Source organism: Opisthocomus hoazin, chromosome 10 (genome assembly GCF_030867145.1).
Source record: "Opisthocomus hoazin isolate bOpiHoa1 chromosome 10, bOpiHoa1.hap1, whole genome shotgun sequence".
Classification (NCBI taxonomy): Eukaryota; Metazoa; Chordata; class Aves; order Opisthocomiformes; family Opisthocomidae; genus Opisthocomus; species Opisthocomus hoazin.
The window spans coordinates 9,751,227-10,039,584 of record NC_134423.1 but is presented as its reverse complement, the minus strand read 5'-3'; the positions used below and the strand labels follow the sequence as shown (position 1 = coordinate 10,039,584).

The following is a 288,358-nucleotide window of genomic DNA, read 5'->3' as shown; positions in this document are numbered from 1 at the left end:
TTCACCTTATCACCGCCCAACATGCACAAGAAATCATGTAGGGCAGAGACAATGTGCCAGAAGGACAAGAAGCAACATACTTATATACCTTATCCACTAAAGTCACAGCAGTGATTGTGGGTATTTGAGTACATGATCACTAGCTAGCTCAACTTTAAAACTGTCTGGTTTGCTATCAACTGAGCTGCTATCTTGAGCTTCCTCTAATGGGAACTGGTGTGGAAGGTGTGGAATAGCAGAAGGCTACTTGCTAAAAAATAGAAAAAAGGTAACTTTCGAAGGTGTGAAAGGGAAGCTTAAAGCCCCTTACCCATATTTATTATTATCTCTGAGCAGTGCTATTAGCTCATTCCACTAAGCATTAGCCTTGCTTGAAATAAACGAGATCCTCAAATGGCACTAAGGCCAAATTTTCATTAAATGATTTTACGGATCCTATCTAACACCCTGTTCTGTAGGGTGTAGGCGTACCTGCCTTTTCACACAAACTTATTGTTCACCACATGCATCATTTTCTGCAGTCCTTGCACCCTTACTCTGGAGTCTGCTAGTATTAACTAATTACGAGCATTACTGACTGATTTTTTATAATTACAGCCTGCAGCGTTTAAATTTTTAACGTGAACTACAGTGTCTGAATCAGTCTTAATTTCTACTGTATGAGACAATTGTGGCTTTTTAGCATACTGCAGGACACAGTGCCCCATTTGACTGAGATTAATAAAACCAGGTATGCTTTCCCGGTTGTCTTCATTCACCTGCAGGAATGACAACTTTTTTCCGCAATTCTTACTGTCTTCCTTCCTGACTGCAGTGACTAGCTCTAATCAGCATTTCAAGAGCACCATGAATGTCATTCCACAAAACAAATCAACACCAGTACCTACAATATTTGCCCAACAGATTTTAAAAAAAGACCTCAGCAAAAGCAGTCCTCTAGACTTAGACAGAAAAATTAAAAACTGTTGAGAATCAGGGAAGTCCTTAGGCCTCCCTAAGTCTGTATTTTGCTGCCCTTACTCACATACATGATCAAACCACATCAATTCCCTATCTTCCTACTCATCAGCTGAACCATGGTGACTGTCTGTAGTATCTGGTCTTAGCTTATAGTACACGACTATACAATTGAACTCAAACATCATACATTGGCCGGGTTTGATGTCGACCAGCTCAACAGCTGCAGGGTAACTTGTTAACTTGCTGCAGCTTGATCGCAGCGCTAAGCCTTACATAGCAACTGGGGATGGGAGAGTCCTGAGCCTCCCAAGAACTGAGCTCTGCAGAACTGGGCCTTAAATTAGCTCTAATAACAGTAACAAAATACTACTAACAAAAAACAAGAATGGGAACAGCAGCAACCAGCACTTGTGCTTAGAGTAGCTTAGACAATGCTTAATCAATGAAGCGATACTCCGAATCAAGGAAGAGTTTGCTCTCACAAACTGATCACAGTACAGGGCGGAATTCACTAACCCAGCTATCCACGGAACTGTGCTAACACTGCTCCTTACGACTGTAGCATTTTATCCTCCAGTTGATACTACCAGCATCTACCACATGAGGTTCATTCTCTTACTCCCTGTCAGGTACCCTTACTGCTCTGGAATCCACAAACTCGGACTCAGCTGAAAACTAACTTGCTACCAGCTGCTCCACTGTTCAGTCCTTCTTAAGAACTTTTGCGAGTGCTATTTAAATTGTGAATGTATTGTTTCTAGTGTCTTCCCTTATGTAAAAATGAACACACAACCCAAAAGCAAAAAAAACTAAAACCCACAAACCCCCAAATACAAAAACCTTGAAAAAGCATTGTCAGAATATCTGAAAAAGCTGTATTTATTTTAACAACTATCATACCGAATCAAAGTTTGTCTTACTGCATCTGATCCGTGCTATTTGTACTTCTGTGTTCACAAAAGCAGCTCCTATAACTGACCGAGGCGATACAGATGGCGGCACTGGGTACAAACAGCATACAATTTACGTTTCAGATCCCTGTGGAAGGGGGCTGTGAAGGGTAGAGACACACTCCTCTCTCCATAGGTTGTCACGATGGAGATTTCAGACTAGTTTTCAAGTAGATACAATTAAGGTCTTCTGCAGGGGGATCTCAGGAACTTTTACAACATGTGTGTTTCAGTCCTCCTAAAATTTCAGCAATCCCTTATCTCTGACTAGCTTTAAATTCAGAATTTGTAATTAAAATATCACAAGTACACTCAGAACTAGTGGTTTACTGGTGTTCATTCCCAGCAGAGTTCCTCTACGGCACAGTATGAGCTGAAAGCTTCCATAAATTACTTGAAAAGTGAGAGTGGGCAGATTTTCATCTCATACACACTGTACAGAGAGGCACACTTATCAAAATCCATACTTAAACATCATAATTTTCTTGTGTATAACTGATGATTCTGTGATATTTTCATTTGTTTTTTGAAGAGCAGAAGGAAGAAATCCTATACATACTACAAGAAAGTCAGATATCTCTTTCTGTCATACAGAATAAGGATCCCAACCCCTTCAGCATTTTTTGAAGGATGACAACAAGGAAACTCTCTTCCAGCTCCTTGAATTCTTCCTGGATCTGGTTTCCAGCCTGAAAATAACATTTTACATAGCTTTATTTTGTCTGTCTTTAAAGATCTTTAAGGACTGTTTCTACCACAATAGAACCAATGTGACAGAAATTTCACAGCCCCAGATCATCTTCTGTTTGGGAAGGGAGTCTCAAAACTATTTCCGATATTGCAGGATGATCAAATCTACCATAAGTGGCTCCCACCTTTGACCTCATCAGCTACTCAGAAATTCCTGTCTGAACACTTCCCGGCTGGTTTTCATGCATGCGTACAACTTCATCTACTGTTAAGTACAACACAGTGTGCAACTCCCTCCTATCTTTGATTAGTCAGAGCGCTGCATGCATGATCACAAAACAAGAAAAAAAACAAGCACAAGTGATGCCATAACTCTTCAGTCTTTACAGAATCACAGAATCACAGAATGGTAGGGGTTGGGAGGGACCTCTGTGGGTCATCTAGTCCAACCCTCCTGCCAAAGCAGGGTCACCTACAGTAGGCTGCACAGGATCTTGTCCAGGCGGGTCTTGAATATCTCCAGAGAAGGAGACTCCACAACCTCCTTGGGCAGCCTGTTCCAGGGCTCCGTCACCCTCAGAGGGAAGAATTTCTTCCTCATGTTCAGATGGAACTTGTGTGCTTCAGTTTGTGTCCATTGCCCCTTGTCCTGTCGCTGGGCACTACTGAAAAGAGCTTGGCCCCATCCTCTTGACACCCACCCTGCAGATATTTGTAAGTATATATTAGGTCCCCTCGCAGCCTTCCCTTCTTCAGGCTGAACAAGCCCAGCTCCCTCAGCCTCTCCTCGTAGTGGAGATGTTCCAGTCCCCTCACCATCCTTGTAGCCCTCCGCTGGACTCTCTCCAGTAGCTCTTCATCTTTCTTGAACTGGGGAGCCCAGAAAAACACGATCCTGTTCACCACTCCTTATCTACAGCTGCGCTAACAGGGTTTAGTTCTCCACACTGTGAGATTTAGAAATACTTATTTCCTTTATCATTGTTTGTTTAAGGATTGTCGCTGTCTACCATTCTTAAATGCCAAAAGCCCCATGTCAAGTTCCTCTCGCTTCTAACTTGCCCCTAGGCATTGAAATTTGCTCCTGAAACTTTTCAAGAGAGGGAAGCTCCCAAAACGTCACTTAAGCCTAGGAGGATGAAAGCCTCATTGATCCCTCCTCCTGTTCCCCATCTAAGAGAGCTTGTTCATATGGCACAGCTCTGAAAGACATGGAGCACCTGCTCCACATCGTCTCTTACATTTGGCTAAGGCTGCTAGGACTGCGGAGGCTTCTGCTCCCACTGACTTGCACACTTCTCTGTAGCGGGCAGTTTGAAGAATTGATTCCCTCACTCTTCCCATTGTTCCATCAGCCCTCGAACTGAGTCTCTTGCATATATTTATAAAATTGATGTGTTGCTTTTGCATGACACTCCGATGCAGAGTCACTGAGCGTCACATTTCATCAGAGTAAAAAATTCTGTCAAAATCTAATGCACACAGCAAGATAAAGAGCATTGCACTGAATTCTTCTGGATGAAATGCTAGTAATATTGAACTATTGAAATGAAATGCTTTGATACTTCTTGTTTCAAAACTAGCATTCTGCACTAGAGGTTAATGGAACACACAGCCCCAAAAAACTGACATTGAACAAAGTGTTTCAATATAGTCATAAGTATCCTTCATCCTCTTCTCTCTCCAGCTACTCAGTAAAGCATTGTGGGGACAACACTACTGGATATAATCTGAGATCTCTCTATATAAATGTGTCTTCATACTTCAAATGATAAATAGAGGGTCACAAACATACGAGAAAACATTTATTGCCACTTCAGCTACCTATCAGCAGATGCAGGTGTACAATGTCAATTTTTTGCTCAGGATTGTTTTAGACACCCTCCTTGGAAAATCACACTTGTTTTCTAACGGCTCCATAGGAATGTTTCTTTACTTCCTAATGCTCTGACACCTAAACTGTGAGCTACTCTGGAGCAAAAATTGCTCCCTGAGTTACTCAATCCTGTTCAGGTTTCCTTAGTATTATTACAACAGCAGTTCAGGAACCAAAATGTCAAAGCAAATGGAAGACTTACTTCTAGGGAAGGAAATTACTACACCAGAATGATAGACATTTCTTATTGCATTCCTGGACATAAAGTTAATCCACTGATGAACACTGGGGATACATTTAGCACCATGACTTGAAACAATCCTGTTTTCAAAGCTGAAAAAAAAAAAAGGGCGAAAAATTCTGGCAGATTCTATAAGACTTTAAAATCTATCACGACATTCAACTTTCTGCATCTTCTTCAGGGGAAAGGCAAGCTACCTTTGCATTTTTAGCTTTTTTAACTTTGCTGAAGCAGAAGCTGTAAAAAGTCATAATTTCTTCTGGGAACATGTGCCTGCTTCATGTTGACACCAGCAGATATAAATAGCTGTGAGCTGTATGGGTAACTATTTTCAGAATGGATAGAGTCAGGCCTACTGGTATTAATTCATGAGAGCAGGAAAGGGAGGCAGCATAATTAGCCCAAATGAAATATGAGAAATCCTTCATGTAAGAAAGGCTGGACAATGTCTTGTAAGGAAAAGCTAACCCATGCAACTTCTCACAGTGAGGTAAGATCAACAATTCTATCTGGAATCTCAGCTCTCTGACATCACCAGCTCTTTAAATCACAGTGAGCTGAGAGAAAGGAAAATTTGCTGGCAATGCTTTGATGGCATCCCTGAATATGGCCGCCTCTTATGACTTCCCTTCCCTAGAGGACAAGACTCATTCCCTTTCAACAGGAAGAATACTACCCTCCTATCCGTGTTCCACATTTTTGCTTTCTCCCTTGAGAGCTACCATATATACCTGCTCCGGCTTGATGTGTTCCTGAAACAAACTCCCAAGTGAAGTTTCAGTAGTAGTTAGTATAAAGGCTGAAACTTCAAGAGAAGGCCTCAAGCTCCATCCTCACATTTCCCTACTTCCTGTTTTGTTTTAGACTAGCAATGCCTGATTATGGCTCTGTACCTCCTAGTCAGAACTTGGGAGCACACAGAAGGAAAACATCCTTAAAGATGAAAGCTAACTGAATGTGGCCGACTTGAGTTTTTAGATATAGTTTCTGAAGAGTTTTTGTTTCATAATTATATCCCACTGCTCGTTGCACAGTGATGCCTACATATGCCAATTCAGAAATCAAAATCCCACATTATGGTCACCGCTGCCTCAGCATATGTGAGTGAATTCCTGCTCCAAACACTGTTTTAGTGACAAATGAAAGAATCAAGCAGAGGTTTAGTGACAGTAGCACGCAAACTCTAGCATTTTCATGCTGCTCTTCACTTCTGCTTTGCTATCAGTAAGTGCTTCAGCAGAAACAAGACTGAAGGAGCTAATTAAAGGTAAACCAAAAAGTATGTCTGACAGACTGTTGCTTTTGAAGCCTGAGAGACAGAAAAGTAGTTTGGCACAACTGATGTTAACCCAACAGTCTGATGTTCATTGCTGTGTTCTGCCTCCACTTGCTTGTTGGGAAGGGCAGTAGGATGGAGATGGCAGGGAGCCAAGAACAAATTCCCAATCCCAAAACCAGTTTCACACCAGTCTCGGCAGCTCTGAGACCAGCCTGATGGCGCTAGCTCCCCCAGGGCTGTAATCACAGGGGCAGTCAGAATGGAGGTACTGTCTACTCCTCTCTCGCATTTCTCCCCAGGCAGCCAATGTCAAGGCACGGAGCCAACTGTGCTGACTCGATGTTCATTAAGCACCTCTGGCATGAAAGCAGGAACAATTATATAGCCATCTCTTTGGTCTGGATTTGTATGGCGTTTAGCAGAGGCTCCCTCTAGCCTCCTTCATGCAAATTAATGAACTGTAGGAGAACTAAAAACGATGTAGGATACATTTCATGCAGTCCCTAGGCAGAAAATAGAAATAGTATTTATGAAGTTTTCTGCATCCACCCAGCAAACCTAACAGAAGGTTGCAGAACAGTTGAAAGTTTCTATCAGGCATGAATTCTTCTGTGCATCTCTGACTACGTTCTGCTTCAGCAGTATCATGGTAAATGAAATCCTCAAAAGATAAATACAGCCAAAGTAAAAAAGCACTGCAACAGATAAAAAAATCAGCCCAGCAGCTTCTTTCATCAGTACTTTCAGCAATACTGTGGAAAATCAGCATCTCATAACATCATCCACCATCAGCCTAAAAAGCAATCCCCAAACAAGTTGGCTGAGAGCAAAATAACATGGGGCTATGCAATTTAGACCTTTCAAACATCCTGGAGAACTATTTGACAGAAAGCTGTTATAAATGTCATTGCCACTGAGCTTGTCCGCTTTTATGTTTCTACAGTGAACTGAAACTCTCAGTGAGTTCCTGAAGATTTATGCTCTTCCTGGGACAAAGCAGGCTAATTGCTTGAACTACTGAACCAGAATGCCCAGAAAACAATTGCAACTTGTGCACTCAAAAAATGGCCAGGAAACAGGTATAAACTGGGAATACCTGGAGACATGTGATGGTCCAGAGAAAACGGTTCAGAAAAAAAAAATAAAAAATTTCTAAGAGGTACCCACAATGGAGACCCAGAAAAAAATCATACAAGACACCAAACATGATTATTCTGGTACCATTTACAGATAACCTTACAGGATATTGTCTTTACTCAAGTAACACATACTGCTTCCCTATGTCTCCTTTCCCATTATTGTTCACTGTCTGCATATTATAGAGGTCAATGTCTTGATACTGTTTGTGCCGATAAATAAATTAGACATGGTTCCTCTCTGATGACCCACACTGTACGGGATAACAATGTTACGCAGCACTTTAGAGATACAGAGAGACTTAAAAAACCCGTAAGAGCCAAAACTGACTGTGAGGCTGGAAGTCACTCCACATTATCCCTCTGGTTACATACTATCCTAACCTATTTGGCTGTACCAAGGGTTCCTTTCACAGAAATAAAGGAGAAACAGAATAGCACTTATCATCGTCTGGCTGAACTTACAGTTTAGTCATGGAAATCAGAAGCTTTATTCTATTCTATACCAGTGATATAGAATATATTCTATATTCTATTCCAATACTCTTTACAGAATATTCTATTCTCTACCATATTCTATGGCAGTGGTCTAGTGAAGCTGTCAGCTCTGTTCCCTCATGGCCACACAGCTGAGCTCAGGGAATCCTCTCAACTTCCACATTCAGCCATAACTTCAAAAGATATACCAAGCAGGCCACTCCAAAGGTTCACTAGCCAGGGCAGGAAGAAGGAAAATTCTAACTACAAACCATTTCCCAACCCCTTTGTCAGGGTCTACTTCCAAACCCCATATTCAAATCTAAAACAAGCCAATTCCAAGGGAAGAGCAACAAATTCCCTCGTCTGCCCTTCCTGCTTAGGGAGCTGTAGGAAGGGGGAACACCCTTCTCCTGATAACCTCAGCCCCCACTCTCCCTCTGGGCTCACAGCAGAGCCCTGACCAGCCAGGCCACCAGCAGGAACGGTAACTGCTCACTTGCCAGAACACCCTGAACTTGGCTGCAAGGTGACACAGAGCACACTGACTGCTGGCTGCAAAGCCACTGGCGCAAGTCCCAAGCAGGGAAACGAACATATGAATAATGCCCAGGATTTTTTGCCTAAGCGTTCAGCTACGTAGACACCATATCCTTACAAGCAAACCACTCTGGACAGAGGAGAAAGAGAAGACTTAATAGTCTTCTTTCCTAAAAACACAGCTAGAGATGTTTCCTCTAGAAAAACGAATATTCTTGCCTCAAACTGAAACATAATACTTATTTTTTAAATGAATTTGTATGGTCAAGCTATAGCTTTGAAAGAAACCTAATCCATATAAAGTTAGGAAACATGTGAAACATAATTAAGAATTTTTTCCAAAGCGAAGGCTAGATCAAAGGAGAGATTCTCCAGGACAGAAAGAATCTGTGGGCAATCAGTGGTGATCCACGAAGCAGCTCAATTTGATTCACAGATCATAACAATACTCTGCAATTCTAACACAAGGACGAAATAGCATTTTGCAAATTTTGACTAATCTGAAAATACTTAAAGACAACACAGGCATGTTACAAACTGTGAATCTGGGGGAAGGGTTGTTTGTTTTGTTTTATTTCTTTTAAATCAGCTTCCCCAAATTAAACAAGAAATCTCTGGAAGGGAACTCGGGAGATCTGCTTTGTTGACTCCAGTTTTGGATGGCTAGCATGCCCTCTGCTTTGTTTACATTTCATATAAAATAATGCATTTGAGAAGATATTGAAGCTCTAGCTGAAGAAAAAAGGGAAGACGTGAGAGAACTGCTTAATTACAAGATAGGATGAAAGACTTCATTTATCCTATTACACAGCCCTAAAGAAATTCCAGTATCAATAGTATCTTAATCTACAGATATATCTCAATATATGATCCAAAACAAACCATGAATAACCAAACAAAAAGTCTTCCAAGCAACAGACCCTGAAAACAACGTAAGTTCTTACAGCCGAACTATAGCAGTGTCTCTGGAATCTGAGGTTTAATTTACAAGTCTATTACCATGCTATGAATTATTGCATATGCCTCCCGAAAAGAGGACAGACCTGTTACACCCCAGTGATAGGATTTAGAAGTATAGCACTTTAGTAATCATTCAAATAGAGACTTGTCATGAACTACGCACAAACAAGAGCAGCTAATCTAACACTGACACACCTTACCAAAAATCTGTTCCGTGCTTCACAGATGAACTATGATACAACCCCAGCTGCTCTGCTCCCAACTCATAATGACAGTCTCAGGTATACTGCACAAAAAGAAACTCTAGTATCTTGTTCCAGTGTTCCTTTTTCAATTCACCATGGTTTACAATGGTAGTCTTTGAACAGTCTCAGGGCCCAACAACTCTTAGGCTCTTACGGATGATGCTCTGTCTAAAATGGGCTTTCTAGGATTTACAAGAATTTTGTCTTGTCTATCTGAGGATGTCAGTTGGAATAGATATTTGAAAAGAGCAATACTCTATACAGACATTCAAATAACTCAATTATGTTATCCTAGGATCTGAAGGACAGGAAGAGTATCAGTCCAAGGAAGACCTAGAGAAGGCTAACCACACATGAAGAATTGGCAGCAAGGGGGCTAATAATTTCTTGCTGTGTAGTTTCACCCAACAGTTTTCAATTCAGATTCTTTTTGCCACAAATCAGAATACACATGCCCTACCTCCTCTATAAGTGTCAGCAATTGAAGTTGCCTGCATGATTTCCGAAAGCCTCCCCATTTACACTTCTCAACTTCCACAAGACAAATTGATGTGGTTTCAGTTAGACCCTCCTGATCGCATTTAAAGTTCTCTTTGATGCAGAGCATGTCTTGCTGATTATCACAGAATCACAGAATGGTAGGGGTTGGGAGGGACCTCTGTGGGTCACCCAGTCCAACCCTCCTGCCGAAGCAGGGTCACCTACGGCAGGCCGCACAGGATCTTGTCCAGGCAGGTCTTGAACATCTCCAGAGAAGGAGACTCCACAGCCTCCCTGGGCAGCCTGTGCCAGGGCTCCGTCACCCTCAGAGGGAAGAAATTCCTCCTCATGTTCAGACGGAACTTCCTGTGCTTCAGTTTGTGCCCATTGCCCCTTGTCCTGTCGCTGGGCACCACTGAAAAGAGTTTGGCCCCATCCTCCTGACACCCACCCTGCAGATATTTATAAGCATTTATAAGGTCCCCTCGCAGCCTCCTCTTCTTCAGGCTGAACAAGCCCAGCTCCCTCAGCCTCTCCTCATATTTCACCATCCTTGTAGCCCTCCGCTGGACTCTCTCCAGCAGCTCCTCATCTTTCTTGAACTGGGGAGCCCAGAACTGGACACAGTACTCCAGATGAGGCCTCACTAGGGCAGTGTAGAGGGGAAGGAGAACCTCCTTCGACCTGCTGGCCACACTCCTCTTAATGCATCCCAGGATCCCATTAGCTTTCTTGGCAGCCAGGGCACACTGCTAGCTCATGGTTAACCTGTCGTCCACCAGCACTCCCAGGTCCCTCTCCGCAGAGCTGCTCTCCAGCAGGTCCGCCCCAAGCCTGTACTGATGCATGGGGTTGTTCCTCCCCAGGTGCAGGACCCTGCATTTGCCCTTGTTGAACCTCATCAGGATCCTCTCTGCCCAACTTTCCAGCCTGTCCAGGTCACGCTGAATGGCAGCACAGCCTTCTGGTGTATCTACCACTCCTCCCAGTTTGGTGTCGTCAGCAAACTTGCTGAGGGTACATTCTAACTCTTCATCCAGGTCGTTGATGAAGAAGTTAAACAAGACTGGGCCCAGTACTGACCCCTGGGGGACACCACTAGTTACCGGCCTCCAGCTAGACCCAGCGCCGCTGACGACAACCCTCCGAGTTCTGCCATTCAGCCAGTTCTCAATCCACCTCACTGACCACTCATCCAGCCCACACTTCCCGAGCTTCCCTAGGAGGATGTTATGGGAGACTGTGTCGAAAGCCTTGCTGAAGTCTAGGTAGACAACATCCACGGCTCTCCCCTCATCTACCCAGCCAGTCATGCCATCATAGAAAGCTATCAGATTGGTCAGGCATGATTTCCCCTTGGTGAATCCATGCTGACTACTTCTGATAACCTTCTTTTCAAATTATATTCGAAAGACATCTTGTAATTTCTCTAACCAACATAATTGCATTTTTTATTCATCCATTTGTCTACTGGAGTTTCAATCTATGCATGGAGTAACTGCACTAGTGAACAGAGTAAACAAGAGCATATGCCTGTCTGGATTTAAAGGCACTACTGTGCTCAGCATTGCCTTTCTTCACTTGTTTACTATTTTAACAAAATGTTAACAACTAGTCTTCTACATATAAGCTAAATCAAGGCTCTGAAAAGAAATATTTGGGAAATTTGGATCCATTTTAGGTCCACCTCTGCCCACGTCTTACTTTTCAGATGTGTCATAGATGTATGACATTCTAGGTTCCCCTCTTGCCTCCATGAGAGACCTCAGAAGCTGGTGCTGTACATGTACAGCAGCCAGGTCGCCACACCGAGAGACAGCACCGCCCCTAATACCTTACTGCAGAGCCGCACCCTTTTAACCAGCCCATTCGGTTTTAGTAGGCAGTTCAATTCCCAGTCAGGCAACAATGCTGCCTATCCTGGTAATTGTTCTGCTATCAGTAAGGCCTGCCTCCAGCTGGTAACCTTATGCCAATATTATTAAATCCCCTTTCCTTGTGATGTCTATCCTCTGCCACTGCTTGGAGAAGTAATCCACAGTCCTCACAGGCTGGCAATTTTTGAAGATGTTGAACAAGACACACCAGTGAACTGTGCACAGGACCAAATCCCAACAACTGACAATGAAGAAAAAAGGAGATCTCATCTCATAATTTCCTTCAAATTTGAGGTATGTAAGAACTCAAAGCAAGGGCTTCATTCCTAGAAGAATAAATCAAGTGACTTGCCTGACAGCTAATCCTGATCCTGTGCGGCCCTTCCTCTACAAAAATACTCCCAAGCACACTAGATACAGGATTGCATGCAGCCCACTCTGCTAACCCATTCTTGTCTTGCTTGGAGCAGTATGTGGGGAAGGATATTATGGGGCTGAGCCAACAGTCTGCTGTTATCGGGAATATGTACTTACAGCTGTCATCCAGATCCTCATTTCCCAGCACAAGGGCAAAGCGCCTGTTCAAATGGCCACTTACCACGGAGAGTACTATGAAGTGTACAACAGCAGTGAGAATTCAGTTCCCTGATGACACAGCTTTGGTTTGTGGGTTTCTTTGTTGTGTTTGTTGTTTTGATTTTTTTGTTTGTTTTGTTTTTTTTTTTAATTTAAATAAGGGACAAGGGAAGACCTGCAACCAGGCACAGCTTCTCTGAATACAGAGCACATTATCTGTGATCATGGTATACTGGAAAGTGACGAGTGGGATAGGACAGCTTTCTGTTCAGGTCACCAGACATTTGGTTTTTAATTAACCATTTGCTAAGAAAGCTGTTTTCTACTCTGACTCCACACACCTTCAATCAGTAATATAATCTTTCACTTGCCTTTAGCAAACTGAACTCAACGTTATATGGAATTTAAACAGCTCACAAAGAATGCAGTAAACCTCTTGCCCCTTCTCTATTTGAGGCAACTGTGCCTTAAGTGTTTAACAGAATAATGCTAGAGATCCTTTAAGAAATGCAGGAATTTGAATGTGAAGCTACAGCCTGGTTTGTAACTAAGAAAGAAAAATTCAGTTCTATTGTCTAGGAGTTTTTCCAAAAGTGTAATTTTTACAGTGGTAAATAAAACATGCTTTGAAATACTAAAAGGACATGACAATTTAATTAGGAGACCAGTACAACAAAGTTTCATGGCCTAAGTTTCAGCAGTACAAAGAACTTGAATCTTGAACATCACTCAGTTAACCTGTTCCCGGGAAACAGACTGTAGGCTTCCCGCACAGCCTGATGCAGAACATGGCTCTTGAGTGCTGAACATCACAGCAGCAAGATCATGAGGCTGCTCACTCCAGGGACTTCCCCAGGAAATCCCTGACCATGGGATTCATTTCTAACAAATGGGGTCATCAGCTGACTAGACTTCTAGGGTTCACCTTTGGCAGCGGTGGGGCTATCAAGAAAACAGGCAATCTAAGTGCAGGAGCTGGCTGCAGGATGGTTGGGCCCAGCAGAAGGACTTGGCAGGGGCAAGCACTGTCTGGTGCCAGGAAAGGGGATCCCATTTCATGGGTCTTTGCAACAAGAGCCGAGACAGCCTAGCTGTATGAGCACAACGGAAAAAAGTTAAGGCAGCCAGCTTTTACCCAGACATTAAAAGAAGAATTTTCACTACAAAAAGACTCAACCAAACAACTTATCTTTCCTCCCCTATATCAGAGATAGCTTTTGCAACAAAGTGACCTTTCGGAGCTGGATTCACCGATTCATTCACACTGAGACTGATCCTACACTGGTCCAGAACAACTCCTATCTCACCTTCACTGATAGAAGCAAGGTATGAGGTAACCAAGCCTGATTTAAACTAAATACTGAGTCTTTCTAGCAGGGCACCTCACAGCAGGGCTTGTTTGGACTGCACTAGAGGTACAAACACTCCAACCTTAGTTGCCAGATTAAAACTTCCATATCAAAACAGGATGAAGCTGGAGGTAAAGAGCCCTATGCATCTATGTTCCAGAGCAAGAGATGCACTGCCTTGCATGACTCTGTACCTACATATCAAGCACACTTTAACAAAATTTCTAAAAATGAAAGGAGACATAGGAGCAGTCTTTGTAAATTTGTGAGAAAAACATCTGCCTAGCGCCTTCGCTTTTCAGCCCTTTCTCACAATTTGTCTTTCAAATTGAAAATCTCCTTCGCACTTTGACAGCCTGTCTGAGAAACTGCCCTGCTTTTCACCACCTTGCAGTGATTGGTATGTAGCAAAATGCAGCGTGCTTGGCAAGTCTGTGGGAGAGGGAGGTCATTTTACCGAGAAGGCTGGACACACTTATTTCAGCTATGGCATTCTCTAAAGCTCCAAGTTATTCTGGAGATGGGAGAAAACAAACTTCACCTCTTTGTGCAACTGTTTGCCCTCCAGGTAGATATCTGATAGGGAAAGGCTGCTCAAACAGTGGATGGAAGGAATAAAGTCCAGGTTTTCTGGCATTGCAGACCAGTTCTTTGGTTCTGCTTGGTTCTTGTTAAACAGGCATAGGCTTTTAGTGCTCTGGCTTTTACTTACGGGGCCATTCATACAGGAAAAGAAAGTAGAAGCTTGACAGAACTTGATTTCAAGGCTCTCCCGAAACAAACGCTTTGTAAAGAACAAGATCCAGGGTACAAAGGTACTTAGTATTGACTCAGGAATGGTTTTTGTCTCCCCTTGTCACATTTCAAGATAAGTGAAAGCACCCTGAGCAAGAAGGGGCAATGCAAACTAGAAGATCCTAATCAGTCTGAATCATTTGGAGAGAGTTCAAGACCAGAGGGCATAAAGAAACACTCTCCTGTGAGCTCTGTGTAACATTAAATTTTTATCTTGTCAAAGCCCACCATCCACAGAAGCCCCAAAGCATTGAAACAGCTTAAACTAGCACACCAGCAGCAGGCAGAGCTCCAGAACACTGTATGACACAAGAAGGAAGTAGGCAAACAAAACAGCAAAGCAGTGCACTATATCCAGGGTAGGGATGTGACCCTCCAAAAAAATTGAGTCTTCCAAAGATTCTGACACTATCCCTCAAAAGATACTGCCACCGCATAGATTTTCAGACTTTTAACTCCTTAGACAAACTGATCAATGTCGTTTGGGGGGGCACTTCTGTTCAGAAGTCAGCTCATATGCGTGCTTCTCCTGTCAGAAGCCTGAGATGTTCCACCAACCTGATCTCACCAGGGAAGCTTGCAATCTTGCTCCTTAGGGCGATGCTGCAAAGCAGAGGCTGTGGAACTGCAGCTCCCATTTCCCCAGCTCTCTGCAGGATGGGATCTCCAGGCCCAAGAACATCCATAGCGTGGCAAAGTGCCTAAGTGCAGAAAAGCTCGGCTGGCTGGGGAGAGGGGAACACAGCAAGCCGCCAGCCCCTTAGACACCACAGCTCTAATGGGAGACTGGCTGCACTCTGCTCTAACGTCACAGGCACAACACCATCACAGTAGTACCAATGCTTTCTTTTTGCTATTCTAAAATTGTAATTTTGAATTTGCTAGCACATACATTCAGAATCACAGCATTAAAGTGGCGTTAGCACCACCACTGTGCAGCCAAGTAAAATCAAGAGACAGACACCCAGCCTGAAAATTGCTCCACCCAGCTAAATTACCTCTCATTTCCTCCTTACAAAATGTCTGTTCCAACGCCCACTGAAATCTGCCAGTCTTTTCTGTAGCTTTGAAGGCTTCTTCCACATTTTGAAGCTTCCCAGGAAACTTGTATTAGACATTTCTTAACAGAAATGGAAGCTGACAGTAAGCTCCAAAACTCAAGTCCAACTTATAGATTAAAACTCAGTGCTGGGAAACGCTAAGAACTGGGGCATTTGCTTGGGGTCTGTTTGGGTCAGAAGATGTTTGGCAAACAAGAAAAGAGGTGAAGAAAAGGTGGCTTGTGCTTGGCTGAGATTTGGGGTTGGTTTAGGTGCACTCCTGGCTTCAGCACTTCTCTATTCCCCCCTGTAAAAAGTAAATTAACGTACTAAACCCAGGGAGGCATTTCAGACAAAAATCACAGTTTACATATAATACTGGAGGTGCTTGCACTGAACAGCACATAGTGAAAACACCATTTCTACCCACAAAGGCTACCAGAGCAAGCTGCTGCTCTGAACCCAAATCAGAGACACTGTTTATTTGGCATGAAGTCACTGCTGAGGTTGTTTAAATTCTTTCATACGACTTCATTTTATTTGCAGTATGACATTTGGTGAATCATACGATTTTAATGGTATGAAGTACTTAATGGGGAGAAAGCATTAGATCAGTACTGGAACTGCTATCCAAAACCAGCCCTTACCTAATGGAAGGGGCACAAGTTTCAAATACAGTTAGCGCTCTTTACTAAAATGCTGCATGTTAAACCACACGAATTTTCCTCCATTAAAATTCCTGCCTTCCACAGCTTTGGTACGGTTGCAAAGGAAGATAACAAGCGCACAAAATACGTCTTGAGTTTTTCTCTTCTAGGCTTTCTCTTTCAGGAAAACACATATCTTCTGCCCTCAGAAAGCCACTCCTTTTTTCCTTATGTAACCAATGTGTAATAATTAGAGACACCTGCCTCAGTAGGACTCTAAAACGAATTCAAGTAGTCCTCCCTCAACTAGATCAACAACACCTGTTAAGAGCGTGGAGAATTCCTGGTAGCCATAGATAACCTTTTACAGCTTGTTATAGGCTTGTATAGGGACCACAATCAAAGAGCGAGTTTGTTTCTGTGAGAATTTCTGCTATGCAACAAATCCTACACTGCTCACTCCTGAAGTGTGCTTACACGCTGGAAGTCTGGGGGCAGTGCAGGTCACCGCCCCTCCAGCATTTGCAGTAAGTGTGCAAGAAACTGCTCTGGCCTACAACTAACAGAACAACTCACAGAGCAGTGAAACAAGTCCTCCCCACAGCAACTCCAAGCAGAGACCAGAATTGCTATGCTGGTGCATTGGGTAGGGATTTGTGACAGAAAGGAGCAAGAAATATCTCATTTTCACATGGTAAACTTGGCAGCAGTAAACAGCTCTGCATCTGAGAGATGATTTCAGGTTTTCGTTTTGTTCTTACCTTCTGTATTTTGCCAGTTCAGTGTCTGCTGCGCTCCTTCGTCAGGGGCCTGCATTTGCTCTGCGGTGAATACGAGACATTCAGCCAGACAGGACAGCAGCAGCTTTTCCCTCTTGCAGCAGCCTCCTGCAATAACTTTACTGAGCAGCATGCTTCTGTTTCTTTGTGCTCTTTATCCTGTTAAATTACACACAAAATAAAGTCAGTCATGTACAGGACACCTTCATAATGGCCTCAGTTCTTCTTGTGCCCAGTCTGTAGAGTAGGGATCTGCCTAGAGGTGGGCCTGGGCTTAGGAAAAGCTCCAGGACATGCTAAGTTGGTAACTCAGCTCTGCCCCAGTAGCCCATAAAAGCGTTAACAGCACCCGTCACCAAGTACAGAAATCCCAGTATAGCGCTTCACAAACCAGCAACCTCCTCTGATCCTCTCAGGCTGATGCATGTGGGCTGTTGGGCAAGAACCAGCCCTGCTCAGCGGCACTCACTTTAGGTGTACGGCCTCCACGGAGCGGGCTGGAAGCTCCTTCTCCCCTTCCTTCACAGGGGCACCCCAAATGGCAGAGAAGGAGGCAGGCCTGCCAGCTCGGAGGGCTCCTCCAGTAGCTGGAAGCCGCAGAGAGGGCTCTCGGCCGGCGAGGAGACTGCGGCTGCCTCGGGGCCCCGCCGCCTGCCCAGCCCGGCCCCGCCGCAGAGCGCTGAGGCAGCGCGCGGGCCAGGCCTCGGCGCCCCTCCCCGGCCCGCCGCGCGGAGGGTCCCCGCGGGTGAGGCGGGCCCGCGAGGGGGAGCGTGTCCCCTCAGCGGGCGCCCGCCTTTTTCCCCCGTGGTTCCTCCCCCAAAAGGGAGGGAAAAGCGGCGAACTTGGTCAAGCAGGGATGAAAAGGCACGAGGGAATTGTAGCCCAGCAAAGACTTTTTCACCTCACAAAAGCCTGGGAGGAGAAAGTGTGGGACCTCTTTTGACTAAAGCTCGAAGAGAGGTTAGAGGAAAGTAACGCTGCTGCCAAATCCCCTTCCTCAGGCCAGCACGAGTAACGGTGCATTTGACTGCAGAGCCCTGGGAGGCTGGCAGCCATGCTTGTGGCAGCCAGGCCTCGCCACCCTGCCTCACGCCCCAGCCGGGGCGCAGCACACCTCGAGCTGCGAGTGAGCACCACGGCGTTCACATGCCTGCCTGCATCCTGCAGGATGCGGCGGCATTTACTCAGAAACACCCGCGTGCCAAAACCTGCAAAGGAAAGGGCAGTGAAAGCGACATTTTGCTCAGCAACACGTGGGTTTTATTCTACAGTATCAGCCACAAGATCTTTCTAATGTGCATAGATAACGCAGTCTATTGTGCTGTTGTAGAGATCAGAGCTCAGTGGCACAGCGAGACTGGGAAATGGCCCCCCCGGCTTTGACTGCACGCCAGAGGCTCTTGCCGCAGCGGGTTGAAACGTTATCAGTCCCAGCCAAGTGCCCGCCCACCGTGCCAGTGCTGGCACCCCCCCAGCACAGAGAGCAGGAGAGGCGAGGTGTCCCCGCACCTCAGCAGCTCCAATACGTAACCCATCTTGGTTTAGCAAAAAAATGAATATTGGTGGAGCAAAGATACCAACCTGTGCAAGGGAAGGGCTCAAGCACAGCCTGTTCCATTCCAACGGCTCTGTTGTGAGGACAGTAAGCTTTGGCAGACGGGCAGAGCGGACAGAAGGAACAATCGTGGCTTATGAGGCTTTAGCGAGCTGTTTCCTTACCTTGCTGTGGTGAGATGAGACGATGCTTGCCTGTCCAAGCCCCCAGTCAGGTATAATATGCCAGGCCTTGCAAGGAGTAGAACCCAGAACCCAGCTTACCTGGCGTCACCTCTGAGACACTTACCTGCAGGGAAATAATAGCTGAGGTAAGATTTTGAATACCAGACATAGAAATCCCATGATTTGTTCTATATAAACTTGAAACAGTGGCTATCAGCCTAACTTTCTTCCCTTTCTCTGCTCTGGAGTAACTTGCTTGGCTGTGTCTTTTTCCTGCGAGGTAGGATAAACCTCACTTTAAGGGTCCTGAACTTTCAGAGAGTTTTGATCACATCTGGAAGCTCAAAAAGTTGTATTTAATTCACCTGCTCATATCAAAGCAATATGATGACCCACAAGTTTATATTCACCTAGTTGGCTAGCTTAGAAAGAACTATGATGGCTCCTCAGAGTTAGTAGAATAGTCACTGAAACAATACCAGGTATCTATCTGCTCCCACTATGCAAATCTGAGTAAAGATCAGGACCAACAAAAAATAAAGCTTTTCAATAGTGTATTTTGGTTACTAAAAACAGTGTATGAACAGAAGAGAATCACTTTCTGGTATATGTAGAATTACAGAATACAAGACCTTCTTCAAATGTAGGGTAGGCTAGAGTTTTAATGCCAAAATACAGAAATTTTTTTCATTATTAAGTACAATTTTACAAAGAGTTGTGCCCAAACATGCCCATACACAATTTACTGACTGAAGTAAGAGACGTAGTGTGACTTAAAGTGTCTTAAAAGAAAGAAGTTGTTAGAGTATTGTGTGAAAATAATAGTACGCTCACTTATTTCGCAAACAGACATCTCTAACTAGATAAGGGCCTGTCAGCCTTCCACATTCTCTCTTTCGGCAGCCTCAGAAGCAGCACACACAATGTGTTCAACTTTGATCTGTGCAAATCACAGTCCAGCACTACACATACTGCTTTTCCACCCACACAGCATTGCTGCTCAGAGCCCCTGGCCTGAAGTTTGCATGGGGAGACAGGTCAGCTCCATTTTTTCAAAGCTGTGGTGAGCCTTCTGCCTCGCCCAGCGCAGGGGCAGTTCAGCGAGGTGCTGCAGAACCCCTGGGCGAATCAGAGGTGGTGTATAGGGCAGAGACAACAGACCGAGTACCATCAGATGGCATGCCGCAACGCGAATTGTGCTCCACGAGTCCTCAGAGCTGCTGCGAAGGGCCTGCGCACGGGCTCTACAAGCCCAATTTGTTTCTAGACTGAACTCATGCCAGGTGAAAAATAAGTGCTTTCACGTCTGCATGGGACCAAAGCACTCGATAAAATAGCCTCTTTCTGAATTTAGATCAGGGCTGAGGTATCTTGCTGTGTTACTGATAAGGAGAAACACTTCTTGTCTTTTTTTTTTTCTTTTCTATGCTTTACCAAGATCACTGCAGTAGGTTACTCTTACTGGTCATAGGAAATGAGCAAATCATCTTCTATAGCTTAATTTTAATTTACAACACTAAAAAGGGTCTGTCGACTGGAATTTTACTATTGGAGTCTAGGAAATGCTTGGAAGGAAAAATCAGGCTCTGCCTCTTATGTTGCCAAGATTAACCCTTTTCGGGTCTACCAGCTAACCTTCTACTTGCAGGAGCTAGAGACTTCAGTTGATGTGGAGGATGAAGTTACGTCATAGAAGAGAGACTTTAATTAAGGAAGGGAGTCTTGTTACTCCACAATTCATGAAGTTAGTCTCTCAGTTTGCTGACAAGAACTTTCTTCTATGATTTATACCTGGACTCTAGGGAATTAACAGGGTTTTTTCCCCCTTCCTTTTTACACCATGACTGGGCTGAATATGTCCAACATTCTTGCACTCTGGAGTTTTCAGAGTGCCTGAGTCATACTTTTTGCCAGCGTTTCTTTGGTCTAATATGGGCAGGTAAGAAAGAAGCATGTCAATGCCAAAGCATTTTCCAGAACTCTCCCTGTAAGGCTTCAGACTGAATATTAAAGTCTGGGCTAAAGTCCAGCGCACTGAATCCACAGAGGTTTCATTAGCTAAATGGGAGAATTAAACAATATTTCTGCAGTTTCAAGTGTATCCATAGCACCATGGGACTGAGTGTGGTATGCATCCGCAGCTCTTTGAAAGGGTCAAAAGCAATTTCCAGTATAAATACAGTTGTACAGTGGTTAATAACTTTGCATTTAAAGTGTGCCTGCTGAAAGCGTGGTGTACAAGTTAACATAACTATTTTTCTTTTGGTCTCAAAAAATGGTTCAAATTGGTAATACCATTTCAGAATACTTTTGTCGTTTATTTTGTGGGTTTGTTATTTGTTTAATAGCCCATGAAAGTAGGGCTTAATTAGGAAGCTGACATTTGCATACTGATCTGTTCCTCCCTGAGAAAGCCAGAGAAGTGAGCTCTCCACACATGCATACATGCAAACATGCAGCAGCTCTGGCTTCCAGCTCACTATGACTGCACAAAAAAATTTATTGCCAGTTTCCAGAGATTTCATGTGCCGCTCACGAATGTCTTAATTATTTGAGTTTAATTACCTCAGCTCCAGCTGCGATACACTTGTGGGTGGCTTTTCATCCAAGCTGTGCAGCTGTCCTGATTGAGGGAACCGTTGGGGGACTGAACTAATTAACAGAAAATAAAAATACATAGTTGAGAATGACACATCTACAATTATACTTAGACTAATAGGTAAGGTAGTGGCCTAGAAACATATGCATAGAAATTCAACTGCAAATCCATCTTCTTGCTTACCTTCTGACTTTTAGCAAGTCCTAGCATTCTGAGTTTTCTTTTCCCCATCTCAGTTTTGGTTTGTAATTCTAGTGAAATCAAACAAATTTACTAGAGGTATTCAAAAAGTTTTTAAGCTCTTCTCTTAACCTTGGTTTGTGCAGTATGTATGCTTGTATTATGAATTACAGCCTGTACTGCGTGGCTCCAAGGCCCTTACAGTCAGATTGAGAGTTAAAATGGCCTCTGTCCTGAAGACCTGACCTCTCTTGGAGACAGCTGATCCCTGTAGAGCCTCTAGGACCACTGGAATGCTAACAGTGGTTTTGATTCAGTGTTGCACAGAGACATTCACAAGGAAGTCTGGGGCCTCTGTAACGTTCAGTTAGTTTTGTCTCCACTACTTCTGCAGTCTTGACCTGATTTTTCTCTTACAGTGAGGAGCTTGGTTGAAGCAAAGGCAGTAGGTGAAACAGCAAATGGTGTGCAGAAGTAAAGAAAAAGCCAGAAAAGAGTGGAATCTCATTTGGCAGATGAAGACTCAGGAAATACTAGGTAGGAAATATAGGTATACTCTGGCCATAGGAATGGAGTTTTAGGACAGCAGGGAGAGCTTATAGGACTCAAGCGGAGAATGTATCCACACTAAAAACCAGAAGCATATAAGGGTAGGGTTGAGGGTAAGCACTTCAGGGCTTTCATGGAGTCTGAGAAAGTGCTAGACAAAAGAAGGGATGGTGTGAGATACAACCAGAACAGCTAGAGATACCAACTGAGCCAATTCAGAAGCATGGAGAATAAAGCTGCAGCAATGGAAAGCAAGCAGAGAGGACTGGATGCCGCTCCTGAAAGGGCGTCCATCTCTCAGAATGTGTAACAACCATGATTGTTGCCTTTAAAGGAATAAAAGCACCATTCTCAGAAATAGCACAGAGGTTCAGCAAAAGCCTGCTGAAAAAGAGCATGAGGTTTTAGAAGTCATAGTGGATTCTGTAGAAGAGGAATAATACATAGAAAAGGGATGCAAGTTCTACACTGACAGAGAAGGAGACCTGCAAGATGATTGTATGCGCATTTCCCCAAATGCGATTCCCTTGCATAGTCAATAATCACATGCAGACTATGGACTGATCTTTAAACATTTCCCCAAAATGTCACTTAAGGTGAATGGTAGCTTGACTGGAATTTGTAGTAGAGAGGAGAGGTCCAACACTTGTTTCAGAAGCTGACTCTCCCTGGTCTAAATTTGAAATAAGCTCATTCTTTCCTAAAGTAGAAAAAGAAATCCAAGTCTTTCACGATGTTTGCTTGGGGCAGAGTTTTGCCCATCTTTTTATTCCCTTCTGGTCAGAAGTAGCTCTGGTTAAAATGCCTTAATGACAAGGGGAAGGTCTTGATTCTGATCTTGCAAGCCTTTTCACGCCAAGATGACTTCACAGACTTCAGCTGAACTACTTCCAATTATGCTTGGGTTAATAACTTTAGAATTAGGCCCAGGGTATCCATGACTTCACATTTCTCCAGGATTCTAAAGATGCAGGGTTTTTATAATTGACACAGTCATGCGCAGAAGTTGGAGCATCCCTGGAGATCACTCCCACTTCAAAACAAGTGCTGTGGTAGAAAAAGAGTTTACAAAGAGCCGCGGTTTGTTCCGCCTGTGCACTCTCCCCTCTCTGAATGCTAAAAGGGTACCTGCCTACATTACAGCTGCTGCTAGCTGCATACCTAATTCAGTGTTTATTTTAACACAAGTGAAACGGCTACCATAAATGGTAAATCACATGATCATCAAAGCGAGCTAATGGCAAACATGCGCACATAAGGGAACAGCATCCTGTGACGGAATTCAGTTTTAATAAGACAGCCAAGAGTCGCACAGCCCTCTGTCTTGCCTTTAGAATACCAGTGTGAGCAAGAGGTCTCGGCAGGCAGCTTCTGAAGCAAGGCAGAAGCATCAGACTGAGCTCACAGCTGCAGTCAGTCCTTGCAGATACGATTTCATAGCCATACTTGGGATTTCTTGCTGGGTCGAGGTTCTGGCTGCACTCTCAAGCTGAATAAGGAAGTGCAAGTGAATACTGTCTCGCGTTGCCCTTCTCATATTGGGAGTATTTGAAATCTCATCCAAAACAATGACAGGACAAGTCTGCAGCAGAATACTGTGATGGAAATTTTAATTTTTACCACTTTTTCTCTTCCTGTCTGAGATTACTTATCTGAAGGTATTTCTCCATAGTAGTCTGAGTGGAAAAGCTGTATATATCAGAGCAAGTTAGATTACATCTAACAAGTACCCTCAAAACCTGCTGTTGTAGAAAACTTCAGGGAGAGCAAGATTGTGTCTTTTGTCACTAACACCATTTATAAATTGCAGTCTCACACCTTCTCACATTTCCTTTTCTGATGTTAACTTCCCTTTTATAGGACAGTGAATGTGCTCTTGTTCATGTAATTAGGCACTAATGACAAATTTTAACTCATCATCTGTTTCTAACATCCCATTTCATAAGCTGTATTTTTAATATGTCCCTTAATATGGAAATACTTTTATTCCTTCTGAAGGTTCATCTGGTATTCCTGTGACAGAGTTTAATCTTGGCATTCATTTTTGCATGCAATTAATCCATTTAATGGGGTTTTTTTGAGAGATGGACGAAACATTATGCTGAACTACCCATCTCAGTCCGCATGAAGACTGCACAATCTGTACGTTCTGCTGGTCATGTCAAGGTGGAGTGCAAAGAAGCAATCAGAACACGTATTTCTCTGCCAATCACATTCTTTGAATTTAGCTTTCCTCAGCTTTGGGATCGGCAATACGGCTATTTAGAGCAGCTCCAGCTATCTATCCTTGGGCTTGCTGCAGCTCATATTTTAAAGAACATGGGACAGTAGGTGGCAAACTTAGCTGACTATAAAGTTACTGTAGTATTCAGGAAACACTATTTACTGATAGTAGCAGGTTTCAGTGAAATGGCGCTGACTTGTGCTAGCTAGATATCCAACCCAATAAATCTAAAAGCATGACCGAAGGAAGCTATTTATATATGTACATATACTTATATATCTATGTGTGTGTGTGTTTACTGATAGTCAACTACAATTGTATCTACACTAGCAAGTAAAGTGGTGTAAAAGTAACAGATTTGTAGAGCAAATCATTTGGTACTAAGGACCAGAGTTTGCCCTATGTACACTTTACAGAGTTTTATTTCAGACTTTCTCTAGTCTTGTGTGGACTGAATGCTTATTTGTGGTCTGACCACATCTTCTGGTTTCATCTAAAAGGTATCCAGTTTGTGTGCCTCAAGGCCACCCAACAGTACAAACAAAAGCACAGGAAGTGAGGTTAACAGAGAGATTCGCATTAAAATTACAATACTGATCTAAATTAAAATGCTAATGAAGACACATGTTATGTCCCACTGGCAGTGGATGGTGAAATGGGTGATGTACTCAGCGCTGTACCATTCTTCCGATACCCGTTTGCAGAGAAACCTTCAGTACTATTAGATGTCAATGATATCTTCTCTGTATCGGTAATTTCTCTTACGTACACGCAGCCTGACTCTTCCCTTATGCTTAAATACCACTTCAAGTTTATTGCTTACTAGCACGGCTTTACATCATGTTTAGTTTTCTTGTGGCACCTGAAGCTTGTAACGCCACACCATAAATACACTGTGCCACTCATTGTCTGTGGAGCTGAGAAACTGTTTGCTTTCCAGTCTTTTTTATGAACAGTCTCTAAGTCATTAGTCAGCTTGCTCAATCTCTATTTTCCACTGGCCTGTAAATTAGAAGGGAAAATAAAATATGCTACGTTGGTGCTAAAAACCCATGACATACTTCACTGATTTACTAGGGAATAAACAAAGGGCAGATCTTGCCTTTTATAGATGCAAGCTTCTCTGTGCCAGAGTCATATAATCTGCCTTTGCCAAAGTATCATTACACACAGTGTTTGTGGGCCTTTGGAATCGCAACCTCAGTTAACTTCCATCAAAAAAATAAATCTGTGTTTAAGTAAGTACCTCACCAGAAGAATTTTTCCATCGTGGGCAGGCTGTCATAAAGAAATAAATTGCAAAATAATATATTACATATGAATACAGATGTTCTGTCTCCTCCCAAGAGACAGTGTACATACATATATATATGCGCAGAGGTTTCTGACCCATCAGAGCAAATACCTTGCTCCACAGTGCCAAGGACAGTAGGATAAATTCCAATGCCCAGCGCTGGCCTGATTATTTAGAAAAGAACAATAAAATCCGAGATCTCAAAACTGCCTGAACGCTGCGACAGTCAGGATCCACTACAGTCAGGAGTGGGAAGAGAGGGATCATCAGAAGTTACTTACCCTGTAAGCTCAGGACACACAAACGCAATGGTTTAGTCTTGTCAGCATTACTACTGAGGATCCTAATGCCAGAATGCCTGGTGTGTATCAGAATGCCATAAATCCCTGTTTATTACTGCAATAGTTCCTGGGAATATTTAAAAAAATAAGAAAAAAAATGAAAAAAAAGCTGATTCAATCATCTTTAGGCTAAAGATATGCATCAAAGAACAGATTATTCCTGCAGTATGTAGCCACTCAGAATTAAGGATTTTTTTTCTCCATTTGGCAAATGCTTCTTCTCCCTCTTATCACCATTCTGCTTCAGATGCAGATAGAACTGAGGCTGTGGTTTAAATTCAACTATCCAAGCTTCCCAAGCACAACACAGGCATTGCCAAGACCTTCAGCTGACCGAATTTTCTAGGACAGGCAGAGAATTTTTAGGCAATCCAAGTAGTTCTTTTTTCAAATGCCTGTTTACCAGCTCCCCACATAGTCATTTGGTAGCTACCACCAGCTGCTGAAGAGGACTGAGGTTTGGCTGTTCATGAGGCAAGTGGCAACAGCAAGCAGGATCTGGCAGATGGCAAGATGATGTAAGTTTTGGAGTCCTCCTTTCTGGCCACTGAAACAAGCTAGAGAATGGAGCTTTAATCAAAAGCCACTAGTTTGGAGGTATTTTAAAGCTGCCTCAGCAGCTCACCTGGCAACAACAGCCTTGGACCTATGCCTTATTATTGCAAAACATATTATCCTACTGTACACTGATGGTACCCACAAAATTATGGTGATAACTATCACTGCTGGATTTCTACTGCTGAGGCAAGAGCACAACTGGAATGCTAGCTCTGAAGGTATTAATGAAAGACAATCTTCAGGTGTATGCTGCTTGAGCTATCAAAAGAAGATTCTATGATTTATAGAATTCCAAGATATTCCTGAATCTGGAAGAATTTAGTTCTCCAAACTATGGTTTTAATATATACAGGCCCCATTACTTAAAATGAGAATGCTGGCTGCATTGCTAGTAAAGCTGAACAGTAGCTTTTAATACATATTTAACTTTCCACATCAGTCATGTGATTTCACCCAAGCTTGTGCTTACTGGTTACAGGCATTTTACCCACTGAGAAATTGCCTCCTGCCTTTGTGCACATCAGTTCCAGTGCAGTTTAAGGGTATTGGATTCCCATGGAGGACAGAAGTCAAACGTTACAGGATCTGCGGTTAAAATGCTGTGCTGTGTGACAAGTTTGTATGGCTATGTTTTCTCTGTTGTTGAAACTGCTTCTGCCTGTTAAACAAGTGGGAGTTACTGAATTTTGCCAGTGACCTTGCACTTTTCCTCTGAATGCCACTAACAACAGGAGGGCTTGAGCAGATTCCATCTTCATATTTTCTAAACTCTGGTTTACATTTTCCTTTTTTCTTTCAAGAGTAGGTATTAAAGGCTTAATTCAGTGGGTCAGATCTCCAGGATGTCATAAGCTAGTATGGCCTGTGTTAAAGTGGTTCTAATGAAGCCATTTCAGTTTACACCAGTTGAACACCTCCCTGGAAATCTCACCCCAAAATGGCCATTATTCTGGCACATTTGCACTGCTGTGTTCCTTCAGATGACTAATGTTGGTGTGAGAAGTCAGGGAAAGGAAGAAAAACCATCTCGCTACTTGCATTCAAAAAACAGACATTCCTAACTTATTTGTGTTCCCAAACCATCCTTTCTTGCAGGGGCAGGGAATTTTTCTTGCTTTGGATTCTTAGCCTTGTGCTCCAGAATATATTGTCTGAAAATTAAAAGGCAGGGAACCAGAGCGTCATGGCTTCTGGCTTGTTGGTACTGGGCTATGTAGATCCCCTAGTCCTGGCAGAAGACACTTATGTCTCAACAGAGGAAACACGCAGACAATCAGTAGCCTGCAACATTTACAACTAGCAGATTAGGTAGCTGCTACCCCCAGTAACACATTTGAAGCACTTGACACCAGCCAGTGCCAGACAAAGTGTGTTGCTGAGCTGTGGATGATAAGCGTATATCTCCAACAGCAGTAACTGCTGGAACTCACCCAACACATTCCCATACCAATTAACATCTTAACTGCACACACATTGCCTAAAGGATCTAGGGAATTTAGCAAGGGATTAGCTTAGATAACTTGGTGTTATTTTTATTATGATTTTACCAGATTACTGTTGCTTCCAGGCTAAGTTTTTAAATCTTGGCAAGTAGAAATAGGGACATTCCTGAGTAATACTAACACAGCAGTCTGTTCCCTCACATTGACCTGGTAGACATCTAGCATGCTGTAAAAATGCTTCCAGTATAGTTGCGTAGATAAAGTGGCACTGGGCTGGGATGTCCTTTTCAATCCTGTTTACCTGCAATTATCTGTAGAGATGAAAATATGAGTACAAATTAGAGGCTGTTTTGAACTCTTCCAGAAAATATGGACAGACATTAAACAAAAAGGCAAGTTGACTGTCCAGCATGGTCCACTGGATTCCTCTTTGCAGGAGAATAGGTTGGTGTAATTCCAAGTTAGATGCACATTCACATCCCTGCAAAGCTCTCTATGAACTAGATCAGTGTAAGATCAAAGCACTGCTCAGTCTTCACTGCATTTAATCTTGCCATCTATCTCTGTGAGGTGTATGTGCAATTATGCCATTACACAGATGGGGTAGAAGGTCTAGAGGCAGAAAGACTTGACTAAGGTCATGCAGGAAGTCTGTGGGAGGCTGAGGTATTGAACTGGCTAACAGCATTTCCTGGGTGAGATACCATCTCCAGCGTGGCACTGGAGGTTTGCCTTTATCACTGCAGCTGGCTCTGAAAGAAGACAAGGAGAGTCCCTGCTGACAGTCGATGTGTCTATGTGAACACATAAAGGGCAGGAATGAAGGGAATTGCATGGGAAGGTCTACAGCTTTGATCAGTTTGTTTATGGTGCTGTGATTAGATGTTAGTAGAGTAAAGCAAGTCTCTTTGAGAAACCTGAAAAGAATGCAGCTCTTCTCCCTGCCACGGGGGGCTCTGAAACCGCTTGGGATGAAAAATCTTCATTCAAGCTGTAGGATATTTATTGATTAAAAATAATAGCTGATGCTTTTTCAATGCCTTTGATTATAACACACTTTGAACGCTACAGCTGCTGTGCTAGAAGTGATACGTCTGATATGCCGACGCTTGAAGAGCTCCATACAGAGCAGCAAGCCACACCGCTGTTGCTGAGGGGAGGAAATGTGGTGAGAATTCAGAATCCAATTATTCAACTTGGAATTTTGCCAGAATTCAAAGAACAACACCCAGCTTATTCAAAAAAGAAACTCATTAGATCTTCAGTTACAAAATACGGAAAGATTAAAAAACCCTAACACAGTAAGCTTTTCATGCTTCAAGGCAAGGACTGGGGATTTTCCAGAATGCAATAATTATTATCAAGAGTAATTCGAATTTAATGTTGTACTTTCAGAAGTGCTACCCTATGACACCTCTACGCCAGGATACAGCGTATCCCTCAGTTAGAGGCAGCACCCCTTTGTTTCTTGCAAAGACAGAAGAGCATCCAAGTCTTACATGTGACAGGCACTCTGCTTCTATCCTCTTCCCCTTCAAAGCCTGTGGGCATGTCAGAGTCTCCTGGTAGAGCTGCACGGAGCTGTGGAGCACATCCTGGAGCATCTGTACCTGACTGGGTAGTGCAGGGCCAGACCACACTGCTCACAGCTGTGTGACCAGCTCCGCTTCCAGTCTGGGAATGGAGTTTTTGAAATGGAAGATTGCCTTGTTATTTAGACAGATACATGCCTATCAAATGTCTGTTTCATACACATGGCAGGTTAAAACACATAGATGGCCACAAAACTGAACATTGCTATGACATGACAGGATAACCTGCATCACTCTTTCTGTGGTGAAATAAGAATTCCTTTTTCTACAGTCAGACTTTCCCTACGCCTTAAGAGACCACTCCGTGTAGTTTTTGTTTAGTTTAAAGAAAACCAAACCAACCTAATGAGAAACCCTAGCCTTTCAAACAGTGCTTCTATAGGCCCAGTACAGCTTTTTATCAGGTCTTTAGAGGTGCTGAATCTTCTTGGAAAGCTACTCCCTAGCATCAGACTACATCATCTACTCTTGGAAGCAGGAGGCTTTCAAAACTGCTCTGGGGTAGAAGGGCAAAGAAAATCATTAGCCTTTTCAGCTGCATGGTTCTTATGAGGGCCAAAACTCTTCAGGTGTAACACTTCAGCTACCAGTACCGCCATGTAGTTTTGACTCAGCCAAGGGAACTCCTGTTGCAGAAGGTCAGCAGTGCAGATGGGAACAATGCTGAATTGTTGTTCTCCTTCCTTGTGAGTAACAGATGACAGCACAGAACTCACTCCAAAAGAAGGGAGTCAAACATTCTTACTTATAACGTTTAGCTCATGGAGAAATCACCAAAAGATTTCTTTGTCCTTCCTCTGAAACACATGGAATTGGCTGCTGCCTGAGGTGTGATGCCAGCCTGCACTGAGCAGACACCAGGCTTGATTGAGGTCTGCAGTTCCAGAGGACGGAGAAGGGTTTGCATCCTAATGGGAGCATAGTCCCAGACAGGGACTCCTTTCCCAGCGCTGTACCCTGGAGCAGGAGAACTGAGACATAACTCTTTGTGGTCAAAATATCTCCCATTCTTTCAGGAAAACGTACTTTTATCCACTTAGAAAAAGCCAGCCAGGGCCCCTGGGAACTACAGAAACCAATAAACAGCAAACAGCTACTAGAAATGTGGCTGGTAATGAATATTGGCAAGTAGACATTTGTTTTTAAAGCTGAACATGACTTTTAAAGAGACATCTTGTGAAATTACTGAGGAAAATGACTTGGTCTATTAAGCGCAAAAAATCTGAGATCCATTTTGCTTAGTTTCCACCTTTGCTTTCCATTAGATCTTAGGGGCAGATGAACAGGTTTATATACACTTCCTACTTCACTTTTCTCTGCCCTGTGTCCATCACTTACCCTGTTTAGCACGGAAAGCTTTAAGTCTGCTGGAGCTAAATTCTGAATTTTCTGCCCTCTTTGTCAAGCTCTTGAGGCCTGCAATATGATGCCGTTTACTAACATACACTCTAGGGATTTGGTGATCCCACTGAGTTGCTCAAAATGGTTCCTCAGAACCATTCTACATGACATACTGCTGCTCCAGGCCTTCCCCTATGATAAGCTGCTCTTGTTGAATGACTTCCTCTTTTCTTTACACACCAAATCTACCCAGGAAGGAAGTCTAAGCACTCAAATCAATGATGGAAAAAATTACAACACTTAAGGACAGTTTAGCTGCACAGACTGCAAAGTATCTCAGGGCTCAGATAATTCAGAGATTGCTATGCACTACTGTCATTTGGAGCAGCCCATAAAAATGTTATCTATGCAAGCAAATATGATAGAAACAAGTTCAAAGCTGAAAAATGAGAGAACATAGTTATTACTTGGGTGGGAGAGAAGTGCATAGAGACTGACTGAAATTGTTTTGATAGTCTTTTTTTCCATTTCTTTCTTAAAACAGTTAGCATCTCTTTAAAGCTTCTTTACAACTCTGAAGATTGAAAGCAGAGCTTTTAATGCATGTTTCGCAGCGGTCCAGGAATGCTAGGAGGATGCAAAAGCCTCTCTACCAGACAGGGACTATGAAGAGAAGTGGCCAAATATGGTAGTGCTTCAGTATCCCAAAATGCCTTCACAGATACATGTGCCTGAGTAGCAGCAAGTTTGCATCACTACACACAAGGACTGGATTATTACAGAGAACCTTTTCAATGCTGCATTTTTACTGCAAAAACTACCAGCAGTCACCCCCCTCCCCTTTCTTTTTGTTGAAATTAAGATAGTGGCTTGGGACTTCCTATTGTGATAGCTAGAGGAGGCTTCTTCAGCACTAGTGCAGCTGAGCCACTGCCAGAGGCTCTGTCTGTTGGCACATGTGAAGGAGCAAGTCCACACTGCCCTGACTTTGGAAGGGTTTCACACCTTGTGCAAAGCTCCCTGGCGCTGCAAGATGACAATTGTTGGCACCAATGTTAGCAGTTAAAGGCCTTTTAGAGTGGTCAGTGCTTCACTGTGGGCACAGCAGATAAGTTAAATGAGGACAGAGGAGGTGTATTGTGTGGGACTGCAGTCCCAATGATTCTGAGAATAGAGAAAAGGGTTAACAATTTCAGTTTTGGGTACAAAATGCATCTCTGCCTGCCTTATCACAAGAATGACTTGTATCTCAAAGAACAACTATCCGGACAAGAAAGAATAGATAGACTTAGTGTTAGCTTCTTCAATTTGTAGAGCTGGATTTCTCATGGCAATGTAGCATACGGGTTCTCAAATGAGTCCTGAATGAGAGACTGGACACCAGAAGCAGTCGTATGAAAAATAAAATACTTCCGAGGAAGACCCTCCCTTCTGTTCATTACAGCTAATGTTGACGGTTACCACAACTGAGAATTTTTCCCTATTTTCACAGAACAGAATCACAGAATAGTAGTAGGGGTTGGAAGGGACCTCTGTGGGTCATCTAGTCCAACCCTCCTGCCAAAGCAGGGTCACCTACAGTAGGCTGCACAGGACCTTGTCCAGGCGGGTCTTGAACATCTCCAGAGAAGGAGACTCCACAACCTCCCTGGGCAGCCTGTTCCAGTGCTCCGTCACCCTCAGAGGGAAGAAGTTCTTCCTCATGTTCAGACGGAACTTTCTGTGCCTCAGTTTGTGCCCATTTTGTTTCCTTTTCATGATGACAGCAGTTGATTCCGAGCTAAACATAGCAAGAATGAGAAAATCTATGACAATTTAGTTTGAATTTGAGGGAGGTGAAAAGGGAAGAAGCTTTCTATTGTTTCACTTCCTGGGTCTCATGCTTTGTGCAATACTGTTCTGAATAGATCTTATTTAAAAACCTGTTTAAACAGAGCTGTGTGCAACAATTTGAAAACTAAGAGAAATTATTTTGCTGAACCTTCCCGCGATGCAGTTTAGTATTTTGTGCCAAAACTGGTGTTTTCCCCCAAATCCCACTTACCTTAGGCTCCTGAAGAAGAATGCTTCTCTAATTTAAAACCAACCAACCTTTTCCCAGGTTATAGGAAAAGTTCTCCAGAGGTGTGTGAAATAATATATTTTCCTATGTCCCCATGCCTGATGGGTAGTGATTCTACTTGTGCCTCTGTGGATTTCAGAGGTGTAGGTAGAACTCTTTCCACAAGAAGGGGGCAGGAATGGTGCCTAGCTGTGCTGCTGCTAAGTTTGGGTAAGTGTTGAGCTCCATCAGAACCGTGGGCTATTCCAAGGTACGTTTAAAGAAGGCGATGCTCATTGGTAGATTTACCACCCAAACATCTCTAGGGGATGTAAGTAAAGAAGAAGAAAAAAAGTTAAAAGATAATCTAACAAGAGGCAAAATTAGTATTGATGTTCACCCCATTTTTCAAATTACTATATCATCATTTTTATTTAAGGACAGTTTAGAAGTGATGCCAAATTAACTCTTTGCCCAAGTTAACCCTAAGTATTTCTCTCTACAGAGAAAAATGAATGCCGGTATCAACACTCAGTAAGAAAACAGAGGGAAAATTGACAAAAGCCTGTAGCTCAATGGTAAAAGAAATTCAGCTCTCAAGCTTGAGGCCTATAGATCATTAATGGAAGTTTTGAACAATGAAATAGCGAAAGTACAATTTCTGCTTAGCAGTAGTGACAAGTATGGGGGAAAGTTTGGCATGTTACAGCAGACGCATAAATTCCACCCAGCTCTTTGTTCTTTTGTTTCCCAACATTTGTTGAATTCTTCCCACTTTCCATGGTTTATTTAAGAGCTCTTGCAGATGTTTTAGATTTCTTCTAATCACAGTTAAGCATTACTTACATTGGTTTTTTAAAAAAACATGCAATATATAATTTTGTATTAAGCTCCAATTTTCCAAAGCCTATGTTCCCCTGCACCTTTTGTTCTCATATGTTACCCATTATAAAAATGGGCTTGTTAACCAGAAATTATTCCACAAATATTTTCAAGCTTTGATCATTCTGTCTGTCTACAGACATTTTATCTATCTCTGTAGTACAAGGATGCTGTGTGGAATCGTGGTCAGTACTATATTTGCAGTTTCACACTTTGTCTGAAGAAAAACTGTGATGCAGTTCAGCTTTGCTGGCTGAAGAAGAGGTGAACAGTAGTGGTGGTGGGATCAGGTGATGAAGCACAAACAGCAGCTTTTCTAGGCATAGGACCAGCTGACATCGCAAGACACAAATGGGAGAAGTCAGAAATACTTCCTAGAGAAGAACACTCTTACTGCTTTCCACTGCATATACCTACAGCTGGACAGTGCAAACAGCATCCATGGTGGTGTGCTAGCTATGCAGGACCATCGCACATCTCTGTGCTCCCTGTCAAGGATGAAGGCCCTGACTTTGTGCTCTGCTATAGCCCAAACCCTGCCTTGAAGATTCTGCAGGTTTCAGACCAGCTTCGTGCCAGAAAGGTGCTGACAAACCAGCACTGAGAGGGGGCAAGGAGCCTGGAGCAATGTGAACAAAGCTAATTTGGCTTGTGAGGCTGAGCTGGACTGCAAGCAGCAGCTGGGAGAAAAATCCTTCAGAAATCCATCGTATGGTGATGAAATTTTCCTACTTCCTTCCTTCCTCTTTCCCTTCGGTCTCTCAACTACTTCCAAAAAAAGCCAAGTTAAGTGGTCCCAAGCACCAATATGCTAGAAACACCAGTTATGATTGATAGAACTTTTCTTCTATGTTCAGTGCACAGGCAAGGAACAAATGTAAAATGAAAAAGCAAAGCTTCACCCCAAATCACTTCCTGAAATGATCGTTTCCCTATCAACTCACCTCTCTCCTGTGGACAAAGAGAGACTGTGAACAGATGAATGTGAGCAGGAAATGCTTTCCAGTCAGACACTCACACAGCAATTAGGTGCAAAGGCAGAAGTGGGTCATTCACACAGGCATACAGGAACTGTCAGCACTCGTAGGCACAGCTGAGCAGAGAGGAACTCTGTAGCACAGCTTGGGCACAGCCTCCAGTCTCACAGTCAAATCATCACTGGAGCAGGGAGAGAGCCTGAGAGCCTTGCACAACACAATATCTTTGTGTTTCTACAGTGACAGCACTTTCCGGCTATCAGTAAGTTGACTCTGTCATGGCATTTGCCCAGTAGATGGGAGGTTTCTTTAAATCCGAGGATCTATTCCCTGGTGAAATGGTGCAATCCAATTGGAGAACAAAGCCAGAGAAAGCAGATACTGTTCTGTCCTTCAAAAGAAAGGACTTATACAGCACATACAAATATACAGCACTTGCAAGGGAAGAGGCAGTGCTGTTTTGCATGAAGTGTCAGCCATACCTGCACTCTGGGGTGCAGTTTGCATGTAGAGTGAGTGGCTGTGTGAGGGAAGTCTGCCTGACATTTTCTGGAGGCAGACAGGATCAAGGAAATCTTGACACCGATTTTTCTGCATTTAGCACAGGCCCATCTGTTAAGCAAGATACTAAGCTACTAGCAAAGTCATCCGGACTCTCCCTCAGCTATTTCTGTCCATGGGTCCTGGAAGCAGCTGTTTTACGTGATGTTTGCAGAGGGGGAGGTGCTGCTAACTCATCCAAACAGTAGGCCTCCTGCAAACTTTTAAGAGGTCTCTGCTTGTAGAAGGCATAATTTTCCAGACCTTGTTAAATGTTATTCTGGGCACTGGTCTATACCCTTGGGAAATTCCTTGCTGAACAGATTATAAGGGCAGCCAGTGACCCAATAACCTTAATTTTCCTGGGATGATGCAATGGCAAATTCATGCTCAGGAAGTGCAGCGGGCTGAGCAGAACATGAAATGAGCTGCTGAAATTCCCAAGTCAGTGTTTTGTATCCATGCCATCAAGGGTAAGATTTCAAAGTGCAGAATGGTCCTTTAAGTTCTCTCTTTTATGAGGTCAGGCTAAACCCTTCCCTTTTATATATGAAGAGAGGGTGATCTTTGCCAGAGTCCACACTGTGTTTGCTCTTCTTTTGATTTCTGCTTTGGTTGAGAGCTCTGTGTAGCAGGAAATGCAGCTTTCAACAGCAGTTCAAGCTTTGCTGGGAAGTGGCCCCCACAAGTGTGGGCTGCAGAAGCATCGAAGCAATTTAGCAGCAGCAGAGAGACACTCTGCTGCAACCACACTCTGCAGACTCTGTCACTCAAACGCCCTTCCTTTCTACCTGGTTCTCAACTTCACAACTCTATATTTGATTTTGGGCAGTGAAAAACATTAATGAAGGAAGAAGAGAAAGAAAATCTCTGAAGAGCTGTCCAGGCTCTGAGAGGAGGGTAAAGATTTCGACATAAACCTGGATGTGAGGTAGTGAAGCGCACGTTATAAACACCCAGGATCATGTGAGAGGAACCCTGTAAGGTGTTATATACCCCCATTTCCATCTTCTTGATGTAATCAACTACAGTTGACTTGACAAGAAAAAACAACTCCCAGGACAGTCTACAGCAATCTCCAGGAAAGCATTAGAAAGTATATTAAAACCAGTGGATTGGATGAAAACACCAGAAAATGTTCTCTATTGCTAGTACTTGCAAGAGCAGAGAAATTAACTGCATGCACTCACACACTCGTACATGGGTTGGCTTGACTGCAGACACAAGCAGGGATCTGAAGTCTGTACTAGAGAGAGCGCTTGTAAGCTCCATCAGCCAGCAGAACCGGCTTAGGCATCAACTCCAGCCATGCAGAGCCATAGTTGTGTCTGACCTTACAGTATGTCTTGCACGACACACGCCTGAAAGCACGCCATGGTGAACTACAGTCCTGCTGGAGAAAACAGCGTTGTGCTGGAACACAGTTCCCAGAAAGCTCAGACCAGTGTCCACAGACTGCAGTAATCTGGGCAACTGTTTAGATTAAATGGTTCAGGCTGATTAACCTGTAACCCTAGCACTGGGCTCCCATCACAAATTTCAGTAACACTTTGTAAGGGGTAGAGACAGAAGGGCCCTGCAGCCAAATCCTTACGGTGACTGTATAAGCGTGTTTCTCATTCTTGATGTCAAAAGTGGGTTCATTTCTACTCCCCTCTAGCCATACTTATCCCTTCCTGCTTAAACTAATTCAGTACCAATACATATGAATTCCTCTTATGGCAGGAGTGTTGTGAATTTAAATAGCTCCCCATCTCCCAAATCCACACTTACATTCTTGCTGTTTTTATGCAGAGGAGCTGTATCTGCTCTCAGACTCTTAAGCTTAAAGAAAACACTTCTCCCTTCAGTTCTTGGGACAGACTCTCCTTCCCCTTCAGTTTCAGAATTTCCGCCCTTTGAAACGCTGTGCTTTGACAGCTCAGGATTTCGGATCACAGAAGAGTTTCTGTAGGGAAAAAAAGTCATCAGGGCATTCACAGCTGGCACCTAGAATTAGTTCAGTGGGAACTAGCTTCTTTGCAGAGTTCCCCAGGGCTCTGTGGAAGCAGCTAGGGCTGAGGAGCTGCCAAGTGGGTTTTGAGCAAACAGATGCCTTTTTCTTTGAAAAACCAAATGAAACAACAGGCACTCACTGCCGATGGAAGGGGCTGGACATGAGACTGGACAAATACTGCTAATGCAGTAGAATTTTCCAGGGACCGTATAACACGTGTGGAAACAACACTGCAGCAGGACGCAAGATTTCTCCTTAGGGTTGCAACATTAAGAATAGTCTGTTCTTAGTTCAGAGGGAAACAAAATGAGAGGAATTTGATCCCAAGTAGTGAACCAAAAAATGCCAGGCATTTTCTGGATGTCTGTGTTATTACAGGGACCAGCCAGGGATGAGTTATTTGTCTTTGAGCTATACAGCTGTTAAAGTTCTAAGAAATGAAGTCATGGCTTTCAACATGCCCTGGTTATTGCATGCATTTCTGTTTGAACTCTGAAGGTGGCCTGGACTCTCAGAAATGCACAAATGACCCAAAAGCCATCACCTACTTTTCTGGAAGATCAAAAGGGACCAAAGCAACATGTGAGTTTACCTAATTTTAAACATGATTCTGTAATTCACCATCAATAGTGTGTCACAACAGGTCTGATTTACCCTCTCAACACTGCCATTTTTATTGGCAGGGAGCAACTACAGATAGCATAATCCCTGCGTGGCAGCAAACATCTGAAAGAAGCCTCAAATGGTCTGCTTGCTTATCAATTTATGTATTTTTAGAGTTTTGCTAGGAATTTGAAGGTAACCCAGCATTAACCTGTTACAGGAAAATCCAGGTATAGCCCCCCAATCATTATCCTGTTTCCCTTTTGAAACACAGTAGAGATGCAGCAGTATCTTTCTTTGTGTCTATAAAAGGGTGGAAAGCTGTTATCTCATGTTTTGCCCCCCTGCTCTTGCTCACAGAGAATTATTTTTCCTCTGGCACAGAATTAAGACTTGCTTGTGCTGTGGTGTTTGGCCAGCCCCCTTTCCAGTACACAATCACACATATCCAAAGCTGTGTTGGCATCTCAATTCCACTGCAATACCATGACCCACCAGCCTTGGAGACACCTCTCTGCAAATCCCAAAGCCACTTCCTAACCTGTGCCTGCCTTAGAGTCCCAGAAGAAAAGAACACGCAACTTTCTATTCTGTATCCAGCAGCAATCCCTTCACTCAAAGGCAATGACCATATCAGGAACCATGCAGCATGTTAGGCAGGGAGGAAGCAGGTGTAAAACAACACACACAAATAAAAAGGAACAGCTGTTCTCTTCATTGATGGACATTATGAATCTACTCATTATGAATCTACATGGGGACCAGACAGTGTGAACACTGCTGCTAATAAATACTTTTGAAAAAGGACTACGAGTTGAAGTTTCTCTTTTTAGTGGGTGTTACCCTTAAGATCGGGAAGAAGATCTGAATAGGCTCTGACCTCTTCTGATAGGTGCACTGGCAGCCTGTTTTGTTTTACAAAGCATTAAGTCTAGGAGCTATTCAGCACGTTTATAGTTTTTCCAGTTCAAGGAGAGGAATAGGACACCCTTAAAGAGAAAGTTTTGCATCTAGCTTCTTTTCAAATAATAAGATCTTAGATAAACCAAAATATGAGTGACCTGGTCATGTAATAAAGAGCCACTCCTGTGATTTGGAAGAGATCCGAGATGACTCCTGAGCAGTCAAGAAACTAACCAGAAAATTCTCTCTGTGGCTTGGATTGCTGGGCTACAGGATGTGGAAGCGTCACAGGCATGCCACAGCAGTAGTTTGGCTTGAGAATTACCCTGAAGAATCTTATTATCACCACCAAATTACAGAGGATGGCAGCTGGACTGTAAGCCATGCACAATCACAGTATCACAGAATGGTAGGGGTTGGAAGGGACCTCTGTGGGTCATCTAGTCCAACCCTCCTGCCGAAGCAGGGTCACCTACAGCAGGCTGCACAAGACCTTGTCCAGGCGGGTCTTTAATATCTCCAGAGAAGGAGACTCCACAACCTCCCTGGGCAGCCTGTTCCAGGGCTCCATCACCCTCAGAGGGAAGAAGTTCTTCCTCATGTTCAGACGGAACTTCCTGTGCCTCAGTTTGTGCCCATTGACCCTTGTCCTGTCGCTGGGCACCACTGAAAAGAGTTTGGCCCCATCCTCCTGACACCCACCCTGCAGATATTTATAAGCATTTATTAGGTCCCCTCTCAGCCTTCTCTTCTCCAGACTGAACAAGCCCAGCTCCCTCAGCCTCTCCTTGTAGGAGAGATGCTCCAGTCCCCTCACCATCCTTGTAGCCCTCCACTGGACTCTCTCCAGTAGCTCTTCATCTTTCTTGAAGTGGGGAGCCCAGAACTGGACAGAGTACTCCAGATGAGGCCTCACTAGGGCAGCGTAGAGGGGAAGGAGAACCTCCCTTGACCTGCTGGCCACAGTCTTCTTGATGCACCCCAGAATGCCATTGGCTTTCTTGGCAGCCAGGGCACACTGCTGGCTCATGGTTAACCTGTCATCCACCAGCACTCCCAGGTCCTTCTCCGCAGAGCTGCTCTCCAGCAGATCCGCCCCAAACCTGTACTGGTGCATGAGGTTGTTCCTCCCCAGGTGCAGGACCCTGTATTTGCCTTTGTTGAACCTCATCAGGTTCCTCTCTGCCCAGCTTTCCAGCCTATCCAGGTCACGCTGAATGGCAGCACAGCCTTCTGGTGTGTCTACCACCCATCAATGGGATGACCAACGAAGCTGTTGTTCTGAGCTCCTATTTTTGAACTCAGATTTCCACCCCCAAGTCTTCATACGTGAAATCTCAGTAACACAAAGTCCCAGACCAGAAAAGATCAGCAATATATATGAGATCAGCAAGAACCGCAACGTGTTCACACTAAAGTTCTCACTCACTTTCATTTTTCTGAGGCAAAAAGAAACACACTCGAAGTTGTGCTGGCACACAAACGTTTAGCTACAGTCACTACTGATTTCATGAAGCAAAAGTTCGGTCTAGGCTTGAAAAATATATCTAATTTGTTTCCTAACACTCCCCTGTTTGAAGTCATAACAGATATGCCTACAATGTCTGTGCTGCTTGAACTCACTAATTTTCAAATCTATTTAAGACAACATGGTTGTTCATATTAATTGACCATATGTATGAGGGGACAAATTCAGTTCCTGTAGTGTAGTTTCATGAATTTAGGGACTTGGCATCCTGCACTAACGACAGTTGATAAGTACAGCTGGAGGATTTGATCTTGACTTGCAAGAGATGCTGTTCCTCGTTTTGGTAATAAAGAAGTTAAGACCCCTATTTTTTCCACAGACAGACACGATTGGGACTAAACCCGCACAGACTGAAACATACCAACTCTCAAGGAAAAAAGCCAGCCATGATCAGATGAAAGCAGGCAAAACCAATAACCAAAAAGAGTAGAGAAACATTTAGCTGAAGTCTCCAATGATGTCATGAGACTAAAGTTCAGTCTAGGCTTGAATATACCCATTTTTTTTCCTAACGCACCTCCATCTTATGTCATAACTCGAATATTCCCACAGTGACTGTATAGTTTCAACTCACTAAATTTCAGATAACAATAAACAACAATCTTTAAATTGTTAGTAAAGCAATGTGCTTTTCCCCTCAGTAAGAGATGAAAATAGTCTCAAATATAAGCATTTAATATTCACACTGACTTTGCCATGCATGCCACTTTTTTTTAAATAGCTAACAATTTACACAGAAAAAAGTAGAACTAAACATAATCCTCAGGCCGGTTCTCAAAAAACTGTGCTAGCATTTTAGAAATACAGTGTCATTTCAACTCATTTATTGTTAAAAAATGCAAACAAAAGATGAATATTTAGGAGACAAAACACTCATGCTTACATAGCTGAAGGCAAAAAGTAAGTAATTGCAGACAGACTGGAATCATTACTGTGGCGTTCTCAGTGTCTGAGCCGCACGTAACTGCAGATGACTAAAGGCTTCTCCGAGCAAACTTGAAAACTGGTTCTGTGGGTAAAAGTGTCACACTAAGGGCTTCAATGCCTCAGGAGTTTCATCATGTTTTGCAGGAAGCTTTGGTAAAACAGGAGGCTGATTTAAATAAGCGCAAGAGCTTTGTCCAAAGTATTAAAGCTGTCACTTCTCTTATAGAAAACACCAGAGAAAAACACTGCGTTAAGTCTTTACTTAGTGGAAGAGAACTGAGGCTGGTGCCTTAACAGAAGTGATTACAACACAAGGTAAAGCCAAGGCACTGAGCAAAGATTCTTGCAGATTAAATTCAGTTCTGGAAGACAGGATGTTTGTCTAAAGCATTGGCAGTGGAAGATGGTTGTTCTTGGCACAAACCACAATCCCTGTTTAAGTCCCTCTGCTATATATTTACCAAAAAAAAATGCATTTGATTTCTCTGGAACTGACAGAGTGCAGAAACATTAATGCAAAAAATAACACAGACCAATTGGTAACTAGATGGGACTATAAATATTAACCCTTTTCTGGATATGGCTCCTGCTGGTCTATCTAGTTCTTGGATCAGAGGAACTAGACTGGCTATTACATTCACTGCAACCTGCTCTGTGGATTTGAACAAACTCTCTCCCTTCCTGAAACACAATTTTGCCATCTGTAAAATAGGAGTGACTCATTTGTAGTGCTTTATGAACCACAAATAAGAAATGGTCTGTAAAAGCAGAGTATTCTTACTAATACTTGAAGCCTGCTATGGTGATCTTGGGTTGGATATGACAGAGAAGGTGGTTCTAACTAGCAGCATGCAGTAAAGCATATGGGCCGTGCACTGCCTCTCCGAGTGTCTGAAACACTGTCATTTGGGGTTAATCCCATTTAGGTCAAGTTAACTATATTATAAACAGAGTATGAAGGACTACTATTTTTTTTTTTTTTAAATACTGTAAGTATGTGCTACAGCATTTGGTGAACTGGGGCGTAAATACCTTTTCTGTTTCAGAAGCAAGGCTGATAAAACTATCATCTGGCAGTACATCCTTAATGAAATGCAACGTATTTATTGTCAAACTGGAAAATGTACAGGACAGTACAGACGTGTATTTATAGTATACCCTCTACCCCAAAATCTGACCACTCTTTCCAAGAGTTAATTAGGTCAACAGTTCAGTAAGTAAATACCTTGATCAATAACTTAGAATACACAGTACAATTTGTATGGAAAGATCATCAACTATAATGCTGGAAGAAACCTCTATATTAACCTTTTTACTTGGTCAACTGCACCTTACAAAATACAAGCAGCCACAAGGTGACTGATTTTGAACCATATTCGGAGAAGGTGGAGCACAGTACAGGCAATTATTCTAAAACAAAAGGATTATGCTAACAGCCTAGAAAGTACTGAATATTAATCTGCGTGGGATTGAAGATTCTAACCAATATTATTAAACTGAGCACTTTAAGAGCAAGAACTGTGTTAAGAAAATAGCCAGCAACATTTTCTCCATGTCCTAATGCAGTATCTTTTCCACAGATTTCAAAATGCTTCTGAAATTACTAAATCAACATTTGATTCTGTACCACGAGTGAATTTTCATCTTCAGAAGTTCTGAACTTCTGAACTTAATGTTCCATGTGTATTTTCAATTAGGAAATTTTGACTTTATAGCAAGCCAGTTATGGGTAAACATACCAAAAGAAACCCTCTTCACCTAGGATAAACCCTCACGGTGACATCTTAGGATGCTAAGAACTCACCAGCCCCTAGTATCCATTTTAAAAAGAAATAAATATACTTAAATAACCAGCAGGGAAATAAAATCATGCTTATTACATAAGCTTTATATTATCCAAATTAGGCATGGATAAACCCCACTTCTTAGTATTTCTCCTGCCACACTAGACATAACTGACTTGCATAGGTGGAAAACTTAGTGTATATATATTGTTAAGAGGTGCTCGAGGAAGAAAGAGTCCAGCTCTCATAAATGCTCAAAACAACAGAAAGGGAAAAGCAAAGGAACTTGTAAAGAAAGATAAGGTTAAAAGGGACACAAGCACTTCAAACGCTGTGGTTTAGTTTCCAAGTCTTTAGGCATTACTGTGCAAACACAAAGAATGAAATTCCCTCCCTGTTAACAAACATGTTAACAGAAAATAAGAACAGACAGCAAACTTGCCAAATGCTTTAGTAATTTAAAATACCTATTTTAAAAGTTTTTAATAGCTACTTTAAAAGATTTTAGCGTAAAACACACCTAGGGCCTTTATAGCCTCCATTTAAATATTCAGCTAACCAACCCTAAAAGAGAAGCTTCTTCAATCTCGTTTCTGTCATGAAGAATACATGGAAGAAATCCACCATATAATCGGAGACATGATACACACGTCTGGTGATGGATCCTTTTGATGAGCACACAAAATGCCAAAAAGATCCCCCTTTGACACGAATGCAGTCATGCCAGAAACAGCCCCTGCTGGCAGCAACACCAAGCTAGCTGGAATGCAGCTGGTCAGCAGCAAGAGTTCTGGCACAGGTTTCACACAGAGAATTGAAGTAGCCTAACTGCACAGAGTTATATTTGACATGCAAAATGTTGAATGAAATGGAAATCATAACCTGTATAACTGCAAAACTAGCCTTCCCCCCTAAAACCCCAACACCATCAAGCATCCAATGCCTTCGAATAACGGGTGTTTGACTTTCGTATATATTTATGTGTGGTTAACTTTCGGGGATATTGAATGGTCAACTGACATGTATCACAAAGTAAGCATTCATAGTTTTGTCTATGTAGCAGAGCTTTAAACAGAACATTCTCCTCTGTCACCTGGGAATTCTGCCTTTTCCCAGCCTTGCAGATAGATGCAGCCTCTGCCACCTTCTGCTTAAGGAGCAAAATGATCCTTTGCATGATGGCCAGTGCAACGCAAGTCACAAATACCTACATGCAGGAAAAAAAAAGGAATTCCTTCAAGGGTTTATTGTTGGTGAAGACAAAAATAAAATACATTACTTATTAATTCTCGTGGCCAGATAAATACTATACATAATGGTGTGGCAGTATGACTACAAACTCCTTTGTGCTTTTCTTGGGGTTAAAACTTTAACAGGAAAGGAAGATATGAAAACGAGGCTTCAACCCCCTAGAAACTCCAGCATATAATCACAGAACTGTCCTGAGCAAAGGGTTCTTCCACTGCAGCAAAGTACTAATTTGAGAGAAAACAGAAGTCTCTACTGCTTTTTTATTGTAAAAAGTTAAAAAAAGTGACAAAATGGCACTTCTTTGTAGCTCAGTAAGTGTCAGATAATAGCCTTCAGGGAGAAAGAATCACGTTGTTGGATATGAACCGTGATGGGTATAGCATTTCCACACTGTAGCAATCTTTGTGCCACAGAAATGTGTTGTTCCACTAACATCAACAGCGAGGGTATGTTTAACGCATACTACTGTGAATACAGAAAAATAGGTTTCAGGAATCATGACAGTTACGCCCAGATAACTCTCTTTTTGTTAATCATGATACAGTTATGTAAGGACAAAGCTTTTACAGCATAAGGCAACCCAAAAAAATTCCAAACCCAGAGATTAAAAAAAGCGTAGGGAAGATAAATGTAGCGATGGCACATGCCATACTCCTGGGGTGAATGTCATATCAGTTTGGACTGATTAAAAACAAAAGCTTGCTCATGAGCTAAACTTACTTATGTTGAGGAGGTTTCTAGATTATGCTTTCATCCCTTCATTAGGAATTATGTAACGAAGATGCAGAAAATCCAGGGGAATGGGACAGACAGAACAAGAGTCTAGTCTTCACTTTTTTTTTTTAAAACATTTCTTTCTTGGAGGCTTCTGATGTAGAAAAGTTTAGACAAATGATGAAACATACAAACCATTTTCTGAACAGTTGGGGAAACAACACTAGACTATTTGTACACAAACAAGTTTGAGGCATTTTGCTTTTAATTTGCATACAATTCCTTAAAGTGAATTCCACATGAAGAAGGGTGATACAACAGAGCTTGCTTACCATTTCACAAGTTAACAGAACAAAGTAAACATCTGTCCCTCTTATTAACCAGCTCCCACCCCTTACCCCAACTTGTCACTTCCTGCTGCAAGTCCCCGTGCCAAATAAATGCATGGGCTAGTTCCAAACCTCACAGACGTTCACATGTGGACTTCAGTGATACTGCAAATTGTAACAGCAAGAAAAAATTGAAATAGAAAGACTCTAGATGAGCTTATACTCTTCTTAATGTTTCCCAAATGAAGACCCAAAATTCAGAGTAAAAAAAATACTTCAGTTGTTCAGCTCAGCTACTGATCTGACTGTAGTTCCTCTACGGAGCACACAGCTAAGGAGAAAAAAGAACGAAACTTTCTGTCACAGAAGAGGGGGCATTAAATCAGAAACACAGAGATATCAAAAGAGCTGTGCCAAAAATGGACTTCAAAAACAAATGTATCTGGAACACAATTTGAGCATGCTCTTTCCTTCTACATACTGATAAAGTTTTCTAACTATACAATTTCCATACATAGTTGCATTTGACCAGGCTTTGGGCTTCTTTCAAACTGGCAAATGCCAGCCTGATCAAAATATATTACAACAGTATTATACCTACAATAAAACACTGGCATGGTGCTAAGGACAGCATCATCTTTCTGCATGCTTTAACGAGACCAAATAATAGGTTAAACACAGGTTGAAAGGGAAGCAGTAACAAATCTGTCTGGCAGATCTTTCCAAGAGAGAGACGGGAATGAGAGGCTATCCAGGTAAAAAAAGAGGAAGAGCTGAAAGAAGCTGGACCTACCAACAGCAGCAGAAAATCCCTATCACCAGAGCTGTCTTTATTTAGGTCTTACAACAACAAACGCCAATTTAGCCTTCTGCCTAGAAACTTACAGGAAGCGTTGTTCATGGTGTGGGAATTCTTAACATTGAGATTCTGTGACGCTGCTCGCTAAATTCCCTGTGTAAAGGTTGAGTGAAAAAAATCAAACCAATTATGCTGAAGTGGAAAATTACAGAACTCAGACTTGCTTGTCTCTGATAGCAGGGGTTTGCATATGCACTCAAGTCTACACATCACAGCACATCTGCCAATGCCAGTGATTCCATTTGGGATTTGCCAATTTTTTCCTCTCACGATTGTGGATTCTCCAGCAACTCTACTGAGTGTGAAATACTTCAGTACCAGAGAAGAGACTAACAATAAAAATCTTTGTACACTTTAATATTTATTAATTGTATAGTAATTTTTTGCTATATATTTAACACTCGTGTGACAAAATTCCTGATAATTATATCTCATGCAGGTAACTGAAATGAGGAGTTAGCACTATCTAAACTGGTAAACCTACTACGGGGGGGGGGGTGCGGTGTTTACTTTTGCGTCTACAAGACAAGTATTTCTGCAACAATGACAACTAGGTGGGTATGCACATAACATAACGGGCTCAGCTCACTGTACTTGACAGGAATCTACATGACAGCACAGCCTTCAGAAAGACTGGAGTGGCAACATCCTTTGACCTGAACAGACCTGACATTGTTGTTTAAGAGGGCCTGGGCGGGTTTGGAGGCATGTTGGAAATTGTTGTTAGGAGATATGGTGTTTCTGTAGTTAGTCAAATAGTTTAGCTCTTACTAGTTAAAGCTGCTGTGATTTGTGTTCTTTCTTTGCCGGGGTAAAATGTGTTACTTACTCTGCCCATGTTGCTGCTGTTCAGGTCACAGCAGAGATATCGAGAGCAGATCGTACCTTTCTGCAGCTGAAGACAAAGATTGCTGAGAGATCACTGTTATTCCTTCTCTGCAATTCCTCGGTGAGTACATTTTCATCAATACCAACTACGAAAACAAACTCCTTAAAGTCCAATTTTTTAAAAATATATTACAGGAAAAGTCTACTTGTAAATCACTTATTCTTTTTTCCTACAATACCCACAGATTTCAAAACAAAATAGTGATAAATGAAATTATTAAAAGAATAACAAGAGTTCTGATAGTCTTTTGTTGTACTGGGCATTTCGCTTTTTTAACTAACATACATTCTAACAGAAATCCCACAGTACGAACCAGATAACTTCAATTAAAAAACAAAATGCAAACTATTCAGTCCAATGTTAGAGCATGCATATGTGTGTATAATACTGTAAAAGTAGTCACACATTAGAGGTATATAATTGAAACAGCATTTTCCTTCATGAACCTGCTATTATTGAGGCAGTGACAAGGTTTCCATTTCTTTGTTTTCTGCGCTCTTTAAAGAATGGCTATTGCCACATTTTGTAAACCTAAATACTGTACAAGCAGAAGCTTGTTGGTACCAGGTAAGGAGCAACACTACTAGTGCAAACAGGCACAGAGACAATTCCTCCAGTTTTGGGGTGAACCAGCTATATAACACTGAAAGCAGACAGGCATCTTCTTCAAACCCACACTCATGCGTGTTTCTCCACTCAGACACACATCCTTCTCTGTCTTGGTCTTCTTTTTGCAAGGGCAGTTGGGGGAGAACCACCAGCTCATGTGATATGTATCATATGAAAGACTCCTTGACTGTCTTCCCATTAATATTACGAGTGATTTGTAACAAGTCAAGGAACGATGAATACCTCAAGCATCAGGAAAGTGACAATAATACTGACTTAGTACCTCTAGTAAAAAGTGAAACTTTCTCTCCTGAGATATGTCAAGGAAGGAGCAGGAATGATGAACCTAACACTGTACCATTATTTGATCGTCATGCACCTCAGCTGACCAGATGAGAAAGAACAAATGTTTATTGCCCTCTGCTCATCCAAAGCTGTGACAGGCACTTTATTTTGGTAAGTGCTTGGCATACCAGAACGTCATCAGAGTAGTTCTCACTGTACTGTCCCCTTTAGCTTATTTCTTTAAAAGAAAAAAAAAAAAAGAAAAGAAAAAAAAGAAAAAAAGACAGACAATCTGAGCCGGTTAACCCTCATCTTCTCTCAGCTCTGTGGGTAGAAATTTGTATTGCTGTTGGCGGATCTGAGCCAGTTTTTTCCTTGCCTCTTCCAGCTCTCTCTCCTTCTTCAGCATTTCTTCTTGGGCTGCAATGATCTGGAAGACAGAAGCATGCATTATGACAGCAAGAATACTGTCTGAAAACCAGGATTTTCGCTGTGACACCAGTCACAGCTAGGCCTCGAGCATTCTCCAGAGAAACACCAAGTTTCAAGGACTTCAGCAGGAATTGCTCAAATTTTTCCAGGTTCCAGGACTATGTCATCAAGAACAGTATGGTATTCCCAATTGTTTCTTAAAGAGGACTTAAAAAAAAAACCAAAACAAAACACAAAACTACCAGCATAGTTTTACCACATATCCATGATGGATTTTATAGTGCTGTGCTCCCCCAGCGTTCATTGGGATGAGGGGTTAACACATGTAGGATAAGCACCATGTCAAAACATAATGTTTGAGTGACAGTAAAATTGAACATTCATTACTGCAGGTATCCACAGTATTTTCCTGCATCTCAAAATGTCAAAGGAAAACTGACAGTAGTACAGACACACAGAAATGATAAATTTCAGTATCTTTTAAGCAGTGACCACAGTATATGGTGTTCCTCATTCATAACAGTGAATCCAGAAGTTAGTACAACCTCAAAGCCTTGGAATCTATTTTAAAATATTTTTATTATTCTCCCATATTTATTATGGTCAACTGTAATGAAATGTCACCAGTTCTTCTCTCTCACTCTCTATATCTTTGATTATATGGTAACTACTCTTGTGGTAAATGGTCAGTGAGGAAGCGTAGACATCGTGCAGCGCATCACTTCGCTGCTATGTCAGTTATTACCTAACAGTGAGGCATCAAGTAATTTATCACGGATGTCTACATCATTTTGTCCAGCCTGCAATGTAGCAGATAGACATTGTAGCACTACGCTACATTGCTGTGATAGTTTTTCTCTGCTGTAGTTCTTGGGTGATTGTACCAACCTGAGCAATGCCACCAACAAACTTTGTTTTGACCACCACATCATCATCCTCTGCTTTCCCAAATGCCGCTTTTTGGGCCGCCCTGACAAGATTGTCTGATGCTCGCTTGACAGCATTTCCTGCAGCCTTCAAAAAAGACAGAAGAAATTTAGTGATAACAAAAATGCACAGCTGTAACATGGATTCATCTGAGCATCAAAAGCAAAAGAGCTTTGCTTGAACTACACAGGAAGGGTGTGTGTTTTTCTCAGTGAAAAGCAAATTAATCTTTCAAAACCAATGGTATAGAGAACACCACAATTCCTTTACTTAAGAAGCTGGAAGTTGGGAAAATCACAAACCAGATTTTTTTGCCTACAGTTTGAAATAGAGCAGTGGATGAAGTCACCAGTTACATTCTGTACAACACTGATCAGGGTTTTTTTTTTTTGAAGAACAACAGAAAATGAAAGCTAGTGTATAAAGAAACATTTTTAAGGCAGTGAAGTTTTGAAAGTGGTGGACTTTCATAAAGGCAAATTAGCCACTTACACAGCCACGATTATCTCACATTTAAACTTTTATTTCCTTAAACATTCTCAGATTCCTAAAGATAAACAGTCAAACATTTGTAATACATCTTTTGTTGCCTAGACTGAGTAGCATCAGCAATTGTGCAACAAAAAAAAAGAATGCAGGTAACTTAGTGACCTAGCACTGACAAAGCTGTCTTTGCTATGCTGAAGTACACATTGGCAGTCGATATTCCACACTGTGCGCTCAGCAATGACCATGTCCACAGGCACTGGTTTAACGGATACAGAGGACGACACCAGAACAGGGGCCTCGGAATCTCCTACTGTCATCCCCATGGAGATGAGTGGAAGAGTCCTTGTCACAAACAAAATGAAAACCTCTCTTCTACTAAAGCTAAAAGATGGAGCTGGCACCTTTTTTGTAGCACTGAGTTCTTGAAGACCACTGGCTAGGAAATAATCTGTGCAGACAGGTGGTGGTAGCGCAGGGCTCAGCACTGTAGAATCTGCCACTGAATTTGCTCTAGCGTACTAACTGCTGGTGAAAGTGGTGGAAAGGTGGCTTTGGGAGAAGAATGGCCCATGGTTTAATGGGTGCTGCACATGGAGGTTTAAATGATATCTTTCATATACCCCTGGCAGTCCTTCAAAATTGTGACTCCCAGATGAATTTATGTCTGGTATTTTATATTTTAAATTGGTTGATACACCACAATTTGACCTGTGCCGCCTCCTTGGCTCTTACTGGAATACTCCTCCTTTCCACCTCTTTATCTATTCATCAGTGTCAGGACAGAAGCAGGAAAAGAAGCTTCTGGACTGATGTGTACTTAGCACTGAGAGGGGTCACTGGTCTCATTCTGAGGGACTGACTACAGGACCCAGCTATATGTTTTCTACTCATTTATATGTGCAAATACTGAACAGTGGGCCCCAATATGTATTTCAAGTGCTTTAGCAAAGAAACAACTTTAGAGAATGGGATGGAGCACCATTCAAAGATATTTCCACCTCCTGAGCAAGAGAAACACCTAGATCACCTGTTACCATGGGTAAGTCTTCAGTGCACAGTGGGATGCTATGGAGAGGTATCGTACTTAATCGTGAAGAATTTAGTTGAAATACCAGAAGCAACACGTTATCAACACTCCTGCAGTAACAATCTGGTCAAAGTGACATGAATTTATCACTACTCAAACTGACTTCTGTAATGCTGCACAGCACTAATTTGCACCAGGTACTCTCAAGAGCAACTGAATACTTCATGAAGAGATGGATGTGAAAGGTTAAACCTTGCTAGCACCCCTGCACTGGGAAGGTGCCTGTCCTGTAAATAAAATCTGAGACCTGTGCGCTGCAGGAGTGGATTTGCATGTCATTCAGCTATTCGTACTGTGGGGATTTAAACCAGCAGAAGCAGGCTGGGACAGACATAGCTGTCCTAGCTTAATCTACTGCCCAAAAAGTGTTAGACTCTGAAAGCTTACATGCGGTCAAGGAGGACTGGATAAATTAAAAGGAAAAACCCACTGAGGGTTACTAAACATACAGAATCTGCATCTGGCTTGGGAAGTTCCCGAGCTGAAAATGCTTGCAATCTAAGAAGATAGTAGAGAAGAGTATCATGCATGCTTACCCGGTCCTTACTTGCTTCTCTAAGCACTTCCTAGCATCCACTGCTGGAATCAGGATATAAATTTGGCTTAATGAACTTTTGGTCTGATCCAGTAAGGCTGTTCTGGCATTAAGAGAGGTTCCCGATGTCCCTGGGTGTCATGTGTGCTGAGAATACTCGTTCCCACACTGGCCACTGGCCAGGACAGCCTGCTCTCCCATGCTGGAGACACAGCAGGCACACGGACCAGCTCTGAACCTGCTCTCCACCTCCCCCCAGTCCTGTGCCGTACTTCCAGCTTCATCTCCCTTTCAACCTTACTCTCTTCCTAGCTGAAATGACCCAAGGACAAATTATTTGAAATTTGCTCTGCTCAGTCTGGAGTTCATCCAAAGAGAACAGAAACATTTCCATTTGTTTCATTAAGTTTTGGAACTGACCCTGTAACAGTGCATTCCAAGTTAGCATTCATGGGAAATGCAGTTCAAATGTCTTCTCCCAAAGCCCACAGTTGTTTGTGGGGTAGGCAAGCGAAAGCTAATACACTCAAAGTCCTGAACCCAACTTATTGCTTAAAGCTATGTGAAAACATTTGTGCTAGGGGCAAAGTTGGCTGAAAAGCTGCCTTTTTTTTTTTTTTTTTTTTTGCCTTTGGCAAATCCACCAGTAAAAATATTTGGTAGACATCAACTCACCAGTTTTGCTATGATAAAGGACATTATTTCCAAGTGAGAACTGCTTTTCCTTTCATTATTCATTTTGGGACTAATATGAAGCTTGGTAAAGTGGCAAAGTTCAATTTCAATCTGTGCTTGGGCTCGTTTCCTTTTCACATTCCCTTCCAACTTTTCACATTCGATGTCTATTAAGTAATATTTGCCTACAGTGACTGAGTACCCTGAACTTTGTGGCAGAGCTGAGAAAACACAGTCTAGACTACTTGATTTTGTTCCTGTTTCTATTGTTCTGCATATAAAATTCCTTCAGACCCATCCTGGCATTTGGATCTTAAAGTGGAGGTTGCATCACCATCAGAACTACCTTCCTGTTACCGATACCTCCCTCACAGACGCTCGGCAAAGTCCGTCTCTGTGAACCCACTATAAAGCACTAAAACCATCTCATCCCTAGAGATAACATTAACATGCCGCTTTTCTACAGAAACAGCTTTTTTACACACTCATGCATTTATTTTTTCCTTCTAAATATTTAACCCATTTTTCTACTTTGAAAAAAATGATGACATCAATTCGTCTTGCTCAGACAGATGCTTAGTTGTATATATTTCTGTTGGATCTGACTCTACCTATCCATACATGAACTCTTACACTGAGTGTCTGTTAGTAGCATCTGTGCAAATAAGAAAAAAAAGGGGAAATTTCACTGCCACCAAAGATACTCCATGTTGATGGTGTGAAAACAGGAGCTGAAATAGTTCTTACATTCCAGGCTGAGCCTGCAGGACAGGATGTCCAAGAAGGCTGTAGCCATTTTTAAAATGAACACCCTTAAACAAAACTGTGGGAGACATTAGATTTTACCATCATAATACAGTGTTAATTCAGTAATACTTCAGAGAAGCTCAACATGAAACGGATGAGTAATGTAAAAGGGAACCAATTTCACGTAAAAAAGTTAAATCAGACTTTAGCTGAGATGTTGCATCGCTTCCGTTCTTGTTTTTGTCTGACAATGATTCTCTATTTTAGAAATGATCTATCTACAATTGCCGTCTTTTGACTCCTAGAAACAAAGGAAAATTGCCCACAACCTGGCTGGCTCCTAGGCAAGCACTTTCTTGAACATACACGTAATCTTGCAAAGGTCAGGATGATACTCATGTGCAACCAAGTCAAGTGTGCTTACCTGTATACAACCTCCCTGGGAGTCTAACTGAATGCAGAATAATTGCAGAGAAACCAACTATACCCAGTTGCTATAAAAATGCCTGTAGTAAACATTCTCTGCTCATGTACCCCTATGGCTTATCGTGAATATGAATCCATCAATATCGCACCTAAACCAGGGCTTGGCACAGGCCAGCCAACATTTACACCTCTGAACATCTTTTAAAAATGAAGAATTAAACAAGCAGTGATGTGAGCTGTAGGTGCTGCTGAACAATGGCAAATGCACAATCACTTCACCTTTGATGAATGAAAGTGCTCCAGAATCCCACAAAGAAGAAAAACATAATTCCGAAGACTCAAGAAAATATTCCTAAAATTTGGGGTTTGTTCATGCAGTGCTAAACCAGCGTTTACATGGTGCTACTATGGGTTTTCAGTAATTAAGAACATGAGTACCTGTAGCCTCCTCATGGCTTCAGAGTCATGATCAGCCTTCACTTTGCAAGCCACAAGCAACTGTGCTGTAGAAGCTGCCACTTGTTTGGCAGATGAGATGAGCTTCTCCTCACTAGCGTGGCCCTGTACTGAGGCATTAGCTGCTTCACAGAGATTGCTGGTTGCAGCTGCCACCATTCGGGCCTAGGAGACAGTAAAACAAAGTCACCGGGTATTCTCACAGGATATTATTTCTTCAGAGGAGGTGCTCGCTTTCCTTCAGAGTAGTAGTTACTCACAGCAGAAATAAGTCCCTGAGACCACTGTCCATCATCAGCTGCATTTGCAGGGATTGCTCCAACCTGAAAAAACAATTCAGAGAGAGCTTACAATGACACAGAAAATACAATTGCTTTGTCCATGTAAACACGGTCCGGAAACATGTTGTATTTTAAAAGAAATGGAAACAGGGATGTGTGCATAATGAGGATCCCAGGGACTGGAATTGAATCATTACGTGTAGCATCAACATAAACAGATGATGTGTTCTCTCAAAGCTACGGTGACACTTTTGTATAACTGAACAATCAGCCACACAGAAGAATACACTAGGTCCCTGATGTCTTTAGGTTTCGAGGTTTTCTTGCTTAATGATCCCCAGAAAACGTATTTTAAGTAGACCACAGACGCAGGACTCTAGTTAGCAATGTCTGAATTTTATGTGTGCGCATGTGTGAACGAGTGAATAGGGGTTGGTGTGGAAGAAGATAGATCAGATCCAGCTTCCCAGACCTCATCTCCACTGCAGAAATGGAAACAGTTGCCTAACATATAATTAATTCTTTTATGAGAATTCCTTAGGGGAAAGTAGCTTCACTTAAAATTTCTTTAGCAAACTCCTTAACTACAATATTGCACCGATTCGCCCCGTAAGATACTTTCACAGCCTTTACCAACCAATGCCGGAAATTTATTCGGGACAAGAACGTGCCTGGTTCACACACACCCAAGCAGTTGGGTAAGAATTTCCCACTGCCTCCATAGCAAATATAAAGACTAGTGAGCAGTCCAAGCCAGTAGTCAGTACCATTTACTGCTCAGGGCTGAAGCGATGAATGTGAAGCGGATCAAACTTGTCTCTACCGCCCACATGCCAGCCGTGCGTTTCTGGGAGGAGTCCATACCACGTGTCTCAGAAGGTTTCTTACAAAATCAAACCAATTCCCCAATACCAATAACAAAATGTCCCCGGCAGGCAGGTTGGAGCCGTTCACTATGGGCAAGAATTTATTCAGTCATTTTAGAAGCCAGCTTGCTGTACTTCTGGCTGACCTGGAGATACAGGATGCTACAGCAGTCAGAGGATGCCCCACAGTGCCAATCACCTACGCACTAGCAATTAGTAAAGAAAGAAGATAAGGAAAATAGGTCAGGGCTTCCTTGTTTCAGAAGTATTTTAATGGCTTTATTTGCGAGAAGTATCATCATGAGAGGAAGTGCCAGAAAAAGTTCTGAAGTTCGATATTTCATTAAATTTTGATTTTGCTCACGATTAGTTTCTTCCCTTAAAGACCACACTATTACTTGCAGATCCTCCAAGAAGGCAAGAAACTATCAGTTAAAGTCATTTGCTGCAAAAAAATCCTGACCTTTCAGTAAGTTACTATAGAAGAGTGACAGCTAAAGCAAAACGGTCAAATTCAGTAAAGCAGGCTGAACAGACCTGCTGATATGGCACTATATTTGACAGGTGTGCTTCTGTTAGAACAGCAAGCTACAGCTGTCCTCAGACAGACAGACTGAAGTCGTGTATCGCAATTATCTGAACTTGAACGGAATAGGATGCAAGTGCTGTTAGCCTTAATCTGAAAGAAACAAACAGAAATGTATCTGTGGGAGCAAAGGAGCCAAAACCACCTGAGGGAGATCCAGGGCTGGCACCAGGACAGAAATACATGCTATATTATTCTGTATAATTTTACAGTGGTGGTGGGGAAAGCAAAGCAAGCTGTATGTCATAATGCAACTCAATAACAACAGGTCTTATCACATAAAAGCAGACCGCACAATAATCTAAGTGAAGCATGCAAGGCAAAATTCTCATTTTTTTGGGCTGTCTCCAGAGCCAGATTTCAATGGGTATTAATAGTATCTTGTTTTATGCATTATTGATAAGTCCCATAGCTACAGCTTACGGTGGGTCTTTTCAAACAGTTACATCACTGTTGTTCTGAAAAAAAGTGCTCTGTGCTGCTGCTGGAACTAAAAGCACAAGCTCCCCAGGAATCCTAGCTGAAGTAGACATCATAGCGCTTTTGTGACAGCATCCATGACACAGTCTGCTCAGAATAAAGAATTAGATGACATTGGAAACCATAACTATGCAACAACAAAGATCCTATAACAAACTGTTCTCACAGGCAACACATCTGTTCGATGTTCAGATTTTAAGTTTTGAAGTATATTAACTGGGGAAAAAAAAAAACCAAACAGTGATGGATATGAAATGAATTACACAGACCTCAATCCTGACCAGACCAAAAGGATGAGAAGTGTTAGAAGCACTCTTTCTCTTGGTCCCAACAATAATTACAAGCATGTCTACTTAAATGTACTGAATTTGCATGCAGGCCTGTGTCCCCACTGAATCAGACAACAAAACACGAGGACACAATTAGCAAGGCCCTTCGCTGTTGTGGCCCAGAGTGGTATTGTACACTGACATTTGTTTTTGGATTCCCAAGCTGTCTCGTGGAACTATACATTACTAGCTTGAATCACAGATCTTCACAAAGTGAAAAAACCCACAAACACAAAAACTCCTTACAGCTGAAACATCTGAAGAGCCAAACACTTCATTACACCTGTGAGGTTTAAATAAACATAATTGTGGTGTGGTATTTTTTTTTTAACAGAACCAGGCCTGGGCCATGTATTGTGATGAGCAATGAAAAGACAACATTTTCACCAGTCTTTCCCAAGCTCCTTTCCCGCTGTTCTAACAGAACAGTTAAGAGACTAGATTCAATTTTGATGCTTCTGCCTCCATTGCTACTTGTTCTGCTTACCCACCTTTCCCTGTGCCACCAGTTCTCTTTGGGCTGCTGAAGCTGACTTCACAAGGGCACTGGTAGCAGCTGCAATGGATTTAGCTGCTTCCAGGATCTGTTCTTCGAAATCCAGAGTCTCATCTGCTTGCTATAACCAAGAAAGAACAATATCACACAATATTCACCTGAACGCACTTGTGTTTTCAAAATTGAGGACATATGCAAAGTGAGACAAGAAGATTTTAGAACACATCAGTGAATTCAATAAGAGCTACAACATCATTTTATGCAATGGAGTTTCATGGGGACTAAAGCTGGGAGTCAAAGTAAGTGTACTTAAACATTAAGTTGCCCTTGTGGCTGCTCACAAGATACTTAAAGAATGGCCTTCAGCTATCTAACACATTACCTCCACTAGGACTACTCAAAGCTACATTCTGAAAAGAAATTCTTGGGTTTTCATATCAAGATTATCTTTGTAGTCCTATAATACTGTTTTCCAGGACTGCTAAACTAGATAGAGCATTTTCTAAATACTTTAAGACTTAAAGCATTAAAAAAGAAAAGTGATAAATTTATATTGTCTGATTCACCTGTACTAAGAAATGTAACGTAGATACCAAGCAAACGCATATAACAGCTTTTGGTAAGAAATGTCATTTCAGAGAGAGCAGCATGGTGAAGCAGTCCAGTTTAGTCACCTTGGAGACAGGAAGTTCCAAAGGTCTGTCTAGAGCACATCAGTCATCCAAACGTGTCTCTCAACACACATGTGCAGAGACATCCTCTGTTCCTAATGAGGTTGCTTGCTATTTAAAATGCAAATCTGTCGTTCCATAGAACAACTTCCCTGACTTCCTAGTCATTTAAACAAATACTGAAACATTTATCCATTTAAGCACGCTTACTAGCTTCTGAACAGTTAACAAAAGAGATAGACATAACCAGCTATTGCTATTTTAGATGGAACTGGGCCCGGGCCATGTAATCTGATTGGTTTTTACACAAAATAAACCAACAGAATGTATTTTGATTGCGATCAGATCACAAGCCCACCAGAATCCAATGCAGTATGACCAGCAGGGCCAGTGGGTACAATACCAGAACAGACCACCTTATGAGAGGTGAAGCTTTTGAAACACGGGTTTCTTATAGCTTATGCAACCACAGCATTCTTGTGTCAAATTACTAACTTTCGGCACACCAGCTAAGTGGGCTTTGAGTTAGAAACCTGGGCACTTCAGTTGCAAGGCGAAGAGCATCCGCCTAAATGTAAGTCAGGTTTAGTTCTCCTGCTACTGCAAACTGATGAAACAGTCAATTATGAAACAATAAAAAACAATTACGAGTAATTACAAATTATTACAAAATGGCACATCAAGCAGTGCTCAGTCCTACAGCACTTCACATAACTGCCACATAACTAAAACAAAGTCCAGGAGATGAAACCATAGCATTCATAGACACCAGAAAAAACTAATGATCTGAAAATCAGAACTGATGTGCAGATGAAGTTGTTTGGCACTTTAAAGTTTTTCTTATCCTTTATGCGAAGCCACCTAATTCAAGGAAAAGTATTTGCCTTGCCTTGCTATTGGGCTAACCCCACCAACTGAAGCATGTGCTTTTGTAATAAGAATATAAGAAATTGCTTTGTAAAGCGACCAAGTCATGATCCACACAAATTTTTGGCAACGCTTGCAATGTAACATCATGACCATTATTATATCTAAGTGGTAATCACATTGGTCCTCAATTTATGCAACAGGCCTCAAAAGTTTTATTCATAAAACTCTTACTTCAATCACGACATCACAAAACCACAATGACTAAATGGAATACAGTACAGACACTATCAGATTTCTTTTCATTGTTAAAATAGATGCATTGTTGACTAAGTTGACTAAAGACTTAAACCAACATATCAACAAAAGTACCTCTGGATGACGGTCACTTTAACAGGCTGTTACTGCACTTTTACACCTTTGTCCAAGGCTCCCTGTTATTGAGAGGTTTTAAATTTTCATTTCCAACGTAACAAAATATGTCACATGTACTATTCTTTATATGTCACTGATGTCAGGAATTCAAACTTAAGCAAGACATCATTTCAGTGTCTGTTTATTTACTCTAAAGGAGGTGTCATTCTCTCGTAAAGTTTAATAAAATGCCCATGGCCATTAGGCAGCCGTGTATCTGCCCAGATGACATGCAGTTGGTGAAAAAAACACCCACCACAAAGAGACAGAGGAAAAGTAGCTGTCTGAACTCAGTTCAGCTCAGTGAGCAGACTAAATATTGCACATAAGTGCAAAGCAAAAACGCCTACTTTCAAAGGGAATGCAGAGAAATCAAACTGTGCATTACTGAGAATGGCTGGATTAACTTCCACCCTGGAGCAGCAGGGAAAGCTCAGCAGGAGAACAGATAGCTAAACCTTAGTACCTCATCCGATAAAAGATCCCCCCCCACCATGTACCAAATGTTTTTTTTTATAATTATATTGAAATTTGGGGGGTGAGAAGAAACCACACCCCAAGTTTCTCAAACTTCCAACTCCTGCGTTTCCTGTCATCTCACAACTTCTTTTATATTTCTGGAAAAAAAGAAAAAAAGTTTTCTATTGACAGTTGATCCCTTCTGTGGGGATCAGCCTTACACAGCACTCAAACTGTGGAACTTCTGTTGAGTTTTCTACGAAATCCTCGTTTTCTAGTCCTTGCCTGCAGATTTCCCTTCCGCACGCCCAGGTATGACACCTACGGGCTGGCAGCTCCTGTTTGAAATGGAGAAGCAGGCACAAGGCTCAGTCAGTGCTGTGGGTGTGTTTAGCTGCCTGCCCTCTCCAAAGAGCATGCCTTAGCAGCAAGGACACGCAGCAGTTCAAGATGGCACACAGCAAACACCCTGCAAGCGAAGCAACTCTTCTGCCCATTCCCGTTGTTAAACAGCATGTCCCAAACTATCTTAAGTTCACACTCACCAACAGTATCCTCACAACATCTGTCAGTTCACAGCCTTCATGGGCAATGTGAGGAGCAATGATGTGATACGTAGCAGAAAACTTCACCTTGTAAGACTTTAGTTACTTGAGAGGGCTACTTGGATTTCTTTAGAAAAACAGATCTATGAGACAAGTGATCAGCTTCTCCTTCCTCAAGCAGCCCCTGTGAAGATCAGCATCTCTTTTTCCACAAACTTAAACTATTAACCTGTTATTGACTATGTACAGGTATAAATGGATTGGAAAATGAAGTCACCAGAACAGACAAACCAAAATTATTAGGCTAGCTACAAAGTCTGGAGCATGAAATAGCCTGAAAATGTTGATTGCACCATTAAAAAAATATAATTTGAGATGGTTTTATACTGTATTTTAACCAGTTTGCTAAAGAATCTCTGTTATTAGGGGCAGCATAGAGTCAGGGTTAACAGGAGACCAAATGAGCCTCTGATCTCATTGCTAAACAGTAGGAAAAAAATAAAAAAGACAAACCATTTTATTTTGAAGCAGCCCTCCTCTTCTACTTCATAAAGAGAAAACCAATACGGGTAAGTTACTGCACTGAGCCATGGAAAGCACAATAACCGTTTCCGTGAAAGTCTGTTCTTGGCACAGCTGCTGCTCACTGCCATAAAAGGCCCTTACATAACTTAAAAGTCCCTCCAAAAGCAACCCTATTGGTAAAGGAGCCCTTCATGTACATATTTTAAATCAGATTAAATTAGGAGTCTGCAGGAAGTCTTCTAAACCTGCTTGTGAGTGAATGTACTCCACCTTATTGCCTTCTACTACGTTAAAACCCCCGGAGACAGGGCAGGACACTGTAGGAATATGTTTGATATATAGTTGGATTAAATAACAACCTAATATATCAAACATATCACACAGAGTCCTGCAGAAAAAGACATCCAGGTTTGATTCATCTTGGGAAAAAAAAAGGACCAGCTGCTGGAAGCTAACAGCAGGGAACTCTTATTGACTGCCAAAGACACTTGTGTTTGAAGGTGTAAGCCTGCATAGAAGCATGAAGAGCATAACACCAGAACAGGGTACGTACAGCAATGCTCTCCGCTGCGGTACCTCATCTACTGTACCTTCTTCCTCAGAAGTGTTCTTTTTCCAGTATTAGCGAAGCATGTAGTTTGTATTAGACAGAATGTTGTTGTTTGTCAAAAAAAAATCACTAATTTTGGGGGGTTGTTATTTTACAGCCAGTGGCATATTTGCATAACAGGAGGAATATGTGGCTGCACTGCAAGACACTCGACCCTCCAAAAATGGAAAACAGAAGAAGAAGAAGAGAAAAAAAAAAAAAAAGAGTCCACACTCAGGAAAAACTTAGTTGTATTTAAAGGAAATATGACAGCTAAAACTTGCTTAATAAACAATAAAGATTGCATCGCTTCACAGATCCTTCCCCTCCTTGAACACCTCAATGAAAATACTGAACACGTTTTGTGTAAGGGCAAGGGGTAACACCACCTACTTAGCACAGCCCTCCAAGTGCTTGCAGGATACCAGCTCAGAAGACAGACAGATATTAACAGGGTTTCAATGGGGTAGCAGACCAGCGGACTAAGCATTTTAGGAGCACAATCAGGATTTAAAGCAAAGTGGATATGCATCATACAATAAAACACAGGTAGCAGTTAGCAGGTCTGTGTGTCTTATTACAGATTGTTCTCTGGGATAAGATGATCCCCCACAATGGAAAATTAAGATATCTCATGCTATTGGTCTCAGTCTAAGACATCTAGGGGTAGGACAGGTGCAAAAATATGAAGAGAAAACAAGGAAAAGAATAATTAAAAAAATCCAAAAGTAGCAAAAATATTAAGATAGTGGAACGAATAAGAAAAAAACCCTACCTGCAACTATGGAATTTTTTCTTTAGAGATAACAGACAAACTGGAACACACAAAGATGAAAATTTCAAGCCTAAATCAAATGACTCCCACTCCCTACCCCAGTAACAGAAGCTTACTCAGAAAGAGAGAACCAGCCACCAATTAATAATGGTGAAGATGATAGATCTCCTGCAGGCAGATTATTCTAAAATCACCAACTAAGGACTTATGTGCAAGTTCACTTTGTGATGATTACTGTTAATGAAAGCAGGATACTGGTCGAGCTGGACCAGCGGTCTGTTCCGTTGTACAAGATCGCTACAGTTCCTGCATTTTGTAGACTAAGCATAAGAAAACCCAATCATATCGACCCCCTTACCTAGTCTAGGCATTCACACTATGTGTGATGTCAAAGATGACAGAGAAAGAAAGACAGAGCCTGTTCAAAGCAGGCAAACCTACTCTAGGAGAATGCAAGCTACAAGTCTTCAGCAGAAAAAGTGGCATATGAGCCACTCTGATCTTCCTAGTACCTTTGATGTGTATTACAGTCCATATTGTGAGAGGGATTAGATATCTAAATAAGAATGTAAAGCCTGTTTAAATACCAAATTAAATAAACAGTTGGATGCGAATTGTAGATTCAGAAAATGACAAATAGACAGACCAATAAATCACAGGCAGACTGGATACTCAAATTAACATGTTAAATGAGGAGCAGGTGTGAGATCTGTATTCACAGGGAAATTACAATGACCCTGGAGTGGCTTAGATGTTGGAAGGAAACTGCTCCATGGTTACCAGGCAACACACATATGCTATTATGCAGTAATTGTATAGAAAAGGTGATGGAGGACTCTTCCTCTGCTTGGACTCAGGCTGTGTCCTCTGCTCTGCAGAATCTCATTATAAAGGACCATTTTTCTTTATAAACAAAATGGATGTACTTGTTAAAAAATGCAGGACAAAGAGCATTTCTTTTTCATGAGCTAATTTATTCCCATCGCTAAGCAGGGGGGGTAGGCGGGTGGGAAGTCCTCAAAGAGTGAAGCTACCAAGAACTATTTCATCTGATCTTCCCGAGTGACAAAATACCACCCTGCACCAAAAACAATCATCCAACACTGAATGAATGTTCTTGAGGCCCTGCTTTTTAGACAGACTTCTCATTAGCTTTACTTAGAAAACAGTTTTGCGCCCAAAAAGCAGCATAAACAGGGAAATAGATAAATAGTCCTTTCCTGAAGTCAGTCACACAGCCAAAGCCTGATTTTCATTTTAAAGAGGGGAAATTCTAGGCAACATGGTAATTTCTTCTAAATCCTGCCTGTTATTCCACATTAGGCAAAAGGCAGCAATTCTCTGTGATCAAGTCTCGTGAACTATGCACACAACCATATGTAACAGCAGCTTCATATATTTCCCCCTTACCACGCATGAAAATATTTGGCTTAATTTTATACAATATATTCAGAGACATGTTTGAAATGACCTGGCAACATGCAACACTACTTGCTTTCATAAGGAATTGTAATTTATTTTCCTTCAGGAAAATTAAACAGAAATGGTCATACCGCATAACTGATCTGATACTGAAGCAGCCACTCTTAGCATGGCATAAAATGTTATGGTTTTAATCTTAGAAAACCCTGAAGGTCTTCTGCGCTCTGCTGAATCCCTTCTGTCTTGCTGCTGCTTTTCCCTGCCATACTACACACATTCAGATGAGAACAAAGGGCCTTCCAAGGAAAGCAAGCGAAAATGACTTCTCATATCAGTAAAACGTGTCTGGAAACAGAAAAGTAAATTATCAACAGTAACGATACTGTAACTCCTACAGCATTTCTAAAGTTGACTTTTCTTCCTCTGCTTGCTCATGGCTGGTGCTTGACTCACTCCCTGAAAATCATCTTTTTACCCTCTGCCTTCAGGGGTAAGTACCACCCAGTGCAGCATCTAGTGGCACTGAGGCTGATGCAAGGTCTGATTGTTATACTGTTCGCGTGGACAGGAACACAGTATGCACCAATACATGGGCTATATGCATCTTCCGCTTTAACAACTTCAAAGAAACAACGGGGATGGACACTCACCTTTGGCTTGGCTCTTGGTTTCAGCTGCTCTAACTTCTTTGCTGCAGCCTCAATTGACGCTGCAGCCCCTAGGAGCTCTGTCTCCGCAATGACTGTTGGGTCTTCTGGATCCACCCACTCTGTCCCTGAAATTAATGGAGACGAAGACAATAACTTCAGTGCCACTGTGAGCTGCCATTCAAACAGGGTGATTTACAATCCCACTTCAAGTGTCACATACCGAACGCACACTGTCCACAGCTGATTTTAGTACCATAACAGCATAAAAACACTGTAGTTTATGCCACAGAGCAAAACATCAGAGAGAAAAAAATATTTAGCAGGATTATTCTGTTATGAAAATAACTTAAGAACTGTGTAAGCAAAGCAGCTTCAAAAGGGGCACTGTCCATACTGGGGACAAAACCAGCTGCCACTCAGCTTCCATTTATCAGAGCTCTTGCTGAGATGGTATCTAACTTCACCAAGTTGTAAGGTACACCGAGAAGTCTGACAGCATGGTAAAGAGGACATGTTGCAGACAACAGAAAATCATCCACAGCACACTTGTCAGGGTCTGGATTTCGGCAGCGGTTAGAAAAGAGGCTAGTAGTGCTGACTGAAGAAAGCGTTCTTTTGGCAACGTATTTCTACAGAAATGTAGAGAAGGCCAAAGCAGTTTCTGTAATGTATCCAAACACCAACTTTTTTTTTTGTTGGTTGAGTTTTCAGCAGTTCTCCTGGCTGGAGGTGATCTCAGATTTTTGGAAGTTCTCAGTGCATTATTATTTTCAATTTCATAACATTCTATGGGTGACAAGATTCAGAAAATATCCATGTTCTGGATTGAGGGAAGCAATGAAACAGCCTAAAGGAAAATTAGATGGAGAGAGAAAAGGACACCAGAAATAAAACTTCTAGGTTCATAACTACTAAGGGCAAGGGGAGAAAGTGGTATCAGAGATGGAGACAGAAAAGGGTGTGAAGCAGCGTACGCTAGGCAAAGGAAGACTAAATTACAATGAAAAAAAAAAAAAAGGAAAAATATAATCTCTTAAAGCCTTGTTAAACTTACTGAAACTTGATCAGAAAGGTTGAGTGAACCTAATATTAAAATATCAACTGAAACATTAATTGTTATTACAGAAGAGTGACAGCAGAGAAGAACACTGGCACTTTGCATCAGGAATTGGATAACCCGTGTCTGATTCAGACACCAAAGGAAATAACCTTGAATGGTTACTGATTGGCATGGCACCAGCCACAGAATGAGGCAGTTTCTGCTATGGATGGCCAAACCACAGGAGAACACAAAATGCCTGGCTCCTATTTATGACGTGCTGGGAGAAAGATAAAGTACGTGGCACTGTAATCCTAGTGAGCTACATCTCATGCTGCTAATCCCTATACAGTATGTATGTATGTATTTTGTATCAAATACCAAAACATTACTGAAGACAATTTCTCAGCTCAAATGATGTACAAGAGGAAGGAATTCTATATGAAAACCTAATATTGGCAGATTAGCAGGGAAAAAAAAAATTGGTACAGGCAGCATGTATAAACACAGTCAAAGCCAAACTTGTAAAATGTAGCAGTTCCTCTTAAAAAAAGAAAAGCATTTCACAAAGGCAAAAACATTTACATGCTAAATTGGTTAGGAGAGAGAATTTTATCATGTAGCTGTAAATGAAAGTTAAAAATGAAAATTGGGAATGGTTAAAAAACATCTTACTTTCCACAGAAAAGCTTTGAAGTGAATTAAAAAAATCCCCTACAGGCAGTAAGTGAAAAAAGAAATAAGTGAATTTTTATTTTAATGAATATGAATTAAAAAGCAAAAACTGCTGGAAGTTAATAAATGTCTTCAAAGATGAGGACAATAAAAAGATTTTAAAAAAACATTTAAGGAATAGAAAAATTCTGATATTGGCTTGGCTTGTTAGCAAATGCAAATGGAAATTTTGAATCATAAGAAAGAGTACAGAAAAGGCTGAAGAATTCAGTAATTTTGCCTGAACAGGGAAAAAGTGCAACGTAGATCACTGTTACAGGAAACAGAGTAACAATATTAAGACATAGAGAAAAAAATCCCCATAAGAAGATAATAAGGAATTCCCGTGTACGAAAAGCGTTTAGTCAGGATTCTTTTCCAAGGAATGTGTACTGGTAAAAGCAGGAAATAACCGAGGAAAACCTGTGGCATATATTACACAGAATATCAGAAAAATGAGTATAGTGTTCTCTGGCCTAGCTTAGGAAGGAATGATTGAACAAATATGAATTTACGAGAAGCCGCGGGGGGTGGGGGAGGGAAGAAATAAAAAACCTGATTACATTGCTTTATTTAAAATACCTTACTGTAACATTCTATTACCTATGAGATTAGAATGCTTATGGGCCTTTACGATGGCCATGAAGATTTCTTTAGACTAAAGCTCACAGTAAATCTGGTAGATGTGCTTCAGCAGTAGTGGTCTAATATTTAATAACACCACCCTCAATATGTATTAATTGCATTTAAAATGTAGAACGTTAGAACTGTCATCCTAAGAGTTTGCATGCATCACTGGATAAAAGTTTTCCTCAGGAAGTCAGTCTCTGAGAAAAATATCACTCATCTATTATAAGAACAGTGAACTTTTGCAAAGCAATGGAATTCATTGCTTATTTGAGTGCTGAATTCGTATTTGTTCACAAGTTGTTCAACTCTAAGAGTTTGGGAAATCATCCAGACCACAATTTTCCGAGGTCTCATTGTTGCACTAACATACTGTGTCAGTGCAGGATCCAGACAGAGTGCCGTAAGCACTGCTGACCTAAAATTGACATCATTGCCAGAGGCTGAGTATTAATTCAGTGAGATGATGGTATCCCCTTTTATTTGAAGTTGGAAAGCAACTATGACTGCAAAGCAAAGCACTTATTTTGTCTGAACAAAAATGAGTGTAAGGAAAGGAGCCGGTCATCCCACTACAATTCAGCCACCCGTTCAAGAGGAGTGACATTGTGTTTTATTTTCTGCTGCTGGGGCTCTTGAGTGTTCTGCTTGACAGTTCCACCCTCAAAGGCCACATGGTTTACAGATGAAGCATGACCAATTATAGGAAGCGGAAGAGGGTCAGACACATTTACCAACACTGAACAAGCGAATACCAGTAGAGAAATTAAAAGAATGGAAGTAGGTGGTACCAAGATACCTAGAACATACTAGGACGGGATTTGTAGATTTTGGGATTGTTTTAAGCTACAAAAGAGACAGATCTTCATCTCTGGAGTAAAAAGCACACTGTGCTGGTTAGCCAGGCTGCCCCACCCACCTTTCATTGCTTCTGCTGACTGGATGAGCTCTGTAACAGCACCTGCAACCCGCTTGGAGAAACAGGCCAACTGATGCTTTAGTTCTGGAGTTGGTTTTTGAAGGATCTAGAGAAAAAGACAAAATGTAGTAATGTATATCAGTCAGGATTCCAGAAAACGTGGAACATTCCCAAGGCACAGTAGCGAAAGATGTGTTTTATTCAGCAGTCAGCTCAGAGAAATAAGTCCAGTGAGGGAAGCACAACTATCAGTGAATCACTAGGAGCCAAGGCTTACACTGCAGCGTCTGATACATGCTAGGAAAGTGGCACTGCCTTGCCTTTCTACGGAACCAACAATATTGCCTGGAAGTTCTCGTACTAAAACCAGGACAGAATTCTCCAAAACAGAGGTGTGTGTGCGAGTATGTGGGAGGACTATGCAGCTTTAGCACTCCATTCTTGGACAATATAGCCATTATACTTACGCATTAGGCTTAGTCTTTCTAAACTGCTGGAGAGGAGCCAATTTTCTAGTATTAACAAACTGGTTGGTCACTATTTCTAAGAAACAGAATTACACAGTTCTGCAAGATAGCACTAGTTGCCTGTTCTGGAAAAAATCAGCAATGGTGAACACAATGGAAATGCCAGCCCTGGGCAAGACCATTAAATGGAAGGCAAAGAAAGACACCTCCGAACTTAATTTGCATTGGGTATTAGACTGTGCTTGTTCAAATGGAAAACAGTCAGACATTGAGACAGCAAAGGTGAATTCTTCTGCTGAACAGGAACAATATTTGCATTTTTAATTACCATATTGTAAGGAGAAAAAAGTTTAAGTTCTGGAAATTCATTTATACTCAAAAGCTACTTGTGAGAGTGACAGATAGAGAGATTTAAGAGCAAAACAAGAAGCTGAATATTCAAAATCACATTCAGGTGTGTGTTTCCTTAATATTTTCAAAAACTCCCCTGCAAAGCAGCTCTGAAAACTAGGTGCACATTGAAAATACATTTTATCTTTTTGTGTTTCCCATTTTGCAGTCAAACGCCTAACCCCTTACTTTGACAGAATAAACTACACCGAATTGTTTCCCTAACTTTGCCAGGTGAGAGGTCTGCCACGTCAGGAGTTCCATCTCTCTGGAACTGCCATGTCAGTGCATGGGTGGACTGGTCTCCTGCTGCCTAAGGACGTGTATGTGTACATGACTAGTTCTAAGCGGACTTCTGCAGAGAGTCAAGGTTACCATTTCATACATCTTTTTTCCCACGCAGGCATTCTAAGGCAGAAAACTTTTGTGTGTGTGGAGGGGTGGGGGGTGGGTGTGGAGCATTTTCTCATGGCCTTAGGGCCCTGAGAGTAAAGTAGCTCAAGGTAAGAAAGGCCTGTTTTGCTTTATTGGAGGAACAGACCTTTCTTACCTTAAGCCTCTTTACTTAAGCAGAGAGAACACAATAAAATGAACAAAAATTGACTCCAGCCTTTGATCTGTTTGGGCATATAGTTTGAAATAAGTACTACGACTGAATTCAGGACACCGAATCTGAAAAACTCCCCAAAGTACTTATAAACTAAAAATGGATCAAGCATCTAATGCTAAATCACTTACTGCTATGCAGCTCTAGGAATTACATTAATAAGTTCAATCTTTCTTGATCTGTGGCAAGCATAACTGGGACTTTACTTCTATGTTATGTGTATTTCAAAAAGTTGATGTACATGACTAAACATGCTGTATTGTCAGCAGTAAGGCTGACTTGGATTTGCTAATCTGCAGTGAATGCCTGCAAATTTCAGTTTCAGAGACTTCAATATATCATCTTACAGCCAAGAAATCTCTGGGCGTCCATGAAGCTGATTGCTGATTTAAGCCACCTCCAGAAACTTCAGTATCTCACAAATGTTAGTTCAACACACATTATTGCTTCCTACAAATGTAATAGCAACAGAAGAACAACATATTATGTGATAATTATGTACGGTCAAGAAAAGACAGTTGACAGCAGGATTCATGAGTTAGGATTTGAGTGGAGAAGTTTCATGCAGAGCTTTGGCGTGTCACTCCAGTCTTCAAAAAGGGCAAGAAAGAGGACCCAGGGAACTACAGGCCGGTCAGCCTCACCTCCATCCCGGGAAAGGTGATGGAGCAGCTTATCCTGGAGGCCATCATCAAACAAGTAGAGGAAAAGAAGGTTATCAGGAGTAGTCAGCATGGATTCACCAAGGGGAAATCATGCCTGACCAATCTGATAGCTTTCTATGATGGCATGACTGGCTGGGTAGACGAGGGGAGAGCCGTGGATGTTGTCTACCTAGACTTCAGCAAGGCTTTCGACACAGTCTCCCATAACATCCTCCTAGGGAAGCTCGGGAAGTGTGGGCTGGATGAGTGGTCGGTGAGGTGGATTGAGAACTGGCTGAATGGCAGAACTCAGAGGGTTGTCATCAGCGGCGCTGAGTCTAGTTGGAGGCTGGTAACTAGTGGTGTCCCCCAGGGGTCAGTACTGGGCCCAGTCTTGTTTAACTTCTTCATCAACGACCTGGATGAAGAGTTAGAATGTACCCTCAGCAAGTTTGCTGACGACACCAAACTGGGAGGAGTGGTAGATACACCAGAAGGCTGTGCTGCCATTCAGCGTGACCTGGATAGGCTGGAAAGCTGGGCAGAGAGGAACCTGATGAGGTTCAACAAAGGCAAATGCAGGGTCCTGCACCTGGGGAGGAACAACCCCATGCACCAGTACAGGCTTGGGGCAGACCTGCTGGAGAGCAGCTCTGCGGAGAGGGACCTGGGAGTGCTGGTGGACGACAGGTTAACCATGAGCTAGCAGTGTGCCCTGGCTGCCATGAAGGCCAATGGCATTCTGGGGTGCATCAAGAAGACTGTGGCCAGTAGGTCGAGAGAGGTTCTCCTTCCCCTCTACACTGCCCTAGTGAGGCCTCATCTGGAGTACTCTGTCCAGTTCTGGGCTCCCCACTTCAAGAAGGATGAAGAGCTACTGGAGAGAGTCCAGCGGAGGGCTACAAGGATGGTGAGGGGACTGGAACATCTCCCCTACAAGGAGAGGCTGAGGGAGCTGGGCTTGTTCAGCCTGAAGAAGAGAAGGCTACGAGGGGACCTAATATATACTTACAAATATCTGAAGGGTGGGTGTCAGGAGGATGGGGCCAAACTCTTTTCAGTGTTGCCCAGTGACAGGACAAGGGGCAATGGGCACAAACTGAAGCACAGGAAGTTCCGTCTGAACATGAGGAAGAACTTCTTCCCTCTGAGGGTGACGGAGCCCTGGAACAGGCTGCCCAGGGAGGTTGTGGAGTCTCCTTCTCTGGAGATATTCAAGACCCAGCTGGACAAGGTCCTCTACAGCCTACTGTAGGTGACCCTGCTTCGGCAGGAGGGTTGGACTAGATGACCCACAGAGGTCCCTTCCAACCCCTACCATGCTGGGATTCTGTGATTCTGTGTCAGGTCTGGTATGAGTCGGAGAGCTCTTCGTGAGACAGTGCTGGCTTGGGTTTTTGGGATGGCATTGAGTAGGTGCCTCTTATTTTCCTGCAGTGAGGACTGCAAAAGGCATGTAAAAGGGCTTTCATGAAGACTGTGTAACCTCTTTGGTCTGGGGGGACAGGAGTGTGCCTAGTATGTCTAATGTTTGTAGCAGGCTTAAACGAGTACTGAAGTGTGTGAGTTTAATTTCTTTGTCGGACACCATTTTTAGGTCAGGACCCGTACTGCCTCCAGATCCGATCCAGAATTCAGTTCCATGTAAATACTTCCAGTCTTCCTCCTGTCTCGCAGTTTGAGCTGAAGTATTGAGTTTACTTTACTGAATCACAAAACTGTTCATAATCTTGTAACAAACTGACGAAAATATGTCACTAGCAGCCGCTATAGAAAGAGGTCAGAGAGATTTTTCTCCTTAGAATGGAACCAGTGTGTGCATGCAGACTCCTCCTTACCAGAAGGACATGTTCCAGGAGTTCCAGGTATCCCAGGGTGCATTCTGTTCCAAACCGCAGGGCTCGCTCTCGAACTTCTTCGCTCACATCTGGGTGATACGATGCTTGCTGAGGAGGCAAAACAACATTAGTATGCCAAAACTGCACCTGATAGAGGAGGTCAACACAGAAGATAAGGGAAAGAGAAAGGAAGAGATTTTTCATAACCTGCAAATGACATTTGAGCTTGAGGGCCAGCCGTTTCTGTTGTAAACAGGTGTAAGCAGACTGCGTTGGAAGAGCAGAGAGCTCCAGGTCTGAGAATGGCTTTGGGAACACTTGTCCTTTTATCAGCACATCCTCCTGTATGGGTACGTATCTGCCCTTCCTCAGGTATGGTCAGCAGCAGTACTGCTTCCTTCTGCCACTTGAGAACAAATAGAGAAACCCCTGAAAAACCCTCCGAAAATAGAGGAGGATTTATGATTTCTTCTAATGAAAATATATCACTTGGAAAACTTCTTGGAGCTGGAATGGGCTCTTGGGTTGCATATCTACTGTTCTGCACTGCAAAGGTTATGCTATTGTGGCTCTTTTTTACCAACACTAACAAAAATCAAAATTGTAAGTGTAGTTTTGCCACCCAGAAACGGCTGTTTACATTTTACAGGTTAGAAATGTACTAAAACATTCTTTTTTTATTGCAAGCCAGTACAGCCTACCATCATGGAATGAAAGCAGGAATGGCCATCTGGTTTAGAGACCAAAGCATCAGGCTGGCCTCAAAAGTGTTTGGGCCAAGCAGACGTCAACCACGCGCCCACAGCTTGGGTCAAATGTGGGGGTCTCACTTTTCCTTCTCCATTCCACAAGATAAAGACAACAGTTTGCTCCTTATAGCAAGTTTTGCAGATGGCAGATGAAAATTGCTATGGAAGTGCCAGGATATCATTATCCTACACAAGAGAGACAAACCCCAAACCAACCAACCCACCCAGCCAAAAAAAGCGTTAGCTGCTTTTTGTTATCGGGCAACACGTTGTAAGTAAAAGCTTATTAATGGCGTTAGCTTGGCATCAGGATTTAACAGAGCAACAGGCAGTGCTGGAACCATCTGTTCAAATACAGAGAAGCAGCAGCAGTCAGTTCTTTGACTTCTTACGGATTTCCGCTAAGTATAATGCCTGACATCTGACACAAGCCTGACTAGTGCAACCATTCTTACTTCAGTAGAAAGTGAAAACTGCAGCCTCTTCAAGCCTTGTATTTTCTAAAATAAACTTCTAGAGAACTATTTTTCTCGAACAGAAGTGCTAGCTGTGGACAAGTGAAACTTCCTAAAAATCTTTAAAACTAGCATTTCTTCTCACAGTGCACCTCCTCCCTCCCCTGCAGCCTCCTGTCTTCCACTGGAATGAGGGACCATCTTGATCATTTTTAGCCTGTCCCACCGCCTGCAGCGGGGCTGGAGCTGGTCTGGGGGCTCCATCTGCTGGGAAGGTCCACGGCAGCCAAGCACAGTGCCGGCACTCAGCAGCCACCCTCAGCTCATGTCAACAAATAATCTCAAGGGAAAGGAGATAGGAGGGAACAGAAGGGGATTTTCCCAATCTTCAGCATACTTCAAACAAGTTCCAGAGGGCCAAAGAATCCAGAGCAGCTTGTTTTTGATTTTCAAACAGGGCAGAAGGGTTCCCCAGTGTTTCATCTGAACACACTGTAAGCACCCTAATATGCCTCTTCTGCACTTCAATATTATTACTGTTATACATGCAATTAGAGCAAACATCTGTAGGACAGAAATATAAACTTCCTTTTATGCTTTGCATACATAACCAAGACTGATATCAGAATATTTTGGGAGCGTTTTTAAGGTTCAATGTGTCTTAAAACAAGCCATATACTTCAGAGCAGTCTAAAGAGGTGATAAAGTCATTTTAAGACACTTTTCTAACACAGAAACATCCCAACAGCAATCTCACTACACCAGTTAGGAATTGCAACAGAAATGTTTACTTTTCCAGCCTCACACAGAAAGTGCCTCAAGCTGAAACATGCGTCCGAAGAACCAGAATACACACTCATTTCCTCCTGCCGAGGCTTCTGTTCACTGTCAGAAAGCCCTCGCTTTCTCTTAACGTGCTTTCAAAACAGGAAGGCAGTAAGCACTGCTTGGCGCTAGCACTACAACTTGTAGCCCATCAGCACTGATGAATAACTTGTGGAGGTAAAATGTACTGAGATGCTTAGAGTCAAAAAAAACCCAGTCTTGTTTGAAGGAACCTGGAGAATTCACAGGGTCCCACCTCCTGCCTAAAGCCGGGTCAACATTAAATGCAGACCAGACCACTTCGGTCTTTGAAACCTCTGAAGACAGAGATTTTGTGTCCTATTTAGGCCCCTGTCCCAATATTTAATTATCCCTGCAGCAGAACAATCGGAAGTTCCTGTGCTTGGATTTGACCGTTGTGTTTCGTTCCCCTGCCACGCCCCTTGAGTAGGTAGCTGGACGCTGTCTCCTTGCAGCAATCTCGCGGCAGGTTTGAGAGGGCTGCCGTGAGGTCCCCCTCCAGCCACCTCTCCTCCAGGCTGAGCAGCAGTTCTTGAGGGTCTCCTCACAGGGCCTGTGCTCCAGCCCCCACCACCCATGTGGGCTCTGCTGAGCTCCCTCCAGTGTATGCGGTGCCCTTCTGGGGAGCCCAAAGCGGGACACCGCATTCTAGGTGCAGTCTAGTGAGTGCTGAGAAAAGGTGAATAATCGTTTCCCTCAGTCTGCTGGCTGCATAACCATCAAAGTCATTACTCACATCAATCATTGGCTATGCTTTTGACAGACCTTCCGTACCTGTTTCTTCTCCCACAGCAATCATTAAAAATAGTGATATTATGTACAGGTTACTTACTGCATAGTCATTGTTTTACACAAATAGGTAATAAAGACAGAAACTGTTATTATCTTAGGGCCTGCTCTAACCTTCAGTAAATGTAATTACAGTGTTTCCACTGACTTTAACGAGAGTTGTCTTGGTTGATTACATGCCACAGTAATCAACCTCATTGTCTTTTGAAATGGCATCTACTTGTAAGCGTAGAATTAGTAATGACCACTGCAAATTCACGTATAGCAGAACAAGCACAAGCATATATATAACTGCTAAGAAGTACAATCCCTTATACTACTTGCTTTAGGCAGCTGGCAATGAAATAGAACTTAAATTCAAATTCCTGACACCAGGAATATATGATTCTACCATAGCTCATACACATGCACCGGTCTCAGCTGACAGGACATCAAAATCCGATTCTTTGTCAGTGCTTATTGCACAGACTAGCTCAACCACACTGGAAGCCCCTCCAGTAAGTGTCACATCACAAAAAACAAGTTGCACTGCATTGCACAGCTTTGACGGCATAGCGAGGCTAAGACTGCTGGTTCCTACCCCTAAAATTCAAGGGAAGTGGCTTATCATGGAAATGCCTTGTACAGTAATCAATTTGTAGAAGTTAATGGCAGAGGATTTCTAAGTCTCTGAGCAAAATTTGTAGAAACATAATTTTCTAAATAAAGTCTGGTACAAACTGTTTATTTCAAAAGCTTTGTTAAATGACATGGCTATTTTGTCACACATTTTAGATTGTGCATAAAAATTAGTATTCCTGGAGACTTCTGTTTGGCCAGTAACCGCTCTTGATTTTAGGACAGATGGACAAGATGAAACTAGATCTGAAGCCTTTACTGGTTTAAACTACACTACGACAAGTTTGCTATGATGTTTGAATGCTCCTTACTAATTTAGATTGCTGCAGTCCAGTTCATAGAGGAGTCAACTGTCTGAGAATGGCTCCTTGCCAGCATGAGTAAAATGATTCCCAGCCATTTCCCTTCTGCAGATTGCTTTCTTTGTGAAGGTAATGCCCTGGGAGGGCACGAATGCTTTTCCAGCATCCCAGACCTCCGTTGTTCAGTTTGCAGGAAGTTTCATCCTGCCGGCCGCTAGTAACGTGTGAACTCCAAGACTACTAAATTAACTGGGAGCAAACTGAAACATAAAAAGGTGAATGTTCATAACTAAATGTTCAAAATTATCTGTTGGGCTGTATATTGTGCATGAGAGTGTTTATAACACTTTTGAAAACAAGAGATTCTGTTGCTGAGAATTTGCTACCTGTTTGGAGAAATCGAAACAAAAATGTGTCTGCACTAACCACTTCCAAATGACAAAGGATGTTTAGTGCGTCTCAGCATCTGAATTGCTGCCTGAATTGATTTGTTAGAATGTTGCACAACTATGAACTGTTCTCAGCCTCCCTCAGAAGTTTCAATTAACTGGATTGTGCTTAAGACATACTAGGCTACATTCTCCTATGCAAATTAGAGCTGCTATTTCGTTGACCTTCTACATTTATGAAGTGGAGCAGACAGAATCAAAATTTGAAGGATGCCAAGTGGTCAAGAACTGTCAGACACTAAAAACCCTGTCAGAAAACTGAGTCAAAATAAAAAGTTTCATTCAATAGTTTTGTATAAATCCAGTTTGAAGTTACATTAGAACTTGCACTTTTGTACGAGGATCATTTTAAAAACAAAATTAACCCTTCCACCTGGGCAATATGAGGCTAAATATTAATCTGGGACTGACGTAGGCAGTTTGGATTTGACCATATACTGAAAATCAGATACCTCAGAGAGCACCATTATTTTACTGTCATCTTCCATACATGTAAAGGCAAAAGTAATACAATTCACAGGAAAAGGCACTTTTGTGTTACTACTGAAAACCAAGAGGAATGAGGTCTTTACAATCTCCCTTTTTTTTTTTTAAGCCTTTTTTATCTTTATCATCAGAACAAAGCCAAATGGCTTAATAACCATTTATATGACATATACTTTCCCCCCAGTTTTGCAGGTCAGTGCTTGAAAATTGTCTAGCTCAAGCAATTGTAGAAAACAGGGTACCAATATTTTTAGTGCAAAGGCAAAAGATATTTTTGAAAAGCACAGAAAAAACTGAGCAAACCTACCGGTTTGGTTAGGGAGGAAAGGGCTACTACAAATAGACCCAAGTGATTCCTTTCACCATTCCTTTCACTGTTCCTAGAAACACTGAAATCAGATTTGTGACCCCAGGATTATCCATATATTTTACTGCTTGCACAGGCTGTTTGTCTTCCAGTTTAACAGGAGAGCGAAAACTAGGAAATTTCAGGTCAAATAAAACTTCCTTTTCACAAAAAAAAAAAGTCAATATTAGTACTGCTTCTTTTTTTTGTGCACAGCACAAAAAAAAAAATCCTTTCTGAGAAAGATGTCCCCTTAAAATTATCATAACCATTAACTTTCTCATCTGAAAAGCAGAGCATTAATACAAGGAAAACTGAACAGAAACTATAACATTCAAGGGATTTAGAGACACACACACAGGAAAAAGTCAGTCTTAGGCAAGGAAGTGAATCTTTACCTTACATGCTGTTAGCATGTCAGCTACTGCTTTGCGGCTCAGATTTGCTGTAGCAATCACATCCTCCTGTCTGCATGAGTTCCCAGCCGCAACAGCTTTGGCAGTTGCCATGGTGATTCCTTTTGTCATCCGGATTGATTCTTCAGGTGATGATGTCTTTTCTGGAACCTCGCTGGACTGAAACACCTAAAAGTGAAAGCAGGAGGAAAGCCTGATACCGTTCAAGTCAAAGCAGCACAACCATGAATGAGACAGTGACTGGAAGCAGCCTTGCACAGCATGAAATTAGAAACATATTCGGAGTACTTGACTGTCATTCTTGCTTGTTGTGAGCCTGTTCCTGATAAGCCTGCTCACCTCCAGACAGCAGAGAGGAACAATAAGCTGAGGGAAGCAGACAAAAAAGATTAACCCATTCATCTCATCTGCCATCTAACTACCTGGATGACAGTTTGTTACAGACAGCTGTTCAGACTGTTACAGGATCACTAGAATTACTATTCCTTTAATTATATTCTTTTTTCATCCTGACTGCTTCTTAGGCTGGTCTGCTCACACAAGGAGATCCTTCCGCTGCAAAGGCTGGGCCTTACCAAGCCCTCGTTGATTGCACAGTGCAGGACAGACTGAGAACATCACTAAAATATTCAAATGTCTCTTAGAAAAGTGGAGGTGGAATGTTGTCTCTTACACTATACTTAGTTTCCCTTAGAAACCTACGAATATAATTTTGCAGGGTGAATACAGTACAAACAGTTCAAATTACCGGACAGTACACACTACTCACGAAAACTGAAATACACAAACTGTGGTCAGATGCTATTGTTAACTCCTGCTCAGACATCATATCAGATAGCAGGCTATGTATCACTGGTAGTATCATTTCATAATAAAGGAAAAACAGAAACAAGATTGAAGTGCAGGTGCAATATGGCAATGATGCTGAGGAGACATTACCAAAGCCAGGATCAAAGAGAAAGAAGGGAACAGCATTGGACTCAGAAGAGTATCTGTAGCGAAAGCTTAACCTCTAAAGCACAAAGCAGCTGTTGCTTCCAGATTTGTACATGACAGCAGCATCTCAAAGTGGGGACTGGTACTGTCTGAACACAGATGGGCTGAAGGGGCATTGTAATTGTACTTTTAGAGATGATTTGCAACAGCTAGAGGGAACCAGATTACAGCTAACGCACTGCAGAGCAGAAAGGCGTAGCTTGAGGAGGAGTGCCTGGGCTGGCTGGTGTGAATGTAAGAGCATATTGTCAAACACTGTCACATAAAGCTATTTTTTTCTGTACCGTGAGTTCCTGCTTGATGTACTCAATTGTGGCCTCAAGAGCTCTTGTCCCTCGAGTAGCTTCATCTTCTACTGCTTTAACAGTCTTCAAAAGCGATGTGACATTTGTTACCATCACCTGAAGAATAGAGAGGCGAAGACAAAAATCCGTGATTCCTTCGTCCCGTTTTTCAGAGACAGCGGGGTATGAAGCGAGGCAAATCAAGCTAGGTAGCATGAGTACTTCTAATGTGGCCTAAGAGGCTTCATGAACTGTGTTTGTTATACACCAACAACTTGCTAAATACCAACTTTCCTGTCCGCCAGTTTCTGAAACCTCCCTGTAAGTTGCAGAAATGTAGCACAACCTGCTGCAGAGTGATACCATCTTAAGTGTAATTGTTCTGGCAAAAATTTTACACAAAAATGGAAAATTCACAGCGTTTCCAGGGTAGGTCTCTCCTACAGATTGATCATGGTGGTGTCTTTTCTTCCTGCGCATCTTACACTGCAAGCTGAAAGAGATGTGAATCGAGGTACGGTATTCCTTTTGGAAATTTACCCAGTACATTCTCCACAATGAGATAAAACTCCAGGTAAGCAAGCAGACAAACACCAGCCTCACGCCCAAATGCAGATATAGAATCAGTTTTACTGTTCCCATTACAAACCCAATAGTCCTGACACAGAATAACCTAATCACTGTAGTAACTACGCCTTTCCTTTCCCCGGTATGCTGAAATACAAACGACAACTACGATGAAAAAAGAAGGGATAGAAAGGCCAGCTTCTTGACAATTATGACTTGAAACACCAAGAGCTCTTCACAGCAGGAAGAGCCAAAAAGCCACTTGTCTAGACTAGATGGGTCATTTTCAAGCAGTGCCTCAACAGTATGTCGTTATCATGCGCTCTGAAAGGGAGAGAGGCACAGATCTTACAAGTAAGGTGGGAGTGAAGAGCTTCCAGCTAAGCGAGAAGCTACCACAACACTATTATAATGGAAAAGCAGAGTAATACCACCTAGAGCTCCACATCTGGAAACCTTTTGTAGACACAATGCTAGAAGACCTTTGTGAAAGTGAATGTTGTAATACATCTCAGGTGCAGGGAAAACAAAGCACAGAGCTGTCAGAGGTATGGTGTAATCTGTGTGAGGTTTGAGCTTTGATACCTATGTGCTTCCAGAGAGAGGGGCAGAAGTCCACAGTATCCTACTGTAGAGTTATTGGAGGTTTTTCTCGCCTTTAACCCTCTCTCCCTTCCCCAGGCTGCAAGGTGTAAACTAAGGAGGTTGCATGCTTATCCTGAGCATACGTCATTATTTAGAATGTAGCAGTTAGGTACCGTTTTATACTGGATAAATATTGTTCTATAACATTATTAAAGAAGAACCTGCCCTCAGATGCCGACTTGCAAAAGAAAGAAGTTTTTCTTCATAAAGATTACAGCTCTTTCATCAAAACCACAGCAGTCATCTGACAGCCTACAAAAACCGGTAGCATCATGGAAACTCATTAGTGTCATCTTACTTTTCTGTATCATCCCAGGACGACAATGAAACAAAGGAAGAGATGAGATTTTGGGGAAACAGAAATTGCAAAAATCCAAGCTTTGCATGTCTGTCAAGCGTGATTGCAGAGATACTTTCAAATAAAATGAAAGAATAGGTTTTTACCTTGGCAGCACCTTTCAGCTGGTACATGGATGGATCATCTGCTGGTTTGCTGGCAGCTCCTTTGGTAGCACCAATGAGATCAGAAAGGGCCTTTGCAACATCCTTGATAGCATTGATCAGGACAACCTATAGGAATGAGCAACAGCCATAAGCCTTAGGCAACAAACAGCAGCCTGGATGAGGGTGTCATTTTTAGAGCACAGCTAAACAAAATCTGCTACTGGTACACGAATAGTACCACCCACCCTCTACCCCAGAAATACACACAATATTCTGGAAGAGGAAAAGCTGTGTTGATAGCTACCGTATTTCATACAACCGGTCAGAATCGATTTCCTAATTACTATTTCCTGTGAAGAAACTGAGACACTGATTGCAGGTAGGGTTTCCTTTCTCTGAGCTTCCCAACGAGCAGGTTTACTTTTCTAAATGCTCTTAATCCTTTGGGTGGAAGCAGGACAAGAGCAACAGATTGACAACAAGCTTACAATCTAATGCTACAGTTATATACCAACTCTGAAATCGCCTCCTGAAAAATCAAATGTACTTGCTATGGCTAGGTGTTAGAGGGAGACATCTTTCAGGGAAAAGCAAGTTGAAGCTCTGTAAGAGGCTACACTGAATTAAATGCTGAATAACTTGGTTGGCCTTAAACTCAGAAAAAGCCAAATCTGGAGATACTGTCTCTTAAACCCAAGCTCAAAGACAGAAGGCCTAGACAAAATACAGACACTACAATAGGCTCATTAATTATTTTAAGGTATTATTGGAATAATTGTCTCCCCCAAAACCCCTCCTCTTTTGCCCTTTCCACTACTAGAAAATCAGATGTTTTAAGTATTTTGCTGGAATTCAGAACAGTTCATTTTAAGGAAAATGTTGAAAGATGCATGAAAAATGAGAAAGCTCAGGAAAATAAAGGTGGGATAATCACTTCAAGAACTAGTAGCATTACTGTAGCATTATAAATAATAAGAAAACAGCCTCATCCCTTCATGTTTGGAGTTCACTGTAGCTTACATACAAGTGAAGTCTTTGCTTTTCCTAAAACGTTTATTTAGCTTTTGGTAGCTCAGAAGCTCTTTGACCATAGAAATAAGAGAAGAACCTGAGACACAGGACAAACTGATGTGACTCCCTGTTGTCCAACTGCCTACGTTGTGCCGCAGCTTGCAGTGTAAGACATCTGAAACTCTGTCGGACCAGGTAAAGTGAGTGTTGCAGCTATGGAAAAATGTGACAGTATCGTGTGCTAAATCTGTCAGAAATACTCCACATAGGACACATGATGCACCTGCAATTTCAAACTGGCAATATAAAAATCGCGCCAAATAAATAATTACTTGTACACAGTATCTTTAAGTACTGTATTCTCAGCTTTTACATCTAGAGAAAAAAAAAGTGTGATAAATGTTTTGCAAACGTTGCTCTTTTATGGAAATCCTTCTGTTTAAAAAAAAAAGTGCTTCCAGCAGTATATTTCTAGAGAGGAGCATCTTGGGAGTTTAGTCATACAGATCAAGCAAACCCACATCCCTTTCACAGCAGTATGCAAACGAGCAGGCTTTTCAAACTGATCTGGTACCACTACAGGCACATCTGCCATACACTTGCCAACCTCCGTTTCACCAAGATCCAAACAAACAACTGAAGCAATATTTGAGATAATCTACACTGAAGGCTGTAGATACACGGCTAAAGCAAAACAACTCAGATACAGCTACAGAATGGCAAGAGATGGTTAGCCTACATGTGTAACATAGTGCACAGCCCAGCTGTAAACTGGATAAGTAGCTTTAAAGTCATGCAAGCTCTTTAGAACAAAAATGGGATGAGTCAGGGGTCCAATCACAACTTAGCAAACTGAGACAAATACTGTGCCAGAATTATCCCAGCTAGAACACACCCATGAAATAAAACCAAAAGTGTTACATAAAGGCTTGTCTAGTTCCACTCAGTGCTTTCACCTCTTGACTGTATTCTAAAAAACAGAGCCATGTCTGAGTAACCCCAGAAAAGTCCCATAAGAAATGAACCCCATTGTGTTGCTCAAAAGCAGAACTCCCACAAAGTCTTCTCAGACGAAAAGTCTTATTTCTGGTCTCTTTAAGAGTATCAGAAAAAAAAAATAAAGCGTCTCACCTGTGTTTCAGGATCATCGGAACCCAAGCTGGCCGCTCCCAATTTTACCACCTCAGCAAGCTGAGTGATGGTGTTAGCTGATGACTGAGCTGCCTGTGCCAGTCTGTCCTGACTGGAGGCAGCACCAGAAACCAACAGTTTTGTGTCTTCAACTAAAGCTTTTGCTGTTTTCAGGATATTTTCCCTGTAGCAAGAAAAGAGGAAGCAGGGAAAGAAGTGGAAAAGAAGAGGAAAAAAAGTGTTTTTCAGTGTTACAGTGACTAACAGCTCCACAAAAGAGCTAATGTAAGTCATCATGGCAGTGTCCACTCATGATAATATACCACAGGCCAGGCTGCAAGTGGAGGGGGGGGGTGGGGAGGTGGAAAGACACAACTACTGTTAAAACAGTAGTGCTATATTTTGGGCTAGATGCAAGGCAGCTTATTAAAATGACCCCATCTTAAAAAGAAATGAGGCAGGGCAGTAGCAGAAAAGAGCATTGCATTTTAACACCGAAAGAAAATCTGGCCATGCTGTGAGGAAAGTAACAGCTGTCAAACCTCCATCTTAACCAACACATTGTAAGGAAATTAAAATAATAATTTGTGAGGAAGGCAGTAGCAAGAACAGCAAAAGGAACAGAGAACGTGACCTAGTCAGGGTTCCTCCCCACCATATACATGTTTTGACATGTCAGGACAACAAATCCAAAGCAACATTTGGGTAAAAGAAGAAACCATTTTGAGTATGCACTTCAAAAATGAGTCAAGTTAACTGAGAACTAGAACCATATTAAATGTAAAATGTCAGCCTAGGAATTAATGACACCTGCATGAAAATCCCTGACTTCCAGTGTGCAGAATGGCAGCAACTTACACACTGTTGTGTCTTTCCTCTTTCTTGAGCAACTGGCAAGGTGGGAAATACGTGCTGGCCGTGCAATTGTTGCGTAGGCCAACCAGGCTGTGAAGCAGTAAGTCACTGTCTTGGCTGTGTGGCCCTGGGTTTTACTGCAAAGGAAGTAACAGTCAGACACTGCAAATCTCTTAGGGTGATGAAAAATGCTGTGGGATCGTTTTGTTGCCAATGCTGCTTGAAGCGAAAACAGGCTTATCTCTGCGAAAGGGGAAAATGCATGGCATAGCTGTGCCGTCTCCATCACTGCTGTCCACAGTGGCATTAATCATAAGCATGATTTAGCAAGACAAACAGGCAGACAGTCAAGAACAGCTGCTGGAAAAAAGTATATAGAAGATTCCTCTTCAATGTCACAGATGGCTAATTTTCACTACGGGAATAACAGCATGTGGTGGTCTATGCAATGAGATGGCTTAAACAAAAAACAAAAAAAGCCAAAATAGTGCGACAGTTGTGGTTTGCTGTTGGAAGTGCTCTCGGCAAGATGTTCCCCCGCTTTTAAAAATTCTTTCCTCACAGAAATAACCAAAGCGAAGTTTGCTGTCCTCTATCAATATCCCAGTTGTCCTATTTTTCTTCTCACTCCCCTGCCTCATTTAATTCCATTCACGGACAGGCCAGTCACTTTTACCAGCTCCACTGTTCCCCTGTACAAGTGCTCTTCCACCTTTCAGACACACTGACCTGTGGTCTGCAAATGATTCGTTGTTCTCAGCATTAAGGGTTCCAGCAGTAGCAAACATGATAGTGGTGTCTAGATCTGCAATTATCCCAGACACAGCACTAGCCGCAGTAATGCAGGCTTGTGTGCCTTTGTTTCCTGCTTGAAGGGCGGATAAAACTAAGGAGACCTGGAAACAATACAAAGTGACAGGGCGGTCGGTGAAAGAAAGTCTCATTATGGGACGCCAAGTTAAACAAGCTCTTTAACATAACTGGAATCAATAACAGGAATTCATTCTGCAGCATCATTTTGCAGAGTTTAATAAGCCTCTCCTTCCCCTTTCCCTTATTTGCTCTCTTCGTGCAGTAGTCATTGTGACGACTAAAGATTGTCTCAAATTAAAGTGGATTTCAGCTAGGCAGTCCACTTCTCAGAGAGAACAGAGCAATCTGTTCATCACAGGATGGAGTACTTCAGTTTAAACTTCCTGGAAATACAGTCAGAGGCAACATAGTGATCTTCTGCCAGGACAAATGTCAGAGCCAAGAGCTACTGCTTTTTTCCTAGCATGCACAAATAAACACGGCCTCAAGCACCCCAGCAATCATGTACAGTACACTGATACAAACTTTAACATCAGAGATACAGAAAGTATAGACTCTGAATCCAGATACTAAATACTGTTGCATTTCCAGAAAATTATAGAAAGACAATATATAGCTTTATATCTAGCAACATTTTTGATTGCTAAAAAAGCCAGATATCTCCATTTCATTGTACCTGCAAAGCTCTGCAGCTGGGATGCTGTTCTGATGCCATACTACAGTCCCAAACTCTGTGTTTGAAAGAAAGGATCCATATCTGGGGATCTGTATACTGACTTGTAACAGTACAGTTCTTTCTGAGGTTCTGTTCAGACTCAAAGTTGTCCCCAAACAGGTTGTCCCTGTGATTCATTATTACTCTCCTTACTAGCTTTAACTCTTTGTACAAGATACTGTCTACCCCTGCCTAAATTTGGAATTGCTGATACTCCTGGGGCACGACACAGTGGAAAACTTGTACAGCTGAGAGCACACTAACACAGGCTACAAGTGATGTGTGGTGACATCTAAAGGCAACTGACATTTGACTCCCAATGTTCGCACCCAACAAAATGAGAGAGAGGCTGTCAAAAAGGTTCAGCAAAGCCAAGCTACCCAGGCCATCTGTTTGAAGTGGATGTTTCCAGAGACCAAGAAACCCCAGACAACTTGAAGCTGCAGTTCTAAGTGTGTTAGCTTGGCCCAGTCTTAAAAGTTGAGGATTTCGCTACATGAAATCACGTGTCATCGACCAGCATCATCTCAGTAACTGTGGCCATCAATCTGGACTTCGTATTTCCAAGGGATTGTCTTATAACGCACAGGTGCCATCGGGATGAGTTCTGGACAGGTCTCCCTCTCGCATGAGACTGAAGTTTTATTATGAGATATGAGCAAGGGCTAATCATGGGCTAATCTAGCACATGAACTGCACTTGAAAGAAAAGTAAGAACTTTGTGTAATTCAGCCAATATTATAATATAATGGGAAGTTAAAAAAAAAAATAAATTCCTGAATCCAAGCACTGACTGGTTTACTCCCTGGGGAAGCTCGGTAGACAAACATCGTAGGGCAAAATATCAGGATGCCTTACCTTTTCTGTGACAGCACGAGCACATTCTATCAACTCCCTTTTGGTGTAGCTGTCTGTAGGGCAAATCTGGAGAGCTCCAGCTTTTTGCACAAGAAAGATACAGCCATGGCCAAGTTCTTGCACCCGAGTCTTGATCTGGAACCCTATCTAGATGTTAAAGGAGGTACAGGGAACAAGGAATTAAGAGTAAAGTGAATAAATTTCATACTGGTACATTGTGTCAACACAAATGGAAACATGGTCACTCTGGTGAATTTTTATTACCAATATTCCACCCATCGCTACACTCTCTGCAGAGATCAGAAAAAAAAGGACAAATGTAATACCATCTGCTCATGTAGCACAGCACTATAAAAGGCTCATTGATGACACAGGAGTACTAGTGAACTGGACCCCAGGAAAGAGAAGGCATAAGGCATGTGCCCAAGTCAAGCATACATAATTCAGGCACACACAACTTTATCGCATTTAAATAAAACTACTTCATCTCTTGGAACCGTATCATCAGTGTGAGCTGTTTTCAAGGTATGTACGATTAATAAAAAGTACATTTACTCTACAACGCTGAAGCTGGGTCAAAAAATACACGACTGTTTTTGAAACTTGCACAGTCTCAGCTCTCCCAAATTGACCATGTACACGTGGAGCGCTGAAATGTGGAAAATCCTGCCCTCACCACTTCTGATTTATTAATAATCCTACAGCATAAGCTTCACTGTCCCTGTTTAGGAACACGTGATAGCTTTAGTACCTGCATGTACTTAGGCACATAGGTGTGTATTGGGATTAATAAGTAAGCGGGAATCACAGCTATTAGTATCACAAATGGTATTATTTTAACTTCAGGCAGAAAGTAACGTGCAGAAATGGCAATTCAATTTAACAATATCAAGCTTAACGCAAGCCACTGCTTTTCATGTAGCTACCGAGCACGAAACACTCAAATAGTCTCTCAGAGGTAGAATGTAATGACAAAGTCAGAAACTCTTTGACACTTTTATCTTGATAATCTGATACATTTGGTGAAGGTGAGATACCCTCTTACCCCCATCTCTATGCTCCATAACCAGAGGCACACAACACGAAGAGAGGTGAAAGGATTTCTGTGACTGCGCTCAGAAAACACGCAGCAGCCACTGTAGCAGGCTAAAGCAACTGCAGCGAATAGTCTGTATTCCTCTGTCAGCATGAGGCGCCTAAGACTGCATGGGGAATCCGCGTCTCTCTCCTGCCTCATGTTCCGACTCTGAAAGATGTCCCGTCAGCAGAAGACACTTGTGCTCCTACTGTCTGCCTGCATCTCACTTCCAGGACAGGAAGTTCTACCTGAAATTGCTTACAGACAAAATAGAAAAACATATATAGATTTGTAATTCATCAAAACATATGAGATGAAAAGAAAGTTGTAGAGTAAATAATGAAGAGTTTTCTCTGTATTTCCAAATTGTCTGTAAGCAAAAGCCTTGAGTAATTTAGGAGGTTCTGTCCCAGTCTACGAAATTGTCCACTATTATCGCAAGCTGTTTCTTTCTGAAGCTGGACCGAGGTCTTGACAAAAGGTTTCTGTTCTTCGACTGGGTAATTCCTGTAACAAGGCTTGTAGCATAAAAAGCCACACTTATGAAGTAAAAGGTTAAATCTTTTGTGCAGCCCCTAAGCGTTGTTAAAAATCTGCCCATTCATAGCACTCCTAGAAGAAAACTTGTTCCACATACAATTCACATGTATTGAGAGCAACGGGAGCGCTGAAGAGAAACAGAAGTGAAACCAGTTTGAAGTTCTGAACATTCACTGAAAACATTTTGTAGTAAATCCTCATTGCTATCTTACACACCTGTGCACAAGAGCAGTGGTAAACCTGAGGTGTGTTGTCAGTAAACACACACTCTGTAGCACTATGTGCAGCTCTGCCCCAGCCTGTGAAGGCACACTGAACAGAATGTGTTTGGAGGAGGGAAAGGTTGATATCAAAGACCAAAACAGATGTTGCTCCACAAACCATAAGCAGGAAACAGTGCTTACAACACCTACACATACATAACTGTTGATATTCTAAGATTTCAAGGCATTTTGAAAAGATGCAAAATTTAGCTAAGCTCATCAGTTCCTTTCCATCCAATGAAAACAAACTCAGAGTTTTTGCCTGCATATAGTTCATGTCTTAAGTCTGTTTTCAGTGAAAGTAGAAGTAGATCATAAGAGAGAGAGATCTGTATAGCCAAAGTACACCCATAACGTTGACTCGGTTCACATCCCAGTTTCAATCAAGCCATGGTAGGCCAAATGAAATTCTTCTGGGAACAGATGTGCTGTCCTGTGCCACATTGCAAGTGTCAGTGGGCCAGAGGGAGCACGTCCGTTTGCCTTTCAGACAGAGCACACACAGTCTAGGCAGTGCTTGCGTACGGAAGTGGCTAACGAAGCAAAGGCAGTGGAAACACAGTCACTGCATTTGTTTTATAACCATCGCAAAGACACTTGAAAAAAAAAAACACATTACCCAATGGTTCAAAACCTATTCTCTGCCTGATCAGGCAAGGGATGCACTGCATTCAGCAATGGCTGCAAGCACGCTGCTGAAACCGAGCGAGGCGAATATCCCTTCTCACTTTGCTCTGTATTTATTGTATTCTCTACAGTAAAAGAATACCCATATTGACGCAACCATGCTCAGAGAGTGAAGAGGTCTAAAAACTGCAGACCTCCTCTGGTTCTGCTGTAGCTGCAGCCATTCGGCCCTGGAGAGCCAAATGCCCATAGTCATTGGTCATTTGTGATGCAAGTCCTCCCAACTCTTCCGGGTTAGTAACCGACTTAGTCATCTGAAAAAAGAACACAGGCAAGAGAAAAAGAAAAATACAGGCATAAGAATAACTTGTTAATACGCTCCAGTTTAGAAGCACACTTGTTTGTCTGGCCACACTGATGAAATGGGGAAAACTGCTTGTTGGGTAAGGGACCTGTCCTCCAGCAAGAATTCCACGAGGAAACTCAAGCATACATGCTTTATTAGAGTCATGGTAACCAGGCACTCGCAGAACACATGGAGTAATCAAAGAGCAGCAGTTAGAGCTGGTAATTCACTCTGACACAGCAGGGCGATGGACCAGGTACACAGTTGCTTGGACTGGGTGGGGAAGCGGGTTTTGTGTGTCACAGCCACCTTATTTTGTCAAAAGTCAGCTAGCCCATGTCAGTCTCAGCTGGTGTGTCATGGGAGCATGGGAATGGAAAAAATCTGAGGACTGATGCAAAATACATCTAAGATACAGGAAGAGGACCAAGAAGAAATAGGTAGGACTATGCAGAAAGCCTCGGTAGAGCATCAGGATAAATAACTGAATCTCTCTTTAGAAAAAGCCTACCTTTTAACAGAGATATTTCTTCTGTCTCCAGTTTATGTTAGTAAAAGCCATGGAATTCCACCCTTGGGGCAAAACTAGTTTTAGACAAGTGTATACTGTTTGCCAATAAGCTGCAATGTCATAGATAACAGAATCATCAGCCTGTCTTGACTGCAACAGCAATCAATCTTGTAGAAAATCCTGTCTGCAGCATACACAAATAGTCCCCTTGCTTCTCTCAAAAACAAACAAGCAGTTGAAGTACTCTTCAAAAGGCAAACGTTATGGTAAGCATTACTGTGAAGCACGAGTTAAGAAAATCTCAATTCAACAAGTGTCCTTTTCTCTTTTGTCAAACCCAGATGAATCACAGAAATGCAAGAAAAGAACAATTTGAGATGTTGATCTGCACTCATTTGTAAGTATTACAGGGGTCTGAAAAAAGATACGTTACTTCACAGGCTAAATGAAACAATAAATGTGAAAGGGTAACCTGAAGTCATCAATAAACGTAAGGTAGTATTTCAGTGACAATTAAACAGGCTGATGAAAAAATGTGTGAAACGTTTTCCTTTTATTTCTCATAGAAAATGAGCCAAATAAAAAGCTTTTGTACAGAACTGGTGCACCACAATCCAGCACTCCTCCTGCAGAGGGCCACCCCTATGATCACGCCATTAAGATCCAAGAGTTAAATTAACAAAATAAAAATCACTTCCTCTGCTCCATGACCCTTAAAGAGATAAAGTTATTGAAAAGTACCATTATAAAGAGTTTCACAACACTGTGCAAATCATTCCGTGTTCCTTATGTAGGCAGAAGAGTTTGTACTTGGTTCTAAACAAATATCTTACCATTTCCTGTGCTGTTACAGCAATGGCTTTAGAATATTTCACCACAGTGGTCTGATAATCAACAAATGTTCCTTTGGGATCTGGAGGCGTACCTTCATCCACCTGCCAGAAAAAGGGAAAAATGAGGCAGAAATTATAATGTCAAAACAAATAGCATATTTCACATGTAATAATGAAATTGTAGCATACATTCATTTTTATAATCTCCTCTCTCAAAACATGCAAGTGAAGACAGTGCACCAGGATGTAGGGAGAAGCTCAGAAAAGACTTTAACCCACATTACAAGCATGGAAGATGCAGAGAATTTACACTGCAGAGTTTTTGAGCGCAAGGTCAAACCATCTGTAGCTCTTAGTTAACGTAGAAAGCAACGTGCAACAGTTATGAAACAAAATGTTCCTGCAAGATCACCACACAGGATGCCTCTATGTGGTGAAGGCTTGCTTCAATCCTGCACACCTCTAACTTGAGATAGGAAAAGCCCATTGTTTTGACTGAACTCACACTTTGCAACTATACATTTTCAGTAGAATACTTTACAAAGTGTAGCAGAGCACCTCAGGCTTTGACATGTCTGAAAGCAGACTGCTTCAAGGTTGGCCTGTTGATCATTTAGGAGACTAACATGAAAGACAAATAGAAAAAGAAAGCAAAACCAAAAGGCCAGTTGACCTAAGATCACAGTTTAATACCAGCATATTACTGAATAAAAACTGTTTTTTAGTCATTCTACCAACAGGTACTGTGTACGTTGTTAACGCAAACACCACTGCCCACATCAGTTTGATTTTACAATTTGCCAAATCAAAGAATCTTTACGTTTCCTGTCACAGCGTGTCATTTACCAAGCATTGCTGAAGTGAATCAGCAGCAGGTCTTCCAAACCCCTGCAACGTGGATTGGCTTTCAGGTGCAAAACAAACAGCGGGTCTGGATTTCTATGCTCACCTTGCTCATTGCCTCTGCTATTGAGTCCACCATACCTCCAACCATGCCTACTTCACTTGCAGCCTCATTTAAGGTAACCATGATATCATCTACAGCCTCCTTCATCAGTTGAGCGGCCTCAGTGATTGCATCATGAGTATGGGATGCCTGGAAGAGAGAAAATGAGAAAACGGAGATCAGAGAGCATTCTGTGTACAGATCAATGTGCAAATCAAAAGCTTAATTAAGGAAGACAATACCACAACACCTCCGAAAATCCCCTTTCAGGTCAAAGATGAGAAACTAACAGCAATGTTGACAGAACAAATCTTGCTTAGACAAGAACGCACAATGTTGAACAGGAATTGCTTAGAAAAGCAACAAGACCTTCTCTAGAAAAAATTATGAAAACAACTCATACATAACAGAAGCAACAAAGAAAAGAGAAGGCAAATATAACACCAGACAGTGAAACAATCTACTTCTGCACCAGACAAAATGTTCAAAAACCACACGTGTAGACATATGAAAAAAAGAAAAATGCCTGCCTGTAAAGGAAGAAAAACAAGTATCACAATCATACAGTATCACTACGAAAGATGTAACAAAAAACACTCCCAAGGGATTATTTAAAAACAAGTTTTTCTAAAACAATAAATTAAAACAAATACCAATCCCAAAAAACTCCTTTATGACCACTCAAAAATCTATTTCAAAAAACTTGCTTGGATATTCATGGAAAACTCATACAAGAAAAGCGAAAAAAACAACACAAAACCTGAGCGTTCCTCAGAGAAAGGCGTGGAAAGTGCAACAGAGCAACAGTGCGACGCTGCCTGCATAAGAGGAGCACGAGTTGCCTGAGAAAAAGCATCCCGCGATGACGGCTCTCTATGAAGGCGAGTGGAGCGCAGTAGAGGAACACGCATCGCGTGACATCGCGCCTATATAAAGGTGTGCAGAGCGTGCCAGAGGAACAAGTCCGGCACAACGACACCTCTCTAGCAGGGCACGTGGAGCGCACCAGAGAACAACTGTCATGCAACGTCGTGTCTCTCTAAAGGCGTGCGGAGTGCGCCAAAGAATAAGCATCATGTGACACTTCCTCTCTATAAAGGCGTGCAGAGCATGCCATAGAACAAGTGTCACGCCATGCTGCATCTCTGTCAGGGCCCGCGGAGCGTGCCAGAGAACAAGTGTTACAAAGGATGCCGAGAACAAGCACCGTGTACCACTGTCTCTCTCTAAAGGCAGCATGGGGCGTCCCCCACGAGCACCAGGGCCAGACCCCGCCTCGGCTGCATAGCAGACAGGTGCTGTCTCTTGGCCAGTGATTTTCTGGAGTAGTGCATAGACATTTGCCATCAGACCCTAACCTTGCGTCCCTCATGAGGATGCCATGAGCCGGAATGGAATCCTGTCTTTGACAACTTCCCACTCTCCGGATGAGATGTCAGGAGAGTCATCAATGGCATTTTCACTGCAAACATATCCTTGAGTTGTGCAGTAGGTAGGTGCTGTTTTTTCTGCCCCACCTGCCCTCTCCCCTCGCCCAACCACCCTCTGCTCTTGCCTGTCTCCAATAATCCCTTAGTTACACACGGCAACTGTACCTTGGGGTTTCCTCCCCCTTCTTTGGCGGCATACAACATCTGTAGGGCAGATTCTGCTAGCGTCTTGCTCTGGTCCAACACAGTCATCTGTTGCTGATGATCTAGTGTTTTGGATGCCACACCAACTGCAGCTAAAACCAAGGGTTCGAAGTAACTTGCCAGCTGTGTTACCTAAGAAAGTCAGAACAACCACAGCAAGCCATTAACCCCATTTCTCAGGTGTAACTGAGAGGAACCATGCTCCCTCGTTATCATCGGGCTGTGGGTTAGCTCAGGCAGCACACTGTCCTAGTGCTTCTGTGCTGTACAGCGTTTAGCTTGTATTACGTGATTCTGTCTCCCCTTACCTTCCAATGCCTTGAGAAAGCCCTGTGTCTTCCCCGTCAGAGGACTCCTTGAGGTTGGATGAAATGGTTTTCAAAACTGTCAAGGGAGCCACACACTACTTAGGAGCATCCATGACAGGTGTCTCTTCCATGCAAGGGAGGAATTTCTCAAGCTTTGTTGCAGACAACAGATAAGAAATGGGACCGCACTGGGCTTGTACCGCTCTGTGCACCTTGGAGACTGCTTGTATTCACAGTGTCCACTCCCTAACCTCTCAAACCCTCTTCATCAGATTCCCATGCAGGCCTGGGCGGTTCTCCACTGTGTAAGACACCAGAGTGGGCACAAGTGCTAATATCACCTCTGGACACAGTTCATCACTCCTGACGCATGAACATTTCCCCGCAACAGCCACGTGGCCCAACCCTGCAGTGTTTCTTGCTGCTAAAAAGGAGTGCTAGCCTGCAACACAGCAGCTGGTATAGGCCAACAGTAATAGCCATGCTACAAAGACTGTATACCGAGCATGCTGCATTTTTCCCCTCAGTTAATTACTTGGGCTCAATACAGTATTTGTAAGATCTAGAGACACAGTTCTAGCAACTTCTGTTGCTGTATGTTAGTCTTCAGAAATACGTGGAGTCAGTCTGTTGTCCTCAGTTTCTGATCTGATTTACACTTGTTCTGAGGAAACGTCTGCTTTTGGCTATACATGTATTCTAAGAAAATAAGCAAATATTTTTACACGAATGAATATTTTTACAGTCTACCTGTCATCTGACACATCTGCTACTAAACTACAAGAGCGCTCGGTTCCTGTCAGAAATCCACAAGACTTTGCTTTGACAGTTTTTACTGGATGCGAAGTCCCTGTACTGCTTTGGGCTGATCGCTCCACAGAACATGCACAAAGAGCCCACTGCAGCACCATCTGGTACACCTGAGTGTTCAAGCGTGCGTACATTTGTGGGACTATAAGCAGCTTTTGAAGGCCGGCACGGGGAAGAAAAATAGCAGTACTTCATGTGCAGAAAAAGATATTGAAAGGTTTACACTATCTAAACGACTCTGTGAATAACTAAGAGCCAATAAAGTTTTAAGACTTAGACTTCTTTTTCTATTTTGTTTCTCAGAGGCTTAAAGAAAAAAAAAAAGAAAAAACCAACAAAAGGAAAAAACTCAATCATAGGAATGATTTCACAAACATCTTTTAAACTGTGTCAAAGTAAATGGCAGAAGCAGTTTCTTCAACGTTCAGCAGCAAAAACAGGCTCAAGAAAAGTGCTGTTGACTTTGGTCAACATTTACCTAACAAGCGGGAAGAGGAATGCGACTCCCTAACTAACTGTATCTTAGCAATCCTCCTTTGTTGTGTGCTTCAAAAGGCTAGGTAAACTGAGAATCAAAACTGCAAACAGTGGAGACGTTATGAAATACTTGATGGTTATCCAAAGCTAAACAGAGTTACTTGGAGCTCTGGAAGAGGTCTCACACTAACAAAGTGATTCCTTTACAGTATTAAATGCACTGACATAGAAAACTTGTGTTTATTTTTCTCTCCATATTGTAGGATGAGGAACTAGTATCTGAGAAACTACTAAAGCCTTGTAATAACCACAGTAAATAATGCATACTTCTAGAACACGCTTTGTAACGTTTCATTTACTCAGGGTAGTTCAAAATCACTAATTTTTTCCAATTAAAGCTAACAGTCCTTCTATAATCACTGGAGACAGAGCACCTCACTCAGCAGGTGGAAAGCAGGCACGTCACACCACTCCTGGGAAACCACAGCCTAAACCTCCCTCCCCTCAGACTACAGAAGCCGCTTCAGCAGATGGGCCTCCATCGGCCAGAGGTAACCTCTGTGCGTATCCCACACTTCCCTCCTCGCTTTGCCATGAGTTGCCCAAGGAATGGAGTAGCATGCTTTATGCAAGAACCCCGGGTCAGGATAAGATCTGACAAGCCTTTGCCAGACTTCAGCAACTGGCCAAAATCTGCTGTATACACACATATTTGAACTACAACTCTGTGACCTACCGAACGAGCATGGAGGTCCTGCAGTCACCTTTAATGTGAGACAGAAGAACCTACACATATGTACAGGTGCTGGCGGCAACAGCCAGAGGCAGGGAGACCTATAACCTTGCGCTCCACTCTTCCATCATTGTTTTTCGTTCTGCTTTCTTCATTTGTCCTTTCTCTGCAAACCTGCCCCTCACCAAAAAAATCGATGAAAATATCTTTTGGATGCCCCAAACAAAGAAGTTTCTTTGGTCTCAGCTCCAAGTATTTGGAAATCCCAGATCTTTCCTCCTTCCACATGCTTTCTTCTCCTCTTTCGTAGGAAGTGAAAAAGCTACAAAATCATGGTCTCCCCTTACATCCAGCTGTCCGAGATGTCAAATACCTTCATAATGGTGTGACAATACCTTATGCCCAAGCTGAGCTGCCTCTCCCCGAGCTGCAGTAGCTATGGGATCAATGAGGTGGCCAATTTCCTGGACAACTGATGTCAGCTGCTCCTGTAGGGCCTAACGTAAAGAGAAATTGTCAGTTACTATCACCACTGTTCTTTTATCAAGTTGTACCATACCATAACAATCACCCTTAGACCAAACAACATACTCAGAACTCTGTTCAAAGACCTGCTACAGTGGAATGCAGAGATCCATGCTGTCAGCTTTCTTTACGTACTGGCTCGTTTCTTCTCCTTTACCCTGTTTCAACAGCAAGAACCCTGAGATAGGCCTGTTCCGCTTTAGATTCATATGGCAAGTCTGCGGAGCAAGGGACAAGATGGGTCCCTCCTACTCCAGCTGATAGTAGCAAACTTGGAGTTGGTGTTCTTTCTCATTGTAATGTGACAACCTGCCCCCCCAACTGTTCTTGTCCTACCAGAGATTTAGTATCACTGCATCAATCGGGGAAACCAGCAGGAGCTGCAACTTAAATATAAAGAAACATTCTTCAAAACAGACAACACAGTGCAAGAGCAAAAAGCTCTGCTGTAGGACTTTGAACTTAGCAGGAGAAATTCACCTGTAAGGAAAGACAAGGGAAAAATATGACATCTCTCAGGGAAAGAGACATGGACTGACCTCCTGAATACCATCTGTGGGACAGGAGCATAACAAAACCATATTACTAGGCTTGTCAAGACATAAATACTGGCTTTTAATTCAGAGCCACTTAATGTTTTGCCAGCCTGTGGGATTGTCCTGGGTTCGGCAAGGACAGGGTTAATTTTCACCAGACTCCAGGAAGGGGCACAGCCAGGCGGGCTGACCCCACCTGGCCAAACAGAGCAGGGTATTCCATACCATGTGCCGTCACGCTGGGTTCCGATGGGGGGGAGCTGGGGGTGGGAACTCACTTGCGGCTTGGGAGCATGTGGCGGCGGTTGTGGAGGGCGGCTCTCTGGGTCATGCGGTTTGTGTTGTGTTTTCCCCTTATCTGTATCGTTGTTGTTACTGTTCCCTTTTGCTTGCTGTTCTGTTAAACTGCCCTTATCCTGACCCACCAGTTTCTGCCTGTTTTCTTCTCATTCTCCTCCGCACCCCGGCAGGGGGAGGGGCAGCCGCGTGGTGCTTTTGTTGCCGGCCGCACCAAACTATAACAGGGATTTAACTCACTCTCATGAAAAGCAAGAGCAATTAAATACTATTTTCTCCCTTTGTTACATTCCTGTACTACTTTATAAATAATGACCATTTTCAGTAACATTTATTTCAATTCAACACGGTGTCCAAGATTACTTCATTATTTAAATAGAAATGAATTGTATCTATGACTCGTTTCCTGTAATAACTTCTTTTGTATAGCTTCATTTAGTCTAGATGTTTCTAGTATGCAGCATTACAGCCCAAAGAAACCCCTGGAATACACAGACAGACATGTAATTTCAGGAAGCACTAGTACAAAGACACTAAATACCAAGCTTGAGAATCTGAGCATGAGGTGCTGACTTTTCATAGGCAGTCTGGCACGAGAGCCCTTCCTCAATTAGATAAAGGCTGAAATAGCATGGGATTGGTCTACGTTACTGTGGAGCTGGGGGGAATGAAGCTTTTTTTAAAGCGCACGTAGCAACTCCAGATTTCACTTATTTAATGACTAAATAGGCTTATAAAAAAGTGATACAGACATTTACATCACCTGACGTCTAGCAATAGATTAGTTTCAGAAACATCCCAACTTCATGTGGCGAGGCACCAGAGAAACACTAGCTATCAGTCGGTCACGTCCGCATAGCAAGTCAGGGTAACACATGGGTGGTGGCTAACAATAACTAATTTCACCCCTACTTTTGCCTGGTGACTCTGATACCTTTCCAGAAGTGCTACACTTTGGCTGGCACGTGATTTTGCCTAGAAGGGTTCCAGTGATAGTACTTCTCCCCTCACTGACAGATTGTGCCGAGTGCTGAGCTCCAAATCTTCAAATGGAAGGAAAAGCAGCCAGGTGAGTGAGTCTGCTCAGCATGACTCTGTTCTTGTACTATCTCCCTTACCTCGACTGAGATGTCGTCCCTGGTGGCCAGACTCTGACTGACAGCGGCAAGGGAGGCCTGCTCAATGTCTCTGATGCATCTGTTGATCCCATCAATGGAGAAATCACATTCTCGCTGGCCTGGGGCCTTGTCCCTGAAAGACACAGATAGTAAGCTGAGTGTAGTGGGAAGGAGGCAGGCTCTCTCACGAATGCACACCAGCATGCTTCATACCTGACAGTACATAAAGCACGTAGGAGGAGAGCAACAAGGACAAAAGTTAACTTTGTTCTACCTATGGGATTTTAAAGTACGTAGAGAGTACGCTGCATGCTTTCATACACACACCCTCCCCCCCACTCCTCGCTTTTTGATTAGACAAAAAAAATCTGTTACCTCAGAAGAAAAATGCAAAATTCACCTCCTTAGGATGGCCAGACTGGCCCAGTAATGAGGGTCAACATGAAAATGCAACAGACTGACACCATGAAAAAATATTCACGGTCTGTACAGTGTGATTCACTGCCTCAGAAGACAATTCCATAGGTATTAGGTGTTGCATTCTTTTAAGTTTTTTAGTTTCTGAGTACTTTGTCCTGACACGCAATTTGCTATTTCGGTACAATCATTATGAAAGGTCAACAAAACTCTAAACATCCCTGAACACCTGCTCAGTCATTACAGCTGAAATGTGGACACAGAAAAGTTACTACAAAAGACATACCTGATAGAGGTGATAAGACTCTTGATAGAATCTGAGACAGTATGGGAATGCCCAGCTAGTACCGACCACGTAGGAGGGTCTTTTGGATTGATAGCCAGAGAACGAGCAGTTTTGATCAACAAAGATGAGCTCTCCAACATTGTTTTAGCAGAAACTAGAATTGGTTCCTGTGCTCGAGATCCCTGTGGTCAGAAAGTTACAAGAACACAAAGAACATTTAAATAATTGAGTTCATCCACACTTTCTGCTTCTAAAAATCTGTTTAATTAACAGCATTAAAATGGCATTATAATTTCTTGTATCATACTACTATATTCACAGATAGTCAACATAGAAATAGTACTAAAATTATCACAGCCCAACTGTTTTCTCTATAACATACTTAAGAAACACTTTTCGAGTTTAGAAAGGCACCATCCAGCCGAGAAACAGAAGAAAACAACGACACTTGTCTAATCGTAGACTACGGAGATATCACTGAAAATAAACTTTTTGATTTGTCACAAAACTTGCAAGATCCAACCAAGCGTGCTCTTTTCTCAGGAATTAGTCGGACTACAACGCTCTAATTGGGTCGTCACCTTTGTATCTATTTTATTGCCAATGATCTGGTAAAACCAGGTACCACAGGCCTAGAGGACAGGCTTAGAGTTCAGCTACAGCCCCAGGACGAAGACAGCAACAGTTACTGCACCATCTGATTACTGCCAGCTGGAACCGGGGCTGCCAAAGGCAGGAACAAGCAGTTGGAGAGTCAATGACCCATGACCTCTACTTTGAAGCTTTTAGAATCTTGAAGCATTGAAAAAAAAAAAAAATTTGTCCCCTAAAAAAAAAAGTGATTAGTTACTTTAAATACTACTCTGTTGTAGTTACAGAAGTTGAGGACAGAGAACTCAAGGAAAAAAATAGAAGGCCCACAGAAAATTATTCTTCCCAGAAAACCTGCTTCTTGTCACCATGACCATCACTCTTGTAAGGAAAAAACCCGAATGACATCCCTCCAGTCCTCAGAACTAATCAGGTTCCATTTGTTAAAGCTGCTCTTCAGGGAAAAGAGAAGTTTATTTCTTTATCACATGGAATAATCCAGCTAACAAGATATGCGAGGCACCTGCACTGTATCACTTTACTAACAGGAGACTGGCAGCACCTACTGTAGCCTAACTAGTTTTATCCTGCTGGTGCAAAATTCAAGGTCAGAGGTTAAGCAAAAGACAACAGAATGCCCTGTGAACATCCAGGAACACAGGGCGACATTTCGGGGTCAAGTCTTTACACTCACTTCCTCTCTCCTGACACATGATTAATTCAACATTTTCAACGGTTTGAGGCTGGAAGTGCAGCATCCTGCCTCACCTCAGTGCTGATCTGTGCTGGTATGCTGACAAACTCCGGATTTGAAGCAAATGCCGTCAGATTTTCCACAGCCTCTATCAAAGGTGCAGTGGCAATTCTGCACTTGTTGCGGTTCTCTTCAGAAAAATCACCATCCAGGGCCTGGAAATTAAATCACGATTGAATTCTGTCTGAATGGGTTTCTTTGCAAAATTGAAGAAAGATGGTTTAATTCTTCATAGTTTTAAACTGTTGTGTGCTTGTGACATGTGAAAGGTCCTCCACAAACAAGGCTGATGCAATGAAAGCTATCCTTTGAGCATGTGTTTCTTTACTTAGCTGGTTATTAACCCTAAACTTAAAACAGCTGCTTTGCTTCACAAGCCTGAATAAAGCTTTTCTATCATTGCACTCTGATGACTCTCATAAATCGTGTCACTGCACCTCATATTCTAAAGGGTGGGAGTGGCTAACAAGGGGTTCTTTCCTACAGTCCAATTTAAAAAAAACATTTTTTTTTAAGCAAACCAATAATTTATTGTTCTCATTTTCACATGAGTCAACTGATCTGTTTCATCATCTCATAGGAAAGCCTTCAATAGGAATGACCTTCTGTGTAACATAACATAACCTTCCAGTTCTAAAAGCATTATTATTTTAAAAGACTTTCCGTAGCAGATCAGCTAATGGCTTCCAGAAAGGTTCAGAATCATTGAGTCCTCTATGGCTTAACAAGTATTATTTCTGCTTGCACGACAAAAAGCTACCTCCTGCCAAATTGCAGGCAGGTATCGGAAAATAAAAGATTGCTATTAACAGGAGACTGTTAAACAGCAGCAACATAAATGACTTCTGTTTGGCTCCCAATATTATTCGTTTCTTTATTTTTCTCTTATAAATATGCTAAAGCTGTCAGAAATACCTCACAAACCTCCAGATATTGAGCGATGTACCACCACTAAAAGCCATCACAGTCAGTGGTTTGCACGTGGTTCTCATGGTGCCAGCTCATTGAGTACCTCGTCATAGAGGTGTCTCATACCGGATGGGCCAGCCGTCTCTCCGAACACTAGTATTGCCCAATTCTTTCCATCTTGACTGCAGCACAGTTGTACCACTGAACGTGTTTTCCAATTCAGGTCTTCAAAAATGTCAGTAATGATTTCTTAAACCATACATATCACAGAATGTAAAGAGATATTTCTAACTGCTCTGATTCTGTCTCAACAGATTAAAAACAAAACCCTCAAAGATGGAAGCACAATTAAGCAGCATTTGTACCTTGATAGTTTTAACCAGGTTAGCAGTGCTGTTTGCAACTTCCTTGGCAGACTGCACAAAGTGTCTCTTGGCAACAGGATTTGCTGTCTTTGATGAAGCAATGCGACAAGCATTGCACAAAGCAGAAGTATGTTTGGCCACAATTGTGGCAGCTGATAATACCTGTAAAGATAGACAGCACAACACAAGCAGACTGTCAAAGGAGCATGACAGTTACTACACTCTAGCTCTGCAAAGTCGCAGTTCAAAGCTATGCAACAGTTTCAAATCAAAATTCCTTTGCTTGGTCACAAATAAACCGAAGTCACATGTCCTAACAATGACAGTCTCACTGCAATTCTCTGGAATCACCTGTGATGGGCTGCTGGCTGGATCTACCAAGTTCTGGCAAGCCATCTGGATTGCTTGATTGGCTCTGGCAAATTGAATTGGGTCAACAAGACCCGGCTGACCAGCCTGACTGTTTGGATCAGAGATGCCAACCAGGTAAGCAGCCTAGAAATGGAGAAAGGAAGAAAACAATCCTAAGAAACAATTCTGAATCTGCCTTAGTTCTTTGACAAGCTTGCCATATTTCACAGCACATGGTGGTCAGATCTTATCCAGAAATCATATTGTGAGGTACTACTGCCTTTTTTGTTTAGCAATAAATCTCCAGAATCCTCTGAAACCAAGAAAGCTTACCCTTCAGTAGGGAAATTTATTTAGTCAAAACAAAACTCTCCACTGTTTAAGCAGCTGGTATCCCTGGAAATGTTATTTTTCACTTGCATAGCCAATGGAAAAAGTTTAATGGTCACAAGCATCAGCAAATTATTTACTGGATTAGTCACAGTTGGAGATGATGAGCCTGTGTAGAAAAGGAATTCATAGCAAATGCACTACTGCGGAGTGTAGGACCCATCAACTTTGCAGTTGCTGGTCTCACTGCAGCTCAAGATGTCTGATGGCCAAGCCTACTTTCTTTGTCAATTAAACAAAAAGTTCATGCCTCTCCACAAGGAAGAATTGCCTGAACTGTCAAAACTGTATCTGAAGATTTCTTCATGAATTTCTATTTCAGATACAATTATCTGTCACCTTGATGTGCCAGTAAGTCAAAGCAGGGTTAGATGTGGAGGAGATTAAGTCCATACTGAGACATTCCACATTTGGGCAAATCAAGAAGCCATTTCCAGGTGCAGAGCATGATGTCCCACAGCCAAATCCTTCACTGAAGAGGCTGCATCAGCTCTCAAGAGTTCATATCACCCAGTTATCAGATGAGTAGAACCACAGTGACCGTTTCCAGACTCTAATTTGTTGTAGTAGCTTAAGAATTTCTGTTATTCTGAAAGTACCTGAACAGCTAAAACAGGTTGCTTATTATTTAAAATGTCTGAAATTAGTAGCACTTCATATAATTGTTTACACACTAAATCAAATTTGACTCACTCCTTTTAACTGTGGTTGTTCTTTGCGCCCTTCTCTATGAATTAGTAGTTCAGAGCTTGACCTGCAAACATGAATTCCATATGCTGCAGCTTTGACATTTGCTTTATCCTCAGAAAAGTTTCCTTCTTGATGTCATTTCCTTTCCTTATCAAAGACATACATTATTGCACTCTGCTGCTTCTGCCATGTGCAGCCACCTACGCACAATTTCTGTGGATCTACACAAAGGACACCACATACTACAAGGTCATCATTTGTTTGGCCATAAGAAAGTGAATCTCAGATTTACACACCCACAACAGATGCTTTCTACAAAAATAAAAACATACACTTGCTTGACAGATTTCAGTAGCTTACCTGAGCCGCTGCCTCTGTGAGGCCACAAAGAGCCTTGGATGCAACTCCAACGCATTCTCCAAAGACTAAAAGATCCCCGGTTTTTGCATTTTGGGAAATGCCTGCCATTGATTCTCCAAGAACCTCAGAAATAAAAAAAACAAAGTTATCTTCCCAATGTGCTTCCCTATCACTCAAAGGCAAGTCATTGCTGACCTTGAGCCAGTTCTGGCCCACAAACCTCTAACTTGGCTTCCAGAAATTTTGGCTAGTTAACGACTTCACTGAACTGGGCACGTGCCTCTGTGTGGCCTGAGGGATAAGGCATGCAGAACACTGGATTGGCACTGCTGAACATAAACGCTATTCTAGTACAAATGACTATGAGGAGACAGAATTAACCCTCACTATTTTTGCTAATTATCCACTAGCCACCACAGCTAGCCTAGCACTAGGTACATTTCATGGACTGCAGAACATGACAACCAACCCTGCAGTTCCTGTCGACACATCTGGGATCATCTTTGCCCCCAGACCCACTGAAACTTAATGCAAATGAAGTTGCATCTGGTCTGCTGGAACCATTTGAATGTCAGAAAACACATTAATTCCCAAGTGTCTCTCACTGAACTCCGTTTGTTTAAAAATCAAAATCTGAGCTGACTGCAGTAGAGCATTAGATGCAAGATGACATGCACATCTATTAAGCATTTCCTTTTTCTTTTAGAGAAGGAAGGATGTGAGACAATTCCAACACATCAAATAACAAGGACACCAAAAGCAAAGCTTCAAAGCAAGCAGTACAGCATCGTATGTTTAAAAATAACTTTAGAGATTTCACACAGAATTTCTGATGTGCCAGAATATCTGGACTGCTCAGCCATTTCTCTAAGCTGTTTTGCACAGAACGATACAACAATATTTCATTGCCAAGCCTCCCATTTATGCTTCGGGCAGTTTAACACAGTTGCAGTCAAAATATATCATGAAAGTATGATATGCTGTCTAATACACAGGAGACAAAGGGAGGGAGGGGAAGAAACTTTAACAGCAGTGCATACCAGTCAATTAAAAATTTCTTACCAAGGCAGGATGCCTTCTAAGTGACCAAAAACTGAAATTACCTGTATGAGACTTATATCAGGCTGAGTTTTATCAAGGAATGCAGCATACATTTTAGCTATAAACACTGTGCTGTGGAAACTCCCTATAATCAAAACACACTTTATAATTGGCACAGAAGTGGGAAAAGGAAATTACCTTTGAGTTTTCCATTACGCCCTCTATACAATCAAAATATGAGAGATCGCTCACGGGTTCATTGGGGTTATCCAGCATTCCCTTAACTGTCTGAAATAATGAAAGATACTGTGATTATTGACAGAGCCTAAAATACTGAGCGGAGAAGAACAGATCATCACAACTATCCTGCTTATACCAGTGTAGTCTTACAACTTCGGTCTCCAGCAAGCAAACAAAACTACACGCTCCCTGAGGGGTCACATACAGATAAGCATGCTACACATCAAATGCTACCCTACGTTAGCTGAAATGCAGTTACTGCACCTTTGTGCACTACGAATCTGGTGGAAGAACAGGCTAATGTGGTTCACCCTGTGTTTGTGATGAGAGATTTATGGTCAGTTGTGACGCCTGGCTGACAAAGTAATCTAGTTTTCTGTCAGTTGTCAACAGTCTAATGCAAGTTTGCAGTATTATTTTAAATTTCACAAATGGACTTACAAGAATAACAGGAAAACCAGCTACCATTTGTTGAGTGCTGTGCAGAGACACAAAGGGCTACCAAACTCAGTGCAAGTCAGCTACCTGCCCGCCTCTCACTACTGCCCACAGATTCTACCATTTCCTCTGCCAGAAAACAACATATACTAGTTGGGTTTAATTTCTTTTTCTGAGGTGATTCCGATTCCTGGAAATAACAACATGAAAGTCAGTCACATATTCACTGAGAAGAATCAATGCATTTAGATAACAAAATTTGTAAAAAGCTGCAAAATGCAGCAGACTCATTCTCTTATATGTAAAAAATGTGCAATATACCTTTTCCCACGTTTGGAGGAACACTATTCTGCCAAATACCAGGTAGAAAAGACTTATAATCTTGCTGATGAAAGTGAAATCACTAAGTTATAGGAAGATACTAACATCTGTATCTGACATTTGCCTTCCACCTGAAGGAAATCTAGACATGATTCTAAACCCTTAGACTTTTCTCATAACTAAACTCCTAACATTAAGATACACCTGCAATATTTTTAACAGCTCAGCTACTGCTTTTTGAAATCTATAGTCTAACTTCAAGCCTTACAGCAATTAAACTGTGAGAAGAAGGTGATGTGAGGAAGAAGTCCTATCTAGAAAACACTTTCCAGTTGCCTCATCTCTTTCTCAGTTCTCGCAGACACTGCAGCAATTCTTCATTGCTGTGCTGCATCTTTAACAACTTGTAAAGCAAACAGTGTTCCCGCAGTACTTGCACTACTATGGGGACAGAAGCGCTCGGAATGCAAGGAAACAGAACAGTGAAACACAAGCCAGCACAACGGCTCACTGACATACATTTGCTATTACTATAACACCTCTGTTAATCCTTTCAGCTGAAATTCTGGGCAAGTTTAGCTACCTCACTGGAGGTCATACAGCAAAGTGCTCTCTCAACACAATTTTCTCCAGGGATGACTACAGAGCATACTGACAGTCTATCAAATCCAAGCTGAGACATACTCTTTCTACAGAAACAATACTTTTTAGTACTTTTAAGAAGCCTTGGGAAGACTTGGAACAGTAGGCGATGAATTGGGGAAATGAAGGGAAAAGGAAAGAGCTCAATCATTGTAAAGAGAAATTTTAAGCTAAGACTACTTAGAATGCTTCCCCCAGAATCTGACAGGTTCCTCAGGTCCCTTTGATATGAGTCTCCAGCCTGATTTCAGGACTGTGTGGTTTTGCCTCAGAAATTAGTCTAATAATCTCTTTTCTCAGAAATTAATCTAATATCATACACCCAGGCTTTTCTCGCCAACTGTCCCTTTCAGGCAAGCATTTCCTGAAGTTCAGGAAGCTACAGATCTTCCTTCTGCCCTTCCCGGGCTCTGCTCACAATCCATGCAGGCCATGCTATTGGCACACAACCCTCTGCCATGGCTTCTTAAGGCTATTCTGCCCTACACTTCTTCTCTAAGCTCTGAGTTTTCTGTGGCTCATTAGCTGGGAATTCTGACCCCTCACATCCCTGCTGTTTTACAGATCTCTCCCTATTAGTCTTCCTGGAAGTACTGAGAAATGGCACTCATTCCCCCTGCTTGCTCCACCCCTACCTTCTGCAGTGATTTCAGGCAGCCATTACATTACAGCCCAATTCCCAGTTTTCTGTGTCTGTTATCTGGACATACTGCCACTCCCTTTAACCACAGGGAAAACACTCCTAAGCTCAATAAGCTAAGAACTGAGAAGTACAAAGCAGGTCCTAGGCAAACTCCTACCAATATTAAGGGATGATGACTGTGCACTTGCATATTACAAAAGCTCACAATATCCTGGAATGAACTGCAATAACCTGTGTGTCCTTTTGATACCAAGGAGTAGAAATATAAAGCTTGAAGATGTTTTATGTTCTCTACACAGGCCAGTCATCCCTCCATGTTCTGACCTTGACAGCAAACATTTACTTTCACTAAAAAGATGCCATTTCCTACTATTGTAAGCAGCACTCTGTGATCAGTGCACAGCCTTAGAGTTAGGTCTTTTCAACTGACCTGCTATCCACTATTTAGCCAGGCAAACATTTCACTCATGAACCAGAACACAGCTTGCAAAAACCTGTATTGACACACGTCGTATCAGCTTGGCTGTGCCAAAGCAGGTACAAGGTATCAAAAGTCTACACTAAGAAATAGCAGGGAGCAACAGGGTAAAAGATGGCAAACATCACCCTACAGTGGGATGTCAGTACATTCTATGAACAAAAGAAAAAAAATCAAGACACTGCAGCTCCCTCCAGTGCACTGCTGGAATGTCCATCTCACCATGGTTCTTCCTTAAATCACAGTAAGTATGAATAATAAGGACTAAACCGTACCTTTTGAGGAGCAGGGAAGAGGAGATGGGGATAGGGCAGCAAATGTCTTTCTGGCCAAAACTACAAGATGTTCACAGAGTTTCTGTGCTTACCTCGTATGCAGTTAAAACCCCTGCCACAGATATCAAGTGAGAAGACAGTGACAGCAGCCAACTGGACAAAGAAAACAAACATTTGGGGCCCATTTTTATTCATAAGAACTTCTGAAGCGTAGTAATACCTCCAGTTCTCTGAGTGCATTATCACATTCCTTCTGCCCGGGAGCTTGCTGGGTGCACAGCGTGATGAGCTGGTTTATACTCTCAGTCACAGCTCTAGGGAGAGTAGAAGAAAAAAAGATATGTTTTAACATTAAACTATTCCTCCTCTTAAAACTTTTGTTTCATTAACTGTACCCGGCATAAAGATTTAAAACTTTGAAGTTCTACTACATTTTTTATTTTTGGTGTTTGGGGATTAACCGTATGTTTTACAGTTCACCTAGAGACCTCTTCTTTAACAAGCTTCATGGGAGTAAAAAACGCTCACTAAAACATTTCATAGCGATCCACACCTGAAAATCTATCCCTTCAGTGCGAACAATTGAGAAGTCAGTCCAGAAGAAACAGAAGCTTTATCTGACAGCAACAAGTGTACTAGGTGTCTGTGGCAAGGCTGCGGCTGCAGGGGTGGCCTGTGTGGAGAGGCCAAAGGCTGCCCCATGCCAGGTTCCAGGCAGCTCCCACAGACCCACCGCCCGGCACGGCCGAGCCCAGTAGCCAAGCTGGTGGCACAATGGGGAGAACATCGAAAGGAAAGGGTGAAACACCACATGGCAACGGGCTGAGGTCTACCCACTACACTAGCACAGTGACATAACCGAGTTGTTACGAGATATAGCACTTCTCCAGGTCTGATATTAACCAAATCATTTCTCAACTAGCACCCCAAAAGTCTTAAAAGACACAGAAACTAGTGGCCAGTATGTCAAAAAATGTTCGAATGTAAAGTTATTATATACCCTTTGCTAGCGAAGTCTTGTGTCTTGTCTGACATACTGTATCACATACACACATATAATCCTGCTATATATTTCTGCAGTCTGTTATCCAGTTGTTTTTCTTCCTCTTTAATCATTGATATTCTTTGAGTCAACATGCATCGGATCCCTTAGGCTTAAGGCCACAGAGAACAAGTTATTTTTGCATTACATCACTACAGGAGTTCACAGTTCTGGTGCTCTTGAGCACAGGCTGAATCTTACATACAATATAGCCACTATTTGTGCTTCCGACGAATGCTCTGATATTAAGCAAAATTCATTATAACTACATTAATTTTAGAGTAATGGCTAACCACCCAGGAAAGCAGTTTCTAGAGGAGGCGGCTTTGCAGGAGGAAACAGAAGTCCGCTGTTCATTGTTACTAATCCAAGATCGTTTTCTATAGCTAGGCATGTTGTCACCAACAAGCAAAAACTTAGTTGTATTGGGACATTATAGTGGAACACAAGTTTTTTGTGTTGTTTCTCATGGCAAATTAGAACATGAGCGCAATCAGAGTGGATACAGAATATGCTTTCCTCTGGCCTTGAAACCTCACACGGCATTAGGATTATTTTCTCTTTAGGAAAACTGGCACTTGATAACATGATTGGTAACATCAATGACATGATTACCTAAATGGATGGTATCGTACTGTTACAGACGGAAACACAGGTGCTTATTACATATACACCAGGTCTTCTGTTTAATTCCAGGGCAAAAAGAACGGTAACTAATAGACTTCTTTAACTGAGACTCCTACCCTTTTCAGTAGCTTTGGTGTCCTTGTGGGGCCATTTTTCCTTCTTCCTCTGCCTTTTAGGACTGTTACATATCCATGTCTTGTGTCCTGTCTGGCATACTATATTATATACACATAGTCCTGCTATATATTTATATAGTCTTATCAGGTTTGTGTTGTTTTTTTTTTAACTAATTTATATTCTCCAAGTCAATGTGTGTGTGTGCATATCATGTTAGAGATTGATTATAAAGAACATTGATTATAGAATAGAATAAAATCATAGAACTAGAACATAGATTCAACTGTGTAAACACAGCTGTGTTAAGAAACCATACAATTGGTATGTTGCAATTGGGATAGAAACCAACTATATGGATTGTATCAAACAGAATTCATAAAAGAAGACGAAGGACAGACGACGACTCCGAGATGACCCTGAAACCAAGCAAGGCCTGAAACCAGGGAGGGAGAATTCTACGAAGACAGAAGAATAGAAAGAACTTAATAAATGATGTACTTCAAGGAACAGAACAGTTGCTTAGAAACTTATGAAGATTCTAGACTTGATGTAATCGGTTTAATAAATGTATATAAACTGGTCTAGCGAGTTAAGCTTTGCCACTCACTGAGGTGATGGCCCAACTCCGGGTTGTGAATAAAGCAATACCTAGTGTAACCCACTCATGTGAGAATAAAATCTTTTACTATACATGTAGTTTTATAAATATTATCTATCTCTGAAAAACAGCATGCACGGCTTCACCAGCACAACATTAGTAGAAATGATGGATTTTCAACGTCCTGAACATCAGTGATTTCTATACATCAGAAACACGTTGTACAGACATATTAATAGATGGCAAAAATGGAAGGTTCTGTTCACTCCCAGAGAAATTTAATGCAAAAATATTTTTCCCCTGTTAAATTTAGTCTAAGAGAGACAATGCATGTTGACTCAGAAAATATCAGCGATTAAAGAAAAAAACCCAAACCTGATAATAGACTAAAATTGTCAGCTTTGTAGAGGATGCAATGTGGTCTCATGGCTCTAAAAGCCACATTTGTTTTCATCAAATACAGCATGTAAATACTTGAATCCTGCAGGGAACTCGGCCACTATTGCAATCCTCTGAGACTGCCAGAGGAAGTCAAGAAAAACGCCTCTACAAGGAGACCAAAGCTATTGAAAAAACTGGAGTGTCTATTCTGGCTGGAACAAAGAGGGAAGAAAGGAAAGAAAACACAAGAAGATTAAGAACTGTAGATTAGAACTTCTACTTCTACTGTAGAAGATGAGAGAAAAATGAGAAGAGAAGCCATCTTATAAACAGGAGGCAAAGGAAGCTGTGCCTCTTTTCTCATTATTGTGAGAAAAGAGAAAGCAGAAATTCTTGACCCTCAACCATATCACAAGCAGCCATGGAGGATTTGACAAGGGAAATATGGTGTCGTCTTAGCATTCTCAAGACAAACTGAGAATTAATGCAGTATTTACTTTTCATGGTTATCTGATGTCTATGTAAAGTCTTATGCATGCAGACACAGATACACATGCTAACGGCACAGCAAAATTGAACATCTAAAGGCTCTACACGACTTGTCTCCCTTTTTTTGTTACGTGTTTCTACAGAGAGAATACCAGCCTGGCAGAAACAATTAACTGGGCTTCACTGGGAACACTAACTTCCTCTGTGCCCCAAACAGGAATGCTCCAAGCTTAAAGCAGAAATCTGTAGCAGTCTGATACTGCAGCAATAACAAACGCTCATGCAACTCCTTCACTTTTAAGCTGTGCGCGTTTGATTAACTACAATTTTCCTAGAAGCTACTTTTTTTTTTTCAGGGGAGACAAGACATATGTCAGGATATTACTTTTTTTAAAAAAAAACAAATATGACAAAGTAAAGTAGCATAACTTCTTTAAGAAGTCTTTTATTAAAGGAGTGGATTTATTTTTTAAGAATAAAGTTATTGTTATTAGAAAATGATGATTCCAAAGTCCAGGACAAATATCAACTACATTATCTCCAAGGAAGTAACAGTCTTAACTTGCTCACTTTCTCTCTAGGCTAATATTTGTGGGTGTAAGCATTTGGAAGACAGTATTTTAAGTCACATCCATATTATCTCAGACTTTCATCCGATTTAATGTTGATATTTCTAGGTGTGATGTTTATCTGTCCTTCAGCAGTCCCCTTCCAGTTTGATACTTGAACATTCTATATACAAACTTAGATAATTGAGTAAAAAGTTGATTTGTGGAAAGAAAAATTGTGGCAAGGATTTGACAAAGCGAAGGAGAGGCCACTATCCAGTCAAACACTGAAATGCAGTGTTATTCTTCACACTAACACTGAGCATGTCAACCGAGAAACAGGGTCGACAAGACGAAATTCAGGGCGTGGCTGACAGAATCCATAAAGTAAAGGTATCTTCCACCAAATAAGCAATCTAACCCTTTCAAGTGTTCTTGATCATAACACACACACACACACACTGTCAGCAATAGGTAACCACAACATGATTTTTAAGCACATCCTATATAAGAACATTATCCAATTTCTCTACTTTGTTAGGGATTGGAGAGGCTTACTGTTAGCTACTGCCTTGTCAGAACACAGATGGTAAAAACCAGTAGGTAAAACACACTAGTCCCTTTCAAAAACCAGGCCAGCTCCTCAACTGCTGGTTCTTACTTCCACCAAGGACAACAGATTATGCCAGTTAAGGAACTACTCCAAAATAAGCAGTTTCCTCCAGCCTACTTTCATTTAAATAGAACTGCAGGTTCCAGCAGAAGAATACATAAACACATTATAAATATCACAGAGAGAAGCAAATATCGTAAGAAAACCAAAAGCAAATAACATGTCCTTACCTTGCTGCTGCTGCTAAGAGGTTCTTGGCATTAGGAGCTCCAGGATCAACAGACAGAGACTTGGCAGCTAGTAACAGCTTGCTGGAAGCCATAGAGATGCTCTTGAGGTTACCTATTACTTGAATCTGGTCTTCTTTAGTCTGGAAAGCCACAGCAGCATAACATGAAGTGCAGAATTTGCAATAAAGAGTGTGTGCTAAAACCACATTTGGAAACCCAGTTTGTTTATTCATCTGAAACCAGTGACATGCAGGGCACCATAGTCCAGAGAAGGCCATGGACCAAAGCTGCTGTTCATCCGGACAGGTACCTCCAGCTTCACTGATATAACAGAAGAAGAAACCCACACAATAAATAGCTTGCTTCCTAACAATGGCTGTATTCACAAATGAGCAATGGAGAAACTTTACTACTTGTTGAATAATGCTTTTGTTGTCAAGACTCTCATGCGTCTCTGCCTGGCACAACCGATGCACATTATTCAGTCAGAGTACACTCCCTGTATTCTAGCATCCTCTGTGTAACTCACAGGCTCTCTAGCATCAAACTGGGATTATTCACACAGAAAAATCCCTCCAGAAAGTCCTCTATCCCAAGAAAATAATGTTTCTATAAGCCTACTTTGGTAAACATTCTGACTCAGATGTTCTATTACTTCTTGTAAGCTGTTGCTTGAAAAGTAAAACCTGCATATACATACAATTACAGGGCAGTACTGCACTATCACAGCAAACAGCTGTTATTAGATTCTTCTGTCAATGATCAGTAGAAGCAAACCCATTCTTTCTAACAGTCAGGGTTTTATGTAAAGAGACTGCATATCACTCGGCTGATCCGAACAGCTTTTACTCTGTATTTACACTCTGCTTCCTCCCTACCCAACATTTTGATTGGCATCCAAAATACCTAATATTGCCCCTGTTCAGTCCAAATAACTAGACACAGACAGAAAGCATTCTCTTTTGAAAGATCAGCCATTAATAACTAAGATGTTTATCAACCCCTATGTCAGCAGAATAGGCAAATCGGCAAGGGCCACCACGTTATCAGCAGCTGGAATCCTCTTTTCAAGTAGCTATCTGCAGTATCATTTCTACCTTTGCCTTCCTTGAATTGCCTCAGACAAAACACTCTAAATGTCAGTGAGGCCCGTGGCTAAAAAGATAGTCAGGTACCTAACTCCTACTCTGTTTCAGAGAATCAGCTGATATTTGGTGCCTGACTTCACTTCATGAATCTGGAACCTGAATGATTAAGTTTTGACGAAGAATAATCAGCAGCCACTGTCCGATCTCTCTACTCAGCTCTATGTACAAAGCATCTTCTCCCTAAAGACACTTCATAACAGACTTCAAAGGACTGGCACACTCAAGACCTTCTGGTCAATTTTGTTTCAGCAATCATTTCTTCAGTTTGCAAGATCCTCCTACTCACTAAGGCAAAATAATCTGCAGGTTCTTTTTTCTGCAAGTCCTCCTAGCTCTCCTGGTACATGACCCTTTTATACCTGCTGACATTTGTTATGTTAAATCATGCCCAAGTGACCTATTAGTGTAATCCAGTACACCTAAACCCATTAAGATAGAATGAAAGAGATATCTCCAACTCCAAATGAGTGCCTCAAGTACTAGGAATAAGCTAGGTAATACGTGACAACATTCCTGACTGTTACTCCGTTTATCAGGATAGAACTCTGCCAGATTTTAAACCACTAAACAGAAATCCCAAGTGCTTGCTGTCAGATCCATGGCATTTTAGCTAGCCCTCTTCCAATGCTTGCTCCGCTCTGCAGCAGGTGCACACCAGCATGCACCATAGAGCAGTATCAAGTCTGGATTTTAAACGCATCTTGTCCTCCCCCTACTTTAAGCATTTGAAAATTAGCAAAGAATGGTGCTATATTTTGAACGGTGTTCACATAAATTGTGCTTCATGGTAGTTCTACCAAAATAGAAGCAATCCTTCCCATAAGCCTTGAGAGGTTCAGAACACCTTTGTACCTTCAGATATACAGCTCAAATTAGTTAACAGCCCAAACTAGACTGAGAAGCATGAAGTCATATTTCTGACTGGGCACAGGAACAAATATCAGCATCCTGCGTAAAACGCAAATGCCGAGTTGACTTCACTCCAGATAACCAGTTCTGGATGACTGCTTCATAACAAACATCACCTGTCATATTTGGACAGGCTCACAGTAGCATATTGTACTGTGTTACAAAATAAGCAAGATACTGTACTGCAAGAGACTGTGCCCAAGATAACTGTTGCTCCCACTAGCAAGACAAAAAACTTACTTGTGCTTGCCCAGCCATTTCAATACCAGCATCAAGAAATTCATCAAAATCATCGCTGAATTTTCCAGAGGCTGCAGCTAGTTCCCCACTTTGGCCCCGTGTAGCATGAACGACTTCTCCCGCTGACTGATTCAGGTCTGCTGCTGCCTGGTTCAGTTCACTCTGAGCTTCTTGAAATGACTTAGAACTTGGAGGTAGCTGGAAGAGACCATGTGCTGTATTTTATTGTCTGTCTCATCACACCAGACCTTCACAACTGGAAAGTTCAAAACAATTCAAGAACACTAAATGCAATACAGTTATGAGCTTCACATGCAAGCTAGAACAGGAGTACTGCAAGTGGACTGCTAGCGATTCAGTTCTGGACGCAGAATAGTCCAACTATGGGACAGCTATTAACCAGAAAGCTATACAATGACCTTAGTCCCGCTGTTTCTTTCGAGGGACAGACAAGTACATAAGCCTTTCAAGGGACAGAGATGACGATAGCTATCTTATGGTTCAACTACGAAATTCAAAGTGATGAACTCAGCAGTAAAAGCTGGAGAATTTTGGTCTCCAAGTCATCATTCACTTCCACACACAAGCTTTCCAGAACACCACACAAGTATTGGCAGCTCTTCACAATGACTCTAAACTCCTGATCTGGTTTTACCAAAAGGCATTGCACAAACATATCAAAATACAATTCCTCCTTCATTCACAGAGTAGCAGGGTTACTGGTAGGTGAAGACAAAATGTTGTTCAAATCATATAACGTTCCGGCAAATTACCAGTGCACGAAGGGGTTTTTTGACACAGATGCAGTTAAACAGAAAGACAACTATTCTTCTCCTTGCACGAAATGACCACAGATGCACCAAATTTTTTTTGACCGACCACAATGCTCCTTATACTGAAGTGATCACTTCTAGGTGGGAGATGGATTATAATTTTAAAATCTTCATGTTCTTCAAAATGTTAAGTCACAGTTGGCATTTTCAAAAAAACCAAACTAATGCTAATCTATGACAACAATTTTAATACTGCCTTCAGAAGCCACAGACACATTTTGCCTTTCCCATAAACTAGAATAACAGCATTTCAATCAAAGTAGCAGCTACCTAAATTGCATATATTTAAAACTTCTATGAAGTATACTTAGGGCACATTTACTACATAATTTTACACATGGGGAATCTAGATCTGCTTTTCAGGTCTCTGAAATTTATTTCCATATTAAAAGACACCTCACCGAATCAACAAGGAGCTTCTTGCTAGATTCCCCAATGCTCTTCAGGGCCACATCCACATCCTTTTGTCCAGGCAGACAATTCACGCAGTTATTCAAAGAGTGAGATACTGCTTTTGCCACCTACAACACATAAGTAAACACATCCACACCAAGAAAGGTTTAAGTGGTCAGTTACCTAGTAGGAGCACATTCTGTAGCCAGCTATTCCTACACTCCGACTCTAACAAGACCATTTTTGAGGCTTGTGACTTCCTTGGTTTGCTCACCTGTAGCCTAGCAGTAGTCATCATTTACGCTCACCATTTAATAGGATAGTGTTAGCAGGACAGGTCTAGAACTGCTCCTGGCACCTGGGATAAAGGCCACAGCAGCGCAGATAAGGGAATGTCCTTGAAGTTCACCATGTACTAACAACAGAAATCACTTGCAAGCTACTTTTTTTTTTTTCTTCAAAGTCCTGATTAAAACAAATGTGTCCTCATAAGAAATTATTTAAAATACAAGCCAATTACAGAACTTTTCAAACCAGTAAAAAAGAACCTGTTACTCTCTAAAGTCTTCAAAAGTAGTGGTGCCACGTGCAGAAAACATGCATTCACTTTTTGAGTATAACAGGAATACGGATCCTTCATCTGATAACAGTGATTTTAACAGTTGTTTCCTTTTTGCAGTCAGGCAACATACTCGAATACGTTGTGGGTAAAAGCACTTAACTGCATCTTTGTCTAAGTTTATTTTTCTAAAAGATGACTAAAATACCATACTTTGCACCATCTGCACTGTTTAACATCAGCATGATATTACTATCTGGGAGTTACTGGAAGGACTAAGAATCTGACATTCCTTGCATCCTTATTTTCTGTTATTCTCTCTCGTTATTTAATACTGCCTTTCACTGGGAATTTGATAATTCACGTAGCTGTTCAAGTCGCAGCTTACCTGGGCTAATCTCTGCTGACTGTCTGCGTCCCCTGGTGCAGCCAGGGCCTGCTTCGCCTCCTGAATAAGCATAGCAGAGCCTTCCATAACATCCCTTGCTGAATCCAGCATCGCGTGTGCTGCCACAGGGTCAGTAGTAGATGCTGCAACCCCTCGTGCTGCCTGAGCCAAAGTCTTCAAAGCCTGAGCAGTTTCTCGAGCAGCAACTCCTATGTTTAGATTTCATCAAGGATTCTATTAGTATGCTTAAAGACAATCTTTGAATTTTCTGACAGATGAATATGCAGGTAATGATCCCATTGCAAAAAAGAAGTTCATAATTCCTTGCTTGAAGTAGTCTATGACAAGAAACCGTCCTATCAAGTATTATAGGGAAAGCAGAGGTTTCGCAGAGACACTACGAATAATACGTTACCTGTGTAGTGCTCGTTTCCTTGAGCAGCACAAGTCAACAACTGGGCCATGGATGAACCCACTGCCTTGGATGTACTTCCCAGGTCCTGAGCACATTTCTCAAGCTGTGAAAAATTGCAAAGGAAAAAATTCTTCAAGCTCAGCTAAAACTAATACCTTTTTAAAAGGTACTAAAAAGTTCCTCATTCTACAAAAACCAGGTTCATCTACCGAACACACACAGAGGCTTTTCCGAAACCTGATTAGTATGTTTTCCCTGTCCAGGGTGAAATAAATTAACATATCATATAATATGAACAAAAAACCTATCTTATAATTAGCAATGGAAATCAATACCCTCATCTGAGAAGGGGGTTTTGCCAAATAAAAATTTCCCTTTCTAAGCCTACCAGGACTGGTCTTAGAACTATTGAGTTCTCATCTTTAACACTAATGAATAGAAATTTTTTGACAAGACCGAAACATTGCTGCTACTAAATTGTAATTTGTACAAACAGAGGAGAGTACTATGAGTAACTCTGCTACAGAACATGCTTCTGGTGTAGTAGGAAATCATATCTTTTTAAAAGAATTATTGCAAAATCCTATCAGTGTCATTATCCAAAGCCTCATGACTTGTTTTGCTTCTAATACTTAAAATTTTTAACAGCTAACTCTGTTTGTTTGTTTTTAAATGAAGAATATCTTTCCTCAATTACAGTTTCTCCTGGGAGAGGTTTTAACTGTCCATCCACAGCTGCCATCTTCGCATCTTGCAGCTCATTTTTGAGTGTCTGGACTGTGTTCAAGGCAGAATCGATTTCCATTGGGCCACATGCTTCATGAGCCTATTCAGAAATCAGATCAATATCACTGTTAGCAGCTATAAGCCACCTGAAATAGTAAATGTTTCAGACAATCTCCCCCTCCCACATTACTGCACTCATTACTTTAGAGGCCATTGTGGGCACTTTGAGCATTACGCATCATGGATTCTAAACTCCTGTGCAATATTCTTCGCTTGTGAACAGAGTAATACACTGTTAAGAGCCACCAGGGGAATGAGACGCGCTTAGCTTGTGTACACACACCTTCACACTGGGCAGTCCAGGTGCTGAGTAAATAACTGCTGCAGTCTGGACTTCACCTTTGACAAACAGGTTAAGCATGCAGCATGATTAAAGTCACACTGAACCCTCTGATGTGGCAGCTCACAGTCATCAACACCTGAGCTGGAAATTTCAACGGTAGCTCAGGTGTAGTCACCTATACAGTACAAACCTGGTTTGGGGCCTCAGTGTACACACAGAAAAAGGGCAGACTGCACTGATGCTTTTTTTGTAAATCCATACCTCGTTTAGAAATCTGTGTGTGAAACACAGACAGCCCCTGCTTCCCTGAATTTTACAGATGATAGCTCCAGTTCACAATCACAACAGTGAACACAGTAGAGCCTTATCTGGGTTCTCCCCAGCTTGGCAGGTGCACGAGATATGCTTCCCTTTCCCCACTCTCTTTCAGATATAACAGCAGCTCAGAGCTTTGATCTGCTACTCTGTGTATACCCTCCTCTTGTCCTTCTGGTATGGAAGGGGTAGCACATGCTTTCCAGTTTTCTCGCCACTTCTCCCTCCCCTTTCCGTCATGACACAGAAGCCACCTGGAAATCTGAGCAAACTGTGCACAAAAAGCAACACTGAGAAGTAAACACTGCCTGAGCACGAGCCGTTCCCTTGGGGGGGACACAGTGGGCCAAGCAGGAGCGAGCCTCTGACCACCACCCAAGCCATCTTGCTTTAGCTGATTAAAACTAGCATTTACCCACCTTCTGGGAGGCAGTTCGTAGCTCCGCTAAGCTGGTAGCAAGATTCTTTGCACACTGACTTAGCTGCATTGCTGCTGCTTGATCAGCCACAGTGGGGACTGCAGCTTTAGCAGATGCCACCATTTTACTTCCAGGCTGTTCAAAGAAGAGCAGTGAACACAATTGGTTTTACTAGCTCATTTTCTCTAAAGAAGGCTTAGGCTTCAATAAAACTGCTTCCTCCATTCATGCACTCATGAGGTTTCTAGATCTGCCATAATGACCACTTCATGCACTTCCCTGCTCCTTAACCATGCCCCTGCTAGATCCCAGCCTTTAATTCATATGTTGCACCTTGTCACAATTCTGCATTGGAGTGTCCTCTGCAGCAGGGCTCATTTGTGCTTTGCTGGTACAATGACTGCTGCATTGGTCCCAATGTCTGCTGCGGCCTTTGAGTACTCATGTAGACTACCTGAAAATACTTCAATGTCCAGTTTTGCCATTCAGCATCCACATGATACGAGCAAGTCCAGATGACACAGATGGCACATTTGTCCCAATGTTTCAGAATATTAAACTCTGACAAAATTCTGTGAGTTGAAAACTAATTCAAGCAATGACTCTTCACAGGGTTTGCTGCTAGTACAATCAAAATACTTTGCTGATTCTCACCATCACCGTGGTACACACATCCAGCCAGAGGGGAGACAGGTCTTTTCAATGACTCCAGAGGGAATCATATAGCAAATACTCAGAGTGAGAGCATTGTTTGCAATACCTCTCCCTACAAGGGACCATAAAGAAATTGCTAACCGCAACCAATAAAGGGTTCATTTTCATTCCACATTTAAGGCAGGACTAACTGGTGCCAAGTAATGATCATACCATTACATGGAGAATTGCTTTCTTCCATTTTTCTCTTGTAACTTCAACAATAAACCAAATAGTTTTGTAATCAATGCTCAATTTTATTTACTTATATTTTAAGATGTTTTGGAAAAAACACAGAATCAAATTTTGTGTTTTTTTCAAAACTTCAATCAAGATACAGGCTAGTGTCTAAAAAACCACGGCAACATCCCCTTTCATTTGTGAATAATTCTGGAGCTTGCTGCTGCAACACTAACTTGACTTTCACTAATAAAGGTTACAACAGCATCACACATTCAGACCTCTGCTTAGAAAAATACTAAATTCTCTCCATTTTGTTCTTTAAACACTTTTCAAGACGACACGTGCCACAGCAATGAATGTTTCTTCTCCACACACTTCAGTTTTCCTGTTATTTTTATCCTCCATATTGGCAGTTTTCACTCTCCACAAACTCAACACAGTTCAGCCATCTGACCTGGGGAACTAAATTCTCCTTAGCTAGAGCTCACAGTCAGTGATGGCTGTCTTTATGTGCCTCTTTACAGTTTACTGCTTATTTAACACTAATAAAAACATACAGCATGAAAAAATGCTTTTCACTCTGACAGAATCTACTACAGCAACTGATTCACTTCACCTGAAGGAAGTTCTGGCTGGAGTTTATCAAAGCAAGCTGGGCACTGAGGTCTTCTGCCTGAGCTTGACTTCCTCTTACACCCTGCACCAACTGAGGAATGTGGTCAGCAACATTCTGTAACAAAAAAAGGGAAAAGCTTTCAGTAAACAAATAAAAACTCCAAACCCTCTGACATTACAGCAAGCCATCTCGCCACCTGCCTTAAAGACAACCTGTAGTACTCACAGGTACAATACTCCTGTGCCTTCACAGAATTTGTTTAGGATTCCATGGAATTGAATTAATACACGATAGGTATTTTTCAGAAACATTCTGCTTCTACTTAAGAAATCTTTATTCAAGCTACTCAATAGTTTAAAGATCCTACAAGACAATATAAGATTTTAATGCAAAATTATGTACAAAAAGTATTTCGAATAACTTCCTTCGCATGTTCAAATGCCAGCAGTGGAGGTGACAGATTTTTCAAGAGAATGTCTTGCTTTCAGAATAACATTGTGTTTTACACGCAAGCACCTCAGCTTACTTTTCCCTGACTTGTAACGATACCAACTTTATAGTATGGCTGGAGCAACCTGAAGGGTGTATTGCTAAAACTTTATTCCTGGACTGCCCGTACTCACGCTCCTTGTCCATCCATTTCCCAATAACACTTACTTCAGCAGCGCAATACTGTATTCCCTCCCCACCATTCACCACCACTCTCTGCGCTCAGCCATTCAGCCAGTTCTTTATCCAGTGAAGAGTACACCCATCCAAACCATGGGCAGCTAGTTGCTCCAGGAGGATGCTGTGGGGAACAGTGTCAAAGGCCTTGCTAAAGTCCAGGCAGACAACATCCACAGCCTTTCCCTCACCCACTAGGTGGGTTACCTCGTCATAGAAGGAGATCAGGCTGGTCAAGCAGAACCTGCCTTTCATGAAGTCATGCTGGCTGGACCTGATCCCCTGGCTGTCCTTCACATGCCCAGTGAGCGCACTCAAGATGAACCACTCCACAATCTTCCCCTGCACTGAGGTCAGAATATAATTTTTTTAGCTCTATTTATGTATGAAAATCCATGGACAGAGGTCACAAGCTGGAGGCAGGAGCTGGCGCCTGGCTGAAGGTGGACACCAGGGGAAGGGACAGTTTCTGTCTGTCTGTCCATCCAGGCATGAGACACGCTGTTGTGGATGTGTGGACTCGGCCTGCCCCATTGGACATCTCTTGGCGCACAGAGCCAGATGGCTGCTGAGAGGCAGGTGAGGAGCAGGGAGGAGGGCTGGGGGCTGCCCCAAGGTGCCAGCACCTCAAACAGGGTGCGGGGTCCCTTCCCAGCATGGGGATTTTCCCCCAGCTGCGTGACTGCAGGCAGGAGAGAAGCCGTGAACCCATCTCATGTTGCATAAGTACTCTTCCAGCCAGAAGAAACCCTTCTGCATTGTATTGTCATTTTCTATTTTTTGTTTAAACACAATTTCTTTAAAAACCCTAAAGCAACATTAGTCAGAGCTAGAAATTAAGCTGCCAAGTGTAGCTTAAACAAAAAAGAACAGCTTCTCACCAGACACTGAATTCTAGCTTGGAACCATTGATTTCAGGCATATGTTGAAATCTGCGGTCTTGGCAGCTTTAACTTCAAGCTAGGAATCACATTAACCCCATAGTAAGGTTTATAACTACTTCTTCACAGTGACATTTAAGGCCCCAGTTGGTTGCAGGCTGAATATTGGAATAGGAGGATCAGTGTTGTTACTTATACAGCCAATTATATAACCCATACATTAAACAAGTATTTCACTCCATTATAGAATAAACCGCTTTGGTACCACATCCTTTATTGTGGAAAACTCAAAAGTTACCTTTATACCACAGCAGACCTCAGTCCCACTTCACCACACATATCCTTCAACAGCCTGCTTTGCTGATCATAGAGCTACTCACCTGCTGAAGAGCTGAATGCATGGCCAAGACTTCTTGACAATGTACAGATTTCTGAGCAGCCAGACCCCTCTGCACAGTGCTTCTAGTATAGCTCTGCATACACAGTAGTGCTGACTGATTTGCAGTAAAACTTGTACTTAAAGCACTTGCTTCAGGCGAGTTGGTTGTTACTCAACAGATACATGCTGAGGTATGTAAGCCTGTCCATCCCTTACTGCAAAGTGTTTGCAGGGATATTTGTTACAGGCAAGTACTACATGGCACTTACAGTAGCTCAGCTTTTCAAAGCTTTCCATGCAGTAATGCATGGAAACTATTGATAATACAATAAATGAGAGTTCTCCAGAATCCATACAATGAATGTGTGTGGTGGTTTTGGGTTTGGGTTTTTTTGATCTTCTTTTGAAGTTGCAACAGCACTGTTATAGAAAGTGATCTTCAGTTCCCCATAAAGCAGAGTTCAAGAGTTATTTATCAGTGATTTGTGGTATGTTTACCTTACAGCTCTGCACAAGTTGCTGGTGGGCTGCTGTGTTCTTATTTGAAACAGCTGCATTCTGAGAAGCTGCTATAGTCTGAGTAGCAGCAGCTGCAGCTTGCTTAGCTGCAATCTTTGGAGAAAAAGAAACAGTTAAATAAATTTAAAGTTAAATCAGTGGTAAGTCTGAGTAATTCAGAGGATTAAATACATATTATAGGCAACTTTGACAGATTAATACATTATATCCCTTGATTAATTTGATTCGCATTAAGGAAACTCAGGATTGCTCAAGATGAAGATAAGCTGAACACTGTTATCCATCTCTAACTTGCCAATAAAGAAAAAGGCAGAACTAGAGTGATTCTAAGATCTTACTCCTTCATAGTTTAGGTTACAATATGACCAAAAGAAGTCAATTACAGAGAGCCAAAACAAGTCTAATTGATTAGCTCCTTACAAAGAAATCCAGAAAAAACAGGGAAAGTAGATACAGGGCTTCACACTATTATGTTCACACCTCTGACTCAAGAGAGCCAGCTTCCACTGAGACCGCTCTGCGGTAAAAGCAAAGATACTAACATGACGCAGAGGTACAAAACATTGGTATTACTGACTCTAAAAGCACAGGAAGGACCTTCTTCAAATATCTATGAGTCTTTTACTATTAACCTCTTCTCATTACAAAACCAAAAATTTAACAATTTATCCAACATATTCCAAAAAGTTTTACAATACTTTTCCTTAATTGGCCCACTAAGTACAACTAAGCATGAAGTTCATTCTCGTCATTACACATTTCACTCCTTTGTGAGGCAGTATATGCTATAACAGCAAAACACAAGAAGTCCTTTCTATAAAGCTTTCTTGCATGCAGTTAGAAAACTGAAACATCAGCATTTATTTCTTGAAATACTCCTGATTTTTGGTCCTAGCCAGATACAGTAATTTAAATGCACTTCTGGAACATGGTTACCTACTCAGATTCTCCTTATTTGTCTAATCTCATTGCACTTGAATCAGACTACTGTAAAACCACAGCTGGCAACTACGAATTATGAAAGACTTCTTTTTTAATCTATTTCTTCTACATTTTTGCTAAGAAGTAGGCAAGGTTTTATCTTCCTGAAGACAAACTTCAGAGATATTTTATCCTTTGCACACAGTAAACTGCCTCTCCCCCCCTTGGCTGTGCTACTAGCCATGCTGTATCTTTTCACTTTCGTTTCTGCTTCTTTGATTCCCTGAATAAGTTACCAGTTTAATTGGATATGGTGCAATTCAACATAGTTTTGCATGGAAATTTATGTGAAACTCCAGCAGATATACTAGCAAAACCACCAAAAGATACTGTGTGTAACTGACAGATGATACAGATAAAACAGTAATGAAGTAGTTTTAGCTCAGCTGTTCTAATTTTATGACTACGCCACCATCAAACACCTGAGTCAAATTTTTACACCAGCATCTACATTAGTGATACAAGTTGCTCAGTTTTCTGAGGATTATAGTATCATATGATGGCATCTCCAATTCCAAGCCTTGTACTCTGTAACTGAGCTTACAGTGCTATCTTTCTATGCTTAGCACTTTTCCTGAAATATACATTTCTACTTGCTTGAAATGATCTACAGACACTAATTTCCAAAATGGAGTAAACTGAAAATTCAACATTATCTAGTTTCCCACCTCTAATCTGTTGACAATTTTCTTCTTGATGGCATTCTGCGCAGCAGCATTTGTAGCAACCCGCAGTCCCTCTGCTGCTTCTCTCAGACGCTGCTGTTGATCCTCATTTTCAGGATTGGCTGCAGCTCCCTGCACAAAATTTCAGAGTGAAAACACGAGCCTCAGTAAAAGTTCCTGGAGACAATGTACACGAACATCAAGCCTTTAGTTCCAGACAGTGTCTGCTACAGCAGCCTTTATTTTCCTTATATTATCTTCACCAAAGTTAGAACAACATTAAAACTTTACAAGACTCTGAAGCAGAAAATTTATTGCTAGTGCAAAGTTGTCACTGTACATGTCAGGTGCTTTGAGGGAGGAAGTTGAACATTTGCTTCGTATACTACTTTAGGTGCTTGGGAAAAAAATCCTTTGTAAACTGCTTCCACTATGATCTGCAGTCACGTACTTTGATTATATGATTGCAGGTTTTGAAAAAAACAATCTATTTTTTTCAATTCCCAATTCAATCTGCCTTTCAGTAACTGCACTCCAAACCTTGAGATTTTACACAGTAGGTTATCTTCATTTGAAGCCTGAGAAAGTACTGGAAAGTCAAGGATATGCTGTCGCCAGGCATATGGGCCTTCCAGAGCCGTAGCAGAATGGCTGGCCTGAATCTGTAAAAATCATTTAAGTGCAGGATCTAGGAAACAATTCAAAGAACATATTCCTCCCTAGTGGATTTAAATAGGTTTCTAGCACAGAAAGGGAAGAAAAGGTTAGATATTTGCCTCTTATGAGAATAGAGGGGTGAGGGGAAACAACAGAGGCAAGATTCCCCAGGTGGAAAAAACTGTTCCCAAGACAAACAGAGGCAGAGTTGCTTTGTTAACGGCTTTTGTAAGAGCGATTTGTAAGACACAGCTATGGGTTTGTTGCTCCATTTGTATTGGTAGACTGGCACAAGACTTAGCATCACAGTGGTTATGGCTGGTAGTTACTGCCTTAGATGGCTTGAGTCATGACCACCCCGCACACAGGTGAGCAAAGCACTGCAGGAAGGGTTGTAAAAACAAAAAAACCCAAGTAACTAAGAAACTGTTTTTTTCTGAACATACCTAGGGTAAGCCACTAAATGCAGAACATTTACTTGATAAGAAAACCCATCTCTACTATCAGCCAGATCCCACCTCTAATAGCCCACATACCATCTCTTCTTTGTGTATAACCATACAACTTTAAGCTGACAGTTAGTTCATTTTCCTGGTACCTTTGCAGCTTCAACCATGCGGGCTGTAGAATCTGCCAGGAGCTTCGCGGCAGCCAAAAGCTTCTTGGAGTTGTCCATGTCGATTTCTGCTTCAGCATCTGACCGCATGGCATTGACAAGGTCAGAAGTGGCCTGAGCCAGCACCCTGGCCTGTCGTACCATTTCACCTGTGGTGTACAATTATAGTTTTATTTTCCGTCTCTCTGCATTTCAGCTTTGCTTTCAAAAGTCATATCAGCAAGATGAAAATAAAGTTACATTTGCTGAAGTACTCTTTTGACTTGAAAATTATATACAAATAGTTCTTCACTTAGAAGCTTCATAAAAAAATCTTGGATCGCAACATAAATGAAGGAAACTGCTACAGTGGAGGGTAAGAAAAAATGCAGTATTTGCATTCTAGACAGCAAGACAAAAACACACATATTGATACTTTCAGGTAACTTTGAATATACAGTTGTGAAACTCTTGGTCCAGTAAAGACTAATAATTTTGATTTCAAATTGTGGCCAAGATTTAACCACTTTAATAAAAATAACCCATTTTTTCACCTGTTTTTCTTTGGGGGAAGTTCTTCTGGGGAATTATCTTCTGTCTAACATAACCTAAATTGAGAACTCTGTCAGAAGAGACTCAGCATCAATTAGGTGGTTTCGGGCAAAAATAAGGTGTATATTTAAGATACTGGAATCATGTTCCGCTCATGGTGAAGCAGAGAGATGAAAGAGCAATGCTTCTGAAGTGGACACATACCCTTTCTAGAGCAAATTCATTTGGTCACTAAAACATACACCCGAACCCATAAAACCTTTGGCTTCCTTCAAGCTACCAAATCAAATCAGATGTGTTTGGGTCTAAGGCCTCATTCTTTTCAAATGCTCTTAAAAAATCATGGGAAAGAAAAATCAAAGCAGCATTTGTCTCACATGTAAAGGTGACTTGTGGGCTCCAGGATTAAATGCCTTCTTACCAGGCTCCTTTTTTGCATATGCAAACAAACCAGTTTTCTAGCTGTTATCAACTATTTCACAGTCTGCAATTTTGCAATTCAAATTTTTACCAACGATGGCTAACTCAGCTCCCAGTCCAAATATTCCACTTGAAAAAAAAAACAACCTTTAAAAGCCCTTTCTTACAGTATTAGGCCAGTAAATCAAAGAGAAAGAATAACATGCTTGGGCAATAACACAGCAGTCACAAGCCAGAGTAACTTCACTGCTAAAACTGTGCCTACGGGAGCGCATGATAAGTTGGAAACACCAGCTGGAATATGAACACCTTCTACTAAAAACTGAGTGTTTCACAACAAGATATTTGACTGTGAACAGAAAAGAAATTTCATTCAAGATCATCTCTTTTACCATATCCTTCCATACAGAAGCTGAATAAGTGACAGCTAACCATAAAACCTGATGTGTTTTCTTGTGCACGTGTACAGTAACTAAATTCCTTACGTTAGCTGCAGAGCATTACAAAAACTTTTTCCACAGCTTTCAGTCGGAAGATTAAGAGTGGTTTAGTGAACATTCCTGTGCATCTTTTAAAAATTTTAATCAGTCAGATTTCTCATAAAGAAGATTCTAGGGTCAAAATACACTGAGAATTTCACTAGTTGCTTCTCTGCACATGTTTCTCTAGAAGAGTGTTGCATGCTGAAATGACAGTTCCTTAAAAAAAGACACATCAGAAAGTTTTCTTTCTTAAACATAACTAAGATGGACTTTACAAGAAAAGATTGTTTGTTCATATCAACTGTAAGGCGAATACAACTGTGACTGAAATATTTACTTTCCTGGCCCTGTGTTTGTATAACACGAAAGAAAAGACCAAAACCATACTATTCACTGTAACTGCTTTTAAAAACTGATCCCATTTTAAACTTTCTACGAATTGTCTTGATTTCAAGTTGATAATGCCCCTTTGTCCTGGTTGCGGCTGGGCCAGAGTTAATTTTCCAGTTGTCCTACCAGTAGCTGCTGTGTTTTGGATCTAGTATGCGGAGAATGTTGAATACACTGATGTTTTTAGTTGTGGCTAAGAAATCAAGGACATTTTGCAGTTTCCCATGTTTGGCTAATGAGCAGGTGTGCAGGAGCTGGGAGGGAGCACAGCCAGACAGCTAGCCCAAGCTGGCCAGTGGAAATATTCCATACCATAGACATCATGTGCAGTTTACAAATGGGGGTTGCCCTTTTTTGCAAAAAGGAACTCCCTTTTTTGCCAGTTTGGTGAAAACCACAAACTTTGGGAAATCCACAAGCTCCATGATTGCTACTCGGGAACTGGCTGTGCAATTGGTTGTCAGGTGGTGAGAAAAACTGTATTGTGCCTTAATTGCTGGCTTTTGGGTTAAACCACGACACCCTTCATGGTGTTCTACCTCATAACATTCACGATTATTGAAATTTCACCATTCTAAGTAATTTACTGGTTCTTTATTAAAAATTCATATCGACTCTGTTAAATGCTAGGCATCTCAAGTTTTGGTTGGTTCTAGAAGCTGCACATTTTAAAAATGTCATAGGAAAAAGCAGAAGTAAGTTTCAAAACCTACAACAAAATCTAAGCATAGTAAAATCAATCACTGGGAAGTATTTGATCAGCTACCCATCTTCATATCTGGAGATGAGGAATTGCTATGCAATTTTGTGAAGTGAAGCAGTGGTGGAAAACAGACAAAATACTACAGTGATCCTGCAGCTCAATATTCAATGTTTTCACAGAATATTCATCCTGTCTAGTACACAGCTACGTGCATTTCGCTGTTTTAATATTGTGGGTTCAACAACTACCCACCACGACAGCACCAGCCTAGAAGCACAGTACATTTCAGAGAAGGTTTTTACTTGCATTATTTGAAATGTGGTCATCTCTAAGTCATAGAAAGTTATCACCCATTAGAGAAACTTACCAGCATCTCCCATGGAACTGAAAATACTCTCTGTGACACACATGATGGTATCTGTCGCCTGGTCATAGCGCCCAATGGGCTCTCCCCTACTCGCAAACTGGCGGACGTGCTGCAAGAGGTCGTTCAGGGCTTGGCTGACAATGCTGGCAGCTGCACTGACCTGCTTCAGTAACTCAGTGTCATCTGTGGCAGCCTGGCAGGCCCTCACACAATTCTCCACTGAACGGTCTACCAGTTTCCCTGCCTCAATCAGCTGTTCCTGACACACTGGAGAGCTGATGGTGGGACTCACAACCTGCATGGGGAAACGACACAACGCATTCAGAAAAGGCTTACTTGCAAATTTTCTAACTACTAACAAGTGAAAGATGTACTACGTGAGTTTCTAATCCTTAACTTACCTGTTTTCCCTAGACAGCAAACCCTGAAGAAGTGAGTATTTAAATAGGTAGCTTCAGACATCTAGATTAGGAATTTGGGCTCTGCATATCATTAGATTAATCTCAATTTAGATTCTGAGAATGGAAGCCCTCACCTTGTTTCATGCTTCTTCAGCAGCTGCTGAACTGAGCAAACACTAGAGAGTGGTTCTGGAGGGCTGGCATAGACCAGACTCCTCCAGAGAAACTACGTCTACTGGCACACTTCTGTACTCCATTCCTCCTGGAACTCCAAGTAAAATGAAATCTTAATTAGAATTGGTCTTGTAAAGCCTTCTTATTATCAGCCTTTTGTTTGTTTAAATAAAAGTAGTGTCTGGCACAAGCCAAACAACGTTCTACTTCTGAAACTACAAGACAAGTAATAAACCCCGTAATCCACAGATTAGAAACAACCCTCCCCCATTTTGTTCAGGCATATCTGGACAGCTTTTAACAATGAGAACGCTCTGCATATCTTATGAGGAAAACAAGACACCACTGGGTCTCTTACACCACACTGAAGATATTCACAGGAAGTAAGAACATCAAGTCCACATAATGAAAATTCGTACATATGCATTACAAAAAGCCCTTGCAGCCAGAGAAATAAATATTGAAAAATTAATACTTAACATAGGCTATTAATTTTAATATAAACCTTCTGGAAACAGGTATTCAACTGTTGTGAAACATCCAGACTGCAGACTTAAAAGCAGCATCCAAGTAGGAAATGTAAACTCTTGAATTTTTAAAATTATATGAGTATTTTATTTATTTATTTATTAAGACAAAATGATTGCAGAAGATGTAGTGCTCCAACTACAGACTCCAGAATTTGAGGTCTGATCTCAACTGCTTTGTAATTTGCTTATACTGAAAATCAGTACTTGGCCAAAACCAATGGATCTGTTAAAACAACTGGACTACTGTAAATTAGTGCAAATATGTTTAAAATCCATGATCACCAACTCAATTTTATTTTCAGCAAGAATTTCAACTTTTAATTATTTAGCTGTAGATGAGGTGAACCTATCCTAATTCTAAGCTTTATTAGGAAACTTGCACAGTCCCCAGGAAAGCTATGCTTCTCGAACTAATATTTTTTTTTTTTACTTTTTTATTTTATCATTATTAGTAGTTCATCAGATGGGCTCTTGTCTGTGGAAGCTTCTCTGAAGATTACAGAAATACCTCACATCCTGTGGGCTCCTGATTGCCACTATCATGGGTGACAATTTATGAATTAACACCTTTGATATTGCATAAATCTAGAGCTATGATATTAACACAGTATATTGCCTGAGACCACTGGAAACACGCAGAAGCATACACTCGAAACAGTGCCTTGCCACCTCACGAACACTGCTAGCCTCACCTTCGCACAAGCCACAAGCTGGGAAGTCGAGAGTGCACACTGTGTAGCAGCAGCAATGACCCTGTTCTGCAGGACTGTATCCTCAGCCACCTGCGCTACGTTCTTGGCCTTCAGCACTAACATGGCAGCAGCGTTTGCAACAGCTTTGGCCAGACTCATCAGAACATCCTGGTAAAATAAAGGGAAAACTCAGTCTTTTGAACAAAAAAACTATATATGTTGTTTATATTAAGATCAAATCTCCTGAAGGTAAGAAGTTCTCCTGTATCAAAACAAGCATTTTGTTTCACATAAAGCAGCAAACGTGGCTATTCGAAGATTCAACAGTTTCCTGTTCTCAGTACAACCATTTCTCTATTTATGTTATCAAATTACTAGACTGAATGAGTATGGACTATCAAATTCTGAATTGGCTCAGAGTCCATAAGAACAAATCTATGTCCCAAATTGCAATGTGCTTATCCTTTCCTGAAAATACCTTACTAATACAAAACCATCTGGAGTTCACCACTAAACATGCAATAAATATCTGCAATAAGGATGACAACCTCAAGGAGCAAACTGCTGAGGACAGACAGTACTTGAGTTAATACTAAATTCAAGTACTTAATTGTGCTTGACAGTAACAACTGCCACTGTTCTTGAAAATGCCATTTCCAACCACAATATTTCCTTGTCCATGATGTAAATATAGCCCTATAAATTACTGCTCCAAAATATAACTCAAAACAGGTCTTAATTCCAGAGCATTTTTCCCTTGTACAAAAATAATTTGACTAACTCTGAAATTAAGACATGCTCATGTGTTAACTCCTGCAATGAAAAAGTTCAGAAAATATCTTCCCCTTTCCCCACTTAAAATGCTACATTCCATATACTTTGGTTTTTTAGTGGGATGGAGTCTTCCTAATGCCTGTTCTGTTAAAATGACCTGGCTTTCCTGCAGAAAGATACTACAGATACACTTATGTCTAATTTTAACTTCACAGCAGAAAGAAAACCTTGTATTTCAAAAATTAAGAACACTAGTTTTCAGTTTGTTTTTAGGGTGTGAAGGCATGATAAACCATCCCTCTCCTTACCCTTCTCCAACACTCTATAGCGCTTAGCAGAACGTTTACGTTCTTTCCCTTACCCAAGAAGGAGAGGGCTTCAACACACAGTCAACCTGAATACAAATGAGAACTCCAATGAAACTTGAAGACACATTTACCAGTGGATCAGTGTTTAAAATGCCCTACAAGTTATATTAGCAGACATCTTGCATAAAGTGCATTCCAGAGGTCTAAATGTCACTGTAAATTATTTCCCCTTGGTTCCGGTACAAACCTGTTCTTGGCATTGAGTGAAAAGATCCAGAATTGTTATTAACCAAGCATTTAAGAACAATGGTTTTAAACTGCTTACAGCTAACATTGTGATTAACTCATAGAGGCATTATGATTTGATAATTGATAATACTAATAATCTTAAAGAAGTTATGTTTGTAATACAATAATTTTCTTCACTCAGTTTACCAAAAGACTATGTAAACTTTTGGTTTACATGCATACATATGGACACCGCAAACACTTATGTGAAAACCACTATACTTAATGAGAAGAAACACTTATTCATTAATATTCATTCACTCTTCATAAATACATGGTATAATAGGTCATCAGCTTGCAAAGACAGTGAAGCACAAGGAAGGGTGAGGCTTGAAGTTGTCTGTGTGCATGTGCATGTTTTAATACACTACTTCCCACAAAATCCCTACGGCATTCAGAAAAATTGATTAAGACTATGCACGTCCTCCTGGACAACTCGATTATAATCTTGCATCTGACCCTATACTTGGTGAAGACAGGCAGAATTTATTTTTAAAAATAAGTTGTTTGCTGTTCCTTATTTTCTGTGTCTGACTTGGCACTGTGCGACATAACTTGCAGCCTGCTGCAACTGAAGAAAACGGGAACTGTGATTGAAACATCTCAAGCGTGACACAACGTCAAGAATTTGAGAGATCAACAGGTCATAGGATATCTCATATTAGAGCATCTCTGGACTTCCACACCAAATTTTTCATCTGTAAAATAGAATGATGGTTCCACATGCTACAGGAAAGGTATAAAAGATACTAGCCGTGCAACACTGAGGTACTGAAAGTCACCATAAAAGAAACCAGTGATGAACGTAGTGGTGAAAGTAATAAGCAGAGTAGAATTCAAAAAGCAAGACTCTGACCAGCACGCAAATAGCAAGAGCCATGTACTTTAAACACTGAGGGGAGTGCAGTGCAAATAACTCTCCACGAAGACAGAAAGCATCTGTATGACGCACAGAATGAAGTAGGAGTTCCTATGAAATCAGCACTCCGTGATGGTGTAAGTAAAAATAATTTCATAATGCATTAACCTCACTTAGCATTTAGAAGCTTCAAATCTAGCATTTCCTAACAGCACTTTGGGAAGCCTGGTTTTAGGCTGCGGCCTTCTCATTAGAAAGCTGCACAGTTCTGACAGTGACAAGCAACCCCCTCATTACCTGGAACCTTTCGTCTGTTTCATTCTCTCCAATTTGTCTCAGTAGCTCCCCACTTGCTTGCCCAATGCTTCCAGCTGCAGTCAAAACTGTCTGTCGAGGCTGGAAAAATGTAACAGTGAAACACATTAATTCAAAGAAAACGAGCTTTACTTGAATTTTAGATTTCTGCAAGGAACTTGTACTAGTGTGCAATCAATACGGGTAAAAAATTTTTAAAAAAATCTTTACTTTCCCACATGCAGAACTGCACATCCATCTTTCTGGGGTTTCATCTAAAGTGGTCCCAGAGAATGTGCAACGAATTTTGAAGAACTCAAACAGACATTGTTGTAATCACTCCAAGGATAATTAAGGATGTACAGTCAATATGCCAACTGATCTGAAACACGAGGAGATATCACGTTCTTTAAAACAAATACCTGAAGAGAAGAGATTTAAGGCAAATGGCTGCAGACCTCAACTCATTAAAAAATCTCATCAAGATAGTCTATCTTGGTCCGTACTACTCTGATTTCTGGTAAACTACAACAGAGGTATTAACTTCTCATTTTATATGTCAAAGTAGACAAAGATTGTAAAGAAAAAAATCATGAATGAGTATGTCTCCGCTTCCTACTAAACTGAGTCACAGTACTGTTTGAAACGTGTTTTTTAAAGAGAACACAGTAGCCAGATAAATTAACTATTTATTACACAAATCAATTAACCTCTGCATATAACACAGAAGATATAATATCAAGGGGCAAGACAGGGACTAATATCAAGGCATAAAGACAGAGACAGATGAAGGAATAAGAAATAGGCAAAAGAGTTGCTTGCACAGGGGATGTTATGTGGCACTGAGCAGGTAAGGCTTAGAAGCTAACATGTCTCAAAAAAGCCAAAGCCAAGCACTCTAAAGAGGGAACCCGAGAAGTTTCCATCTACTCACCTCTCCTGAAGTAGGCTGCACAGCCTTCAGCAAGTCTGAGACAGCACTGGCCAACGTTCGAGCAGCCTTCAGGAGGTCTTCTCCACTTCCAACTTCATCATCCATGAGAGCAGCAAGAAGTTTCACACCTTTAGACATCTCAGTGAGGTTGGAAGAGATGGTTGTAATTGCACATCCCACAGCGGTGTAATCAGTGTCAACTGGGTCCCCTGTAGAGCAAATGTTTTTTCATCATTAGAATGCTTTAGTAGTTAAAAGGGGAAAAAAAAGCAGCTACCACAAGCTAAACTCTGGTGACAGACAAAAGACACATTTCAAGATAGCCAAGCAATGCCTACAAAGTAATTTCACTATCAATTTAAAAAGAATTCAAGATTGCTATAATTTCTCCAATTTCTACATTTCTTCTATGAGAATTTATCTTCTAATAGAATTTCTCTTCATTCAATGCAATTTGCTGAGAAGTCCACAGTTTCAGCTATCTTTCAACATTGAAAGAACCCAAGGTAACACAGTATTGGTCACCTTAAGCCACTCACAGCTCCTTCAACTTGAAATTTGCTGAAGAAAAGAAACCACTGTCAACAAACATATAATCTGTCTCTAATGCTTTTTTGTAGTAACCTTGCAAACACTCTCTACTTTGTTGATTAAGTAAGCCACATTTTATCTTCATCAATAGTCATACTTTTAATGTTAGACATGAATTGAAGATACGAAAATTGTGTTGGGAGAGACAGAAATCTTGTTCTACAAGTCAATACACTTAGCTATGGGGGTATTTTGAGGATAATTTTTCTCCAGCTGCCCCATACTCAGTCCCTATGTTACTTGAATTAGGCTGATCAATAGTCAGGAAATTGCAAGGAAATCCTTCCCTTTGAAATTTACCTGCTGTCAGGTTAACAACAGATGCAGTTCCTGCAGTGATAGCATCAACCTGAGAGTGTATTTCATGTTTTGATTCATCAACCTTGTTCCGAACCCATACTCTTGATGCCTGAAGAGCAATAACAAAATCAAGAATTAAGGATTACTGTGAGGTTGTGTAAGAGGAGATACTATGTAAATCTCTTGTTCCTTCATGAACCCTTAAGAGTGAAACAGAGGTCAATAACCAAGCCCTCAAAGTAAAATATGAAAGCAAGCATTTTCTTTCGCTGAGTCATTCACTACAGAGTTGCTAACACATTTCAACAGCTTCCCTTTTAAGGTAAATGCCATAAACAGTGCATCCATGATGGCTAAACACTTGACTGACAGTTCCCTGTAAGCAATAGTCTCTTAATCAGTCCTCCTGCCCTAACCTGGATCAGTAACATCAGAATCATGTTTTGTTCTTGTTTTTTCAAGTGTCTGCAAGGCAGTCACTACCACTATAAAAACTGCTCATAATTTGCATTTAATGGTACATATGCACATGAAACAAAGAGGACTCCAGACACAGTTGTGCAAGGAAGCGTGCTACGTCTAATCTTCAAGACTGATTAGAGTGAGGTGGAACACTGTACATGAATTCCTTAAAGAGAGCATAAAATTTTAATCTCATTTTAAAAGCTTTAGCAATACCACTCTAGATCCAGAGACAATGACTAAACTGATCAGTAAACGCTCCAAAGCATTACAATCTATTTCTATAAAGGGATTAGAAAAATTTACCATGTCCTGCCCTAGAGGTGGTAGGTTATCAACTTCACTGAGGTCAGCTTGCGCCTGTTGAACAGCATGCATGCTGGTATTGATAGTCCCCATCAAGGCCTGCTGAGCTGAGGTCTGCAAGGCAAAACAAGGAAACAGCCATGCACTGCGTTCCAAATGGCACTTCAAACAAACGTTATGTATGCATGAAGAGATAGTGAGTGACAACAATCCAACAACCACACCAGGCCACTTCAGATGGCTAGCTTTTACCTGGTGCAATGGAGAAAGCAAAGCTCTCTAACACTCCCCTCTGTGCTGTTTCTGCCCATGTGATTTTATACTCCTCTGTACTTACACTCATTTATAAAATGCTGAACTTTCTCAGGTCAAACAATGCCAAACAGACACACACCCAACTGTCTTACTGACTCGCATTCTAGGAACACGAAAACCGAATTTGCTTCTAGGATATCACTGATTTCCTGGAACAGCCTACCAATGTAATCAAGGACAGTTCTAAAACTAATTTTCCATTAATAAGAACAAGCTAACAGAAAACTGAAGAGTTTTTGGCAGAGCAGGATGGCTATCCGTATGGGTGTTGTGTCAAGGCTGGGGCTGCAGGGGTGGCCTGTGTGAGGAGAGGCCAGAGGCTGCCCCATGTCAGGTCCCAGGCAGCTCTCACAGACCCACCGCCGGGCACAGCCGTGCCCAGCAGCCAAGCTGGTGGCACCGCGGGGACAACCTCGACAGGAAAGGGCGAAACACCACATGGCAGTGAGAGGTGAAGGAAAAAAAAAAAGTTCAAGAAACACCCCTGCAAACACCAGCGTTGGAGAAGGATGGGGAGGCGGTGGCTCCAGGCAGCAGAGCAGAGATCCCAGCAGCCTGCTGGAGACATGACAGTGGAGCAGGTATCTCCCTTCAGCCTGGGAAGCAGGCCATGCTGGAGCAGATATCCGCCCTGCAGCTCACAGAGGACCCCATGCTACAGCAGGAGAACATTTTCTTGACAGAAACTGCAGCCTGTGGAGAACCCATGCTGGAGCAGTCTCTCCTGACAGGAGCTGCAGTTCAGAGGAGACCCATACTGGACCCAGTTTATCCTGAAGGACTGCAGCCCACAGGAAGGGCCCACACTGGAGCTGGAGGAAAGGGTGAGGAGGAAGCAGCAGAGAGGGGCTGTTATAAACTGACCTCCTGGGAGCAGGGATTAGAAGAGTGAGAAACAAAGGACCGAAGTTGAGTCCAGGTTAAAAAAAAAAAAAGTTTTTGTCTGTTTCTCACCATCCAACTCTATTTTAATTCACAATAAACTAAATTAATTTTCCCCAAGTGGAGTCTGCTTTGCCCATGATGGTAACTGGTGATCTCCCTGTCATCACCTCAACCTGTGTCAAGACAGTCTTTATCTTATCTTCTTCACCCCATCCATCTTGTTGAGAAGCAGGAGTAAAAGAGTAACTGTGTGGGTATTTGCCAACCAGCAAGCGTCAACCCCCTACAAATAATCATATCACTAGAAGTATAGTATGTGTAGGGGGTTGAATACTACTTTAGCTACTTAGAAGTAGCTACTTAGAAGTAAAGAGAAGGCTGGAAGAGCCGGCTTTAAGGAAAATTAGGAAATAAGCAAAAATGCTATACCCTAAATATTTCAGGGAAGCTCAAAACTTATGTTCAGTAGGACAGCCAGGAAGCCACACTTGATATCCTCCTCCTACTCTTAGCAATAGGTATAACATGCCATTTCTGACTACTTTTGCAGCACAGACAAGTTTCACATGCAAAAAAAGTTTCAAATACAAAAGGAGGTTCCTCACAAGCGGGGGCATATGTCCTCTGTGCATCTGACCAATTGTGACTTGTTGCTGGGGAGAAGGCATGATGCCAATGTTGAAAGTCTCTGGGCCACTGGAGCTGGAACGCATAACAGCTGGTAGTGCCACAGAGCCATGTTCCACCTTCCCTGTTCGGTTGAACTGCTGCTGCAAGATGGTAGATCTTAAAGACAAACACACACACACAAAAAGAAAAATTCCACACAGAGAGAATTAGTTAGCTCCTGCAAATTAAGTCCTGCTGGATTTTCTTCCTTAGGATTTTAAATTGCATTCCACAACATTTGGAGAAGCTGGAAAACTTTATGGGGTTTTTTCCCTAACCATTTTCTAGCATATTAGAAAAAAAAAAATTAATCTGAGGCTTTTGGAAGATCAAATATTGATAGCACTAATGAGCAGGCACTAAGGAAAGAAGGCAATGTGCAGTTTTAGTATATGTGGTACAATGGCTTTACCCCTCTAAGACGCATGACAGACAGAACCAAAACAAGGTTTATGGCATAACAACTGCTTTGTTTCAGTTGTATCGTAGATTGATCAGTAGAAAATAGAAGCTTAATGCCTTTTTACAAGCAATCCCTAGATTTAAAATAAAAACATTCTTTCTTCTCTCTTTATACACACAGTACTTGCTAATAATGTAGCAGCCTACCAGATAGCGGACTGGGAGGCAGATTCAAGAATAATAAAGTTACTGTCATCCATGGTCATGAACCATTTGGCCAGATATACTGCTCATATTTAAATATGGTTCAAGCTTTCACAGCTAGAAGCGTTGACATGAATTCTGGCTTTAACAACAACAATCTACTGGGAAAAAAGTAATTTCAATTGTGAAAAATCTTGCATTCATCTACTACAAGTTATGGGCTTCTCTGCACAGCACTGAGCTAACAGTATATTATTGAAGTGATTTGGAAAGGGCAATGTCAAAAGAAAGCACATCTGATCATGTGTGATCCATTCAAAAACTGACATTTCACTTAAGGCCACATTAGATATCTAACAAGTCTATCTCCTATAAACCGTATGTTTAACAATAAATTAAACAGACTTTTCACATACACACTGCTGACACTGCCATCCTTAGAGTTTGCAGAGGAGAGTTGAGTGGCTCTTTACAGCTTATAACATCATGAACCTATTTCTGTTCCTTCACTGCAAGGAAAGAATTAATATTCCTTTTCCAGAGTACGGTCAACTCTAAAGCTCTGCTTTTTGCTATATTCAGTTACTCACCAATCAGAACCATAGCCTGACGTACTAATACCATAATCTTACCTTCATCCACACCACCCATCTGACTGGTTTGTCTAAAGTGGTTTGGTGATATAAGCCAGCTCTGTTCATGACAGTGCACAACTAAACTGACAGGAGTCAAATTTACTGGAAACCATGGACCTGGCAGACACGAGCGTCTAAAACCCTGTAAATCCTAGATGTTTGCATGAAGATCAAAAACCTAACAAGACATTTTCAGCTCTGCATCATCACTCCCCTCCCAGCATTTTACTGAATTACAGCCTGAGTTCCTTTGTTCAAGTGTCAAGTTACCACAAACTGGTACCACTGCTGGTTGCCTTAACCAACCATTTTAAGTCAAATACCAGCTCTTCAAACCTTGAATGAAGCTATGAGCCTGCTGAATTGCCAGGGGATAGTACTCCCTTCTATTGAAATAACCTGTAGAAAATTATTCTTTAGAAGTAATAACTATACTATTTCACTTGAAAAAGCTGCACAGATAAAAGGCGTTACTCTCAAATAAAGAGCATTTCCTCCTGCTGTATGCACTCACTTCTTAGGTGATACAGATTCTTCCAACATGGTTGATTCCTCATCACCTTCTAGCCCAAATCTGTCTTTACTTTGTTTCTGGAGGGGGAAAAAACCAAAAAGTGTTAAACAACATGTTTTTTTGCTTTCTCTCCATCATTTCCTTACCATTTGTCAGAAACCTAGCCAAATAATTTGCAGAGCCTTGGCTAGTGCTGAACACCATGTTTTTTGGCAGTGTGTGACAATATAACATCCACCTCAGCAGAGGTGCCCTTCAGCATCTAACAGACCAGGTTCTAAGCCCTGGCAGATTAAGTGCGTAAAGCAAAAAAGTCTATTGGTGCCTTTTTGAATGAAGTGGTATGAAGAAAGTGTTGAGCTACTGTCTTTTCTCACAGAAAAAAAACGTTCTGAGGATAAAGTGATATGCAAAAACAGCAAATCCTGGCACAGATAGGACATGTACCATCCCCTTTCTCGTTCTCTTTGAACTCAGGAACATCAGACTGATTCCTCTAACTAGAACTCAGCTACAAGTCATATTTAGCATCCCAAAATGTTACTACATGGTGCTACCTACACCACTAAGAGCTACACATCCACAGGAAAGATAGTAAATTTAATATTATATCCAGGTTATTTTACCATAGCTACTTCAAACTTCTGGACAGTCTACACAGCTAACTTTGAGGCAGGTTTTTTATAGTGGTATATGGGAGGTAAATATACATAAGGAGAGTAAGTCTAAACCATATACATAAGGAATCTAAACCATTAGAAACAACAGGAAACTACCATAAGTCATAGAAGTAGTGCCTTGTAAAAACAGTCTATTTCCACTTGTGACCTAGTACAAAGATACTGTCTGCTTTCCACCTTGCTACATGCTTTGTAGTCTGAACATACATAATAAGTATAAGTAGAGAAACATCCAGTATGACCTTGGGTACATTTAATGGGAACTCCTCATGCACATCCATATATCACCCCCCTACCTTTTCCAAAGAAGTCCTTACTACCATAGTTTGAGTTTATGCATGAACTGAAACTGCCTATTTCTAATCAAGCGCCTTACTTCCATATTAATGTGACAGAAAAAAGTATATCTAGATTAAAAAATGGTAAAAGTTAATCAAGTTCAGGGTTCCCTGTCAACCGATTAATGACCTATCACTAAAATTACAGGACAAAAGGGGTTGGGGGCTGGTGAGTGTTGCATCCAGCAGAAAAAAAGTGCCACCAATCCACCTCCAAATGAGTTGGAACAGTCCAAAAGTCACCAAGAATTAACATTATGCAACAGAGAGCTATAAACCATACTTTGATGCTTGCATCACAGAGATAACTTGGGCTCCACAACTGAAAACTGCATGCTTCTCATGCATCACAAAGTGTCATGGGTGTTTATTACTTAACCTGCTCCTAATTCATTCATTTTAAAACTGGCTGTGTCAGCAGATTATAAAACAGAAGTTGAAGGAGTGGGAGTGGAAATACACACATCTGTATTCTATCAAGACAGAACGTCTGCTTTCATTTGGCATTAGAGAGCAAAGCTACTTTTGAAGCTTAAGAGCTATAATTAAGTTGTAAACCATCTATAGAAACCTGCTGTTTATTTAAGATTTATTAAACCCGAGACTGACAGCCTCAGAGAAAAAGGCATGTACTGTGATGAATTCTGGCAATCCTCCTCAACCTCTGATTTCATTACATTTGATGTTACATCCTATGCTGTTTGCATGAACACAGGTAATAAATTCTCCTAAGCTGCTTGGCTTTCTGTCATGTTTTTACTATTAAAATCTATTACAGCAAATAATAATGTAGTTTGGTTGAACCTTAATAAGGCAAAAATTTGTCAAGGAGCAACCAGTGCTATTTGAAACACCTCACTTCTCTAAACAGTTTGCTTAGAGTATGTATTCAGCTCCACATTTGTTGGCAAAACTGATATTTTTTGCTCATGCATTTAGTTACTTGTGAAAATTTTGAACATTGGAAATGCATGTCAGCCTCTCCTCTTTCCTGCCAGGCACACTCCATAAAACCAAGTTTCAAGACAGTCTGGCCTCTTCACAAACACAGATTTTATCCCCCCCCCCGCATAACTGAGATGTAATTCTTTACTTTTTTTTTTTCCCCCTTCAGTTTTGCCAAAAAACTTTTTCAGCTTTGATGCTGTTTGAACAACTATTGCATGGTCCTTAATGCAGCTTTAAATGCTGCTTCCACAGGATCATTTCTTCCCACCTGATTCACCATTTGGGTCCATAGATTAAAAACCATAGTTGAAGCTTTAAGTTCTTCGCTGGATACACACTCCTAGCCAGCAGTTCACCTTCTAGACAGAAAAAACAAAGCCCAAGCATGCCGTACTGAGCCTGACCCATACTACCCCTATAGTTAACAGCCTTGATATTTTATAGAAGCACTCACTTCAGTTAAACAGAAACAGCTTATATTACTTTAAGGTTAAAAAAAAAGCAAAAAACATCAAAACTTATGGTACAGCACTGACTTCACGAGAGACAGAAAACTGCAGCTTGCACATATTTGAGTTTTTGCACTGCCGTACAGTGATTTCTACTGCATTTTTACTATGTCATCTTAATACTATACCTTCTTTAGGATGATATCTATGTAACCTGCAATCAACTGAGAGATCTGTTCTCCTTCAGTGGTCTGTACGGAGTAATAGCTTTCCTGATATTCACCAAAATCCTGAAGGAAGAGAGCAAAAAAACCCTCTTTGAAAATGGAAATAAATGCAGAAACAGTACCAAATACGAGTTAGAGAATTCAAATTTTAAAATTGTTTGTATAGACATTTTATTACATCCAACAGTAAATGCAACTGCTCCAAGATTCTAAACCAGCCTGCATGGGGGGAGAAGGATGAGAGGGGAAGGATGCTTGTTATTGCAGCTTAATCACAGATGTTTCATAAATTGAAATGTCAGAGGACCAAGAGAATACTTAGTATGACTTTATCAGACTCGGTCACTGAAGGATGGAGAAAAGTCTTTAGAATTTTTTTTCTAAAGCAACATCACCCATGCAAATGGAAATTAGATGCACATGATTAAATTGAATATAATTTTCCAGCCACTGCCTCTTGTTTTACCACTTTAAACAACCTTTTCATATCCAAAATACTCTTGTTGCATTGGTCTCTTATGGCCCAAATAATTAACAAAACATCACATTCATTAAAGTTCTTGAAATCCGTAATTATCAAACGTATTAATGAACCACCCAGCACCTTGCAAGTCAAAGTGAATTACAAATGGCAAGCACCATACGGGTTTAAGCAGGTGTAAATAATGATATTTTCTTAACTATTTTAGTGGTTAGGCACAGAATAGATTTAAACAGTACTTTTGGGGAACTGGTCTGTCTAGAAACATCAAAATATGGATTGACTCTACACACCAACATGGGCCACGTGATTAGTTTAGGACTCAGTGACTCTATATAACGCTAGAAAGTTACGGATAAAGCAAGTTACATTAAAGAAACTGTTCTGAGTATAAGTCCATCTTCCTTTCTGCTTGCCACAGATTCCTCCTCATCTGAATACATACAAAATGATTACCAGAGTGAAACTTTTAGGAGAGGCAGCCCAGCGTTTCACAGTTGTCAGTGGCCATTCCTGCAACACTTCCTTGGTCTTCTCATCCACACGCATCACTGAGTCTTTGGTGACACCCAGCAAACGAGGAACCAACTTGTTTTTGCCTTTCATTTTTTCCTACAACAAGGTGTGAAAGATTGTTTTTCATTCAAATGGAGCTTGTCATAGGAGAAAAGAAAAGCATGATGGAATATATTGTCAAAGGGAAGCAACCAGCATGCAGATGAGGACAATTTAAAACTCCAGGCTCAGCGTGTCTGATCACCGACAGCGATATTCAAACCACGCATTAACATTAAGAAGCTCTGATCTTTACTGGATCTCGCTTCTCCCTCCTCCAGGAAACGGAATCATTTTAGTAACAAATCTTTGGAAGTTACTTGAAAAAGGCCATGATGGCAGTCCTTCTAGACACAAGACTTCCTCTGTAAAACCGTATTAGAGAAGCTGAATGGGAAACTGGCATCAGAAGAACTGAAGTTAGGTTGCCCTCACCAGTTCTTGATAAATTTGTGGAGACATAAAGGAAAGCAAGGCCCACCACGGCTGACCATTAGGCAACATCAGCCATAATTTGCCCCATATTTTGGATTTGAAATCTTAGTTATTGTCAATCCATGAGAACATCCTAACCTATGCAAGTATCACAAGGGGGCTGCCATCTGATGTCTCCTTATTTGTGGACTCTGGTTTTCCAAGGTTGCAGAGCATAGGCCCAAGCTAACAATTTGCTACACAAAAATCCATCATAAAGAGCAATGAATCTACATGTCTCATTCCCCTCAATTTATGTAGGCCACGAAGAATGATTTCCTATTTACATAGTAGGTCATTCGATAGACTTTTTAAAAGACCAATTATTCCTTCCAACAGAAGTTTCATAACATGCTTATGCTTTAAGTTATAACAAAAGCAAGATATTAATGAAAAATACAAAGATATTTTTACCTTTTACCATATAGGCCAGCTACACTGTGTTAACAAATCCCCACTGAATTAGCAGCTTGTTCTAAATGTGCACGCTTGTTAGTTTTAATATTTTAGTTACAGTAGACTGCACACTAACTTCAGTATAGTTTCTAATACACATCTTAGCTCGACAGCTCTGTTACAGAGTTGAGACTCCTTTCACCATTAATGGTGCCTAATGACATTTTCCCTTAAAGGAAGCAAGACAAGGTAATTTTTTCTAAGCGTACTGTATTAATAGTATTACCCTCTGCACATCTTTCGTTGTATTTTCACCTTCCATCTGCCTCACTAGAATTTGTGGATGACTAAGTACTTTAGGAAAAGGCAACCTATCAATATTTAGCTACCTACAAAGATTCTGTACTGTAACAACTGTGGGAACCTAAGGATGAAAACGATTGCTTAAGCTTAGCCTCTTTTTCAATCTATGTCAGCAGTTACTGAATACTTGGGCACCAACGCTTCCATCCTGTTTTCACAGCAGAACATCAGTATCTTGGTACCAAATTGTTTCAACAGCCTTAAAACCTGTTCTGCTGTAAGCATTAAGAGAAATTAATCATGCAGCTGATGAAGTTGTTCTGCAGATGCAGTGTTTCAGGATGCAGTTCATATTACCATTAAACGTCTAAACGTTCTTTGTGAATATTTTTCTGAAGACAGTACTTTGCCGGTAACCAAAAGAAAAAAAGAGATGTCAGTTTAAAGAAATTAAATCATGACAAACTCACCTTTTTTTCCTGGAAGCAGTATGACAAGGATCTAAAATGAAATTATAATTCTGTCCCATGTAGTAATTGCACATTTCTTACCAAATGTTGCTTTCGGAAAGAACATCTTTGACCTCTGCTTAGTGCAGAATCTGAGGTAATACATGACCACCCATACAATATGGTCAGCAAGATCTACATTACCTTAACAAGAAAAAATGACACTCCATAGGTCTGCAGGGAACGGGCTAGCTTCACATACTTCACTTTGGCTTCTATTTCAGTCATCTCACCACAGTTTTTGTGCTCCTGCAATGAAAGTTCAGTATTACTTAGGCAGAAACAATACTTTCTGGGAACAAATAAAAAAAGGCTACAGCTTTTATCTGTTTAAGGATGCTTAGTTAATAATCATTACAATGACAATATTTGAAAAAATACTGGCTAGAAATGTTATGTATCCCGTAACTCCTCACATCAGAGAACATAAACAACCTGTGCAAATGGAACGCTCCTCTTTCACCATCACCAATTCTAGCTATGCCTCAGATTCGGCACATTTAAATCATTTCTGAAACAGTTCAAAATTGTAAGTATTGCTGCTATTTGACACTATTAGGTTTCAAACAATCAGTGCCTCTTTACTCATTTAACAGTCCTAGCATCCATATTTTTTTCCAGGAACAGACTACTACTACGTGATTTGTGCCCAAAACTTCCAATTCATGAGAGCCTCACGCCTTGTAATTGACCATTTCTCATCTCTTGTATGTATTTCCAAGGGAGTTTTTTGCCATTTGCATTGTTATCCACAATTTTTTCACCACATGAGAAGAATTCTATAGGTGAGGAACAAGCAATGATGTTTCCAAATAGTTAATCCTGAAATACTTAGATGAGTGTCTTGTAACTCAATTTCTACGTATTAAACAATTTACTCATTAGTAAACTTCATTACCTGTAAGTAATGACAACAACCAATATTACCTATTCAAACTTCATCGCAGTATCTGCTCTCCTACCCCAGACCATTCTGCTGAAAATCCTATCCCAATGTCCTGCTATTTAAATACTGTTTGTGGGATTCCCTATCACACCCCATCTTCCCCTCACATTCTTCTGAACTCCTGGCTGCCACTTCTTTTGTGCTGACTGATGGCAGCAGGGGGAGCACCAAGAACATGGGAAACTTTTCTACTCCAGTTTAAGTTACCATCTTGACAACGTTCCACTGAGGAGCACTGGGAGGAACAATTGCAACTTCAAAACCCCTTTTGCATCCCAAGAATGTAGACTGATCATTTCTGTCAAGTTCAGCACAGAGAACACAACCAGGATCCCGAAAGCACAAGGAGCCCAAATTTAGTCATTGCAGAGGGAATATTTGGCAGAAGTCACCTGCCAAACCCAAGAATTTTATAACTCAGGGAAACAGCTGATTCTTTTCAAAAAGACATCTTGCTTATTCTACCTTGCTGTTATATCTTTGCCCAGCATCAGTGCCCTCACTGATGAGCTTCTTGTCCATGCACTGAAGTATGTAATGACTGCACCTACTCATAGATCATATTTGACATGGGCGAAAATCACATGCTATGAACAGCATGATAGTGATACTCAGAAGTGAATAAATCTTTTTTTGGTTATACTGCAACATCACTGCCACCAACTAAAGGTATACAAAAAAGCATTAGACATCCTCATCTACAAGGAAGTACTACAAGCTCCAGGTACAACAGACTTACTGAGTTACAGAATTCCTAGACTGGGGAGTGTAACAGACATAGGAAAGTATGTGACCTATTCCTGCTCTTCAGCTTGTCTCCCAATTTGAGATCACAGATCACTGGTATGTCCTTCCAGAAAATGTGTGACTTGATTTCAGCCATTGACCTCAGAATTTTTTCAACTTACATTGTCTTGCCAAACTTGTATTTCAGTAGGCACAGATTTTTTGTGTATCTACAGTACTCGAACTCTGAGACCACTTCCAACAGCATCAATACATTTATAATCAACTGCTTCAGTCTTTTACAACTGTGTGATTCCCAGATACATCACTGGAGCATTAGCTAGCAAAACTCCTTGCTACTTGAAGCTCATGCTTGAATAATATTGGCATGAAATTCAAACTGGTTTTCCTAAATGTGCTTCTATTTTAGTACAAATATACATCCTTACATTTCAATGCAACTGAGAAAAAGGTCTTAAGAATACTGAATATTCACTCTCTCCCCTTCAACAAAGTACACTAATCATCAGTGAAGTAAAAAGGATCAGGACAATAAATCTGCTGAAGAAAGAAAAGAAAAGCTGTCAGATTCTTTACACTTCATTTTCTTGTAGTTATATAATTCAAGTAGATACAGAGCATACACCTGTGAAAGTTCGTATTTTTCTCATAAAGACAGTGAAACTACAGTAGGTTTTTCAGTCTTACAATTACCTGAAATATTCTCTTTTCAGCCCCTCTTTGTTTGGTATATTCTTTAGGCAGGAATTCTTTTAGGCTAGGGGAAAAAAAACAACAACAATTTCACAGTTAATGGCGCCTTCTTGAGGAGGGATGCTTTCTATGGTCCTTTATTGGCATTAAGTCCCACAAGCTTTCTAAAACAGGTACAAAATACCTATACAATGAAACAAAACTCCAGCTAAGTACGGTGAGAGCAAAAGGATCCCTTGCATAACTAAGAAAAACACTTTAGTTATACCCCCATGTAATACCTCTTCATGTTTTGAAAAGTCATCAAAAGTAAATAATAGCTGGAACATTTTCCATTCTTAAACTCTATGATGTCTCTCATCAGCTCAGAGGGGTTCACATCTAAATCTAGATACACTTATTCTAATCTGGGGGAAGAGGGGAACATCAACGCTTGAGCCAGCTCTGTGTCCAAGTTCAGACACTGCTATTACTTTCCAGTAGCACTTTGATTTACTGATGTGCAGGACCCAAGTTCTTACTTTGTATCTTCCAAGAAATGTTATAACACTAATATTTTACTGAAAAACTGCAAAGCCATTTAAGTGGACACTTAATACCAGTCACTATCTCAAAAACAAAGTAATAAGTAACCACCCCTAAATTCTATAGCTCTCAGAAACCAAGGGTCTCAGAATACAAAGTAAACTAAGCAAGTTCAGCCTCCATGATAGACTTTAGTCAAGGCGGGGGGGGGAATCTTTAAACCCCTCACCTGTATCCCCTCGCTGTATAATAAAATGAACCCTTTATCTCAGCCAAACATCACCCCAACTTGAAGACATATCAACATCATGCTTTAACAAACATAGTTTCTTTTCTGGATTACACCTTCCAATCTGGAACACTCTGCTCTGATGAAACTATGTCATATCTTCAGCCTTTCATTTTCAGCCTGCAGAAAGTTCCACAGTTCTAAGGTTCCCCCCTGCTTTGGACTGTTAAGAATCACAGAAAAAAGTATGACTGGAGAATCTCCTCCTCATTTTGATTTATTCAGTAAGCAAGCACACTATAAACACAGAAACCTAAAACTACCTACTACCAAGTCGCAAGTTTTGAGAAGGATAGTTTTTTTTAAGCAAGATTGGCAAAAAATTTGCTCAACTGTTCTGCAGGGGTATTTTTGTTGATTTGGGGGGGGTATGGGTGTTTGTGGGTTTTTTTGGTTTAGCATGCTTTTTTGTTTTTAAACACAGAAGCCTGTCATTGCAGACAACAAATAACAACTCAAAAGACTAAATCATGACTTTGTGCTTTCTTCAAAAATACTATTCAGTAGCGAGATCATTCCTTTTGTTCTTTCCATAAAACTCTAGCAATATAAATCAAAGTAAGACACAACTATCCTCGCTAATCTTTCTTCCAAAGCTTCAGTAGTTACATCTCACTAATACATGATACAGAAATCTCTTCTCAGGACTTACTTACACAGACATATCATGGGGTGGGGAAGGCTGAATAGCCAAATCAATTTTGTACATAAGGACTGAATACAGCTTATTACCCTAAAAAGCTGGTGCCTTTATTCTGAAAGAACTGGTGCTTCTATACAGAATTTCATAGGTTCAAACCAGTTTGGTTAAATTCACTTCTAAAGCAAACGAAAAAAAAAACAACCCAGCCCAAACCTGAATTAAATCTAGTTTAATTCTAGAAATGGATTTATACAGAAAAATGATACTTTGATGCACAATTCTCATCTTTTATCAACTAGAGTTAATTTTGTCAGCTATTTGTATACAGAATCAAGACCATTACATTTTTAAGCACATCTACTTACTTCGTTAACTAACACACACTTTAAGAAGGCATTGCTGAGGAAACATTATTTGAAGCTTCTTAAGCAATAACAGTTAAGATAACAACTTTGTGCTTTGTCTGTGAAGCACCAGTTGCTATACTCTTGCATATGTAGCTGGCAGTTAGATCAGATGCTTTTTCCTTGTATCACCTTCCATTATTTTTTCAATCAACAGACAAGTAATCACCTCAACTGAAAGAGTGAAATGCTAGTTGTAAACAGACTGAGCTTATTTTAATGCTACCTATAATCACGATATTTTCTTTATAATGCAAACAAGCAATAGTCTCTATTTAGCAACTTGTTTAATGGAGTTAGCAAAACCACCTGGAATATATTATCATTTAGCATTCTTTAATTACACATTATTACAATGGATAATGAACTCAGTTAAAAACATCTAATAGCAAGCAGTGTTTATTTAACTTCATTTACTGTTCCTACAGTTCTTAAATTATACAGGAGTGTGAACATAGCAATTATTTTTCATTAGAATAAAGGTATATCCAGTGTTCTTGGAAAAGGCAGTTCAAGACAGTAAAACAGACTAGATGAAAGAATTGAGCTTATTGGTCACCAAGCATGCTTGAAAGTAAAAAGCAGAGCTGGGCAGTTTTAGCTGCTCATTTCCTGTCTGTATATGAATAGTACGAGTTCTTTATTAGATATTCTCTCAGCAAATTTAAACACAGTGTACTACCTCTGTAGGTGCAATTCAAAACTTCAGCTATACAAGGAAGGGCATGAAGAAGGACTACTTGCAATTAGATAGTTTCACAATTTACTTTGGCAGGAGCTTCAAGGAAATTCCAACAACCAATACCAAAGTGTTAACAAGATGCATGCAATAATCTTCATCTGTGCCAAGAATTATTTGTCAATGACAAAAAAATATACAAAAGATCTCTCTGTATAAACATATTGCAGACATGGCAAACTAAACTAAGCTGTTTCAAAACAATGCTATGAAATACTAACACTGTTCTGTTACCTACGGTTTTCTGTACGAGCTGACATTCTCCTTAAGGGAGTCTGTAGCATGTTCAGGTTTCAGTGGTGAGTGAATGGACACCTCTCAAATGCATTTCATGTAATGAGCTACAATATACAGTTTACATAAAATACAACTACTTTTATACTTGAAAAGGATCAATGTTCATCCACCAGAGAGTACAAAACAGTTGGATGAAACTTAATCAGCTCATTTTTTTTTTCCAATAAAAAAAAAAGTTATAAGTTTTTCTGAAAGGATGAGAGATGCATTTTCAGAAAAAAAAAATATCAGCATTTATCTACACTATTCATATATATATTGTTGATAATGAGTCCGGAGTCCTTGGCTTCTTCAGACTCACAAAACAAAAGCATGAGTTTTCACGAAAAAGGCTGTCATGAAGGCTACATACATCCAAATACACACAACACTAAATCGTAAGCCTGCACATTTGAAATGAGAAGGCAATGGCTAGGGACTTAGGGTTCTGGAACAAGCTTCTCTACATAGGGCGAAAAGAGAATTACTTCTAAACCAGAAATCCTTCATTTTATGAAACTGGTTATACACCAGGACAGCAAGCGATTACACTTATTGACCTGCAAGGCTTGATCCTAATACAGTCAATGCCCATATAAAAGAAAATATAACAATAGTAGAGAAAATTCCCTGCAGAAGCTAACAAGGTTCTAAATTTTGGAATTGCAGTCCTAAATGACTTCCACTGGAGTAACGTTCTCTTTCTAACACAAGGTTCAGTAATCTACACCTTTCATTTCTATTAGGATAAATAAAAAAAATGTACTTTATACATGTGATGACTTTATTCTGTGATGGACTTCAAGCTATCTAGCATGACATACAAAGTAGAAATATCATCCAGTCAGCAGTTTCAGTCCACCATAAAACACTTACAACACATGAGCTTAAAAAAAGAAAAAAAAGAAACCCTTTACACTGAGAAGCCTAGAACAATTTAAGCAACTGAACTCCGCACAGCAGTCTGCAAAAACTGCTGGTTAAGTTTGTGGGAAATTATTGCTTTAAAAATCAAAACCAACTATTTTTGAGAACACCTAACTCCTGAAATCATTACCATGACACAACATTAGCTTGTCACCAGGTAGTACCCTAATGGCTTGCTGCAGGCATACTCTTGAGTGAGTGGAGCGAGAAGGGAAGAATAAGTAGACAATGCACAAATCCCCAATGAAGATTGTTGCATAACTGGTCACAATTCTAGGGAATAAGAACCAGGAGCACGCTGAAGCTATTTCACTGGGTTCCCATGGTTCTTAAAGACATCAGTAGCCCTACTAGCAAAGGTGAACGGGTTTATCAGTAGCAGAAAAACATACAGTACAAAAGAAAAGCTGATTATTAATTGGAACTGAAGGATGTTTGTTCACCCAGTTTGTTTCCATAACTGAACTGCTACTTCAGGAAAATCTTTCTTAAGTGAAGCATTTCAAACAGCCAGCTTTGCAGTACTGCATGTTCCAAAGGAAGCCACCATTTAAAAGTGATTCCCTGAGATGCAGTAAAGCCCAGACTCAGGCTCACAAAGGAAGTATAAGAGTTAGCACTGAGCACTTGGCCAGTGGAACAGGACAGAACCCAAATACACACCCATTGTTTTGTGGATCCATTAAGGTGTCCGGGAGCCTCATATGTAGGCAAGGCTTGACGGACTGTGCAGTAAATACTTTCTTTTACCATGCTACACTCCTTTCCTCAGCCTCCAGCCTTTGGTTTAATCCGCTTGCAGGCAAACCAATCAGAAAATCAAAATGGGTAGAAAAATGGGACATCCGAATTTCAGTGATACTAAACTTGCCCAGCTGACAGCAATAAAGTAAGTACCACAATAAAGGGTAAAAGACAGGTCACTTGTAAGCAGGACTCCTGTCCGCATGTGAAAAAAACCCACAATTCTAGATCTCCATTCATACAAGCCATGAGGGGATGAATCTGCACAACTAATTAATGCTATTAAAAGCTTGGAAAAACTAGCTTCTACACACAGCAATATTAACTTTATTCAAAGGACAAAGTATCTTCCATTCATGTACTTTCCTAGCAAATCCAATATCTGTGATTTATACTGATGTACTCTTAATTCACACCTGGCATTACTAAATGCAGGCAGAAGTAGACTTCTCAGGAAGAACAAAATTCCAGTTCTCCCACATTATCAGGTGGTTGGGGAATCCAGCTACATACTTAACTGGTGCCCTGTGGGGAGCTGGTGCCCTGTGCTGCCTAACAAGCCACTGCCAAAGGTCCTCTCACCAACTGGGGTTGCTGATTTGTGCAATAAGGTTCCTTTCACAGGGAGATTACTACTGAAAACACTCTGAATCCGATTACTTCTGCTTGGAGTACTAAAATGGGTTTAGCCTGTGACAACTCAACATTAGAGTTACACTTGAGATCACCCAAAATTAGAAGTTAAAAGTGTTTACTCTAAAAATCCAGGTTTGTGTTTGTGTTCTACATGAGGTCCAAACTGGATCTGTGCTTGAAAGCCTCCAAACTCGCAGGCCTTCTCAAAGGAGACAGGATGGGAACCATTCAGAATGTCATCACGAGCCTATAGGAGGTAAGTAAAGACACATCAGGGACATCCAAAATAACTATTATGTCTCTGAAATTCCTTGAAAGCTTGAACACAGCCCAAGAATCCAGCAACACACTTTTCTGTCTGAATGTCTTTATTGTTCCATTCTGGATGTGTTTATGACTAGTAAAATAAACAAAGGGCTAGATTATTTTCTGGTGAATATCTACAGAGACTTATTGAAACCATGACTGCAACAACTTTCATCAGAGGACCTGACACTCATTGTCTGCTGTATGTGTATATAAAACACAACATATGCACATATGCATTGTGTATGTATATATACACAGATATATGTGTACATACACACATGTAAAATCTTTTATCTTACCATCTTGTAACAGCAGGGAAAACAATCTACATGACTAGTAAGTAAAAACCAGATTACTACTACAGAAATGGCAACAGGAGAAGGCAAAGAGCATTTTCCTTCTCTTTGTTTAAATTCAGTGGTCACAGAAGATGACAGATGATATAGCTCTGGCAATAGAAGGCTCATCTATCCATAGACAAAACAATGACAAGGCAGCATCAACACATATTGTGATAACAGTAGCCTGAAAGAACTATCTAAGTGGCAGGAGAACAGCTCAGTGCAATACAGGCTTTCAAAAAACTTGAAAAAATGTAATGCTGTCTTACAAGCAACACCATCTTTATCTTTTGCCTCAGAGTTGTAAAATATAATTTAGAGCAATCCTATTAGAATCAGCTGCAAGTATAACAACTGAACATTCCATTAAATTTTCAATGTTGTTGGGGCTTTTTTTACTTTAAAAATAAAAGAACTTTAACAAAGAGTTTAAAAGCCTACTTTTTTTTCAAACTGCATTACAGGCAACTGCACTGAAGCCTTCAGCTGTATAGTATCTGCTGCATAAAACTCTTAGCTTTGCTAAGGCATGTATAGTACCTCTAGCAGTCTGAGGAACCTGCCTAGGTGGACTCCCACCATATTACATGATGCGGTCCATTTCGACCAGGAAGCCTGCCTGCCTTGTGGGCTGTCTGGGTGGAAGACCGGAAAGGGAGTGCAGAAGCAGCTCTCTCACTGATCTGGCAGAAGAGAAAACAGATGAGAAATGGAAAGCTGGATGCCAGACTGACCTGAGATTCCATATTACAGAGAAAGCATCACCTATAGAAAAGAATGGGGAGAAGAACAAAAAAGAACAACTTAAAAGACTAAAGACATTCATGAATTTTAAGGAAACCACAACAAGGATGTGGAAGTCAGTGCATTTTTGGTGTAGTGTCCATTATTGGGTGGAAATTATTTGATTAAAAAGAACCAGCAAAGCCTCTGTACTATCACATGTTCCTGGAGGGTTAGACAAAAAAGTAAAATCAAAGCACATCCAGAACTGGAATTCTAGAAGATTGAGTATTTCAGCAACAGAATTTTTCTAATTAACCTAGACAGGTTTCCTCAGACAAGGTAGAATCCATACTTCTGGTCCACATACTGTACCTGAACATAAAGCAAATTAAGCTGAACAGGATCTCTTGAATCTACATTCTGGTCTGAATAAAAGAACTTTCGTCTCAACAGCAGTGTTTCATTTTCATCAACGCCTTGTTCTCTAAATGTTCGGCTGTGATCTAGCCAATTTACTGTAACAGAACCACAGACATGCACACAGTTAAATATGCAGTGTTGCCAGTGTTAATAGCTGTTGTGAAAATCATGTGATAATTGGCACGTTCACTGAAGGGAGAAACTCTGCAGAAAATGTTGCTTTCATTTCTGGTTCTACTCAGTGTTGAAGGTTGCTACAGATGAGAACTGAAGAACAGCATTGCTGAGAAACAAGAATTTAATACAACATAAAGACACCATTAATATGTTACTATAGTTGTTTCTTCAATACTAATACAGAATTTAGATCTCCAAAGCTGCATTGCAAAACTACCTAAAGGTTTACAAAGTTATCGCCTTAAAACCAATTGTTCTGTTTACTTTTCTTACCACCGAACACAATTTTAAAACCTCTTCCTGCCAGTCACAGTTAATCTTAGTACCTTATGTAAAACAGAAAAAAAAAAAAAAAAATCGTTCTCATGACTTTACACACAAAACAAATCAAATACCGTCTCAGCTCCCTGGCAGACTCCATTTACACTTAAAATTTGTACCTTCAAAGACAAAACTACCTTTTGATGGCTTACAGTAGGCATCAATACTTGAATATTCAACTTTCAAGCAGGGGAGAAAATGGTCATTATGGAAATGACCCTTCACACTGAAGTTACAAAAAAGTAACAAAAACACACTTCAAAAGATCCACTAACTCTCATAGCTAGAGGCAACAACTTGTCCTTTTCCCTAATTTAAAATACTCAGTAGTAGATAACACCGTATGTAAATAGATGCAAAATACAGGTAGGGGTCAACTGAGACACACTGAAGAAACTAAAAATGCATTCCTGCATGTTTTTCTTGCACCATACTACGAAAAAATATTACACCAAAGAATTATCCTGGAATACGCTACTCACAATCATCATCTGTATGAAGCTTGGCCTTCAGTTTTTCCATTTTTCTTTCATCACGCAACAATGTTCTATCTTTCTTCAGTGTTCCTGTACTCTCCTCTTTCTTCTCTTCGATAATCTCCTGGATTAAGGAATATTCCTCATAATTTGTTATTCCTGGAATTATAAATAAGTCCAGTATTTGTAACAATAAAAATTTAATACATTTTAGGACAGGTGACACGTTCTTTTCTATATATTAAAACACCAAGAGTTAATTTCAAGTATAGTAAAAATACTCCACATTAAATGCTTAAACAGTGTCCGGGGAAGGAGATCCCAAGAATAATCTACAACCTTCACATTGAAGACATATCTCCAATGTCCGTCATTATCCTTCAAATACATCATTCCTTCGTCATATGCTGCACTTGCCACTTTCAGAAAGATATTAAGAGTTTTTCTGTTACCTACCAAGAGAAGCTGACAGTTTAAAAACATAATGGAATTTAAAATAGCAGTAAATTCCAGAATGAAGACATGCCATAGTAAATTTCCTTTCATGGATGTCTACAATTGCTTCCTGAGAACTGAGTAATTTCAGCTCGTCCACAACGTGCACAAGAAATGTGGCAGAGCAGACTGAAGAATAGAAACCATGTGAAATATGGAATTTTTTTTTTAATTCTAAAATTCAACTCTTCCTATGAATTTTACATAAAACTCAATTAAAAATCAGTTTACAACTTTTAACATATGTGCTAAGTTGTTGTCATTTCTTTGTTCTGCTTGTTTTTTCCACTGTTTGGTAAGCATGTTTATGTTGTACAGGAAAGCAAATTAAATGCTCATCTACATGATCATATTCATTAAAATAAGACAAAATAATTTTTCAAGTAAATTAGTTACAGAACATTAGAACCCAGCATAGAAACACTCAAACAAAACTGAAAAGAATTAATTTAAATTTATCTTAATTCACCTTCCAAGTAAATTACTCTAAATCAAATTAAGGCCACTTTAATTCTAAATGAGAATTAAGCAAGGGTTTAAGATGATTTAAACTAATCCACATTGAATGCATGTTTATAGTTAAATATGAATTAGTTTTCCACAACCTCTCTATTTAGATAAATACAAAGACAGACTGCAACCAATACAACACATTTTTGACCAGCTGCTCTGGATAGCTTCCATATGTTATTTCACAAACAATACAGTACTGTGATCAACTCTTAATCATAGCAACATAGAGCCATAAGTTTAGGTAAATTTCAGGGTTAACAGTATTTGCCTTTTATCCCACTAAAATGAAGTACAAATTTAGTTCTAATTCTCTATCATATAGCAGGAAAGTGTATGTAGAAGGTAGCATATAACAAAAGAATGTATAACTGTACTGTCAGATAACTTTGTGCCTTCAGTTGCTAAATACTGAACTTTAAGGATATAGCTAACTCTACCAACTTTCAGAAAACCTGGACAACAGACCTCAAGCAAGGGTTTGGTAAATGTTAACTGATAACAAGTTTAAATATTTTTTTAACATACATGCCAATATCTAGCCAGTAACACACATCCTAAAAACCAAGAAGCAAATCTGGCAGAAAACCAAATTCTTAAGTATGTGGGTCCCAAAAATCTTACCTATCCTGCTGCAAATGGTAACCAGCAATTCACCAACTGTTTTAGAATCATCCACCATGACTGTTTTCACTGAACCATCCAACATACGTATTTTCTGAGGTCTCTGTTTCTTTTTGTACTCCAATATATCCTAGGAAGCAAACAATACTGCTTCTAAATGCTTTTGGAAGTCACCACAAGTCAACCCACTAACTTAGATGCCCAAAACAGCATTCCCTCCTCACCCTCAAGCTGGATTTTTCCTTTGTTATAATACAGGCAAATTTATTCATGTAACAAATATGAGAAGTGACTAATTTCAGTTCTGCTAATGTCATTTTTCAAGAACTTGTCCTAGCTGGCAAGACCAAAACCTAGACCAGGCAGGATAAACCAAAGTACCTCTGTGCTGCAAAAACCAGTTTAGCATTTAAAAAGGATATCAATGCCTTTTCGTTGTAAGCAAGCTGGCCATAATGTGAGCAAATACGAACTCATCCTCTTCAGCATACAGGAAACCTACACTATCATGCAAGGTCACTTTGAACACAAAGCTTATCACAAAACTTATTTTTTTATTTTTCTGTTAATCATTCTAGGAAGACACTATTGGCCATAGTAGACCACAGTCACAACGAGACACAGGAAAAAAACCTAACTACTGAGGCACAGCAAGGGTGAATAGCAGGACAATTTCAGGAACAGACTCAAGACCCTCCTACCCTTCCAAATGCTAAACATTCTTCTTGCTACCAGGGAAACAATTTTTCTAAAAATGTGTTGATGAAAGAAGCAATGGAGTTGCACCATACCCCATTTCTCAGCATATAATAATCCAGCGTTCTTCCAGCCTCCAGCCATATACCTTTACGAGGATCTTCATCTGACAAGAACAATCCATAGTCAGAGGCTATGGAAAAGAAGAGACAGAGAATCACGGAAAAATATCAAACCTACTAAAGCCAACATGGTTTTACCCAAGGTTATTCAGCTTCAGGGTTAAGCTTCCATTACACTTACCTTTTATTTTTAATGAACTTGGATAGAAATTATTTTTCTGTGCTGCAGAAAGTATTTAGTCTAGCAGCAGATAGCAGGGTAGATCAGGCTTTACAGAAGACTTGAAAAGCTTCACTAAGCAAGAACATGTCATATTTACTGTGTAATTTGTATTATACCTGTAATTATTTCTCTTCAAGAAGACCTTTTTAAAATGCTCATAGGTCCTGCTTTGGAATTGACTAACCAAAAATACAAGCAGTTCTGGCTTAAACATTATTTCAAGCAGTAGTTCTATTTAAGAAATATATAGTTTGTTTTCAGTCATTCACACACTGAGTTTATGCTAAACTTCAGAAACTTCTTGGTAGATGCTTCAGGTTTAATCATTAAAAAAAAAAAAATACAAGGCTTCTACAATTATACCCATAACAACAATCTCAGGAAAAACTTGCATCTATTGCAGGCTAAACACATGTCAATTGATTCTTTCAGAATGACAAGTAAATGATAAAACTCTCATTGTCACAGAAGAACAAACCCAGGCTTAGGCTTCAAAGACTAAACTCCAGGTATACAAAAGAATCATAGAATCATAGAAAGTTTTGGGTCAGAAGGGACCCCTAGAGGTCATCTAGTCCAACCCCCCTGCAGCGAGCAGGGACACCACTAACTAGATCAGGTTGCTCAGAGCCCTGTCCAACCTGGTCTTGAATGTTTCCAGGGATGGGGCCTCCACCACCTCTCTGGGCAACCCGTTCCAGTGTTTTACCACTCTCATTGTAAAGAATTTCTTCCTTATATCCAGCCTAAACCTACCCTGTTTTAGTTTAAAACCATTACCCCTCGTCCTGTCACTGCTGGCTCTACTAAAAAGATTGTCCCCATCTTTCCTATAGGCTCCCTTTAAGTACTGAAAGGCTGCAATCAGGTCTCCCCACAGCCTTCTCTTCTCCAGGCTGAACAAGCCCAACTCTCTCAGCCTCTCCTCATAGCAGAGGTGCTCCAGCCCTCGGATCATTTTTGTAGCCCTCCTTGGGGCCCGCTCCAACAGTTCCATGTCCTTCTTGTGCTGAGGGCTCCAGAGCTGAACACAGTACTCCAGGTGAGGTCTCACCAGAGCAGAGCAGAGGGGCAGAATCACCTCTCTCGACCTGCTTGGCCACGCTTCTCTTGATGCAGCCCAGGACACGGTTGGCCCTCTGGGCTGCCAGCGCATATTGCCGGCTCATGTCCAGCCTTTCATCTATCAGTACCCCCAAGTCCCTCTCAGCAGGGCTGCTCTCGATCCTTTCATCCCCCAGCCTGTATTGATACTGAGGATCACCCCGACACAGGTGTAGAAGGACCATGTGGTAGAAGACGGACCACGACTGTCAACTGAAGGCCCACCCAAAGCATCTCTTCTTGACAAACATTTGCATGAAGAATTGATACAGCGTACACTTCACTATCACAGTGTAAATGACTGTTCATCAGCTAAACCTGCTCTAATCAGAGTTTAAACTAACAGCAAGCTGGCCAGCTACGTGCGCACAGCCTGTTACAACAGCTCAGTGTATGGATGGTACCCTGTTTACTTTCAGCTTTGTGTTCTGACACTCTGATCAGAAAGTCAGGTAAAAAGAGCTACAATTTTTGGACAATGTTTCATCTTTAAATGGCATGCATAGCAATAATTTACATTTAAGCGGATTTACATTAAATACATTGTTACTCATGCAAGTACTAAAAAAAGAGCTTGCACTTAATGAATAGAAGTGTAACTGTTGACTCACAGCTACACAATTTCGAAGGAAGAATCCTTCCAAAACTAAGTGAACAAGAAAAACTTATCCTGCCAACCTTGATTAAACATTCCACTGAAAAGCCAAGTGATCCGTACGTACAGTGATGTTTATGACAATTTCAGTACAGAGTCAGTTATGTAAAATTTTAGAGTTTGTGCCCATAAATAGATTGTGACCTTTAGAAGCAGACAAAGAGCCTTGCACTGAGCACAGAATTACCAGCGAAGCACACACTGCTCTGATACTCATTTCTGGGGGATGCGCCCTATTAATGAAACAGTAGTAGCTGTGCAACTTGCATGTTAACACCACGGCCACCTTTGTGCCAGCATGCAAGCTTGCTGGAGAAGTGAAACGTGCACGGCTGACAGTCATAATGCAGAACAATTACATTTTCTGTCGTGCAGGGACTAGTTTGATCAGTCTGTACTGCACCACTGTGAGCCTTCTGAACTAACAAGCAAACACACACATTTTAACCGCCACAAAGAATGGGAAAGGACATGTTAGTAAATTTATTTCTGTTCATAACTCAACTTCACAAAGTTATCTGAAGTTTGTAACTGCACTGCAATCACATACAAAGGAAAAGCCCTACTGTATAATCTGAGGAGAGTTCCTAGGCTTTTCTATAAGGTTCATGACATTCAGGGATATTTATTACTCAACTTCTCCGAATTCATCAGCTGTTCAAAAATCACTGCCTTGAGAGATCAGTATGGTAAAAATGCACAGCTTGTACCTGAAAACTCAAGCTCTATAACTAGACTTCCTAAGGGGTCCTGCAAAGGAGAAGCGTTTTTAAGTTATAGTGATAGCATCCATTACTTAATTTTTTCTAACAGTTCAGAAAAGATTCTCGAAGCAGCTCTAAAGGTTGAGTGCTGTGCATAAAACTCCAACAATCTGCTTTAAGAACTCCATTACAGTGGCATTATGTGCAGTACAGCACCAAAGGATTCTGAAGAAATTGAACTTTTTGACAACTTTGACTACATTTAAACCAGAGCTTTTGTCCAAGTGAAGTCATATTTCACTGTCTGCATTCATCCAATTTGCTCAATAGGAACAGAGAGTTACATCTGATTAACTTGTAGCACCATAGTGAATATGATATGCACAGCATGGTGATGCTTTTTCTTATTAACCAGTTTCAAGCATTTCCCTGCAGACATTCGGGAGATGTCCAACCATTCTTTTGTAATTCTTGTTGTCCCTTCCTTTGCTGAGGTGCAAAATAAGTCTGCCCAGATTCTCCTAAAAAGCACTGCACAAACACTGCTTTAAAAAGATGGTACCACAAAAATTGCTCTCCAAATGGAGAAAAACCATCTTTCAGGCAAACAAGCAACTTATTTAACAAGTCAGAGTTCCACAAAAAAGCATCCTTTGTAGAAAAACCTCTGTCAGGATGGAAGGAAGAAAAAGAATGCAGCTACCTTCTGTCCCTTAGGAATTTGTTTGCACTTTGTGCCTTTCACTCCAGAGTCTTATGATTTAAATAAAAAAAACAAACCCTCCCACCTGAAAGATACATGAATGAACAGGACAGCGTGAAAAAAAAAAAAAAAAAAAAATCTGTGCGTCTGTATTTATTTTCACTTCAGCCAATGAATTGACTAAGGGCAAATATAGAGACTCACCTTGTCCTGTTTGAGCCTCTGGGACTCGTTCACGAATAACTCTACAGGCATCATACACTGCAGTGGATGGTTCAAACTGCATCGTTTTCACTACATTGCACTGGCGGACACAGATCTTCAAGGAAAGAGCTACCATGGTGTCGAGTCACTTGCAAGTTCCTACTGAAGTATCTGAAAAAGCAGTAATGGCATTATTGCCCAGAATTTTCATTTAATGCTTTAACACATTCAACTTCTCATTTAAAAAAATGAAATTAGTTCAGTAGAATGATACGTATTCAAATGCAGTTCTATATAAAGTCTCATTAGCATCATCAAGCTAGAAACTATCCAAAACACGTATTTTTCTTGATATATTAGAAATATGCTTTCCAAAAACTCATACACACATACTTAAAGGTTAATACTTTGGCTGAGGTATGTCAAAATGGTGCATAGGAAAACAAAACACTTATTTGGTATACTGCCAAAATGTTTACTACTGACAGAAACTGATTTTTCTCTCATCAGACCTTTTTATTAGGCCATTTAGATTAGCTGGTAACTAACAGCTTTGAATAACTACTTAAACAAAAGCAAGATGTTCTTAGTACATAACTTCTCCTTTCTGGAGATTTCAAAGTGTGCAATGCTTTGTGGGTTGTTTGTTTGGTTGTTTGTTTTTTTTGTTTGTTTGTTTGTTTTAAGTCTCCACATAGATCTGCTAGATGTTTTCATCCCGTTATGCAGCTACACAGAGCTTCAAGAACGAACTATTTTTCATTTCAGTTCCTTTTTCAGAAACTTGACTGAATTTGACAGCATTTGTCTAGAGAAGCAGGAAGCTACAGATGCTTTTTGTTTTGTTTCATTTTATAGATAGTCTGTGTTTTGTCTCAAGTATCTTCCCTTGCTGTCACAACACTCCAGACCACTCTTCCATCCTTAGACTTTCCACAGTGATCTCCAAGAACTCTCCAGAACTGAAGTCCTTTCTGCATAAATAATCTACCAGACTCCCCAAATCCTTTCTGCATAAATTCATGTACGTGTATTTTCAATATGAGGATGTGAGATTCTATGGACTGCTGCCGCTGATGATAATATGAGCAGGACAAATTCCAGTATTTAAATCCCAGTTGTGCATCTTTTTACAGCCCAGATAGTCAGTACTGTTTGGCAAAATCACTTTAAGGAATAGGAAGGAGCCACCATTTATATTTCATCAATGCACCAATGTGCTGAGCCCAGTGACCACATCCCTTTTTCCGGGGACAGACAGCAGACAAATTATTTCTCTACTGATAACACTTCGGAGCAGCTTTGGCTCCGAGATGTCATCCTCCCCTATATTTTTGTGGCAGCCCATCCATCTGCCTCTCCAAAGCAAGTCATCCTACTTCAGATTTTTTTAGTACTTCCAAGCCTACTCACCACCAGTATGAAATGCTAGATATTGTAAGACTATCTTATATAAGAAACATTAACGTACACACCTCAATGTTTTCCTAATCTACCAGTGTCTGATAACAAAACCATCTGTATTTTGCACCAATCATTCCAGACAGAGGTCTGAAAGAAATGAAGATCTCTCCCTACGACCAAATACTAGTTCTGAAAACCCACCAAAAAGGTCTTTACTTTCCAGAGGTAATCATTCAGTACAGCAGCAGCACAAAATAAATGCAAGACAAAAAATTATATCTCTGCAGTATTTCCACTGAGATTCACCATAACTGGATTCAGAATAGTACTTTATCATTCATACATAAGCAAACCTTAGAGCATTACAAAAATATCCCAAGAAACCACAGATTCCAACAGTTTCAGCATTCAGAATGCTCCCAGGAAGAGTAACTATGTTCACGCCTGCTTATGTGCACTGTTAAAAAAAAAAGGTAGCACACTAAACAGGTGGAAGAGAGATCAACTTGGAAGACAATCTGACCAAGTTACACAAAAGGCAGTTTTAACTCACAGGTGAAGCCTGAAACCTGGCTGTCAGCTTCCAGTGTGGTAAGTTGAGCCACAATTCCTGCCCCCTTCTCTGTCTGGTCAGTGCATTAGAGCAGGGCCACTACAACGCAACCCTTTGAACTCTCCCCCCTATTTTCTACTCTTAAAAAGAGGAAGTGATATAAAGTGACACCAGTGAACAGTTAAGTTCCAGGGAAAGCTTTCCTCTCCCCTTTGCTTTCTATCGCACCTGAAAGTAAGACTTGCAAGCTACACACATCAGTCTTCTGACTTCGTCTGGTTACCTTTATTAAAAGGCAAAATGGATACTGACCTTTTCCTGTCAACTTTCCCATGAAACAACTGCAATCTTAGTTTTTGGTATGACTGACTTTGATTAAAGGCAAACAGTTATGGGGGGGGGGGAATCTAAGCACATTCAACAATCATCTTTTTTAAAAAATAACTTGAGTAGAGGCATTAAGAGATGTCTCCTCTGCTCTGCTAACATATAAAGGAGTAATATGGATGACTGAATCTGCAGTCTTTGACATTAAAGCAAAGTGAACATAATGCAGTTGCCCAGGAACATTGTAGCACCTTCTGAAAGATCGAACTCAACTTCTTTTAAGGTAGAAAATAGGATCCACCTGAAAAATCTTTGTGTATACTGAAATGATTTACTGCTTTCTGGTACAGAATACTAGACAAGTGACTGAATAGTTACAAATTCACACCTGACTTGAAAATTTTATGCCATACAAATCCTGTATTACCAGCACTGACAGTAGAGAGTCTTGTGTAAGTTATGGTGATGTAATATTATACTTCCTGTCTATAGCTGAATCTTACTATTTCAGAAAGGAAAATTTTCTTTTAAGTTGAAGGGTCACAAGGTTATGGCATGAAAATAGATACAGTTACTTGCAAACAGAAAAATCTACTTTATCTTTTAGTTAAACCCTTTTATATGTAAGACTCAAAAATGGATTTTAAAAACAGGGCGCTAACTTACATCAAGGAATTCCAGTGTCTAATCCCCCTTTATGAATGGAGAAAAATGGGACAAAGAAAAACAATGGCGAAGACTGACCATGAAACTTAAACTGGAAAAAATAAAAAAGAGATTTAAATATTCTGGTAAAATTCTTGTGATTTTACAGTTTGTACTGCTGCTTTTCCTAGGTTAACACAAATTTAGAAAACTAGAGCTTTCAGATGAACTTGATTTCACCCGTGAGATCCAGAACAGACTAAGTCCGAACTTGAAGGCAGCTTAGCCAGTATAGCACTGTGTCACACACTTGGTAAATTTAAAAACTAGCAGAGGTACCACTTGTTAAATTCCAGACAAAAAAGTTCTTTAAAACTACATTAAGTAGTTTCTCAGCATGTTAGTATTTTCACTTTGTGATCATGTACCAGACAAACCCTAACAACATGTGTCAGAAGGAACCTCAAGAGGCAGCCTAGCCTAGTCCCTTGCACTGCAAAATGATGTATCCCTCTGCTGTCCCTGCCAGAAGCTCATTTAACGCACCCTGACAAAGCTCCATTGAAATGGACTCCACAACATCCACAGGATAGCTGCTCCATTTTTATTTTTCTTTTTACTGCTTCCACATTTTGGGTGGTTTCCTCCACCCACCCAAGTTTTGAACCCAGGTCTTCCACTCTGCCAAAGAACTTTTCCCTGCTCTATCTAAACAGACATGACAACCTGATACCTGTCATCTTTAACACAATTTTACAAGTTGGGAACCTGTTACCGTGTCCTCCCAACACCCCCCTCCTTTTTTTCAGGGTCAAATTCAGCTCCTTAAAGAAGGAAGGATCACAATTCATTGGTGGTCCGGTCTCCTTCAACTCAGGGCTTTTGGTTTCAGAGACACCAAAGGATGCTTTATTCGAAAAAGAGTTTACAAAGAGTCCATGAGCAATCAGCTTCCTGCAACATTGTTTTCTCAGCCTTCAGAGAAAGGTTTTCAGATGCCTCCTCCAGATTACCCTCAGGCTCTAAAACTCCGTTTGGCTTTCAGTAATAACTGGGATAGGCAGTTTCCATCTCCTGGGTAACAGCCAAAATAGGACAACTGTTTCTTCTCAAAAGAACTAAGAACTTGGTCAAGAAACAGGGCTGAGATCACAGAGAAAAGCAATGGAAAACTATCTTCCATGTTCCCTTTATCTTCTATACATTGATTCACACCACAGTTAAATACTTCTCTGTGCAAGTAATGGACTTGTTCTGCCAACCAATATCACTCAGCCTCTGGAATGGCTGACAGAAAGTCAAAGCGCCCCTGGAAAATAAGAGGATTTTGGAAGGAACGGTTTGTCTGGTACTAAGTCTAATGCTCTGCGGGTAATGAACTAGGTTAATTTCTAAATCAGACTATGACTGATCTGTGTGTACAAGGCTGGAGACTGAAGTAATAAATCATGGATCTGACAGGTTTGGGAGAGGTAGCAGCAGCTCTGAGCTCTTAAAAAAAACCCACAGGTCATCAGCGAGAGAACCCAGTGCCTGCAGATACATACTGGAGTGGGTATGTCAAGGCCTCAGGTTGAACTGTCACAGTGCCCAGGTTCCAGGAAATCGCAACAAAACAAGATTATAACCAGCGGTTGAATCAAAATGAGCAGGGCTCTGTGTGCCTACAGAGATACCCTGCAAATGAAGCAAACATGCAAAAATATTTCAAACATATAAACCCCAAGATGTTATCAAGTGCTGAAAAGTAAACCATAAGTTTGGGCAATATTAAGCTTCTTTGCAGTAAATTCAAGCTGGAGGAATGCCTGCCATTCTGCCTGCAGTTCGGCAACAGCGTCACCACAGCAGGAACCAGCTCCCCTTCAGCTCCAGAAGTTAACAGTCCCTCTCTCACAGCTGCCAAAGTTCTGTTCACATAACCACTTTCTCAACCAATTCTGACACTTTTCTTTTTTTTGCACTGGCCATTGCATTTTTGGAGAATCTTTCCCTTCCTTTTTGACAGAACTGGGTTATAGAGTGATTAAATACAGGATGGGTCAGAACATCCAAGGCAGTAGTACTCTTCAGCAGAGGAGTAGAAGCAACATGTGGTAAAGCATGGCCACTGTTCCAGCTGGGTCACCAACAGCCTCTGGTCACTGTACCTCAGGAGGACGGAGCTTGCAGCAGGCACCTGCACTTCCAGTTGCACAGCCTTACTTCAGTTTTCAACTGAAGTTACTGTATCCTCCCCAAAAGCTCCCTGCATAGATACGTTCTCACAACAGCTAAAGCTAGGGTGCTATTACTGCTAAATTACAATAGGTATGGCTTAGAAGCAGATACCTATTCCATGAACAGTTAATCTACTTTAACAATTCCTCTTCATTAAAAGAAAATTTCTGAAATTCTAGGAACCAACAATTACAAAACTAAACATCTCTTCATCTCTTGTAAGGTAGGTATTTTCAGTGAAACAGTTTGAGCATTAAGTAAAAAAAAAAAAAGTTATTTGCTGAAATTGTCATAAATATTTATAGATCCGATCATTCTATTCTCCCTGACACTAAATAAATCTGCAAAATGCTTTTCTATTGATTAGTCTGACAAAAAATAAGCCAGAAAACAAAAGTAGCAATGGACAGCAAGTCATAAACTAATAAATCAAATGAAAACTGAAATACATTTGAGAAATGTCCCCAAAGTAACAGATAGAAAGTAGATGTCAAAAGCACACCCACTCTTCATTTCCCCTCAAAACTAATTTAAAATTGCTTTTCCTCCTGATGTCATTTGAGAGGAGCAAAAAAGAACTATGGAACACCTAGCAGGACTCCCAGAGCTGAGTAACATACTCATTTCCTCATATCCTATTGCACCTCTTCATTGGTCAGTCCTAGTAATTTCTGCACACTGTCTGTGCTACCACAGTAAGAAGTAAATAGCTTTTGCATGGATTTACTCTCTAACTTCCTTCTTCCCTGTCTGGGCTGTCTCCTGTTGATGGACATCAATGTAACGACAGTCAGCAGGAATTCTACTTTTCAGACAAACGCTGAAGAGTGACTCCTGGCCCTGTGCTCTGCTCAGCAGAAGCAGAGCATTCTGCTCCACATGGCACAGCCAACCTACCTAGCATTTGAACTGAGGCAGTATCAATACACTACAGCTGTTGGAGTAACTAGACTGTAGTGTAAAATCAGTAAATAATAAAACCAGCCAATAGCATCTGGAACTTTAACTAAATTGGTGAAAATTAACCCCACAGTTCAGTAATGCCAGACCAGCAGCATACCAGGATTAAGGGGTACCCACATGTAAGTATAAATGCTGCATGGTTACAGGCGCTCTTTACTCAGGGCCCTACTGCAACCACCCCTGCCGCAACTATAAACTATAGGAAACCAAACCAGTGGGACAAGAAACATATTTCTTCCAGGTTCCCCTTAGGTCCTCCATATCTCCTCTCCCAATAGATGACTAGCACCAGCAGTACCTCCCTCTTCCTAAAATTCTTCCTGAATGTGGAAAAAGCAGCACATCAAGGATTGGCATATCCTGACAAATGCTAAGATCCTTTGCACTTACTGCAACAGTTTGTATGAAAATTACTAAAAGGTAGTTTGCAGAAAATGCATTATTTAATTCTAGCCACTATATTACATCCACACATTGCTAACAAATCTGGACGACCAGATCTGATGTTTTACAACTCTTACTGTAGGTGCTGGCTCAGTCTGCCTACCAACTGAGCAACACAGAACCAAAACACAACAATAAAAAAAAACAGATTTCCCAGAAATGTCAACTACAGTTACTTGCAATATGAAGAAGCATTACAATATTCTAAATAGTTGGCTTTCAACAATGATGAAGTTGGTGGACTTTTTTTAAAACTCATGATGACCCATGAAAAGTTTCCCAAATCACTTTCATCACAGTAATAGATATGGACTGCTGATGTATCTTTACTAGTTTGTGTTAGTCCATGGCCAAAGCATTTTCTGTTAACAGCAAAAAGGGAAACAGGTATCCATAGTCCCTTTTCTTCATAATGTCTTCCTTTCTTTGTACAGTATGCACACTTTCTTCCTAGCCTGTGCACAAAGCGAGTTCACGGAAATGTTCAACAACTTAAGCAGCAGCCTGTCCAGTCATTCTCAAGAAAATTTACGGAAAATCTATACATGACATTTTCCTGGGGAAAATACTTCAAGAGCAAAGGTAGTTTTAATGTATCATAATTTGCTTGGACAAAGTTTTATTCCAATCACTCCAGAAGCGAAGGTCAGCCTGCTCTATTTGTTCCATGCTTTGGAGAGGTACCTGACCCAGTTTCATTCAGGAGTTGTTTTTTGTCAAATAGTACCTCAGCAGGCACTGCAAAGAAGAGTTCTAGTGACTCCAGCCATAAGCTTCTGCTCTAGCGGGAAACTTCTCAGTCTTTCTGACCATCAGAAGAACGTACAGGAAACCAAACAGCATCACCAAGGAATCTGAGGATCTTTTGGTTGTTGCTAAACTTCTCTGCCACTCCAACAAATGGCTTTCACACTCAGCTCCTTAAAAAGCCTTCTATAACACTACATAATAGTGAGTTGTCTGCTCTTAGTGACTTTGTCTACGTTAAAAGCATTAAGACAGATGACATGTGTACCAATCAGGTTCAGACCTGCCCTAGTTTAAAAGCTTATATGCATTTTGTGAGGCTCATCAAGTGCTGAATCACTGAGGGATCCAACTCTGAGCTACTTTAAAAGTTTACGGGTCAAATCAATACTATGGATGTGAGTCTCCGGCAACACACAGAAAGCGTCTCTGTCCCACAATACCTTGCTCAGATTAACTAGCATAATAAAGCAACAGTTATAGAAACTCCACAAAAGACTCCCCAATAAACTAAATTGTACCTGAGCGTGCAGCTCTGCTAGACTGGGAATGCAGCTCTAATGTTACAGCTACCTCATCAGCTGCTGTACAGACTAAGGCAAGGCAAAGCAGAGTTACCTTGAGCACCATCTTACAAGGGCTCTCAAGAGACATGTAACCCAGGGTAAAAGGCTGTTGTCTCTGAATACTGACAAAGACAGAAGTCTGCATCATGTAATTCCAATGGGAATCCACTAACATCAAGCCAAAAGCATAGAATAAACCAGCAGAGGAATGGCTTACCAGATGCATGGGAGAAATCAGATTTAGAGTGGAGACCAGTTAGTGAACACTGACCCCCCTAATCATTCACATACCCACCTGGCTTAATTCTTACCCTAATGTCTGTGGTGTCCAACAGCTGACGGAGCCATGACATTATCTGTGTATTTTGAACTATACTGCTAAGCAAACAGAGAATGCAGGATCTTAGCTTAATATTACCTCTGCTTAATGCTATGAGGACATAAACACTTCTTTGCCTTCTATTTCACACTGTTGCCCATAGAGTGTTTGAAGTGAAACACAATTCAAAAATATCTGCACTTCTAAACCACGCAAATGTGGAACAGCTAACACTGACGCTGTCAAATCTGGACTACGCCCACCCAGTTAAAGGAAAGTTGCCACTGACAGTGCTGTGATAAAAAGCAAAGCTCTGCTACTATTTAGCAGAGGTCTGTCTCCCTGGAGATCTTTAACTTGTTCTTTCAGGCTTGATCAAATACAAATCTAGGTCATGAGACTGTCACAGTCTAAAAGCCTGCATGTGCACATGCTCATATAGGCAAAGCTATACATTTTTACACTAGATTAACTTTGTAAGAAAATCCAGTGGGACAAAAGTTCTCTATTCAGTACTTCAACCACCTACCTGCAGGCACAGGGTACCAGCAACACACAACATCACACTTCGTCGTACACAATGGTTGAACATCTAATTCTGTTGCGACATACCAAATACCAGGCACCAGTCCACTAAACAAGTAAGACCTCCTCCAGCAAAAGGCACTCAAAAATACAAACCCAGTTGTACTGATAGCTGCATATGCTATTTCCAACACTATGAACGCTAATGAAAGCGTCATCCTTCAAAATCAAGGATGACGGAACCACAAGGTAGGCAAGTAGGCAGATGATTGCACAGACACAAAGGATAACAACACACATTTTACTGCAAACTCACAATAGCACTTAAACTAGTTGGTCTCTGCTGCTGTTCGCACCTTATGTGCTTATCTCATAAAAGGTCACACTGCTTCTTTCCAAGGAAGACTGCCTTCTCTTTAGCGCTCTATTGCTGTCGATTTGTAACTTATTGATATCACGATGCTCTCAAAGGTGCTTAAGGGGTGCTATTAAAATGCTTTTAGAACACTAGGCTGATTCTCCACCTGAACACTGCATAGGAGTTGAATGATCATCTGCGGGTTGTACACCTGAAACCTATGTCCGTATGTCACAGCAAGGCCTTCATCTTCAACTTCTTGTCAGACAAGACACTGAAGATGTCATCACTGGTCAGCTGCCTTGCCATTCCACTGAGGACAGTGTAGACGTGCTTCAGGGACACCTGTCACCAACGTGCAAATATCACACTTGTAAACTCTGGACTGGAAGTTGTGTCTTGTCAGTAAGATTAGAAGTAGTATGCACTCTGCTGGTGCTCAGAAAGGAAAAAAAAAAAATCTCAATTTCCTTCTAATTAGCTCAAAGATGAAGGCAAGAGCAAGTAAATCAACAGATGAAAAGTTGACATTCTAAATGGGCAAAGAGTAAAAGATACCAGTTTAGGGGATCCAAGAGTAGCCTGACAACCTCAGGCACTGCCTGCTGTCTGGGGCGGCTAGTCAGAGCTCTTGAAGCTTGAACAAGCAAGCAAAAAAATCATAATCCTTTCTTCCATCAGTTATAATGCAAGGAAATTAACACTGTTCGGCACAAACTGAACATTCTCTGTTTGTAAATGTGCACAGACAATTAAAATGCAAGTCCCCTTACATGCCCCCCTGCCCTAAGAAAAGCCTTACTCAATCACGATGCCTGTATACGCACACCACACATATGGAACTGTACAGTTAAAACCTTCAGGGATCTCGGGGAAAAAAAAATCATAACATTTATCTGTAGCATGCGATACTGAATCTTAAAAACAAATCACTTGAAAAAACAGTAAAATGAAGATGAACTATGGCAAGCTTTGAAAGGCTACTACGAAAGTAGGCTTTAATCATTAGTAAGCATTATTCATGTCATTCTCAGTTCACACATTGCAGTTTTACAGGAACAGCATCTATTTTGCTAAGAACCCAACAAGGAAGTACCCTCAAGCAGAATTATGTAAGAGACCAAAATATTTGAATCTAATTAAGGTTTGTTTATAGGACAGTCAGCTTATTAGCAATTCAACTACAGTTTGCTTTTTAAGTCAAAAGGTCTTTTTGCAAACTAACTTGCTTGAATTTATCTTCAGAAGGAAGTATGCATTACAAGGGACTACAGGAGGAATGTAATTGTTCCATACAGAGCTGAAATAGCTTTTAGATAACAGAAGCAAAGAGCTTGACTGGAACTAGTTCTAACATAGCAGCCATTAGCCTCAGCAGCAGGAGCCTCCAACACGGCAGTCAATGACTAAACTCTTTGAAGAGGCCTTCCATGCTTTTGTTCTTATTTTGCAAGAACACTGCAGGAGAAAACTGAAAACAGGCAAGAGGAGTTTCTGCAGAAATCAGAAATGAAAGTTTCTCTCCAAATGAAGTGTTTCCATTGTAGAGATGAGCCCTTTTAAGAGAGTCTTTGGGAAGATGGTAATGAAGATGTTCACAGATTATAGGAGTATAATTAAAACAGTATCTGAGACACAGAAGACATTTTTGTTTGGTGGGGTTTTGTTTGGGTTTTTTTTGAGGGGTTTGCTTTTTTTGTTTTTTTAAACGAAAGAGAACTGCTTAGAATGTTAATCTAGACACATGACAAGAGCTGCAACTTGCTTGCAGTGGGATATATACTTATACAGCTTCAAATATATTTTCTGATTTCTCGTAATTTAAGAGGACATAGGTAAATTATAGCGTAAGAAGAATAAACAAAAATTAAAAATACTTTATTATCTGTGTAAGAGTTAAGCTGATACGAAACTGATTTTCCAAAGCAGCAGATTTGAGTATTTAAGTATTTCACCCACAGATTCTAAATTACACTAACAACAGTAATAGGCTGAACTACCATGTGGGCTGTTAAATCCAGGCTCGCACAGTTCTGTATGTTCACAAGATTTTCAATTGCTGACACGCTATGTTGTTTTCAAGGACAATTTTTTAAGTTTTAGGTTTACAACCTTTGAGCACACTTACATCAATGCTTTTTTCCTTGAATTAATTCAAAGTCACCACTCAAAGTTCTGAACTATGTCTGCCATTCTTGGCACCACCTCAAAGTAGGATGTAATAAACACCTCAGTTGTTAATTTAGTCATTAAATGACACAGCTAAGATATGACCTCTTGGGTTCACCTACTGTCATCTAAATACTACACTGCATTTCCTGATTATTTTTTTTTTTAAGTGACATCTGCAGGCAGAGTTTAGAATATATTATGAGTTTTGTATGGTAATACACTCTGCCCATTCAAAAGAAAATCACGGAATCTTATCCTTCAGGTACACAAACAGTATTGCTAAGTTACAGATAAAATTGTCATGGTAAATCATACAAGGATTCTTCATTTGCCTTCCTTTCACCCTCCTGAACACCACCTGATGCTGCCCTAGAACTTTTTGATCATTTTCTTTAATGAGAACAGCAGCCAACAATTACTTCATACATACTCCACTAAATTACCTACCTTAGGGACCATGAAGGTAACTAATGGTCATCTCAAGTTTCTTACAAGCTTTATAAAATACTTTCTTTAATCATTATAGAAGCTGAACTACTGAATAAAATAAGATCCACTAGGTTTTGATCTGTATCTCAACAATCAATTAATACAATCATTTAAAACAGTTCACTAAAATAGGAAGGCAGGGAATACAAGTAAACATTCATAAAATGTTATTTGAATGAATGCAACTGTAATCAAGCAAGTTAGCATTCCACCTCTTTAAGTAAATCCAGAAGAACCTGAAGGAGGACTATACAGAACTGGTAGTCATGCTGACAAACAAACCACCATTTCCACAATGAACTTCATCTGCTCATCCAGAATCTTCACAAATTGAGTGAAGGCAAAGGGCTTCCTGACTTGGAAAACCACTATTTCTTGAAGGCTTATTTGGAAAGCAGGATGCTTGGTAAAGAGCTCAGTCATTTAGCAAAAATTTAGGTTGACAGCTTAGAGACTGACTGTCATTTAAATTAAGCAAAGCATGGCAAAGCAGGTCCCAGTCAGAAAGTTATAACTACTCTTCAGGCAAGCAAACTCAAATTTCTCTGTTCAAGTACATAAAGTGTGCTAAAATTCACTCTATGTTAAAACAGCCATATACAGAAAGATGAAGCGCACTTTAAAACTGCATGGTTCAATATAAATCCAAGTGCTTGAGCACCCTTTTCTATTTAAACCTTCAATATCTACTGAACTTGTCAGGAATACAAGTGTTAGCAAAATCACTGTCATAAAAAACATTTATTTCCATAGTGTTTTTTGTCCCAAGACAGTGATATTACATCAGTATAAATATAAAACAGCATCAGATACTGATGCTTCCTGTCTTCTTAAACTCTGCCACTATGTGCCTTTTGTACAGGACAGATACTTCTTACAGTTGCAATAATACATTGGTCTAAAAGTAAAAAAACATGTTCTGCTGACAATCTACTCTGAAAAGTCATGTAAGAGAAACTAAAGAACAGGTTAGCATGTGTACTAAAGACAAAATCTTAGTGCTTACTCTTCGGTAAATATGATATGGTCATTCAAGAAGATATTACATGCTAATACAGGATTAAATAAAATCTTAATTAAGAATCAGACAGTATTCGAAAGCATAGAAGACACCATATGGTGCACTCAACCATAAAAGGATTGAATTATTAATATTTCTAATACTTCAGGTATTTGATTCTCTGGCCTGTACATATAACATTTTATAGAGTCATTTTTTGCTTTAATATTTAGACACCGCTTACTGTGACTAACATCAAGTATTTTTGTTGTGTTTCCAACAACTATCCGACATTATAGATTTAAACGTGTGTAAACAGAAATGTGCTGCCATCATGGACATCTCTACTTGAAACAGAATGAAGCACAGAACAAAGGAAACATGAGTAAAATTACCGAGCTGACACCAAGCCCAAACTAGGGTAAGACAAAAAAAACCCCAGAGGTTAAACCTGCAAAAAAGTTAACATCAACTTAACAACCACACTGGCGGTAGTGCTTTAAGAGAATTTGTTGCAAGTAAAATAATTCCCTGTTGGATTCCTAATATGAACCACAGAACATATGGTTATGGGCCTGGAGTCAAAATGGAAAAAACCTGCTAAGTGCTTCCCACAAATACTTTTCAGACTCAGAGATACATTTTTGGTGTCACTTCTGCAGTGTGTTACCCGTACTGAAATATGACATGAATTTCTCCCTGCAAAAAACAACTGGATAAGAATGGTGATCCTATTAACTCCATCCAATGAAACATTTTTGTGCATGACATGCTAGTGAAGAGGCCTCAGACAGGACTCGCAGCATGGACCTTTTAGCAAAAAAGATACATGACCAAAGGAATGGCCAAAGAGACACTTGCAAAAACAATCTTGAAGAGACATCAAGTGAACTGTAAACTATTATATGCAATTCCTCCCTGCATCTTTCCATACCACTTGTTGGAAGTTCGATGAAGAGGCAAATTGTCCAGGATCAAATAGTCAAGCAAGTCCATCAGAACAATTCACTAATGGTATTTCTTCAACATCTGCTTTACATAGCTATATCCATCAGAACTACCCCACAGATTGCTGATCCGATTCTTGAAACAAAGTGTGGGATGTTCAAAGCCAAGACACTGTGCTTAATATTAATTAGAATTCCTGTGAAGTGTTTTTCAAAACTTGAACTATTACTCTCTTATTCCCCCAGAGCAATCAGACTAAATCAGGTTTCAAAAAATGCAAGTACATGAAAGAAATAAGAGGAAATATAACAATCCATATCAAGTCAAGCAGCTTAACAGCTTTTTTTCCATTAGCATTATGTTGTTCACTATGGTGAACACTTCTGCACACTTTCTGCCTAATCGTATTTCTCAGAGAATTCAAAACAAAGCCAATCACAATTTGAATCTAAACTATAATTAATTCAGTTAAGTTTCTAGATCTTAAATACTCTTGGCTTGATTCCATCTACTATAGTATGATCCAGACATTTTTTGCTCACAAGCAATCACAAATTGCAATCAATGAGATTAACACAATCTCTGTATAAATCATAATTCTTTATCAATTTTCATGTCACAGAGATAAAATGTTTACAGAAAAATAGTAAAAATCAACAAAAAACCTGCATATCAGGAAAGACAGCATTACTAATCCAGCATACATCGCTCACCAGAAAAATTGTCACATAGAACTGTGATAAAATCACCATCTCCTGGCAATTGCTCAGGAAGTACATGCAACAGTTTACACACAGTCTACAACTGAAATAATGCATTCACAAAACCTGTCGAATTGAAAAAGAACAGATCATGCCATCGCCTTTGAACTTATTTCAAGAGCTACTAAAGAAAGCTTTTCCTGCTCTTCCAGCCTCCATCACCTACTTGAGATTTACTATGACTGCAGTTATCAAGCAGTTCATATTACCTAGAATACCAATGGATTTGCAGATGATATTGCAGGAAGCCTGAATGAGCTTAGTGCATGGTCCTTCCATTTACTGATACTAGCAACCAAATAGAGGAAGAAGTGAAGCAAAAGCAAAGTGCCTCAATACTTAACCATTTAATGTGGTCTCAAAGGCTGAATGCTAGTTGTAAGGATTTCTTTAAACATCAGGTTTCTAGCAGACACATCAGGCTTTTCTGTGCTTTTTGATAACTAATTTTTATTTTTTTTTTAATAGGAACATTTTTCCAACATAAGAAACAAACAGAGAAAGGCTAATGAAAAGAACTTTGAGTAAAACATGTAGAGAGATAAGGAGAAAAAAACAGCAGCTGAGGACGCGAAAAAGACCTATAGCAACAGTCCACAGAAGGCTCTGTTACTACCAGAATCACCGACACTAATGAAAAGAGAAAAGCTAAGCAAGGACAGTGCGCATGCACCTGTCAAATCAACATCGGACACAGCCACAAAACAGGAGAATGCAGATGCTGAGACACATGAGAAAACTAATGTATGTTAGAGTGAAAGTCTCAAGCAAGCACCATAGCATTGCTTTCAATCCAGTTTTAAGAGTAGTCCACATGCCCAACATAAAAAGTTCACAACTGCTGGATAAGGAAGGGAGGAAATTACAGGTTGGTGTAATCCTCATGAAAATTTCTGAGCATGTTTAAGCTTGAGAAAAACCTAAGTCTCTGAAGAAACCAGGTTCCAACCCAAAATCAGCTGCTACTCCTACAACAGAGACAGAAAGGAAGAGATCATAAAACACTGCTGAACTTTTATCAGGATACAACAGTGTGCGCAAACATTACATGTCAATTAGATTATACTGAGCCTAGCACACAGCCAACTGTGTGCTCACCTAAGGTCAACCCTCCTCCTACATCAAATGCGCTCAGACAGGGACTCTGGCACTGATCTTACTAAAAAGCTCAAAGTCAGCTTGGCAGACTTCAAACGGCTGAGCCTGAATTCAGATATTCCATTATTTTTCTTAGTAAAGCCTATTTCAAGATGTACCTAAACCACTGGATGATTCTTGTGTCTCGTAACTATCGGCTCTCACAAGTGTCTTAAAATGCGTTCCTCACACAGAGTGAGCATGCTAGTAGATATGTGCTATCTATGGAAGAACACACTCATTCTACACCTACATACAGAGACATATATATGCGCATATGAACACACATGCTTGCACATACGTAACTGAAAAGATAGGATGTTAGATAGGCTAGTATTTGTGACATAGGTATAAAGTTGTAACAACAACAAAATGCATTAAACTCCAGCTACCGCTGCCATTTAAAATGCACTCTCCAGAAAAGGATCACTGAGTGCATTCTCCACAGAAACCATCCCTCCAGAAAACTCAGTTTAAGTCAGAACAAAATGTCCTACCAGGACCTCCTCCACCTCAGCTGATAGTCAACAGCATCGATGGACAATGCAGTTTAGCAGGGAAATTCATAGATCAAATGGGACCACAAAGGAATCAACACCATCTTGGACCATTACACATCACTCCTATTTCATTCCAATATTCTGCACTACGTACAGCCTCCTAAAAGATTTAAGCCACCACACTTTGCAATGTACACAAAAAGACCATAGGGCAATAAAAAGTCATAGCACAAAAAGGAGACGAGCTTGTTTTCCAAGTACAGGTGGAAAAAATAATCATTGTCACTGCTTCTGTTGATTACAGCCAGCAGCAAATAGAAAGTTAACCTGAGATCAAATTTACAACTACAGATACAATTTTCTACCTAAAGACATGAGATTCCAGCTAGGGCTTCCACTTGTTTCAGCTGGCATGAATCTTTGACAGTTATTATTTTGGCTACCTAGGAGACATTCACCAAGCAGCTCTCTCCAAGACTAAAGATTTTTTACTTAATGGCAACGTAGGTGGGAATCAGAAGAATGTCTTAAACACAGATAGTCCGAAGTGTTTGAAATGGTCCTGCAATTCAAGCAGCTGAACTGAAAATCAAGGACAGATGCTGACTTATTCTCCCTGTAGGGTTTCTACCTGCAAAAAGATTTTCCATTAAAAAAGGTCTTATGATAAGGAAGGCTACAATAAGTAGGGCAACAAGATTTCCCAGTTGGAAATTTCAGATTCACAAACGATTCTAAACATACAGTCTGAAAATAACTCCTTCTCAGACCACATCCTTAAAGGGAAAAAAATCACAACAAAATTACTTTATAGCAAATTATTTGAAAGACCTACCAGCAACAGCTGAACATCTCTTTTTCACTCCATTTTATAACAACTCAAGTTTCTCACTTCCCAGCTTTAGGGGAGAGCTCAGTGTTAACTTCTGCAGACAACATCACACAGCCAAACTGATTTAGTTTTCATTTTTACATAATTTCTAGGGTGTTCCCAGCTCTTACTCCTGTGCCAAAACTTTTATTTTTACTGCTGATTTCCACAGTAAGTTTCCGTCACTTCCAAAAATAAATCCATGAAAGAAAAAAACAGAAAATAAGACAACACTTGGATAAATAACAACATAAGGGACAACTGTGCAGGGAGATTCATTCTTTCTATCACTGTGTAAAACCTCTCCAGCTCTAAGCAGCTACAGAATCATGGAATTCTGTTTGTGATGAGATTTAGGCTCAACTTGCCACCTAGCAAATGGGTCTTGTCTGGAAACAGCACTTCTCTTACGAGAAATAGAAGACTCCTCACAACATCCTGATGTCATGCATTATATTTTCTGCTTATTGTCTTTTAAGTGTTTAAATGGGTTTTGAGAACAATTCCTGGCTTAAAGGAACAATCAGTCCAACAGAATCCCTAAATCGAAGCTGCCATTACTGTTGTGAAAATTCAACAGTGTTACAAATCTTTATTTAAAACTAGAGTATGTTATAACATGATCCCCCTAACTTCATACTATAAAAACACAAGGAGGAGTGTTTTTCTAACTAGAAATCCATATCCATCCCTATCTGATCTCATCAAGGTTATCTTCTGCACACAGTGCAAAGCACTGGATGTTTTCAAGCACACTATTTCTGTAGCAAACAACAAAGCACAATGTGTATGGGCGAGAGATTATGTCAATACTTAATAAACTTCTGTTAACTATTTTGGTATCTATTGCCACCTGAAAAGGAACAAATACATCACGAGCATAGAAACACATAGCATGTTCACAATCAAATTATTAAAGAACTCCGCAATATTTTTAAAAACGCTTGTGTTAGTAAAAAGCTATGAAAGTGACTGACACAGTAAAGAACATATTTAACATTATACCAAGTTTCAATTCTAGAAGTACTACTTGGATTTGATATACTACTTACATTTTCAGGTGTGTGCGTACAAACACACTACTGTTACATAAATACAGCATATTTGCATGTGCATGTGTACTACAAGCACATGCACACATAGATCCCTAAAAACCATCACTGCTTTTAAGCCCCACATACCATTGAGAAAGTTTCCACTTGAAAAGGGACTGAAGAGAATACACAATTCCCTAATACGTTGTTCAGTGCAATGAGTGCATTCAAGGTCAAAGCCCTCGTCCCACTCTTCCTCACTCCACTGTCATCACTGACTGAATGGCTACTTCAGCTGTAAATTTAAGCCCCCAACACCCATCAAACATTTAAAACATAACTTTCTTATAGTTACTGCAGGCTCAGCATCATTAATCAACTCCAGCTGCAATGGAATGCTCATTGGATTGCTCATATTGAATTATATATTTACAGTCTGATTAATAATGCAATACTTCAAAAACCTGAAGTAATCCTGTCCATGGACTAGGAGCAGAAGGATACAGAGGAAATACCAAACAGAAAAATCTGAAATCGAACTTTAGTATAATTGCTGATACTAGTGGCACTACCCCACCAGTTTTTGAGGGGCAGTGGGGCTACTACCACAGTTAAAAGAAATGCCACAAATCACCGATTTTTACAATATATTTATCTAAACATATTCAGAATTAAGTATTGAGCTAAATCTTATATTATGTACCTGAATGATGAACAGCATTCACCCAGCATTACACAATTTAAACCTACACTAGAATTCTTATGCATAAACATGAGATTAATCGACCTACTTTATCAAGCCTTCCACATTCCTCTTACTCTTACAGAAATGTTCCATTATAGGGAAAATTCTTTTTATGTTATTGTATTTTATTTGCCTATACAACTCCAATCATTTCCCTCCAAGATGTACCTTACTGTAACAACCAGGCAAGACAGGAGTGAAATGTTTTCTTGTGTAACACTTTTCTCACCTATTACGACCTAACCCTACACCACTATTTCCCAATCCATTCCATATTTTGCATTAAAAGATCAAATAGATTTCTTCACACCTCCAAGTTCTAATTATACCCTATTATCTTGGTATAAAACATATACTCCATTCAAAATGGGCAAAAAAGGCACCAAAACACTGAAATTAAATACTGAAAATCACCAAGCAACCCAGGCATTAAAACCAGGAATCTATCCAACTTTGGCAGGAATCTCAGTCCAATTTCAGTTTCCCACTTGCTTATGTGCTGTATCACAACCACTGGAGTGCTCATTTCTTGTGAAAGCGTGCTACAGCAGTTGCTTTAAAGTGCAACTTCAATGTTTAAGTGACACTATTAACAAAACCTGAAAGTAACACCCTGTTCAGGGTTTAGGACACTGTTTGGGGAAAGATACTTGGATGCTGCCATTGATTTGCCTAGATCATCTTCCCCCTGAGAGCCTCTGCTTCCCCACCCACTCTTTGTCAGAACCAGCACAGGCCCTCAACAATCCCTTCTTCCCTGACGCATTTACTCAACGCTTTCCTTGAAGTGCATGAAACTAAGTTTAAATTGCTTATGAGTTTCTTGCATTCAAGAGACAGGTTTGGCTGGGCCTCAATAATCTTAACACTGGAAACTTAGTAGAGATGAACGGGAAATTTCAAAGAAAAGTTAGTTATGCACTGCTATTTCAATGAAAGTAACAAGATCAAATATGATTTTCCATTCACCCTGAAGAGAGCTACAAAACTGTTCACCTGATTATCTATTCCCCCTAAATAATGCTGTCAATAAGAAGTTGTAATTCTTGTTTGGATCACATATGAAAGAGATAAAGATGTCTCAGGATAAGTCATTTTAACAGTAAACCAATTTACTGTATTCTCACTTGAGCAACTTCTTCCAGTGCTGATACAGCAATTCAGAAAGCAGTCATTCAACAGCCTTTTGACCATTTTCATTTTTAGTCCATAGGTTCCCAGAACTAAAATCGTACCCATCAGCAGGTTCTTGTACTTACAAAGTCCACAAAGCCTATTTTGAGAGTTTTAGTCCACAGAATAGAAGCAAAGTAGATTAAAAATCTTCCCATTTTGGGGTGATGATTTTTGAATATTCAACATTTGCAGTACATGGATATCCTCTTCATCCAGTGACTGAGGATGGGGCCTTAAAACAAGCTCACCATTGGTGATGTTGTGGTTTACAAAGACTATCATTAGGGCACCATAGAAAAAGGCGAGTAATTTAAACCACCCTCCATGCACCACCATCACAAAACAATCCAAACTGAACAAAAACTCAGAGGAAGGAAGTAACACTCAAGCATTCTTGCAGCACAAGATCGAATTCTGATGTGCTTGTCCTATATGACTGTTATGGTTGCAGCAGAAATTATATGCTGACACACAATATTTATCTTTGGAATAAGTCCATAAGCATTTCATGCATCATGGTATCAGTATTGCTTTGAAAAACTTATTCAACTATCACCACCGTTAAAATAACAGAAGTGGTAAGACATACGAAAATTAATGTGACTTCATTTTCTTCAGTTTCATAGAAATGAAATGAAGTGATGAGCTAATCTCAAAGTAAAATTTTTTTTGTCTTTTTTTCCCCCCTCCTTTAAGAACTAATGTTGCATAATAGGGATTAGAACACAGAGGTACATTTTCCTGTAACAATACTTTAGAATGTTCTCCACTCACAAAAGAAAAAGTAAACAGAACAATTCAGTACACACCCCCTGCTTTTTTCTTTTTTTTTTTTTTTTAAATAAATAGGTTTTACTTTGCTTACCATTTGGTGCAAAAATGTTGTTTGGCTCTGCTATTTTACAAACTGATATGGCTTTTAACTAAATTAAGAAAAGTTAAGATTTTCTTCTCAGAGAACTGCTAGCCAATCTACTCGAAAGAGCAACAATACTAGCAGCTTTTTTCCAAATTCATTCAATGTTGACAAGTGAGCCACCCCACCAAAGCCACATAAACACAAGTTTTCTTTAGCATCAGGTTTCTCATGTCTTAACATCTGAACTCCTTGATGTAGAGAAAAAAAAACTGATTCAGACAGACAAAAATCAACTTCCCTGGCCATTTCTGTGCTAGTAAATCCCAAGTAAACACATGCCTTTAACTCTCAAAAAGTCTTCTAACGAATGAGATTTCCACAAAGATGATCACATAACATTTAAAGCTGACTGACAGAGTTTTCAGACATTTTAGCTTTTGTTTTCCTTCCAAGTATGCTAAAGAAAAGGGCTTCAAGCATTCCTTACTATTCATATTCTTCGCTGGCAGTGATTCTACTAGTGACTACGGTTACTTTCTGCTACTACTGGGATACGGTTCCATCAGTCAGCCAAGATCCCGTGTGAAGAGGTCACTGAATTTGAGTACAAGTTTATTCTCTTACCATTCACTTACATACACAACAGCCAGCAGCACTGACATACTGCTGACGGAAAGGAAGGAAATCATTGTGGACTTTGAGAGATTCATTTCTGAATCAGGCCAGCATGAATGAATAGAAAATGTTTCCAGGGGGAAATCTCCTTTCACAGTTAATAAACCAAGACTATCCCCATAATCACCTGTTTTGTTCAATTAGTAAGTAGTTACCAATGCAGTTCATTCAGTTGTACAGCCAGACATAACTAGTCTAACTACACAAAGAGGTAATGATTTTTTAAAAATTTCTAAAATTAAATCTATTTAAGATCTTTAGCCATGTTATTTGACACACAATTGATAACAGTGATCTGACAGCAGTATCAGCGAAATAAGAAAAATATTGCAAAAGAAGACAATGCAGCACTAATTCTTAAAAATACAATTGTTACAAGATTCTTGCTGACAGGCTTGATTGTAAGAATGCTTTATGAATATTTAGCTCTAATCGTATAGTAACAAGAATAAAACAGTGTTGCTAACCATCTAGCCTTAAGATTTGCACCTATGATGGAATGCATATCCTAAATAACTAGTTAACCCGTTAGTGTTTTTACTTCATTTAAACTTGTCCTTAGACATATCTGCTATAAACCAACATGCTGCTTTAATTATAGGCTGCTTTGAAAGTTCACTAAAGACATTTTTCAAACATGGAGAATAGCAGGACAAAATTCCATTAGTGACCTTTTAGTATTACAAGCACCATTTCCAGTGAGCAGTCAAAGTCAGAGACGCATTTAGAACAGTAATGTGTACAAGGTCAAAGTAACTCCAACAGATTAATACTCTGGAGCAAGATTTATCAACATTTTGCCCAAAGCCAGTCTTACCACTTTGTGACATTCTCTTCTCAAAGCACTACAGTATAGAAATGGTAATGTATCTGTGAAGTTATACTAGCAATGATTTTTCCTTGCTCCTTTCGCCACCTCTTTTAGATGTACTAAGATGAAACAAAGTTAAGTCATCTTCTCAGTTATTTGTTCTCATACCAATGAAAGGCAGGGCCCTTCTTCTTAAGGCTTAAACAACTCATTTATTATATGATCATATTCCCCAGTCTCCCTGGAAACTGTTTAAAAATGGTCAATAGCTGTAATGGTCAGGTTAGTCTCCTGGCTGTTCAACTGCAATGTTTACTTGAAGCTTCAATATTCATATATCACATTTACTTTTCAGCTTGATTTTGCTCTTCACAAACACAGTCACAGCCATATGCATTTCATGCCACCTCTAAAGAAAATCTTACATTAATATATACAAGCAACAGATCATCAAATGGTTTGGGTTGGAAGGGACCTTATAGCTCACCTCGTTCCAACCCCCCTGCCATGGGCAGGGACCCCTTCCACCAGCCCAGGGTGCTCAAAGCCCCATCCAGCCTGGCCTTGAACTCTGCCAGGGAGTGGGCAGCCACAGCTCCTCTGGGCAGCCTGGGCCAGGGCCTCAACACCCTCAGAGTGAAGAATTTCTTCCTTACACCTAATCTAAATCTCCCCTCTTTCAGCTTGAAGCCATCACCCCTTGTCCTAGCATCCCATGCCCTTGCCAAAAGCCCCTCTCCAGCTCTCTTGCAGGCCCCTTCAGGTACTGGAAAGGCTGTGATAAGGTGTCCCCAGAGCCTTCTCTGCTCCTTGCTGAACAGCCCCAGCTCTCTTGGCCTTTCCTCACAGCAGAGGGGTTCCAGCCCTCGGATCGTTGCTGTGGCCCTCCTCTGGACAGACAAAAGTTTTTAATTACTGTAGGAGTTTTTCTATCATTATATGAAACAAAGAAAATTAAAGAGAACCTTACCTCGAAGTTAAACTTCATTTAATAGAAAATAAGCTTGTCTGAAAGTACTGCTTGACCACATGGAATGCTTCCAGTAACCAGGTCCATCCCACAAGATACACACAAGTTAATTTCTTATCCCCAGTCCATTAATTGCTAGTTCTAAAGTACCATCTGCCAACACACTGGAAAGGAAGCAACTCAGGAAGTTATAAGTTTCCTTTTCTCTTTGGGAATCGGAATTTGCATTGCCAAAAAAAGAATAGCATTAAATTCAATCCAGGCTTCCAAATCACTCACACTTAAAAGTCCATAATAAACAAACTCCGAGTTTATACAGGTAAATACCTTGAAATTGTCTAGTCACCTAAAAAAAAAAAGTCTGGGTGTTCACATAAATTAAACAATCACGCTGACTTTTCAAAGATGTCAATTTCGCATTAACTGTGCTTTTCTATGGTTTACAGTCTCTGTGTAGTGTCACTTAGTAGCAAACAGCACAGCGCAAGCCTCTCCAGGCAATTTCCCTTCACAGTGAACCCTCTGTCCGAGAGTATGATTAGAGAAAAATTAAGATAAATAGTTCTGTTTTGTTTTCAAAAGATGACCAAAACCCTATTTCAAGGTTTTGGTTGTTTTGAAGAGGTGGACGTTGTTGTTTGTTTGGGTGTTTTTAGGCTTTGTTTTCTAGACTTTGGTTTCTTTTTTTTCTCCTATGAATCTTAGGATCATTTGTTAGTTTTTACTCTGAACAACAACTATTATAGTACACAGGTTTAATAATCATCTCATGGGGATAGGCAAATCAACACCCAAATAAATTGCACCAAAACAAATTGCAATTTATCAACCCTCTTCCCCAACATCCCCCACTGCTATGCAACAAACGCCACCTTCTCTTCAAGTATCTCAATGTTTACAAGACTGATCACTTTTCCAGGCAAGTAGTATGTCTGGACAAATAAAAGATGGCCAAGATCTTGCTGCTAGCAGAGGCTTGCGTGTGTCCTGTGTGTGCAGACTGTAGTTATGGAAGGCTTTTATCCCACTTTCAGATTTCTTGGAGCACTCTCTTACTGCAACCAAAAAATTCGGATGAAGTTCTGATCCACAACTGCCATCTAAATTTGAAACTAGTTCATGTATCAATTTAGGAATACCAGTAAGTTAAAGAAGATACCCATGAATACAGCTACATAACAAGGAAGGCCTCATTTGAAAAAAGCCTACAGCAACAAAAAAATTCTTGCAAATTTTAATCAACCAAAGCTAGCAAAAGTGTTTCCAATAGAATAAATTCATCATAGGATGATTTGCTTGTCTAAGTTGGTTAGAAAAGCGATTTTTTTCCTTTCAGTGGACTTTCATCAGCTCTATGCCAACACAACTAGCTGCAAGTAAACTGATTTACTGCAGGTCAGAGTTAATGCAGTCCACATAAGGACAATTATTTCAGCATCCAATGGATCACCTGTACCTGCATTAAAATGGGCATTGTAGTGATAACTGTAAATGTAACAAATGTAACATGTAGGGGATGTTATCACTTCAGGTGGTCAGAAACAAGTCTTGGTTCTTTGTGAATAATTCGGATGGTTGCAAGACAAGGGACTCCTGAATAATCCCTTTAGGCGCCTGGGCCTTGGGAGAACAGGTATGCAAACTACAGAGATAAGGAGGCTGCAGGATAATCTGAAGACCCCTGCCGAGAGACGCCAAACAAACATGTGCGATGGACATTACCGTATATTAATGAATTATCGGAAAAGCCATTACTATGATAAACATTTCTTGGAAATGTAATGAATATGTATGTTAACATAGCATAAATACCTAGTAACTGTGTCTCTTCGGTGCACACGTTCGGAGGAGAGATCCCGCGTGTGCCCGGCGCCGCAATAAAGAATACCTGCTTAGTAGTCTGCCGACTATCGAGTCTTCAATTCCGGCTTTTCACGGCATCAGTAGTAGTCTGCTACTTTGAAATTTAGACACCTGATCCACACTAATTCAACTTTTCAATGCTCACCAAGTCTCCAGTAACGCATAAATAATGTACAATTAAGTTTAATTAAAAGGTGTGCCACCAGCTTGCACCTCATGGATTTTTTGCTAATATTTAAGGTCAGGATAAAAGCAAGTTCAGCGCACAGAATGTCTGTGTATCTACTGCATTCCCTTAGGTGTCTATATCAGTGTATAAGGGATTCATCTGTAACGCAAGAATTTGTATTACAGTAACATGCCAAAGTCCTGTTCGGTATAGCCTGTGAATTCACCGGCCACCCTACTTCTGGGAAGTCACTGTTTCCTTTTCCATACTTGCACATATTATAAATTTCTAAAATTTGTTTCAAACATGATTGTGAAGTATTTCAATCACTTGCAACATTGGTACCTTTCTTCATTTTCAGTTCTTTGTTGTCAAAGGCATCAGAAGCCCTCTCATATCCCCAAGTACTAGCTGGAAGCATCTTCACCTCTGCTCAGAGCCTTCATCAACTAAGGCTGACACTCACCGGACTTGCATCAAAAAATGAACATCTGAAGAATGTACCACATCTAGGAGACAACAAAGTCTGATAAAGCAGAGAATGAAGTGACCATCCCAGTATTGCTTCATCTAGTTACACCTGACAAAGGTCCCCAAATATTTTTCCCAATTCAATACACACTATTCATTTACCATCATTGTGATATAAATAGTTGGGAAATGGCTTTGAAACCTGCTCTTTTCAGGTGCAGTTCTATAACAGAATTCTTGCTTAAAAAAACCAAAATAGCTCTTGTTTTCAAGCTATAAACTAAACATGGTGAACTAGAAATTTATTTTTCTGTAGTTTATCAGGAGGGTCTATCTTTTCATGTAAGTGTTAATCAGAAACGTGACTGGGAAGAAAGTTGGTGAAGGAACTGCTCTCAACATTTGAGCATTTTGCCTCAGTGGAAGGAACAAAACAATGCATGTGCACATACTAGTAGAACAACCTATTGAGTATAATACCATGTTTCAAAATTACAGCTTCACATAAAACAGTAGATTTTCAGTTATCTGAATATTTAACAGTAGAAAAAAGAATGTATCTTGTGGAGTCTGAGAAAAACAAAAATTGCTTACACTATGTTACATTTTAAGACTAGCTTGAACAAATGTGACTGTGGAAAGAACCTTCATTTTTCAAGTGGGTTAATTACTGTTGAAGTAGCCATATATGTTTTTACTTCCCAATGGGAGCTAAAGAGAACCTAAAAACCATTAATTACTGTTTGTTTATTCTATTGTTCTCACTTCCTGGAATGCAGTCAGAGATGGAACTCGCCCACCCAAAAGCCCAGTCAGCAAACTGGCTGCCCTGAACCCTGGATTTGTTCACAGCATGAGTCTACTTACTAACATTCCTAACCTACTGTGGGGCAGGAGCAATGAGTGCACAAAGCACCTAATTCTGGAAACTTACACAAAATTCAAAAGGGCTTTCTGAATATTTGGAGTATTTTTCATGCATAAACCCCCCTCCTCCCCCCCCTTTTTTTTTCCTTAGCTGCAGCTACATTTCTGTGAAGTGTTTTTGGTTCAAGTGCTAATGATGATATTTATAGAACAATAAGACTGAAGAAAGAAAAGTGCAGAAGTAGAATGTGCTTTCTCAGTTCCATTGCAGAATCCTACAATGTGAATTAGATGTAAACTATACTTTTCCCCTTTATAGATATTTCCTAGGTACTCTGCATTCTCAAAATTCTTGGTGATAAGGTAGTTTAATTCAGTAGCATTTGGATTACAGGCTCACTGAGACTACAAGGACAAATTCCAATGTCCTCTCATACTACATTTTTTCAAATGTGGAAAATATTTCTGCCAATGCATTTAGGTTTATGTGCAATTTCCCATACTATGTTGGGGGGGTGTTTGTTTTTTCCCAGAGGTTTTTTGTTGGTGGTGGTCTTTTTTTAAAAAAATAATTCTTATTGTTGTTAGCCAAGAATTGCTGCAAAAACCAAAAGCAAATCAAAATGCACTGTCCATTACACAAAGCACAGATTCCTATGTTTTAATCCTGTTGGCATTCATCACCACATTACTGTATCACCCTTGCTAAAGTAATCTACTAATAGCTTAATATCTGAAGCTATAATCAGGTTAATGGTTCCTTTTTTTTCCCCCCAAGACTTTGGGAAGTTTAGTTCTATGATGCACATTCCACGCTTCAGAATGTTATGTTTATACACAATAAAGGCATTGAAAGGCCATTTTAAGCTGGTACTAATTTAGATGTTTTGTAGTTTGTGACTTCTTTCAATTCTTAGTTTCTCCACTGTCTGTCATCTTTTCTTATTTTCTTAAAGACAATAGAGTAAATTACTACAAGGACATGAAATACGCAATGTTTTGAGGCACTGATATTTTAAGCATTATCTTCTGAGGCTGAGTTGCTGCTACCAGTTCCATCCCCATAAAACAGGGCTGAATTCCACCAAACAGACTTCAGGAGAGGATGGAGAAATATGGTGTACGCAGCCACTCACAGTATGCTGCAAAGAACATAGTCAACAGGACCTGCTATAGTCCCCAAACTAGGTCCAAAAGCAGATTCTCATCTTCCTTCAAAACTGTTCTTGGTAACTTACTACTTTGATTCCTTTGCATACTGAATCTGGATTTCAGCTCCATATACTAGAAATACTCACAGGAAAACACCACCTATCCTCCTTTTAAGTGTTTCCTCCATTCTCTTCTTCTGACATCTCCCTAATCATCCCTAATCGGCACTACAAATGATGCATTCTGTAAAACAACATTCTGAGAACATGCTCACACTGCTACATTGGCTTACCTGGGAGGGTCTGCAGCATGCTTCAGTTGGACACACTGTGCTCAATCAATGTTTAACAATATTGCAGAGTTTGCAATGGAATTGCTTTTAGTCAACTCTGTACAACAAACAAGTAGCCTGGAAGTCACCTCGAAGTCCAGTGGAAGATGTCACTGCTCATGGCAGGGGGGTTGGAACCAGATGATCTTTAAGGTCCCTTCCAACCCTTACCATTCTATGATTCTAACATGAAGCAAGAAGCATCTTCACTGGGCAAAGACAACCTGCTGACCAGTACAGATCAGTTCCTACATTCTACCACAAGGACTACAGAAAAGATGGCTTCGGAGTATGCTAGTACAAGCACAATTTAAGTAGGGCATGTGAATATATTCAGAGCAATAATTGTTAAAACCTAATTCTGTTACAACACAAAGCTCCTTTTTGATGTAATGCTTGATATGATTTCTACCTTTACAGACAAGGATCTTCACCACTTTATATAAAAAAACACACGAACACTAAAGCAGAGTAATTCAAAAGTTTGCTTTGCAATACAGGCTGTAATCAGGCTTCTAGACCTTGATTTCCCATTCTTATTCATGTACAAATGTGGAGTTACCTTCTGCTGGCAAATGTAACATTCATGCAACATCAGGCCTACTGATCAAAAGATTATAAAAACTTAAGAAAAAATATTACACAATTAAGTCAGTAAAGATTTAACTGATTATTTGGAAGTGCCAAGATGCATTTCGGGTTCTATTTCAAGACTCAGGCAGTATTCAACTCAATAGCACTGGAAGGTATCTTACTCAAGTGAAGAAATGGTGCAATAAGACATCACCAAAAATATACTTGAAAGATACAGTAACTTTAAGGTACTGTGAACATTTACTGGAAACAGCCAAAAGCCTGAGTAAGACCGAGCTGACATACAACTTTACTTATCAAACTGACATTAAAACCCAACAGCGATGTGTCTCTGTAGTAAATCAATATAGGATCTTTCACAGTCAAAGCACTCTCTGGCATTTATCACATCACATATTCTTGTAACCAACCACCATATTTTTTGCAGGTGATTTTTAAGAACAGATATGCTACCTCATCCTAAAGCATCATATAGCACACACAAAACCAGATGGATTAGCAACACACTGAGTTTATGCACCTTGAGTAAACACACCAGCTAACTGCAGTTATGCCTGGGCTTTCCTTTCTTGAGGGCACATGGGCTCAGCTAGGCTAAGTAACACAGCAGCAATTGCCAGGAGTCAGGGGTATCCAGTGGGGCATTCTGAGATCGAGCACGTGGGTATATGCACTCCATGCCAGGACAAGTGCAAGAAACACAGCCAGAGAAAGACAATCACACCCTTCTATATGCTGTGAACCATTATTCATAGAGTCTAACAAAGAGCTAATAGAAATCTTCGCCTGACACTACTTGAAGAAGCTCTCATGTTAAAAATCTTCAAAGTGGCTTGTATTAGGTTTTAATCCAGGTAACAGTTCATAACCTAAAGCCATTATCATAAAGCTTTAAATATTTTATACAAACATTCCTCTAAGATACTGTAACTACACCAACCATGAAACACTGAATGATCATACCACAACCATTACTACACTCCTCTTGGTTAATGAGGAAAAGTTATTAAATCATGAGACTAAAGCCTCCTTTATGCCTGCAGCCAGGTTTCAGCTACTGATTTTTTAAGTTTTAGGCAAAACCAGCAAGCTTATCTTGCTGCACAAGGTAAACAGAAGAACACTGCACAAACCAGAAATTCCACATTTAGTTTCATCGCATGTAACTTGGATCAACAGCACAGAACACCCACATACTTTGCTAGTATGCTTACTATTCGTGAAGGATAAAAACAGGCTACAAAGGGGGAAAAAATGACCAACAAGCACCTTATACCCTAAACCATCTGCTGCAGGTAAATCACTTTTTCACAGTATGAATTGAAACATATTTACTTTTGAATACAAAATTCAGTTTTAATTCTTACCCCCCCAGCAAAGTATTACAGAAGACATTCATGATAGTGGTAAATCCATCTCAGAAAGCAGAACAGACCAATATGCAACATCATTTGTTGCCCTTCCTCCCTACCAGACATATTATCCATCATTTACACTTTAGTTTTGAGAAACCACTATTTATTAGATCATAATACAGATTGCCCCCCTCTCTCTAGCTAACAGGCCATTCCGGTTGCCTCCACTCCAAACCATCCAACACCCAAACCATTCAACACTCCTGGGTCTTTTTGCCTGACATCTGTGACTTTAACCAGATTAACTGTTCAAAATAACAAAACCAACCTGTTCTTTATTGATTATAATCAGCACCATATACCACATAGTCTACTGCTGTGTCAGATAGAATGGCAGGGGTTGGAAGGGACCTCTGTGGGTCATCTAGTCCAACCCCCCTGCCGAAGCAGGGTCACCTACAGTAGGCTGCACAGGATCTTGTCCAGGCGGGTCTTGAATATCTCCAGAGAAGGAGACTCCACAGCCTCCCTGGGCAGCCTGTGCCAGGGCTCCGTCACCCTCAGAGGGAAGAAGTTCTTCCTCATGTTCAGACGGAACTTCCTGTGCTTCAGTTTGTGCCCACTGGCCCTTGTCCTGTCGCTGGGCACCACTGAAAAGAGTCTGGCCCCATCCTCCTGACACCCACCCTTCAGATATTTATAAACATTTATTACGTCCCCTAGCAGCCTTCTCTTCTTCAGGCTGAAGAAGCCCAGCTCCCTCAGCCTCTCCTCACAGGAGAGATGCTCCAGTCCCCCCATCATCTTTGTAAATGATACCTTGTAAATTATCAGAATTCACCTAGTGGAACAAGGTATTCAGCATCTAAGCAAATTTGACTATCCCCGCTCAGGTGAAACTATACTTTCAAACGCAATTCTTCCCTTACACTTGCAACTAAAGATTACTCCTTAAAAATTGTGACGTTTATGAAAATCGTGCTTCAGCATGAGCTGAAGCATTCAAGCTAGACCTTCTCTTCCTTTGTACCTCACAGATGGTGGTAACTCCACCCTGCACTGTTCTGCCAAAACTCAGCTACCAACCTCTAAGGATCTATTACTGCTTTGCTCTATCAGATTTTAACTACTGCTTTGCAGCTTCTATTTGTCAATCTTTACAGCATCCCGCACATATGGGAGGATAGTTTTGAGGAGGTCTGAAAAGGCACAACAGGTAAATTCCGCAGCACAAGAGAAAGTACAGCATTAATTTCTACTCAAGGCTGCATGCTTGCATATGGCAGGAAAAAAGTGCCTGTTGTGGCCATTTAAAGTCAACTATACTCTGCTATATTTTCAAAATTATGTAAATCTCAGATCTCTGACATTATGAGGCTGAGCCAACTTTCTGTGATTAATAAAAGATATAAATGTCCTCCTGTGCTTTCATGATTTTGAAGTTTTTTGTCAGGCAAATATTAGTCTCCTCAAATTTTGGGCTCTTCAAGAGCCATAGATGGTTTTCCATATAGGAGAAGTTACTACTCAAACTTTATTCTGCACTCCAGCGTCCTCTCTAGGTAAGTTATGAAAAAAAAAATCCTAATTATGTTGTCTAGTAAAAGACAAACTCTTGTTTAATGCTAATTGTTATTCCTTTTAAGAAAGGCAAAGAGGATTTACCAAAAGTGAAACTGTAAATTATTTCAATTTTTTTATTATTACTACTACTACAGAAAAAGCCACAGCAAATATTCATTCAGTCACGCTTAGTAAGTTCTTAAAAACATGTTTGCCTAGAACAGTATGTCATCCTGGCATCAAATTGCAATGCCTTTCCTTTGACGACAAGACAGTAAGTTGGACTGATTCATAGGAATGATGTGAAGTACAAGGCACTCCTGCTTTACTGCCCTCCTATAGAAACCCTGCAGTGGAAAGGTGCCACATGTCAAACACATCTATTCTTCTGCCATGATATGAATGATACTCCTGCTCCAAGTACTACTACAGGAAGCATCCAGAGAATGACAATTACCAACCACTATTAAGTATGTCAGACTTGCAATGTCTGCAGGGAGTTAACTACAGCCATCATCAATGATTCTTCATTTATTATAAAATCTCTGGCTCCAGATTTGAGCATAGAATATAGCCTTTTAAAAAGAGCTAAGTACATAACTTTCAATCATGTGATACAACACATAGTAACTGAAAGTGACAGGTAATGATGTGAAATAACAGATCTTAAAATATGAGTACATGGCACCTTCCTCATCAGGGTAACATTCACACTAACTGTAATTTCTGACCTTTTACGATTTGGAATCTATGCAAACATTATCCTTTACTTCCAGCCAATCTGTAAGCAGTTTAACAACTGTAAACAAGATGTTAAGCCTATGTTTCATGAGAACAGAAAGTGTAGCTTGCCTTAAGACAACTGCAGTTCTCTGCTGGATACTAACACCTGAGCAGTGAACACAAATCCATGGTATAAGAAAGAAATTCCTCAGCACACGGTCTATTTTTTTTTCCCATTTGTGATGCTATACACTCAGAATATCCAAATATATACTTGAACTCATGTCAAAATCAATCAAATTTCTCATCCATTTATGCTGACACACATTACCGCATCAATTATTCAGAAATCCATTACAAAGATTCACTGGTTCAGTGGAAGCTATTGAACCTCAGCAGTTTTATGGCAATATAAATAAATAATAGTATATTTGCATCCTCTTTAGGAAAAACTGAATTCAGCTGTCATAAGTAACTACTAAATACAAAAATGGGAACTTCTTTTTACTTTTTCTTAACAATAAAGTCATTAATCACTCAGGCCCTCAAACGCTTCTCCTAAATAAGGGTCTTTTACAGTAGGTTCACCTATCAAGGGATATCAATCCATGATATAACACTGGCACAGCTCCCAAACCCAGGTCAAGATTTCCTCTTCAGGGAAAGATATATTAACCATCATTTTCACCAAAAAAACCCAATTAGCCTAGGCTTACAGTTGGATCAAAGAGGAATTTACAGCATAAGGCAATTCAGAAAAAATCCAAAGTCTTCGGCAATTAAAATGACTGCCTACTACAATTCTACCATTTCTATGTGTCTTCTCAAAAAGTTAAAGAAAACACACTAACAAGAACATTTTAAATAGCTTGACTACATGCATGGTAGATTTTAACCCTATATGAAACAAAACTATCACCAAATCCAGGTCTCGCATTAAAATTGCTGCAGGAAGGGTAACAAAGTTGGCTGGTTCCAAGTACTGACAGTTAAGCCAACTAAAACAAAAACATGTATTGCATTGCCAATATTAACTTCAATATGTCACTTTTGAGAGACACTACAAGGTTGTAATCAGATTATGAGGTTGTATATATGGACACTTCCATCTTGAATGATGGCATGAAATTCACATTAAATTTTGACTGAATACCTGCAAGTAAAGTTATTAGCAATATTAGTTTTAGGAGTTGAGATTTCATGTCTAGGGTTGGTTGGTGCATGTAATAATGTAATAAAAGTAATCTTTCAATGGACAGGTGAAAGCGGGAAAAAACAAAACAAAACCAAAAACACCCCAAGGTTTTTGTTGTTGGTACAGTTTCTTCACAATATGTTACCAAGACAGGACACCTGCCATTCTAATGGTGTAATTCTCAAGCTGTCTATATTTAGCATGAATTTTACCAGCTAAATCTGTTCACAACAGAACTACGGTCCACTTACACTGTAGCAGACAGAGCATACAAATATACCTCTTTGGCATGCCTAACAGGGCATTTGCTAAGTTTCCAAACATACTGCTTAAAGCTGGGCTGCTCTATATTTGCATCTAAAGGGTTAGTATAGGAATGGTTCAGAGACTCCAGATACAAAGCGTTGGAAATCCAACTTCAATAGGAAGAAAACTTGGATTTTTCGTTTTTATACTATCCTCACTGTTTTACCAGATTGAAGCAATTCTTTTTAAAGAGCAGTGGTTTGTAAAGTTTCCTTATCTTCAGACCAAGTTATTAAATATTTAACTTGGGCAACATATTAACTATCCTGCCAGTAAGAAACACACTGAATCACAAATATACTAAATATCCAAAGTTCATGTTAGCATATAAATTGTAATGTTTGGAAAGAGAAATTATTTTGAACTCAAACCAGAACGATCCAAACTCACCAACACAAAAACAACATTAAATTCCACCCAATCTTTTTGTTAGTATGCCAACAAACGTTTGATGTACCATCTTGTCCAGGTCTGTATGCGTTACAGGGAATCTCCAAACAAACAGAACCTACTCAGAATGGAAGCTGGTTACCAAAGAAAATACAGCTACACTGAGATGTGGAGACAAATGATTCTGGATCAACTCTATATACACATACATGTATGCGCATAGGTGTTGTTACTACTTCACACATGCAAACACACAGGGCCTTCTTACAAGCTTATAATGGCTTTAGCTAGGAGGTCTTCACACTACACTCCATCACACAGGGGGACAGCACACCCAGCATTTTCAACAGTCAAGGCTAGAAGTTTCCAACAGGAGGAAGTATACTGCATCTGAGATAAACCCCAATCAGCAGTTAGGAAAAGACAATTCTGGAATACCTTCCTTAAGGTCCAAAGAGAACATGGAGAACATCCAGTGAACCATTCCCAGGCAAGGTAATGCCTTACAGTACTCACCAGAAGGTGTACCTACTGTTTCTCCTATTTCAAAACAAAAGCTTTAAGCTGGTTTTGCTAGAGGTTATAACTTCTTACCTTTAAAAGCTCATATTGTAAAGCACGAAGCTAAGAGTCTCACTGTATTTTGCATTATATGCACTGTAAGACCACTCCAATCTCTATTCATATGATTCCGATATTTCCAGAACAAAAGTCAGTCACAACTTCAGTTCCTTCTTACTAGAATACTGTATTCATATAAATATTTTTCGTCTAGGAAATTCAACAGTTAAAATTCCATTAACATAATTCTGGCTACCATTCACCTGTTAAAACTGCACGCATTTCTGAAGAGCCAGCAGTACACAGACCTATGCTGCCAAATTCAGAGTGCTGAAGGAGAAAAGAATGTGGAGTCCAACACAGTATTGTATCTTTTATTACCAGAGAAAATTAATGTCAAGATATACCAACCTGCTAATAAACTCCATAAAGTGCCCAAATTCAAGTAATGACTATGAAATTGATTCATTCCTCTATTTCATTCTTGTGCTCTAGAAAGCTATTCTTAAAATCTCAATTCCTTTAGAGAAAATAAAAATTGACATACCATCATCTTATCTTCAGACTTCACGGCTTAAGACAACAATTTTCTCCTCAAAAAAAAAAAGCCTCTCCCAGTGAAAGGCCATTAATTTATCTAGACATCTAGAAAGTATTCTTAAAATTTACTTTCAAACTATGCAAATGAAAACTGTCTTCTGACAAACCACACAAAGAGAAGGCTGTCCAGGGCAATCAGGTATACAAATGCAGTTGAGAAAAGCAAGTTACCATTATAGCTCTCCAAGTTACAGTACGACATCTTAACAGCGGTTGTTTGTAATTGTTGTGACTAATTAAAAGTCTTGGAATTGAAATTGCTTCCCATATTAAAAAAAGTTCAATTTTTCAAATTCAGTGGCAAATATAGTTCTCTTAAAATAAAACCAGCCTTTGTAGATAAGGTTATCTACTTCTGGAGATCAAACTACCCCAAATAATTAGCAGCCACATTATGACATCATTTAATGTCCGAGTTTAACATCACTTTAGAATTGGAAACTATAAAATTTCAGGAAGTCTCCACACTTACTTCTGCTATGCAAACTATCCAGGCAGTTCGCCTTCTCAGTATAATATATCTTTTCCCTCTATACAATTCTTTAACCACATACAAAAATGAAGCTCAAACTTTCACCCCCAGGACGTAATATCCTTAAGTTTATTCTAGCAAGTTGAAAAAAAGCAACATTCTGTACTTGAAAATTAATTTGTTTTAGTCTGCTACCAACTCAGTAATCAGTAACGAAAAAAGTAAACCCAAAACTGTTTTCCATAAAGAGCAACTGATGATTCAACTAGTGTGCATGCTTTAAATAGCTGTCAGAAGACCAAAATGCAATCATAAGCAGTCACCTGACGCCCATGGACATCTTCGATCAATGGAGGTTGTCATTTCAGTCAGGCTCTTAAGATTGTAGAAGTTGAGATCAAAACAACTGGCATTAAAAACTACTCAGAGTGAATGTGGTGGACTACAATGGAAGTGAAGCCCTTCCTGACCCACAGAGACTATTCTCCTAGCTCAGAGCAAGCCCACTGTCATCAGCAACACTTGTAGATCTCTCCAGAGGAAGAAATGTGTTCCTCTAAGCAGACTACCAATAATAAAATTTTGTAAGTTTCCTGGGTTTGGCCAGGACAGGGTTAATTTTCACCAGACTCCAGGAAGGGGCACAGCTGGGGGGTGGGGGCTGACCCCACCTGGCCAAACAGAGCCGGGTATTCCATACCATGTGCCTTCATGCTGGGTTCCGGGGGGGGGGGGGGCGGCGCGGCGGGAACGCACTCGCGGCTTAGGGGGGCGCAGCGCCGGTCCTGTTTTGGGAGAGCGGCTGTCTGGGTCGTACGGTTCGTTGTTGTGTTTTCTCCTTATTTGTATCGTTGTTGTTCCTGTTTTCCCTCTGTTTGCTGTTCTGTTAAACTGCCCTTATCCCGACCCACCAGTTTCTGCCTCTTTCTTTTCATTCTCCTCCGCACGCCGGCGGGGGGAGGGGCGGCCGCGTGGTGCTTTTGTTGCCGGCGGCAGCCGAAACCAAGACATTTAATTTGGCGCCCAAGCATGGGGCAGGGATAACGGCAGGGCTGAGCAGCGGGTGTTAAAACTGCTTTCTTAGATTTTGTTAAATTTTGTTGTAGGCATTTTTTTTGTGTTACTTAAATAGTCGCCCGTAAAAATGTTTCTGTCTTTCATCAGATGGTTGTGGTTTTTGAATCCGTACTTGCTGTACTTGTTCCCTGTGGTGCTATTCATCGTCACGGGGAAAAGGATCAGGATTATGATTTTACTGTACTGTACGATATCGACTTATGACATGATAACGTCAATGTGCATGAAATTAGGCTTGTATTTGCATGCGGCACTGCGGTCATTTCCATACCTCGGATCCTATGTCTTAGATTTTGTTAATAATCACACCCAGTCTGTGGGGAAAACCGAAGGGGATACCTTCCCCCACTCTTTCGTCCCCCCTCTCTCCCTCAGGCTGGTCCTAAATGCTTTTGAGAATTTTGAGTACCCGTGGGATGCTCAGGGCAGCACTCTCCTTTTGTTATGCCTCCTGAATGGGTTGCAGGTTTTGTTTAGGGTTAAACAAGTCGTTAAGAACATCGTGCAGAGACCTGCCCCGGGGCTGGATAGCTGTGAGTGGCTCGGTGTGTGGGACAGCATGGGCAGGTGTCTAGAGCAGTGGGCACCACCGGTGTTTTTTAAACTCACCCCTGAACAAATACAGAATCCAGACAATCTGGTAAAATATCTGCAAAAAGTGTGCTGCCACCCTGGGAACTCCAGAGAGACACAGATCACCGCAACGTGCTGGGGTCTGGCCCACATCTACCGAGCCCTGTTCAACCTGATTCAGTGGCCTAAAGGGGAAAGGGGGGGAAACGAAGCAGCAGGCACTGCGGCTGGCACTGCCCCCCCAGCCGGCCCTGCAGCCCCTCCAGCCCAGCAGGCAGTCACAGCCCCCCCGACCGGCACCACGGCTGCTGCAGCCACTGGCGTTGTCCCGGCTCCCCCGGCTGGGCACGGCAGCTGCTGCAGCTCCAGCCACAGGCACAGTGACTGAGCCCAATGACCAACCTGTGCCGGTGGCAGTCGCCCCCGTAAAACTACAGAGAGACGCAAAGAGAGCAGATCGCTGTGGGAGGGATGACGATGAGCCAGGGTCATCACGGGAGATAGGGACAGAGATGATCACCCGGTCCCTGTCCCTGGGCGAGCTGCGAGACATGCGGAAAGATTTCAGCCGCCACCCAGGTGAGCACATTGCCACCTGGCTGCTGCGGTGCTGGGATAACGGGGCCAGCAGCTTGGAATTAGAGGGCAAGGAAGCCAAGCAGCTGGGATCCCTGGCCAGGGATGGGGGCATTGACAAGGCCATTGGGAAAAAGGAACAAATCCTCAGCCTTTGGAGGAGACTTCTGTCAGGCGTGAGGGAGAGGTACCCCTTCAGTGACGATTTTGTATGCTATCCTGGCAAGTGGACCAATATGGAAAGGGGTATTCAGTACTTGAGGGAATTAGTTGTGCGGGAGCTGGTTTACTGTGACACAGACGATGAGCAGGTACCCACAGACCCAGATGAACTCCAGTGCTCACAATCCATGTGGAGGAAGTTTGTGCGGAGTGCACCCTCCTCGCATGCCAACTCACTGGCAGTTGTAAACTGGAAAGGTAAAGAGGCACCAACAGTGGATGAGGTGGCTGTCAGACTCCGGCAATATGAGGAAAGTCTCTCTTCCTCCCTTGTCTCAGCCGTGGAGAAACTGGTCAAGCGACTAGACAGGAATATGTCCTACTCCCCACCTGTACGGGCCAGTGTCTCAGCTGTTAGGGGCAGGCGTTACTCTGCTCAGGAGAGGGAATACAGAGGCTACACACCATGGGGCACCCTGTGGTTCTACCTGCGTGACCACGGAGAGGACATGAGGAAGTGGGATGGAAAACCCACCTCAAGTCTAGAGGCACGAGTCCGTGAGTTGCGAGGTAAAGCAATCACCAAAGGGGATTCTGTTAGGAAAAATGCTGCTCCAGTTTCCAGAAGCCAGCTCTCCAGACCAGGTAGACAGTTTGACCTTGATTCCAATCCTCTGGAGGGGACCTCCAAGTCATTCTTACAGCAAGTGAGCAGCAAATTCTCTGACGAGGATTAGAGGGGCCCTGCCTCCAGCCAGGTGGAGGAAAGGGACAACCGTGTCTATTGGACGGTGTGGATTCGGTGGCCTGGCACGTCAGATCCACAAGAGTATAAAGCTCTAGTGGACACTGGTGCACAGTGTACTTTAATGCCATCAGAGTTCAAAGGGTCAGAGTCCATTTGCATTTCGGGAGTGACAGGGGGGTCCCAAGAGCTGAGGGTACTGGAGGCTGAAGTGAGCCTCACTGGGCAGGACTGGCAGAAGCACCCCATTGTAACTGGCCCCGAGGCTCTGTGCATCCTTGGCATAGACTATCTTAGGAGAGGGTATTTCAAGGACCCAAAGGGGTATCGGTGGGCTTTTGGCATAGCTGCTGTGGAGACGGAGGAAATTAAACAGCTCTCCATTTTGCCTGGTCTCTCAGAGGATCCTTCCGTTGTGGGGTTGCTGAGGGTTGAAGAACAACGGGTGCCAATCGCGACCACAACGGTGCACCGGCGACAGTATCGTACCAACCGAGACTCCCTTCTCCCCATTCATCAGCTGATCCGCCAGCTGGAGAGTCAAGGAGTGATCAGCAAAACTCGCTCACCCTTTAATAGTCCCATATGGCCAGTGAGAAAATCTACTGGAGAGTGGAGACTGACAATAGACTACCGTGGCCTGAATGAAGTCACACCACCGCTGAGTGCTGCCGTGCCAGACATGCTAGAACTTCAATATCCGCTGGAGTCAAAGGCAGCCAAGTGGTACGCTACAATTGACATTGCTAATGCATTCTTCTTCATCCCTTTGGCAGCAGAGTGCAGGCCACAGTTTGCTTTCACCTGGAGGGGCATCCAGTACACCTGGAATCGACTGCCCCAGGGGTGGAAACACAGTCCCACCATTTGCCATGGACTAATCCAGACTGCACTGGAAAAGGGTGAAGCCCCAGAACATCTGCAGTACATCGACGACATCATTATATGGGGCGACACAGCGGAGGAGGTTTTCGAGAAAGGGGAGAAAATAGTTCAGATCCTTCTGACAGCCGGTTTCGCCATTAAGCGAAGTAAAGTCAAGGGACCTGCGCAAGAGATCCAGTTTTGGGGAATAAAATGGCAGGATGGGTGCCGTCAAATCCCAATGGATGTCATCAACAAAATAGCAGCTATGTCCCCACCAACCAGCAAAAAGGAAGCACAGGCCTTCCTGGGTGTTGTGGGTTTTTGGAGGATGCACATCCCAAATTACAGCCAAATTGTGAGTCCTCTGTACCACGTGACCCGGAAGAAGAATGATTTTGAATGGGGCCCTGAGCAACGACAGGCATTTGAGCAGATTAAATGGGAGACAGTTCATGCCGCAGCCCTTGGTCCAGTCCGGTCAGGGCAAGATGTTAAAAACGTGCTCTACACCGCAGCCGGGGAGAATGGCCCAACCTGGAGTCTCTGGCAGAAAGCACCAGGGGAGACTCGAGGTCGACCCCTGGGGTTTTGGAGCCGGGGATACAAAGGATCCGAGGCCCGCTATACTCCCACTGAAAAAGAGATTCTGGCAGCATATGAAGGCGTTCAAGCTGCTTCAGAAGTGGTCGGCACTGGAAAACAGCTCCTCCTAGCACCACGATTGCCGGTCCTGGGCTGGATGTTCAAAGAGAGGTTCCCCTCTACGCATCATGCCACCGATGCTACGTGGAGTAAGTGGGTCGCGCTGATCACCCAGCGTGCCCGAATGGGAAACCCCAGTCGCCCAGGAATTCTGGAGGTCATCATGGACTGGCCAGAAGGCAAAGATTTTGGAGCATCGCCAGAGGAGGAGGTGACACGTGCTGAAGAGGCCCCACTGTATAACCAGCTGCCAGAAGATAAGAAACAGCATGCCCTGTTCACGGATGGGTCCTGTCGCATTGTGGGGAAGCAGCGGAGGTGGAAGGCTGCTGTATGGAGCCCTACACGACAAGTCGCAGAAACTGCCGAGGGAGAAGGTGAGTCCAGCCAGTTTGCAGAGGTGAAAGCCATCCACCTGGCTTTAGACATTGCCAGTCGAGAGAAGTGGCCAGTGCTCTATCTTTACACCGACTCTTGGATGGTGGCCAATGCCTTGTGGGGGTGGCTGCAGCAATGGAAGAAGAACAACTGGCAGCGCAGAGGCAAACCTATCTGGGCTGCCCCATTGTGGCAAGATATTGCTGCCCGGCTGGAGCAGTTGGTTGTAAAAGTCCGTCACGTGGACGCCCACGTCCGTAAGAGTCGGGCCACTGAAGAACATCAAAACAACCACCAGGTAGATCAGGCTGCTAAGATTGAAGTGGCTCAGGTGGATCTGGACTGGCAACATAAGGGTGAACTCTTTATAGCTCAGTGGGCCCATGACACCTCGGGCCACCAAGGAAGAGACGCGACATACCGATGGGCTCGTGACCGAGGGGTGGACTTGACCATGGACACTATTGCACAGGTTATCCATGAATGTGAGACATGCGCTGCAATCAAGCAAGCCAAGCGGGTGAAGCCTCAGTGGTATGGAGGACGATGGCTAAAATATAAATATGGGGAGGCTTGGCAGATTGACTATATCACACTGCCACAAACCCGCCAAGGCAAGCGCTATGTGCTCACAATGGTGGAGGCCACCACCGGATGGCTGGAAACCTACCCTGTGCCCCGTGCCACCGCCCGGAATACCATCCTGGGCCTGGAAAAACAAGTCCTGTGGCGACATGGCACTCCCGAAAGAATCGAGTCGGACAACGGGACTCACTTTCGCAACAGCCTCATAGACACCTGGGCCAAAGAACACGGTATTGAGTGGGTGTATCACATCCCCTACCATGCACCAGCCTCGGGAAAGATCAAGCGGTACAATGGGCTGCTAAAAACCACTTTGAGGGCAATGGGGGGTGGGACTTTCAAAAATTGGGATACCCATTTAGCAAAGGCCACCTGGTTGGTTAACACCAGAGGGTCCACCAACCGGGCTGGTCCTGCCCACTCAAAACCTCAGCGCCCCATAGAAGGGGATAAAGTCCCTGTAGTGCACATGCGGAACATGTTAGGGAAGACGGTTTGGGTTAGTCCTGCCTCGGGCAAAGGCAAGCCCGTCCGGGGGATTGCTTTTGCTCAAGGACCTGGGTGTACCTGGTGGGTAATGCGGAAGGATGGGGAAGTCCGATGTGTACCTCATGGGGATTTAATTTTGGGCGAGAATAGTCCATAAATAAATTGTATAATAATTGTTAAATAACCCTGTCACTGTCTGTTATCACTGTTACAATTGTTATATTTTGTACCAGTAGTAGCATAGTAAGAATTCTCCAGATTAAAGAAGGATGGACTTTTTCAATGAGAACCTAGCAGAGCACAGCGATGATGGAAGTGGACCTGGTTTTCAACAACTGGCATACAGCAACTTCATCAAGATCAACATCTCCTGCAGACTGTGGGCACGGGCCGCACCAGATACATCAGCCGTGAGCTCCGGATGCAGCAAGTGACCGCCCATCACCACACATCACCCCTCCTGCCACGGAAGACCATTACGACAGATGGAGCCTGAAGTCATGGATTAAATGAACTCAATGGACACTTTAGAGTGATGATCCATAGACTGAGGGAATGATATCTGGAGACAGGAGAAGTGGTGGTGATCAACTGGACAATGGCGGACCTGGGCATGACGTAGATGGTATGGAATAAGGGGTGGATAATGTCCTGGGTTTGGCCAGGACAGGGTTCATTTTAACCCGACTCCAGGAAGGGGCACAGCTGGGGGGTGGGGGCTGACCCCACCTGGCCAAACAGAGCCGGGTATTCCATACCATGTGCCGTCACGCTGGGTTCCGGGGGGGGGGGGGCGGCGCGGCGGGAACGCACTCGCGGCTTAGGGGGGCGCAGCGCCGGTCCTGTTTTGGGAGAGCGGCTGTCTGGGTCGTACGGTTCGTTGTTGTGTTTTCTCCTTATTTGTATCATTGTTGTTCCTGTTTTCCCTCTGTTTGCTGTTCTGTTAAACTGCCCTTATCCCGACCCACCAGTTTCTGCCTCTTTCTTTTCATTCTCCTCCGCACGCCGGCGGGGGGAGGGGCGGCTGCGTGGCGCTTTTGTTGCCGGCGGCAGCCGAAACCAAGACAGTAAGAATTTTCAAGACAGTACTTTTTCATTTTCTTGTGTGCTTGAAGCTCATCTTCCCAGCACGCTGACTTGGTATCAAACTTCCTATACAGTATTTCAACCTTATCAATCTATGGTTTTTAAATTACTTTCAATGCACTTCCTCCTCCAAATAACAGCCATTTACGCAAGTGAGTGAAGCCTCATCAAAGAGATTAAGAAGCTGAGTGGCTATCTCCTGCATTAAGGATCTATTTTCTTGTAGGAAGTACAAGTCTTTTGATATGCCAGGGGGGCATGAAGAAAAGAAAGGCAGCTTTAATCCCTACTACTTAGTGGAGTTCCTCAGTGACTGTGAATTTAGTAGTTCTACAAAGTGTACACTATACCAGATACACATACAAGCAGTTCTCTTTCTGCCTTATTTGCCTTGGAGGACACTAAGTTAACATTTCAGAAAAAGTAGCACATCTTTATCTCTGCAGATGACAAATCCATTCCTCTGATTAAAATATACTTTGAATTTCATAAGGTCTTCCCACAGACATCAATCTTTCAGTCCCAAGCACTTCCTGTCATTTTAATTGCTTCACTTCCAGTCACCCAAAGAACAATGATGATGCTTTGCACTGTTCACAGACAGGTTGAACAGCACTCATTGTGTCCCACGAGATAACACTGTCTGGAATGGCTATTTAAACGGAGGAAGAAGGAGAGACAATGCTGAAACACACATACCTAAGAAATAGCATACTGTTTATACTCTTTATTAAAATCAAACATGTGAGAAGCCCAACCTCCCCCTTACTCCGCAGTCCCAGTGAAAGGAAGAGAGACGTCTTCTCTTTACAGGACTAAGCTTTCCAAGCACATGTTTCTGGACTGAGGCAGTGTAGGAGAACATGAAATAACCCTTTTCAAGATGCTTTCACTACTTGTAGCTATGTGGTCTCAGACCAAGTTTTTTTTATACACTTAATTTGTATTTAAGAGGGTAAGGAGCACGTAAAACTCCATCACACTTCTGCACTGAAACATTCTTGAACCAAATCAGCCCTCCAGCTGTGTACACGGGTTGTCAAACCCCAAATACTATCTCTTTTCAATTGCTCCCCATACTGGAGCTGCTTCAATTTAAAGTCTCCCTACCTCACTCTGGTTCACCTTTGAAGGTAGCTCCCATAAGTTTCCTCCATATACCAGCCCAGACTCACATCATCTTTCTGTCAAGAAACTTAAATCAGGTCACCCCGAGGCATTTTGCTAGTGAAAAAGCATTGTTTGCCTTTGCTCTCAACTAAGCTACTTAAATACTGAAAAAACTTGAACTACTCAACAATCTTAGGCACTTGGATCTGGTTTCAGTTGTTTAACATGATTGTAGACCTGCAACACTGCTGCTACAGATAAGACAATGTCCTTTACCTGCCACTGAGAACTGCACTTTGCATGGTTTCCACTGTACAGCTGCAGGGTGGCATGGCTTAAAAAAAAAAAAAAACACACCACAAAAAAACAAAACACGAAAAACCCCACATTTCAGCAAGTCAAGCTGTTTCTAGTGAAGGGTGGACTGACTCCTAAAACTTACAGTAACACAGACCCCAGAAAGATGTATTTTCACTCATTTTCCATTCATTGTCATTCAGCAAGACCTGGACAGGCTGGAAAGTTGGGCAGAGAGGAACCTGATGAAGTTCAAAAAGGGCAAGTACAAGGTCCTGCACCTGGGGAGGAACAACCCCATGCACCAGTACAGGCTGGGACTGACCTGCTGGAGAGCAGCTCTGCAGAGAGGCACCTGGGTGTCCTGGTGGATGACAAGATGACCATGAGCCAGCAGTGTGCCATGGTTGCCAAAAAGGCCAATGGCATCCTGGGGTGCATCAAGAAGAGTGTGGCCAGTGGGTCGAGGGAGGTTCTCCTCCCCCTCTAGTCTGCCCTGGTAAGGCCCCATCTGGAGTACTGCATCCAGTTCTGGGCTCCCCAGTTCAAGAAAGATGAGGAGCTACTGGAGAGAGTCCAGCGGAGGGCTATGAAGATGATGAGGGGACTGGAGCATCTCTCCTACAAGGAGAGGCTGAGGGAGTTGGGCTTGTTCAGCCTGAAGAAGAGACCGAGAGCGAACTTATAAATGCCTATAAATATCTTAAGGGTGGATGTCAGGAGGATGGTTCCCAGTGACAGGACAAGGGGCAATGGGCACAAACTGAAGCAGAGGAACTACCAGTTGAACACGAGGAAGAACTTTACTCTGAGGGTGAGGTAGCTCTGGACCAGGTTGTCCAGAGGGACTGTGGAGTCCACTTCTCTGGAGATATTCAAGACCTGCCTGGACGAGGTGCTGTGCAACCTGCTCTAGGTGACCCTGCTTCAGCAGGGGGGTCGGACTAGATGGTCCACAGAGGTCCCTTCCAACCCCTACCATTCTGTGATTCTTTGTCCTGGAGTTGAAGCCAAGAAACCCAAGTAAATCAAGCAATTTTCCTTTCTGGTGTTTCCAAAACAGGGCACTGTGACACCAGTCTGCACAGAACTAAGACTGTAGAAAGGAAGAGGTAAAAGATTGCATTCTTAGCTCCAGTATGCATATAGCATTTCAGTGTTTTCAGAATTTCATTGAGTTGATATCCAAAGCTAAATCCAAAGGGTTTTTCATACACTGTCTGCCCAAGGGACTAATTCCACTGCATTCAGAAAGCATATCTGAAGTGTTTATTGGTTCCAGATTTTGAAAAGAAAAGTTACTGTTATAACTCAGCTGGGTTGTCATAACAGCTCTGCTTCAGCCTCTCTGGTTTTCATCCCAGAGTCTCACTTCTGACTAAACATGTTTCCTGTGTACTAATTCTCCAGGAATACAAAGCTCTTATTTGAGTTTTAGGCAGAACAATCCATTTAGCAAGAAAGATGAACACAAAACAAAGCTTATACTGCAGGCTGCTTGAAACATGTGCAAAGAATTTGAGAACTTGAGTTGCTGCACATAATACTCCCTAACCTTTTTGCCATTCTCTGCCAAAAATGTGAAGCACTGCATTCAGAATCCACACTAAAAGCAAAATTTTATAATCCCGACCTATGTCCAATTCTGCACTTAACAGTTTTATTGTATCAAGTTAGCACATAGATGACAACTGACCTCACTGTCCCAGATACATGAATTACGTCATGTAACAACAGCAACAGTTAACACAGGTCTACTCAAGTTAGTGATAAAGTTGATGTATAAAATTCAGATCTGAAGGTCTACCAATGTAACAGGCCAGCTAACAGCTCGACCCTAGTGATCACAGTATGCACCTCTAGTCATAGTGCAAAAAGTCTGAAACTTTTGCCCAGACAGCTTTTGCTTTCAGACCTCACAGATCTCAAAATTAAAATATAAGAGTCTACTAAGCATACATCCAATTATTGAATGCAATAACTAAAATACCTGCTTAGGAACATTAGTTTTGTTCATGAACCACAGAAATGTAAGAACCAACATTAAGTAAATGATTACCACAAAGCTATGCACATGCCATTTGGATGAACAGAGGAAGTGAACATATCCATGAAAATCAGTGATATAATACAACTGTATTCTGCTAGGTAGCGTCTAGCAGGTCAGTAAACCAAGTGACACTGTCAGAAATCAAATTCCATCTTTATTGCTGTTTCTAAATCTGCATTTCAGTTACGACAGATTTTATCATCAAAACTTCAAAGTGCTTCTCAGTATGCTTTTAGGCGATAGAATCCATTTCCGTCTTAGTATACTTTAGAAACAAAGCTTCCTACTCATCTGAAAATTCAGAGCAGCCCAACTCGGTGATACAGTGCGTACAACTTGAGAAGCTAGCAACAATTCTGAGCTATTACTGAGCCCAGTATTAGATAATTATCTACGAGGTAAACCATAATTAAACACAGCCACATTTAAACAGTACACAAGATTTTTTTTGAGCTTGTACCTTAAAAGAAGGCACTTCACAGAGACATTAAGTGTTTCTAGAAATTAACTACCTTTTTATCAATGTAGTCCAAGAGGAAGACAACTGCAAAATATCCTTTAACATCAAATTTTATTTTGAGATAATTCAGAAGTGTTTTCTGGATTGACTTTCACTCCAGCTGCTCTCATGAATGATTAACACTCAAGTCTCCTACAACTATGTGTTACTGGCTCCTTGGACAGCACTTAGCTGTATGAACAGATGGACAACAAGCTTTTGGAAGCAATTCTAGCCAAGAACATTCAAGCCAAACCCTCTTTCTGGACCAGCATGGGGAGGGGCATGGGGGAAGAACCACACTTCTGGTTGACTTATTTACCACTTGGCATGTTGCCCTCAACTTGCAGCTGACAAGGATTTAGGAGGGGCAACTTATTTCTCAGTGAGAAAGTGACAGGGGACACTCCAGTCTGAGGGCATGGAAGATGACAGATCAAGTCTTATATTCGGAAGTATCACTCTAGGATTAAACAGAAGACTAAATGCAGTATGAGCTTAGGGTAGCTTAAAGAAACACACACAACAGGCAGAGAAACAAAGTTTTATCAACGAAAAATAATCACTTCCAGGACATCCAATTCTTCTGAAACATTTCTGAACTGCTGAGTGGGACATGTCCACACACCTGTCTCAGGGAAAAGACCAAGGACATAGCATCTGAAGTCTGAAGAAAACTCCAAAATTGCCTAGAACTTCCCCAGTGTGACTGAGAAAAGGCTGACCTATTCTGGCACTGTGTTCTACCTCCTCTTATCTTTGCAGCTGCACAATAATCTGGGAAGATGGAAAGTAGTTTCCTCTGACTACCCAAGAGTCCTAGGGACATGGATCCAGAAATGAAGGCTTAAAGAAATCCAAGTAGCAGAAAAGATTTTTCTTGAGTTTAATAAGAGTTTAAAGGAATGCCTCTGTACAAAGGAAGTGTGTATAAGGTTGCCGTACCACCATTACAAAGTAAATTTTTAAAACAAATAGGATGCCATTTACAACAGAATAAAGATAACACAAAATACATAACCTTAATAGTCATATCTGCGGGGAAATGTGTCTGAAGAACTTTGTGCCTTGACAACTGTGGTCCAGTTGAACTGACAGGTCGCTGCTAGAATCCTTCACAAAAATCAAGCTTCAGGGAACAGACAGACACCTAGACATGCTAACCTGACCAGCCATTATAATTCCAGCACAATAAGAAAGACCTTAAGAATTTCAGAGACAGAAAGAAATCACACCTGCAATACACTGAGCTGCAAAGAGGGACACTGTAAAAAATGAAGACCTTGGCAATTTTAGGGTTTTTCACTACAAGGGAGCCAAATACCCTTACAAAAATGCAGTAGCTTTCTTCAAGGTCAAGAGGTGGCTGTCTCTCTCCTCCAAGCCCAGTTTACCTGAAGTTTTCCTCTTCAAGTTTCAAAGGAGGTTTTATTCCCCTTCAACTTCAGTTTTCAGCAGCAACTGCTCCACAATAGTTTTCCCGTTCTACCCACCACGTCATCCTTTTAAACAACCACATCTCAGGACATTTTCCAAGGCCTCTCACTCTCCACAGGGATTTACAAGCACTCCCAGCTTTGCTACTGGCCCAAAAAAAAAGCAGTTTTTTCGGTTGTGTGATCCATTTTCACTACTTCCTGCATGCTGTCACCCCTCCAAGGACTACAAGTAGTAAGCTGCCAGCCTTCAAAAGTGCTGACAATTACAGCAGAGGTGTCCTGGCCCTAACCTGCCCTTTGCAGAAGACAGCATATTTGCAACCAAGCAATACTACCTATTGCAGAATAAAGCTGAGCACTGATAAGTGACACCAGCAAAAAAAATACTGAAGTTACATTCTACCTCCATGTCCTCCTTTGTAGTTATAAAAGCCCTGCTTTAATCCAGTTATCGAGAACAAACTTGCACTATAATTCTGGACCTTCATTTCACAGAAGGCAATGTGCACAGCAATACAAGCTTGAGAACGAGGAGAGAAGACATCATCGAGGAGAGAAGACATCATCAACAATCGAAGCACATTTCAGCTACCTGGTGAAATTCCAGCTGTGACCTTAATCCAGTACACTGCAGTTGGGTGATACATGCTCATGCAAAACCTGGATATAGCCCAGAGAATAAAACACATGTTTCTGTGGCTATTAACTCTAAAATCAAAATGTTGAAAGGTCCCTTGCTCCAAATTAAATATTGCAGCAACAAGGAACCTCCAACAATGACACAGTTTGCAAAACAGTTTAGTGGACTACATGATCTGGTCTCCCAAGGAATTCCTCCTCCCACACAAGCTGCAAGTTTGAATGATATTCAAAATAGTTGTTATTCTGGAATTTCTGCAATTAAGGTTTGTAGATAATTACTCAAGTTAGAATGTCCTTCAACAAGTAGTCAAATTTAAAAACAAAACTAATTTTTAAAAGCAAAAGTAGCAATTGCAAGATAGTTACTTACTGTGCTATTCAATACCTGCTAAAAAGAACTGGAAACAATTTCTTTTACTAAACAACCAGGCATCTGATATTGCTCTCAAGTTGGGTTTTTTTTTTTTTTAGTAATATATGGTGTTATATTAGAACACAGGCTGACCTAAGAAGTCTTCCATTGAAAAACTGTTTGCAAGGGGTTTTTTTGCTGTTAGTTTTTTTGGAGTTTGTTTTTTTTCTTTTTCTTAAATAAAACTGTGGTGAAAGTTACTTCTTTCTTACAAAAATACTTCTTAAAAAAAGGGTATTTTGAATCAGAAAATACAGTGTTCTTCAATTAACAGCTTAAGTCTGGGATGCACAATGAAATGTGTGGTAGTTTGTGTGCATGCTCAGAGGGTTAACTAGTAAGTAATCTGATTTAGCTTGGCCCACAGTGTGCAAGAAAGGGGCATCAGAACTATACCCTGACAACACAGCAAGCTCTGCACTGTTAGCTGCATCTTCTACTTAAGTGTAAATGTTTCTGGCCAAAGTGTTTTCATGCTTGGAGGGGGAGGGGGGGAACACAAAACAAAACTGGCAAGCTCTGTCAAGGATTAACACCATTTGTACCTTCTAACACGCTATGCATGCTTTGTTCACTTATTTTCAGATTCACTAAGCAGGTAATTTGACAGCTATGTTGTTTAAAGCCACAGTTTAATCACTTCTGACTCCAGAATGGTTTGATTTGCCCAGTTGCAGAGCGAGCATCACGTGTTTGAGGTCAGAGAAAGTCAGTCACCTAGGAACCCTCAGCACATTTTATGAGGCTCATGTTCATGCTTGTCTCTTACCACTACACTGAGCCACTACTTCAGCTATCTTTCTAAAAAGCACACGAAAACCAGTTTCTACATAAACCCTCCCTGCAGTCTTGAAAAGAAAAACAACTTCACACTCTAGGCAGCTTTTGCACTTAATCATAAAGTCCAGGATCAACACGCACAACTGTTTTACACCTTTCAAGATTCAAATGTGTGTTGCAGAAACTGCTGTGTTACATAAGTCATCTCAGGTCTCAACAACAGACTCTTGTGGCCTTTCTACAAAAATGTAGAAACGGAAGAGGGTAATTCTGCAGAGGTAGCATACTAGACTTATCTACTGCCTTTCAGCACAAACTCCTTTTGGGCCATACCTTGCAATTACTACTTTTGATTGCACACAAAACTGCACAGGCAACTATAAGCCTGCTTTTGTTGACCGTCAACAGATCATCAACACAAGTCACCTCTGAAAACTTACAACTGATTTGGACTGCTAATTATTCTCAACATCACAACCCATTTTGAAGCCCTTCCAACAACGGCTACAGATTCCTCCACACACACTCTGGCACCCAGTGTTTTACCTTGCTACATCTTTCAGTCCCATGTGCCCAGGGTAAGTTTCTCACAAATCTTCCCACCAGCTTGCTTGATGCAGCTTAGGAAGAGTCTACAGAAATGGAATTCTCAAAACAAAGAGAAGGAAGAACATCTACTTTTTTAGCCCTATTATTCAAGAGACCAGTTCTGGGGCATAATTTCCTCTTGTCTAAACAATGGCCTAGCCAAGAGGACTGAAAGATACAACAGAATCATATCCAAGACAGGACTGACACAGTTGTTAGTCGGATGAAAAAGCAGACAAACACTAAAACCTAGACCATGAAATACCACCCCATTTACATGCACAGGGTTTCTGGAAAGGCACAAGCTCTTGGAAAACAAAGGAGCTTACAGTTAATGAATCAAAACTCACCAATTCTTTCCCAGCATGCTCAAAGAGAGAAGATGGTACTTTCAAACCACATGAACAACCAGCAAACAAAAAACGCAACAAATATGGCTTTATATCTTGCCCTCCGCATGCTGAGGTTTCTAAATCTGACACCTGTTTACTACTTCCAGTTGTCCTCAGTTAGTGAAATCTAGTTTTTAAAATGTTTTTAGTAACATTCAACTGTATCTGCATCATTTCTGGCCTACCTGATAAATAACCTTGACTGCAAATAGCTTTATTCAAAATTTCTCCTTTATTCAGTGGAAAACCAAAAACAACTTACACATCACAAAAGGAAGCTGGCATCCTATTCTCTTCCCATTTTCTGCCTCACAGAAATTATATTGTTTCTCTCACCAACCCACTATTTCTTATAAACATCTGGAACTTTACCAGAACTGTCTAGAAAAAGGCTTGACATCCAGGTCCATTTTTGGGATGTTAGTTTGCAACCACAATATATGAGTGCATCTGCAATGCAGAAAAACCCAATAAAACGTAAAGTTTGCTGTCCAACCATCTAAAACCATTTAAGCTAGTTACATGCTATATGGGCCTCCTCCGTACAATGCAGTTTGCAAAACTGCCTCCTGCTTTCTGGCTGCGTGTCTCTCCTCAGTCCAACACGTAACATGCTCAGAGTCAGGAGAATCCTACAGGAAAACTGATACAGTTTAAAAACTAAGCAAAATCCACCTGTCTAAGTCAGGTAGTTTCCTTAGCTCTGGAATACACCACCAGTGCAACTGTAGAAAGATAATAGTTAAAATATTACAAAGAGCACAGACCAAACACCAGTGTTTCTTTCATTTCCACATTTATGTATTATAAAATGCATGAAATTAAATTGTGACCACTCAGGCTTTCTGAAGAGATTACTTTTCCCCCATTCCACGTTTCTTATGACTAGATAAAATTGAACTGCTTAATTAGCATGTAACACTTTATGCAATAATTATACAGAAATCCACACTGACCACGCATTTCCCCATTAACACATTCCACTTTAGAAGTTTCAGTACCATTTCAAACACTTCTGACATCAAATGGAATAACATTTTTTTCATCTTGTGTGTCTGGTGGCATAACACAAACATGTCGGCCACCTATAACTACTTCAACTCTGACACCTTATTCCTCAAGGATTTGCATAGCCCCCACAAATGAAGGATTACCATTTAGGCTATACTGATTTGCGTCACACTTGCTTTATTATACCAACACCTATGCACCTAGCAGTGTCTCAGGAGAACATATGAATAAACTGAAATTAAATTACACTATGAGATGAAAAGTAACTGTTTACTTGGTGTAGCTATAAAAATATCAGTCCTCCTTATTTGCAAAAATTAATTTCTCAATGCTGGACTTCTGGGCTATGCTGTAAGGATATATTTAGCTGCTGCACTACAGCTGTCATCTCAGATTACACTACTATTTAAGTCTAAAAAGCAATGCACGTGTTCATGAGAACTTTTAAGAGTGAACATGCAAGTCCTAATGGAAAGTTCGTGTGGACCAGGTTAAGTGATAGAGATACAAAATTTAGGCATTACATGGGAGAACTTGGACATCTTGTTCGTCACACTTTTTAGCTCTCAAAGGTACCTGTATTAATTCCTCAGTTTAAGATGCGAAGAGATTAACTGGTCTCCCTCCTAGTAGAGAAAAGTCTTTTCAAACCAGGTTGACATAGCAATAGGGACGCCATACTCTCAACAACTCCCAAACACGGCTTAGCCTTGTGATTTCCAAGCCCTTTACCCTTCAAATGGAACCAATCCACACAAACCACAAAAGGAAGAGGATCAGAATCAATTTCTCCTTTTGTGTGCCCAAGCTAAGAAGTCTTTCACAGCCTAACACAGCTGCTCAAGACTTTGAGATTGGTTCAGCTGCCTCCCTTCTCTGGATGTGGAGAGGCATAACAGTGCCCTTTCCAAAGCAAACACAGAGCCTTTAAAAGGACCAGTAATGAACATGTAACCTGAAGGCCAAGGGTAGAAACCAACAGGCTGAAGGGGAAAAACCACAAAGAGTTTGGCAGCAATTCCTCATTCTGTACAGTGCTTTTGAAAAGACTGGCTACAGCATCCACATTTGGTGATAAGAAGCCCAAGAACACTAGCTCAACCATGAGGCTGAACAACTAGCAAATAACAAGTTGTGGCTGTCAAAACAATTGCCTTGTGCAAGCCAATCCACCACAGAGATATAACTATTGCTGCCTTACCACCAGAGCCCCTGTCCAGTTCTCTAGTATCACAAAAATCACCAATTTGCTGACCCATGCCCAGAGCTCAGATTCTTGGTTGAACCAACTTCATTTTGATGCAATGGGAAGAAATATGGCCCCTCACTTGTAGCTAAATGAACATCACCAGTATTAAGCTAATCCTAGCTATGTTTAGTTCCCAACAGAAAAAACGACCGAAAACACACACAACACCTTGCATTACTACCAACTCTAAGTAACAACAGGAAAAGTACTGAGCATAGAAAACAGCTTACAAGATTTGAAAATGGGTAAGAAAAAAAAGACTTAAAGTACAAAAAAATTACACTCGTCATAGTAAGGAAACTTGACACTTGTGAAGTTGCTCCCTCAGAAACCTCCCTGGAGCAAGCAGGCAAAAAGCCAAATCAGGCCATTCATGCTGCAAAAAAGAAAATGCTGACAGCATGCAGGTGGTGAACAAGCAAAGCGTGCTACACATGGAAGCAACAGTGGACGCTGAAGACAACAGCCAGGATTACAATAGTTGCAGTGGTTTGTAAAGCAAAAGGTTGCATAGGCATCTGTAGCATTAACAGCATGAAATCACCAAAATCAAATCCAAGACACCTCGGCATCTCTTCTTCCAGTTAACTCCATTCACCTTAAACTAAATTCTTGTTCATATTTGATCTGAGTACGGACTTCAACAGTTAAGGAATTTGACACTAAAGCAACAATAGCAACGAAAACGCAGGGATTTTTTTCTCTGCACAAAAGGAGACCTGGCTGAACTTCCTGTTAAAATAAACAGAAGCATATAATAATGACATCAAGCCTCAGATGCAGCCTGACAGCGACAAATCAACTAGTTTCCACACACCTTCCTTTTAACCACCCTCTCTGGAGAGAGAGATAGTCTGAATAAGATCCCCAAACCGTTTGGAGAGAGTGGAAGTGAACAACTGAAAATTAAGGGGGCAGCCTCTCACTGAATGTAAACAGAATAAATGTAAACCCTATTAAGTTTTCTGTCTGGTGAAGACTGGATTAGACAGATCCCTCAATATTTCTAATAACACAAAGGCTGCAGATGCTTATTTCTTCCTACTTTTCCACGTTCAGCTCAGCCACTAACATCCATGCATCAGTGCTGGACATTCAGTCCAACAGACCTTTACATGTAGTCTTAGCTTCATACAGCACCACATGAATGATCTTGACAGTAGCAGTCTAACATCAAAGCTCAAGTTTTAGAAACACTGGGAGAAGTGCTACAGTCCATGAAATTTGATTACACATTTTTTACACAATCAACGCAAAACTCACTTGTCAGAAATGGTTTTCCACAGCACTAACATATCTTTGCTTTTTTTCCATTTACTTCCCTGACCACCTCTAACAAGTAGATCACCCTGCTGTTGCCACTTACATGGGCTTTTAATCATATGACCAACTTGAATAAAAGCTGAAGACCACAGCAGCAGATCTGAAGAAGTTCACAGAAAAATCACCTAAATGCCCAAGAGATTATCCTAGCCTGTACTCCCATTTCCTATGGAATCCAACAACAATTTTCATTTGAGTTAACGCACTCTGATCTCTTGGTGGAAGTCTAAGGAATCTTCATCCTATCCCACGGCTGGCAGTGTGTGCTAATAGCCACGCAATAAAATCACATACGGTGTACGGCACATGGAATGAAGAAAGATATGTGGCCACAGGGAAGTCACAGTGCTAGATAACCCAGAGAGCTTGAACTGCAATGGGCAGACCAAGGGATTAGCAGGACTGGACAGAAGATACAGTAGGCCTTTCATCTGCTTCCCATAAAGCCCCTATCTGTTTGGGCAATGACCACGCAGTCACAAGTTTTCAGAAGCTAAAAGCAACAACTTACTCCCCTCTGCAGAAAAATCAATTTAAAAGCAGTAGCAGCAACGTGAGTTTAAGCAAACCAAGCACTTCAAAGCTTCTTAGTTGTCACAAGCTCAAGACATATAAGAAACAACAGATGAGGAAGATACACTGCTGGATATGTGTTCATCTGCTGCTTATCAACATTTTTCTTCAAAGACTTATACCTCCTGGATTTTTAATCTATACAGGCTACTATGTGGTACATCTTTAACACATTACTGCCGTACAGTTTGTAATCAGTTTCCTGAACAGGCTAAGGACTGACATTGCCACTACAACTCAAGAAATTTACAGAAGGTCAACAGAATTGACATACCTCTGGAGTACCGGTAATATTCCCTGTGGATTACGGTACAGTTGACAGTAGCTTCAGTACCAGTCTAGAGCAGTATGCCAGGTCTTCCACATTTTGGCACTCCCAACAGTCAGAAGATACTATGCATCTAAATGCAGAAGATGAAGAAATTAGTTACTGAAAGCAACAGGCTGTCTATGCAACAGAATTTATAGTTATCAAGGTCTTCACTGTGTTCTGTACTGGAGGACATTTTCCAGAGAAACTTTGTTTACAGCAGCGATCTTATGCTTCTCTCCAAGCTGTAATGCAACAAGCTTTGTGACTTACTACTCCCCAGATTTTTCAGTCCCATACACGAAGAAAGTCACAATGTCATCTTAGAATCATCTTTTTGCCTTTCCCTAGTAATTCAATACTTTTTTTATTCTTCTTATCACTTAGACTAGCTCTCCTCCGTTCCCAAACAGAAGCAGGAGGGAGGAATTATGTTTCAGCTATCCTGGCAAGAGGTAACGATAACAGAATCACAGAAGAAAGATAAACAGGACACCAATGTACATCCCAGTCATGCAAGCAGCTTCTGGAACTAGCCCCTCTTAAGTCCACACACGCTATTCAAATTCAGTCTAGTATTCTATAATCCTGTTCAAAATGAGAGATATCCAATTATTTAGTCAAAGAAAAATAATTAGAATGAAAACCTCATCACATAATAGCTGCACACAATTACTTAATAGTAAGCTTTCTTTGTTCTGCATAATTGCTTGTTAGGTTGTATACTGGATTTTTGAGGTGGTGGCATCTTCAAATGCTTGACTGCAAAATAAAATTAAGATTCACAAGCACACAAAAGCAATCTGTTCCTCAATTTACACTGAGCTTTCTTTCAAGAACTTTACAAAAGCATATACTAGTTTGTTTACCCAGGAAAGGAATGCATTTTTTGATGACCAACAATGTCTGTGGCTGCAATGCAGACTCTATTCTAGGTTTAAAGTTTTCTAAAAGAGGTAGATCTTTCTAAAAGATCTTGTAAGGATCTGATAACAGCTGTTTATGAAGTTCACACCCACTAAAGGAACAGTTGCAGAAATATGGAAAAAATCCTAAGCTACAGAGCCAATTTCCAGAGCTTATGCCCTATTCATTTGGCTGTCTCACATGCAAAGCAACAAGTCATTGATCTTGTAAAAGGTTAAGGAGCAGCCTAGCTCTTAGCCAGCAATAGAATCTGCAGTTGAGAAAAGGGGTGTAATAGCTTCTGCTACAGAGCTCTTTTACACATGGAAAAGTTTGTTCTATATGGCTAAAAGGGAATATGTGTAAGGCACTCCTATTTCTTGAAAATCACAGAATCACAGAATGTTAGGGGTTGGAAGAGACCTCTGTGGGTCATCTAGTCCAACCCCCCTGCTGAAGCAGGGTCACCTACAGCAGGCTGCACAGGACCGTGTCTAGGTGGGTCTTGAATACCTCCAGAGAGGGAGACTCCACAACCGCTCCGAGAAGCCTGTTCCAGTGCTCTGTAACCCTCAGAGTGAAGAAGTTCGTCCTCCTGGGTATTAAACTCCATTAATAGCTTCATCTTACATAATTTCACACAGAGTCTTATTTATACAATGTTGAACACTTCAAGTCAAGAAAGCACAACTTTAACTCTGTTTGCTTCTCTTATCTAAATATGATCTTTCTTTAAATGACCCTTGATGAAAGGGCCCTACGTATCAGATGCATGTGAATAATTCCTTTCAACCATTTCAAATATAACAGCCAATGACCTTCTGAGTACCGGAAACTGTTGTAGGCTTCCTCCTGTCAGCTGTGTTCTAGTTCCTGTCCACCTCAGATTCCAGGAAAAGAACTGTGTTGTTATGGGAGTATATGCAGTGATGATATAAAAACAAATTTTTAATTGTGCACTGTATATAACAATTTGGTACTATAGTTCCAGCATAGTTTGTGGCTCGGTGGCTTATGCACTTAATTAAATAGAAGAATAATTTCCCATACAATTTTATGATTCTTGAAGGGGTAGACGAATTTAAAATGCAATTAATGTTGCACTTAAAAAATAAATTAATTTTTTGCATCTCAAAAATTAAGTTTAATATAGAAGTTATCCACCCTGGAAGCATCAGGCTATCATACCATTGGATTGTATTACTTCATTGCCACTAAAATGTTTAAGCTTTCTTTCTGTCTCCCCTTAGCCATTAAACCCATCTTGTTTATTTATTTAACTTCATCAAAGCAGCTGTTTTAAGCTCAGTATTTCTTTACAAATTTTCAAAACTTAACTTCTCATCAATTTATTTATGAAGATAACAGCTTCTGGCACATACTGAAAATAACCTGCCAGAACTGCTTATCTATTTATTTGAAGTATGGAAAGCATATACAAGGAAAAAATATTTAGTAGAATGAAGTATTTAAACTGAAGTTCTTTCACAACTTAAGTGAAACAAACACACTCTTTCCTACCTCTCAGAAAACAGGTTTTCTCCGTAAGCCAGATATCAGTCACAAACATTTCTAGGAGAACATATAAATCTAAACCACTTGAACTGCTAAGCCACTTAAAGCTGAAATCAACGAATGATTTAATGAATCATTAGCAAGCCCATCAACAGTTTAAACACTAGTTACATGCCCAGAAAGCTAGTAAAATAAGCAGGCTGGACCTGCCAAAGAAAGTGTTGGAAGCCCACCACATCATGGGGGGGGGGGAAAGCAAGGGGAAAGGAACGGAGAAAGTCATCAGCACAAGAAAACCCACACCACCACCGCCAAAAAAAGCCCACCACACCAAACCAAGCAACAAACGTTCTTTGCTGTGGCTGCCTTGGGAAGTAAGGGCCCTCTAGGACTGAATTCAAAAGCTGCTCTGGAGCAAATGTTAGAATTATTTTGGTGAGGAGAAAGCAGGGAGACTGGGATACAAGCAGAATTCTAAGGTTATATTGGAAGTCCATATGTGTAAGTATATATGCAAGTCTTTGAACAGTTCTAGAACAGGAACAAAAAACAATTAAAATTACATTTCCAATTTCCAAACTGCCCTCACCGTTGTGATACTGAAGTAAAAGCTCTATATTCTAAAGAGGAAACTCTTGATTTTGAGCAGTAAGACTAGCAAACGTGGTTTCCTGTGGACGTTTTGCCTTTCTCCTAATACTTCTCACCCCCAATAATTCAAATTCTTTCAGACCCTGCATCCCTGTGATATCTTCCTCCTCCACCACCAAAAGACTTTGCAAGTGCTTCACATAAGCTGAAGCTCCGCATAGCACAAATAGCCAGTTACAAATAATTTCAAACAATACACAAGAGCAAAAAGAAAATTTGTGATATGTACAATACTCGACAGAGGGCATGTGTCAAGCGAAAGGAAAAAGTGAAATTCAAATTAAATGCAAGATAAAGCAGCTGAAAACACCTAACAAAATTAAGAAAACATCAGAAAATTCTCTAGATATTGCCATAATAAGCCACATGTCCTGATTGCCAAGTTTCACATGAATCAAATATCAACTTGAAAGCCATATAAACTGGATTGTTTTTCTTCCAGAACACCGCACAGAGAAATCTAAGCAAAAAAAAGCATAGAGGTAGACAACTCTGGAAGAACAGAATAACAACAACAGGATAAGAACTATGTTAAAATTTGGACAGATGCAAAAGAAGTGTCAGGCCCTCCTACTTAAAAAGTATATCAAGAATGAAGAGGTTCATAGAACACGAACCAGTGTGCACAGTTTAGTTAACATGCATACCATTTAATAACCAATTTAACTGTGATTTTTTTTCAATTAAAAATCCCCTATGCATTAGCTTTAACTTCAGGACAAATATTTCAAGGCCTATTTCAAAGGGTCTTTCCCCACTCCCAGAAAAGGTAAAGGAACACCCATTTAGCTTTACAACAGTCTGCACAATTTCCTACGAGCTTTACAATTCCTCAAATATGAGTCGACATGACTTTATAAAACTCATAGTATTGAAGTTCTCTTTACTATTATGCTGTAGAAACTGGCTCTGCATCTCAGAGTGCAATTTACTACAGTAACATTGAGCAGTTCTTGTAAAGTTTCAATATGCCTCACAAAAAGAACCTTTAAAATCATCTTTGAACTATGGACCCCTTTTAACACTCTTCATTAGGATAGTCAGCACAAAAATATTAAACCAAAAGGTGCACATTTTGTAGTCCTAACATCCAGACAACTACTGTACTTAAAACAAACTATGCTTGTCACAGTATACAAATAGATAACCTGAGGTTGTATTAAGTTTTTTTAAATACTTGAATGACAAAATATTGACAAACTTCCTAGAATTCAAAATGAACAGAAGTCAAGGACAGTTTGGCACCACTGTGCGATTAGTGATGAAGCACAAGCCCTACCTATAACCAAGTGTTTCAGTTACAACTTTAACTTCGGTGATGATCAGTGTCTACAAGCCAAAAAGCTAGGTAACTTAGGAAGCTCTGCCTGAACGGCAACTTCATTGTTGGACTGGTTCAGGCTGAACATTGCCTCCTCTGTAGGAGAGGCCATTTTATAACTCTTTTCTCCTCCCTAAAAGCAGTTTTGTTTTCCTCATAAAAGCCCACACTACACCATAAAGTTAGCATGTAATTAAGATTTGTTACAGCCTATGTAAATAAATTAAAACTTGGGGTTTGTAAGAGTTAATTGACGAACCTGTACAGTGAGAGAAGGAAAGAGTAAACAGAGCAAGTAAAAGACACCATTTTCATTCTTCTGCAGTATTTTCAGTGTCTTCAAATCTGGAAAATGTCAATGTTTCTCTCTTTTCAGAGCATTTAAAAGCTAAGAACTTTAACCCACGGTTTCAACTTAATTTAAGGCTCAGACTGCCAGAGTTACTTCCTATTTGCACAACGAACGTCAGCATCTGAAGATAATCTAGTGTCCATCTGCAAAGTGAACAGTGGAGCAGTTCAATCAAATAAATCATTCCTGACTTCACAGCCCAGTAGGAAGAAAAGACAGAGGTTTGTGTTAAGACACACAGCACGCAATACAGTAATCCATAAAAAAGGGATAACATGGCAACTATAAAGTTCATTAGCAAACAAGATCCACAGTCAAAACTCACTATTTAACTGTTTCACTATCCAACATGAAACATTTTTAAACATGTGCTTACATTCTCTGGCAGAGAAGAGCCAAACCTTCCCTGCAATCATTAACATATATGTAATATACATAGTAACAGCCTCGAACACCGTGGATAAATATCAGCAGGGTAGTAAGCAGCTGAAGCAGTCTTTGGGGGTGAAAATTCCAGACAAGTCTGAGTATTCATACTTAAAAATCAAGTCAATATTCAAATAACTAAACCTAACTGATACTAAGAATCAACTGTACTGACAAAAGAAAGCCATGTCAAAGGAGACAAGAATGTCAGTACGAGAAAAAAAAGTGAACTTTATTTACACTGGACTGCTCTTGAGCCTGGAAATAGCCTCAAACAAAACACTGAGAAAGCTAAGTTAGTTACTGGAACCATCATATGCCTGCTGACAGCAGACAGCAACTTTATTTCATCTACAAATTTCTCTGTTGTATTGTTTAGAAACACAAATGAGAGGTGGCACAGAGAAAGCCTAAACTAATCCTAAAAACTTGACTCTCCGACACAAATAAATATCTGCAATTGTAACTGAAGACTGCATGCAACTTGTCCACTAGCGTAATGCTAACTAGAAATCAACTTACAGCTCATTGATTTGACATTTCGTATTATTTCCTCACGCATCAATAAAGACATTTTGCATCTTTTGATGATTTAAATGTTTAAGACAGACCAGATCATCCCACACCTCTATATTCAACTCATGCAAATACTGAGCCAGTGCTCTAAATCCTGCTCTGCAACTGGGCTGATTGTATAGCTCAGTAGAAGTATCTCTCTCCTAGAACTATTGTCAATTCTTTAATTTCTGTTCTGGAGGAATAACTAATGACATGTTCTGAAGATACTTTTTGGCACTACAATCTGTACCATCCTAGTGCCTCAAAGGGAAATTGTCAGTACATCTGATCTGTTAATATGACTATGAATTAGTGGAGCTGTGGCATGGGGCACAGTTTAAGACAGACTGAAATGCCCAGATCCCCACATAAAATAATGTATCAACAGGAAGCTTGTAATTTAAAGGATGTTAAAAGCAAAGCCATCTCACTCATGGTTTGCCCTGTATCTGCAACTACGTCCCTATTTTACTAAAATGAAAATGTTTTCTTTGAGTAGCTCAACTACTAGTAAACCCCCCCTGAACAGCCAGAAGTATTGTGAGGAATATCCTCCACTCTCACCATGCTTTCATTCACAGCATTTCATCGGTGCAAAGGCCAACAAGAAACATCATGGCACCAGCTGGTGTTGCTCCTCCTTTGCTCAGCCACACAGAATGAAAGCTAACCACTCAAATAGCTTCCCCCTCCTTACCCCAGCAGCACATACATTCTTTCACATAATTGGTTCACACTGAAACACATTTCTGCACCTGCTTGATCTTAAACTTGCCTTTCACACTGGTCTGCTAATAACAAGTCAGGTGACATATTTAGTGCAACTGCTTAAGGGACTTTAACAGGGTATGCCACACCAAGATATCCCTTTTAGCAATGCAAAATAAACTTTACACCTCCATGTCACAAAGCAAAAATAATTCCAGGCACAGGAAGTACATTTGTCATCTTCCAGGACTGGAATTCATGGCTTCACATTTACTTAAAAAGAAAATGTTAAGTGATTAATTAATTAGGTTTTTTTCCCCTAATGTATTTGACAGCTATCAGGACAAATTACTGCCTTTGCTACCACAGCAGAATCTTCTAGACTGCCAATAGCCCATCTTGAACATCCTCCTTGCAGGTTACTTACTCAGACTGAGAGCAGTAGGTACACCCACTTGAAAATCTGCTGTAAATGTTCAATGCTTCAAAGAATTTCCAGTTTAACCCTGGACTTAGTCTCTTTGCCCCCTCAAAAATGCTTTACAGAAACAGCAGCTGACATTTCCATCATCATCAACAGAAGAGACTCACAGTAACGCTTCTGAGAAACTTTTCTATAACATTCAGCTTGCAAATTCTGCCAGTTAGAATTCAAAACATCAAGAACAGCATTCCAAAAGCACTATATTTGAGTTTGTCACTGTTCTTATCTATAGCCCAGATAAATACTGCTGATCTGTCAGAGATACTGGTGAAATAGTACCTCAGAGCATCAAATCTCATGTTGAATCCTGAGGTCTCAGCACTACAACTGTAAGACTCCAGCAATCCACAGGATGGGAACTTGGAAGAAGGCAACACTGCCAGCACTGTTGTATCATCGTGTGAATTCACTGCACTCTTGCAGAATTCTTACAAGACTGTTTGTTCACAAAATGGGAAACTGTGATCTCTGTATTTTTTAATATATAGAATGTAGAAGTATGTTACAAAATTCCACAATGAACATTCATTCAGAGTTGCCTTCTCCTGTGTATGTAGTGCCCACCACAGATCAGGGAACAGTAAGGACTTGTAGTATTTCTGCACTTAGATATTATCAGCAGGCTGTAAATAGTACTGAAAGAATATTCAGATTCTTCTTTATGACAGCTGGGTTGAATGCGAAAATGCTCCAGTTTGTGCACATCAGTGTCCTTGCAGTGTTGAGTACAAAATACTGCTCAGACACAGCTGTAAAATGATTACCTAGTCAGAGAAGAAAACATTGCCAAGGTACCGAATATCAATAAGCTCGTCACTCAAAGATAATTAGATTAATCTCAGTGAAGTACAGATGGATAACAAAACTGGTCCCATTTACATGCAGTTCAGCTAGTTAATAATATCTTACAGACCTTCCCAGACTGGAATTTATACAAATATTCTGATCTGTTGCTGTTTTCCTCAATAACAAAAAAAACAGCTGATAGTTGTTACTACTTCTAAATCTGATGAATCTAAATTACCCCAAATTAGACCTGTCTCAAGAGATAGTTGATGCTCTGTCAAGATAATTATACCTTACTAGTTAGCCTAGCACTCTACAATCTCCTGCATTAATCCTTGAAATACACAATTTCTGCATGGTATGTGTAAGCAATGGCCCTGCCTGCAACAGAACAGCTATGCAATGAAAAAAAAAAAAAAAGATGAAGTTGAGTGGTTTGCTTCATGGATTTTAGAGACTACTGCTGAGCACTGAAAAAAACCACAACTGTAGTTGTTTTGTAATCTCAACAACCAGAAGTAGAAATATTCCACTCTCCCCTTCATGTCAGACAACAGCCTTCCATCAGTGTAACGGATTCGACTTTCTTGTGGGTCCAAGATTTTCTAGAACAATCAAATGCATGGTCAGCATTGCCAGAACACAATACAATAAAACAAACTGGAGAAGGTTCTGGGCTGTACGTGAACTTTAAAGAAACTTGCAAGCTGTAAGAGATGCTTTAGTTAGATTTCCTGCTATTGTTTCAACCCTTCTTCCATGGTACACAAGAATAACAACAGTGCTGGTAAGTGCATACCAGGAAAACTAGGCAAGACTTCGCATCCCTGGATACATGCACATACACATTTAAGGTGCGCTTGGCAAGCTGTTATCCAGTGAAATCAGGTTTATTAATACGCACTTCAAAGCACAATGGGTACCGGCATTAATGACACTGCCTGTAAAGCACTTGCATATTGTCTTCTTGTCCTCTAATGGATTAGGTGAGTTCAAATAATGTGTCATCGCACTAACACTGGATGACTTGTTTCCTCTATCGATCCAAGGCTTGTACTAAAACTGTATGTGTGTAACTTGATATAAAAATAAGTCATTCTGTTAGCTTTTACATAAAACTGACCATCGAGTGCAGAAAATAATACTTACTTAACTTCTAATTAACAAAACTTAATCAGTACACTGGATGTTTCCAAATAATATCAACAGAACAAAAGTCAATCTATATTTGCATGGTGTGACGTATTGAAGTATTTTGCACAGTATAGTTATCTAAGTTATTGAACACCTATTAGACACTTCAGAAAAAATGCTACTTGAAAGTTAAAATAGGTAGAAAATTCTGCCCAAGAACATGTGTCATCTGAGGTAACAAAAAATTGAAAAAAAACCTGCTAGGAACTTTAATTGTATCAACAAATTTGCAGCCACTCAAATTCTGATGTGCAGTACCACTTGCAAAAGCCTGCAGCAGTATCATTTGATCCTCCCAAGTACATCATACACAATTAACTAACTGCAAGACTATCAGGTCATTTAACCGGTACTTAAATTTCTAACCTTGCCCAAATCAGAAGCCTAAGTTGTAACTGGTACCATAACAACACCATATACAGTAGTGCATTAAGGTAGATCTTAAAATGCTCAGCCAACTTCCCTGACAGTGGTAGTATGAGTTCAGGACACCAAATACTCTTCAGAAGCATCAGCACTTCAGGAGCAGACATTGGGTGAACCTCACAAGCAGATTCAGAGAACGAACTGTTCAGATATAGAGTGCCCCAAGGCAGATTATTTAATAGTGATCTTCCTGTACAGCATAACTTTGAAGACCCAGAAAATGCAAACACAGCAATAAAGCTATTGTCACAAAACCTTTACACTCCCATAAGCAGAATAAAATGCAAGACTTGCTATTGCTTCTATCTGTTCTATTAACAGCAAAGGTCAGTAGGTTTCAAACAAACACTCTTTCGGTTCTAACTCAGTCCTTCTCGCAGCTTCACTTCATACCCTTCTGCAGTTCTGGACATCCAACTGGCATTACCCTGTTCATTTCTCTCAACAGATAATTTCTCAATACAGCACATAATCATACAACTTTTCTAAAATGGCACCACACTTCATATTGATTTGGCTGCGACTTGAATAAAGCCCTTAAACATAGGGTTGTTTGCTTGCTTCATATCCATCTTCCCTTACGCACATCAAGTGAACTCAGTCAAGATAACATCTCAGTCAATGCCTTAATTAACATGTCACCTGATGGTATTTAAAAATTACTTCCATCAAAATCATTAATGTGGAAACTGTGGTGTAACAATGACTGCTGAGTCCTCTCCATTAGCACTCAAAACAATTGCCTGAAGTCCACTCTTGCCACCTTCTCCTCCCATCTGCTGCCCGTATCTCTAGATGCGATGAAAGTGAAAAGCACAGAGATTCTCAGAGCCACATTCAGAGCAGCAGCAGTCTGCCATCTGGATGGTTTTACATAGGGTTACAGAAAAATAATTCTGTTCACTTCAGACAACGTGTTTAGTACCTTCTGACAAGAACATTCATCTCTTACAATGCCCATACAACTCAGCACAGGCCAGCAAGCTAGTGAAAGCAGGCTTACTCACGGTAAAAGATGACATTTGAGAGTTGTTTGTTATTCTCTTACTCAAAGTGGTCAGAATAACAAAACTGATACAACACAATCTTCAAATCTCTTAAAAAGCTAGCTTTTCTGCAGCTGAAAAAAGATTTACCTTTCTGTATGTAAAAGGACACTGTCCTTTCCCATGTTTAGTGGAAAAAGTCAGGAGAAGAGGAAAGAAAGTAATACTAAAGAAATCAAGTGAAACAACACGGATTCAGAAAGTCAAGTTCTTATTTAAATAAGTCCACAAGTTCATACAAGATACAACGATGGCTAGGAAAGAAATAAATCTCCCCCAAATAAATTTGCTCCCACATGGGGTTTTTTCACCTCTTCAAATCCATGCACTCTCCCCTTCAACTCTTACTTGTTTAAGTTTTAGGAGAGATGCAAATAAATATCAGGAAACACATTAAAATAAAACTTTCCATTACTGTTTAATTGCATACTACAACTTAGTTTGGAACAATCTGAATCTTAAAACAAACAAGAAACTGAACCATGTATACTGAAGTCCACTCAGATAACTATTTCCTTCCCAGAGGTCTACAGCAACAAGATAACCAGACTAATAACCCGCACGGAAAACAAAAGATGAATGATGCCAACTGTAGTCAAGCAATGCTGCATAACGTGAGCTCACTTGAAGGCACTGAAGCAAACTTAGCATCCATAATTGCACTCCAGAAGAAACCTTTTTAACCAACCCAAACTAGAAGCTCATAACGCTGGGGGCATTAACAATCTCACCCCTAGCAAGTGGGCCACTTCTACTCGGAGAACTAGATTCCCTGTGGGTGCAGTTCCCTGTCTCAGTCAGCATTGCCACAATCCCACCCTCCTCTTTATGCCGCTGTCCAGTTTTTCCCAATTCTTACCTTAAACGGGCACTCAACCCTGCTCATGGCAAGTAGGTGAAGGGAGCTAAACTATCCAGCTTTGTCCCCCTCCCCACTCCCCTTCTCCACAAGATTAGTTTTCATCTAGGCTGAAATTTCCAGTCTAGCTCTCTGCACAGTCAGGCCAATGCTAAGGCTGACACAAGGGAAACAGGGAGGAAGAGCAAGACAGCACTAACCTTGGTTCAATCTAACCCAATCCAGCTTGGAACTGCACCCTTAGAGAAGTGTTTCTACATCAGTAAACATTAATTATATACACTACAGTCTTCCTTCCACACACAGTGCTGATCAGGATACAAGTTAGACCTGAGGGACTCATGGTAACAGAAAAGGCAAAGGTCTTCTCTCCACAGCAGTCACAGTACCTGTTCCGACACCAGGACAACATGGCCTAGATACAGGATGTCAACAGAAAAGCTGAACGTTTCTTGCTCTAGCTGAGGGAAGAAGAGCATACTAGAATAGATTTTGCAGTTTAAGGGTAAAGGCACCAGAAAGGTCTGCACTGCTGAGCTAGTCTTAAATCTTTTATGAAGACAAAATACCCAAGCACAGGTGCTCCAGAAGCAGCAAGAAATAGTTCAAATAGGTTCTCCATCAGATTCAGTTATTGTTAGAATACATCAACTACAAAGAAGTTCAAAGTTAGGCTATCATTTTTGCTGTTTTCTCTGTATTGGAAAAGGTAAACTCTCATGTGCATGTAATTTTGCACAAGAATGAGCTTTTTCAGACAAAGATTTTTATAAATCTGCCTAATAAACAGGTTTCATTATTACAGCTTTTACAACATAATCAGCATTCAGCTTATATTCCAAGTTAGGAACAGCATTTACGGCAACTTCCATTAAAGGCAGATGGCACAAGGTTACCACCCTTTTTAAACAAATTATCTTGCTTATTTACTCCCAAAATTCACTCATTTCAGCACAAACCATTTACATACTAATGGGATGAGAGGGATAGCATTTAATAATTAAAGTATATAAAAATTTCAGATACTTCATTGCAATGCTGTAGGAGACTACCACACACATAGAATGGAGTGTTTTATTAACATGAAGCTGGGTACAAGAGTCACCTCTACTGTCTATGTTTGTGCCCAAAAATAATACTCCACAGCTAGGGAGACTGCATTTTATTTCTTAGCTGTAGGGCTGTAACCAGAGAAGAGATGACCTTTCTATTTTAGTGGCTAAAGCAGCTATCTAAAATGTAGGGTCGCAAAGCTTCCTCCATCCTGTCCTTAAAACATTTAATACGAAATCTGTTCCCAGCATTGAAACAACTGTAGTGCATGGCACAGTTAAACAGCACAGGCCTTCACAAACACAAGGAAGTAGCCTGTTTTACAACAAAACCAGTAATTTTTGCAGGCTGCATTGCTCTGGAATGATAGCTGGCTTTACTCTTAATAAAGACCATAGATATTGCAGCCTACTTTACTTTGCCACTATTCATTTGGAATAAATAGAGGCTTTGTTTACAAGCTTGAAATACAGAAAGAAGGCCTACGCCACACTTGACAAGCAATCAATCTGGAATGCAACAGCATAAAGGTCTTCAACTACTAGTGACTTCACATTTACAAGGTACCAGTTTCTCAAGGAGCTGTCAAAGCTGAAGAGTTAACACATTAGCCGTTGTCCACCTTAAAGTACTGGATATACCACAAACTTACATACTAGCAGCATATAACAGATACTTTTAGTCTACCCAACTGTCAGATTATACTGTCTTGCAGCCCAGAAAGCTAACTGTGTCCTGGGCAGCATAAAAAGAAGCACAGCCAGGAGGTCAAGAGAGGCAATTCTCACACAGAATCATAGGTTGGAAAAGACCTCTAAGATCATCGAGTCCAACCATCCACCCAACACCATCATGCCTGCTAAACCACATCCACAAGTGCCACATCTACACATTTTTTAAACCCCTCCAGAGATGGGGACTCCACCACCTCCCTGGGCAACCTGGTCCAATGTCTGACCACTCCTTCAGTAAAGAAATTGTTCCCAATATTCAATCTAAACCTCCCCTGACACAACTTGAGGCCATTGCCTCTCATTCTATCACTAGTTACTTGGAAGCAGAGACCAATACCTGCCTCACTACAACCTCCTTTCAGGTAGCTGTAGAGAGTGATAAGGTCTCCCCTCAGCCTCCTCATCTCCAGACTAAACAGCCCCAGTTCCTTCAGTCACTCCTAAGACTAGTTTTCTAGACCCCTCACCAGCCTCGCTGCCCTTCTCTGGACACACTCCAGCAACTCAGTGTCCTTCTTGTAGTGAGAGGCCCAAAACTGAACACAGTATTCGAGGTGCAGTCTCACCAGTGCCGAGTACGTGGGCACGATCACCTCCCTACTCCTGCTGGCCACACTATTCCTGATACAAGCCAGGATGCCATTGGCCTTCTTGGCCACCTGGGCACACTACTCACTCACTGTTCTACTCTCATGAGACTCCAGATGGAGTACTGCATTCAGCTCTGGGGTCCCCAGTACAAGACCTGTTAGAGTGGGTACAGAGAAGGGCCACAAAAATGGTAAATGGGCTGGAACAGCTCTCGTATGAAGAAAGGCTGAAAGGGTTGTTCAGCCTGGAGAAGACAAGGCTCTGGGGAGATGTTAGTGCAGCCTTTCTTTACTTAAAGTGGGCTTATAAGAAAGACAGAGAGAGACTTTTTACCTGTAGTGACAGGACAAAGGGCTACCATTTTAAACCAAAAGTGGGCAAGTTTAGATTGTACTTAAGAAAATTTCTTTATGATGAGGGTGGTGAGACACTGGAACAATTTGCCCAGAGAAGTTATTGATGCCCTGTCTTTGAAAGTTAGAGAGGGCTTGAGGCAATTTGATCTACTGAAAGATGTCTCTGCCCACAGCAGGAGGGTGGACTACATGATCTTTAGAAGTCCCTTCCAACACAAACTATTCTATGATTTTGTAATTGTTACTAATAAGCATGTTGAGATCAGCACCTTCCAGTGCACTGCAAAGAATTGGAGAAGCGTGAATATCTGAAAGGTTGCATCGTCTCCTATTTTTTTTATGTTATTCCGATTACACCATAAGATTGAAAGGTTTTAGTCTTATTTCCTCTGATCATTTCAAAATTCTGACTAATGCTTCCTTACGCAATTTATTGTTCTGCAAAAAGCATAACTGAAAAATATCATAATTCAAACCTGAATCAAGCACACTTTCCTCAAGTACAAAATGCATCTCACTACAGTACTTGAAGAGACAAGAAGTGATCTGTTCCATTAATGCCAGCTCTACGTACTAGGCAGTTGCAAGAGAGATTCTTATACAGTCAGGAGAACCAAGTGCTTCAATTTTTACAGAAGTGTCACATTTGAACATATTTCAAAGAGGAGATAATGACTTTTGATCTTATCTTCTTTTCCTCACACAAGATATATGGGTTCAGGGTTTCTTTACGAAGCCATTTTACACTGACGTTTATTATTCTCCTTTCTTTAAAGGAAAATGTCAGTAGAAATAAGCTGAAAGTAGAGCCGAGATCATGAACAGAGATGGGAGAAGAGCAACAAGCTGACCAACACAGCAGTTTATTTCCTTAATTAGTATTTGCACTCAGCACTGCAAAAAGCCATCCCATCATGCTGAGCTAATACCACATGCACCACCACCACCTCTCCAATTCCCGTTTTGAATTACAGCTTATCTTAAGCTTAGCTCTACAATTTCAAAAACTACTTAGAAGGTGGGAAAACGTAGCCAGTGGAATTGTAGCTGTATGAAGTAGGAAGAGCTGCTCTGCTGTTCAACATGTAGAAGCTAACCTATGCTGTAATTTCATGGCTCAAAACATAGACCGCTGTAAAATCCCCAGGCTCCCCACTCACTGTCTTTTACCTTTAAGACACTTGCTCTTCAACCAAGAAGCACGCCTGGATCCTTGTGCATAGCCACCACAGGGTAAACACTCTCCTCTTCATCTACATAATACCTTTAAAAAAATCCATAACCCTTTCTTGGAAAGATGAAGAGCTAAGATCTCGTGGGGGAGAGCAAAGAATTGGCCTGCAAGAAAGGTGAAAAGACAACAAATTAGTATCATTCAGCAAGTAACAGAGTTGGGAAGTGGCAAGCTAAAACAACAGTCCTGACAATGGGAAACATCTATGTAAACATGGGAAATTTAAATGCCTGACAATCTTTCTGTTGAGGGCTATATGGGTGATTCAAATTTCTGTAATACTTTTTGAAAACAAAGGCTGCTGTTCAACCAAAAAAAATTCCATGTTTAATATTTCAGGCATCTAAGTTTAAGTCCAAAAGTCACCTTTGTAAATCTAAAAAAGTTCATAAACACATGACAAATTTATATCAAAGTCATCCCACTTGTCTGCATTTTGCCCACGTTCTAAGCGTTTAAACTTGACGTGACAGCTCAGGTGAGAGACACTGGACCTCCTCTTCCACCAGAGACACATGCATCAAAAACCTGGACTAACCACTAAGACTGCTATCTGGCTGGCACTGCTTGATACTGGGACCTGGCCCATCAATAGCTCTGACCAGAAACATCAAGCATTTCTAAAGAGATCACTCTGCTGATTCTGTAGCTTTATCAGGGGTATAAGTTGGTCTGACATCTGCAACCTTAATCCCCGCTCATCATCTCAGCGTCACCTTGCCCTAAGAAGTCCCTTCCTTATCAGTGCTTTAGGTCTCTCATTTAACAGCCCCATTCATCTCGCACTGCAGGTCACTTTCTCACCTTGTTCCATTCTCCTCTCAGACAGGGAAGTCTGAGCAACCTCTTTTCACACTGCACTCCTACCACAGATGCCTTCTGCACTGTGGTTCATACCTCACCCACAGTAGGTAGGAATCAAAGTGCACGCAAGGAGAAAAATGTAAAACTCCACTTCTGACGTAACTTTTGCCAAGAGCAGCTTCTTCCTTCTCATTACACAACACCACAGACTTTTGATGCCTTACATTTCTGTCTTTAGGACATTAAAAAAAAAAAACCAAACACAAAGTTCGCCTGCTACATAGCTCTGAAGTATACAGTGTTTCCACCTTCATTCACACACTCAAGAAACATTTCTGTGAAGATAATTCCATAGCTGCCAAACTTGAGTTACAATATTACTCTGACCATCCTCACATCATCCAGGCAGCCTGGTAGTGCTCGGAGAATAAACAAGAGGAGCAAATAGATCTAGTTTGTCAAAATAAGCTAGCTCTTTCACAGGGATTTCTACAATTACAGCCTACAACTTCAGTATAACAGCAGTCAGAGGATCCAGCAATCGGTTATTAGAGAGAGACCAGCTGTGTGCACACACGCATGTGTAAGGGAAATACCTCTTCTGACCTGAAGGATCAGGAAAATAGGGGACATGGACCTTTCAAGCCACTTCAACTACTTAAGGTTTTCCTGTTATACTTTCAACTATGCAGCGAAAATGGTTCAATCTTCAAATCAATGGCTGATGCACAAAGAATATTAAGTTCTTCAAACTGCAATGACTGTATTGCAGATGCATTACACGACTCTGGACATCAGCACCAGAACTGGCACAAGTTATTCTGGAAGAGAACAGCTAACAAAAAACCCAGTCTTCTTGGTTTCAGTCACTTGAAACTGAGCCAATATCGAGTTAACTGTAGCCTGCATTAGCAGGATTTTAGCAGCATGTTGCCTAGCAGGTTACAAAGTAATCCCCACAGAGATATTCAAGTCTAAAGTTATTAGGTGTTGTAGGGTTTCTGGGCAGGTCTGTTCAGGTCCTAACCAGCAAGATTCTACAATTTGTCTCAGATCCACACTCACCAAATGTTTGGAAGTTTTTAATTAAGCAGCACACATTCTCCAGGATGCATTCCTTAAAAATCAACTAGTTGTAAATTCTTTAGTTTTTTTCCCCCTCAGTTTTCAAAGGAGTGATACTGGTCAAGCAGCTGCCCTACAAGAGGCATTAGCAATTCATGAAGACTATGTATAGTTGGAGTCAAATCCAAGAAACAGTGACATGAAAGACTCAGGGCTCCTGCTACTTGTATTTTCTCCACTAAGAACCCTTTTACTACAAACTATGTTTCACAAACCATACATGTACAGTAAAACCTGCAGAGATGCTGGCTGCCTCGCTACCCTAAAAACAACTTTGCTTAGGAAAGCCACCAGGACATCATACATTATGCTTGATAGGCACTTCCAGTACATACCCCCAGTTTTTCCCATTCAAACTGAGCTGAAGCCAAAGACCAGACTTAATAAAAACTCATTTGCTTGAAACCTAACATATACTCATTAGCAAGACCTGAAACATGAAAATTCTAGCTCTTGTCACACTAGCACCTTTTCACATGCTGAAGTCCTTTTGAAGCTGACCGCATCAGCTTAGGGGGACCCTTCAGCTGGAAGGGACCTACATGGATCACCTAATCCAACTGCCTGACCAACTCAGGGCAAACCAAAAGTTAAAGCATGTTATCACAGGCTTTGTCCAAATGCCTCAAACACCAAAAGGCTCGGGGCATCGGCCACCGCTCTACGAAGCCTGCTCCAGTGTTTGACCACCCTCTCGGTAAAGAAATGCTCCCTAATGTTAAGTCTGGCTCTCCCCTGGTGCAGCTTCAAACCATTCCCACACATCCCATCACTGGATCCCAGGGAGAAGAGCTCAACACCTCCCTCTGCACGTCCCCTCCTCAGGAAGCTGCAGAGAGCAACAAGGTCGCCCCTCAGCCTGCTCTTCTCCAAATGAGATAAGCCCAAAGTCCTTAACTATTTCTCATAGGACATGTCTTCCAGCCCTTTCACCAGCTTTGTCGTCCTCCTCTGGATGCATTCAAGGACCTTCACAACCCTCTTAGATTGTGGGGCCCAGAACTGTACACGGTACTCAAGGTGATGCCACACCAACACTGAACATAGCAGGATAAATCACCTCTTAACCGGCTGGTTATGCTGTGTTTTGTATACCCCAGGATGCAGTTTGCCCTCTTGGCTGCCAGGACACACTGCTGGCTCCCACTGAGCCTGCTACCAAGCAGCACTCCCAGGTCCCTTTCTGCAGGGCTGCTCTCCAGCAGCAACACCTGAGGCTGGGCACAAGTATCAATGGGGAATGGAGCAGCCAGTGTTGAATGAGTACTGAAGACAGTGGAAAGGAAGACGTGAAACAAGGAACACATCTGAAAGACTGGTTCATCGCTAACCAGCAGTCTTAGCTCCAGTGTTTTTTTAATTAAATAACAAACCTCAGAAAAATCCAAAAGCTTTTAAGCTATAAAATGCCCAGTCTCTAAGCGATAATTACAATATGATGAACAAATGGGCAGGGAGGAACACAAATGAGAGACATGCTGTGAGGAAACAATCACCACTCATAACCTACATTTGTCAATCTTTGAGAGGCTGAACCAGACACATTTGGTTTTAGTTTGTCCAACAGGAGCAAAACGATGGAAGACGATTGACATGAGCCTGTTTGCAGCTCATGTTTTTCATACTAATTCTACCTTCTCCCAGTTTTGTTGTCTTGAATTGGGAAATGACATAAAACTAATACTAATGTCAAATCAATTTAACTAGCCCTTCAATTAATTCAGAAGCCAAGCTTAACTTTATTTTCCCTTCCAGACTAAAACACAGTGATGTACAAAATAATGATATACCACTAATTCTTCTCTATCATGCACCTAACAGAAACAGCATTTTATGCTGTGTCACAGGAGTCAGGTGTTTTTCACTCAATCCACCAGAAATCATTGAATTAGGAATCACATTGTCCCAGTAGCATTACTTTCAAGATCAATTATCAATCATATGATCACATATTAAGTGGTCAACTGCTCCCTCCTAACACATCAACACTTACCACACTACAGAGTCCGAGATATAAACATTATGACTTGAAGGTGAGGTGTAAACTGAATGTCAGTACCAACATACATTTAGCCAAAGACACATTTTAGTAAGACAACTTATCAGCTAGTCAGCCACACAACATATGTAATTAAATTGTTGAGAACAGCTACCACTATTACTATTCAATTATCCCATTTGATAAGGGCATATTTTTACTAATGCTTCATACAACAGATTTGTTTTTCAAAGAGGTTTACATATGTCATCTTAAAGAAAGAACACACACCAAACACTAAGTTATTTTACCATTTATTTCAAGTGCTTAGCTTCCATAACAGCTGTAGTACAAGAACTGTAGTCCCATAAGAGACAGCCATACAAACAAAGAAAAAGTGTTGTCCTTTCAAGCTATCATATACACAAGATCTATTTTCTTCAGATTTCAGGCACAGTAGCATTTCATCATTAACAGCTTTTTAACTCATGATTCAGCATAGCCCAAATCAATGCATGAATCACAGAAAATAACACACGACAGTGAATACTGAAAGGGCACTGTTTCAATAAATGTTCTGGTATCTCTAATTCTACTAAGAATTTTTTTGCTCCCGGGGGGAAAAAAAAAAAGAAAAGAAGAAACCAAGTATTTGTATCACAGCAACTTTACCTGCTCATTACTTCAAGTACTTATTTTTTGGAATATAACCAAATTTGTTGTAGCATGTTGAGAGCGGGAACTCAAAGTGCACTGTAAGACATGGTTTAAACCAAAACAGAAAGCCATGAATGGGGATTGGCAGCAGGTGAATCCCCTTCCTTCTTGTTGCTATTTATAACTGAAGGCAAGTAAGGTCATTTCCAATTTAACATTCAGTTCTCAAAGCAACTTCTTCTGCAGGGAAAGGAAAAAGAAAGGTGCAAGTATTCCAAACACAGTATTCTAAGGCAGTGATTGGAAAGCTTCACAAGCCAGTAAGACACAGTTTGGCCATTTCTGCAACATGAACAAGTCAAAGTCGATATTTAGTGTTCTGTGTATAACTTTTGTTTTAATGCCAAATGCAGTGAACTCGGAAGTATCTGGCATTGAAATGAAGAGTAAACAAGGAAAACTACTATTAACTTTCCTACAGTTTTTCAACTATAGCAAAGAATACATTTTGCATTGGTTGGACTCATTTGAAAATGTGGGTTGACTGCAAGTCTGCTTTATAAAGCAGACTTCAGTCTTTAGAAGCAAGTTATTTCAAAGGGAATCTTCAGCTTCTAGCTCAACCCAGAAACAGTGTGCAAGATTAAATAGGTAGTTATTTGTTTCCCACAACAAAAACATCAAAGCACGCAGCTGATCAAGACTTCCATCCTACTGTCAGGCAGAATCTGTCCTAACACTGTCACACTAATTTAAACTTAAAATTATGAACATAAGAACGCTTTTTTTTTTTTAATTCCTTGAGCAGAGGAATGAATGTCAGGCACATTGCAAGTCAACTAAGTCTTCTGTTAATACACTGCCCAAATATTTTTCTGCCCCATCTACATCAATAAGCTAGGTCTTGTACTACAGTCCATTTATGCTACTAATTTCTGGAAAAACTGAATGGTGGTCAGCAGTATAGCTAATCATGCCAGCAAGCTGGTTTGTAGACATTTCTACACACAGGAGACTGTAAATCAGTTTGTTGTACTGTTAGAAGGGTCAAGAATTCGTCACAGCAACAATTATCAGCTAAGAGTTCTGCATTCTTTTTGATCACCTGAAGCAGGAAATAGGCTTTGGAACCATATTTATCAGAGTGCTTACTACAGAACACCGATCACAATTCTGTTTTTCAAAGTTGGCATGAAAAATTTCATGTCTTCTGATAAGCATCTATCACAAACTGGTACCAACAGCAAGCCAACATAATGTTCCTTGAAATGAAACAAAAGGGCTTCCAGAGAAAAACATGCATGAAATTATACTAAGTGTTGATGAGATTTGCTTTGAAGCATAGGTCAAAAAGTAGAAGTCAGACTAAGGGACCACAAAGATTTACACTGGTTGAATCCATATCCTCGTCTGGCTTGAACATGCTCAAAGTCTTTCAAAAACTGGATTTGAGAAAAAGATGACAAGTCAGAGCCATTCACTTAACATAAGCATCTCCAGCTTCACTTCCTGTGTGCGCTGCCACACACAATGTGTTACCTCCGCAGCAATGTTAGACTCTTCACTAGTTCACAAACAACTATTGTGTGCCTAAATTCCATTCCTTAATGTGATGATTTGACAGAAGCATTTCTGGAAGATTCAATACATGTGAATCCATGAATAAGATCCCTATCTTTACACAGAATATAGCAAACTGCAAAGAAAATAAAGAAAATGGTATTAATGACAATTATTCAGTATGGATGGTGCACCTCTGTGATGCTAGAACAACTTGGTAAGGAGCACTTCTCACAAAGATTTGGAATGAGGTATTTGTTGCCAAACATGTTCAACACAAAAACAAGGATTGTCTTTAGTGTTAGTACCAGGCAACTGGAATAGATGTTCCCTATTAAGAGTGGCTAAGGAAGAACCAAATAAGAACAGGCGTCTGTCCTGTGATCTGTCAACCCTTCAACTAAAGAACTGTTTCTTACAAAGGTCAAGCGGTCTATCCTCAGTAACTGGACACAGTAGATGATTTTTACGGCTTTCATCTGAAGTACTGAAGTACTGAAACCCAAACACAGAGACACATTCTTCCAAAGTTTTAATGAAGTAGGATTGGCTCTTCCCAAAATAGAAACATAGGATGCTAATTCTAGCAAAGTATAGAACAATGAGTGCTTGCCATGCAAGCAGATACTCATCTTTCAAGGAATGACCCCTTTACAGTCACAGGCTGCACTCCAATATGTAGCTACCAAGTCTTCCAGCAGCAGTTACTACTGAACTGCTGTAAGCAGCAGTTTGGGAGAAAAAATGCCCAAAAACTGAGGGAGGAGGGGAGCAGCAGCAGCATTTAGGATCCAAAATCCAAGAAGCTTACTTCTGAGTTTTGGGATAAATCATAACAGAGGGTAACTGAGAATGGATCCAGTTTTACCTGAAGTATACATAATATTTACAGTGCACCAAAAATAGGCTGCTCACATTCCAGGCGCATGTCAAGGTTAACATGATCTTACTATTTCCTCTATTTTGCACTGGAAGCAGGCAAGAAACTTCAACAGACACTTAACAGTTCATTTTAATTTTAACCAAACTTGCAACATACAAAATCCTAAACAAAGCACAAGTAGAGAGCAAACCAAAGGGAAAAACACTCTTCCCAAGTGCTTCAGCCAAACTGGCATTCATGCTCAGGAAGCTAGAATAAACTGTAGGTTACATGTCACTGCAAGATGGGGTTAGATATCTCACTGCGTACAAAAAAGAGAAATATATCCTCAAGTAAAATGGATCAAACACTTTCAACCTTTCCTGAATTGCTGACTATCTCAAGACAAAATATTATTAGGTATGTAACCTAGCTCAAAAACATGTTCTTTTTTTATTCACAGTAAGAGATGGTACTCACTCATCACAGACAAAAGGTACACTTCCACTATCAAAAATAACTGAATTTCTCACTGTACAGTACCATCAAAAAAATACTATAACGAGTATTTTCAGAAGCTGTTTTCAGATTATCACTGAACAGGAAACAAAACCCCTATAACAATAACATTAGGCATGTCATTTATTGACCACATTTAAAGTAGCATCTATCAACCAGTCCAACAGGCCACCTCTGGACGCTGCCAATTTTTCCTCTTTTTTTTTTTTAAAAAATAAGGCAACAAATCGAATATATTAGTTTTTCTGAAAAAGTGCATACTTTTGCAAATTAAGAAAAGACTTTCAACACTATTAACACTGATGTGCAAAATCTGCTCTCCAGGTTTCTCAAGTATCATCATAATACAGCAATTCAGGTTTGTTATTTCCATCATGCTCAGTGAATATGTGAAAGATTACTGGAGAATGAGATGTGAAAGAAGAGACAGAGGGATATAAGTTTAATAAAGCTTCAAACTCAAGCCATATGTCAAAATATGCCTGCAAAGTCAGTATTTCAAGTTAAATTTTCAAATCCAAACCTGACATTTGGGTTCAGGAACTCAATTTTCTATGACACAGTTACTTGCCCTTTGCCCATCAAGGTCTCTGCCTTCACCTTTGAAAGAGCAATTGCGTGCCTGTAATGCTTCTGAGAAGAGCAAAACTCAGTCAACCCTATATATGCAACGCAAGGAATAAGCTGTTTCCCCTAGGCTCTTAACTTTGTGTTGTTCACAGCTGAAGTTGAGGACTTCTATTGTAACACGCATAACCACATCACTCCTGCCCATATGGCTACCCAGCTCTGATCTCCTAAACTGCCAGAGACCACAGATTGGCTACATGCTGTGTGAAGAGAATGAAGCGTCAGATGACAGAAGAACTTTGCCTGAAATCATCAAACCCACTTTTCTCTGAGAGGATGCAGAAACCAAAAACGGATGCCAGTAGTTCATTGATACAGGGTATGATACGTCACCATTCTAGGTAAGAGAATGCTACAAAAATAGTTTCAGATTTCTATTCATGTCTAGATACTTCAGTACCTTAAGCACAAAGACTGGTCCTTGTCTCTGACTTACAATGACCATATTAAAGCATTCAAAATCAATACCATGTACTCCTGAGTCTTTCTCTTTATCCTTAAGAAGTCAAACAAATCAAATTACTTCCATTCTTCAAAATAAATGAATACATAGTTCTTTCTGATTATCAACACTAATTAGGTGGATTTATTTTGATGCGTGGGTTGAAATATCAAGAGTAGTCAACTGCCAAGGCCACAGGCTGTATTATTGGCCATTTAGACAGATCCAACACATCTCATATATGCTTATTCTACATAGACGTTCCCTCAGAGCCATTATCTCACCTACACAGATATCCATCGCACATCAAAGGCTTTGACTTGTGCCTCTGTGTACAACTGAAAATTTGTGTTCGGTAGAAGATACCAAGTATACACAACAGAAAGCACAACTTCATCACGTCATTAATAACCTAGATTGTCTTCAAGTGTAATTAATAACTGTCATAAAGCAAGATTATTCTTTTGACACTTTATGGAGGCAGCCCAAACTACTACGTATAAAATGTTTTTGGAGTAACTTATGAAGTGTAATTCAGCTCTACAGCCTCCTCAAAACAAAAACAGAAAACTGTTCTTTACTTGTTCTCTCATAATTACAAAACCTGTGTTTTATGTTTTATATTAACAGTTCTCCACATTGCCTGAAGCACTTTTCTAAGTTGCAAACCTAAACCCATAGGGCCTAGATGTAACCTAGGAAGTCAAACACATTTTCCCTAGTTTTCAGGATCCCAGTGTCACCACGGAGACCTAAACAGTAACTATCTCTATTTTGCATTTCCAGCTTACATGCTTGTTAACAACACCTTAAAAAACACTAAATGCAGTCAAACCAGTTACATAGGTATCACAGAATGACAAGAACTTGAAACAGCAGCTCAGAAGATGCAACCACATAGTTCAGCGTCAGAAGGCATATCAACATTAATACACACTTTACATAGATCTAGAAGTGTGCAAACCTCTTCCTGTCTACACTTGGTTTTATATAAGGCTACACATAAGTTTCTATGTATTTGGAATCATTAAACAGCAGACACTAAAGCAGGACAACACAGCATGCAGTGGGAAAGGAGAGTACATGTGGGAAACCAAGATTTTTTTTCTGATTCAAGGATTTCAAAGCTAAATTACTGAGAAGTTCCTTTTCTCCACTACTTGGTAAGCACTCTTTTGCCCATATATTATTTTCTCTCACATACTCAAGAAACACTGCTCCTTTGTTCAGTTGTAGGAGACAGCTATTGCAAATCCTTCCCCCAAAACAAGCCAAGAACAGATATATAGAAAACACTAGCTACTAGTATACGCAAACTGAAATTAAGGTTTATTATACTCGTAAGTTGCAGCACCCAGCAGACTTTTCTGGAGAATCTCAGAACAGTTTAACAGATCAGCTTATTTTTTAAACTCAAAAATCAGACTCTTCTAAAGTAAATAAATGTTTCAAGTGATTTATTTGTTTATTCATTCCACTTGGAAGATACAGCACTGTATCATTCATTTGCAGTATAACATCTAGGTTAGAGAACCTTAAGCACACTCTGTCTTTATACCCCTTCAGCAGAGACAGCAGCCCCTGTCCACTGTGTACTGGACAGATAATTCAAAGCTTCGTATAAAAAGAAATCTTCCTTGACAAAACAGCTAGTATTATCAAAACCCTTCTAAGGGTATCCTCTTTACACAAAAGATCTCAATATGTAGCTTTAGAGGACCAGACCAATTCATGTGTTCCACAGCAAAAGAGATGGGAAGCTTTTCCATTCTTTGTGCCAAAAGAAAACACTTTCTAAGTAGGTGTATCCAAATATGTAACAGTAAGTAACCTTTACATATCTAGCGACCTAAGCTGCTAACCAGAGCCATCCATGTCTCCTGACACCAGACTCTACTCTGAGGTCAACATCTGATGACGTCTTTGTTCCTACTTTGTTTCTGGGACAAGCAAACAAGTCTTCAGTGGAAACAAAGGGATGCTGCAAATGCACATTTTCAGTCTTCAAAGTTCTGCTCTAGATCCACTCTTCAGTTAATTATTAGTCAGAACTTCCACATGACACTAAAGCTTTTTTGCTGAACACGTTCCTTGTTACAACCCCTTGAATTTCTGGACTATGGGACTTGCACCAACATACTACACACCACTTGAGTTTCATTTCGTTGCTACCCAGGCATCCATTACTGAACCAGAGTATGCCTAACAATAACCCAGATTCACCTGGTTACATTCTTCACCAACCCTCATTATTTTGAATTTTTTCTGCAAATACTTCAGTTTGGCCCCATTTTGCATCAGCTGCATTCTGGAGAACAAGCCGGTATTGTGCAAGCATTCCATAACTCTAAACAATAAGAAATGCTAAACAGAAGCAAAGGCTAGCCTCTGTTCTACTTGCTGCAACTCCTCTATGATGGGTGCAGTCGTTTCACTAGCTCATGGTCACAGACAGACTCACACTGATCGAAATACAAGATTGTCAACCAACACTATCAAAAGACTGATTCCACTCACTACCAACAAGACAGTCATACTCCTTAGGCAAGCTTGATTACACACATACTAGGTTTTCATTAGCTTATTACTTCTAAAGAAGCATTTTGCTATTGCTTAGTTGAATATCCCCTGAATGTTGTCAGAAGAAAGGTTTTCTATTTCTAAGCTACTTGGAGATATCTTAAGTATGAATCGCTTAAATTTCAAATGGGAAATTCCCAACAATCAGAAGTATTTCAAACATCTATAGATTGACCAAGAAGAAAGAAAACAACTGACTTCTATTAAACACAAGAGGCCCAAAAGGAAGACAAATCTCACTTGCACAAGTCTCCAGCATCCCAATTCATTTGTTATGTGTCATGGGAGAGTTAGGTCACTTAGAATAAATGTAAAGGAAAATGTTCCAAATAGAAGAAAGATAAATTGGAGACTCTTCTTAGAGAACAGAATCACAGAATGTTCGGGGTTGGAAGGGACCTCTGTGGGTCATCTAGTCCAACCCTCCTGCCAAAGCAGGGTCACCTACAGTAGGCTGTAGAGGACCTTCTCCAGGTGGGTCTTGAATATCTCCAGAGAAGGAGACTCCACAACCTCCCTGGGCAGCCTGTTCCAGTGCTCCGTCACCCTCAGAGGGAAGAAGTTCTTCCTCATCTTCAGACGAAACTTCCTATGCGTCAGTTTGTGCCCGTTGCCCCTTGTCCTGTCGCTGGGCACCACTGAAAAGTTTGGCCCCATCCTCCTGACACCCACCCTGCAGATATTTATAAGCATTTATAAGGTCCCCTCGTAGCCTTCTCTTCTTCAGGCTGAACAAGCCCAGCTCCCTCAGCCTTTCCTCAATAAGAAAAAAAATATTCTATTAAACACATCAGAAATAAGTGTCAGCACCAAATCCTCACAACTGTTCTGGAAAATCTATTTCTATGAAGAGATGGCTACTTTCCGTATCTGATCATGGTAATACAAAGACTTTCAACAGGTAATAATGCAATTTTGGTTTAAAGAAAGGTACACCTGAAGCAAGAAATTTGAAATAAGTATACAGTCCAGAAAAAAACAATTAGTCAATAGCACACTACTGCAAATCTTCAGTCTTTACAAAGCTTTAACTATGGTTTTAAAAAAAAGACGCTTTTCTCATTTCACTTTTTTATTCTTTTATTTTCTGTCGTCTTTCTACATTTTTTCCTTTGGTTTTAAGAAGGGCCTTGTAAACAACTTTCAAAAAGTAACTGCCTGCTTTATCTTCCCTTTTTACCCAGAGGACTGTTATCTGCAATCCCACCTTGCTTTTGCATCTTCTTCAGCAGCTAAAGTTATAGTTCATTCCTTAAACTCACATGACAGCTACAGAAAGCCGAGCTGCACATGAAGATACACTTATTGGGTGGGTACCAAGACAGTACCAGTGCCTGATAGTAGATGTTTAGCAGGTACTTCAAATTTATCTTTCAGGGAAGATGCCAAAGCCTCAGGCAAGATGAGAACTACATTGTGGCTACTAAAAAAACTGAATAAGAATTGCTGTCCCTTCTCAGAAGTCCCAGACAGAAAGAACCCAGATCAACCAAAACTACAATCTTTTAGGAACGCTTATTTCTAAAAGCTTAACTGGCATGATCTAAGGCCACAATTCACAACAGCATGCTCATAAAAATTTGCATGCTGTCACAACACTCGTGGGTCACATAACTAAATACCATATTTTGAAGTACAAGAATGAGAGGCAAGTGAAGACAAAGAATTCTAACTAGGGAAATGCACACACGGTCTAGGGCCCTCTACAGCTGCAATCTCACCGAAATCATCTCTGAACCTGAAGAGTCTGAAGTGTTATGTTATGTCAGACCCACAGACACGATGACAGATTTTGCTTTTGCTTCAAAATCCATGTGCATCAATCGATCTCCTGCCCCCAGTACACGCTCCTTGTCAGGCACACCATGAGGTAAAATCAACAGTCTAATCAGATCTGACAAAGAATTGGCCAAAAAAATTTGAAATTATGAAGATGACTACTTGAAATACAGATTTACATCTGCTATCATTAACAAACCTCCCCCTAATTGTACATTGTGCCTTGAGATATTAACTAATGACAGCATGAAGCCATCATGATTAGCAAGACATTTAAAAACTAAGCACCCAGAACATGAGGACAAATACCTACAAATTCTTCAACACTGGTTTCAAGTCATGCAATACTCAATATAGTAATTCACTAAAAAAAAAAAAAAAAAAGAAAATCACTGAAATTAATTATAAATCTTCAAAAGCTTCTTTTAAGGTTTCTTACTTAATAGCAAAAGAGACAAAGCCACATACCACCAGGGAAGCACTTGGTCTTCCTGTTGCAGTAAAAAATGGCTGAAATAAAACACGGAAAACAATACTGCATTCCTTTGTCAACAAGTACTGCTGGAAAACACAGAGAAAACAGCCAAAGATTTGAAGAAACAAGTATTAGAACAAATTGTGCAGTGTGGGAGGTTTGCTATACTGTTGGCTGCAAGTACAGATGTTTCTAACACGTGTCAGCTTATGGCATATGCTAGATTGTTCCAATGCGAACTACTTTTTTGCGAGTCACTACAGGAAAGATGTACTAGAGAAGACGCCACATATTCTCAACAGTAAATTATTTCTTTAATAATAGCAACAATGTTTTATGGAAAAACTCTACAAGTGCGATCACTGATGGAGTGGCTGCTTTAACTGGAATAAATAAAAAAAAAGGACTGTAGTGTAAAGCATCACAGACAGAACGACATGTGAAATTCTTTCACTGCGCCATCCATAGGCAAGCTATTGCAGTAAAGTTGGAGCCAGAAGTGCACAAAGTGCTACAGAATGTAATTGATATGGCTAATTTTATAAAAACAAGATCTTTTAATAGTAGAACCTTTACAATACCTTGTAATAAGATTGGGAGTGACCATGAAAATCATATTCCCACTACAAGGTCTGCTGATTATCTTATGACAAAGTGCTTAAAAGAGTTATCAAACTTAAAGCTACATTATGCATTTTTTTTTTCAACAAAGAACTGTTCAAAACTTGCTGATCTTTTCTGTGATGACAAACGGCTGTCAGTAGTATGCTACCTAGAACATATTTAAAAAAAAAAAAGTACTTAAGATATCGCTTCACAGTGAAGCTGATGTTTTAACAGTGAGCGAGAAAGTAATTCTTTTTCCAAAGAATCTACAAAGATTATTTTGAAAACAAATGTTTGGAAATGTTTCCACTGTCAGGTGATTTTGTTGCTGAAAGTGATGTGTCACCCATAACCACCTCTCAGATCTGTAGACTTAAAAGATTTGGAAAGAGAATTTCCTAAGCTGTTTAAAAATCTTCCAAAAGAAGAGTTTCAGGGGGTTTTGAATGCATTTGTTAGAAACAGAAGAATGCAACACCTTCCTGTTAGTTTGGAAGAGCAACTGATTGACATCAGGGAAGATGGAAATTTAATAGATGAATTCCAAGAAAAATTTTTTCATGATTAGTGTATTGGAGAGGAAAATGAGTATCGTGATTTAGTAAGCACAACCACCAATGCACTTCTTCCATTAGGATCTATGTATCTTTGTGAGGTATCTTTTTCAGCTATGACAGCCATCAAAACCAAGTACTGAAATAAACTGAACTTAGAACCAGACTTTTGAATAGTTGTATCAAAGTGCTAAACCAAGTTTTTTAAAAAACAGTGAAGCATATTCAGTCACACAGCTCTCACTTGATTTTTTTTAAATTAGAGCAAAAAAGATTTTGTTAAGAAATAAAACAAATTTTTTAAACAGTGTTACTCATCCTTTCTTAATTTCTGGTTTTTGTATACATTTTATAATGTATATAATACTAGCACAGCAGTATGTGTGTATAATTTATTAAAAAATACACATATTTTGGGGGTGCATGCTCACAGATGTTTTACTGATAAGGGTGCAAGATCAAAAACTCTTTGAAAACCACTGCCTTAAATGACCGGGTAGGCTGGTAATACTATTCCAGAGAAATTAAAGCCATTGCTGTTTGTAATAAGATTCACATGGAACACAGTATTTTGTTTTTAATTTTTAGTTTTCAGCCTAAAGTATTTGCCTTAAAGCTCAGGCAACCATCAAGTGCTGGGATGGATTGGCCTGTACTGCAAACGAGGCAACAGCAAAAAAGTTCTTAGGATAGCAAAAGTGACACTTTCTCCTCCCCCCTCAAAAATACTACCAAGAAATTTGCATACTTGGGCTTTCTAACTGTACTGTGCCACTAGATGGTCACCTACAGAGCATAACTGTTCTCTTCCTCAAGATCATGAGGCTTCAAACGATTATTTTGCATGGTACTAGAAGGCTTTGTGTTGATGCTAGATGGTTTGCTGTGACCACTACATAGGGATTTTTCAAGACTGGACCATTTTCTTTCAGGAACAGCCACACAGCAGTGGTTTAGTATCTCCCCGTAAGTACCTATACATTCTGGAATGAGGTGGATAATTTGAACAAAACAACAGGCAGTGTACAAAAAGATAGGAGAAATACTGAAGGTATCTTAGGTCCTCCAACTACCCACAGCTAGTGCAATGGATACAGGCAGCACCACTAACAGAGTATCTTCCTGCTCCTGGAAAAAGTTCATTTTGTTTAGCCTGGCCTTTACTTTCTTGGCTCTCTAAGGACAGAGGGAATACAGAGCATCACTCACCCAATACAGCACCTGCGAACCCATTTGAACTGACCCCTTACATATCCACATCCTCTACTTACAAAGGCCTCAGACAGGGCTCATCAGACCCACTGCAACCCCCCCTTCTCCCCGTGTCTAGGTTTGTTCTGTACTTAACCCATAGTCTGGTCTGTCCAGTCTCGACAGGCAAAGTTTAGTTAACCACCCTTTCTTCACAGGTTTCAGTCTTCTGTACATTCAGTTACGCTTCTCTTCTCAGTTACTTTTAAGTCTGGTTAGTATCACAGTGCAGCTGAACGGGCAATCCAGCTACATCAGGCTGATCTGGATCTTACAGTTGCAAATGCAGCCACTGATTTTTTTTTTTTTTTTTAAATCAAAAACAAACAAATTTTTTTCAGGGTTGGTACATACTATGAGATCCTGGGTTCTCACTTGGGGTCTGTACATCCTCAGCTGCTGGACATAACATTTCCAAAAAGCATTTTAAACATCAGAGTGATCTCATTTCCCACAGCCTTTGCTTTTTTAAACTGAACTTGCACATTTATCTCTTCCTCCCTGTAACAGTGTCTTTTGTGATACCTTGACCCAGAAGACATGCCACTGCTTGAGCCTGCATTCCGGCTGTGCAGTGGCTCCCACTTGATCCTTTCCCCAGGTTGTTTATATACCTCTTTGCCAACAGAAGACATTTCCTTATACTGCAACAGAAATTAATCTAAGAAATTATTTTTAGTCAAGAATGGGAAAATTACAAAGAACTGCAAAACTTGCAGGCTACAGGGAACTGCAGCATTCAAGTTCAGCTTCCTGATCTCATCTATTCATTTGTAGCCCCATTGCTAAATTTCGACTCTGTCCTGGTATTTCAACATATTCATTGTGTCTAAGCATTATGTGCTTCAGTCCTACACCACCGCCACATTCCTGCCACAGTCTCTCCCATTAGAACACCACAGGTCTCTTCTTCAACAGGGATTATCATTTCTGCCATATATGCATAACCTGCCTTTGCTGCTTCCATTCTCTCTGCCAAGTGCCACCTTGCTGTTTCTTGCTACGGAGCATTTGGCACATTTAAACTGAACAAAGGTAAGAGATACTTGCCATAAACGCCTTTAAAGCTAATTAATGTTTCCACCTTTACAAATTCAAGTCCAACTTTTACTATCAGTAAGTTTTTGAAATTACTTTACGCTCACATATTTATGCTCACATATTTATGTCAACTATACCTGAACATTAAATCACACATTCCAGAAAAATCACAGCTTGCCCACCAGTACATACCACCACTGTAAACAAACCACAGTATAAGCTAGACTTGAGGTAGCTGAAACAAAGGGTTAGTTACCTTACTACAGGTGTCAACTCCCAAGAAAGGTAAGAGAGATTATATGAAAATCATCAAGAACATGTAATAAGAAAAGCATTAAACAACTCCGAAGGCCTTTAAGCTGAAGACAATCCTATCATTTAAGAGGTTCTCACACCACTATGCCAGGCACTTCAGCTAAACACTAAACGCTTTGATATACTATAGTAACAAATCTCTCTACCACAGATGACAAATGAAAACTGTTATTCAACTTGAAACACTAAGTAGCCCATGTAGTACCAGCGATTCTTTAGCATCTCGATTGTTATTTGCTGTGATTGAGAAGAGCGAGAGCCTCCTGCTTATTCCTGGGTTACATGTCACTTTTTCATGGAAATAAGTAATCTTGACCTTATAAAAGCTGCCACATAGAAAGACACAAGGTTAATTTACAACTCACTTCAGTTCACTCTTTCTTCCTGCTGCCCAAACACAGCAAGATGAGCTACCTACTGAGAATGCAAGGAAGGTAGTTTCAAATGCCAGCCTGACCCATCTTGGCAGAAATTCAACTGATTGCTGCCAATTAAAGGGACTGCAAGTAAGGAGTCAGCACTGTAGTACTGCAAAGATATTTTAAGACAAGATTTATTGTTGTATGGTCACCCTCACCTTGTGAGGGTAGTGCTTTTGCTAGCTTTGTGAAGATGCTTGGGTAAAAAGGTGCAGAGGCTTTCAGAATTGAGGGGATGAATCTCTGGGGATGGAATCCCAGCTTGCAACTGGAAGTGGAAAATATCAAAATGTTATCACAATTGCTTCAAGTACAAAGGCTAATTCAAACTCAATTCCAAGATAAGCATGTGTGCACACAACACACCCAGGGAAATAAATGGTTCTCTGACACTACCGTGATATGGGGTTTCAGCAGCACTAGCAGGGACATAAACCTAGAAAAATCACTGTTCACAGTTACGAGTCTGGCATCAAAACTAACCACAGGCTCCTTGCCACCTTCCCATCCCAAAGCGTATCAATCTCACTCCAAAGGCATGTCTTTACTGCACCCAGAGATAAAAGCCCGCAATTCTCTAAACATTGATCAGACCCTGGATTTCAGCATCCTGTAGATCAGCCTAGCACTTCTGCACCTAAGTACCTTCAAGGCAACTGGACATTACTTTTAAGAAGGAACAGGTTTTTTAATCACAACAATAAAAATAAGGCATAAAAAAGCTTAAGACACAACATGACACCCATGATCATAACAATCTACAGAGTTGCAGAAGCCTAGATTATTCTGCTTAACATAGCCTCTGGAACTTGCAAGCCAGGCTACTCAAAAAAACCTCTGCTTTATCATTTGCACCTCCCCCAGCCCTCAAAAGTTCTTCAGTTCAATTTAATTTATACTCTTACAACCACGTATGGTCAAAACCAGAACCACAGAAACAAAAAATCTACATTCCCCTTCAGGTACCAACAGACAAGACTACCTGAAAGTACAATTTCCAGCTATGTACTAGTAACATTTGTCCAACTGACACACTAAAATCCAAAAGTAAACAAATGAAACCTAATACGCAAAATACCGCCTATTAAGACAGCCTTTCCCCATTCGCAACAACACCCAACCATTTTGTTTGCTGTTCTCAATTTGCATCAGCATTCTATTGTTTGCTGAAACATGCATAAGCAGACTTGCCAAAGCTTTTAAAGATTCAAGAGCAAGGGGAAAAAAAAAAAAAGAAGAATTTTTGAAAGCTGCATACAGCTGTGTCTAAACACATTCACACTTCTGTCCTAATTATGGTCTGATGCAAAGGCAGCATCTGGATAAGAACCTCTTGGCAAGAAAAGCTGCATATCTCAAAAAAATCAGGATGCCTACACATTTGGCAGCTTATTGATATCTCTGAGGTTCAGATAGGATTAGGAGCTGAGCATTACTTCAAACGGTGTTCTCAGTACTTTAATGCTAAAATTATGGATTGGAACGAGGCTTCAGCAAATGGAATTGCCCACATTTCATGAGCCTATAACACCAATATTCAACAGCTATCTGACACTACAATGCCACAAGACAGAACAGAGGTGGATGTCTGCACTGTCTAGCTGTGGTGACTAATTAAGTACTGGCATTTTTGGAAGCTGCCTAGACCTTGCATTTGCACCGATTTAATAGATATACTATATAGGTAAGCATATAAGGTGACACGATTCAAATATCATTGCTTCAGAACACCCTCGCTGTGCTGAGTCAAATCTTTATAGAACCAACACCAAATAAGAGAAGGTTTTCACAGCAAAAACTTTAAGTCATCATGAAGATTATGCAGTTCAAACTATGTCACAGCCAGATAGTTCTTTCAAGCCCACTTCTCCCTCTCCAAAATAAAAGACTGTAGTACTGCTTTGTACTAATCAGTTATAAATATAACTATAGATGCATTTTCTAATGTAAGTAGAATTCAGTGATTAGATCAGCTGGCAAATGATGAAAGAAGTCCCAAGTAAAACTGTACAACAAACCAAGCTCAGAGTAAAACTACTTAATCCTTTGCAGTTCAAATACAAGTTCCTCTTTCTCCTAACCAATCTATCCATCATGCATACACCAAAAAACCTCTTGCCCTCTCAGGCACTACTACAGTGCAATGGCAACATTTCAAATCAACTTAAATTAGGCTGTACTACATTCCATTACATGATATCATGCAACAGATGTTACTCTCAGAACACACAGGACAATTATTCAGAGTAAACTGCTATAATTTGAATCGTAAAATGAATCCAACATCAAATTGCTATAGTCTTTATCAAGTTTTATACTGAGTTTCAGAACTTAAATATTGCCCAAGTTTGTCACAGTTAAGCAGATATTCTTATCTTACTTAAGCTCAACCATTTTTCCACCAACAGATAAGCAAGATAAAAATTCCACTCAACCCTTTAGTTCCGCAGTGACCAGTGAGTTAAATGAGACATTATGAAACTCACATGAAACGCACTTCCCAGAGGCAAGAGATTCCACACCCCCCAACCCCCAGCTGTGTGGTAACCCTCAATCTCAAGGCACTGCCTTGAAAAATTCATGTTTCGAAAATCAAAGCAGAAGAGGTAGTTCAGCCAACTTAACTCACAGTTAACTTCGCTAGCAGCTGTACTGTTGGAAGAATGGCCGACCATTATCTCGAACAGATATGAAAGCTTTTCACATGCTACCATTCGTAAGGTATTTATAACTAACACTGGCAGCTTGCACTCATACTTGCAACATGCTGCCATGCACATACGAGCAAGTGATGTTTCCCATAAGCAAGAGCAATCTTAGAAACATGTTGCTTTTTTGCTTTTTAATCATACGGACATTTTTCCATAGCTATTGGCCTCTCTTCGTGATGCAGGACTCCTGACACCATCAAATAACATACTTTCAAACTCAGAACTGGCTTTCTGGTTTGAAACTTACTATGGCTCAAACTCAGCTCTAAAACACAGGTCAGCAAAACAAGCTTTCAAAATATTTGGGGGAAACTGGGCAACTGTTTAATCCAACAGGATTTTTTTTCAATCAACGAACGCCCTCATGATCTTTCTAACTAGACACTGCAGCAGCGCTTTAACACACAAAAAGTAGAGCCTAAATAAACCCAAGCGGCTGGTCAGCAGAACAAAAGCGCTACAGAAGGTGAGCACAAAGACAGCGGAGGCCCCCGTTCCCAGACAGGTGCTCCCACGCAGCGCTGCTGTATTGGGGCCCTCTAGTCACCCCAGGACAAGACCGTGCCCCGCACCTCACCGCCACCCGCGCAAGCAGCATGGAAGCAAGAGAGGCGCCAGGACACGCAGGGGGACCCCAGCCCACAACACGGACAGGCCCTCCGCAAGCACACACCGCCGCGCTCCAAGGGAGGGTTTGCGCTTTGGCACGAAGCCCGGCTGCACCGCGGCGGGTAGCCCAGAGCCGCTGGCCGCTCGCACGCTCCCAGGCCGGCCCGGGGAAGGGGGGGCCGCGGAGCAGCGCGGCTCACCCGCCCACCCCTCCTCGTCTGCGCGGCGCGGAGGCGGGCGCGCCCTTCCCGCCTCTGCGGGACCGGCCCGCGACCCGCTGCCAGCCCGAGCCGCCCCACCGGTCTGCCGGGAAGAAGTGGACATGCACGCGGACAGATGGATACAGACACCCGCGCAACACAACCGTCCTTGGGAGGTCGCCGCTTCGCAACGTGTCGCGAAAATGTTTTTTTCTCCACCGCGGCCGCCGGCTGCGCCCGACGGCGAACAGCTCCGTCCCTCGGGCTCGGTCGCCCCCCCGCCGCGGCCACGCGGAGCTCCCCCAGCTCCCCCCCTGCGAGGGGCCGGGAGGAGCCGGCCGCCCCAGCCCTACGCGGCATAGGGCGGGGATCCCAAAGGACCGCGGCTCCTCTCCTACCCCGGCCCGGCTCCTGGCGAAAGGAAGGTGAGCTGGGGCTGCTCCCCGCTTCCCGGGGCTGAGCCTGCCCGGCGGTGAAGCCCCGATCGGGCCGGGCTCTTGCTGCCCTCCCTGGAACCGGCAACTTGTTGGGCGGGGGAGACTATGCCAGACGCAGCGCGGCTCCCGCTGCGGGACCGGCGACCGCCTGCCTGCCTCCCGCCCGCCTGCCCGGGGCAAGGCAGTGCCTACGCGCGGAACCCAGCGGCAGCGGAGAAGCTCCGCGCCCCTGCCGCTCAGCTCTGCGCGGGGTCCTCCCGGCTCGGCACAGACCAGACGCTCCACGCAACGTGCAGCAGCGGGGCACGGGGGTCCCCGCGGGCTCCTACCGGGAAAGGCGTTACTGCAGCATCGTAAAGCGCCTAAGCCCCGCCGCTCGCTCGCTGCCTTCCTTCCCCCCGCTCCCGCCGGCTCCGCAGCCCCCGCCGCTGCGGACTCCAGGCGCAGACCCCCGCCCGGGAGGGCAGGAAGCGCGTCATCACTCCGAGACCGCTCCACCGCCCTCCGCCCGGCACGGCCCCCTCCGCCGCCGGCAGCCCGGGGCGCCGGCCCGCCCAGAGACCGGCGGGACGAGACCCGCGCCTCAGCTGGCTACGCAGGCCGGGGACGTAGGGCCCCCCCCCTCCTTACCTGGGCGTGAGGGAGCGATGCCTCCGCCGCCCGCGGCCCTCACCGAGGCGATGGGGTAGCGCCGCTCCCGCTCTGCCCGTCCAGGACCGCGGTCGCCGGGGAGACGGCGGCTCCTCAGCGAGGAGGAAGAAGAAGGCGGCCGGGGGAGCCCGGCGTTCCTGCCGCGGGGAGGAAGACGGAGCGGCCAGGCGACCCCCGCGCCCCCGGGCGAGCGCTGCTGAGGGGGCGCGAGGTGCCCGGCCAGCCCCTGAGGCGGCGCGCGCGTGCGGCGTCGCACCTCACGCTACCGCCTCGCGCCGGTCTCCCTGCGGCGACAGGCCGGGGCTCGCGACACGCGCTGAGCCTCGCCCGGGCAGCGCGCGGGGCTGGGGGCTGTCCTCGCGCCCCCAAGGGCCCTCACGCCCCTCGAGCTGCTGCCGCGGGGAAATGGCCGCTGCGCCGGGGGCGGAGCGGGGCAGGGAGCAGCCGTGCCGACGGGAGTCCCTGGCGGGGAGGGTCCGTAACGAGCGGGGCCTCTGCCGGTGCAGCTGTGCGGTAGCCGGGCGGCTGAAATGCCCGGATCCGGGCTCATCTGAGGTGCGACCCTCAGTGAATGCACCCACCTGTCGCCAGATCACGGAGCCGCAACACGCCCTCGAGAGTGATCCTGCTCCAACACGCCGACCCTCGGACGCAGAACTGGCTTGCAAGTGCACCGTGGCACAGTCCGGCACGGCTACGCTCACGTCAGTGCCCTGCTGGGTGAGCGCAATGGCCTGCGGTTGCGATAACGGCCTGGGGTGGCTTACACACAGCGAGCAGCACTGCAGCGTTAGCGTCTGCGGCCCTCACCCGTGCTGGGCCTCGGCGGAGGAACGGGGAGAGTCTGCCCTGGTACCTGGCATGGAGGCCACGCGGGGTTTGCTTCGCAGCCCGCAAGTGCTCAGCAGTACACGTGCTCTATGAATCAGCGACTGTTGTCGTGTTCATTACTAAAGAGATATTATCACCTCTAGCAGCTAGTTTAATCACTATGGTGTTATCAAACAATAACAGAAGCCGTAACAGAAACTATAATGAAAGCATTTCTTGTGTTCTAGAGGTAGTCTTGCAGATGTGTGTCACCTGTGAACAGCCATAACCTTTTGCAAAAAGAGCAGCTTTTTTTCCCCTGGCCTTTTAGTCACCATAAAATAGCTTCCAACAACACTGCTTTTCCCATTCAGCGTACAGCTTAAACTCCCCTCTTACAAAATGTGTAATGATCCCTTCATTCTTCTCTTTGTGCGGTGTTATTCCATTTTCTGGCTGCAATACAGCTTCAAAAGAAGCTTCCTCTACTCTGTCGCTACGCTTCATTGCGCTGGCTTTTTCTGCCTTACAAGCTTCACTTTTGAACCTTTTCCTGGCTCGTGTGTTCTCTCACGCAGTAACATGCAGGGCCACAATCCCCGTCTGTGTTGCTCTTGCCATTTCTGTGCTCTCCTGTCTCATCCCAGTTCACAGGAAGGCTGTTCAATTGTCTGTCCTCCAGACAGCTCTTCTGAAATCTCTTCATTGTGATGTCAGTAAAAATACCGCCCCAATCCCACAGAACAAAACTGTGTTACAATATGGGGTGCAATGGTGAGACCAGGCTCCCCAGTACCATTTCTGTGTCTTGCCACTCACCATACATCTGTGTGTGTGGACATGTCTGCTGTCTCCCTTTGTGCCCAGCTAGTGACTTGCTTTCGGGCACAAACCAGCCTTTTTTGTGCTCTGTTTGCATCATAACCATACAAGGGGGTCTGAGCATGTTCTGAGTTCTGCAGTAATAATCCGTGATAGTACTAATACAATAATAAATGAGATATCCCATCAATCTGCCATTCGAGGATCCAGATTTTGCTATTTCAGTAATGAGAAATAGCCTTATTTTTTCTGCAGTACAGTGGACACAGAACAGAAGTATAGCTTCCTGGTTCCTTTACATCATTTCAGCTCATCAAAATTTGAAGATAGGTGCCTTTCCCTTGAAAAAAAATAGTCACAGCATAGATGAACCTGAAGGCACTTACATGATGTAGTTGCATAATCCAAAACTTCTTTAGCATTTCTTTAGCATTTTTACAGAAGTTTTGACCCTTCATTTCTTTTCTGTTCAGTCTGGTTTCCTGGAGTGTCATTAGACTGATTTTACCAGTCGTAGCTGTGGAATTTGAGATATCAATATCTTCATGGTGTAATAATCTCTTGAGATTAAATCAGACTCCAGGTGCAGTTACCAGCTGTGACAGGTAATGTTTATGATTTGTTATGATTGAGTGGAAAAAATGAGTGGAAGAATGTAACAGTTCTGGACTTTATTTGTATTTACAGAACATTTTAAAATTAAGACATTCTATCGGGCATCTGACTTCACCTCTGAAGTTACATTTTCCTTCCATTCCAGCTCTAACACTTTATCTTCCCATCTCCTAATTACTAAACCCCAGAGCTTTCCGGGTAAGTGTGCTTTGACATACCAAGAGCTACAACTGCCTTATGCGCTTCTGTGAAGTGAAATGGGACTGGCGCGTGAACACCAGGGACATTCTCCAGTGGTTTGCCCGGTGGGACAGTAAGGTTGGGGACATATTTTTTGTGTCCCCAGCTCGGGAGGCAGATGTTAAGCATTCACTTCAAATAGAGGCATGAAACATCTACACAAATTATCTGGAAATGCTGTCTTGTTCATAACCCTCTGTTAATTCTTGTATTGAAATTATTTTAGGACTCTAGCACTTAAAGATGCCTGTGGATGACAGCAATACTGGCGTATTTACTGATGTTTTGGGTGAACTAGAACTTAGTCAAGTGTGCGTGCAAGGGCCTTCAATGAAGTATGCTATAAACAATTTTCTCATCTGTCATTTCAAATCCATTTTAAATCACTGTCTCAAAACAGGTCCATTAAAATGCAGCATAAATCATACCCATGCATGTAAACTAGATTCTGTGTGTGTGTGTGACCAGACGACTTTGATAACTACACTAGAAGGCTTTGAAATATACATTTAAGACACATAGTTATAAAAATAACATTTATAAAGAGTCAAACTTATCCTTGATGAGCAATATTAGGCAGAAATCAGCACCATCGTTATTACTTTAGCGTTAGCAGGTGGTGAAGTTATAATGATACTGATTGCAGTAATGGCCCTTAATTGCCCTGACCAACTTCACCTGGGGCCTCCACCCCCAGGATCTGCCCACAGACCCAGGAGCTCCATGTAAGCTCAGCCCTGGGGCATTAGCTTTCTTGTGAGTTAGGTTATATGGTTGTATGTCTTTAGTTCTTGACTCTGTTGATTGAGACTTTGACCTGTGGATTGAGTTCTTCATCTGTTTTTGAAGCTGCTGGGGTGGCTGCTGGATGGTGTCTGACCTGGTTACCTTCACTAGGTATTGTTCTGGTATGTGGGCTGATGTCCTAGCTGTGCTTTTGATCTGCTTTGTTGATGTGAACTTCTTTAATGATCTGGGTTTTTGGTTAAGCCTGCCTGCTATCCCAACACCTGCTTTGTTATCCTTGCTTGCCTACTGTGGGATGGCTTTTGCTGTGCTGGCTGTGTTATTGCCTGTGGCTCCCAATTTCCTATCCTGTAGGAAGCAGCCAGGCATTGCTGCTCCTTGACAGATACAGGCTAAGGTACCAACTAATTTCTCAAGCTGTTATAGTACTTGCATATTTTGTATTATTCCAACAGTTCTGCTATTGTTTGTGTTCTTACTATAGAAGGAGAACTAATTTTGCTAGGCATTAAGCAAACGTGGAATAAAAGCTCACTACTTGCCCTGAAGAGCTTACTACCTAACTATGCTGTAAAGAACAGCAGGTTGAATGAGACAGATGCGGAATTCAAGTAAAATGTTAGAGGCCAGCATCACGTACTTCTGTTTCCATGCATGAGTAGCCTAAGCTATTGTTTGTTACTTTGAAGTGATATAGGAAAGCTTAAAAGAGGTATGAAGGAGATGAAGTAAATGCTTTCAGAAATACCAGAAAATGTTCTTCATAATGTGCAGGGTGATAATGAATTTTACAGTTGAAAAAATACAGGGCTGAGAGAAATCCAAGAAACTGACTTTCTGCACAATGCCAAGGTGTGTGGGTCCTCAAGGACTGCTGTTTGCTCAACCTCTTTGCTAAAACCATCAGGCCAGCAGATGCTGCAGCATCTCTATGTAGCTGGTTCTGATGTCCCACCAGGCTTACTAGGAAGTTTCTTTGAGGTTCTAGTCCAGATTTGTGGTGCTAATTCAAATGATTTCATATTGTACTGCTGTCTTTGGTCATGGTAAGTAAATGGATCATGATTCTGACTTTATTTGTTGAAATTATAACTTCATAATTGGAAGAATTGATTTTTGTCTTCTGCTTGACTAATGCCTATTTAGATGTTCCTGGAAAGATTACTAATTTCTCTGGGATTCCTGCATTCTCCTCTGGACCATTGTGACTTTATGCATGCCTTGCAAAATCTGGTGCAGCCTGCTGTATTAGCTTTTTAGCTTTCATTTGTGAATCCAGTTGGCCCTCTAGATAACTTCTGTTATCTTGATACTGTGCTGAGTATTTTCTGGTTGGTGTTTGTACACAGGCTTTTTTTTTCCTCTTTAAACCTCTACTAAATGAGTTTCTTGACATTGGGCCAGTTCTTCAGTTTGCTCTGATCATTCTGGGTTCTCAAAACTCCCTTCGAGGAGTACTCGCAGGTGTTTCAAACTGCAGAGGTTACCTCTGCTAGTTTGAAGAATGCACAAAGCCTGTCTCTCTGATACCGTAGTGCCTGGTATTGTGGGCAGTCCGTGGTCTTTACAAAGACTGCTTCAGTATCTCTGTTACCTTGGGTTGCGCTGCTGCCATTTGACTTTATCTGAGTCACGACCTTCTCCCTGCCTTCCTTGGGCCATGTCCTAAAACTTGCCTGAGCTGAGAGGCAGTGGCAGCAAAAGGCCTTTGCGCTATAGGTGGAAAAGCTGTAGAGGAAGGGGAGTGGTTCTGATTTTCTTCCCCATTATTCACCCCCATGCGTACATGTGCGGTATCCACCAGTGGGTGTAGGATAGCATACACCACATCTTGTGTTAAACATCTTCAGAGAAGATCCTAAACATGCAAGACGAAAGTGGAGTTTAGGGTAACAATTTTACTGCTTGCCTTGTGTACAGACTGCTTCTATGTTCTTCACTTAGACTACATCCACCTCCCTTACCTGTTCCATACCACTGCACTGTACAAAAAGCACAGCATTACTGTGTTATGACGACTGTGTTCTTATTTCACATTGGCTTTTTCATTCTTGTAATAATAGGACCTTCCAGTAAACTTCTCACTGGTCCTACTTAACATGTAAAGAGATAGTGTCCTGGGTTTGGCCAGGACAGGGTTAATTTTCACCGGACTCCAGGAAGGGGCACAGCCGGGGGGTGGGGGCTGACCCCACCTGGCCAAACAGAGCCCGGTATTCCATACCATGTGACGTCACGCTGGGTTCCGGGGGGGGGGGGGGGGGGCGGCGCGGCGCGGACTCGCGCGCGGCTTGGGAGCGTGCGGCGCTGGTCCTGTCCGAGAGAGTGGGTCTGTTCTGCGGTCTGTTTTGTCGTGTTTTCTCCTTATCTGTATCGTTGCTGTTGCTGTTCCCTTTGTTTGCTGTTCTGTTAAACTGCCCTTATCCCGACCCACCAGTTTCTGCCTGTTTCTTTCCATTCTCCTCCGCACCGCGGCGGGGGGAGGGGCGGCCGCGTGGCGCTTTTGTTGCCGGCGGCAGCCGAAACCAAAACAGATAGTTACATAAGGAAATAAGTTATTCTAAAGAACCACTGCTTTATCTTACTGTTCAGAATTGCACAGTAACTTCTAGAAATTAATTTATTAGAAAAATAATCTTGGATGGCTACCCCTTGAAGAGATTAAGTAACTGAAGGGATCATCTCCTTCTCATTTTATGCTAGCAGGCTTATTGTATTCAAGGTCATGCACAGAGCTGTGTAGCAATCTTGTCATAATCGTACCAATTTTTCCGGGCTTTGCTATTTTTGCTCATGATGAAAAGACAAGGCACTGACTGATGTCTGTCAGTGTGGGATCAGCTGATCTTATCAAATTCTTTTAGTTCTGTAGTTACATTACAGTCTAAAATACAGTTTTGCTTTGAGGTTGTATTTCTCTTGTGTGGTAGTTGTTACATCTGCAGAAAATCAATCATCCACTTCTGAACGAGAGAACAAGCTTAGAGTTAACCTTTTTGGTAAGGAATAGTCAAGACCAAGACTACAAAAAACAAAGGAGATATATAGTACCTATTTTTAAAGGGAACAGTGGTTTCAGAGCTCAGAGAATGAAGGATAGAATTGTAGCTCAGATCTGGTTCCCACAGAAAATGTCAGTTCCAGCAGAGTTAATGGGACACAGATTTGGCAATGTGGGAGGTCAGGAGACTAAGAACAGGAGTAGCATTGCTCTCAGTTGTATCCCATGCAGTATCCAGAGTGGGAAGGCCATAAATTGATCTCCTACTCAATCAGTCTGCCAGCCCTGAGGCAGTATATTTGTATTGTCAGAAAAATTTGAACTCCCAAACAAGCAGTGTTTTCTGGAATGCTGTCCCTCAGAAGACAACCCAAGTTGCCTTTTGACTACAAGCGCCCTGTGGCTTCTGACAAACATGTTTTAACTTTAATGCTTGAAGCTGAACTGCATTCTGATCTGATGAACACATCCAGGTTTTCAAAAGTGCTGTGGGAAGAATCAGAAAGTAAACATGAGGACTGTTGTTCACAAACCCACATGTGTCTAGCTAAGTGATAATTCCCAGTATGAACTGTAAGTAATGCAAAGCCTTTGGGTTCCAGATACTACCAAGTATAAATATACACCCTTTTCTTGGCTGTTTTTAAAAGCACCTGCTACATTAGCATTTATTTTTACAGGTTTGGCCCTGTATGTATTTTTTTTCATGTCCATATCTAAAGACAGAATGTAAAGTTTGCTGCACAAAGTGCACATGGAAATATTGTATTACAGTTTTGGAAACAGGAATTAGTCTTCTAACCTGCTTGGGTATTTTGCAGAGTGATCCAAGTCAGATGTGACTTGAATGGAATTATGTTGAACTTTTTGCTTTGTCTGAAATTCATATCATGCAGCAATAATAGTGTTTTTTCAATTGCTTGTATTTTAAGGATACTGATAAAGCAGTGGAGCAATGTTAGGTATTTTAGGAGTCATATTGCTATTTTCCTGGCTCTCCAGATGTTACAATACATAAAGTTTCTTGCTGGAATAATAAGTATTTTTTACTGTATTTCTTTAACTATAGTGATGCAGTGTTATAGAAGAATCTTCACCTTTAAAATGAGAGGTGTCATTAGCACCTTGTCTTCAAACAAATAATTTAGATAACAAGCACTGTAATATTGGTAACACTGTTTCCCTTTCTCTTTTACAATCTCCTTCAATGACTGGCAACAGCTGGGCCTCATTTTTATAATGTGGTTTTATTGTTCAGAATTACTGATTATTTGTTATGATTTATGACAGCAAAAGTCTTTGATGCTTTAAAAGAATGAAACAGACTTGGAGATGTTTAAATGACTCCAACAGATGCATTGTCTGAGTCTGTACGGCATGAAAGGGGAGAGCTATAGCTGACATGGGATTACTTCCTGCTGGAAGTTTGCTAAAGAAAAATTGGCGGCAGTCACACTGTTCTTTGTTGCGAGTCTCCTGTAACGTGTGTGTTTAGTAAAGCACTAACATCTGAGCCCACAGGGTAAACTTCATGTGTACAAACAGTGTGACTCTTCAAAATCAATATTTATTTGCAAACTTTTCACTGAAGAAAAAACATCCTGGTGTATCAGCTTTGGGGCCATGTGCTACTTTAGGGCTGATTTGGGTTTGTGGAGCTGAAGTATTAGATTAGCTTTGTTCCTTACTGTGCCTCCCATTTAACTGCTGTGTTCTCTTTATGGCCATGCAGGGATTTCCATGACACGGCCGCAGGCTTCTGCAGGCAGCCAGCGCTGCTGCAACTATTGATCTCCGCTGGAGAGCCAAGGAGTGGAATTACAGGGAAAGGGAGCTGTGTCTTGGGATAGTTACCTTAAAGTAAGGCACGTGGTAGGACAGAGCACTGGAAGGCATCAGTCATGTTGGCTGATGGGAAGCCATCTACACTCTTTCTTCAGTCCATTTCTCCCTTCCCTGTTTCTGTTTCTTTACTTCATCCTCATACCTTGCTTGATGCATAGCAGTTTGTGTAGGTGCTGTAAGTGTGTGTAGCTTGAGCGTGGAGCTGTGAGCACGGGCAGGTGGGCCTGGGTGTTCTGCAAAGGCTTGCTGTTCTGGCTTTTTCTACAGCAAGAGGAAAGCCCTGCTGAGTGCTTCTGCTGTACCAGGTTGGTGGCCATTTGAAATAGCTCTTCCCATACCCTGTGAGAATCTGGTTGCATTTCTTCCTAGATCTTTGGATTCCTGTTGTCTCTTGGTTTTTTTGGTATGTGAACCAAATCCTGAGGCCTCCTCAAACAGCAGGAAAGTTCTCCTTTTTCTGTTTGTTAAGCAGTGTACCTATGTACAAACATAGGTTATGGTGTGGTAGAAATATGCTGGTGTATTTGCTCAACGGTATCTTATTGTATTGCTGACAAATGCTCATCTAATGTGACTAAAAAAGCCGGGTGTGGAAGGTGAGGGAGGTTACTCCTCATTGTTGGTGCCAATGCTTTGAATATGCTGGGGAGCTCTGAAAGAGATCCAAATATGTGGATGGAATTTTGCTCCATTAACAAAGTGGCTACATAGAACTAGATGATCAGTGGCTTGAGGGAAGGAAAGGCGATACTATAACGAGGGCAGTAGGTTCTTCATAGTCTGTCTTCCACTACAGTAATGTCTTAAGTTAGTCTATCCAACTCTGCCCAAACAGGTGAAGAATGCAGTATTATAAAAACCTGATGAAGTAGATCAGCTGGTACAAGGACTGTGTGGGAAGAGAAGAGCCATTCCTGGCATTAAGTGGGAGTATAATTGCATGTAACTCACAGCTTTTGCATAATGTATCTCGGGGGTAAATGTGCAAGTTGAGTCTTTGTCTGTCTGTGCTGAGCAAGCAACCTCTACCTGTGTGCATGTTCTTTGTATTTAACTTTATGAATGATGTCTAGATCTTGTGATATTCTTCTTTTGCAGAGCCATATGATAGATATTTGTGCTAGTGCAGTTATTTCTGCTTCCTCCTCTAATCAGAGCACATCTTGTTGTTTATGCATACCCAACCAGGTTCAGAAGACTAACATTCTCAACCGAGTAATTAATCATTTCTGATTAACAGTGTCATACATAATCAGCTTTTCACCCATGGGAATAGCAAATTATATTTTCCCTCAGTAAAATGCAAAATTCAGTCTTCGTATGAAATCACTGACAGCACATAATTGCTATAAAAATATAAATTACATGGAGTAACTTTATTAAAAAATCGATCAGTGTATCCTTTATTTAGTTTCCTATGTATCCTTACCTTAGGTTGTTTCAAAAGTACGCTGCCTTTTCTGTGACTTTATCAATAAATCTCTTGACTGTTGTGGTCTCTTGTTGATGTATTAAGTCCATGATTCACCAGCCTTTTTTAAATGATAACAGCAATTATTAATGAGAACTGTACTACTTTTGGCATGCCTGAGCTCTAGAGGGAATGGAAGTGTAACAGCCCTGACTCTTAATTTTACGCTTAGCTGTGAGACCCCTTTGTACTTTCTGGGTTTTGGGGACCTTTTAGTGTTCAGGGCTGGCCTCAGTCACGCTGGGTTGCCCTACCTCCTTCTAGGCAGTGGGAAACCATGGAGGTCTGGCATTGCTCCTTCTCCCACCCTCTCTGTTTGCAGCACAAGTCCCTTGTATTTCTGCAGGCAGCCATGCTGCCCTGTGCTGCACGGCAAACCCCTTCTCTGCACACTAGTCCCCGAAAGGGGCTGTTTCCACCGCTTTTCTGCTGCTGCTGTGATGTGAATGAAGTGGGGTACCCTGGGGTAGCTGATGCACGGGGGGGGGGGGGGGGGGGGGGAGTATAACTACATGAGTTAGAACAGGGCTAAACATTCTCTAATGTCATCTTTTCCATTTCAAAGATCTCCGAACAGAAGAGTCTATTAACTCTGTTAATTGTAATCAGGACTTGTGGATTTGGCAGTTTTCCCTTACTCCCTAGCCAGCTTTACTATTTCTGCCAAGCCACCCCTTCCTTTCCAGAGCTGACCCAGCACTTTGCAAGGCTGGACCTGAGACAGCTTGTCCCAACTCTGGAAAACAGAGCTGTGGATTTCTTTCCACAGATGTAATGATTTCTGCAAAATTGTTTGTTGTTCTTTGATTTTGTTCATCACCTCAAAGGCAGAACTCGCTGTTTCAATGCAGACTTGCATTCCTTCCACAATGGGTTAGTCTTCATTATATTTTGTGCCCTCCCTCATCTTACAGGAAGAGGGAATGAGAGCACAGCAAAAGCATCAGTTCTACAACGTTTGTATGGGTAAATCCCTGATGCTTTCTCTGCTGGAATATATTGCATATGAATGTGAACTATTGTGCATTTTGTGGTCAGTTGCTAAGAAAAAAGGTATCTCACAGCATGGGAGCAGTACAAGGCCTCTTATATCACTCCAGCCTTGTGCTCAGGGACGAAGTGTGTTGTGGGATTTTTATTTTTTTTGTAAACCTTGCTTAATTATGAAGCATGAGCTTAGACTTCACTGGGGCATGTATCCTAATGGGAACTTTGTGCAAACTTAGGCCCTTACATACCATTCTACACCCTGCACTGTGCATGTCTGGCTTTAGTTTGTATTGTCAAGTGTCCTTGCAACAATTGGATCATTCAAATAAAACACAAAATAAGTACATGTCCTTTTGAATGGAGTAGGTGTCTCTGTGAATGTGTGTACATGTACGTGCCTACCTAGCTTATTTTAAGGGACCTAGAAGCAGCCAATTCTGAATGGGTGGAGGAAGCAAGGGATAAAGACAGTCTATGAATAATCATCTTGATAAGTGTTGCTTTTACTTTTCCACAGTTCTATCCAGAAAGAACAGTAATAATGCCTCCAATTGTTGTTGAGTCCGGTGAATAAGTTTCTCCAGTGGCACACATCCAACCACTTCTGTCTTCCAGGCTTTGAGATGGAATACTCTTCTCTTGCCCAGAAGCGTGATCTCTTCTGTGGCCACTAAACTGGCCAGAGATCTGAATTTCTGTGTAGGAGTCCAGACTGCAGATACTTCCAGATATCTAAATAAATACAACAGAGGTTTATTTGCACAGTTTTAGGTGTGGCCACCTCTTTGAGACGAAATATTAATTTGGCAGGCTGATTGCCATGCCAGGGGCAAAAATGTGTTGTCTTTCACCATTGCACTTTAAGGAATGACACTGAAGTGCCACAATGTACAGCACTCAGTATCTGGGGATAAAATCCAGATTAAATGTATAGTGAATTGATCTACATGTTACAATGCTCAAAAAAAAAAAAAAATCCACTTAGTTAAATGTATTTCTCCCAGAATTTCGGTAACTACTGGCACCTTTAAATCCCTTTCCTGTATGTCACTATTTCTTTGTGTTGCTGCTTTCTACCACTCCAGCAAAGCACTGTGTGTCATTGCTTCTTATTCTATGCCCAGAGTCTGCAGCTAGCATCAGGATTGAATGTCTCAGCAACAGCATCATGGTTGAGAGCTGTGAATGTGGCAATAACGAAAAGGTAAAAGAAGTTAGGTTTATAGTGGTGTCCTTTCTCTTGGAGGAAAAAAAAGTTCAATGGGCAAGGACCAGTTTTCTAAAGGTACCTGTCACCTAAAAAGGCTGATAGACCCTTGTTGAAATTTTGAAAAACAGCACAAATGCTACTAATATGTGCACTTATCTGTTAAAAATCTACCATTTACTGATCTCCCTTGCACTTAATGAAGTTGATAGCACAAGTCCTGCTAAAGTCCATGGGGCAGGATTTGGCCTCAGCACAGCTTGCTTATGAGCACAGCATCCTTGCTTTCCTGGCGAGGAGAAAGCACGCTGGGGAGAGATGAGGCAGAGCTCTGGTTTGCAGCTAAGAAGGCACTTAAGTGTTGCTGAGTTAAGGCTGTAAGATGCGATAGTGCCTGACCCGTGGCCTGGCAGACATCAACTCTCTCTGTGTGAGTGTTTAGGGAATCTTAAAAATGGCTAGCATGGTGCTGAAGCAACAGCTACATCCCAGGATTCATTGTTCTGTTTCAGGTATTTTTTAAAGACCTGGAGATTGCAACTTGAGTGACACAATGTGCTGGGCTACTCCACTCACTGCTGCTGTGTTTTATGGTCAGGCAGTTGCAGTATAGCAGCAGGCAGTACTAGATGGTACTATTAAATGTAACCCTTCTTCCTTAGGGATGACTTCAGTATTCTTTCAGTAATATTTAACAGTGCCAAACTAGAGATATCATACAAATTAGAAGCACAACTTGCTCAGAAATATTTTTTATCCCTTAAGGTCTTAATTTTATCCTAATACAAATTTACCCTAGCAGCTTCACTTGAATTTTACTTAGTGTTACCTTATACTCATAAAATTGGAATGCTTAAGTACTTGTTACCCACCTAGGGAGGAAGAAGTTTCTCCCCTGCAGCAACAGAACAGGCTCTGTGGTGTGCTTTCCACTGTCAGTGCCAGCCTTTTCCCTCAGAGGCTGGCACGCAAGCTTTGCAGATATCTCAGTCTTTCCCTAGGAAGCATGACTTCAGTTCCTTGTGTATCGTGCATGTTTTGGGGTGGGGAGAAAGTAGAAAGGAAGAAAACAGGTATTTTCCTGAAGCCCATTGTTGAAGGTAATGATTCACTAAAAATGTGAGAGATTTTTCTACTTGTTACCTGCCCAAACTTAATTTTTTCATCATTGTCTACTGCAGCCCAAGAATAACAGTTGCGGGGAAAGCGTTTGTAACTGCACTGCATTTACAGGTTTAGAAACCTGGAATCCATTTTGTAAATATTTTGATACTGTAGTTACCTTCCACAGTCTTGTTACCATTATGTAGTCTTGTGCACTTCTGTTGCACAGACTGATTTGATACAGTGAGCTGAGGAGGGGGAGGCTATTCAGGGCAGATTTGCAGCTACAACGTGGAGTCATCTGTGTCATCGTGGTAACCACAGATCTTTGTGCCTTAACCACACAGCAGAAGGGACATCTGCCCCTTTGCCTAGGAGATAGAGAAAGGGACATCACTGACACCTTGTGTGCTAGGCATGGTTGAGCTGCATCTGTTGCATGCATTTGCTATAGTTATACCTCCTTTTGATGAGGCAGATATTGGACTTGGAGGATTTGTCACAAACAGAAAATAGAATCTAGTATGTGCTCTAACAGTGTATCCGAGTAACTGCAGGAGTAAGCCAATATGGCCATGCTGCCTTCTAGAATCCAGTCTTTTCAAATAATTGAGCACGTTAGCTGTAAGCAGGAGCAGCCTTCTTATTATTAAGACTCACAATACGAAATAATCCTACATTTGATATTCACCCCTGTTTTTCCCTCTTTTTAGGCATTGGACTTTGGTAAGGCAGATTTCTGTTTGCTCAGCTGAAAGCTCTCCAAAGCTGAGACTGCAGTCTGTTGTGAGCTAGTAAGAGCAACCAGGGTTTTGTGCGATCATAGTGCCCTCGTGTTGAGGCCCTGCTAGGTATAAGGAAAACTATTCCAAAGTATCGAAATAATGCTGCCCTCACACAGGAGGGACATATGCAAGGGTCTTAACTGAATGTTTTGGTGAGTGCCAGAAAATTAAGAATGACGTGCAACAAGTGGTCAACCCAGGATGCAGCATGCCTCATGAAAGAAGTAGGGATTGTTGTCGCTTTCCTGTTTCTATGGTAGGTAGTGTGCCCTCAATGCAGACATCTTAGATGGTGTACCACTTTGTTCCCCATCCCACAGACCCAGGATGTACATCAGACCTCTGGTGTGACTCACTTTTTGGTTATCTGAGAACAGACACATTGCTGAACCATAAGGTCTCAAAGGTTGTGCTGCTCATGTTCCAAGGGGGCCAAGGCCTAGGTGCTGAGGATTTTGTGGCTCCCCATGCTTCCTGGTCAATGGCTGGAATTGGCATTAGCTTATCTGGGACATTTTGGTGTCTTTTCAATAGATACTGATGTTCACATTACAACATTGAGATGAAGGAGGTTGGGTGAAGCACACCTCTGTCTGGAAGGCAGGGGAAGGGGTTGGAGGTAGCGGTCTATTTGACTAGACATAGCTGGGGCCGTGGCGTGTGACTGAAATTGGTGCGTGTTTTGCTGTAGATTTGCTGTTAAGGAGCGGAATTCAGGAAGGCATGTAACAGCCAACGTGGATAGACTTCGGCAGTGCAGGCTGTAAAAGAACAGTGAGTGCAAACTGCATGATTTAGATGTCATTTACAATCCCATTTAAAGACCCTCTGTGAAGTCTGTTCTCATCACCTAGTGCCTAAGTACATCTGCAACTCTGTCACCATATGCTTAGTTCCTTTGTACTTTGCCTCCTTGAAGACAACCGTAAGAACTTTTAATTGAGCTATATGGCTTAAATCTTACTGAAGCAGACCAGAAATGCTGATCAGCTCAGAGTCCACTCACGTGTCAAAACCTCATCCCTCGTGCCAGCCGAGTTGTCCTGCTGCAGGGAAGAGATCCAGTACTGTCGGGCTGGGACAGCCTGGCCCATCGCAAGCTGCTCCCCAGTCACATGTGGCTGGAGATATGCAACGGCACTGAGTGCTGGGAAAACAGCTCTGAACTGATTGTGGTCTGAAATGGCAAAGATGTTAGACAAGGGGGGTGGAAAAGCAAAGGGAGAGCATGGCACTAGATTTTTTTATGCATTAGTGGCTGTGGAGGGAGTCAGTTACAGCTTTACAATTTTGCAAGGAAATTTATACTGCTTCAGAAAACTTGGCCACAGGGCAACAGTGCCTACCAGTCTCACAATGCGAAATCTTTCTGACTTTTGGACAGGTTTTGCTGATATTTGTGTGCTTTGGCACTGCTTCTGCCCAGCAACTCAATGAGGGAATACGAAGTATTCTCCTACCCAACACTAAAGTACAGGTATACTAGCAGGGGAGCTATGCTTATTGCCAACTCTATTTTTTTAATGTAAAATGTTTGAGGGGAAAACAATCCCAAAATAAAACCAAACAAATCCCATGAAGTAAGATGCTTTTTATTTACACTTATTAGTTGGAACCATGTCAGCAGTGAATAGCTCTCAAGTTTTTGTGGAGACTTAAATACCCTGGTGCAGACCAGATTATGCTACCAGAGCCCAGCTCGCCCACCTCGATTAAGCCTGCACATTTCAGTGTCTGCCCAAGAGGAAAGAGTCATTACTTCAGTGAGCATGGCCAGCACTGTGCTTTTGCAATAGCCTGATTCGTTTGCCCTCAGATACCTCTGAACTGTGCTTGTCTCAGAACCAGGTAATATGAAGTTATGATTGTTATCTGCATTTTCACAGCTGACAGGACAAAAGATGGTAAAATAAAGTTGACATGCATCAATGCTTTTAAGAAAATTATGCCCTATTATTGGTAATAAATTTGAGGATTGACTTCTGGGTCAGTGAATTGAAAAACATGGAAATGACACCCCATACATGTTTGTCTCCATCACTTTTAAATGAGGTATTCAAGATAGAGCGATCAGATTTTTCCATCTCACCTTTTGGCAGCTTTTTGTTGCATTGGTTGCTTTATCGTGTCACATCCTGTCTGTTGGATTCTGAAACTTCCAGTTGTTTGGCTTTGTGCATATTGCTAAAATCAGAAGTTGATTCAAAACAAACTCTAGGGACAAAGAGATGTGGCTGTAGGCCTGTATCATTTTGGGGACTGCTTAAGTAAACTCAGTGAATGTCTACTGTTTCGCTGACAAAACTTATATAAAACATTATGATTACCTAATCTTAAATTTTTGTTAATTTATTACATGCCCTGATATCCTGCAGAAGAATTAAAGCCTTGGGGGAGGGGGGGAGAAGAATTATCTCCTGTGCTTCACTCTCTGAATTTTCCAAAATTAAAACCAACAGCTGTTCCAAAGCCACAAAGAAAAAGTAAGTAGCAGGTGGTACTATGTATGTATGTCTAATTGCAATCTAACAGTCTTCTAGCTAGTTAGCATGCAGTGAGGAATTGGATAGTGATTCAGGCAAAGAAGGGGAGCAAAGAGAATGGGAAAGTGAGAGAAGTTTTGGCTTGGGAAATTAGCATCTTCATAGGGAGGAGGAGTGGAACAAGGAGCAGTGAGTCATGATGTTCTTTTTCTTTTCTGAAATGTTCTCCTTTTGACTGGTCGCTATCTAGAGAAGCTGGCAATAGATGCTAAGAATACTGGTGAAATGATGGCACGCCCAGTACAGGGCTCAGTGTAAGTGAACTCATCGACTTCATCAGGTCAGAGGCTCGTACAAAGCAGTGGTAAGTGTGCTGCTGGGGCTCCTTCCGTACACAGCGCATCTCTACTGCTCACACCTACCCTTTGAAGGATCAGTGACGTGAACATACCTTTACATTTGCAAAGTCCTGAAGGCTATTCATTTCCATGGTGGTAATGGACTGTTTCCACTCAGCTTTCTCCAGCCTCTGTCCAGAAAATAGAAGTAATCTGGGCTTCTGTTGATGACTAAGATAAAAATATTCCACCTCTAACAAAAAGAAAACTTCTGCTTTAAACATGCTACTTGGGAGGGTTTTGATGAGGGCAGAGAAATTTTGCTTCTTTAAGACAAGGGAGAAAGAACTGTCCTCCTTGAGGTCTGAAGTAAAAGAAACCAGAAGCAATTCAGAGCTGCAAAACACGTGGTCTTGCAATTAGGAGCAAGAAAAAAACCCTTGGCACCAAAATGTGAGCCATTTGGGGGAGTGGCTTAGGAGTAACAGTCAGTTGCGAGATCACCACGAGCGGTCCTGGGAGACATATTGGGAGATCTGGTTCCCTCAGGTACAAGGAATATTCCTGCTTTTATACAAAGCACTAGTGAGATCCAACACAGCGAAGGATAGGACTATTGTCCTCTACAAAAGCAGAGTAAAAGACTGATATTTATCTGCAGAAATGCCAAAATAACTCTCCTCTGTAGAGCATCAGAGAATGAACACTGGTGGGAAGAGAGGAAAGAATTGTGTGAGGTTCAGGAAAACGTCAGCGTAAGGACAGATGAGCCTGGACTGGCCATAAGTAAATTTAGCCTGGAAGGATCGCAGCAGTGGCTGAATCTAGAACAGCTTTCCTCTGGCAGAAGCAGTGCTGAAACGCCGCTTCCTTTCATGAGGTGGCAGGATAAGATGGTGATGGGGGATTGCATAGTGCAGTGTTTGCAATAGAGAGGGATCATGCTCAGACGCTGAGGAGGCCTCTTCCAGCCCTGCATTCTTTGTCCAAAAATGGCATAATCTGCAGACTTGCCTTGTACAAATAGTCTGGGCTTCAGAGAGAAACTCCAGCACCAGCAGTTAGTTGCTGGGAACAGGACAGGGATCTCTAGATCAGTCATACACCGCCAAAGCCTTATCCTGACTCGACTGCTGCTTCTGCTTCAAACATCTGCAAGAACAGGTTTAGAAGATGGATTTGATACATTAAGACAAGCTGGATTTGGAGAAGGCAGAAACCTGATGGGCACTTGACTTCTAGGAGAGAAGGAAAACAGGTTTTTGGAGTAAAGTATAATCCACAACAGGGGAAAAGATAAAAGATGAAACAAACTGGAATGAGGCAATGCTATCTACTAAATGTTTTGGTAACATTTAATGAGCTGTAGTGTTCGAAGTCTGCTAGATTAGTTTGGCCAATATTTTTATGGTGTTTCAGTTACATAGAAATGGGAGTGAGAAGAGCTATGATAAATGGATTTATATTCTGACTAGCACCAGTGTAGATGGAGAAATAAAAGGGTGGCATGGGAACTGTGCTCTGTAAAAGGATTGGTATTGAAAAAATCTAGTAAAAATTAAAGACATGATCTGCTGTGGGAGCTCTGAAGAAGGAAGTTGCTACTGTACCTGGCATTACAGATTTTAAGGGAGGTGTTGATTAAAAAAAAAACATAAAAAAAAATAACAAGAATATACCAGCAATTCCCTCAAAGCAACTTTCTGAAAGCACTGTATATTTCTGTATGGAGCTTAAGTGCCCCCATGGAAAAGATGTTCAGGATGGACAGGAGCAGTAATATTGGAAACTCTGGAATCACAATTGCAAAGTTTGGTCAAAGCATATTTGGCGTGTGATTCTCTTCTCGCTTGTGCAGTGCAAGTCTGCAGTCAGTAGGATCAGAGAGGTAAAGCCAGCATGATGGAGAGGAGGGAGCACCAGCCCACTCCCAGCTGCTCTGTCTCCAGGGTCTGGTGGTGATTTACTTCAATGCCGAGCTTTTCACTGACCCCCGCTAGAGGTGGTAGTTTGCATTTCCTGTGATCAAACCAATCTTCCATCTTTTTGTCAGTCATTCACTGACAGCAATCCTCAGTTAATTCTTTCTTTTAATGTTATCTCACCATATAGATAAACTGTAAAGGATTTCTTTGCCTGGAGGACACGAAGTGCTGCTAACTTAAACTGATTTATGAAATGCTTTTCCAGAGTTTCACTGGGCGGCACACTGAAGACACTTTTCAACAAATATTTAAAATCAAAGCATTTGGTATGATAGCACAAGCCCAGGAGTGCTCTTTTTCTATTGTTTGCCACTCTTCTCAGTGGGAGAAATGTGCTCCTGCATAGTCCCTATCACTGTACCACTGAAAACATCCCTGAAGGGCTTGTATCACCGTAACTGTCATAACAGCTCCCTGATACCAGTGCAATACTTCAAAAAGAAAAAAAAACAGGTAAGACATCTACAAACCTGTAATTCATTTTGCAAGCTTCCTTTAGAAAACTGACTCAAGCCCAGTGTTGCTAGGGCTCTGCATACAGTTTCCAAGGGGCTTTGACTCAGATCTACCAGAAAGCAGAAGAGACTTGAATTATTCTCTTAGAGGAAGGCAAATTGTTGGCAGGTGAAGTAGGCAGTTGTTAATGACTTTCCACTTGCCTCAAACAGCTAATCTTTGAATGGACAGTGTGGGTTAAGTATCTGGGGGCTGAAGCTCTGCTGGCCTGGCTGCCACTTTAGCTGCTGTTGAATGTTATCACTTCATTGCTTTGCTAAAGCTGCTGAGCAGTAAATTGCGGAGTTTAATGTTTTAGTTGACCAAGATCAGTTATTCTTCCCAACTGGCTGATCATAGTAAAGAGGAAATAAGAGCAAGCAGCACACAGAGTGAGGGTGCTGCTGCTGTGTAGCTTGGTACCAGGCATATGGGAAGCCAGAGTGCTATGCTTGTTAGTGCCTGTGCCATTTGCTGGCCTTCAGTTTGCTGGTAGTTCTGCTTAATTAAAAACAGCAGGAGCAAATTGACGGCTTTCTGATCCTGGCCCTACTGTCTGAGGAGTGCTGATGAGGCAGACGCTGCTCTGGCACAGAAATGAGAAGTAATGTCTGTCCTAGAGGCCAGAGAGGGGGTTTTCTCCATGAAGGTGAGACAGCACCTTTCAGGTGTTTTTAGCCCCAGAGACACTTAGGAGGGGTTGGCCCCTGCCCTCCCTGTATTTACATGGCTGATTGTCTGTATATAAATGGATTAGGGGTAGAACAAGACTGCTGCCTGTGAAGTTGCCGCTTATTCAGGTGGGAGGAAAATACAGAACCTGCTGGATCACCTGGCTGGCTTCATACTTAGCTCTGAGGATGGTGCTGCTGACTGGGAAGAAAGAGCTTTCCCACAGCTATGGCCTGGAAAAGGTATTTCCTGATATCCCTTCTTCTGTCTCAATGAGCTGTCCATGCAGCTTCTTAGAAGACTGGTGCTAGGAGAAGCATTTTCCAGAGCTTTCATTTTATTTGTTATTTTGAGACAAAGTGGTGAAAGGTACTTGCAAGTGCTAGAAAAGAGAGGAAAGTGTCTTTTACTTTACAGGCATGGGCAGCAAAAACCCCAGAACTGTCCCAACGGCTGAAGTATGGGGTTCTGCCATGCTTGCGAGTAGCACGAAGCCTCCCTTGAAGCACACGCCGCCAGTGGGCCACAGCCTGTTTTCTCTGAAGCAGTGTTAAGGGGTGGAGGAGGTTCCCAGCGCACAGTGCTGTGTGTTCTGTCCACATCGGCTGCTCCAGTCAGAGGATGCTGGCTGTGGGGGATGAGGGAAGGACCCTGCAGCTGTGTTCAGACTTAGAGCTTGCCCAAGGCAATCAAAGAGGAGACAGCTGAACAATAAAGGGTTTAGTTTTGTCCTCCCCACTTCAGCAAAGCTCCTCACCATGTAACAATTTTTACAAAGTGCCAGAGAATGTTATGGTCATGTGAGCCTATTTCTACTTCTCCCAGTGGGAATATATGTGGCAGCAATAATTTCAGATAGGTTTTCTTTATATAGTAATAGCTAGCTGTATGTTTGAACATTTTGTGTTTGGGAGCAGTAGTTAAAGCATTTGTTTTCTCATGCCTACGGACTCCCTGCCTTGGAAGGAATTTTGTCAAAGTAAATCCTTGCCTTTCTCACACTCTTCCTACTTGCTGCTGTGAGCCAGTGTTTTTCTCCAGGCATTTTTAACCTCACTTCCTACACTTCTCTGGTTGCAAACCATTAATGGTAGATATTTAATGCTGGGAGGATGATCCACAAAATCCCCCAAAGCATTGTCTTTATTCCAGGGTGTTATTACAGTATCTTGTGAATTTTCTTCTAATTTTCTTTCAAATGAAATTTCAGACAATCAGTTTCCTCCTGATAAGAAAATTGTCACTGCCTGTTTTCATCTGCTCCATAAGACCAAAACCAACACCATCACAAAATTCTGAGCCGTTTCCCAAAGTTGCCTGAAGTCTACAGGGCTCTTTACATTGGCTCTTGGAATCAGATTCTGCTTACTGGTATCAGTTTCATTAATGGAATTTTTTTTCCCAACCACTGATATTCTAAATGACTTGTTCTCCAAATATGCAAGGGAGGTAATCGCAGATCATCTGTATGACGATCTGCATGGTCAGGGCTATAGCAGGCCCTGTTTTTTAAATGGAATGTAAAAATGTGGAACACTTTCTCATGTCAGAAAATACTTCTGCAGAAACACAACTTAGTGGACAGAAAACTAGAACCTAGCTGCTGAAATGCTGGGTCCTTCCAAAATGAAATTTCAGAAAGAACTGTCCTTCTGCATGCAGAAATGCTGAGGTCAGAGTCTGAGGTTGAAGACTCTAGCTTTGAGCTTTGCTTTGAATGTTATATTTCAGTGTACCAAAAGCAACACCTGTTTCTTAATTAGGTGCTGCTGGTTAGTGATACCCCTCTGAAATGTATCCCACTTAAAGATGTAACTCTCACAATTACGTGTCCTGCCTATCAGGATATCGAGGCCAATCTCATCAGTGTGCCACCTTCACATAGAAGAAATGTTCAACTAAATTTTACTACTCGGAGGATAGTCTTTTGTTATTCATGAGTTTTCTTTTTAATATTTAATCAGCAAGGACTAAGTGAAGCTGCTTGTGCTGGCTGGCTGTCTTAACTTGCTGCAAAGCAGGAATATTTCCAAGTCAAATCTTAAGTCCAATTAAGTCTAGGTGAAAGCTGAGATAAATGATTGGAGATTCACTGTGTGTGATCTGGAGAGGAGGAAGCCAGCTGAAGGCTGCTGCTCTTATGGGTGTCCCACACCCCCTGCACTTGCAGCACAGCATCCCTCCACCCAGCAGCTCCCACAGCACAATTCCCCACCTCGAACCCAAGAGTGGCTCCTGCTGCAGTGTCTGCCTGGGAATGGAGCTGGGATCACGGTGGGAACACCTGGAGGGCCTCCATGAGTGAATCATTGAGCTGTGGTATGGTTCCAGGTTCTCCGTGAGTTGCAGTATGGTCTTGGGCGCTCTCAGCCCATTGCAGTGCAACAGAGCATACCTGAACCCAGACACTCCTCCTTCAGCAACGCCTCAGTCTCTGTAGCTCATGGCAAGGGAAATACAGCAAAGAGATGTCTGCCAACACACCTGTTTTTTAAGTGTTAAACACTCTCAGTCAAGATCTAGCATGTTTTGACAAGGTGAATTATCCTCTTCGAAGTGGCCTTGGCTTGCTGCCCTGTTCGTTCTCATGAGCCTTGTTTGTACTAGCAGGTTGCTTCTTCAGCAATGTCATTTGGTGCGTTTAAGCTTCATACGTACTGTACCTGCAGGACATGCTGCAGCCAGCTAGGAAGCCCTGAGAATGTGTATTTTGGATGCATTAGAGTGCTAATCCTTCCTCTCTATTCTCAGTTTAAGGTTGTTTCTGATCTGTGCTCTTTGGGGAAGGACTTTTGTGTGTGTAACTAGGCTGGGGGGGAAGAGCTACTTGTTTAGTAAAACCTGCCAGTAAGTGTTTTGCAGTGCATAGAACAACCCCGCCATACTTCTGGAAATCAAAATCGCCTCACTGCAGGTTTCTGCTCCTTTTCAGAGCGTGGCATGGCACAGTTGTAGAGGAAACTCTCAATATTGCTATTTGTGCAAGTCATGGGCCGTGGCATGTGATGTCTAACTTGACAGTTTTAGCCTTGTGTCTTGAATGAAGATGACAAGCAGATAACTCCTAGGAGCTATTCTTCTGAAGAGTAACTAGTGACATTGTGATGCCTGGTTAAGGTGGTAGTGGTAGTTAATTATCCATTTGCTGACTCATAGAATCTTATCTTGAGGAATAAAATGGTATATAAAAATGACAAAAAATCAGCACATAGATCCATAGCTTTTCTCAAATATGACTTTGAGATGAGTGTAAATGTATTTTATCAATGGTTGAAATACATTCCTTCTGTGGACAAGCATAGTGCCGGGACTGTACTAGGGAACTAAATCCATCTTCTCTCTTTAACCTTGATAGAAGTGATTTTGACTGAACTTAAGTCTTGTGGAAATTTGTTTGCTTTGTAAAGCTTCATTTTTATTAAAAAATAGTGATGTTTATTTTTAATCATTTGTATTTGCATTTACTTGAAGCACAAAGAAGATAGAGAACAGCTTTTCTCAGTACATGCGTTATTCACCTTACAGGTGTAATATAACCTTTATACACAACCAATGTATTTAGAATACGTGAGAATTACCATGAAATTAGACTAAATTTAAGTATGGGACTAAAGTGGAGAAAATGTTCTTCTATCAAGGCTACCAGAACAGAGATAGCTGCATGAAGTGCTTTGATGTTTATGCTTTTCTTCTAAGCAGGGAATCTGAAATCAACGTGTTTTTGTAGATGAGGAGCAGCTAAGGACTTTAGGCTTGTCTCGTTTGGAGAAGCAGAGGCTGAGGGGCGACCTTGTTCCTCTCTGCAGCTTCCTGAGGAGGGGACGTGCAGAGGGAGATGCTGAGCTCCTCTCCCTGGGATCCAGTGATGGGATGTGTGGGAGTGGTTCGAAGCTGCACCAGGGGAGAGCCAGACTTAACATTAGGGAGCATCTCTTTACCGAGAGGGTGGTCAAACACTGGAGCAGGCTTCGTAGAGCGGTGGCCGATGCCCCGAGCCTTTTGGTGTTTGAGGCATTTGGACAAAGCCTGTGATAACATGCTTTAACTTTTGGTTAGCCCTGAGTTGGTCAGGCAGTTGGACTAGGTGATCCGTGTAGATCCCTTCCAGCTGAAATATTCTATAAATTGCAAAGTTGCACTGCCTGATTTTTTTTTTTTTTCTTTACCCTCAGGAAAATATAATTCTCAACTTGCATTAACTGGGGTATATCCTGCTACAAGCCACAGCACAGCAACTCTGTGAAGCCATGAGATGAATGGTGGTCAGTACTGCTGTAACACAGCACATCCCTGTGAAAAGAGCTGATCTGTTTGGTGGATTTTTTTTCGGGAAATCCTTAGAAGCATTTACCTGGCCTTGTGGAGAGAAGCCTGCCTTGAAATCAGCCTAGATAGATGTATCGAGGGAACAAACAGTCCAAAGCTGAACTCACAGCAAGACAAGGAATCCAGGTTTTGGGAAGCTTGCTTTTCCAGGTAATTGGCTGAACTGAGCAGTGGAGCTCATTTCACTCCAAGCATGGGAAATGTAGATAATGAATTGCCTGTTGGGTGATATATTTCATGATCCTTGTAGCCTTTTAAATATTTTTCCAGTGTTACATGTCTGCCTGACGAAGTTACTGGCAGTCTGGAGTTCTTTATGTGCCACTGTCGTGGAAGATGCCCCTGTTTGTCCATTCATGCCTGAAGGGATCCTTGTGTGTAACAGCTCTCCAGTCTGTTGTACAGCTTAGCAGTGCCATGCTGCCCACAGCGTTGTAACTACAGCTGGACAGGGAGCAGAAAAAAATCCTATCAATCCAATTAGAAATGCTGTCATTAAAACCACAGAAAATCATAACATTATAAGTAAGAGACTTGAACAGCAAACATCCATTTGAATCTAGGTAATTCTGTAGAGCCTAATATAGGATAGTGGCAGCATTATATTCTGGGAGAAAATCTTGAGGCTTTTTCTCAGGAATATTTGTACACCTCAAGCTGAATTTCAGTTTCTGACGGGCATTTTATGAGACTATTCAATGTTTTCAGCTCTCACTAGGAATATTTCATAAAAAATTTCCCATGATACATCATTTCTTACTTTCACTGGACAAAGACAAGCCTGATAACCTGCTATACTGCGTAAGTATATTGCTCCAGTTCAGTGAATGCTTGGCTTTAAATTTTTATTTGTTCCCGAGTAAAATCCACGAAGCTGCTACTTATGTATAATGCTTTTCATGATATCTGTAACAGGTAACTGTTGTAACTGACCCACAGAAGAGAATATGTGTATCCAGAGTCTGCTTATCCTGTTGATCGGCATGATGTGTAGATACCTAGGGAATACTGAAAAACCTATTCACCCTCAAGTCACCCTGTTCCCCAGGCTCTGTTGGCTGTAGGCACTTAAATCAGTGATGTTCATTTAATTCAAAACTTCAAATCTTTTCCAAGGGGAAGGACAACAATAAGCAAGAATTAATTCTATTATCCAGCAAAGTTACCTTCAGGTATTCAGTCGATCCAGTCAAAGCCAGTGATCTGCTTTTCTTGTGACCAGCTCCTTTTTATTATAGTAGAACTTGTTCTGTGCAAGGAATGCACTCTCTTGTTAGTGATGGCTATAGAAACTAAACTTCCACAATAAAATAGTATATTGGGTTTTATGCTTCACAAGTAGAATAAAATCTAGGGAAAATATTTCTGATGGATATTTAGAAGTACTAACTGTTAATAAGTGGAGTAGGTGTGTTTTGGGAGAGGTGTTGAGCATTTTTTACCATTCAAGGGAAAATCAGTATTAAATAATCTTTCATACACTGGCAGCGATGTAATTAAACAAGCTGATAGGGTAAGAAATAAGGAATGAGGCTACTCAAACTTATTTACTGGCACGTGTTTATGAACAAATTCTTATTTCTGTTTGAGAGAATGGAATAAAAGGTTTCTCAGATGATGCCGTTTAAGCTTTAAAGGAGAAGAGCAGTTTCGGAAAGGATGTTAGTCATTACTTGGTAGGTTGCTTGAACACAGAAAATGCAAGAAAGACTTAATTCCCTTTTTCATTAGAGCTATTATTTCATCTCTCCCAGCTTTATCCATATTCATGCCTGCTTAGAGGGTTCCTTGACACAGCTGAGCTTGGGAATTGCTGTTAGCAAAAGTTAGACCCTTCCTTCGTGACAAAATGTGTGACAGACAAAATGGGCTGGAACAGCTCATCTACTCCTGCGCACCAAATTGTTGCTGGGGAAAATATTTCTTTAACTGATTACAATGCTAGATTAGCTTTTCAATAAATGGCATCCAAATCTTATTGGCCTTGGACAGCATTCTTCATCTGAAGTACGTCTCATGCGAGAAGCTGGGTTTCGCATTATGGGGTATTAAATGCTCGAAAGCATGCAGGGAGAAGAAATTTAGAAAGTATGCAGGGAAAAGAAACGTAACATCGTGTAGACAGAGTAATGACACTATATTTTCAGACTTGAAATAGACATGAAATAGGTACTGCCTGGAACTGGGTGTGTTTCCACTGCAAACACAGAAAGGCATTTAAAGCCCGATGCAGTTCGATCCCTGCACAGCCCTGTCCTTCAGACTGAGAAGGGGGTTTTTTTGTGTTGACTTCAGGGGCAGTGGAATTAGGGACAGCATAACCTTCTTGGATTTTGCACGGCAAATGTCAGCTTCCTGTCACAGGACCATGTAATATGCTGGAAAGAACGATTTCTTTAGTTGGTGCCTTTAGATGTTTGCAGTTCATACTGTGGGTACTTGAGATTCTTCGCATAAAGTCCCAAAGTGCCCAAAGGGCCCTGCTGCTCCTGTGCTCTTGCTGCCAAGTGGCTGTGGGGCATCTGCTCTTTCATTTTTTCAGTTAAAGGAGCATGGACACTTCCCATAAAGCAATGCAGAAATTTGCCTTTGCTGATGAGGTAAAATATGAGCTAGTATACGATACAAAGTAAGAGAAGAAAGATAAAGTTTTCAGATAACATTTGGTGAACCCCTGTGACTACTTTGTACTCCTACGCAAGCAATGCAGAATGACTTGATTTAGGGCAGAAGTGGTGAGCAGGCTGCTGACAGAGATCTTTGACCTTTGTCCGCAGGACAGGAGCAAACCAATGCGCTGTAAATTTGCTCATTATGTCAGTCTCTAATGCAAAAAAATTAATATGTAAGTGCCTCTCAGTTGGCGGAGGTTCTTTTTTTTAAGAAGCTACGGCTGAATTGGTGCAGCTTTCTTTAGGAAGATAAAACTTTAGAAACCTCAGAAGCCTGAGGAATTTCTGGATATCTGAGGTAGTATAATGCACTAAGCCATTTCTGTTGCTTTAAGAATGGTAAGCTGTTATGTGTTGTCTCATCTGCACCTGTCTTCCCCACCTCCCCCTTCCACAGCAGGGCCAGGAGTTTTTCCTGTCCCACTCATCTTGGCTGCACAAGGAGGGCCCCGCGTTCCCTGGTGCACATCACCCAAAGGCCATCAGCCCCCTGCCACCTCCCGCCTCAGCCCGCTGTGAACCACTGACCCCAGGGAAAGGTTTTCCTGTGCACTTCCAGGCCCTTGAACCCGTCAGTGCCATTGGTGAAGACCTGGAGAGCAGTTCTGGATGTGCGTGATCATTCCAGGCAGAGATGTCTGTTACCATAACAGCTGCACCGGATGGGCCTTGCTGTTGTACGGGATGATGATGTTCTCCTCCCTTGTCAGAAATACGCTGTGGCAGTTTGTGTGTCTGTGTGTGGGCAACGTCCCTGCGCTCAGCAGCTTGCAGAACTGCTGCTCTTTTGTTAATCAATAACCAGGACATTGCTATTGTTCGCAGGAGAACGGAATGGTTTGTAAACTAAACACTGAATTAAAAACCCGAATTGGCTCCGGTGAACAAGAGCGAGAAGGTTTCTAGGGGTCTGGCACGCTCAGTGTTGGGCACATTTCGGCTGACAGCCGGGACCAGGATGGGGCCCGGGGGAGTGGGGCCGGCTGTGGGCTTCCTGCGCCAGGCGACGACACAACGGCAGCCGGGGGGGAATCAGTGCGACGCAGGGGGGGGAAAAACCCAGGCTTCATCCCGTGCTGCTCGGTCCGAGGTTCCCTTCCGTCGCAGCTTTCCTAGCCCAGGGCCGCACTCCAGGGTTTCACCTGTTATTTGTTATACAATGGGAGTTGTAATAAAGCCTTGCCACAAATTAGATCGCTTCCGGTTTAAAAGTGGTTTATTGCAGACATTTTTTCTAGCAGCAGGAAGTCTTGTTGGCAGCAGATTTTAATTATGCTTTGAGGCTAATCAAGGAAAGAGGAACTGCTCTAAACACAGGAAGCTAAACAGCTCATCCTGCGTTGGAGTGCCTATTTCCATGGGGAATGCGCAAGCACTGGAGTGTCGCTGAACTCCTAGCGCGGCAGCAATCTGTTAAAGAGCTGTAAAGTGCGGGCTGTATCAGGCAGGGGAGGATACGCACCCTGGTGCTGGCACCTGCGCTCTCTTGGCAGTCACCGGAGGGAAGGAGAGATGCTGAATCACCCTCCGGAAAAACCCCAGCTCTTTTCACCACCTGCAGAGGAAGCCAAAAGAGACTCCATGGAAATCGGATGCCTGAAACAGGGTAACTGCTTTATCTGGCCGCTGCCTGGTGCTGACTGTGGACTCAACATACCTCAGGGTAATGGCCATCATTGCTGTGTCTGAACTACTTCTTCTGTGAACTGTTACTGGAGGTAGTAAGGTTCCCACTAAAAAGCTCAATTCTCGTAATTTTTCTCCATTTTTAGAGTCAAATCTTTCTTTGGCATTACAAGCAGAGGTGTTTATGTTGGAACGAAGCTCACTTACCCTTTGGAAGCTGCATGTGGCATGTAATGCGTGGTGCGTAGTACTATGTCGCCTGGTCTGAATGGGTAGCGGTGATGTGGCATGCACTCTGCTTCCCAAAGGAGAGCACCCCAGTGCCTCCGCCAGCTCCTCTTACAGTTCTGCTGAAAACTCTCGTTAGCTGGGGAAAGTGCAGACCCTCTCTTGAAGCCTCTAAATTGGATTGGAGATTTTCTGAACCGTGCTCGCAGCAAGTCTGTTTAAGGTGCCAAAGCACTGGCTACTGAAGCGTTACTGGGGCATTTGGGGCGTCCTGAACCTTTCTACAAAGCATGGCAGAAAGACTCTTCTCTCGTTTGAAGCGCTAGAGGATTATTATGAAAGTGAAGCTTAAATGGTGTGAGGCAAGGCTCAGGCCCTGAGCGGACGTGTCCCTGCTACATCTTCCAGCAGCTTTGAAACACTCCCTGCCCTGAAACACGTTTGATTCTCTGACCACATCCAGTCTCGTTCAGGCACTCGGTAAACATGATTTTCAGCTCTTTGGGGGGAAAGGGGAAGACGGACAATGATTTGTCTGTGATTGCTGTGTTACGGGCACGCAGCCCACCTCTCTGGCAGCTCTCCTGGCTCTGCAGGGCAGGTTCCTATAGATTCCTCCGGGCTCTGCAGGGCAGGTTCCCGGCCCCGCTGCCGGTGTCGGCGCCGGGCGGGGGGCTCGGGGGGGGGGAGCGGCGCGGTTCCCTTCCGCCGGGCTGGGGCGGCACCGGGCCGGCTGACCGCCGAGACGCCGGGCGGGGGGCCAGGGCCGTCCGCCCCCCGCTCCTCCCGCCGCGGCGTGTCCTGCTTCGCTGCGGCCGTGGGCCGGGCCCTCCGCGCCGCCGCCTCCTTCTCCTCCTCCTCTTCCTCCCTCCGCCTGAGAGCGGGAGGGCCGGCCGGCAGACACCTTTGCTTCCTCCCTCCCTCCCTCCCTCCCTCCTTCGCTCCATCCTTTCCTCCATCCATCCCTTCCTCCTGATACCCGTAAATTCTTCAATTCCATCTTTCCACGGTATCACTCCGTCCCTCGCTCCCTCCATCCCTCCCTCCCTCTATCCCTCCGTTCCTCGCTCCCTCCGTTCCTCCCTCTATCTCTCCGTCCATCCATCGCTTCCTCCGGCCCTCGCTCCCTCCCTGCCCTCCCCCGATCCCTACCCGGTCCCTCCCCCGGTCCCTCCCCGCTCCCTCCCTCCCGGCCCGGCGCGGCGGTGGGAGGCGCCGGGGGCGGCAGAAAAGGCCGTGTCGGTACGGGGTCCCCCCGCAGCCCCCAGCCCGGCGGGAAGGAGAGAGGGGCCCGGCCTCTGCGGGGGGACAGGTACGGGGGTGCCCTGCCCGAGGCTGGGGGGCCTGGGCACTGTGCGGTCTCTTCAGCGGCCCGGCGGCGCCGAGGGCAGGGGCTGCGCTGAGCCCTGGGCTGGGGCAGTTGGTGCCAGCCCTGCCCGGCTGCAGCTCGTCCCGGGAAGACGCGGGTGTGCTTCTGCCTCTCCCTGTCTCCGCAGGCACCTTCGGACTCCCAAGCTTTTCCCCCCGTGAGGACCACCGGCCCGGCCACAGCGATGTGGATCTTGGAAAAGATCCGAGCGTCGCATGAAAGTGGAAACCTCCCTCGGTCCTCTTTCCTGGGACTGCCACCCGGCCAAAACCTGACCGAAAAGGCCCGGCTGGGGGCTGCTGCTTTTCCGAATGTGCTCACCCCGGACAGAATCCCCGAATTCTGCATTCCCCCCAGGCTGACCAGCTCTGGTCCCGTGAAGGGCACTGGCTCCCACCAGGACCTCTGTTCCGAGGACACAGACCCTAATCCTCCTGGCTACAGCCCCAGCTCTGCCTTGCCGCACCTCATTCAGGTGGAAAGCGTGGAAGAGGTGCTAGCTGTGGAGGAAGAAGGCACCAACTCGGACCCACAGTCCCAGGCAGCGCTGTCCCTGCCCCACTTCCCCAGAGCCCCCACGTCCTACGGCTTCTGCACTCTGCTGGAGAGCCCTCACACCCGCAGGAAGGAGTCCATCTTCCACGGCCACCCGCGTCGGGCTCTGCCCGGCCTGACGCTCTCCCGATCCAGGGCCAACACCTTCGTCGGCAAAGGGAGTATGTCTAACCCCATCGCCATCAGCTTTGCCTCCGGGAGGCTGGCTCCCAAGCCCCTCTCCCTGCACAGGCAGGGTGCCTGTGACAGCGACACTGCCTCCTCCAGCGACTCCTCACCTTTCAGCTCTCCGCTGCTCAGCCGGTCGCCTCCCAGACCTTGCTCCCTGGCCAAAATGCAAAGTCAGGAGGGGTTGCTCTGCCGAGCGCTGAAAGCCAGGAACAAATCCAGCGTGGCCAGGAACAATTCTCTCTCCACAGAGGAGAGCAGCTCCACTGATAACAGCCCCCGTGCCGTCAGACGGGCCTCCGAGGGGCTGCTTGCCACGCCGGGCTTTAGCACGTCCTGTTGCCCCGTCTTTCCCCCGGACCTGGCCCGCAGTCGGGAGCGGCTGGTGGGGGAGAGCACTGCGGTGGTGGGCAAGGGGGGCACGCTGAGGCTGTTGGCCGAGTACTGCTCGGAGAACGAGAGGCTGCGGATCCGCCTGATCAGCGCGGAGGGTTTGTACGACGACTCTGTAGAGCCCAAAACTATAAACTGCTGCATCACCTTCTCCCTGGTGCCGGGGAAGACGCAGAAGCAGAGAAGCACTGTTATAAAGAGGAGCAGAAATCCCATCTTCAATGAGGACTTCTTTTTCGATGGCATTGCAGAAGCAGAGCTACACAGCCTTGCTGTGAGGATGAAAGCGATGAATAAAGGGTGCAGCATGAAACGGGATTATGCCTTAGGGGAATGGCAGTTGTCTGTAATGGCTATGTTGTCAGTGTAATACTTCAAACGTTCAAACCGACTGATTTTGTCTTCTGAAAGTTTTCTACTAAACAAAATTGTGGGTTGATTTTATATCCTTTTTTTTTAATTAGTTTAAAGAATACTTTAAAGCACTGCATTGCTTGGTGTTACTTTCATGCTGTTGTGCCTTACTTTGCTGCTTAACGCTTCAAACTCTGTGAGGTATTTGCTGTTAAATTAAAAGGTGGCTGTGGAGCAGATGTTCTGCCTGTGGAGTGGGAGAGGAGGGCAGAAGAGCTGGTTTGCCTTTAGGATAAAGTATTAGGCAGTTACCAAGTCAAAGCTCTTTTTTTTTTTTACAGCTTTCAGGGCAGGGAAGCGTTGTTGTTCGCTGGCTCTGGTCCCTGGGCAGGCACGCAGCAGGCGCTGAGCTCTGCTGCAGCTCGCAGGTGCTACGTCGGTCAGGCAGACCACTCTGACAGTGCTCGTGTTTACCACAATGAGCGTTTGAATGCACGCTGTGTTCGGGGAGGGGGAGACAGGGGTATACACTTTGTCAGGGAATCAGCCCTGCTCTTCCAACGCAGGTGGAGGATTTGGATTCCCAAACCAGATGTAAGCTTGTGTTGAGGGTAAAAAGATGGACTTCTGAGCAGCAGCGAAAAGCCAGTGCAGGCGGAGCTCTCCTTCGCTGCCCAGACCTCTGCTGTCATCGGTGCCCAGCGAGGCAGCTCCCGCCCGGAGTTGCCAGGGAGCTGGTGGTTGCTGTAGCACAGTTAGCATCTCCGTTCACCCTTCTTTTCCATGGCCGATTTCACAGCTGGTGGGATGAAGTTGTCAGGTAATTGTGGTTTGGTCAGGAATGTACCCTGGAGCTATAACCCGCAGCAATCCAGCTATCGAATCCTTTCTGGAACTGGAGCAGACAGGATAAGATATCAGTGTGGCAAAGGACAGTCTGGGGTCTCCGGGTTAAATTCCTGCTTCACCTAATGACTTGCTGCATACCTTGCTCAGGTCATCGTGATGAAATCAGGATAATCTTTCTCTGTCCTGCACCAGCAAACAGTGAGTGGCTGAGGCATGTGCTTTAACACTACGAGAAACACAAAGGTGCAAAGCTCCTGCATGCTTGAGGCCACCTTACCTTTATTTTTCCCCCCCTGCTGAGCTGGACTAGGGGCTGGGTAAAACAGACAGATTCATAGGAACTGCAGCTGTGCAAGTGGGGTGAGGCAGAAATTTCGTCTTGGAAGTCCAGGCCTGTTGCTGCCTCCCTTGACTAAGTTGCAGGCTTCAATATGTGAAAGGCAGAGAAACCTCAACGGAGGAGCAACCCACACAGGCGTGGGGCACAAAAGAGGAAGGTTTGCTTCTGCCTTCCCTGCGGGGCTGTGGGAACAGGGCCTCGCTCGTGCCAAATCTGCAGCTGAAAGGCTCTTTCAAAAAGACTTCCAGCAGATCCTCCCCCTGCCCTGTTCCGGCGAGAGCACGGCTGCCAGCAGATCATGGCACTGTTCATGGTGGGTTCTGGTGTTCCTTGGCCACTGAGTCTGATTCAGACTGAAGTACCCCAGGCAGGATTTTTTTTTCTTCTGATAGCAGAAAAATCCCAAAGGATATTCACTGTGACCATGAGTGCTCAGAAATGCCTGCTGCTAATCCTTGATCTAGCTCATGTGAGACGCTTCTAAAGAGAGAATCCTCACACAAAGGACAACTTGCACAGGAGAATGGGTGGGTATATTCCCAGAAGCTGATTAAAATCACATGGAATAACAATCCCTTCGTGCTAAAGGGAAGAATTAAATGTACTGACACGCTGCGCAGCTGGAGCTGGTGCACTGACACTTGCACCCTTGAACCTGGGCAAACTGACGACAAGGGAAAGCCTAAAAGAAGTGGGGAGAAGCGAAATTAAAAAATGTGACTTGGAGGAAGAATCAATAATGCTGAAAAAAATTAGGCCTATTTAACTGGTTATTGCATGGGGTCTCCCAAAGGAGGGCGGAGGGTCCTCTTCAGGCCCATTGCTCATCCACCATCACAGTTTTAGTTCTCAGGACTGAAGGTCTGCTTGCAGGTACACCCACACGGAGAAGGAGGCTGAGACAGCACAGAGAGAACCGTTCTGCACATCAGTGGATTGCGCAGAGCCGCACTGCAGCGGGTACCTGTCTCCCCTGCGATACGTGCCATGCCAGGGCAGTGCTGCGGACGCAGCGTGACGGAGCAGTGGGTGGGAAGGGGCCTCTGGAGACTGTCTCGCCAGGCTCCTGCTGGGTTGAGAGGGTCTCCGAGGACCAAGGCTCCACAACCTGCTCCGGAACGCTGCTCCAGTGTTTTACCACCCTAACAATAAAAAAGTTTTTCCTCCCACTGAAGTGGAATTCCCTGTATCTCCATTGCGCTCATTGCCTCTTGTCCTGCCACTGGATACCCCTGAGCAGAGCCTGGTTCCATTATCTTCACTCCATCCCATCAGATACTCAGATACATCAAGGACATCTTCCCTGAGCCTTCTCTTCTGCAGGCTGACAGACACAGTGTAATTACTGGCACAAAAGAAAAGTGCTTGCAGAGCCTCATCCTTCATCCTGGGAGAAAGCCCTCCCTTCCCGTCACAGGAAAATGAGTTCCAGCTGGGCTCATTGTCCTGGGTTTGGCCAGGACAGGGTTAATTTTCACCGGACTCCAGGAAGGGGCACAGCCGGGGGGTGGGGGCTGACCCCACCTGGCCAAACAGAGCCCGGTATTCCATACCATGTGCCGTCACGCTGGGTTCCGGTGGGGGAGGGGGGGGGAACTCACTCCCGGCTCGGGAGCGTGTGGCGCCGGTGCGGTCCGAGAGAGCGGGTCTGTTTTTGTTGTGTTTTCTCCTTATCTGTATCGTTGTTGTTACTGTTCCCTCTGTTTGCTGTTCTGTTAAACTGCCCTTATCCCGACCCACCAGTTTCTGCCTGTTTCTTTCCATTCTCCTCCGCACCGCGGCGGGGGGAGGGGCGGCCGCGTGGCGCTTTTGTTGCTGGCGGCAGCCGAAACCAAAACATTAAATTGGCGCCCAAGCGTGGGATAACGGCAGGGCTGAGCAGCTGGTGTTAAAACTGCTTTCTTACATTTTATTAAATTTTGTTATACGCATTTTTCTGTGTTAGTTAAACAGGCGCCAGTAAAAATGTTTCCGACTTTGTTCAGATGGCTCTGGTATCCCAATCCTTACTTGCAGTATGTATTCACTGCTGTGCTGTTTGTTACCTCGGGGAAAAAGATCAGGATGACGATTTTACTGTACTGTACGATATCGACTTATGACATGATAACATCACTGTGCATGAAATTAGGCTTGTATTTGCATGCGGCACTGCGGTCATTTCCATACCTCGGGTCCTATGTCTTAGAATTTGTGAATAATCAAACCCAGTCTGTGGGGAAAACCGGAGGGGATACCTCCCCCCACTCTTTCGCCCCCCTCTCTCCCTCAGGCTGGTCCTAACGGCTTTTGAGAATTTCGAGTACCCGTGGGATGCTCAGGGCAGCACTCTCCTATTGTTCTGTCTCCTGAATGGGTTTTGGATCTTGTTTAGGGTTAAACAAGTAGTTAAGAACATCATGCAGAGACCTGCCCCGGGGGCTGGATAGCTGTGAGTGGCTGGGTGTGTGGGACAGCATGGGCAGGTGTCTAGAGCAGTGGGCACCACCGGTGTTTTTTAAACTCACCCCTGAACAAATACAGAATCCGGACAATCTAGTAAAATATCTGCAAAAAGTGTGCTGCCACCCTGGGAACTCGAGAGAGACACAAATCACCACAATGTGCTGGGGTCTGGCCCACGCCTACCGAGCTGCCTTGTTCAACACTGTTCAGTGCCTTAAAGGGGAAAGGGGGGGAAGCGAAGCAGCAGGCACTGCGGCTGGCACTGCCCCCCCAGCCGGCCCTGCAGCCCTTCCAGCCCAGCAGGCAGTCACAGCCCCCCCGACCAGCACGGCCGCTGCTACAGCCACAGGGATGGCCCCGGCTCCCCCGGCGGGCACAGCAGCTGCTCCAGCCCCCACTCCAGCTGCAGGCATCGCGGCTGAGCCCAGTGACCAACCTGTGCCGGTAGCAGTCGCCCCCGTAAAACTACAGAGAGACGCAAAGAGAGCAGATCGCTGTGGGAGGGATGACGATGAGCCAGGGTCATCGCGGGAGATAGAGACAGAGATCATCACCCGGTCCCTGTCCCTGGGCGAGCTGCGAGACATGCGGAAAGATTTCAGCCGCCACCCAGGCGAGCACATTGCCACCTGGCTGCTGCGGTGCTGGGATAACGGGGCCAGCAGCGTGGAGTTAGAGGGCAAGGAAGCCAAGCAGCTGGGATCCCTGGCTCAGTTCTGAGCCTCTGGAGGAGACTTCTGTCAGGCGTGAGGGAGAGGTACCCCTTCAGTGACGATTTTGTATGCTACCCTGGCAAGTGGACCAATATGGAAAGGGGTATTCAGTACTTGAGGGAATTAGCTGTGCGGGAGCTGGTTTACTGTGACACAGACGATGAGCAGGTACCCACAGACCCAGATGAACTCCAGTGCTCACAATCCATGTGGAGGAAGTTTGTGCGGAGCGCACCATCCTCATATGCCAACTCACTGGCAATAGTAGACTGGAAAGGTAAAGAGGCACCAACAGTGGATGAGGTGGCTGTCTGACTCCGGCAATATGAGGAAAGTCTCTCTTCCTCCCTTGTCTCAGCCGTGGAGAAACTGGTCAAGCGACTAGAAAAGAATATGTCCTACTCCCCACCTGTATGGGCCAGTGTCTCAGCTATTAGGGGCAAGCGTTTCTCTGCTCAGGAGAGGGAATACAGAGGCTACACACCATGGGGCAGCCTGTGGTTCTACCTGCGTGACCACGGAGAGGACATGAGGAAGTGGGATGGAAAACCCACCTCAAGTCTAGAGGCACGAGTGTGTGAGTTGTGAGGTAAAACAATCACCAAAAGGGATTCTGTTAGGAAAAATGCTGCTCCAGTTTCCAGCAGCCAGCTCTCCAGACCAGGTAGACAGTTTGATTTTGATTCCGATCCTCTGGAGGGGACCTCCAAGTCATTTTTACAGCAGGTGAGCAGCAAATTCTCTGACCAGGATTAGATGGGCCCTGCCTCCAGCCAGGTGGAGGAAAGGGACAACTGCGTTTATTGGATAGTGTGGATTCGATGGC

The 288,358-nt window shown here is 41.7% G+C and overlaps 2 protein-coding genes across 8 annotated transcripts; one reads left to right on the top strand and one right to left on the bottom strand.

Moving 5' to 3' along the window:
- Window positions 1-45,129: 45,129 nt before the first annotated feature.
- TLN2 (talin 2) lies at window positions 45,130-252,490 on the bottom strand. 7 transcript variants are annotated; one of them, XM_075431464.1, is made up of 59 exons: window positions 252,466-252,490; window positions 229,616-229,783; window positions 214,444-214,570; window positions 158,734-158,904; window positions 155,114-155,211; window positions 154,323-154,452; window positions 152,700-152,852; window positions 151,672-151,814; window positions 150,043-150,170; window positions 144,741-144,804; window positions 142,499-142,603; window positions 140,574-140,729; window positions 139,598-139,699; window positions 136,995-137,071; window positions 135,176-135,356; window positions 133,371-133,484; window positions 132,603-132,711; window positions 131,712-131,920; window positions 130,781-130,879; window positions 128,255-128,422; window positions 126,458-126,752; window positions 123,547-123,713; window positions 122,295-122,423; window positions 120,625-120,738; window positions 118,201-118,314; window positions 116,709-116,843; window positions 115,603-115,731; window positions 114,906-115,008; window positions 114,491-114,699; window positions 113,552-113,671; window positions 112,318-112,515; window positions 110,021-110,160; window positions 105,596-105,689; window positions 102,537-102,626; window positions 101,298-101,420; window positions 99,858-100,001; window positions 99,507-99,668; window positions 98,247-98,387; window positions 96,888-97,069; window positions 96,185-96,317; window positions 94,104-94,205; window positions 91,342-91,512; window positions 89,750-89,896; window positions 88,801-88,902; window positions 87,305-87,424; window positions 84,603-84,749; window positions 82,946-83,112; window positions 81,362-81,545; window positions 79,220-79,345; window positions 77,564-77,680; window positions 76,266-76,451; window positions 70,828-70,935; window positions 66,882-66,987; window positions 63,583-63,707; window positions 56,661-56,786; window positions 53,888-53,950; window positions 53,610-53,792; window positions 49,174-49,299; window positions 45,130-48,283 (listed from the first exon to the last, which is right to left on the bottom strand). In XM_075431464.1, exons 4-59 carry the CDS (start codon window positions 158,867-158,869, stop codon window positions 48,155-48,157), a joined length of 7,629 nt encoding a protein of 2,542 aa, XP_075287579.1. In that variant the 5' UTR covers window positions 158,870-158,904; window positions 214,444-214,570; window positions 229,616-229,783; window positions 252,466-252,490; the 3' UTR covers window positions 45,130-48,154. The 7 variants fall into 7 exon arrangements, with proteins under 7 accessions (XP_075287579.1, XP_075287577.1, XP_075287578.1 ...); XM_075431462.1 differs by lacking the exon at window positions 252,466-252,490 and adding an exon at window positions 251,864-252,121; XM_075431463.1 differs by lacking the exon at window positions 252,466-252,490 and adding an exon at window positions 251,563-251,667.
- Window positions 252,491-281,574: 29,084 nt separating this feature from the next.
- Window positions 281,575-286,421, top strand: LOC104337397 (C2 calcium-dependent domain-containing protein 4C-like). Its single transcript, XM_075432065.1, has 2 exons — window positions 281,575-281,658; window positions 281,843-286,421. Exon 2 carries the CDS (start codon window positions 281,900-281,902, stop codon window positions 283,199-283,201), a length of 1,302 nt encoding a protein of 433 aa, XP_075288180.1. The 5' UTR covers window positions 281,575-281,658; window positions 281,843-281,899; the 3' UTR covers window positions 283,202-286,421.
- The last annotated feature ends 1,937 nt before the right edge of the window (window positions 286,422-288,358 follow it).

What these genes read in the sequence shown, in the direction of transcription:
- LOC104337397 (XM_075432065.1), top strand. Translation starts at nt 281,900, where the DNA reads ATGTGGATCTTGGAAAAGATCCGAGCGTCGCATGAAAGTGGAAACCTC.
- TLN2 (XM_075431464.1), bottom strand. Translation starts at nt 158,869, where the DNA reads ATGGTAGCTCTTTCCTTGAAGATCTGTGTCCGCCAGTGCAATGTAGTG. An exon ending in TACGAACTGCCTCCCAGAAG is followed by an intron (nt 115,732 to 116,708) that starts GTGGGTAAATGC and finishes ATTTCTGAATAG; the next exon opens with GCTCATGAAGCATGTGGCCC. An exon ending in CTGTAACAGCACAGGAAATG is followed by an intron (nt 87,425 to 88,800) that starts GTAAGATATTTG and finishes TTCTTTTTTCAG; the next exon opens with ATGACTAAGTCGGTTACTAA.